Source organism: Diabrotica virgifera, chromosome 9 (assembly GCF_917563875.1).
Source record: "Diabrotica virgifera virgifera chromosome 9, PGI_DIABVI_V3a".
NCBI lineage: Eukaryota > Metazoa > Arthropoda > Insecta > Coleoptera > Chrysomelidae > Diabrotica > Diabrotica virgifera.
Genome location: NC_065451.1, coordinates 28213268 through 28469088, shown reverse-complemented (window position 1 = coordinate 28469088; position 255821 = coordinate 28213268). Strand labels below are relative to the sequence as shown.

At 32.9% G+C, this 255821-nt stretch overlaps 3 protein-coding genes and 3 long non-coding RNA genes across 14 annotated transcripts; 5 read left to right on the top strand and 1 right to left on the bottom strand.

The window, feature by feature from the left end:
- Positions 1–21124: 21124 nt before the first annotated feature.
- On the top strand, positions 21125–45662 carry LOC126890904 (zinc finger protein 271-like; the record flags this gene model as incomplete). The annotated part of the gene is made up of 3 exons (XM_050660068.1): positions 21125–21718; positions 37609–37963; positions 38334–45662. Coding segments are annotated over 3 exons (3132 nt in total), but the record flags the coding sequence as incomplete, so codon positions are not given.
- Positions 45663–49393: 3731 nt separating this feature from the next.
- Positions 49394–110118, top strand: LOC114341160 (zinc finger protein 420-like). The gene is made up of 5 exons (XM_050660067.1): positions 49394–50696; positions 67770–68627; positions 85869–86156; positions 96889–97826; positions 110113–110118. The coding sequence occupies exons 1-5, from the start codon at positions 49394–49396 to the stop codon at positions 110116–110118; spliced, it is 3393 nt and encodes a 1130-aa protein (XP_050516024.1).
- LOC114341161 (gastrula zinc finger protein XlCGF8.2DB-like) lies at positions 104353–213174 on the top strand. Of its 9 annotated transcripts, none has more exons than XM_050662217.1 (3): positions 104353–104474; positions 110613–111096; positions 152801–154656. In XM_050662217.1, the coding sequence occupies exons 2-3, from the start codon at positions 110901–110903 to the stop codon at positions 154585–154587; spliced, it is 1983 nt and encodes a 660-aa protein (XP_050518174.1). In that variant the 5' UTR covers positions 104353–104474; positions 110613–110900; the 3' UTR covers positions 154588–154656. The 9 variants fall into 9 exon arrangements, with proteins under 9 accessions (XP_050518174.1, XP_050518175.1, XP_050518181.1 ...); XM_050662218.1 differs by lacking the exon at positions 104353–104474 and adding an exon at positions 104609–104701; XM_050662224.1 differs by lacking the exons at positions 104353–104474; positions 152801–154656 and adding exons at positions 104842–105078; positions 212269–213174.
- A 19629-nt stretch (positions 213175–232803) lies between these two features.
- Positions 232804–234749, top strand: LOC126892643 (uncharacterized). Its single transcript, XR_007700938.1, has 3 exons — positions 232804–233296; positions 233357–233548; positions 233611–234749. It is a non-coding gene; the product is annotated as an uncharacterized LOC126892643 (long non-coding RNA).
- Positions 234750–245691: 10942 nt separating this feature from the next.
- Positions 245692–248499, bottom strand: LOC126892644 (uncharacterized). Its single transcript, XR_007700939.1, has 3 exons — positions 247187–248499; positions 246930–247126; positions 245692–246867 (listed from the first exon to the last, which is right to left on the bottom strand). It is a non-coding gene; the product is annotated as an uncharacterized LOC126892644 (long non-coding RNA).
- A 643-nt stretch (positions 248500–249142) lies between these two features.
- Positions 249143–250223, top strand: LOC126892649 (uncharacterized). Its single transcript, XR_007700948.1, has 2 exons — positions 249143–249365; positions 249420–250223. It is a non-coding gene; the product is annotated as an uncharacterized LOC126892649 (long non-coding RNA).
- Positions 250224–255821: the final 5598 nt, after the last annotated feature.

Below are 255821 nucleotides of genomic sequence, written 5' to 3'. Positions count from 1 at the left end.
TGGGTAATGGTAAATACATAATTAAAATAGTCTTTATTTATTGTAAAACCTGTTGTAAACTAAGAAAAATTAATTATAGAAATTTAATCCTTTCTTTGGAACCCTGGATTTATTTGGAAATCTTTTGGGTTTCCTTTTCTTTTTCTTTAATAGTCCTATTGCTGTCTGGCCTTGTCCTTTTAGGCGTCCTCGTTTCTTTACTGCCACTGGCATTTTAATTGTCGACAAAGCAACATCGTTCACTTTAAAAGTTTGGTGAGTAATAGCAAGTTCATTTTCTGGACTTGACTCTTGTACATATATTCCCCTCCAGTATAGGTACTGGTGAAAAACCTTTCTCGTGCAAAATATGCTCCAAACAGTTTTTACATAGTTCTAGCTTAACAACACATATAAAAACACACACTTGTGATTAGGATAAGATGTGGCGATATCAATATTATGTATAAATGTAAGAATTTCTAGGAGCCGCTTTAAAGATAAGCATTTTCCGGTATTTTAACATCCTATTAATCATTGTAAATTAGTCATTTTAGAACTTGCAGTAAAAAGGGTAAAATTGCACTTTTACCCTGAAACTCCTCCAGGTTAACCGCGAGTAATCGCGCGGTGAGATAGAATCTCAATTTTTATCCTTTTTCGAGATAACTTGATGAAAAATTTTGCAATTTTGAAAAAATTTCGTAAGTGCCTCGAGGAAGGGTGTAGTAATGCGTATAATTTTTTTTCTTCTTTTTGTGAAATTTATGGCTTTGGGGAGAGCCAATTAATTTTAACCCGCGAGTGTTCGCGCCGTTAGATAGAATCTCACATTTCATCCTTTTTCGTAATACAGTAAAACCTGTCAGTAACGGCCACTAAAAATGAAAGAACTAATTGGTTTTGGAAATTTTTAAACTGGCCGTTAGGACAGGTGGCCGATGTTGGCAGGTGGCCGTTAACACAGGTTTTTTTAATAAAATTGTTACAAATATATATTTTCAATATAAAAAGTTGATAAAAATAGTACAAAATAAAAATTTGTTTTAAATTCGTATTTTGAGATGGAATCTCACACGCGACTATCGACGTTATAGTCCATTCTTTCACGGTTTTTGCTCTAAATTTTAAAGAACCGCTTGGATTGACATGAAATTTGGCATACGCATAACTTACATGTCAAAGAAAAAAAGTGATATTGTGCCGACGTGTGCTTTTGCCCTGGGGGTGACTTTCACCCCCTCTTGGGGGTGAAAAAATATATGTCCAAAACAACTCCGGAAATGGGTAAACTGACTAATTTTAAGTAACTTTTGTTCTATAGAGTTTTTTCACTAAGTCAATACTTTTCGAGTTATTTGGCAGTGAATATGTTCATTTTTTCAACAAAATAACCACGCTTTTAGACGGTTTTTCGCAAATAACTCAAAAAGTAAGATTTTGTCGAAAAAACCGTTCTTAGCAAAAATATAGCCTATAAAAAAGTAAAAAAAATGGTGTACGCGTTAGGTCTCTGGATCTCGTAGAACCAGAGTTACAGCCAATGAAATATAGATTCATATTCACCAAATTTCAAATAGAATATTTCGACGTGAAATATCCAAAAAATTAAGCACTTTTTGGGGAAAACCCATTTTAACTTTTTTAAAGTGTTTAAAAAAAACTTTATTTCTGTTTTTACGAAAAGTTTCTAGCATTAAATTTAAGCAAGTTACGCTCAAAATAAAGTTGGTCCCTTTTGTTTTTGCAAAAAAAAATCGGGAAGACCACCCCCTAATTAGCAACTTAAATGAAATTAATCGTTGCCGCTCCATAAATTATTTTACTTATATTGTGTTTATATGATCTGCAAGTTTCATCGATTCAAACTGTTTATTTTTGAAAAAATTTGGTTTCAAAGTAAAATTTTTAAAAATTTAAATTTTGAAGAATATGCTTTTTTTCAAAATAACTTAAAAATTGTTAGAGATACCAAAAGTCTCGAAATACAAAAAAAGTCAGATTTGCTTTTCTGAATATCATGTATTTTTTTGTTTTTCTGTTAGACAAAAATTGATCAAGATTTGGTGTTTCTAAATTTGCATACATTCGTGATCAGTGACTCGTTCAACCCCTTTTAACTACAGCCGTTTCAATAATAAGGACTTTGAACCGATGAAACTTACAGATCATATAAACAATATATACATCAAGAAACTTGTGAAGTCGTTACGATTAAGTTCATTTAAGATACTAATTAGGGGATGATTTTCTCGATTTTTTTACCAAAACCAAAAGGGACTAACTTTATTTTGAGCGTAACTTGTTTAATTTTGATGCTAGAAATTTTTTTTATAAAACAAAAATGAAGCTTTTTTTAAACACTTTAAATAAGTTTAAATGAGTTTTCCCCGAAATGTGCTTCATTTTTGGTTATTTCACGTTACAGTATTCCACTTGGAATTTGACGAATATGAACCTATATTTCATTAGCTATAACTCTGCTTCTACTAAATAAAAAAACGTGATATATTCACTATTTTTTTAAATTTTTTATAGGCTATATTTTTGCTAAGAATACTTTTTCGACAAAATACTTACAATTTGAGTTATTTGCGAAAAACCGTCTAAAAGCGTGGTTATTTTGTTGAAAAAATGAACATATTCACTGCCAAATAACTCGAAAAGTATTGACTTAGTGAAAAAACTCTATAGAACAAAAGTTAATTTAAATTAGCCAGATTACCCATTTCCTGACTTTGTTTGGACGAATATTTTTTAACCCCTCAAGAGGGGGTGAAAACCACTCCCAGGGCAAAAGCACATATCGGCACATCACTTTTTTTCTTTGACTTGTTAGCTGTGTGTATGCCAAATTTCATGTCAATCCAAGCGGTTCTTTAAAATTTAAAGGTTTTGCAATATTTTACCGTTAATGAATGAACTATTACAGAAGTGAGCGCGACTACTCCCGGCTTAAAAGCGCAAGTTGGCACCATGTCACTTTTGTTTCTTGAGGTATCTTCTAACTACTCACAAATTTTCATGAAAATCTATGGTGGTTCAATGAAATAGGAGGTAAACCTTCACTGTCTTATTAATAAAAATTGCATAGTCCGTAGTTTTAAGAAAATCATTAACCCCTTAATGTACACATTAATTTTGCAGTTTCGGTCAAAAAATGATCGAATTTGTTTAAAGGGAAAATGTTGTGTTTATATATAATTAAAAAAGTATTTTCAGTGTCGTATCACCTTTACTTTGCCTGGGGGTGAGGCGAGTTAATAAGTTATATTTTCTTCATAATATATGCAAATAATCTAAATAAAATCTCTATATATAAGGCATAAAATAGTTCTAAGAATAAAAAACACGATTCACTTCAGACTGCTTCAAATGCACTAACGCTTTGTAGAAAAACAAAATACTGAAAATTCTAAAAAATTCAATCAGTTTCAATGGTTAATGGTTCGGGCTGCAAGTTATTAGAACATAAATCTCATTTTACAATGTCTCAACACTGGCTGGGCAATAAAAAGATATCTATGTACCGCTGTTTAGTACACTAACGCTTCGAATAAAAATAGTTTTGAAAACTTTTCAACAAAATTCAATGTATCAATTGTCAAATCTTCATCAATAGAAGAACTAACTGACCCAATTGAAGCTGGCAATGGGATAAGACAGGGAGATTCTCTGAGTCCTTTGTTGTTCAACCTGATCATGGACGAAATAATAAAAAAAATAAGAACAAAAAACGATACCAAATGGGAGAAAAACAAATTAAAATAATCTGCTATGCAGACGACGCAATACTAATCTCTCAAAGTGAAGATGATTTACAACGTATGCTGCACGAATTTAATATAACGCTGGAAAATTTAACATGTTAATTTCCCAAAAAAGACTAAATGCATGGTTATAACAGCAGATCTAATAAGGTGTAAATTAGAGCTGGAGGGTCAAATAGAACAAGTCATGGAGTTTAAATATCTAGGCATCACACTATGCAGCTACGGAAATCTCGAAACAGAAGTGGAAGATCAGATGAATAAAGCAAACAGAGACGCAGGTTGCCTGAATGAAACAATATGGATAAATAAAAACATCGGAAAAGAAGTGAAAGGCAGAATTTACAAAACAGTCATCAGACCAATAATGGCATTCGCGGCAGAAACACGACCTGATACAGAAAGAACAAAAATAATGCTAGAAACAGCAGAGATGAAAACATTGCGAAAAATCGATGGTAAGACCCTGTGGGATAGAGCTAGAAGTGCAGATATACGACGGAGATGCAAGGTGGACAACAATAATAACTGGGTGAAAAGCAGAAGAGTAGAATGGAACGACCACATAAGCCGATTGACAAAAAATAGAGTAGTAAGGACGGCGAGAGACGGTTCCCCAATAGGAAGAATATCAGTGGGAAGACCACGAAAAAGATGGAATGACAACTTACTGGAGGCACATTGAATAACAGACAGAGTAATGTCGACATAAAAAGAAGAAGACGAGAAGAATTGTCAATGGTTACTACAGTTATTAGATAAATAAATATCATTTTACAATGACAACAGAGTCTTGGCAATAAAAAAAGGTATAGATGTAAAAGAAGAAGAAGAAATGTAGAAAATATTTTACCGCTATACGCTTTTATATCAATACCAACTTCGCAAGTGTTTAAAAAATTGAAAGATTAAAATTTAATGGTCGCTCGTGTCAGAGTCTAGCGTGTACAAAATTGCCAGTAAGGCACGCTCGTGTCAGAGTTGAGCGTGTACATTAAGGGGTTAATAAACATGGACTAAGCTTCAGACAATGCTCTATTTTTAAACCAGGAGAATTGACTCATAATAACTATAACTCAACTTAACATAACTAATTGGCTTAGTCCATCGTTAGTCGCTATTTATTAAAAAAATAAATGTCATTGAGTTAGTTCTAGGTCTATAGTTAGTCCGTGTTTATTAGTAAGAGTCTTAGTGACTGCACTATTCATAGGAAGACATAATAAATTTCTTATCGTTACATTATACTGATTTAACAGATAATTATTATTTTAGGTGTCTCTTGTGAAGACATGCAAAATGATGAAGGCAATCTATTAAACGGTATTGGAAACACTTTGAACCAAAACGTTGCTGCTACTACGGATGTGAAAACAGAAGAAAATCCTTTTAGATGTGAATTTTGCTCCAAACAATTAACAAGAAGTTCTTCTTTAAAAAGACATTTGAGAGTGCACACCGGAGAAAAACCATTTAGATGTGAAATTTGCACAAAACAGTTTTCAAGGAACTCAAATTTAACTATACATATGAGAGTGCATACTGGTGAAAATCCATTTGAGTGTAAAATATGCGCCAAACAGTTTTCACTAAAGAATTACTTAACAAAACATATGAAGTTGCATACCGGTGAAAAATCATTTGAATGTGATATTTGCACCAAACAGTTTTCAACGAAACAAGTTTTAAAGTGCCATATGAGAGTGCATACTGGTGAAAAACTATTTGAATGTGAAATTTGCACCAAGCAGTTTTCAACGAAACAAGTTTTAAAATGGCATATGAGAGTGCATACTGGTGAAAAACCATTTGAATGTGAAATTTGCACCAAACCGTTTTCAACGAATCAAGTTTTAAAATGGCATATGAGAGTGCATACTGGTGAAAAACCATTTGAATGTGAAATTTGCACCAAACAGTTTCCAACAAACACACATTTAACTAGACATATGAGAGTGCATACTGGTGAAAAACCATTTGAATGTGAAATTTGCACCAAACAGTTTTCACTAAAGAATAACTTAACAAAACATATGAAGTTGCATACCGGTGAAAAACCATTTGAATGTGATATTTGCACCAAACAGTTTTCAACGAAACAAGTTTTAAAACGGCATATGGTAGTGCATACTGGTGAAAAACCATTTGAATGTAAAATTTGCACCAAACAGTTTTCAACGAAACAAATTTTAAAACGGCATATTATGGTAGTGCATACTGGTGAAAAACCATTTGAATGTGAAATTTGCACCAAACAGTTTTCAATACAGGCTAATTTAAGAGTACATTTAAAGTTGCATACCGGTGAAAAACCATTTGAATGTGAAATTTGCACTAAACAGTTTTCAAGCAAAGATGTTTTAAAACGGCATAGTATGGTAGTGCATACTGGTGAAAAAACTTTCTCGTGCAAAGTATGCTCCAAACAGTTTTCATACAGGACTAGCTTAACAGCACATATGAAAACACAATTGTGATTAGGATAAGGTCCGTACCTCACCGGGACGCCATGGCCACCATGGATTGCCAAGAACGCTGCCCGTTTCCACCACATTCGCTCTTGTTACATATACATAGACAGAAATGGACGTGGAAGAAATCGCACTGTTTTAGTAGTGTGTGGAGTGTATCGCCAGTGGCCAGTGGTGGAGGTGGAGCAATTAAGAAGACGGGACCGGCAAGAGTGGAGTATGAAAGCAGCAGCGAAGAGAACGGGAATAAGAGAAGTAGGGATGGGTACGATGCGGATGATTTATTCAGAAAAAGCAAGGTAACGAGGAGAACACCGACTAAGAGTGATAACCAAAATGAACAAATGAAACATGATGCAGACAATTATGTCAAGAAATGAAGATATGATGATTGAAATAAAAAACTTGCGCAGAGAGCAACAAGAAACCTTGGATTGTGTCAGACAGCTGGAGAAAAAGAATAAGGAGTTAGAAAAACGACTCAATGAAGCAAATGACAGAATAGAACGAATTGAGAAGGATAAAAGAAAAAAGAACATAATAATTAAAGGATTAACTTTCGATAGCAATGATAACAGGTCTACTAAACAAAAACTAGAACAGTTTATTGAAACAAATCTGCAACTAAAGGTTAAACTGAGGGAAGGAAATAAAATTGGTCATAAATCATTTCTGGCAAAAATGGAAAATATGACGGATAAAATCTCGGTATTAAGGAACAAAAGTAAACTTAGAAACATAACAGGACAAGGAGTATATATAGAGTCTGACATGACAAAAATGGAAAGAGAAATACAGGCTATAATTAGGAAAATAGCGAAGGGGGAAAAGATAAGGGTAATACAGCAAAAATAGGGTATATGAAGCTAAATATTAATGGAAAAGATATGAAATGGGATAAGGATAATGGTAAACTGACAGAAAGCACACAGAACAGCCAGAGAGGACTCCCAAAAAACTAAAAAGGAATGCAGAAACGACTCCAATAATTATAACGACTAAAGCAACGGACAAGTACATGAGATTGGAAAATGATAATACGAAGTATAAACAAGGTAACGAGGCAAAACAAAACCATAAGACAGAAAAGTCAAAAGTCTGACTCCGTAGAGAATGATGAAAAAGGTAAAGAAATGGGTAAAGAAAAAAGAAGAGTGGAAAAAAGGAAAAAAGAGAAAATAAGAATGGCAACATGGAATGTACGCGGCACCTATGAGGAAGGAGCCATGAAGGAATTAGTAGAAGAAGTAGGAAGATATAAATTGGATATTGTAGCGGTACAAGAAACAAAACAATTGAGGTCAAATATCGGAATTAGAAAATGTGGTTTTTTTCAAAAGTGGAGGAGCAGATAATATGTTGGGAACAGGTTTTATTATAAGAAAAGGTCTAAAAGAAAAGATTATGAGTTTTAATCCCATATCGGAGAGGATGTGTTATATACGACTAAAAGGGAAAAAAAGAAATATAAGCATTTTAAATGTACACGCTCCTACCGAAGAAAAAGATGAAGAGATAAAAGACATATACTATGAAAAAATGGAGATGGAATATGAAAGGATACCGAAACATGACGTCAAAATTATAATGGGAGACGTAAATGTAAAAGTGGGGAAAGAGGCAATCTACAGAAATACAGTAGGAAAGCATAGCAAACACGACGAGTCAAATGACAACGGACAGAGACTGATAAGTTTCGCAATGGAAAAAAATATGGTGGTAAGAAGTACACAGCTACAGCGGAAAGAGATACATAAGGGTACGTGGACATCTCCGGACGGAAAAACCGTTAACCAAATGGATCATGTAATGATAGAAAAACGACACGCGGAATTTATTACAAATGTCAGAAGTATGAGAGGAGCAGACTGACCATTTTTTAGTAAAAATTGAATGTAAAAGTGAAGTAGAAGAAAAAATAGTTGTAAAAAAGGATGCAAAAAGAACAAAATCATACGAAGTAGCTGAACTGAAAAAAGAAACAACCAGGCAAAAGTATCAAGAAGAAATAGAAAAATTGTTTTTGGAAACAAAGAATGAAGCCACAGATGTAGAAGAAAGATGGGAACAAATAAAACACGTTACAAAAGAAGTAAGCAGAAAATTGATACCCAGAATTAAAAAACAGACAAGAACTAAGGAGTGGTTTGATAGGGAGTGTGTAGAGCTGTCAGAAGAGAAGAAAAAGTTAAGAATACGTATGTTGACCAACCCTAATGACAAAAACAGAGAAGAGTATAATCACGTACGAAAACAGTTAAAGAAAAGTTGCAGGAGGAAAAAGAGAAAATTCAATGAAAAAAAGTTGCAGGAGATAGAAGAAAAATTTAGGAATAGTGAAATAAGATCATTTTATCAAGAGGTAAAAAAAGTAGAAAAAGGTTACCAAAGCAAAACAAGCTACGTAAAGACCATAGAAGGAGAGCTAGTAAGTGAGCCGGGAAAAGTTATGAAAGAATGGAAAATGTATTTCGAAACGTTACTAAACAGTGATGATGAAGATCAGGGAGAGGACGAAGACAGAACAGAGGGTGCAGATATAAGAATAGCCGAACCAACCAAAGACGAAGTGCAAATTGTAAGCAAATTGAAAAACAATAAAAGTCCAGGTCCAAATGAAATAAGTGCAGAAATTCTGAAAGCAGGGGGAAGAAAACTACTAGAAAAGGTGTATGAACTGATAAGACTTACATGGAAAGAAGAAAAGATGCCTGAAGAGTGGGCCAGAGCCTGGATAATCCCATTACATAAAAAAGGGGATGCAACGATGGTGCAAAATTACAGGGGTATTGCTTTGCTGGACGTGTGCTATAAAATATTTGCTAGGATTGAAGAGAAAGATTAGAGGTATACGCAGAGAAACTAATAGGAGAATACCAAGCAGGATTTAGAAACAATAGATCGACGACAGAGCAAATATTTAACATAAAAGAAATCCAAACAAGCTGCTACGATCATAAAATGGTTTTATATGCACTATTCATAGATTTTAAGCAGGCCTATGACAAAATTAATAGAAAAAAAATGTATGAAGCCCTACGGCAAATGGAAATACCAGAAAAACTAATCAAGTTAATAAGAATTACCTTAAATATCACATCTAACGAAATAGTGTGGAACAGTCACAAATCGGAAGAGTTTATAGTCAAAAAAGGACTTAGACAAGGTGACCCTCTATCAACTGTGCTATTTAACCTAGTTTTGGAAACAATTGTAAGGAACAGCAGAATAGAAACACAAGAAACGATCTACCGTAACGAACATCAATGCATGGCCTACGCCGACGACCTTGCACTGCTAGCAAAAACTAATACCGAATTAAAGAAAATCATGAGAAGATTAGTCAGAGAGGCAAAAAAATTCGGCCTAGAAATAAATGAAGAAAAGACGAAGTATATGGTGGTAGGCAACACAGAAAGAGAACCTGTAGATATGCTAAAGTTAACAGCGTTCGATGGAAAAGAATATAAATTTAAACGAGTAAATCACTTTACATATCTAGGTGCCATATAGATGAAAAAGGACACGAGCAAAACGAACTAAAGCACAGGATAGCTAAAGGTAACCGAAAGGTCGGCAGTTTAAAAAAATTATTTAAGTCAAATTACGTATCAAGAAAGACGAAAATTAGAATATACCAAACTGTAATAAGAGCAACAGTCACCTACGGATGTGAAACATGGGTACTAAACAAAACAGAAGAAGAAATGATAGAGAGATGGGAACGCAAGGTACTGAGGACTATTTTCGGGGGAAAAAATACGGCAGATGGTTGGCAAAGAAGGACTAATCAAGAATTGAGGATGCTTTACAAGGAACCAACTATAACAAGATACACAAAGAATCAGGTGGGCAGGTCATGTCGAGAGGATGGATAGGTCAAGAATGCCAAAGAAGATACTACTAAGAAGACCAGTTGGGACAAGGAGAAGAGGTAGACCAAGAAAAAGATGGCACGAAAAGTTTCAAGAAGATATAGGATCGATGGAAATTACAGACTGGAAAGAGAAAGCGAAAAACAGGATACAGTGGAGAAACATAGTGCAACAATTTTTACATAGACATTAAATCAAATTATATAACAAATATAAGACATTAGTACATATTGTCATTTGTATTATGTAAAATTGTTATTGTTAAGTTGTACAGCCCTAGGCCTCCAAGGCCTGTAGAGCAGGTTAAATAAAAATAAAAGAAGAAGGAAAAAATATGGGTACATCCTTCTATACTAAAGCGAAACGAAAGTGGTGTTTTTGGCAAATTATATGAAGACTTCCTGAAATATCAGAGTAATCCTTTGAGGCACTGTTTCACAAATATAACCGACTTTCGGTCTCAACGATAAATCTTTCTGTATCAAAATTGCTTTTGCTTTCTATCTTTCCCAGTAGCGACTGAATGAGTGACGGTACGTACACTCTCGTTTTTATTGCTGGTATCGTCGCCAAACTCGTATTGAAAAGGCTAGAAGCTATTAACAGTCTTAGGAAACTTCTGTGCAACTTATCTTTAAGTATCAATATTCGCATAAGAATTCTTAGATGCTACGTCTTTAATGTTCTCCTCTACGGAGTAGAAAGCTGGAGTCTTACAGAAGATGCCATAAAACGATTAGAGGCATTTGAAATGTGGTGCTACCGACGTATGTTAAGGGTCTCATATATACACCACACAACTAATATAACTATTCTCCAGAGGCTAAGAAAAGACAAAGAAATAATTAACACCGTAAAAAACAGAAAATTGGCTTACTTCGGCCACATTATGCGTAATGAAAAATACCGACTGCTACAGTTGATTCTACAGGGCAAGATTGAGGGCAGGAGAGGCCCTGGACGTAGACGTATATCCTGGCTGGCCAATCTTAGAAAATGGACTGGTCTAACGTTAACTGATCTATTTCGAGCTGCCGTAAATAGAATAAGATGGGTCAATCTGATCGCCAACATCTCCAGAAGATAGGCACTTTTAGAGGAAATTCGTCGCCAAGTGGCCAGGGTAGCCAGTCGCCACAAGAGGAACTGTAGACAGTGGCGACGCCTCCAATTCAGGCCCGTCGCCAAGTGGTTGCCAAATGTGGTACCTGCCATTTATTTTAAAAGAATTAATTGGAAGCGTCGCTGGCTACGTCGCCATGGTGTGCTGGTGGCGATTTTACAAAATATACCTGCTCTCAACACAAGCTCCGCCTCCTACGCATACGTCGTCCACATAACTGTAACCCGCTCTCAACACATCTTACAAAATATACCCGATTCCAGCACATATGAGTCAAGTTAATATTTTTCGAGCTATTTGCGAGTGAATGATATAGCCCAGTCGGGATACCATTTGACCTTGCATTAGGAGCTGCCCCAAATTTTATTTTTCTAATCTTTAGGGGGGGGGGGTCAATAGTAGTATAAATTTAAAATCTCGACTGAATTTGACCGTTGCGTTAGCCGCCATCTTGATTTTAAACGAGAACCGTTTTTGCTCAATATCTCTGCCATTTTCAACTTTTTGACAAAAAATATATAAACTGAAAGTGTTGGAAATGCAATTGCGATTTTCTGTAATTTCGTTTATTATAATTTTTTCGTGCGGTCCATATTTTCCGAGTTATGGGGAAAAACAGTGACAGTTAAAGCATAATTATTGATTTATTGAATTATCTCGTTTATTATTACTTTAACAACAAATTTTAACCTATACAAAAATGAAGAGAATTAAATTTTGTACAATTTTGATTTCTTTCATTTTTTGATAACATCAATATTTAAGGTAGTACGTATGCGGTAAAGGCGCGAGCGTAAGACCCGATTGATTTTAAAGCAATTGTTTTTGTTCAACATCTTCCCCGTTTTCAACTTTTCGACAAAAAATGTAAAGACTGAAATTGTTGCAATTACGATTTACTACAATTTTTCGAGAGAACCAGTGGCAGGTCTAAGAGGGGGGGAATAAGTTATTATTTATGTCTTTTATGTACTTAATTTGGTTGGTGTTTCATTGGAAGTTTCAAAAATTGTATAAAATATAATTCTCTTTATTTTTGTTTATGTACAATTATGTCGTAAAGTTAATAATAAATGAGAGAATTCAATAATTATGCTTCCCCTCCGCTTCCACTATTTTCCTCCTTAACTCGGAGAATATTGATCGCAAAAAATTTTGTGGAAAAGAAATTGTAGAAAATTGCGTTTCCAACAATTTTAGTTCCTACCGTTTTTGTCGAAAAGTTGAAAATGGCGGAGATGTTAAGCAACAACGGTTCTCCTTTAAAATCAATGTGGCGGCTAATGCAACCGCAGAATTCAGTCGAGATTTTAAATTTACACTACTATTGATCTCCCCTAAAGGATAGAATTATAAAATTTGGGGCAGCTCGGAAAAAAGATTCAATTCAGTAATTATGCTCCCCCCACCACTTTTTACTATTTTCCCACTTAACTCGGAAAATATCAACCGCATGAAAAAAATTGTTAAAAAGAAATTGTAGAAAAACATATTTGGAACAATTTAAGTTGAAAATGGCGTAGATATTGAACAAAAACAATTGCCACAAAATCAATCAGGTCTTACGCTCGCGCCATTATCGCATACGTACTGCCTTTATTAACTTTAGCAAAAAAATGAAAGAAACTAAAATTGTGTAGAATTCAATTCTCCCTATTTTTGTACAGGAACATTTTTGTCGTAAAACTAACAATAAACGAGATAATTCAATAATTATGCTCTATTTATATACAGGGTGAGTCACCACTAACGCGACGGAAGATTACAGCGAAATGGTAAAAGATTTGAAAAAAAATTTTAATTAGTGGTTTGTAAGTTGATAAAATCTACATTTTAAAATTATTTTGAAATATACAGGGTGTCCCAATAAATGGCGGCGTATCAAAGTTATATTTTTTCTTATGGAACACCCTGTATTTTATTGCATTTTTTAATTGTCGGCAAAAAATAAGGTATAGTTTCATAAGGCTTCCCTATACCTATGTACAGAGTGTTCTGAGTTATGTTAACATTTCTTAAAATGTAAAGTTTTAAAAGAAGGCTTATTCTCAAGTTATTTAAGAAATTATAAAAAAAAATACTTTTACATCTAAATAGTTGGATATTGGTTGAATGTATTCCATGATTGATTATTACACATTTATTTACAGGGTGTTCAACATTTACAGTTTCATTATTGGATTATTCAATGTGTCATATGATGCTTATTTTAAATGGAACACCATGTATATTAATTATATTAAACGAAGTCACCTCTTTCGAATGGTATATGGATGTCCTATACCTAGGTCTAATAGTTTTTGCATAATTTACAATTATTTAAATTCTTAATCTGTAAATCGATTTTAAAACAAAAGATGTATCTCATTGTATGACATCGTCATTTTATGACAGTACGGTCTGGTAATTATCAAAAATATAAACATCCATGTATGATATTCAAATTTAATTGTTCCTAAAAATGAATAACAACGTTATCTACGAAAGAGTAGACATGGTACTTTGCATTGGGGAGTGTTTGCAAAATTGTATCTTACTTTCTAAAGTTTATGCTCAAAAGTAGGTATCCTGATAGAAGACACCCAAAAAAGGACGTTTTTGAGAAATTTCGGAAAGTTAAATAAAAATAAACCAGTTATTTGTGATCACGTCAAGGAACTTGATGTCCTGCTTTCTGTTACGGAAAACCCAAATACTAGTAAAGAAAAAATTTCGGGTAAATCAGTCAAACGACTGTTAGAATACTTAAGAGAAACCACTATTATCTGTATAAAACTCAACTACACCAATATTAGACCGATCAGGATTATGATAAATATTTAACTTATCGCTTATGGACTTTAGACTTTGGAGCAGATCCTGATTTTTTTTTAAATGTATTCTATACAGACCAATCTACCTACTTTTCATAATAATGGTCTAGTAAATAGACATAATTTTCATTTCATTATGATACAGTAAACATTTATTTCGTGCAGTTTAAAAATCGAGAGTGCATAAATATTATTTTTAAAATCAATTTACCGATTAAGAAAATTGTAAGTTACGCAAAAACTATGACTCCTAGTTATGGAACATCCCTATACCATTCGAAAGAGGAACCTGTGTTTAGTATAATAATTTATTAACATACATGGTGTTTTATTTAAAATAAGTATCATATGACACATTAAATAATTCAATAATGAAACTGTAAATTTTGAGCACCCTGTAGATAAATGTGTAATAATCATGGAATACATTAATTATAAAATAATTACCAGACGGTACTGTCATAAAATGACAATATCATACAATGCCATTAATTAACTACATCTTTTGTTTTAAAATCGATTTACAGATTAAGAATTTTAATAATTGTAAATTACGCAAAAACTACGACACCTAGGTATAGGACATCCATATACCATTCGAAAGAGGTAGATTTGTTTAGTATAATTATTTATTAATATACATGGTGTTCCATTTAAAATAAGAATCATATGACACATTGAATAATCCAATAATAAAACTGTAAAATTTTGAACACCCTGTAAATAAATGTGTAACAATTAATCATGAAATACACTCAACCGATATCCAAATATTTAGATGTAAAAGTATTTTTTTTATAATTTCTTAAATAACTTGAGAATAAGCCTTCTTTTAAAACTTTATATTTTAAGAAAAGTCACCATAACTCAGAACACTCTGTACATAGGTATAGGGAAGCCTTATGAAACTATACCTTATTTTTTGCGGACAATTAAAAAATGAAATAAAATATAGGGTGTTCCATAAGAAAAAATATAACTTTGATACGCCGCCATTTATTGGGACACCCTGTATATTTCAAAATAATTTTAAAATGTAGATTTTATCAACTTACAAACCACTAATTAAATTTTTTTTTCAAATCTTTTACCATTTCGCTGTAATCTTCCGTCGCGTTAGTGGTGACTCACCCTGTATAACTGTCAATATTTTCCGCTATAACTCCGAAAATATCGATGGCACGAAAAAATTGTAAAAATAGAAATGATAGAAAATTACATTTTCAACAATTGTGGTTGTTGTACTTTTTGTCGAAAAGTTGAAAATGGCGGAGATATTGAGCAAAAACGGTTCTCGTTTAAAATCAAGATGGCGGCTAACGCAATGGCAGAATTCAGTCGAGATTTTAAATTTACACTACTATTGACCCCCCTAAAGATTAAAAAAAAAAAAAAATTGGGGCAGCTCCTAATGCAAGGTTAGGCCTGTTATTCGTCTAATCCGACTGGACTAATATGTTTTTCAACAACAAACACTCGTTTTTCGATGGTTTTCGCAAATAACTAAAAAAGTAAGTTTCCTACCGAAAAAAATATGTTTAGCAAAATAATAGCTTATAAAAAAGTGAAAAAAAAAATGAAGTATGTACACCCAGTAGAAGCAGAGTTGCAGCTAATGAAAAGTAGGTTCTTCTTCGTCAAATTCCAAATCGATTATTTAAACGTGAAATAACCGTTTCGATGATCAAAAGTAAGTTACGCTAAAAATAATATTAGTCTCTTTTTTTGTTAAAAAATGATAAAAATCGCCCTCTAATTAGAATCCGAAATGAAATGAATCGTTACTGCTTCACAAGGTACTTTACTTATGTATTGTTTATATTATCTGTAAGTTTCATCGGCTCAAAATGCTCATTTAAAAAAATGGTTTACAGTGTTTTTTTTTTTATTTTGAACAATATTCCTTTTTCTTCAAAATGACTTAAAAATTATATGTGATACCAAAAATCTCAAAGAGTAAAAAATGTATGCTTTTCTTTTCTGGATGTTTTGAATTTTTTTGTTTTCGTGTAAGACAAAAACTGGTTAATATAAAATGTATTGATAGCGGGTACGGATACTTTCAGTTCTGGATGACGTCTGTCTAGAAGGCGGAGCTTGTGCTGACAGTGGGTATATTTTGTAAAATCGCGTCCCGGTGAGGTATGGCCCTCAGATGGGCACAGTGCTACTCTTGAAAAGAAAAACGTATCAAATATCGGATAATTATATCCTATTAAATTTTTGTTATTTTATCATAAAATATCGAAATCTGATTTTAACCTGTATGTACAGTTTGATCGTTAATATAAATATTTTCTCATGAAATAGTTTTAGGCCGAAATACCTCCTAAAAAAACTCCGATAGGACCTAGTGTGATAAGAATGCTTTCAAAATAATGATATAATACTTCATGCAGTGAACGGTTCATTTGAACCTTTTCCTTTGTGTAGTAGTTTATAATAGAAACGGTAATCGGCCAGAATGCGCAACAAAGTGGCGGTATCAATATTAGATATTTATAAGTGTAAAAAATTTGAGTAGCCGCTTTAAAGATGAGCACGTTCCGGTATTTTAACATACTATTAATCACATCTATTTTAAATATTTAAAATAAAATTTTTTTTGATCCAAAACTGATGTTTTGTCGGTGGGGGAGGGGTTAGAGGGTATTTGGTTAAAATTGCACCGAGTCCTATTTTTTAAACACAGAACGTAAAAAAATGAAAAAAAATGAATTCTGGAAGGGCTTTATACTTTATAGATTGTATGTGCATACCGTTGGGCAACAATTTTGGAGCAAATATGGGAGTGATTTGAGTAGTTACATAGTCAACTGCATTGTTTTCGTTTATGAACACTTACAATTTGCATTATATATACCAAAACCTTTCTCTCATCCATCTTAAATTTGATTTCTCTACTCAATGCTTTGTTCATTTTTTGTTCGTTTCATTATACAGATTTTACAGATAGTTATTATTTTAGGTGTCTCTCGCGAAGACATCCACAATGATGCACAAAACCTATTAAAGTATACTGGAAATAATTTGAACCAAAGTTACCTGCTACTACGGATGTGAACATCGAAGAAAAACATTTTGAATGTGGAATATGCTCCAAACAATTAACAACAAGTTATTCTTTAACAGTACATATGAGAGTGCATACTGGTAAAAAACAGTTTAAATGTGAAATTTGCACCAAACAGTTTTCAGCAAACACAGATTTTACTAGACATATGAGGGTGCATACTGGTGAAAAACCTTTCGCATGCAAAATATGCACCAAACAGTTTTCAAGGAAACACGTTTTAAACTGGCATATGAGAGTGCATACTGGTGAAAAACCATTTGAATGTGAAATTTGCATCAAACAGTTTTCAACGAAACAAGTCTTAAAATGGCATATGAGAGTGCATACTGGTGAAAAACCATCTGAATGTGAAATTTGCATCAAACAGTTTTCAAGAAACATACATTTAACTAGACATATGAGAGTGCATACTGGTGAAAAACCATTTGAATGTGAAATTTGCACCAAACAGTTTTCAACGAAACAAGTATTAAAATGGCATATGAGAGTGCATACTGGTGAAAAACCATTTAAATGTGAAATTTGCACCAAACACTTTTCAATGAAACAAGATTTAAAAAGGCATATGGTAGTGCATACTGGCAAAAAACCTTTCTCGTGCAAAATATGCTCCAAACAGTTTTTACACAGTTCTAGCTTAAGTGTACATATGAAAACACACACTTATGATTAGCATAAGATTGGCACAGTGCTATTCTAGAAAAAAAACTTGTCAAAATTGAGATGATTATATATTATTAAATTTTTGTTATTTTATCATTAAATATCGAAATATGATTCCAACCTGTATATAGATTTTGATCCTTAATAAATATTTTCTCATGAAATAATTTTAGTCCTCTATACTTCCTAAAAAAACACCGATAGGTTCTAGTGTGATAATAGTTATTTATGAAACAGTTCGTGGAGTATGCTTTTTACGCACACACGTGTAGCAAGTGAAGCGAGAGCTATACATCGCGTAAGTGCGCAAAAAGTACTTCACGCACAATTTCATACAATATTTTATATACAATAAACAAATAAGAAACTACAAGGAATAAGTAATTAATTAACAATTCATTCGCAAGATATACTAACAAAATTAAACGATATTCTGTAAAAAACGATTATTAAATGCTTTTATTTAGTTCAATAGTTTGCATCAAATCTTTAGACGTTAATTTGACTGCCTTTTCTCCGATGCAAATGAATGAAAATTTGCAGACATATGTATTTGCGGGAACAATACACGAATAATTCAGGCCCGGCCCTAGGGATTTTGCCACCCTGGGCAAGATCAGCAACCGCCGCCCCCTTCCCCTTCCCTTGGTAGACCCAAAAACAAAAATTTCACCATCGCTCTTAGTTTTCTGAAATCTATCAATTAATGCGTGAAAGGTTGTGTCTATAATTTTTAAATAGAAGTAAACTTTACATCGTGTCTCTATATCTATGTACGTCTATACTTTCATCTTCAGCCTTATAGCCAAATTGTCTTTTCACTTTCGCCTTTCTTGCAATTGCTGTGCCTCCGATTTTCATATTCTCAATTTATAACTTTGATACTGGCTCTTTTGCGGCTGTCAAAAAGCCCTGGAATTTTAAATCACTTCTGAGAGACTTAAAATTGATTTCCGGTTTTTAAATAAACTTACAGCTTGATACGCTCGCATATCAATACTCTGCAGTGATTTGCTGACTACGTTGATGTGAAGTAAAATGGCATGCCATATTACCACTGAACAAAGTAGAGTAAAATCACGGATTTGCTTTGCCAAACAGCTTGCCTCATGAGCAACCATTTTATCGTTGTTTTTATTGACAGTGATTTCTACAAGAGCATTGTAGATTTCTTCAATTTTGTATCTAATGGGAGTAATTGCATCAATTCAACTTTCCCATCTAGTTTCGAACAAAGGTTAGAAATATGATTTTTCAGTATAGCCCCACGATGAATAGATGCTGATGAAAAGTTGTAAATTTTTGTCAGTAAAGAAAAGAGAAAAACTGCGATCTGTGAGGCTTTAGCAGCATCATTTATGACTAAGTTGAGTGAATGGCTAGAACATGGGACAAAAAATGCTCTAGGATTCATTTTCAAAATTCTGTTTTAAACTCCCAAGTTCTTCCCTTTCATGTTTGCTCCATTATCATACATCATAACCTTGTCCGCTCATATTTCGTTCAATATTCCAGTTCATTCAGTTTTTTTTAAAATAACTTCTGTAAGTCCCAAGCCAGTGGTTTTCAGTACAGGCACAAATCCAAGAAAATGTGCTGTAATAATAACATTTTGTGAACAAATCTAAATCTACAAAACGTATAACAGTAGTTATCTTTTTCTCTCCATTAATATTAGGTGTATAATCTAAAATTATGCTATAATATTTTGTTGATTTCAAAAAGTTTGAAATTTTATTTTTGATTTATTCATGGAAAAGCTGAATAATTACGTTTTGGATACGTTTTCCCAAGTAGTGATGCTGCCTGTTACTACCATTCGTTGTTCTCCTAATGTGCTCTTGTAAAACAGAATCAAATTTTCCAAAGAGCTCAACAAGCTTTAAAAATTACCATGGTTGTGATTAAGTTTTCAGAATCGCCCCTCAATGGAAGACAGCCTAAGAACTTGGTGTGCTAAGAACTTTATTATTGATACAAGTCGTTCTATTACATTTTGGAACTTTTTGTGTTTCTTCGTCTATAAATTTGCCCAATTCTAGTCTAATAAAATTGCTAGTTCTACCCACTCTCGCGGTGACTGTAGATGAGCTGAAGACTTATCGTGATCTGGCTTAGCGAGTAGTTTTGATCCCACTATTCTTATACGATGAAGAAGAAGGCGGTGTTGTCGATTTCCGGTCGAATGAACAATTGATATTGTTTCACTTTTTTAACTCTCGTTTTTACAGAAGCATTTTTACCGCTCTTGTTTATAATGTTGATTTTTTATAATATTAAAAACATAATTTATTATTTTTTCAATTTCAAAAATTGGCTCTTCAAAAATTTGCCGCCCTGGGCAGCCGCCCAGTTCGCCCACCCCTGGGGCCGGGCCTGCGAATAATCAATAAAAAAATGTTTTTATGTTTTTTAATTGTTTAAATAAAAAAAAGACGATTTTAATGGAAAATGCTTAAATTCTCCTGTTTTTTACAATGTAAAAACTGGAAAGTTTTGCGGATTGTAGCTAATGATATGAACTATACATAATTTCACTTTTTACGTTAATTGTTTACGTTATGCTTCATAAATAAACAATAAAGTTTCAAATTTTTTGCCGACTCCGACTACTTTTCATGTTAGTACATCATACGCTTTATACATATTTTAATAAACATGGCGATATATTTTAATGTTTGAAAAGTGTAAGACCAAAAACTAAAAAATAAATTTTTTTTAAGAAACGCTTTTCTTTAGAAGAGTGACTAAAATTAAAAATATTATAAAAAAATCAACTAAAAAGCAAAAAATAAAAAAAGCGTTTCTTAAAAAATTTTTTTCAATTTTTTTTATTTTAATTGTTTATATTTATAGTTTAATTGTTGCAGTTATTTATATTTCCTAAAGATATGTTGAGAACGGAATCTTTTTTTTTTTAATTTATTATGTGTTACATTGTAGCTACTTGAAGCCGGAGGTTCGACTTCAGTACTTGGTCTACGCGGGTTAAAATAGTTATTTTCCTAACTGGTGAGAAAAGTGATACTTTCCCACACGCGACTGTCGCGCCGGTGAGAACAACTACACATTTTTAAAAATGTCTATAGGCCCCTTGTCGACTCAGCCTGAATATAATGAGTAATTTGGGTAAAACCAGGGGTATTAATAGGCGGTTCAAGCGTAGTACTGGCCCTGCTACCTTGTATACCGTATGCCCTAGATATAGCAGACTTTCTTCTTCCTAGCCTTCTATCGTTCACGTTGGGACATATTCCTCTCCCAACCAGTTTTATCGGTCTCTATCCTGAGCAACATATTTCTAATTTGTTCCGGTTACTCTTTTAATATCTTTACCGGCTCTAACCAGTTTAACAACTGGTTATAGCAAATGATACAGACTCTAGTCTCAAAAACATTGTATGTGGGGTACCTCAAGGTTCAGTATTGGGTCCTCTACTTTTCCTTATCTTTATTAATGACATCACTAGTTTAAAAATCGATGGAAAAATCTTTCTTTTTGCTGATGATACCAGTATCACTTGGAGCAACTCAAATATTGCAACTCTTCATGCTACTATAACTTCTGATCTACTTACAATAAAAACCTGGTCTGACTCTAATTTACTCTCGTTTAACGTAGATAAAACAGTAGCATTGTCTTATAAAGGAGTCCTTCAACCCTTACCTCTTAATAACAGCCAGATCAGTACCGTTGATTCTGTAAAATTTATTGGTATTTTTTTAGACAGCAACCTTAAATGGTCCCACCATATCGATTTGTTAAGGAAGAAACTATCCTCAGCTTGTTATGCTATAAGATCTGTTTCGAATGAACTCAATTTAGCATCTTCCAAAATAACATATTTTTTTTTTGTTCGAGTCACATCTTCGTTATGGTCTTCCTTTTTGGGGTTCTGGTACAGCTGCCCAATTCGATGTTATTTTCAAATTACAAAAAAGAGCAATTAGATATCTGTTTGGCCTCAGAAGAACAACACAGTGCAGAAGTTACTTTAAAGATCACGAAATTTTAACTCTTCCATCTTTGTATATTTTAGAAACTGTTTGCTTAATTCGTAAACATCTACATGTCTTTCCACTAAGACCTAATCATGACTACTTCACGAGAAATTCTACGTTTGACGTCTATATGCCGACCCCGTCCTCTGAGTTAGTAAAGAAATCTATATTATATTCCGCAAAAAAACTTTACAACCATCTCCCTCTACAACTTAAATCTGCAGCATCTTTCCCCAAATTCCGTAAACTGACAAAAGCCTACCTATCTGAAAGACCATATTATTCAGTAGAAGATTTTCTTAATCAATAACTAAGAAATTACAGTACCCTCTGCACAAGTAGTATTTTTATTATCATTTTTTTTTTCTATATTTGTTTGTCATATGCAGCAGCTTAACTTTTAAACTTATTAATTACTAGGTAGACTATGCATTTGCTTAAATTTTGCAATTGTTTACTTCTGTTTTTCATTATTATTGTTATTATTGTAAATATATTGACGATTTATGTAATTTTAGTAAATTAGATTGTTATTGTTTTGTTTTCTTGACTTTTTATTAGCTTTGTCGATAAAATTGTACAATTTTTCATGACAATAAAGCATATTTCTATTCTATTCTATTCTATAATATCATCAACCCACCTCATCTGTGGTCTTCCTCTCGGTAGTTTACTTTGGTAAGGTCACCAATGTTGTATTGTTGCATTCCAACGTTGGTCTTTTTGTCTAACAGTGTGGCCTGCGAAGCTCCATTTAAGTTTGGCAACTTTTGTTGTTATGTCCTCGACGTTTGTTTTTGATCTTACCCAGTCGTTCCTCTTTTTACTGGCAGTCGTATACCTAACATTGCTCTTTCCATGGCTCTTTCTGTTTTGGCTAGTTTATTCATATTTGCCTTTGTTAGGGTCCAGGTTTGACATCCATATTAGTCTAGTAAAATAAAATTACACTACATGTAAATCAAAATGTAAATTCGTACAGGTTGAAACAAATTTTATATCAAAGTTTAGGTGGGTACAAAAGATATTTTCAAGAAAGTATCCAAATCATACAGGGGGATCATTGTTTAAATAATTAAAAAGTGGTCATTTTTGCAAAAAAAATTACTTTTTTAACTGCTGAGGTCATTCAATTACTAATGAAAGTATAGAGGATTATTTTCTACAAAGTTGAAGGGTAAATCTTTCACATAAGAATTACTAAATTAAATTTGACCCCCTATTTATTTAAATAATAATACATAAATCTTTAAAAACAAATTTGCAAAATATAATTTTTAGCGTTTTAAATAAGCACTATAAATATCTTATTTTACAGACTAAGTTGCGCTATGTTACCAGTATTAAGCAAAAAAAAATTGGTCAAAAAATATTTAATATTTTTTGAGATAATGAATTTGTTTATTAAATGTTACTATATTTTCAATTGCAAAAACGCGGTTGTTACGAAAGACTTATGCACCTGTATTAAATCTTTTTATTTTTATGTATTTTTTCGATAAATGTATTGATAAATTCAAATTTCAATTAAACTTCCCCCTAAAATGGCATTTGAAAATTATTCAAATTTGTTTAAATTTTGTTTTTTAAATAACGTCGCGGGGATTAAATATTTTGAAATGCCGTTTCGATAATTGGGTTCCTGGGAATTTTTCACTAATTAACAAATTTTTTTCTTTTTTTCCTCTTCTTTTTTTTCCTTGGAGTTATATTACTACGGGCCCTTTTAGGGTTAAGTTTCATTAAGAATGTCGACTCTCTAAGTTGTAGATTCTAGACCTAAAAATATTAAGATTTAACTAAAATCTCTTAAATAAAATGTGGCTACTTACTGAGTTACAGGGTGTTTCATTTAAAAATTTAAAAATTATTGTTACCAAGTACTCTAAAACTATTTGACGTATCCTTATCATACTTGGCAGAAAGTGTGGGTACTATACAGTCTACTAAATTGTGATAAATGAAAGTTTATAGCTACTACCAGAGGTGTACGACAAGGGATAGTGAATGATTGACCCTTCCCAAATTCTACGCCACTGAGGGTATTACTATTTTAGCGAAATTTTTCGATTCTCCAATACTTTCTATCTAAATAATATACTCTTTACTGGTAACGATTAAGTCATTAGTTTTCGAGATATTGGACGTTAAAAATGAAATGGCATAGTTATTTTGATCTATTCATTCATTCATTTTAAACTTCCAATATCTCTCAAACTGATGACTTTATCGATACCAATAAAGTTATTTACATAGAAAGTGTAGTGTGTATTTTGATTCCGAGCAGTAAAGACGTACCATATCGATCTCGAGATCCACGTTCCAAGTTTTTGTGCCGGTCTCGGCTATCGGCCGGGACTAGTTTATGGTAATTAGTGAAATAATAATTAAAAAACGATTTGAGTGATTAATTCTAAATTACTATTTATGTGATTAAATTTTAACTCAGTGGCGTACTATATTAAGGAAATGTACCACCAAAATCAAGTGCCAAATGGGGGGTTGTATCATCATCCAGCCTCAAAAGTCCACTGCTGAACATAGGCCTCCTCCCCTCGTTTCCAACCCCATCTATCCTGCGCCGCCCTCATCCAGTTTTTATTTACCTTTCTTAAGTCGTCAGTCCATCTTGTAGGCGGTCGACCGACGCTTCTCTTGTCTTCTCTTGGCCTCCATTCCAATAACCTCTTCGTCCATCGCCCATCTGTCATTCTGGCTACGTGTCCTGCCCATCTCCACTTCAACCTGGCTATCCTCTCGATGACGTCAGTCACCTTTGTTCTTCTCCTGATTTCTTCGTTTCTGATTTTGTCTCGCAGAGTTATTCCTAACATTGACCGCTCCATTCTTCTCTGCGTGACTCTTAGTTTGGTAGCCGAGGCTTTAGTTAAGGTAAGTGTTTCTGATCCGTACGTCAAGACTGGGAGGACGCACTGATCGAATACCTTTCTCTTTAGACATAATGTGCCCCAAATATATACACAGCCTCAACAACCTCCAGTAATATCGCCCCCATTTTATGGATTCCCGAGCAGCCAACAGACAACAAACCAATACATCCCGCCTACTCCATTCCCAAACAATAATCACCAATATAACCAAAACCTCCCTGCACCTCAAATGGATCAACCAAATACATCAAATGCTTCCCAATACATCCTCAGTGGAGAGGAACTTGTCATGGAAAACTCAAGCGATGAAGACGACGAAACCATAGAAAATGTCCATGATTGGCAAACAGTCAAAAAAATTACAAAAAAAAGAAAAGCAAACCCCAAAGATGATAACACAACAACAATGCAAGTGAGTACAAACAACAGATTTGAACCATTAGAAAACCTAACTGATAATAATAACACACCAGTAACACCTAAACCTCCACCTATATTTATCTATGGGGTAAATGATATCAAAAAGATGACTGAAAACCTATCGACAGTCATTAAAGCAGAAGACTACCAGTCGAAAGCTCTCCCAAATGACACAATAAAAATAAACACAAAAACTATTGAGTCATACAGAAAACTTATACAGCATTTAAATAGTAGCAAAATAGTTCACCACACATACCAAGCAAAACAAGATAGAGCTTATAGGGTAGTTATAAGAAATTTACACCACTCGATGCCAGTTGAAGAAATAAAAAGTGAACTAGCTAAATCAGGGCATACTGTCCGTAATATCATTAACGTATTACACAGAGTCAATAAATCACCACTGTCAATGTTCTATGTGGACCTAGAACCGAAAGAAAAAACACATCTATACACTGGATTCTATCGGCAATATGAAAGTCAGCTTTGAACCTCCTCACAGAAAGAAAAATATAACACAGTGTCAGCGCTGTCAACGTTATGGACACACAAAAGCGTATTGTACAAGACCTTACGCATGCGTGAAATGTGGAGGAAGTCATCCAACGCCAGAATGTACAAAACCCAGAAATACACCAGCAAAATGTGCCCTGTGCAACGGAGAACACACTGCAAACTATAAAGGCTGCGTAATTTACAAGGACTTGCAAAATGTAAGAAATAATAGACAACGCGGAAATCAGTCAACCCATAATAATCAGAACCCACATCAAAATGTTAACCCAGCACCAACTTCACAGTATCAGAGTCAACAATCACAGTACCAACAACAGAATGGAACCCAATCCTATGCCCAAGCAGTAAGAGCAGGAAATCAAGTAGCTGACATAGGGTCTCAGATGAACTTATTCTTAAACGAATTTAAAGCAATGTTCACCCAACTAATGAATCAAAACAGCATGATCAACATTAATTAATAAAATTCATTAGATCTGTTCGAATAGCCGAATGGAACGCAAATGGTTTAGCAAACCATAAAGCAGAAGTAATCCAATTCCTAGAGGACAACATAATAGACATCCTCTTTGTATCCGAAACGCATTTCACAGAAAGAAGCGTAATTAAAATACCTCAATACTCAGTCTACCACACTAGTCACCCAGATGGAACAGCCCATGGAGGATCTGCAATAATTATAAGGAACAATATACAACATCATCAAATGCCGGAACATAAAACAGATAAGCTACAAGCAACAATACTTAATATAAATGCCAGGCCTTGGAACTTCGAAATTGCTGCAATATATAGCCCTCCTAGACATAGAATCACAACTGAAGAATACGAAGAACTATTCAACAAGCTAGGTAACAAATTCATTGTTGGAGGTGATTGGAATGCTAAGCATACGAATTGGGGTTCACGACTCATTACACCAAAAGGCAGAAGCCTACTAGATGCCATCAACAACACAAACTGCACCTACTTATCGACGGGACAACCAACGTACTGGCCGTCCGATACAAATAGACTACCAGATCTACTCGACTTCTTTATCCTAAAAGGAATTGCAGCAAACTACACAAACATAGAAGCAAGTTGGGATCTCTCGTCTGACCACACACCAATCATAGCAACAATCAGCACCCACATAATCAAACGACCTGAAATACCCAAGTTGACTTCCCCTAAAACTAATTGGTGTGAATTCAAGTACCAGCTTGACACGAATATAAATCTTGGAATCAGACTCAAAGAAAAAGATGACATAGATAAGGCTATAAACCACTTCACCTGTCAAATTCAGCAAGCTGCATATCGAGCTACACCATCAACTCCAAAGCAAGAAAACAAAAATACCACTTCGAATTATATTAGACAACTAATAGTCGAAAAACGAAGAGCAAGAGGTAGATGGCAAAGAAGCCGCAACATTAATGACAAACACGAATATAATCGATTAACCAGACAATTAAAAACAGCGCTAAATGAAGCACGCAATGCCACATTTGAACACTACATTAGTACCTTGTCTAAAGAAGATCACTCAATATGGAAGGCAACAAAACACTTAAAGAGACCTACAGAACACAACTCGCCAATTAAGAAAGATGATGGTACTTGGGGAAGATCAGACAAGGAAAAAGCTTCAGCATTTGCAGAATACTTAGCTGGTATTTTTAAAGAACACCAAGTAGAGAATAATGATGATGGAAACTTAATAAGAGACTTCCTGGATAGTGCTTGCCCTATGACGCTTCCAATAACACCATTCAATACATCAGAAGTTAAACTAGAAATAGAAAAATGCAATAACCACAAAGCACCTGGATTTGACCTAATAACAGGATTAATACTGAAACATCTTCCGAGAAGAGCATTGGTCATGCTAACTACAATATACAATAGTGCAATCAGACTGACATATTTCCCAATCACATGGAAATTTGCGCAAATAATAATGATTCACAAACCGGGCAAACCTCCAAATAAAACATCATCCTATCGGCCAATCAGCTTGTTGCCGATAATGTCTAAGATCTTCGAAAGACTACTACTTGGTAGACTGAAGAATGACATTAACCTAGATGTAGAAATACCCACACACCAGTTTGGTTTTAGAGAGAGACACTCCACAACACAACAGACTCATAGAATTATAACAAAAATCCTTACTGCTATTGAGGAAAAAAAATATTGCACAGCGGCATTCTTAGATGTAGAAAAGGCATTTGATAGAGTATGGCATACTGGACTTTTATACAAACTCAAATGTATTCTTCCAACCCCCTACTACCTAATCATGAAATCCTACATTGAAGATCGTTACTTCCAAGTAAAATATAACACAGCAACTTCCACATATTTTCCCATTAAATCAGGTGTACCACAGGGTAGTGTCCTGGGCCCTCTCCTTTACCTATTATTTACCGCAGATATCCCAACCACTGAAACAACCCAAATCTCAACATTCGCTGATGACACCACCATAATCGCTGTCAATGAGGACCCTATTATCGCGTCTGCACAACTGCAAAACCACCTTGACCAATTGGGAACATGGCTCAACAAATGGAAGGTGAAAGTAAATGAAACGAAGTCAACCCAAGTTACATTTACAAACCGAAGAGATGTATGCCCAACAATAACACTAAATGATACACAATTACCAGTCAGCACACAAGTCAAATATTTGGGACTAACCCTTGACAAAAGATTAACATGGAAGCCGCACATCCAAGCCAAGAAAACCCAGATCAACATCAAAATACGACAAATGAGCTGGCTTATTGGTCGAAAATCAAAACTCAATATTGAAAATAAACTGCTCCTGTATAAAACTATGATAAAACCAATTTGGACCTATGGTGTTCAACTCTGGGGATGCTCAAAGCCATCAAATATCAAGATAATACAAAGAGTCCAATCAAAAATATTGAGGATGATATTCAACGCACCCTGGTATGTAAGCAATAAAACCCTACACGAGGACTCAGCTACACCCTTGGTAGAGGAAGAAATTCCAAGGATCACAAAGAGCTACCTTGATGGACTGAGAAGTCATCCAAATGATGAAGCAAGACTGCTGAACACTCCTCCCGAATTCGCAAGACGACTGAAGAAACTATGGCCAACAGATTTAATAAATTAAATATATACATATTGTGATCAAATGTAAAAAATTATAATAGGAGGGTTGCCACAGGGCAGCTTCTCCCTCATGTATTTAACATTCAAACTATTTGCTTATAGCTTCGATGAAGCAGATTGTAAATGAAAATATGTAATAAAAAAAAAACATAGAAAGTGTTGGAGAATCGAAAAATTTCGCTAAAATACTAATTCACTCAGTGGCGTAGAATTTGGGAAGGGTCAATCATTCACTATCCCCTGTCGTATGCCTCTGGCCCTAGCTAGAAACGTTTATTAATAACAATTTAGGATGATAAGGATACGTCAAATAGCTTTCAAGTACTTGATAACAATAATTTTTAAATAAAGCACCCTGTAACTCAGTAAGTAGCCACATTTTATTTAAGAGATTTTAGTTAAATCTTAATATTTTTAGGTCTAGAATCTACAACTCAGAGATTCGGCATTCTTAATAAAATTTAACCCTAAAAGGACCCGTAGTAATATAACTCCAAGAAAAAAAGAAGAAAAAAACGACAAAAAAATTTGTTACTTAGTAAAAAATTCCCAGGAACGCAATTATCGAAACGGCATTTCAAAATACTTAATCCCCGCGACGTTATTAAAAAAAAACAAATTATAAACAAATTTGAATAATTTTTAAATGCCATTTTAGGGTGGAGTTTAATTGAAATTTGAATTTATTAATACATTTATCGAAAATATACATAAAAATAAAAATAATGAGATCTTAAGCAGGTGAATATTTCTTTGGCAACAACCGCATTTTTGCAATTAAAAATATAGTAACATTTAATAAACAAATTCAATATCTAAAAAAATATTAAATATTTTTCGACCAGTTTTTTTTTACTTAATACTGGTAACATAGCGCAACTTAGTCTGTAAAATAAGATATTTTATAGTGCTTATTTAAAACGCTAAAAATAATTTTTGGCAAATTTGTTTTTAAAGTTTTATATACAATTATTTAAATAAGTAGGGGGCCAAATTTAATTTAGTAAGTCTTATGTGAAAGATTTACCCTTAAACTTTGCAGGAAAAAATCCCATAGACCTTCATTAATAAGTGAATTACCTCAGCAGTTTAAAAAGTATTTTTTTTTTGCAAAAATGACAACTTTTTATATATTTAAACAATGATCCCCTTGTATGATTTGGATACTTTCTTGAAAATATCTTTTGCACCCACCTAAACTTTGATATAAAATTTGTTTTAACCTGTACGAATTTCCATTTTGACTTTTTTTTTATTTTCTTAGGCTATATGTCATGATAGGAAGGATGCACTTGTTGATCACTTTACTCCTCAAGTATTGGGGTATTTTGTGGTTCTTAAGTATCCAACTAAGTTTTCCAAACCTTGCCCATGCTGGTACTCCTAGTAATTTCCGCAATTTGGTTCTCTTTGTCAAGTTTCAGGATTTGGCCTAGGTAGATAATTCCTGGACTTTTTCTATCTCACTGCCCTTTATAGTTATACGTCTAGGGTCATCTACTGAAAACTGTTTTGTGCATTATAGCAGACTACCCTGCCATAATACCAATGTCGCGTTAGTGGTATAAATCGGTGAACTATGCAAGAATAAAAAACCGCTAAACGCCGTAAAAATGAGTGGCGCATAAAATATTCCAGCTACAAAAGATCTGATATGAATATTACGTGGCGCGAAAATGTATTTTCATTTTGATGCAAAACAAAATTCTACCTAGTTTTATTTTAAAAGATTTTTTCATAATATTTGCCCAGTTTGAAGTAAAACGTGCCACAAAAGAGTAACTTTGATACAGTTTGAATTCTGAAACTCTTTTGTGGCGCGTCTACTTCAAATGTAGCAAATATTATGGAAAAATCTTTTAAAATAAAACTAGAATTTTGTTTTGCATCAAAATGAAAATACATTTTCGCGCCACGCAAAATTCATATCAGATCTTTTGTAGCTGGAATATTGTATGCGCCACTCATTTTTACGGCGTTTAGCGGTTTTTTATTCTTGTATCAGGAGTTTTTCAAAGTTATGTATAAATTAAATGTATAAAGTTGAATGCAATGTTTCTCGATTACACGTTAAGCTTTATAAATGGCCTCTAAAAGTGTCGCATTATCTCCCAAATGATCTAGTGTCCATCGAATGTACACTAGATTTTTTTTCTATTCGAAATAGATTGAAAAAAAATTGGAATGGCCGGTAAATAAACTCGAATTGCCCATTGCCAGATCAAATTAGCGTCGTAACCACTACACCTACCTAAACCATTTAGGGAATAATCGTTAATTGGATTATACTTTTGTAACTTAATAACTTCTAAATGGCTTAACCGACTTTGTTCACTAAACATGAGTTTGAAACGTATTGACAAGTAGTATCTTATGCATCTAAGGTCAAGTATGATAACTGAAGCTATTACAGGAATTATTGAGCTTGAAAAACCGTTTTTCCCATGGAAAATAGATTTGATCATACTTATGAAGCCTATAACTTAAAAATTCGAATTTTCCCGGATATAAGGTATACACCGTTAGATTCATCTAGAGTCGTTCTATAAACGCTCAGTTATTGGCGTAATTCGTAGGTTGAAATTTTGAGTAATTGTCGAAAAACCAAAATTTTCAAAGTTTAGTTTTTCAGTTTTTCGGCTGTACTGAGACGTGTGTAAGTCTAATCCTGACAGCTTAGACACCATTTGAAAGCTTAACTCAACGCTATTGATTTGGTGTATTTACTGTTCTCCTGTCTCTTCTTGAACCGAATATGTATACCGCCAAAAAATATGCCGTTTTGTACCTACCAAGTCCTATAGCTGGCTTATGGGTAGTCAAACAGAAAAAAAATTCAGATCGGTTTAACTTTTCCACACACATACATACATACATATCCACAAACATTTTCCCTCGGTAACTTTTGAACGGTATAACCGGTTTTCAAAATTAGACATGCGTTGGAAATGTACCTAATGATCAGTACTATTAGAAGCCGTAAAGGTAGGACTTAAATTTTCGAAGTTTTTGGGAGTTTTGGGGACGAGAACGAAAAACAGACCCTAAATAGGAAGGGCCGTAAAATCCACACCCTTGGACCAAAATGGATGGTTGACATATGAATGGGTGAGTCTTTTCCTGAACTTTAAGATGGGAGTTGGCCCAATTTTCAATTCAGTCAGATTTAGAAAATCGAAAATTTCGTGTATATATAGTGTCGCGTGTAGGGGGTGTAGGTGTGCGCCACTGGCGAGAACTGCCGTTCTCTGGTAATTGTTAAATGTCTAATTTCATGTTTCTCTATCAACATTTTTTTTATTGTAGACTGTTTTTCAGCGAAACCCAAGTTTGCGTAAATTCCCTTCTAACTTTCTTTGTTTCTTGCATAATTAATTTCGTTTACAAATTTTTGATCTGTATATAGATTCGGGTTAGAACGTCCTGCGACGTTGTCCGATGCCCAATTGCCATCGTGTCCTATCATTACAATCTTCTTCTGTCAATCCTCATTCGCTCATTGATCTTCGAACTACTTCAATCCACGATTTCTTTGGTCTTCCTTGTTTCCTGTGTTCCGGTGGTATCCATTCTGCTACTTTCGTCGGTAGTCTTTCTTCTGGCATTCTTTGAACATGCCCATATCATGTAAGCTGTTTTCTATCTGTGCAGTCGGTCACAGTTTCTTTTAGACCCATTTCTTCCTTAATTGTGTTGTTTCGAACCCTATTAAGTTTCGTTTTTCTAGCTGCTCTTCCTAATGCATCAATTTCTGTGGCTTCTATTTTCCTTATTTGATGTTCTTTGAGACGCCACGTTTCAGATCCGTACAGCAGTGTGCTTTTTATTATTCATCATCATCATCATCATCATTTGGCTCTACAACTCTATGTGAGTCTTGGCCGCGTTTACTATTTTCCTCCATTGTTGTCGGTCCTGAGCAGCTATTTCCCATTGCTGTACTCCCATTTTGCGTAGATCTCTGGCTACTGCGTCCTTCCATCTCTTTCTTGGGCGACCAACTGACCTTTTTCCATCGGGCCTTTCCCAGAATGTGGCGTTTAGAAGTCTTTGGTCACTTGATCTTAGTACGTGACCCGCCCATCGTATTCCGTTTGATTTAATGTAGCGTACTATGTTTTCATCTCCGTATATTGTCTGGAGTTCATAATTGTGTCTTCTTCTCCATTCTCCTGTTGTCTCTTCTCTGCAAGGCCCATAGATAGTCCGCAGTATCTTTCTTTCAAGTACCAGTAATTTTGTTGTTTCCCGCTGTTTCAGAGTCCATGTTTCGCTTCCATACGTTATTGTGGGACGAATTATTGTCTTATATACTCTTATTTTTGCTGGTCTTGAAAGTATTTCTCATTTAAGTAGGGTCCTTAATGAGTAATATGCCCTGTTTCCTGCAATAATCCTGGCTGCCACGTCCTTTTCACAGTTATTTTCAGATGTTATGATCGCTCCCAGGTACTTAAATTCTTTGACGACTTCAAAATTGTATTCATTAATTGTTACGTTTTGTCTAACCCTTGGTCTTGGGTTCTTCGTAACCACCATGTACTTGGTCTTGTCCTCGTTGACCTTAAGACCAACTTCCTTGGCTCCGTTCTCGAATAGGGTGAAAACCTCTTTTGCATCTCTGGTGGATTGTGCAATTGTGTCCACGTCATCCGCAAAGGCTAATAGTATTTTTGCTCAGTTGTGGCTGAGCTTTCCTTACTGCATGTTCCAGTGCGAAGTTAAACAGCAGGGGGGCGAGCGGATCTCCTTGTCTAAGTCCGGTGTCAATGATGAATTCCTCCGACATGGTGCTGCCAATTCTGATTCGTGCGGAAGCGTTCTCCGTGCTCACCTTTGCTAATCGTACCAGTTTTCCAGGTACTCCCATTTCTACCATAGTCTCCCACAATGCTTCTCTGTTAACGGAATCGTAAGCTTGTTTGAAGTCCACGAATATTTGGTGTACATCGCGGTTGAATTCCCAGTTTTTTTCCAACACCTGGCGTAGGACGAAGATCTGGTCTATAGTCGACCTTCCCGGTCTGAATCAGCTTTGGTAGACGCCTATTATTTCCTCTGCGTATGGAGTTAGTCTTCTAAACAGTATAATGGACATAATCTTGTATGTTGTATCAATTAACGATATTCCTCTATAGTTCCGACATATTATATGTTTGTCTCCCTTCTTGTGAATAGGCATTATATGGCTTTCATACCAGTGTTTCGGTATTTCTTCTCTTTCCCAGACTTCTCTTATAAGATGATATATCTCAAGATGTAGTTTGTCTCCCCCTTTTTTTAGTAGTCCCGCCTGTATGCCGTCTGGGCTTGGGGCTTTATGGTTTTTTAGGGACGAAATTGCGGACTTTACTTCAGCTAGTGTGGGCCCTGGTATTTCAGGTTCGGCTAACTGGTACTGTCTTTGTTGCCCTGTCGTTGTGGGGTTTTCTGTATTTAAGAGTTGCTCAAAATACTTTCTCCATTGGCGGCTTATCTCTTCGTCGTCTGTGAGCAATTGTCCTGCATCGTCTTTTATAAATCTTGGGCTGTTGATCGTGTTGCCCGTCATTGTTTTTATGTCCCTATAAAACTGTCTAGACTGACCGGTTCTATGTTCCTCCTCGAGTTGCTGTATTCGTGCTTCTAGGTACTGTTTCTTTTTTCTTCTCAAAAGTCTTCTCGTTTGAGTCCTTACTCTGTTGTAGTCTTCCCTGTTCTCTTCTGTAGGTCGCGTTAGTAACTCCAGCCTCTTGATTGCTTTCTGCTGTAAGCTTTGTTCGCACTCCTGGTCAAACCACTGGTTTTTCTTCTTGTTATTCTTTTGTTTCCCTATAGTTTCCGCTGCTGCGCTTTCTATGGCGTTTGTTATATTTTGCAATTTCTGGTCTATGGTCAATTCTGGTGTTGATGTTTCTTCTTCTTCCAGTGTCTGCAATTTATTTTGGATCAGTGACTGATATTGGCGTTCATTATCAGGTAGATCGAGCCTTGAAATGTCCCATCTGTTTCCTTGTTGGCGTTGCTTTGGATGTCTCGTGTTTAGCCTTGTTCTCATTTTTATTCTGACCAGGAAGTGGTCAGAGTCACTTTCTGCTCCCCTTAAACTGTGTGCGCCGATGATATTGCTAGAGTGTCTTCCGTCGATGAGCACGTGGTCTACCTGGTTTCGTGTGATTCCGTCGTTTGACACCCAGGATACTGTATGTATATTTTTCCTTTGGAACTGTGTAGTTTTCTCTACCATATTGTTGGCTACAGCGAACTCTGCCAATCTTGATCCGTTATCGTTGGTGTTATCTTGTAAGCTATGCGTACCGGTCACCGCTCTAAGATGGTCCTCTTTACCTAGTTTGGCATTGAAGTCTCCCAGTATGATTTTGACGTCGTGTCTGGGTGCCATTCTGTACTGTTGCTTTTTATTATTGTGTCATATATTCTTAATTTTCTTTGTTTTCCTATTTCAGTACTCCATAATATTCCATTCGGAGATTTAATTTTCTAGCTATATTTATTCTACTGTTTATCTCTGCATCATCCGTTCCTTCTTTGTTAAAATTTATTCCCAGGTAACTACAGTCTTCACATCGTTTTATTGTTTTCCAGTTGCAGGTCAGTAGTTTCCTCTCCTACGCAGAGGTACACCGTCTTTTCCATGTTCATTATCAGACCCCATTTACCAATTCCTCATTTGTCATTTGCACTTATTACTTGATCATCGCCAAATTGGAGGGTTTACAAAGAAGTGTCATCGTCCACCTGTATGCCCATTCCTTTGTATTTCGATTTCCACTGGTGGAGAGCTTTACCAATATAGATTTTAAAAAGTGTTGCTGATATGCAGCACCCAAGGGCAATGGGGGGCCGTGCCCCCCTGGCTTTTCGGGTGCTTTAAATTATATATGGTTATCCAAAGTGTACATATAAAGAGCAACATCTTCACGTCTGCCCCCCTGAAAATATTTATATGGCCGCCCGTGGCAGCACCCCTGTCGTAGGCCATGGTACAAAGACGCCATTAGACAAATAGCTGCCAAACCAAGAAATCAATGGTTCATCAACACCAATCATTCTGAGCTTATGGAGCAACATACCATGAGAGACCCTGTCGAACGCCTTGGAGAAATCAGTGTAAATTGTATCCACTTGATACCCCCTCTCAAGGGAGTCAAACAAAAAATTTACATATGTTAATAGGTTAAGCTCAGTAGATCTATGGGGTCTAAACCCAAATTGTTGATCGATAAGTTTAGGCTCAAGTAAAGGAGTTAAAAAGTCACAAACCAGACTCTCAAACACTTTGGGTATCACACCAAGGACGCTAATAGGACGATAATTATTTTTTTTTTGAGTGAATTTGATGGCCTTGGCCGAGCGAATTAGCCAGACATTTTGTTATTTTAAAAACAAACAAATTTGATTTTTCAATCAGAGGAATTTTTTCTGCATTTCTAACTCTAAATACATAACAAACTAACATTATTATCTAAATAATACTCTGTTTTGGTTGTTCATTTTTTTTGTAAATTTTTATCTTTTTGTATTTTTTTTGCATTTTTTTTATATTGTTAATTTGTTTTTTATTGTTATTTTTTATAAATTGTTTTTTTTTACTACGCTAAGACCTAAACCCGATTCAACCTTGCGGAGGTTTACATCTTCTTAGTTTTTTTTTGCTTTTTTTATTTTTTCTGTTTTTTTTTTCTTTTCTTTTTCTCTTTTTTTTTTGTTCTTTTCTTTTTTCAATTATAATACACAATAATTACTTAAATCTACAGGATTTAAAACAAAATAACAACAAAACAAACATGTTTGTTTTGTTTTAACAAACATGCCTGCTTTGTTTTAACAAAATTTCTTAAATACAGGGTAAATTTTATTGCTACAATCTATATTTACAGTTTTTGATATGTTCGTAAATTGTTTTTAATATATTAATATCTTCAGAAAATATCAAATTGTTCAGGTAGACGGGAAGTAGAATTTTTAATATATTAAGATTATCATAAAATTTGTTTATATTTACTGATTGATGTGAACATTCGAGGAGAATATGTAGTAGATTACCTTCTTTTCCACACTCACAGTTAGGTGACTCTGTGAGACCCAAACTGTACATATGAATACGATAATTATTGACGAGAGATTTATCCCCGTCTTTAAATATAGGCTTAAGAAAACTTTCTTTCCAGTAATCTGAAAAAACACCAGTTTGAAGGGAACAATTAAATATGTAATACAATGGCCTGGAAAGGTTAAAACTGCATTCCTTTAAGAACAAAGGAGGTATACCGTCAGTGCCTGGGCCCTTATTGATATCAAGAGAAGAGAGTTTGGTGTATATTTCTGATATTAAAATTTTATGATTAGTGATATGAGTAATGGATGAAAATAGTTCATGATTGGGCATATTGTGATTACTCTGAGAATAAACTGTGGAAAAATAATCAGCAAACAAATTTGCAATATCTTTGTCTGAGGTACAATATTTGTCGAGATATTTAAGACCATTAGGAAAAGCACTATTTTTTCTTTTGTTATTAACAAAAGACCAGAATTTCTTGATATTAGAAGATATATCTATTTCAGTAGACTGAACATATTGTGAGTAGCATTCCCATTCATATTTTATATTGAAGACCAAAGTAATACCTAATTACCTATTCATCAAATTTTGCCCTATCGCAAAACAAAATTCTGACATAAATTTGTATCAGTTATCAATAGTTCCGACTGAACGTTATTAGAAAAAAATTAATATCATCTTACAGTGACTCAACCCCGGCTGGGCATTGGGCAATAAAAAAAGGTACCTATTTAGATACTGCCACATGTATATATTTACTGCCATTTAGGTATTTATATTATACGTTTCTAGACCTTCTTCGCAAGTGCTTGAAAATTTTTAGGATTAATAAGAATATTTTCTCAGATTTATCTGACGATGCAGAAAAAGAAGAAGTGGATGCAGATGTCGAAGAATTAAACCAATTGCAATATGATGCATTGGAATATGTCAGTGGGTATATCTGCAAGAAGTTAGATTTGCCTGAAAGTACGGATACTTCCACTTACACGTGGATTGACCAAGTCTCCGAAGGGGGCTTAAAGAAACCTCCAGAAGAATTGGTGGTAAAAATGCATCAACTGGATACTATATTTAATAATTTCAATGGGTCTGGACTTCAGTTAAAATCAGGGAAAAAATATTTGCAAAGACTGATTGATTTGTCTAAAAAGATTGAATGTGATTACAAAACCAAACACCTGTTCTTTCGGTCGCTCATGTATTTTAGGATTAAGAAATTAAACTTAACACTTAATGAAAATATGAGAAATAAGAGAAGAATATTTTAGTAAGAGACTAGAGAGGTTTGGCTTAGTCCATCGTTAGTCCGTGTTTATTAGTAAGAGTGTTAATGACTGCACCATTCACAGAAAGACATACAGCTCCCGGAGCGAACCATGGCCGGTGAGAGAAACCCTGTCTGCGTAAAGATTAGGTGGGGGTGTACGACCGACGACAGCGTTTGCCACCGGCCGTGGTTCGTTCCGGGAGCTGTAATACATTTCTTATCGTTACATAATACTGATTTAACAGATAATTATTATTTTAGGTGCCTCTTGCGAAGATATCCAAAATGATGAATGCAATGCAATATTAAAATATCCCGGAAATAATTTGAACCAAAATTTAACTGCTACTACGGATGTGAACATCGGAGAAAAATATTTTGAATGTGAAATATGCTCCAAACAATTAACAAGTTTTTCTTTAAAAGAACATATGACAGCGCATACTGGTGAAAACCCCTTTACATGTGAAATTTGCACCACAGAGTTTTCACTTAAGAATCACTTAACAAAACATATGAAGTTGCATACCGGTGGAAAACTATTTGAATGTGAAATTTGCACCAAACAGTTTTCAACGAAACAAGTTTTAAAATGGCATATAAAAGTGCATACTGGTGAAAAACCATTTGAATGTGAAATTTGCACCAAACAGTTTCCAACAAACGCACATTTAACTAGACATATGAGAGTGCATACTGGTGAAAAACCTTTTGAATGTGGAATTTGCACCAAACAGTTTTCAATGAAACAAGATTTAAAATGTCATATGAGAGTGCATACTGGTGAAAAACCGTTTGAATGTGAAATTTGCACCAAACAGTTTTCAACGAAGCAACATTTAATATCGCATATCAGAGTGCATACTGGTGAAAAACCATTTGAATGTGAAATTTGCACCAAACAGTTTTCAACTAAACAAGTTTTAAAATGGCATATGAGAGTGCATACTGGTGAAAAACCTTTTGAATGTGGAATTTGCACCAAACAGTTTTCAATGAAACAAGCTTTAAAATGTCATATGAGAGTGCATACTGGTGAAAAACCGTTTGAATGTGAAATTTGCACCAAACAGTTTTCAACGAAGCAACATTTAATATCGCATATCAGAGTGCATACTGGTGAAAAACCATTTGAATGTGAAATTTGCACCAAACAGTTTTCAACTAAACAAGTTTTAAAATGGCATATGAGAGTGCATACTGGTGAAAAACCTTTTGAATGTGGAATTTGCACCAAACAGTTTTCAATGAAAAAAGCTTTAAAATGTCATATTATGAGAGTGCATACTGGTGAAAAACCCTTTACATGTGAAATTTGCACCACAGAGTTTTCACTTAAGAATCACTTAACAAAACATATGAAGTTGCACACTGGTGAAAACCCATTTGAGTGTGAAATTTGCACCAAACAGTTTCCAACAAACGCACGTTTAACTAGACATATGAGAGTGCATACTGGTGAAAACGCATTTGAGTGTGAAATTTGCACCAAACAGTTTCCAACAAACGCACATTTAACTAGACATATGAGAGTGCATACTGGTGAAAAACCTTTTGAATGTGGAATTTGCACCAAACAGTTTTCAATGAAACAAGCTTTAAAATGTCATATGAGAGTGCATACTGGTGAAAAACCGTTTGAATGTGAAATTTGCACCAAACAGTTTTCAACGAAGCAACATTTAATATCGCATATCAGAGTGCATACTGGTGAAAAACCATTTGAATGTGAAATTTGCACCAAACAGTTTTCAACTAAACAAGTTTTAAAATGGCATATGAGAGTGCATACTGGTGAAAAACCTTTTGAATGTGGAATTTGCACCAAACAGTTTTCAATGAAAAAAGCTTTAAAATGTCATATTATGAGAGTGCATACTGGTGAAAAACCCTTTACATGTGAAATTTGCACCACAGAGTTTTCACTTAAGAATCACTTAACAAAACATATGAAGTTGCACACTGGTGAAAACCCATTTGAGTGTGAAATTTGCACCAAACAGTTTCCAACAAACGCACGTTTAACTAGACATATGAGAGTGCATACTGGTGAAAAACCTTTTAAATGTGAAATTTGCACCAAACAATTTTCAGTGAAAGTAAATTTAAAATCGCATATGAGAGTGCATACTGGTGAAAAACCATTTGAATGTGAAATTTGCACTAAACAGTTATCAACGAAACAAGCTTTAAAATGGCATTTGACGGTGCATACTGGTGAAAAACCATTTGAATGTGAAATTTGCACCAAACAGTTTTCAAAGAAACAAGTTTTAAAATGGCATATGAGAGTGCACACTGGTGAAAACCCATTTGAGTGTGAAATTTGCACCAAACAGTTTCCAACAAACGCACATTTAACTAGACATATGAGAGTGCATACTGGTGAAAAACCTTTTGAATGTGGAATTTGCACCAAACAGTTTTCAATGAAACAGCTTTAAAATGTCATATGAGAGTGCATACTGGTAAAAAACCGTTTGAATGTGAAATTTGCACCAAACAGTTTTCAACGAAGCAACTTTCAATATCGCATATCAGAGTGAATACTGGTGAAAAAGCCTTTACATGTGAAATTTGCACCACAGAGTTTTCACTTAAGAATCACTGAAAAAACATATGAAGTTGCATACTGGTGAAAAACCCTTTCCATGTGAAATTTGCACCACAGAGTTTTCACTTAAGAATCACTGAACAAAACATATGAAGTTCCATACTGGTGAAAACCTATTTGAGTGTGAAATTTGCACCAAACAGTTTCCAACAAACACACATTTAACTAGACATATGAGAGTGCATACTGGTGAAAAACCATTTGAATGTGAAATTTGCACTAAGCAGTTCTCAACGAAACAAGTGTTAAAATGGCATATGCGTGTGCATACTGGTGAAAAACCATTTGTGTGTGAAATTTGCACCAAACAGTTTCCAACAAACACACATTTAACTAGACATATGAAAGTGCATACTGGTGAAAAATCATTTGAATGGGAAATTTGCACCAAACAGTTCTCAACGAAACAAGTTTTAAAATGGCATATGAGAGTGCATACTGGTGAAAAACCATTTGAATGTGAAATTTGCACCAAACCGTTTTCAACGAAACAAGTTTTAAAATACCATATGAGAGTGCATACTGGTGAAAAATCATTTGAGGGAAATTTGCACCAAACAGTTTCCAACAAACACACATTTAACTAGACATATGAGGGTGCATACTGGTGAAAAATCATTTGAATGTAAAATTTACACTAAACAGTTCTCAACGAAACAAGTTTTAAAATACCATATGAGAGTGCATACTGGTGAAAAATCATTTGATTGTGAAATTTGCACTAAACAGTTCTCAACGAAACAAGTTTTAAAGTGGCATATGAGAGTGCATACTGGTGAATAACCATTTGAATGTGAAATTTGCACCAAATAGTTTTCAACGAAGCAACTCTTAAATTCGCATATCAGAGTGCATACTGATGAGAAACCCTTTACATGTGAAATTTGCACCAAACAATTTTCAACAAAGATTAATTTAATATCACATATGTCAGTGCATATTGGCGAAAAACCTTTCTCGTGCAAATAATGCTCCAAACAGTTTTCACGCGGTTTTAGCTTAACAGCACATATGAAATCACACACTTGTAATAAGATACACTGCTACTCTAGAAAAAAAACGTGTTTAAATTGAGATGATTATATCCTATTAAATTTTTGTTATTTTATCATAAAATATCGAAATCTGATTCCAACCTGTACATACATTTTGATCCTAAATAACAAAAACAGGTCCAACCACAAGCAATAAATATAGTCCATTGAGTAATGTAGACGAAGAGGAAAACCTGCAACAAACACTTTTAGACAATGCTAATAAGATCAGCAGCTAATCAGTATACTTCGAAATTTACATACAAACTCTTACAAGAAGAAAAACTGAAAATTCAAGTAACAACAAGTGAGGATTACAAAGTGCTCAGAAAAGCGTTTGAATAAAAAACATAGTGTTCCATACTTTTGTACTCTCTGATCCTTTAGGGTCGTTTTAAGAAATATCCACCACAGTACTCCAATTCATGAAATCCAAAAATCCCTTGCAAACGACGGACATACAGCAACAAAAATCAGGAATGTTCATAACAGGGAAAATAAGCAACATAAAAATCTATTCTTTATCGATCTAAAACGTAATCAAAACAACAAGGACATTTTTGGAATAACAAAATTACTACGCTGTAGTACGTTTCGAAGCACCACATAAAAAACCCATATAATTCAGTGTAAACGTTGCCAAAACTACGGTCACTCAAGAAACCAATGCACATTACCACACAGATGTGTCAAATGTGCTGGAAATCATGATTACCGGAATTGCGAAAAACATGAAAAACCAGCAAAGTGTACCTTATGCGGAGGTGCCCATCCATCCAATTATAAAAATTCCAGGCTTATCTAGAGATACAAGCTAGAAGATACCCAAATAGAAATGTGAAATTATTACAAACAAACGATACCTCTCAAATGCCCGTCTCAATCAGCAACACCAACCACAATGAAAACACGCACCAAACAACTAACCGCACATATTCACAAGCATTTCAAAACCAGCAACCTGTATCTATGCCATTACCAACAACAAATGGAAATCAACAAGACAGTCAAATTCACTTTATCGCCATTATCTCGAGTTTACAAAAAACAATAGAAACCCAACAACAAACAATAAACCTATTGACACTAGAAATACAACAGTTAAGAGAACTCATTACTAAAAAGAATTGATGGCAGTATAACTAATAAGAATTGCTGAATGGAACGCAAATGGACTTCTAAAACGTAGACAAGAAATCGAAATATTCTTAGCCAATAATAAAGTAGACATTCTATTAGTATCTGAGATGCACTTATTCGTTATTGCACAATTTAAAATCACCTCGTATAAGGTCTACAACGCAGCACACCCTGACGCAGAAAGAAATCTCAGAGACGGAGCAGCAATCATAATTAGGAATAATCTAAAACATCATGAACTACCGAAAATCGAAAAAGACTTCCTGCAAGCAGCTTCAATTTGCATAAAAGACAATTTTGGCCCACTATGCATTTCAGCAGTTTATTGTCCGCCAAATTATCAACCTAAAAGGAACGGATTTGAAACACTTTTTAAATCATTAGGTCCCAGGTTCTTAGCGGGTGGGGACTACAATTCGAAACACAAGTGCTGGGGCTCAAGATTATCCCCCCTGGGAAGAGGTAGAGTCCTATACGATGTGGTAAAAGAAATGCAACTACAATATCTCTCGACCTACAAACCAACTTACTGGCCAACCGATCGAAATAGACTGCCTGATCTGCTTGACTTCTTTATATATAAAAAAAGGAATACCAAAAGAATACCTTCACATAGAACCTAATGAAGACCTATCGTCAGATCGTTCACCAATTATTGCAGCAATATTGACAAATCCATCAGAAAAATGTGCACCTCCAAGACTAACGAATAAAACAAAAGGCTGGAATATTTTCAGAGAAATTCTACAGGACAATAGACCTAAAAGTCCCACTAAGACGACCACAAGATATAGAAAAAGCAATAGAAACACTATCAAAACAGATACACGAAGCTGCATGCGAATCTACAAAACAAAATTTTGAACGAAAACAGTTCCATAAGGATTGCCCAACAATAATAAGAACAAAAATATTAGAAAAATGAAAACTTCGTAAAAAATGGCAGCAAACTCGTTCACCTCAAGACAAAACAGAATTAAACAGAATGTGTAGAGAAATAAAAGAACTACTAAAACAACTTAGTAACGCCAATTTCCAATATTACCTAGAAAATCTGACACCTAATTCAGACAGCGATTACTCATTATGGAAGGCCACAAATAAGCTAAAGCGGCCACAAAACCAAATTCCACCTATCAGAACAGAAGATTTATAATGGTTAAAGACAGATAAGGAAAAAGCAGACGCTTTCGCAAAACATCTAGAAAAGGTATTTAAGCCACTAACAGAGCCAATGAAGATGACGACATCTACGAATATTTAGATAGTCCTAATCAAATGAATCTACCACCCAAATGGGCAACTCCTAATGAAGTAAAAGGTCTAATAAAAAACCTCAATAAAAAGAAGTCGCCTGGACATGATCTGATAACGGCCAACATATTAAATGACCTACCTAGAAAAGGAATAGTAAGTTTAACACAGATCATTAACTCGATACTAAGAATAGGCTACTTTCCTGCACAATGGAAGTTAGCAGAAATCATAACGATTCCAAAACCAGGAAAACCTCCACATGAGATTACATCCTACCGGCCCATTAGCTTATTACCAATTATGTCCAAAGTTGCAGAGAAAATCATTGCAAGTAGACTAATTATTGATATACAGACAAACAATATTATACCAAATCATCAGTTCGGTTTTCGCCAAAACCACGGCACAACTGAACAAGTGCATAAGGTGGTAGAAAATATACAATCAGCTTTCCGGGAAAAGAGCTATTGCAATGCCATTTTCCTGGATGTAAGTTAAGCATTTGACAAGGTCTGGCTTCCAGGATTGTTATTCAAAGAAAGAAAGAAATCAAAAGTGAAGATAGAAATCTCTCAGCCGCTATATACAATATTAAAATCATATCTCGAAGAAAAGCTATTTTACACAAGATATGAAGAAAGTGTGTCTGAAATTCACAACATAAATGCTGGGGTCCCGCAAGGCAGCGTCTTGGGACCAATTCTCTACACAATTCTGGTAAAAAAAACCAGATAACATACAGGCAGCTGAAATATTGCAACAAAACATACATCTAGTTCAAATATGGGCTAAGAAATAGAAGATAAAAATCAACGAAGCAAAATCAGTTAACGTAGCATTCACTAAATGTCACAAAGAAACACCGAATATCCTAATGCATAACAAGAATATTCCTAAAAATGATACTGTAAAATATCTCGGATTACACCTTGACAAGGGGCTAACATGGAGAACACACATCTGGACGAAGAGGAAGTAATTAGGAATAAAATACAAAAAACACTACTGGTTACTCGCCCGAAAATCCACCTTATCTCTATCTAACAAAATATTAGTGTATAAAGCAATCATCCGGCCCATCTGGACATACGGGATTGAATTGTGGGGAACTGCAGCAGACAGCAACCTAGCAATACTGGAGCGGTTTCAATTCAAGGTTCTTCGTGCTATCACAAATGCACCGTGGTTAATTCCAAATGCAGACATTTACATGGACTTGAAGATCGAGACAGTGAAGCAGATGATCATCAAATGCAGTGATAAATATTTCAAACGACTGGAAAAGCACCCCAACGAATTAGCAGTGAATTTATTGGCCAACTCTACACAAATAAATAGACTGAAAATTAGAACTCCTCTTGAGTTGCCATTTAGAACATAAGTGTTAAAAGTGTTTTAAGGTTTCAAGTGAAAATAAGTGACTTAGTGTAGTTATTAGTAAAAAACCTACTAGGAGTTGATAGTCATTGGACTAAAACTCCTCTCACATTTGTTCTGCTTAGTGTTACTTTTTTTATGGTGTAACAGATTGTATTTAAAAACAAATAAAAAAAAATATTTTCTCATAAAATAATTTTAGTCCTCAATATTTCCTAAAAAACACCGATAGGTTCTATTGTGATAATAGTTATTCATGAAACAGTTCGTGAAGTATGCTTTTTGCGCACACACGCGATGTTTAGAGTACGAGTGGAGTGAGTGCTATACATTGCGTAAGTGCGCAAAAGTACTTCACGGACAATGTCATCCAATATTTTATCTATAATAAACAAATAAAAAAACTACAAGGAATAAGTAATTTATTAACTATTCATTTATGAGATATGACAAAATTAAACAGTATTTATTCTGTAAAAAACGATTATTTTAATTGTTTATATTTATAGTTAAATTGTTGCAGTTATTTTTATTTCCTAAGGAAATGTTGGGAACGGATTTTTTAATGTATTATGTGTTACATTGTAACTGCTTGAAGCCTGAGGTTCGACTTCAGTACTTGGTCTACGTGGGTTAAAATAGTTACATATTTTACTAACTAGTGCGGAAATTCATACTTTCCCGCACGCGACTGTTGCGCCGGTGAGAACAGCTAGAAATTTTAAAATATGTCCAGTCACCAGGTCGACTCAGCCTGAATAGAATGAGTACTTTGGGTAAATCCAGGGGTAATAATAGGCGGTTCAAGCGTACCACTGGCCCTGTTACACTTACCTTCCTTGTATACCGTATGCCCTAGATATAGCAGATTACTCTGCTATAATCCTAAGTATAAATCGGTAGACTATATTGTTAAATATCTAATTTCATGTTTCTCTATCAAATTTTTTTAAACAAATTCACAAAAATAATTTTTTCATTTTGAACAATTTTTTTAGATAATTTGAGTCATTCTGAGCAAAAAAGGTATCTTGTCATTTTTCTCTTAAGAGGATCGGTACGTTTTTTCGGCTGCAATGCTATTCAAATGGGGATTCATTTTTTTCGAATCCTGAGAAAACTAATATACTGAAGTATTTTTAAAAAATTTAAACGCAGAATGAAAGATTACGTTCTTACCGAGGGCCGAAAGTCCCTGAGAACTTCTATAATATTTATTTTAATAAGTTACAGGGGTGAAAAACTAATAGTCCTGTCGCCAGGGGGGTTACAACGGCCTTCTTAATTCAGATGGACTTTCAAAAAATCGAAAAATTGCAATTTTTGAACCCGAATAACTTTTGAATAAAAAATAAAATAGCAATTCTGCTTACCGCCTTTAAAAGTTTGAGTCAAATTATATCTGTTTTGAATATTTGCATTGCTAAAAATTTATTTTTTGATTGTTAAAAAAAGCTATAAACACATAGTGTTTCCCGTGCCTAATACATGCGTTTTAATGCATGCTACGTAGAAATAGCCCCGCTTGCACTTTTACCTCTTCTACCTACTCGTTCGATTTTAAATGAGAGATCATTGAAAACATCACTCAAGCACTAGGTGTTTATAGCTTTTTTTAGCAATACAAATAATTAAAACCGATATAATTTGACTTGAACTTTCAAATGCGGTAAGCAGAATTGCTATTTTATTTTTTAATCAAAAGTTATTCGGGTTCAAAAATTGCAATTTTTGGATTTTTTGAAAGTTCAACCGCGTTTATCTCGAAAACTATGCATCATACGAAAAAATTTGTAGGAACATTTTTTGGTTAGAATGGCCCAAAAAATACAAAAAAATGTTTTGTTTTGCGAGAAATCGCTGTTATGTGATTCCTCAACTTCTTGGTTTATAACAATCTTATCGACATGCGGATCAACTGTTACCCAAAAAATTCGTGTTCTACAGGTCAAAATACATAAAAAAAACTTGGGTAAGTCCATCTGAATACAGGAGGCCGTTGTACCCCCCCTGGCGACAGGACTATAAGAGAAAATTTAGTGTTATTTTTAATTTCAAATATCTCATTCAAACTAAACTTTTTATTTATTCTAAGGGACTTTCGGCCATCGGTAATAATTTAGTCTTTCATTCTGCGTTTAGATTTTTCAAAAATATTTATTAATTTTTTCAGGATTCGAAAAAAATGAACACAATGTCCGTGGTAATATTTTCCAAAATCTATCTTTGTCATACAACGCACTTAGTCGAATAGAATATTGCCAGTCAGACACTGACAATCAGTGACAATTTTAAATAATTATTTGACATGAATCGGGAATATTTTTTAGTTGTTGATTAAATAATATTGATATATGTATACGCTGTGAGCTCGTACGTAGAGGGGATATTTACAAATTCGCGAGCGCCAGTAGTGACAAGTCTGTAAACCTTTACCGGAAATTTGACATAAATGTCAAAGTGATTAATTTAAAATTAAAATTAAAAACATTAATTATAAAACATATTAGTTGGTCAAAGCTGTGGTATATATTTTTACCTTAAATATACTTACGTTTTAGATACTGAATTTAAGTTTTTTTAATGTTCTATTAATCTATTATAATCTTAGCGCCATCTACACGATAATTGTGAAAGTATCCGAAGTAAGAAATTCATATTTTGTCAATCGAACGTCAAAATGATTAGCAAAATCTTAAAAAAATCGATTACAATTTAATTACTTTTTTGCGTTGTAAATATTAAGCGATACCAATTAAATAATAAATTTAAAAATTACCGGTGAAAGTTGAATTAGTAGTCCGCTAGGAGCGACACCAGCGAAGCTCACAGCTTATAGTGTATTTGATAAATAATTGATTTAAGAGGTGAACTTTATAAAAAGTTATTTATTGTGTATTATTTATGGAAGATACAAGCAGAGAATACATTAAGATATATTCTGTGATCCAAGTATTTTGTTGTTAAAGATGTCCAAAATTGTAAGCGTTCCATAGTAACAATATATTATTAAAAAATCACTTTAACACTTTTCCTCTTTTCTCGATTGAGTATTAGTTTTTGTTGTAGGTACATATAAATTATTACAATCACTGAATACATAGCTAGTGAAAAAATTATCACATTTACGAGTATTAACTGAATTAATAATTTGCAACTATACAAAAAATAACAGTTATCCAAGAACATTCAAAAGCCATCTCTTTAAGCTAGTTATGACATTGTCAAGTAGAATAACATTCTAGTAATATCTATCTATTCTAGTAATACATATCCATACCAGTGTGAATTTTACTACACGTAATTTGCCATGTAAAGACAGAAAAGGTAGGGATAGCCGTAAAATATGTGCGAATTATGTACCCATAGCCTTAAATTCATGGTTGTCGAGTTGTATGCGAACAAAAATTTGAAAAATGTGATAATGGCCATTTTTAAGGCTTTAACTCGATTAAAAATTATTACTTAGTATGAAATTCAAAAAGTGACCAAATCAAGTTTTAAACTCCTTCAAGGTCCTGGCGAGATTTTTGTCATTATTTTGAATTTTATATAAATATGTAAAATAACTTTATGATTTACATTTAAAGGGTTTTTACCCTATACATTTTGGTGGCTCAGGCATGCAAATTTTGGCTTTTAAACACTGATGATGGATTCCTTAATCCGAAAACGTTTTGTATTGTGACCCTTGTTTAGGGTATTTTAATATACACTATAGTATCCTCCTCTATTTATAGCAGTTGTTATGTAATGTTATATGTAGTTATGTCAGTTCATATTTTATTAGTTGTCAAAATATATTTATCGAAATGTTCTACTTATTCAATCTGCAGATATAACAAATTGGCGACGAGGTAAATCATTGAATAACCAGATTTTTAAACTACATATCAAACATGGATCCAGATCAATTTAAACAATTTATGATGGTAAACCAGGAAACTTTAAATCAACTGCATAAAAGTTTGGCAAGTACTTCAAATTCAAATAATACTAATAATTTTATACCTCTATTCGAAAATTTTGATGAACAAAAAGAAAACTTCAAAATTTACATAGAACGTTACGAAAACTACCTTAAAATCAAACACGTTTTCGATGACAAGAAATTTGCTTTAGACTTACTATTGAATTCTATTGGCTCTGCAACTTTTTCAATGCTTTCATCTTTAGTTGCACCTCACAAAATTAGAGATTTTGATTACAACACCATTGTAAAGAAACTTGATAATCGCCTGAATCCAAAGAAAAATATTTTAGTGTTGCAGCATAAATTTCTTTCCTTATATCAACAAGAAAATCAGTCAATTTCCGAATATACTACTGCTCTAAAACAAGCTACTCTTGAATGTGAATTTATCTCTACGTGCGAATGTCAGGCAAACATTTCTGAACATTTTTTACGAGCTCAGTTTATTCGAGGCATCAATGATAACTTAATTAGAGAACGTCTGCTGGAATCCAATGAAAAATCATTTGAAAAATTAGAAGAAAAGGCTTTAATCTTAGAATCTTCAATTATCGACAGTAAAGAATTTTCATCAAGTAACAATTCTTTAAATATCAACCAAATCAATAAATCTAGACAGAGACCAAATTCAGCGTCTTATAATAGGAAGCGTTCCCAGTCTGGATCAAGAATCAATTTTCAAGAGTTGGGGATAGACAATCGATGTTTACGATGTGGTCAGCAACATCTTGTTAAAAACTGTAAAATCAATCCTAAACGACTTTTTTGCAAAGGTTGTAAAAAATATGGTCACGTCATTTTAGTCTGTATTTCAACGCTTTTAGCAAACAAAGATAAAACTAACTCGACCCATCATCTAATTAATGAATATCAACCATCAACCAGCGAAACAGAACCAGAGGATACTTTTGGCATTAATAAAATTGTAGATATTTATGAAAATCAATCTTACACGGATGCTCAAAAGTTTTATGTGACAGTCCTTATTAAAAACAAACCGGCAACATTTGAAGTTGATTCTGGAGCAGGATTTACACTCATCTCAGAATCAAAATTTAAAGAACTAGATCTTGATTTACCACTTCAAAAATCCGATATTGCCTTTAGATCATATACAAAAAACGTATTTTATCCCCTAGGGAAAGCAAAAACATCAATACAATATCAAAATAAAATTTCAACAGAAGAATTTTACGTAGTTCCTGATGAATTAGACTCCTTATTAGGGCGTGTATGGATAAGACATTTAAACATTAACCTTCAAGACATCGATAGCTCAACAGGAATCAGACAAATCAAAAATATACCGGCTAATGAAGAAGAATTTGTTCAAAAATATTCAGACATATTTGAAGAATCAATTGGACTTGTATCAAATTTTAAAGTAAATTTGCAACTGCGTAAAAATGCCAAGCCAGTCTATTTTAAAGAACGAGATGTACCGTATGCTCTTAGAGAGAAAGTTGAGAAAGAACTTGACAACTTAGAAGCTCAAGGAATTATATCGAAAGTCAACCATAGTGATTGGGGTTCACCACTGGTTGTTATTCGAAAAGCTGATGGAGGTGTGAGACTTTGTGTAGATTACAAAATTGATGTTAATGAGAGAATTGTGTCCGCAAACTATCCAATCAGAAAAATCGAAGATATATTGAACAGCTTAAAAGATTCACGATATTTTTGTCGATTGGATCTGTTCAAAGCATATCTTCATCTAGCAGTAGACGAAGAGAGCAGTATTATCCAAACTATATCAACACATCGAGGAACATATCGAATGCATCGACTGTCTTTTGGAATTAAAACTGCCCCTTCAGAGTTCAATCGAATTATTGATCAAATTCAATCTGGTCTATCAAAAACTCACTCATACTTTGATGACATTATTGTTCATGGATCCAGTAAACAAGAATGTCGACAAAATCTTGACGCATGCCTTCAACGACTAAAAATGTTCAATCTACACCTTAATCGCAAAAAGTGTGCTTTTTTCGAAACCAGTACAGAATATCTTGGTCATCTTATCAAGCACAACGAAATATTAAAGTCTCCAAAAAAGATTCAAGCTATTCTCGACATGCCACGTCCCACAGATGTGGATGGAGTTCGAAGGTTTCTTGGTATGGTAATGTATTATACCCGATTCATTCCTAATGCTTCAACTAAAACGTACCCTCTACGGAAACTTTTACAGAAAAGAGCAAAATTTATTTGGAATAATTCATGTGAAACAGCTTTCAACAAATTAAAAGAGGAAATTGCGAGTGATCAAGTTCTAATTCCATATGACCCAAGTTTTCCCGTAGTATTAGCTTGTGATGCAAGTCCAACCGGTGTTGCAGGGGTACTATCTCATGTTATTGATGGAATCGAAAGGCCTATCGCATTTGCTTCAAGATCTCTTACCAAATGTGAACAAAATTATAGTCAGTTAGACAGAAAAGCACTTGCAATTATGTTTTCAGTAAATCACTTCTTCATGTATCTTTTTGGGCGTAAGTTTAAACTCATCACTGATAACAGCCCTCTAACGAGAATTTTTCATCAAAATTCAAAATTACCTTCAATGACTTCTGCTAGACTACTTCGATATGCATCATTTTTATCAGGATTTGATTACGAAGTCGAATACAGAAAATCTTCTGATCACGTTAACGTCGACTGTTTTTCTAGAGCTTCTATCAATCAACCTTCATCTTCTTTAGAAAAAATTCTCAACGAAGAAATTAAATCTATCTGTCATGAGTCAATAAAAGAAATTTCAACATACGATCTAACCTATCAAAATATCAAAGATGCCACAGACGAAGATCCTATTTTATCAAGAATTAAATCTGATTTAAAATCACAAAATCAAAATGAACATGATTTTATTTTAGAAGACGAGATCCTTTTTAAAGGTCAGAGAATTGTTATTCCAACTCAACTCCAACGACTGGTCCTATCGGAACTCCACAGAACTCACATAGGTATTACAAAGATGAAACAACTTGCAAGAAAGTATTGCTATTGGAAAAACATTGACAAAGACATTGAAATTATGGTCAAGTCATGTCAACCTTGCGCTGAAATTCGAAAATCACCTTCAAAAGCTCCACTGCACCACTGGGATACTCCAACAGAAAATTGGGACCGCATCCATATTGATTATGCGGGTCCATTCCAAGGTTTTTATTTTTTTGTTGTGGTTGACGCTAAATCACGCTGGGCTGAAATCAAAATTCTTAGGGATGCGCCAACATCAGAAAAAACCATCGATCTTCTGTTAGAGATATGTTCTACTCACGGATATCCTCAGGTTATGGTGTCAGACAACGCTACAATTTTTGTAAGTGATCAATTTAAAAATTTTTCAAAAACTCATGGTATTTTTCAAAAGTTTATTGCTCCTGGTCATCCTGCTACAAACGGCTTAGCTGAACGAAACGTTCAAACCCTAAAAATGCGACTAAAAGCTATGTCTACTGATCGTTTACCCATGAGTAAGAAAGTACAAGAAATTCTTTTAAAATATAGAGCGACACCACTTTCCTGTGGAAAATCACCAGCTGAAATGTACCTGAACAGATGTTTAAGAATCAAACTCGACGCACTACGTCCACCAAAACTTAGAAGATCAGAAAATCAACCCAATGGTGCAAGACAATTAAATGTGGGGGAGAGAGTACAAGTACGGTATTACCAAGGTAACCAGGAACTTTAGAAATTTGGCACAATTGTTAAAAAGTATGGATTGTTACATTACGAAGTCCAACTTGATGATGGCTATTGTTTAAAACGTCACATTGACCAAATTCGTAAAACCATGGTACCTAAAAAGAATGTAACCTTTGTAAACGAACCAGAAGTAATTCATTATCAGCCACAGTATCAAGAAATTCACAAAAATAATTTTTTCACTTAGAACAATTTTTTTTTGGATAATTTGGGACATTCTGAGCATAACCGGTCTCTTGTGATTTTTCTCTAAAATTGATTGTTGTCGAGTTACGAGTACGCGATTTAAAATTTAAAAAATGCGAAAATGGCCATATAACTCGACAATAGTCAATTTTAGAGAAAAATCGCAAGAGACCTTTTTTGCTCAGAATAACCTAAATTATCTAAAAAAAAATCATTCGCAATGAAAAAAATTTTTTTTGTGAATTTACTTAAAAAAATTGTTTAAACAATTTTTCGACCACGGCACCGCCCGGCACCCTGTGGATATGTTATAAGGACCTCTTTTTGAGTAAGTTTGTGCAAAAAAATTTAATCGAAATAGTTCCGCTAACGGTAATTTGGTCACTTTTTGAATTTCATAATAATAATTTTTAATCGAGTTTTAAAAGCCTTGAAAATGCCAATTTTCGCATTTTTCAAATTTTTAATCGCATATAACTCGACAGCAATCAATTTTAAAGAAAAATAACAAGAGACCTTTTTGCTCAGAGTGATCCAAATTGTTTAAACAATTTTTCGACCACGGCTCCGCCCGGTACTCTGTGGATATGTTATAAGGACCTCTTTTTGAGTAAGTTTGTGCACAAAAATCTAATCGGAATAATTTTTCTAGCGGGGGCGGCGTTACAGCCCGGTCTAAAAAGCGTTTCTAAATAAATTAACGATAGAAAGAAAAAAAATTATGTTATTTAAAAAGTAACAATATCAAATTAAAGAAATAACTAAATTTGTATTTTTATTTAACCTATATAAAAACATACACTCACCGGCACAAAATTTGTTTTGTTTTGCTTGTTTTAAAACTCCATAAAAGGAAATAAAATTCAAATTTTTCAAAACCTGCTTAATTTTTTAGCCAATTTTATGTAAATTCCTATAAATTTTTGCACTAAATTTGAAATCGTAACAATAATCTAGTGTTGCTAAGCTACAATGTAGCTTAGTAAATGTCAACTCCGATAAATAATTTTCCAATTGTCATTTTTTTCGACAATGTTAAGCGTTCAACAAAGAATTTATCTGTCATTTTTTAATCAAAAATTTAAAATTTTAGTCGATTATTTTTTAATAATTTTAATTTCTAATCGTATAGTGAGATATTTGATCACGTGTTTAATTCTGTCCAATCAGATTAAAATTATACTGAGAATTATCTACTGTAGAAAATTACCGATAGAATTTTTTTAAGTATAGTCTTTCTAGAAAGTATCCGGAAAAAGGAAAGCAGAATTATAATTTTGCGGTATTTATTTCTGTCACTTCAAATATAAACTTTCAACAACTAATTCATTTCATTTACTTATACAACCTCCATTTAAACCTAAACACTTAACTAAACATCCAGGTACATCCGAAACTAGGCCAAGGCCATAATTTTCGGTAATGGTGTTCCAGGCCTGCAAAACTGACCGAATCAAACCTTCTTTATCTCGTGGCGCTGCTCGTTCACTCGTTCCACTTCAATCTTCATCAGTTTCCATATGTTTTCAATGGGGCTAAGATCTGGAGATGCTGCTGGCCATGGAATTGTTGCCAATTCGTGTTCTTGCATCCAAGCTTGAGTATGGCATCTTGCATTATCATGCTGAAAACGCCACCCCTCTGGATATAAAACATGAGCCGTTTCAAGAAGAACACCATTTAGGATGTCACAATATTTCGCACTATCAACAGTACCATTAACTATACAGAGAGGTGTAGCACCACTCTGAGATATTGCTCCCCAAACCATTATTTTAGTGGGAAATTTGTAAATTTGAACGGTAACATTTTTTCTTGATAGGACTTTTAGATGATTTGCACCAAGCTGGAAACAACTTTCATCAGATATAAAGACATTATTAAAATTATCTTCTCGAAAACGTTGACAAAAATCTATTCTTCGTTGCCTTTGCAGAGGTGTCATTGTAGAGATTTTTTTTTGGATTCTTTGATATGTAGCCTTGCTTTTTCAGTGACATGCGGACAGTTTCTGAGCACACTTTTATTCTTCGTTGATTTCCAAATCTGTTCGCTAATTTTCGAAACCCTAGGCGCGGATTTTGTCGTCCTAAAGCCACTAAAGCATTTAAAAATGTTTCCGCGAATCTTACGCGGTCTAGCCGAAACTGGTATATGTCTCATATCTATGCCATTTTTTATCCTCTTTATTGTCTCATACACTGCACTTTTTCCGAGTTCAGTCAATTGCACTAATTTTTTAACGTTTCGGACACCCTTCTATACAAATATTCCACCACTTTTCTTTTTTCTACTTGCGACATTATTTCATAAATCTTAAGTTTGTTTACAAACAACAATATTTGACAGGTAGTGTTGTCATGCGATTTTGTGCATAACCTACTATCGGCACGACCTACTTGATGCGTTACTTTTGTCTTAAAATGTTACAAAAAGGAAATTATTAAAATTAAGAAAAATATAAAATTCCGGATACTTTCTAGACGGACTATAGATTGTTTCTGTTTAATGGCAACCAGTTTCCTAGTTTTGACAACTGTCACATTTAAGAAAATATTCATAATATACGTATTAAAAAATAATATTACGAATATCACACGACAGTAAGAATAAATAAGAAAATAATGCTTCATTTTTACTCAAATTTGTTGTCATTGGGCAATAGCCACTCGAGCCTTGCGGGCTCTCGTGTCTATTGCCAGACAACAAATTTTCGAAAAACGGTCGCATTATTTTCAATTTATTCTCACTCTCTTGTGATATTATACTCGAAAATTATTTATCTGAGTTGACAGTTACTAAACTATATTGTAGCTTAGCAACACTAGTTTATTGTTACGATTTCGAACTTGAAAAATTTCGAACCCCAAAAATGTATAGGGATTTACATAAAATTGGTTACAAAATTAAGCAGGTTCTGAAAAGCTTGAATTTTATTTCGTTTTATGGGGTTTTAAAACAAGCAAAACTTTTTGAAGAAAATTGAAAATAAAGAAGTCTTTCCTCTTGGGCAACCCATCCGTGGACACACTGTATAGCATAAAAGTCACACAATAAATTCCAAAATAGTTTTTTGCGAAATTGATACATGATAAAGGTCCATTAAATTTGACTTTTCCTAAATGATACTTTATTTAGTTTCTTTTCGCTACATTATACTGATTTGTCAGGTATTTATTATTTTAGGTGTCTCTTGTAACCTATCAAAATGTACTGGAAATACTTTGAACCAAAATTTCACTGCCACCACGGATGTGAACATCGCAGAAAATCAATTTGAATGTGGAATATGCTCCAAACAATTAACAACAAAAGGTTCTTTAAAAGTACACATGAGAATACACACTGGGGAAAAACCGTTTAAATGTGAAATTTGCACCAAACAGTTTTCAACAAACACAGATTTAACTTTACACATGACAGTGTATACTGGTGAAAAATCTTTCACATGTAAAATATGCAACAGATTTCAAAAAGTTCTACTTTAAAATATCATATGAGAGTGCATGCTGTTGAAAGACATTTCACATGCAAAAATTACACAAACAGTGTTCACAAAGTTCTACTTTACAATCACATATGAGAGTGCATACTGGTGAAAAACCTTTCACATGCCAAATATGCTCCAAACGGAAGATCTGGTTTAGAATATCATATGAAAGTGCATACTAGTGAAAAACCATTTGAATGTGAAATTTGTACCAAACAGTTTTCAACGAAACAAATTTTAAATACACAGATGCGAGTGCATAGTGGTGAAAAACCATTCACATGCCGAATATGCAACAAACAGTTTTCACAAAGTTCTAATTTAAATAATCATATGAAAACACACAACTCTGTATTCAATGTCGTTTTGACACACCTTTTAAAACGCAGACATATTACGAATCTGAAAAGATGACTGCGTAGTGCTAGTGTAGGTTAAATACAAGTGTAACAGTGTATCCGAGTAATTACATTGTTTAGACTGTTAATATACTGAACAATAAAGAAATTATTGATATTTTTTTTAATAGAATTTACTTATTGAAAGTTTATTCTTGATTTATTGAGCCAAAACTAATTCAGGAGAGCAAAAACCAGTTAGTCGCCTTATTTCCGATTCAGCCTTCTCCCAACCATTCTCCATTCAAAAATCCAAACTTGCTGTTGTTCTTAGCCTTAAATATGTCCCTGATTTCCTTAATAGTCTGAACACGACTACTTTGTGCACATTCTCAACTTTTCACATCTTCATCGCCACATAGCTCATCAGGCATTTTTATTCTTTGACTTGTTTCTAGGAACTTACATTAGTCCAACCATTTTTAATTGAAGGCGACTCATTTACAAATTGAGCTGAGAACAATCGGCAACAATGTTAAATTTTAAAACTAAATTTATACCGGGGGCATTTTTATTGGGTATGCCTTGCCAATGTGCATAAGGGAAAAAGGAAGATGATCTCATAAAATTTGCCTCGGTAACAATATACCTCCGGTCTATGGGTCATATTTACGAGCGACTAAGTTGAACAAATTCCTTGAACACTGTGAATCACTTCGCTGGTCTATATATTTACGTCCAAGGAAGGGTGAGAATCCAAGAAATATTTTACTCATCAACAGGTGTCCTTATCTGCATGGACGTAGACGTGAGGTGTTTTTTTCTTGTGACATGGGATCAAGCCACATTTTAAGTTTTAAATTAAACGTATTTGACGTTTCAATTTCCAACTTGGAAATCGCTATCAAAATACAAAACTTTAATAATTTAATCAAATTTTGTTTTTGATGCTTGGTAAAAAATTCTTCTCTAATAATTTAATTTTATCTCACTCATTAATATTGACCATTCAGACATAAGATATTATATGTATGTATATTTTAAAGTAGATTTATTTAGTAAATCTTGATCTTCGATTCATTGTCTTCACTCTTGTTCGTATTCTCGTTTTTTCTTTCGTTTACTTGATTAAAAAAAACTCCACCATGTTTTTATTTTTAATAAGCGTGTAAATTGGAAATATTTTCTGATCTTTTTAAAACTTGCAAAACCTACAAACCTTGCAAAACACCTGGAGCAAAAATTGCAGCGAGTTTGTTCTTAGTTCATTAAAATGAAACCAAACATTGCTTTTTGTTGTTGCCATTTGCCATTATTCTTTCACGTTTTAATATCTGCAAAAGAATATTCACGCGGTTCCCAAAGATCAAGGATAGTAAATGAAACTCAATACTTATTATAAACACACATCATAATGATAAATTTGAAGTGAAAAATGACCTTGAAATACTGTATAGATAGGTACTCTCTATTAATAAAATTTTACTTTATTTACTATTTTACTTCGAAAATAAGCCACACTTTAAGTTGAAAATTCAATTTATTTGATGTTTTGACTTCCACTTCGGAAATCGTTATCAAAATACAAAATATTAATAGGTACCTATCACTTTCACAAGTGGAAGTCGAAACGTCAAATGAATTGTTTTTTCAACTTATATTGTGGCTTATTTTCCAAGTAAAATAGTGTATAATCATTAATATAACTAATATTGGATACAGTATGGTGCAAATGATTGGAATAAATTCGTCCTTTCGTAAACCAGCGACATTCAGGATAAATCCTAAGACAGGCCGACTTTTATTTTTGAATTATGATTTATATCATACTAATGACGTCATCCATTTGAACGTGATGACGTAATCGGTGAATTTTTTAAATGAGAATGGGAGTCGTGTACTAGCTCATTTGAAGGGTTATTTATTCAATTATCTATTCAGTAATATAAACATTGATATAATTACTCATACAGTGTGTCTAAGAAAAATTATTTTTAATAAATTAATCGACGCAAAAAGAAGAATGTGTGTAATTTATTTAATTCAAAAAACATTCTAATGATTTCAGAAAATAGAAAAAATGTGTTTATTTCACAAATAACATTGTTTTTCGCTTAAATTAAATAATGTTTAAACTGTCAAGGGGCAGATGGGTGACAGCTCGAACATTAAAATTAAGCGAAAAGCAATGTTCATTTATCAAAAACCATTTTTTTTCTGTCTTCTGACAGCAATAGAATGTATTTTAAATTAAATAAATTTCATGCATTCTTCTTTTTTGAACCAATTTAATTTAAAAAATAATTTCTTGAGCACCCTATATAAATAATTATGTTAATGTTTATATTGCTGAATATATATATATATATATATATATATATATATATATATATATATATATATATATATATATATATATATATATATATAAAATAGATGAAATAGAGAATGTGGAAAAATCCAAAAAAAAAAAATTTACATAAAAAAAAAAAAATGAAAAAATATATATATATATATACATTAGCACTTCGAGCCAAGCAGGCTCATGGCTTGGTTTACAATCTTCCTCCATTCTTGCTTGTTCTTCGCTTTTTCTTTCCAATTGGTTGCATTGAGATACTTCAGGTCATCATTAACTTCATGGCTCCATCTGGTCCTAGGTCTTCCTTTTCTCTTTTTACCACCTATTGTAGCGCTTAACATGATTTTAGGCATTCTAACTTGGGCCATTCTTTGGACATGTCCTAACCATCTAAGTCTTTGTGATCTTACAACTGCAATTATATTAGGCTCCTTATACAATTCTTCTAACTCCTTGTTTGTTCTTCGTGTCCACTGATTGTTGATTATTTTTCCCCCAAATATCCTTCTAAGTATTTTTCTTTCCCATACTTGTAACATTGATTGCTCGGTTTTTGTCATAGTCCAAGTTTCTGAGGCATACGTAACTATTGGTCGTATCACAGTTTTATACGTTCTTAATTTAGCTGCTTTGGATATATTTTTGCTTCTGAGTATTTTATTGAGTGCATATATGCAACGATTCCCTGACATTAGTCTTTTGTGTATTTCATTCCGGATATTTGGTTTACTAGAAAATAAGGTCCCTAAATATTCAAATCTGTCTACCTTTTCAAATTTATACATTGTTCCTTCATTCGTTGTTATCATTAAATATTGCCCTTGTTTAAATTTTTTGTCGGTCCATTCCATATACTTAGTTTTTGTTTCATTTATATAAAGTCCTTTTTCTCGAGCTGCCTTTTCTAGTCGTTCTACTACCTCTTTTAGTTGTTCCTTGCTTCTGGATAGAATTACTACATCATCCGCGAATGCCAAACATTGATGTTTTTTGTGATATATATGTCCTGATCTGTTAATATTAGCCTCTTTTATTATCATTTCCAATACTACATTAAATAGCAGTGATGACAACGGATCCCCTTGTCGTACTCCTTCTTTCACTTCGAAATTTTCTGTTAGTTTGTTATTAACTTTTACTTTATTTTCTGTTTTCGTAAGTGTAAGCTTTATCATTCTTATTATTTTTGGTGAAACTTCTAGATTTTTTAACGCTTTATATATTTCTTTTCTTTTTATTCTATCAAAAGCTTGCTTAAAATCTAAGAAGAGTGCCATTGTTGGTTTATTATATTCATAGCTCTCAGCTTGTATTTCTCTTAAAGTAAAGATGTTGTCTATAGTACTTCTTCCTTTTCTAAAGCCACACTGGTATTCACCTATGCTATTGTTAAGACTTCTTGCTAGCTTGTTTTTGATGTGGACTGCTAATATCTTATATATTACATTTAATAGTGCCACGCCCCTATAATTTTGACATTCTGCTTTGTCCCCCTTTTTATAAAGAGGACATATCACTGCTTGCTTCCACTCCATTGGTAGTTCTTCCTTTTCCCATATGTTTTTTAGTAATTTGTGTATTTTGTCTGTCAGCTGCGCTCCTCCATATTTTAACATTTCCGCTGTTATAGAATCACTTCCAGGACATTTATAGTTTTTTAGATTCTTAATAATAATTTCAACTTCATTTAGGGATGGTGCTATATCTTCCGTACTGTCTCTTTGCATACTCATTATGGCGTCTGTGTATCCTTCATTATCGTGATTTATGTGTTCTTCATTTCCATGATCTGTGTCTTCTTCATTGTGATTATTTGTGTACTCCCCGTTTAACAATTCATCAAAATATTGTTTCCATCGTTTTAATATTTCTTGGTCATCAAATATCATTTTTCCTTCTTTATCTTTGTAATAAATGGGCTGTGGTTTATATTCTCTTTTTTGATTTTTAATGCCTTGATATAAATTTCTAATAAGATTATTTTTGTAATTCTCTTCAATGTCTTTCAACTTATCTTCGTAAAATTTTCTCTTTTTATTTCGTAAAATTGCGCTGGTTTTTCTTCTTTGCTCTATGTAAAGTGTTTCCGCTGTTTTTGATTTCAGTCTTAGACTTTCTAATCGTAGCTTGTTCCGTTTCTCTATTTCTAGTTTGCATTCATCGTCGAACCATGCCTTTTGTTGTTTCTTGATTGGCTTGTCAGTATCATCTGCTACGGCTTTTAAAGTATTTTTAATTAAGTCCCATGTTTGTTCTACATTGTCATTTTCTGTAATAAGTTCCAGTTTCTTGTTAAGTGTCAACTGGTATACCTTTTTTTCTTCTTCTGTTTGTAACCTGACTAGCTTGTTCATCATGCGTTTTTCTCTGTTTCTGTTTCTATTTATAGGTATTATTTGTTTCATTTTTATTCCCACTAAAAAGTGGTCTGAATCTATATCTGGCCCTCTATATGTACGTATATGCATTATGCTTTTTTCTACATCCTTCTCTATTAAAACATGGTCTATTTGGTTTACCGTTTGACCGTCCGGCGATCTCCAAGTGCCCTTGTGTATTTCCTTTCTCTGGAAGTAGGTACTTTTTATTAAAAGGTTTTTTTCTCTTGCAAAGTCGATGAGCATGTGTCCATTGTGATTCGTTGTTGGATGCAAGCTGTATTTTCCTATAGTAGGCTTAAATATGTCCTCTCTACCTATTTTGGCATTGGTATCTCCAAGGACTATTTTGAGATCATATTTGGGGATGGTTTCATATACTTGGTCCAGTAGGTTATAAAACTCTTCCTTTACCTCTATTTCTTTTTCTTCCGAAGGTGCATGAATATTTACAAATGAAATTTTTTGGAATTTTCCCTTTACTCTAAGAACACTCAGTCTATCGGATATTGCTCTGAATTCGACAATTGATGCTCTAAAGTTTTTATGTATTAAAAAGCCTGTACCCAGCATTCTATTTTGCCCTCCACTATTAAAGAATAAGTAATCTTCTATTTCCTGACTGTATTGCCCTAATTGCTTTGTTTCTTGTAATGCGACAATCTGAAAACTGTATCTTTTAAGTTCAAGTACCATTTGTTTTAATTTTCCTTCTTTGTGACTTCCTCTTATATTCCATGTCGCCATACGTATTACTTCGTTTGATTTTATTGTTTTCTTTTTTGTTTCGTCGTTTCCCTCTTGTCTCCTTTTTCTTTGCCGTGTCGTCTTTATAGTATTGTTCTGTCCGTTATTGCTTATTAGTTTTTTGAGCGGTTATAATTTACTCTTTCCAACTTTTCTCTTTCTCTGTTCCATTTCCATACTTCATTATCCAAAATTAACTTTTAATATCCCACCTTAGCAATTTTCCCTTTGGTCTTCTCTTCTTTAGCAGTTGCTCTAATTTTGGATTGTATTTCTCTTTCACGTTTTGTTAGATCATCATTTATGTATATGCGGTTCGGCAGTTCTTTGAGTTTATGTATGTTTTTCATTATTTTCATCTTTTCGTATTTGCTATCCAGTTCGACTAAGTATATTTTATCTCCCAATTTCCTTGCTTCATTTATTTTTACTTCTATACCCATTTCCTTGTCGATAAAATTTTTTACTGAATCTCTTAATACCTTTGGATTATTTGTAGTTATCGGGATGCCTTGTATAACTATATTTTTCCTTCTTTTGTCGCTTTCAAGGTATTGAATTCTCTCGTTGCAACTCATTATTTCTTTCTGCAAATTATTAATTTCTTTTAACATTTTTTCATTATTATTCTTCATTGCTGATATTTCGTTTTTATTTTCAATCTGTTCTTTTTGAGTTCTTTTAGTTCCTCGAAAATCTCCTTCATTTTCTTATCTTGTTCTTTTTGTTGTTTTCTTATTTCTTCTGTGTCCTCTTTAAGATTTTTTAACATAGACATAATTTGCGTTAGCATTTCTTTGTTGGAACCGTCATCTTCTTTGGAGATCTGGTGGTTTTTTTAGATTGTTGAAAAGCATCCAAGATATCTGTAGCTTTTCTTTTTCCTGATTCATCTGCTGTAGTTGAGTCATCGGAATCATACATTTTGATTAGGTATACCGCGATAGAAACTGGTATCTAGGTCGACCCTTTAAAAAATTGCCGTTTCTCACAGTGTAGCAATTTCTGTGTATTTTTAGTAATTAAAAAAAAATTATTATTCTATTTTTAATAATTAATTATATCAATTCTTATTGTAGTTATTTTGTAACTTTTAAAATTATTCGTTCCCACCTCTACAGGTCTACCAATATTTACAAATTTTAACAGTTTTTGTTAACTTTCGTTCTTTTAATTATTGATAATTAGTTTCAACATTAATGGAGTTTATAAAAATATAAAGCTAAATTCAATTTAAAACGAATGCTACTGTAATACTGGATGCCTAATCTTTAGAAAGTACTCTCACAATTTGTACTTACTAGTTCCCACGTCACTGGGTTCGGTGTGAATTACTGGTTGCCTACACAGCTTCGCACAGCTAGCGCCAGAAGTTAGTTACAATTCAACCTTGCGGATAACTAACCTCTACCCACTGGTCCCACTGTTAAAAAATCACGTTATTCGTCGTAGAACAGTTTCTTTTACAACCAATAATAATTCTGAGTCTACCTTACCCGTTAAATACCACTTTCACTACAATTTTTCACCAATTTAGTTCGATATTACCCGATAACGAATTAAATATCGGAACACCTATTTTTGTGTTGTTGTCTGGACAGTCATATTGCTGAATAGAGAATTGAATAACCTTTCAAGTAACTATCACACGACCCCTATTGTCATTTAAAAAAATGATCGATCATGTCATCACGCCCAAATGGATGACGTCACTAGTACGATATATGTCTCAAAAATCATAATTTAAAAGTAAAAATCGACGTGTTTCAGGACTTTTCCTTAAAGTCGGTGGCTTACGAAATAACGAATTTATTCCAAACATGCATCATACTGTACGTAATTGCATAAGATGCCACAAAGAAATAAATTCAGAAGAATATTTACTTTATTTTGTTAGAAAACTAGAAAATACCTGTCAAAACATACATGATAATTTAATAATTACATAGATCTTAGATTTAACGTAATTACTTACCTACCTGTTTATATAAATAATAAATAATTAAAATATTATTTTGGTACGCCACTGCAAAGCTGACAAGAGAACTATTGGTGACTCGTTTTAAGTGCGATGTTGCCAATGAAACACCTTCAATTAAAAATAGTTGAAGATTGGTTAATACTACAATTTTGTAGCAGTCACAAGAAATTCGCCAGTTTGAATTTATAAGATGTTGAAAATTGATATAAAAAATGTTTTTGCGAATTTTAAGAGTTCATTTATTAAGACAAAAAATCAGAATCTTATATAGCATAAAAGTCCCACAATAAATTCCAAAATAGTTTTTTTCGAAATTGATACATGATTCATAATCTAGACGGAGAGGCAGCGCTGAAAAATCTATTTGAATTTACTAAAGCTAGAGTTTTCACAGTTGATTACTGTGAGTGTGTAGAGAAACATACTGCGGTCGGTCAAGCGAAACGTAGAACAGGGGTTACTGAGAGGGTATAAAAGTTGCTTTCCTACGAAGGTAATTATTTCCATTTACTAAGGCTGAAAATCAGTACACACATTCTAAATTAAATATAAATAAAAGTTATTATAGTCGGTCAGCTGTATGACGGGACAGAGCCGGTCGGTCGGCCCCAATAGTCGATTGAGGAAATGAAGCATTTTGGCTCGCAATTTTTTTGTCCAGCATGGATTTACTTGAAACTTTCACAGAAGGTAGGGAATAGCCCAAGTATCATTTTCTATATCATGACGCTATCATACGCTAAAACCTTGGGGGGTGGTTGCCACCTTATCTCGGGGGGTGGGAATTTTTTATTACATTTTAACCATGTAATTCGATGCAAAAAGTGATTCTAAGAAAAAAATTATTTTTACATTTTCTTCGTAAAACTAAAATTTTTCGAGTTATTCGCGCTTGAAAATAACAGTTTTTCGACGAAAAAATCGACTTTTTTAGAGGGTTTTTTGAGAATACCTCGAAAAATATGCATTTAATAAAAAAAACTGTAGAAATCAAAATTGTATCTTTTAGTAATACAAATCAAATTCTTTTCCAATAATATCTTTAAGACCAATACAAACCGAGATACGGCATGTTAAATGTTAGCTTTTTTTTCGTCAAATGTATAATTTGAAATATTCAAAGCCAAATAATGGGAAAACTTTGAATTTTTCGAGAAAAACTTAATAATCTTTTTTCAAGAATACAATTAGACCTTTCAAAAAAATAATAAAAAGTTTCTAGCATGAAAATTAAGCGACTTATAATCAAAAAAAATGTCCGTACCTGTTTTTCTCTACGAAAAAAATCATTGAAAACAACCCCTTAACTACCTTCTTAATTCAAAATTGGTATTCACCTGTCTGTAGTTCCTTTATATTTATATTATTGATACACTCGAGTCTGACCCTTTAAAATGCGTAATTTTGGAAAAATATTATATCTCACTGTGTACTGATTTTCAGCCTTAGTAAATGGATTTAATTACCTTCGTAGGAAAGCAACTTTGATACCCTCTCAGTAATGAGACCCCTCAAAAATGATTTTGTAGGATTTTTAAAGGGCTATAAGACTGTGTAAATTAAATTCCGTAAGATGCCTTAGTTTTTAATTGAGTCGGGTTTAAGGGCTCGAATAAGGGGGTGTTTGCTCTGGCAAATAGAGGTTTTAAACAGCTATATCTGGCTAACTATTCACTGTAATGAAAATATATGCACAGCGTAATTTTAGTCATTAAAAAGCTACAATTTAGTAGTTTATAATTTTTTTCTAATCTTCAGTATTTTCGGAGGTATTTCGAAGTAAAAGGTGAAAAGTACCAAATTGCAAAAAATCAATTTTTCTTTAAACTCCAATTTTTCCAAAATTAGGCATTTTAAATAGGTCAAACTCCTTAAGTGTATTGATAATATAAATATAAAAGGAACTAAAGAAAGGTGAAGACCAATTTTGAATTAGGAAGGTAGTTAGGGGGTTGTTTTCACTGATTTTTTCGTAGAGAAAAGCAGGTATCGACATTTTTTTGTAAGTCGCTTAATTTTCATGCTAGAAACTTTCTATTATTTTTTTTGAAAGATCTAATTGTATACTTAAGGTTATTTAAGTAAAAAAGATTATTTAAGTTTTCCTCGAAAAATACAAATTTTTCCCATTATTTGGTTTTTAATATTTCAAATTATGCATTTGACGAAAAAAGCTAACCTTTAACATGCCGTATCTCGGTTTGTATTGGTCTTAAAGATATTATAGGAAAAGAATTTGGTTTGTGTTACTAAAAGATACAATTTCGATATCTACAGTTTTTTTGATTAAATGCATATTTTTCGAGGTATTTTCAAAAAACCCTCTAAAAAAGTCGATTTTTTCGTCGAAAAACTATTATTTTCAAGCGCGAATAACTCGAAAAATATTAGTTTTGCGAAGAAAATGTAAAAAATATTTTTTTCTTAGAATCACCTTTTCCATGGAATTGCATGGTTAAAATGTAATAAAAAATTCCCACCCCCGAGATGGGGTGGCAAACACCCCAAGGTTTTAGCGTATGATAGCGGCATGATATATAAAATGATCCTTGGACTATTCCCTACCTTCTGTAACAGTTTCAAGTAAATACATGCTGGACGAAAAAATTGCGAGCCAAAATGCTTTATTTTCTCAATCGACTATTGGGGCCGACCGACCGGCTCTGTCCCGTCATACAGCCGACCGACTATAATAACTTTTATTTATATTTAATTTAGAATGTGTATACTGATTTTCAGCCTTAGTAAATGGAAATAATTACCTTCGTAGGAAAGCAACTTTGATACCCTCTCAGTAGCCCCTGTTCTACGTTTCGCTTAACCGACCGCAGTGTTTCTCTACACACTCACAGTAATCAACTGTGAAAAATCTAGCTTTAGTAAATTCAAATAGATTTTTCAGCGCTGCCTCTTGGTCTATCTCCAAGTGGAGCAAAAGGCACCTTGCGGTGTTTCAAGTAGCATGAGGTATGATGGTGAGGTAGCTAGTCCCACGCATCTCGTATATGATAAAGGTCCATTAAATTTGACTTTTCCTAAATCATACTTTATTTATTTGCTTTTCGCTACATTATACTGATTTGACAGTTATTTATTATTTTAGGTGTCTCTTGCGAAGACATCCAAAATGATGAATGTAACCTATCAAAATATACTGGAAATACTTTGAACCAAAATTTCACTGCCACCATGGATGTGAAAATCCCAGAAAATCAATTTGAATGTGAAATATGCTCCAAACATTTAGCAACAAGCCTTTCTTTAAAAGTACACATGAGAATACACACTGAGGAAAAACCGTTTAAATGTGAAATTTGCACCAAACAGTTTTCAAGAAACACACATTTAACTGTACACATGATAGTGCATACTGGTGAAAAACCTTTCACTTGTAAAATATGCACCAAACAATTTTCAACAAACACAAATTTAACTAGACATATCAAAGTGCATACTGGTAAAAAACCTTTTGCATGTGAAATATGTAACAAACAGTTTTCAGAAAGTTGCAATTTAAAATCACATATGGTAGTACACAGCGGTGAAAAAGCTTTTTCCTGTGACATTTGCGCTAAACAGTATTTACAAAGTTCATCTTTACAATCACATATGAGTGTGCATACTGGTGAAAAACCTTTCACATGTAAAATATGCACCAAACAGTTTTCAACAAACCCACATTTAACTAGACATATGCGAGTGCATACCGGTGAGAAACCATTTGCATGTGAAGTATGTAACAAACTGTTTTCAGAAAGTTGGCATTTAAAATCACATATGGTAGTACACAGTGGTGAAAAAGCCTTTTCCTGTGAAATTTGCGCTAAAAAGTATTCACAAAGTTCTACTTTACAGTCACATATGAGAGTGCATACTGGTGAAAAACCTTTCACATGCCAAATATGCAACAAACAGTTTTCACAAAGATCTGGTTTAGAATATCATATGAAAGTGCATACTGGTGAAAAACCGTTTGAATGTGAAATTTGCACCAAACAGTTTTCAATGAAACAAACTTTAAAAACACATATGAGAGTGCATACTGGTGAAAAACCTTTCAAATGCCGAATATGCAACAAACACTTTTCACAAAGTTCTAATTTAAATAATCATATGAAAGCACACACATGAATGTATTCAATGCCGTTTTGACACACCTTTTAAAACATAGACATATTGCGAATCGGGAAAAATGACTGCGTAGCGGTAGCAAATACTATAGACTATAATTCCGACAGAAAACTGGCAGCACGTTGATACTAGCGCCTATACCGGCTGGAGTTGATAACTAGGTTTTCTCAACGTAAACATACAAATTTAATTTCGTTAATTTTTGGATAACTAGCTAATCTTTCTAAATTGTGTTTGTATTTTTACACAAAATGTCTTATAGAATGGGTTCGGTAAAATGGATTCTCAGCAAATACCTAGGATGGCAACAAAATTACCTAAAAAGTGTATTCTTTTACCCCCATTCACCCCGAAGAGAGTGTTTAGCTGCAATTTTTTGTTACAAGGAGGCTAACCCAAGACTGCATTGAAAATTTATTTTCTATTATTAGGGCTAAGGGTTTTAATAATACATCTGATAGTGTGAAATTTAGGTGTAGATACTTTTAAAGGGAGCTTCAGATAAAATTAATGATATTTAAAAGGTATTTTTAATAAAATTGTATACAAGAGAGTGGTGAAAATGTTAAATATAAATTAAAATTAAAATGTTACTTACAAGAATCTCTCCAAAACAGTGGCGTAGCTAGCCCCACAGGGGCCCCATATCAAAGTTTGTCACGGGGCCCTTTTCAACCACTGATTGGCATAGTGCTGAATTGGCATAATGTTCAACAAAAGAAGCGAAAACGTTTGTATAGAATAGAATAAAAAAATTTTTTAAAGTCACTGAAAATTTTTCAATTTTATGGACAAAGCTTACAAAGATTAGGAAAAGAACAATAACAAATACAGTTTACTGAAATTACATAAATTGTCAATATTATTACAAAATAAAAGATAATGAAATAATAATTGGAAATATTTTAACTGTAGATTCCTGGGCTCAAAAGTGTCAAAAATACTTCAAAATGAAGACACAAAATATGATGCGATGAAATAACCGTTGACCTACCCAAAACGGACGCATATTACCTGTACTAGAAATTCGCAATTGATAAAATCGATTCATCTTTGGAATAAACGTATCAGTTTTCGTTTTTTTTTGTTTTCATAGTTTTTTTTTTTGAAAATTATTCTCAAATTAAAAACACAAAATTTTCAAATCAACATTTCTAGAAATCGGTGTATCCTACCGGCTTAAATCAAGACTACCTTTTATTACTAGAATACCTTGCAATTTAATACTCCAGTGTCAAAAAGGCTTAAAAGTTAAAGACAACAAAGTTATGCGATAAAATAACCGTTGCCCTACCCAAAACGGACGCCTATGACCGGTACTAGAAATTCCCAATTTATGGAGACGAATATCTGGAATATAAATCGGCGTAGCAGTTTTCGTTTCTCTAAATAGAAGCGTTCTGGAGGTATTTAAAAAAAACCTAATTACAAGGCCTTCTTCAAAGAGCTCTATAGCTCCTTTAAGAAGCATTTTCGGACAAGGTGATTTGGGTTAAATATTAATATTTTGATCCCAGGAATCTACAGTTAAATTATTTCCAATTATTAATGAAACACCCTGTATATTGCAAAATTTAAATAAATTGGAAATTCCATAATACAACCTTAGGAACTAACAAGTTCTGCGTATAACACCCAAATATAGATAATAATAATAAACCTAATAAACTCTAATAAACCAAGTCGAAAAATAGATTGGAATTGTTGAGACTCATTGTTTTAAAACAGATTCAGTTTTTTCAAGCCAAGGGTAAATGGACATTGAAAATGAACGTAAACAAAGAAGCTCTGTACTTTAACGGCGAGCGACCGGCAAATACATATATATACCTAAATACAACTTATAGATAAAAACAGATTACACGAACATATAAGCAAACAATACACAGTGTTTCAATGTTTCAAATATTCAAAGTTAAAGCGATTACAAATATTGCAATTTGGCATTATACATTATACAATGTCTCACACACAGCAACGATGAATAGATAATAAAAAGTAGCTTGAAAACAAAAAAGCTCTGTAGTTATAGAAAGCCGAGAGGCAGAAAATAGATACCTGTACATAAATATAGTTTATATTATAGATAAAGAATCCATTTCACGAAAATGTCGATATTCAAACAATACACACCGTTGAAAGCGTTTTAATAGTGAAGTAATTTTAGAATATTTTGTTCAATTTTTTGAATGGAATTTTATTTCGACATGCCGCTCTGGGGCCCTTGAATGTCGGGGGCCCCGTATAATAGGGAACTTGCATAAATTTTTAAATATTAAAATAATATTAAAAAACATAAGGTAACATGATATTAAAACGCTTGCATGCGAAAAAAACAAATATTTTTAACCCGTACGCTAATTACGGCGCTTTGAAAATGCTATAAAATTCAAATATCTTAGGAGGCTCTTGAACGTCCTTCTATTGGTCTGACGTCAGAGGGCACAGTCATCTACGTCTACGATTAGGTATTACGGGTGTATTACATTTTAATCGTATTTAAATGGATATTACCAGCTATTATTTGTATTCTTGCATAGTTCTACAATCAGTTTATTTACTTTACAAGTGAAATTTATAAATCTTTAGAAATTACTAATGTGTTTATAACGTATAAGTATTATTACTCACGAGGGGTTTTCAAAAGAAAGCGATTAAGTACAACAGTTCATTTTAATCGTCTTTAATTGAAAATTCCTACGTATTATTTATGTTCATCTTATATATTATAAGTAGTTCCCCAATGAGCTTAGTTTCAAACTGAAATTGGTACCATTATATGTATTATAGTAAACGGTTTTCCCCGTGGGTTTCATCTACCTAACTCTAATCGAAGGATTTCGTATATCCTGGAAAAGATTACGGTGTAATTTGCATAATAATAAAGAAACTAAATTTTTATGAAGTTTATTATATTTGATTGTAATGTTTATTAGTACCTACTGGAGCCTTTCATTATTGTGTTCAAAGCCTTCTGAGAAAAGATTATGGTGATTAGCAGACGTACCGATAGCCAACAAAACCCTTCTTTACAAAGTTAATAATACGCATAAATAAGAAGAATCATTATTGTAATTTTACAAGTTAATATCTTTATCATCTCAGCTTATATGGGCCATTCCACGAACATACGCCTGTTTTGGATTACTTCGACAACGAATATTTTACTGTACAACATAAGAAGTACGAAAGTAAATGGCGCTAATAATTATTCCAATAAACAACAATGTAATTTGCAATTTACTTTCGTTCTTCTTATTTTGCACAGTAAAATATTCGTTGTCGAAGTAATCCAAAACAGGCGTATGTTCGTGGAATAGGGTATACTCACACAGCATCCCTCGGTAGACCACAAGCTATAGTAGAAACATGACTGTAGACCGCATACTATAGTATCACCAATAGTTTTTAGTTACTCTTACTTTTATTACTAAGTTTTGTTTATTTTTAAGTTACTTGTTTCTTTTTTCAACACAAGAAACGACAAAAGTAATTTCATAAAAAAGAACTTTTTGATGCATCCAGGCACTATACAGTACATACTTATATTGCGCAGATTTGTTTTCCATTTTGATAAAGTATATTACACACTAAATACACTAAACTACACTAAATACAATATCATAAATACCGAGCAAACGTCACAGTTATTCGACACGCACAACTGGCAATGGCAAACTGCATTCAAAGCAAACGGGCGAAAACGATAAATGTGGCCTGTGACGTCAGACCCAAGCTCGCGCTTTTGAAGTTGTTTGAAACGGAAATTTTAGGCGCGGAACTTTGATCAGATGTTGTACGTACACTATTCATTGTTAAGACGTAATATTTTGAATATAACATTTTTAAACATAAATTAACAATTTTATGCAAAAAAATTTTTTAGTGCAAGTTCCCTGGTAGCTACGCCTCTGCTCCAAAATGTATGTACAAATTGTCACAAAAAAATTTTTTTAGGTAAATATTTTAATGTTTTAATAAAAGCGTATCTAAATAGAATTAACGATAGTAAGAAGGAAATATTATGTAAATTAAAAAGTAACAATATTTGTATTTTAAATTTAAATTTGTATTTTTATTTAATCTATATAAAAACTAATATATAATATTGTATAAAATTATAAAAATTACTTTATTTTAAATGCATAGTTTGTGGTTATCAACTCATACCACTAGATGGCGGTATTTTATTTGCTGCCACAAAATTAATGGGAAATGTCAAGAATTGTACGTACCTATTAGTCTATACCTAGTATTTGGTGGTAGTCAGTAAATTGTAACATTGTCTCCAGTAACTACATTGTTATACACTATTAATGTACCGAATAATAAAGAAATTATTGATAATTTTTAGTACAATTTATTTATTAAAAGTTTACAGCGGGTGTAATTTCCTCACCAAAATAATCTTATACCTGAGTTTGGAAGGGTATGTCATAATCCGACAGGTATTTTCCTCACCAAAACTGAAATGGTTGTTTCAGGTAGATTTTACTAAAAGGCATTCAAGGAAATTATTTATCTACTATAAAATTACAGTAGGTACCTAAAATAATAAATAATTAATTTTATAGTATTTTATTTTTAGTCATAATTGGAATTTTCACAAAAATGGCATGTTTAATACTTTTAATAGAAAGTAATCGCGGTATTTGAAAATTTTATTTTTTATAAAGTGAAAGTTTTAGAAAGTGAAGAAGTGTTCTGGAGGCAATAAAATAACTTTTAGTGCGAAATTGAATACTATTGGGGCAAATTTTACAATAACTAGAAGTAGCCTACAACATAATCATGAATCAGATCTGCAGAAAATAGATCGAAAAATTGTTTCTAACTCTTGTAAACGTAAAGCCGAAGAGAATATACTGAAAAACCGCCAAAAATCATTCGCCAAGAGCTTGCAGCTAATTTGTCTGAAACAATTACTACGATTGATGTCTGTTACATAAGAAAAAATATATATAATTATCGACGAAAATGATGCCTGGTCGACTTCCTTCCAATATTGATGAGGTTCAAGAATTTGTGAAGAGCTGTGATCAAAAAACAACCAAGGAGGAAAATTTTCTCTTTATAAACTGTGTCAAAAGTAAGATAACTGTATTTAGTTGTGAATGTGAAACAAATATAAGATTTTTAGCAACATTGAATTTTATACAGAGAGGGGCAAAATTATGGAATATATTCATTTTCTCTAAAATGGACGATTTTGGACAAAAAACCCCGAACCACGTCGATTTTTATTTTTAAATCACAATTTTTTGGCATATCTATATTTCATATTAGTGACGTCATCAATCAATCAATAATTACGTTAATGTTTATATTACTGAATAGAGAATATAACACCCTTTCAAATAAGCTACCACACGACCCCTATTCCCATTTAAAAAAATCATTGATTACGTGATCACGCACAGTTAGATGACGTTACTATGAAAATATAGGCCAAAAAATTGTAATTTAAAAATAAAAATCGACCTGTTTCGGGGTTTTTCTCCAAAATCGTCCGTTTTAGAGAAAATTAATTTATTCCATAATTTTGCCCCTCTCGTATATTATATGTATGGCACAATTACCGTACCACAGATTATTTGCAATTATTCACTATTCATGGGCCAATTAATGGGCATTATATTTATTTATTATACTGTTTACTGTCAAACAAAAAAAAAAACAAAAACTTAAAACAATCTTTTCTATTTGTTAAAATCAGAAATTTTTAAAGCTCTCGAAATTGAGTTTAATCCTAGTAAAGTTTTTGTAGATTTTGAAAAGGCTATATTTATACATAATGAAATCATTCAAATGTGTCCAAACACTGAAATACATGATTGAAGATTTCACCTAAGTACACCAAACTTGGTATAGAAAATTCAGTCTCTTGATTTAACATCAGAATATACAGTTGAGTCCGCGAGTCTTTACACGTGCGTCATCATTTAAAGCATACGAAATAAGCCAGAAATTTACTAAACGCAATAGCAAGTGACAGAAAGTGGGTATTATATCGATCACGGGTTATAGTATAGAATTTGACGTTATCAAATGAATATAATGTCAAATTTAAGTTTTGCTTTAAAATTTTGGTGCATAATTTCAGCTACTCCGCCCAAAGTTTATTATTGATTTATTGAGCCCAACAAGCAGGGTTGGAAATTAGAGATTTTTCAGAAGAGGACAAAGATTAGTTTTTCGTCCCATTTCCGATCCCCCTCTCAGCCCCATCATTCTCAATTGAAAAATCTAAACTTGTTTATGTTGTTCTTACTCGTAAACCTCTCCCTGAGTTCCCTAATCATCTGCTCAAAAACCTATAACATGGATACTTGGGCCACATTTTCTGCAATTTTCAAATCTTCGTCACCGCACAGCTCATCAAGCATTTTCTTCTTTGACTTGTTTCTAAGAACTTGATGGCAGATCAGGCTTGTTAAGAATTTACCCTCAGGAATAGTCTGAGATGGAGAAAATTTTGCAATACTCCAAGAACGTTAAAAGGCTTTGCAGATTTCGGGCAACCAATTCTACTGTCAGATCTTTTCTTTGTAATCGGATTAGAGTAGACTGAAATGCGTCTTCTTCCTGGTCCACTTTTGCTATTGATTTTGCCTTGTCTCAGCATCCGTATGGCTTGCAAATTGTAGAAGCCTCGGAGGTGTAACCAGAGAAGGTTCCCATTGTTTTCATTCTGGTGGGATGTAGAATAGCATTATGTGCCATTAGAGTGAAAACTTAGTCTTTTTACTAGCAGTTGCCGCTAGGGCATCTATGCCATTTCGTTCGTTGCAATCCGGGACTGCACGCTGGGGTTTGTCTTTGTTGGATCAGGGAGAGCAGCATATGTGCCTCCTGATGAGAGACTAATAAGTTTCGAAACCGGTAGGGGTGCTTGCAGTACTCTCTGATTGGACTAGAATATGGTTCGGCTGTGTTTTCGTTTTGCAACGAAATTGAAAATGGTTATTCATTTTTGATTTACATTTACTCTGTGTGGAGTATGAAGGGAATCATTCTCGTTGGAACTTTACCGCGCTGAGCAGATGGGGCGTGAATTGTAAATTGTAGAATTCCCTCATCTTCCTTAGTCTCAGCATCCGTATGGCTTGCAAATTGTAGAAGCCTCGGAGGTGTAACCAGAGAAGGTTCCCATTGTTTTCATTCTGGTGGGATGTAGAATAGGCCTTTGAGCATGGGATCACACATGTTCATTAACTCGGCCCATGGAGAGTTAGAGCCACCTTCTCTAACACTCACATGGGTAATTCCTACCTGGCACGTCCATGTCGCGGGGGTGGGCACCTCTCACTTCAGTAGGCCGGAGTGAACAGGTGGCGAAGTTCAGGTAGGGACCCAGTTCTGTGGGGTATAACGCGGACCCCTGCCCAGGGATACGGGTGAAGACCACAACGGCGGAGATGGCGTAGAAGAGGATCTTCGGTTCGGCGTCAATGGCGGAAGTGGCAGGCCTGTTTTTTCGACATACCACTGCAGAGTCTGATCTAAAATGGGCAGTTGTGGATTCTGGTTGGCGAAGAAACATCGACGGCGAAAAAAAAGGAGCAGATTGGGCTCTTTAGTCCTGTAAGACAACCAATCTAAAGGAAGAAAACCTTGATTACAAATTACCCGGTCCTCCAGGTAGGGGATTAAGACGTCAGGCCGGTTCCCTGTCACTTGTAAAAATTAGAAAAATACCAAAAAGCCTAAAGATTGCCTCGGAATCTCGGACGGGTTAAATAATAAACGACTTCGGCGACGGAAAAGGATTATGAACATTGGCACCTGGAATGTGCAGAGTATCAGCGGAAAGATGGAAGAAATAACTGAAGAAATTAAAAACTAGATATGGATATAGTTGTCTTAACCGAAAAAAAGAAGAAAGGAATAGGTATAGAAAAAATAAACAATTATGTACATATATTCAGCGGAGTGTCAAAACACGAGAGAGCGAAAAGAGGAGTATCCGTTCTAATACACAAAAAACATAAACATAAAATCACTGACTTTGAAGCAATAGACGAAAATATAATAAGAGTAAAAATTATGCAATGGGTACCACCAAACCGTAGAAAGAGAGGAAGACCCAAGAAATCTTGGAGAGATGGAGTAACGAAGGCGATGAGCGCAAGACATCTTAGAGAGGGCCAATGGGATGATAGAGTGTCATGGAAATTAAGCGCATCGGACAACGTCGCAAGACGTTTTAAAACCGATTGATATATATATATATATATATATATATATATATATATATAAATTATTCATTTATATATATATATATATATATATATATATATATATATATATATATAGATACAAGTTTTTATTGAGGTTGCAGTCAGTGTAAGGGGCAGGATGAGAGAAACTCTTTGTTACAATCGAGCTTTCGTAAAATTTATTTGCTTCGTCAAGATTAGCTAAAATGAGTATATAATTATAAATACAATGAAATTAAAGATAAAAAACATTGTATAAAATTCTTTTATCTTTAATTTCATTGTATTTATAATTATATACTCATTTTAGCTAATCTTGACGAAGCAAATAAATTTTGCGAAAGCTCGATTGTAACAAAGAGTTTCTCTCATCCTGCCCCTTACACTGACTGCAACCTCAATAAAAACTTGTATCTACATATTGTCAGTCAATAATACCAAACTACTTTATATATATATATATATATATATATATATATATATATATATATATATATATATATATATATATAGGAGTACGACTGTTTAATATTAACAATACATCAAGTGAGTGAGAGGAAGTCTCACTGTAATTGAGGTTATCAGTCAAGGAGAAATAAAAAATGAAAAAACTATTTCAATCTTTTAATAGAAGACGTTTCGTGCAGTCTTCCTGCACTTCATCAGTTCTACTGATTGTGAAGTTACATATAAGATGTACACAACAATGTCATCACAATGGGTTGTGTTGTTAAAAACTTAATAGCTAAAAAATACATAAAATTTCTTAAGCTAAAAATACATAAACGCAAAAAATGTCACAAAGGTCCTTAGTGGTTAAAATCCTAAGGTTATTGAACAGTTACATAAAATTTTGTTTTGAAACATGAGGCCAGGAGAAGAAATATTCTGTTAGAGGCAAAAGAATTATTTTAAATCCATTTCTTATTCTAACCAAAAAAAGCGCACAAAAAACCTAAGCAAAAAACCAACTGTTCGGTGTCTGTCATTAAATGGATTTAAAAAAAGGGGGATGTGAAAATCTTAACCAAATTAATGTAAATTATTGTAAACCTAGATTTTCATCCAAAAACCTCCCTGTGACACACAAAAGATAAACAGAAATAAAGATATACGATCGCCGTGACAACGGCAGCAATGTATAGTGTCACAAAAAAGCTTTCAAACGAAAACCCGGTTTACAGGTTGACGATGCACCCTGAATTATATCAATTTCTCTTTAATCGAAAAAATGCCATAGATTTATTGGTTGTTAATAATAAATTTGAAATCCAGGAACCTAGAAATAGGTGTGGATTAGTTAAAAATTAATTACAAAAGACTGATTTACTTGCCTCATGAGTGTTGGAAAAAAGTCACTAAAGCTGGAGTGTTAAGCCATGTTATCAGACAGGAGCTGGGTGGAAATGAGATTTAAAACTTTTATGTTGCTACCAAGCATTGGTGGTTTGTAGGTTGGAAACTTTTTGGATGAAGGTAAAAACAAATGAAATTAGGCCATGTGTTGATCGGATTTGTGTGGAAAATAAATTTGAAATTTAACAACTGAATGAATTTAAGGATTGTTTATAAGCAAGGAGTGATAAATGATGTTAAGATTGTCAATATCAGTACGTTTGTTCATAGAGTTTTGTTCCCTTAGAATGTGGGCCATTTCTTGGAAAGATCTTTTATAGAAATTAGGTTCTGTGACTAAGGTTTTGATGTTATCAAAATCAATCTGATGATTAAGTGTGATGGAATGTGTGCTGAGGGCACAAGAATGCTTGTTGCATCTGATATCGCTTCTGTGTGAAACTACCCTTCCTTTAAGGGTTCTTTTTGTTTGTCCAACATATTTCAAATGACAGTCTTTGCATGGAATGTTGTGTACATCTTATATGTAACTTCACAATCAGTAGAACTGATGAAGTGCAGGAAGACTGCACGAAACGTCTTCTATTAAAAGATTGAAATAGTTTTTTCATTTTTTATTTCTCCTTGACTGATAACCTCAATTACAGTGACACTTCTTCTCACTCACTTGATATATTGTATATATATATATTGTTATATTTCTATTTGATATGAAAATTAAATTTTGATAATTATAAACAGAATTCAATTTAATATAAAATATTTTCAATTTTCTCAACCACGGGCATATAAATTTAGAACAACCTGTATACAACAAATTGTTATATTTAATTTTAAGAAGTGATTAGAAAAAGCTTACGGAACTCGGGACAATGCGCCGAGAATAAACAAAGTGAATGGCGCGTACCATTATCGTTGTTCGCGGAAGGTTCGATCATTAGCCTATGCTAAATAAGACTCAGTTGAAAGAGATAATAGGTCATTATCGTTGTTCGCGGAAGGTTCGATCATTAGCCTATGCTAACTAAGACTCAGTTGAAGTAGATAATAGGTCATTAAATTTTGTAAATAGTAGAAAGTAATTTTAGAATGGGAATTAACTATATTTTTTTGAAATCCATTAAGCATATTTAGAAAGATTAAAAATTGGTTTTTGAGGAATACTGCGAATGAGAGTTGGTGGTGGAAGGTTGATTTGTGAATCTGGAAGGGATATTTAGAAGTAGGTGAATGACTGAAAATGGAGATCAGAATGTTTTGAGCTGTCGAGAAGTGAAGTCCAGTAGTAGACGGTAGTGTACGGAGAGTGAGAAAGCCGGTGTAGTTCCGTGAGTGTGGAGATCTATCGTTGAACGAGAGGTAGGCCAGGTTGAGAGTAAAGAACCTCCTTGAGCCAAGAGTGTCCCGGTAGCTGATTGCAGTTTCGAAAAAGGTAGAACACAGCATCACGACAGAAGCAGGAACGAGAGCTATACGAGCTAATCTTCAAAGGAGAACATTACTGAAAGCCAGGACGAGGTTTTGATCGCAGCCAAGGATAGCAGGAAACGGGTCTTGTGTGAAGACATCCTCAGTTCACCAGAAAAAGGTCAGTCTCATTTGTTTGGACATGAATGTATGGGTTTTTCGTATTAAATACCACATTATAAATTGAAGAACATAATCAATAATATCAGAAAAGCTTCATCAAACTTAAATAGAATTGTTGCTAATAAATCCTAATAGTTAAATGTTAATAAAAACTTTCAATTGGAAACCAAAAGGAAATAAGATTCCCATTTGTAAATGTTATGTTTAAGAATAATAAGATCTAGCACATATTAAGCAGTGATTGCCATTTAAATAAAATAAACAATATTTTGATTATAATTGTAACCCATATGTGTGTATTATTTTACTCTTTTCTTTCCTATCCCGATTAGGAACCATTGAGAAATACTGAGAAGCCACGTAAGTAAGTAATTAATTTTATAATTCGCCCTGAGATTGAAAACATATTGATATGTGATCTGGTTAATTAATTAAATTATTATTAATGCATTGATTAAATTAAATGACAAATAAGAATATTATCTCATATCAATAATCAAGATCACATCAATATATATATATATATATATAATGATGTTGGATAATATCGAGTACAAATATAAAAATAAATAAGCAAAATCATTGGCTAATACTCGTAAAGTGAATGCGAATTTAGTTGGAAATATATAAAATGATGAAGGGTCATCATTCCATACATTTCTGTGCAACTATATACACCGGTGTTTCGGCCTATTTGGGCTTCGTCAGTATAGTCTAGCAAGTTAAAAAAGTTGTTTGTTAACTTGTAAAAGGATTACTTATTACTGCGGGTCTTCTAACAACCTGACCAAAATTGGTAACCTTGCTCCTGTAGTAATCCTTTTACAAGTTAACAAACAACTTTTTTAACTTGCTACACTATACTGACGAAGCCCAAATAGGCCGAAACACCGGTGTATATAGTTGCACAGAAATGTATGGAATGATGACCCTTCATCATTTTATATATTTCCAATTAAATTCGCATTCACTTTACGAGTATTAGCCAATGATTTTGCTTATTTATTTTTATATTTGTACTCGATTATCCAACATCATTTTATTTAATAATGTTATGGCTTTTCATTTCCTCAGGTAGCTTTACCTCCTTGGCAATGTTAGTTGTAGCCTTGCGACTGCGGGTCTTCTAACAACCTGACCAAAATTGGTAACCTTGCTCCTGTAGTAATCCTTTTACAAGTTAACAAACAACTTTTTTAACTTGCTACACTATACTGACGAAGCCCAAATAGGCCGAAACACCGGTGTATATAGTTGCACAGAAATGTATGGAATGATGACCCTTCATCATTTTATACATTTCCAACTAAATTCGCATTCACTTTACGAGCATTAGCCAATGATTTTGCTTATTTATTTATATATATATATATATATATATATATATATATATATATATATATATATATATATATATATATATATATATATATATATATATATATATATATATATATATATATATATATATATATATATATATATATATATATGGGATGTAGAATAGCATTATGTTGTTTTATGTGCCATTAGAGTGCAAACAGTCTTTTTATTATTATTATTATTATTATTATTATTATTATTACCTACTGTCTCAGCCATCTCGCGAACCTTCAGTCGACGGTCGTGGATTTCTTCCACATTATCCTCTGTGGTAACTATTTTTGGGACATCTAGGAGTGACTTATTAAACGACATGCGACCACTTTGAAATTCGGTAAACCTTCTTCCACTTAAGCTTCCACTTCGGACGTCGAAACTTCATTAGAATCATTTTTTAAGTTAAATTGTGGCTTATTTCCCAATTAGAATAGTAAATTCCATATTGTTCCATTAAGGCAACTTGTGGCACTGTTGCTTTGTTCACTTGATCTTCCACTTTTGTTTCGAGCTTTCCGTAGCCAGTCAGTGTAATGCCTAGATATTTAAATTCCATGACTAGTTCTATTATCTGACCATCCAGCTCTAATTTACAATTATTGTTGTAAGGACAAAAGTTGGGTGTCTTGTCAAAATGAAGTAAGACACGAAAAATTGGCTGGTTAGTAATAAATCATCAAAATGGGCCTTGGATATCAACCTAGATAATTAAATTTTCATAAACAAAAGCCTTTTCTTCAAATATTTGAATATTTTCTTCAAATTCAAATATTTCAAAAGGTATTCTCTTTAGTGATTCTATGAGTGCAATATATAAGTTGAAACAAATTGGATTAAGTGCTAAAACAGATAATGTCACATTATTAACCAGAAGATTAATAGTGGAATCCAACAATAGTGGCAATAAATTCAAATTATCTTGGATCCCAGGACATAGCGGCATTGAGGAAAATTAATATGTTGATAAACTAGCAAAAATTGGAAGTAGTCTCAAAATCCCTGCTAATATAAAAATAAATTATAATGACATACTCCCAAAATTGAAAACCAGAATCAAAGAAAAACATAACAATTTCTGGAAGAACTACATTCAATTAAAAGGGAAATGGTATGGAGAAATGCAAAAATCATTCCCGGATACACCATGGTTTAAAAAGTTTCCATATATTGATAGAAGACACTTAACGAACATAATAAAAATGAGAACAGGACATGGTATATTTGGAACTCATTTACATCGAATCAACATTAAAACACATCCATACTGTGAGTGTGGACAGGAAGAAGATCTAGACCACGTTTTTCTTCATTGTCCAATTAATAAAGTAAATTTATGAGATATACATAAAGAGCTACAAGCTACAGGAGCATCTGACACTTCTAATATCAAAGTAATATTACAAAATATTAACAAAAAACAAATAGAAGTTTTAAATAAATTATTAAGCATCAACAAGATGAACATATAAATAAAAGAAGAACTAAAAGAAGCTAACCCAAAGTTATAACTTTTCTGTTAAATTGCTGTCTAAACTCCTTTGTTGTGTTATAGTTATTGTGTTATCTGTGTTTTACTGACATTCACCAATACCATTAAATTCATAGAAACAGTATTGCATATTGCCATGAGCAAGACCAAATGCAATGCTAAGAAATGTGCTGGCAAATGCACTAGTATGCACGCCAAAAGTGAAGAAAGAATAAGAAGAAGCCTTTTCTTATCCAGCTCAAATTTGACTTAAGGAATCATGCTTTATTAATTTTCTTATCGTTATATTAAACTGATTTAACAGCTAATTATTATTTTAGGTGGCTCTTGTGACAACATCCAAAATGATGCAAGCAATCTATTAAACTATACTGGAAATAATTTGGACAAAAACTTAACTGCTACTACGGATATGAAAACTGAACAATTAACAAGAAGTTCTACTTTAAAAAGACATTTGAGATTGCACCCCGAAGAAAAAAAATTTAGATGTGAAATTTGCACAAAACAGTTTTCAGCAAACTCAAATTTAACTATACATATGAGAGTGCATACTGGTGAAAAACCATTTGAGTCTAAAATATGCGCCAAACATTTTTCAAGAAAGCCGGATTTAAAAAGACGTATTATGACATTGCACCGTCATGAAAAGCCTTTTACCTGTAACATATGCAGCAAACAGTTTTCACATAGTTTTACTTTACAAAGACATATAAGAGTGCATACTGGTGAAACACAGGTATGTGAAACATTTGAATGTGGAATTTGCACCAAGCAATTTTCACAAAAGGGTAGTTTAATAGTACATATGAGAGTGCATACTGGTGAAAAACCTTTCCAATGCAAACTATGCAATAAATCGTTTTCACATAATTCTAGTGTAAAAGCACATATGAAGGTGCATACTGTTGAAAAACCTTTCAAATGCAAAATACGCTCCAAACAGTATTTACACAATTCTAGTTAACCAGCACATGTGGAAACACACACTAGTGAAACGGGACACAGTACTAAATTACAGCGATATTGCTGTTGAAATAAAACTCAGTTCGATTTATATACGACCATTTATTTAATAGTTTACAGTTCGGAATTCTTTCTACATATAGCTAATTTAATTTATAAAATCGCGCGTGATTTATACCAAACACGTTATTCCAGAAAATTACAGGAAAACGAATCCGCCCAGCTCTATTTCTTAACGACCTTCGCTACCGAACATTCAGGAGATTGTATTCATCCAGATATTTTTGTAAATATCTTACTGTCGAGATGGAACATGTTATACGGGGATCGGTCAAAAGTACTTTTTCGTTACTTTTATTCGGTCAAAAGATTTTACTTTTATTTTTAACTAGGTATTGTATATTTGATGTAAACATGATATACATGAATTGAAAGTGGGTGCAAATAAAAGAATATAAATTAAGTGTTTTTTTTTTTTAATATAAATTACTGTCTAAAAATCATCAATTTCGTATAATACAATATTCATAGACGGGAATTACAGACTCATCAAATCAGCTTGTTTAGATTGTTTTTATAGTACCTACAGTCCGTCTAATTTACTTACCGTTGCACGTCATTATCTACGTTAGAGATCTAAGTTGACATTGTTGCCCAATTACAAAAAATTCTTGAATTCATTTTAAATCAAATACATCACACAATTTTTGCGGAAGTGGATTATACAACAAAACAAATTAATATTCAATGTAAATAAATAAAAACTTTAGAAATAGAAAACAAGAATTAAGTTATAATCTTACGTTAAAGTACATAATAAAAACAGTAAATATAATTAAACAGATACTTATAGTAAAGAATATAAACAAATATGAAGTGTCATCACCGCAACTTTCAAATAAATGTAAATAGTTACAGTGTATTCCGAACAAATGTGCTTCATAAAAACGCTTTATAATCCATTTATACAAATTAAATGAAACACATTGTGTATTTCTTTAAGTTAACATTAATAGAAATCTTTAAATATTATTTCTAAGCGTATATAATAAAATATGTCTAGTGGCTGTAATGCCAGTGTACTCTACAAAGTGATTCTAAAAAAGAACACATCTACCACTTAAATATTTCGTGTTAATCTCATATGACGTCACGGGCTATGACGCGGATGACGTGCAACGGTAAGTAAATTAGATGGAGTATAGGTACCTATAAAGTATTTATAGTAACCGTACATTGTTAAATCGGCATTTAAAATTTACAAATTTTAAATAATTACATGCAACTCGTTATAAACAATGATTCAAGTAAACAACGTTTCGAAATACAGCAGTAAATATTTAAAACAACTGTTGCAACTCTGTAGTTTCAGCCCCAAATGAATTCTACATCCCTTCTCCGGTTGGGGCGCAGTTCACATCTATTCCTATTCCGGTGGGAGTATACTCCTGGTAGCTACCCTAAACAAAAATTGTTGTAAGGACAAAAGTTGTGTGTCTCGTCAAAATGATGCTAGACACAAAAAATTAGCTTGTTCGTAATAAATTATCAAAATGGGCCTGGGATATCAGAATATTGTTACAAACATTGTAACGGCATTTAACTCAATGTTCAAAAACGTCTAAAAATCCTTTCTATAAAAATATTAAGAGTTTCATACTTAATACGTTATTCTTTTGATTAAATAATTACAACATAACCGCAAGGTAAGGAGAACTGGGTCACACGCCATTTAGGTGACTCCGTAAATACGGATTTGGTATTATCTTAAGGGTCATAAATAACAAATTTTGACAGAAATTTCTCTATTTTACGTTGCGTTGAATTCCGTCTCCAGTTTTTATCTTTTTTTGTTACATTATTCTATTTCACTTAGAATGTCGCGCCACGTTCCGTCGGAATTATTTTTGATAACCAACCCCACGTAAGGGTAAACTACCCCAACAACTATAATAACATAAACCAAAGGCTTTTCCCATCCAGCTCAAATTTGACTTCTTGAATCATGATTTATTAATTTTCTTATCGTTATGTTATATTATACTGATTTAATAGATAATTATTATTTTAGGTGTCTCTTGCGAAGACATGCAAAATGATGCAGGCAATCTATTAAACGGTACTGGAAACACTTTGAACCAAAACGTTGCTGCTACTACGGATGTGAAAACAGAAGAAAATCCTTTTAGATGTGAATTTTGCTCCAAACAATTAACAAGAAGTTCTTGTTTAAAAAGGCATTTGAGAGTGCACACCGGAGAAAAACCATTTAGATGTGAAATTTGCACAAAACAGTTTTCAACAAACTCAAATTTAACTATACATATGAGAGTGCATACTGGTGAAAAACCATTTGAGTGTAAAATATGCGCCAAACATTTTTCAAGAAAGCCGGATTTAAAAAGACATAATATGACATTGCACCGTCATGAAAAGCCTTTTACCTGTAACATATGCAGCAAACAGTTTTCACATAGTTTTACTTTACAAAGACATATAAGAGGGCATACTGGTGAAACACCGATATGTGAAACATTTGAATGTGGAATTTGCACCAAGCAATTTTCACAAAAGGGTAGTTTAATAGTACATTTGAGAGTGCATACTGGTGAAAAACCTTTCCAATGCAAACTATGCAAAAAATCGTTTTCACTTAATGCTAGTGTAAAATCACATATGAAGGTGCATACTGTTGAAAAACCTTTCAAATGCAAAATATGCTCCAAACAGTATTTACACAATTCTAGTTTTACAGCCCATGTGGAAACACACACTAGTGAAACGGGGCACAGTACTATATTATAGCGATATTGCTGTTAAAATAAAACTCAGTTCGGTTTATATTCGACCATTTATTTAATAGTTTACAGTTCGGAATTCTGTCTATAACTAATTTAATTTATAAAATCGCGCGTGATTTATACCAAACACGTTATTCCAGAAAAACGGATCCGCCCAGCTCTATTTCTGAACGACCTTCGCTACCGAACATTCAGGAGAATGCATTCATCCAGATATGTATTTTTGTAAATATCTGACTGTCGAAATGGAACCTGTTATACGGGGATAATGCAACTCGTTTAAGCAATGATTCAAGTAAACAACGTTTCAAAATAAACCAGTCAATATTTAAAACAACTGTGGCAACTCTGTAGTTTAAGCCCCAAATGAATTCTGCATTCCTTCTCCGGTGTGACGCGCAGCTCACATCTATTCCTATTCCGGTGTGTATTGGGATTCACAGCATCCATTATTAAGCATCAAATTAAGAGCAAGACACATTCTTTTAAAATTTATGTCCTTGGTAAACAAATACACGTTTGTTTATTATACATATTACGTGGCCCAGATTACTCCAAAAAAAAAGTGCTTTTTCGTTACTTTTATTGGGTCAAAAGATTTTACTTTTATTTTTAACTAGGTATTGTAAATATTATGTAAACATGATATACATGAATTGAAAGTGGGTGTAAATAAAAGAATATAAATTAAGGGTTTTTTTAACATAAATTAGTGTCTAAAATCAACAATTTCGTATAATACAATATTCATAGACGGGAATTACAGACTCAGTTAGACTGTTAACAGTTTAGATTGTTTCTATAGTAGGTACCTAGGTACCTATAAAGTAGTGATGTAACGAATATTCGTATTCGCATTCGCGAATATCCGCATCTTTTTGCATATTCGCGTTCGCATTCGCAAAATTTGTGCGAATGTTATCAGAGAAAAAATAATTTGAAAATAACGTTAGATTAATAAAATCAAAATCTATTCTCTTTCTCATCTTTTTTATTAAAAAAAGGTAACAACCTCGTATAATCAGATTATCAGCCTTCACGTTTTATTATTTGGTATAATGTAATAAAGCTTAAGATTCAGCTTGATTTACACTAAAGATCAATTAACTTCTCATTATAAATTTAGAAAACATTTCAAAAATAGAAACAAATTAAAAAAAACTGAACATTCGCATCCGCATTCGCGAATGTCGTTATTATATATTCGCATTCGTATTCGCGAATGTTCAAAAAACGACATTCGTTACATCACTACTATAAAGTATTTATAGTAACCGTACATTGTTAAATCGCCGTTTAAAATTTACAAATTTTAAATAATTACATGCAACTCGTTTAAGCAATGATTCAAGTAAACAACGTTTCAAAATAAACCAGTCAATATTTAAAACAACTGTGGCAACTCTGTAGTTTAAGCCCCAAATGAATTCTGCATTCCTTCTCCGGTGTGACGCGCAGCTCACATCTATTCCTATTCCGGTGTGTATTGGGATTCACAGCATCCATTATTAAGCATCAAATTAAGAGCAAGACACATTCTTTTAAAATTTATGTCCTTGGTAAACAAATACACGTTTGTTTATTATACATATTACGTGGCCCAGATTACTCCACACAAGTGTACCAGTTGTCAACCCAGATAGCACAAGTACGTTTTATGGACATCCAATGGACGTACATCTGTGTACATTGGAACGTCCAATGGACGTTCAATTGGACGAAGGTACAATGGACATCCGATGGACGTCCAACGAACGTCCAGAGTTCACAAAATTGGACGTCCATAGAACGTCCGCTACAAACGTACAGTGTACGTTGTTGAAGCTTTCAGTGTACATTTTATGTACATCTGATGTACATTCAATGTACGTCTTATGGACATTTTTGTAGAGCACTTTTCAGAAAGCAATCGAGTGTCCATAATTTTTTGAATACATACATAGCAAAAAGCCTTTAGGTATAGGAAATAGTTCCTATAATACTAAACTTATACTTTAAAATATTATACAAAATACCTTTTTTATTTCTCTTTATTATAACTTTATTATGTATACTTTACTATAGGAACTTCATTAATGCACGATTGCACTTACACGATAAACAGCAAACACAAATATATCACAGGATGTGTTATATTGTATGTAATAACTTAATAAAGACAAAATTCAGATAATGGCGCCCTATGATGCATGCACATTAAAAGAGGTTTATTTCTGTTCTGTTCCTTCCAAACATTATTTCTTAGAACTTGAGAGTCAGTACGATTGTATATTGCCAGCGGGTTTGCCATTCTGTGAATTATCATAAATACATCCTCCTTCAGTATTCCACAACAATTAACAGCGATAATCCCCTAAAAGTACCTGCCTAGTACTACCTTTTACGACCGATAGCGTGAAGAGCGACAACGTTGTCAAGAAGATTCTCATTTAGTTTGGCGGGAAATTTAAGAGTTACAAAATGCACATTTAAGATTTAAATTGGTATAGTATTTTTACTACAAAAACGTTATTACGTAGGTCAAAATTTTTGACGTAAGAGAACTGTCAAAACATTAGAATGTGACTTTTCATTATTGCTATGTTTATTATAAACACGGCAATAATGAAAAGTCACATTCTAATGTTTTGACAGTTCTCTTACGTCAAAAATTTTGACCTACGTAATAACGTTTTTGTAGTAAAAATACTATAGTGTCTAATTATTCTAAGTTATATAATTACCGATGCGCGATGTAGCTCCGTTATTCTGAAAAAGTTTATAACCATCGTTTTATCATCATCTAATATTATATAGGTTTAATTAAAATAATTTTAGTGGTTCGGTGTTTTAATTCGATGATGAAAAAATATGTGACTACATTTATTAGAAGCTCCTTGTATTCTACTAATAATATTGCTTTGATTAAAACAAGAAGCTATATATAATTACTCATAATAATAGTCGCATTTTGTGTAAAATCTCCATGGACCACAAATGGATGTCCAATGTACGTTGAAATCAAACGTCCAATGGACGTCGCGTAATGGACGTACATATTACGTCCAGTTTTGGTCCATGGACGTTTGGACTTTAATTGTACGTTATATGGACGTCCATCGGACGTTGTGTGCTATATGGGAATCCTGCGATTCAATATTACATATTCCTAATTCATGGCCAAAGCCGACTCAGCATAAATAATTTCAACACTTTCTTTTTTATTTATATACACAGAAAACATCGGCAGGCATTCTAATTTCATTGCGTGATCAATCATCATTGATAATTGAGATACCCCAGAGGGTGAACGTACATATTAGCACACCAACTCTTTACAGTCGTACTCCGAGTTGATAATAAATGAATATACTGTGAGTAGTGTTTACTTCATCAACCCCTATCGTAGGGGGTAACTACCCCCAACCACTCTGAGATGGTCCAGATGATGTAGAACTAATATAGGTGGGAGTATACTCCTGTTAGGGAGTATAACCATCTCGGCTCACTATAATACTTTAGTCCTTTATGATACGCCAGGTACATTTTAAAAACCCCCCAGGTCGACTCGAAGATTAGCAGGTAGGTATTAGTACCTCATTAGTAGGTATAATAATAATTTTATCTTGGAATTTTAGATTAGGAAAAATTTCTTATTAACATAGAAAAACATCCTACTTATAAAATATCCCTTCTTTCAATAGGGTATAGAAATTTTGGGTTGTTTGGAATTTAAGAAACAGTTTCTCTTGGTTGGAAATGTTGGCCGTGTAATCGATTTCGCTACTGATACATAGGATAAAGCTTGGTAGATGTTTGAGACATATTTGCCCGATTTCACCAACGATACTTAAATATTTAAGAATTACCTAAGTGGGTTTAGGTACTTCCTAACTCTAAAACGGATTTCACCATACGATAAGAATTGCCTAAACCGCTTAAGCATTGCCTTACGTTAGGATACGGTTTTAGATCTCCCTAAACTTTAGGTATTTACTTATCGTTGTCAGTCAAGTTATATTTTTACAATTTTAACTAATGTACTTGTGACGTTTGTCAATAATTTGCTTCTTACCTTAATTTTTCTGTTATTCTGTAATATTAGGTACATTAGTTGTAATTTTGTATTATCTGTTATATTAATAATATAATATGTGTTGGAAAATATAGAAAATCATTTGGAGTTTTTTATAGGTATATTGACAAAATTATGTAGTCTACCTACTACCTAACAAACTAGTGTTGTGTTTCAAAAACCCATTCATGATAAATATCACTAACAGTGTGTTATTAAAAATTAATAATAAAAAGCAATTTTCAACATATTATTTATTTTAAAATTATTTCATTAATGACAATTCAACTAACTTTAATTTTTTGTCATATGTGAAAACAACTCTTTTCTTTTCCTCCATTTCCCTGTACATATACAAATAACATACAAGACTATAATATTTATTATATTATACAAACTTAATTCACAAATAACTAACTACTAAATAAAATAACTATAACAGTACAAAACTAAATAAAACCAAATAGGCAAACAAATTATAATGACAAATAATCGAAAAAGTAAGGAAATGTCATCTTATTCTTCTTTTTATTTATCAAAAATAGCTCAAACGTACCCGAATTAATACCTAGGAAAGAATTTCCTAGATAAGCAGTTCTTTTAGTTATGAAACGCTATTGTTTTTAAGTATTGACTTAGGAGGTTCCTATCGATAAGAATTATCGATAAGAATTAAGGCAACTGCTTAGTTATCGTTGATGAAATCGGGCAATTGACTGTTTGGGTTTTTATCTTGAAATTTTACCTAATTTAGCTTCTATGTATTACGGTAAAGGTTCAGCTTTTTATCCATTTTAAAATAAAGAATTTTCTGATTACCTTTTACAAAACTACTTAACATCTGATTCAAAATCTGATCAAAATTATCTGTATTTTTTTCCATTGAGATGTAAAATTATTTGATAGTAACAATTATTATACCATGAGCCGAGCTGGTATATTTTATATCGGGCAGTTTTATTATTTGCGCCGACTTGGGACATTTTTAAAAGACCTACCTGTTTCTTGGGCCGAGATAGGCACTGTCCCCTGTTAGCTACCTACCATAAACGAAAATTGTTGTAAGGACAAAAGTTGGGCGTCTCGTCAAAATGAAGCTAGACACGAAAAATTAGCTTGTTCATAATAAATTACCAAAATGGGTTTGGGATATCAGAATATTTATTTATTTATACGGGCAAGCCCAATTCGGTAATACATTAATAAGATATTGATAATTACAGTTTTGAATATATAAGAATAAAATGAGAGAGTACAAAACATTTAAAAAGACATGACAAAGTAAAATAATTACAAAACATTAATTACTAACAAATAACAAGGTTATGACATTGCTAAATATTTAATTTGGTTAAATGGTTCTTAAAAACATCAACAGAGTTACCAAAAAGTAAAAGTTCACCTAGGGAGTTAGCAAGTCTTAGTGTTCTAGGAACAAAAGTAAAATATGAGTAATTATATCTATGAAAAGAAATATGAAAGGTTTGAATTTGTCTTGTTGATCGTGGTGGAACAAACAACAATATTTTAGCAAGGAGTTCAGGGCAGTAATATATGCCATTGATAATATTAAACAATACTGTAAGATCTTTACGCTTCCTACGGACATCCAGAGAAGAGATATTCAAAAATCGTTCCATATCTGTATAATTATAATTGATGTGTTTTTTGAACCCAATATATCTAAGAAAATTATGTTGAACACTATCAAGTTTGTTCTTGAGGTGTAAATAATGTGGGGACCAAACTGGAGAAAAGTAGTCAAGGTGCGTCCTGACTAAAGAACAATAGAGCATTTTAATAGCGAACACGTTCGTGAAATCACGAGTTGTCCTTTTAACAAAGCCAAGCATTTTCATGGATCTTTGAGTAATATTGTTGATGTGATGGTTAAAGCTCAGAGAGGAATCAAGAACAACACCTAAATCTTTAATTGAGTCTACCGTATCCAATAATTGATCATTTATGGTATAATTAAATACTGATAAATGATGATTCCGACAAAACCGGATAATGTGACACTTGTTGACATTCAAATCCATCCCATTATCAAGACAACAGTTGGCTAAATTATCTAAATCTGATTGCAATGATATTGCATCATCTTGATTATTAATGATTTGATAACATTTAAGATCATCAGCGAATAAGAGAGCAGAAGTGTTAGAGAAGCAGGTGACGATGTCGTTAATACACCGGTTAAACAAAAGTGGACCCAAATGAGAGCCCTGAGGTACACCAGAGGTTACTAGAAAAGTGTTGGAGTAATGATGATTAACCCTAACCTGCTGTGTTCTATTTGTTAGGTAACTGCCCAACCACTTCAACACAGAACCTTCTATGCCATATAATTTGAGCTTATGTAACAAAAGATCATGGTTCACCCTATCAAAAGCCTTGGAGAAGTCAGTATACACTGAATCAATCTGCAACCCCCTCTCCAAAGCTTCAGACAAGGTATCAACATAAAGCAACAAACTAAGTTCTGCTGATTTACCACAAGAAAATCCGAACTGTTGAGAATTTAGTATCCAAGAGCAGTCATAATTAAGGTAATCAGTAACAATACTCTCAAATACCTTGGGAATTGTGCCGAGAATAGAAATAGGACGATAATTCGTTATGTCAGCTTTATTACCTGCTTTGTAAATTGGAGTGACAGAGGATAGTTTCCAAAAGTCAGGAAATTCCTCCAACTGAAGGGATTTATTAAAAATATGATAAAGCGGCCGAGACAGAATAAAAGAGAATCGTTTAAGAAAAATGGGAGAAATACCATCTGGCCCAGGTCCCTTATTGACATTAAGAGTTGAAAGTTTTTCGTATATTTTTGAAATTGGTATAATATAGGAAGATACATAGACCTTAGACTGTATTAAATTGTCATTATGCTTAAGAGTTTTATTACTAAAAACTGAAGAGAAATGGCTAGCAAATAAATTTGCAATATCGTTGCCATTAGAGGCTAGTGTATTGTTGAGTGACATTGAGACAGGCATACTATTATTTTCTTTCTTACTGTTTACAAATTTCCAAAAATTTTTTGGATTAGCTTTAATCGAAATCTCAGTTGAATGTATATAATTAGCATAACAATTTTTTGATAAAATTTTGCACTGAGCTCTAAGTTGACTAAAACCTGCATAATTCTCAGGAGACCTGTTACTCTTGTAAATTAAATGGGCAGTCTTTTTGTCACGTATTAATTGTGTAAGTTCACTAGAATACCAACCAGGAAATTTCTTTGTACAAACTTTTTTCAATGGAACATACATATTAAGCACACAGTAAAGAATATCATAGAAAGTACCTATCATCTCGGAAAGTTCTTTATCACTTATAAGACTGTCCCAATCAATTGCTTCTAAGTATTGATAAATGCAAGGAAGAGTAGCTTTATGAAAATCATAGTAGTATTCACCATCACTTGCAGTAGTGTTTTGATCAAAGTGTAGCTGTAAGATAGTTTCAAGTGGAGGATGATATAAGTCTGGAGGAATCAATATATCAACTGCCGAGGTTATCACAAGCTCTTCTGATGAGAGAACAAGGTCTAGAATAGCGCCTCTAGAATTGACAATGTTATTTGATTGGAATAGATTATGAAGAGCACACATATTTGAGATAACACCAATCGCCTCCGTTTCTGCAAACGATGTATTAGGTTTAGCAGTTGCCGATGAGCAAAAGTCTTCAAGTTCCCAATCAGCTGATGGCAGGTTGTAGTCACCAAAGAGGTGTAATTTAGAATTTGAATATTGTTCACCTATACTAATAAGCTGATCGAAGTGCACTTGGTACTTGTTAGGTGTAGATTTTGGTGGAATATACAATGCTCCCAAGATAAACTTACCACACAAGTGAACAAAAAGTTGCTCAATGGAGGAATCTGACGGAATAATTTTTACGGAAAATTTCTTCTTAGTGGCTATTAAAACTCCTCCTCCTCTTACAAATTTGCTAGATTCAGGTGTACGATCTTGTCTGAAAATGTTGTAATTTGTCAATCCAAGTTCAACATCATTGAAATCGGCAGTAAGCCAAGTTTCTGTAAAAATGATTACATCGTAGACACAGTTTGACACATTAATACTTAAATCAGTTAATTTGGTACGGAGTCCTCTAACGTTTTGGTAATAAAGAGATAGCTTGCCCGGGTTTAGTGGTTTTTTTGGTTCCTTTGGACAATTTTTGGTACGTTATTGATATATTTAATTATTAGATCTTGTTCACCTGCATCTTGACGGGCTAGTAGTTCAGTCTTGACGGTGTCAAACAGTTTCCGTTGAGTAGGTGTTTGGTCAAGAGATATGAATATTGTTCCAAACATTGTAACGGCATTTAACTCAATGTTCAAAAACGTCTAAAAATCCTTTCTATAAAAATATTAAGAGTTTGATACTTAATACGATATTCTTTTGATTAAACAATTACAACATAACCGCAAGGTAAGGAGAACTGGGTCACACGCCATTTAGGTGACACCGTAAATTCTTCCAATTCGGCGTAAAGCATATTTTGATAATGCATTTACAAACTATGATATTGAAAGTGCAAATATATAAACAAACATACATGGATTAAATACATAAAAATAACATGAGATGATCAATTAATAATTATTAAGTTTAATCAAGCGAGTCAGATATCATCTATCAGATGAGTAGGTACACTTTTTGTTGTATTTAATCAATTAATAAACAAGATATGGATATTTAAGTGTTGGAAGCGCGTGTTGAAGCGCGCTTCAGCAGTTTACCAATGTAAACGTCGGCAAACAGAGATATAATATAGTGGAAAAGAAAAAGAGCGCAGTTACCACACTACAATACTGCAAAATTAGTAAATATTTACTTTGTGATCAATTGATGAAATGTGTCGAAGACAATTCGAAGCATATGTCCCTAAGAATAAAAGTACCCAAAAAGGTACACCCCTCCAGTAGTAGCGTTAAAAATATTAGTAGGTTGGTTAATTCACACAATGATAAAAATTAAAACAAAACGTCATTTGACCACACAATTACCACGACACTGATCGTACCCTCGGTTGGCCAGTTTAAGGGTCTTGTTTAAGCTTCTATTTTTCTTTGAAGCGTGTTATTTTACCGATAGTTTATGGCAAAACACAAAACGATCCACAGGATAATAAATTTTTGGATTTGGTATTATCTTAAGGGTCATAAATAACAAATTTTGACAGAAATTTCTCTATTTCACGTTGCGTTGAATTCCATCTTCAATTTTTATCTTTTTCTGTTACATTCTTCTATTTCACTCAGAATGTCGCGCCACGTTCCGTCGGAATTATTTTTGATAACCAACCTCACGTAAAAATAAACTACCCCAACAACCATAATAACGTAAACCAAAGCCCAGCAAACAGACTTGAGCCCAGTTACGTGATGATTACTTTAAATTTACTGCAAATTTCAACGAATACGTAACTCGGTGATTTATGACAGGAAAAAAACGTATTTCAGTGCCAAATCATTCACCTATATATTAGTGCTTCCTTTATACATGTTTGTCATGAGAATAATATAAAATCATAATGACGAATATAGTACATGTTTTTATAATAGTTGTGAATGTCGGTTACATCGCAAATGTACGTTTATTTCACGTAATAATCACGACACAGAAATAACTTCCTTTGGTTAAATTTTGAGAAATATTTTGGAAAACAAAGTTTTACAACGGTGTTAGTTAAATACGTACCTATCGCTTGAATTTTGCTCACTGTATTTTATGGACGTCGTAAAATTAGATGTATTTCACGTAAAAGTAATGAAAATAATACCAATATTTAAACAAAAAAGTTTATGATTTAGCTTTTAAGATCATTTAGCATAACTATTTCAATCAAACCTTGGTTTGCAGCTATTTTTGCTATTTTTTTCTTTAAAAATATCACAGGAGCTAAAATGATGTTGAGTCTAATTTTCAAATCGCGCGCGGTGATGACGTACTACCAAGCCTTTCTCCACCTTTAAATACAATCACGTGACTAACATAGTTTGTTTGAAAACTAAATTAATCGATTTATCGAATAAAACACGTTTCGATATGATTTTTTTTTATAGTATTCTGGTATTGAGATAGATTATAGTAAGACCAATTAGTTAATATAGGCTTTTCCCATCCAGCTCAAATTTGACTTCTTGAATCATGATTTATTAATTTTCTTATCGTTATGCTATATTATACTGATTTAACAGATAATTATTATTTTAGGTGTCTCTTGCGAAGACATGCAGAATGATGCATTGAATCTATTAAACGGTACTGGAAACACTTTGAACCAAAACGTTGCTGCTACTACGGATGTGAAAATAGAAGAAAATCCTTTTAGATGTGAATTTTGCTCCAAACAATTAACAAGAAGTTCTTCTTTAAAAAGACATATGCTAGTGCACAGTGGTGAAAGGCCTTTTACGTGTGATCTATGCAACAAACAGTTTTCAACAAACTCACATTTAACTAGACATATGAGAGTGCATACTGGTGAAAAACCATTTGAGTGTAAAATATGCACCAAACAGTTTTCAATGAAGCATGCTTTAAAATCGCATATGACAGTGCATACTGGTGAAAAACCATTTAGATGTGAAATTTGCTCCAAACAATTTTCAACAAACACACTTTTAACTGAACATAGAAGAGTACATACGGGCGAAAAACCTTTCACATGCACAATATGCACCAAACAGTTTTCAAATAGTTCCAATTTAACACATCACCTGAAAACGCACACTGGGGAAAGACCTTTTGCGTGTGAAATATGCAACAAAGAGTTTTCACACAGTTCGTACGTCAAAGTACATATGAGAGTGCATACTGGTGAAAAATCTGCATGTGAAATTTGCGCTAAACAATATTCAGATAGTGCAGGTTTGAATAGACATATGAGTGTGCATACTGGTGAAAAATCTGCATGTGAAATTTGCGCTAAACAATATTCAGATAGTGCAGGTTTAAAAAGGCATATGAGTGTGCATACTGGTGAAAAACCTTTTACGTGTAACGTATGCAGCAAACAGTTTTCATATAGTTATTCTTTACAATCACATATAAGAGTGCATACTGGCGAAAAACCTTTTACATGCGAAATATGCTCCAAACAGTATTCACACAGTTCTAGTTTAACAGCACATGTGAAAACACACACTACAGTAGGAAAAATGAAAGAATACCCATGAACGAACATATAAAACACGCTGTATTTTCCTGTCACCGTGTCACACAAAAAATTGGCCAGCGCAAATACATGTAATAATTATTATTACATGTACTTGCGCTGGGCAATTTTCTTTGTGACACGGTGACAGGAAAATACAGCGTGTTTTATATGTTCGTTCATGGGTATTCTTTCATTTTTCCGACTGTAGTAGAACGAGACACAGTGCTATATGAAAGAAATGTCGTTTTGACACACGTTTTGAAAGACAGACTTATACTATTAATCCGAAGATTATTTATATATGTTACGCGCAATAACGTAAATCCAGCCAATAACGTTAATAATCGGTCATGTCTGTGTTGAAATAGACTGTTATCCATTATTTACGTCTTGACACGCTATTAACGTTTGCCTTTGCGATATTTCTCTAATATCGACAATGAATTAGTCATTGTCGACAATGTCTGGATATTAACGTTATTGTCCATAGAAACTGGATATTGATGATAATTTTAAATTCTTTATAACATTTCTATCATTTTCCGGTCAATGTCAACAATGCCCGTTGTTAATCGATCAATGTTGAAATTTAGACTAAACGCTAGGTTATGTTTATTATTTGCTTCGTTTCTCTTCTCGTGCTGAATTTACTAGAAGTAAGTTTATGTAAAAAGTGTTACAGTAGAACCTCGATTATCCGTCAGGGCACCGGACCAAGGGTATGACGGATAATCGAAAAGACGGTTAACAGAACATTAAAAAAAATAAAAATTCATAGTACAAATCTCAAATTTCATTTGTATGTTTTGTTTGGCAATATAAGAGGGATTTGTGTTTGTACAATCGAATCAATTTAAAATATTCTGAAATCTTTGTTTTACTGTTACTTCACATTTTGCGACGGCTGAATTTCTTAATCGACATAAGATCATACAATCTACTTTATTGGCTTCTTCTTGTTGAGAATACCACTCGATAAATTATTGCATGTGCGATGCAGCTTGTCTAGATTAATTACGCAAATCTTTGTCAGTTACAATAGTTTCACAAACAGTTATCTACAGTCAAATTCCAAGTCTGTGTCAGCTTCTGAATCTGTTTGGTCCGCCTTTGTTGCCACTTCAACGATTTCTTTATCTGTCAGCAATGGATAGCCGTTTGTTTCCTCATCACAAATCAAATTAACTTTTTTTATATATATTTTCTTACATTAGAATTTTTGCTTATGTAGTCAGTACAACGTCTGTATGTACCCTGACGGTTAACAGAGGTGACGGTTAACGGAGAGACGGATAATCGAGGTTCCACTGTACATGTGAAATGCCATGCTTCACTATCTTGTCAAAATAAAAATGATTAGACTTTAAAAGCTATCTTAAATAAAAAATAATAGAACATCATACATAATTTTATTTAAAAAAATATCGAAACCCAAAAGACTCCATTTTCAAACAAATAAATGTTTAAAAATAATAAAATCTTTAGATTTCTTAATTCGGAAACAGATTCTCTCTTAAACCTATTCCCATCCTAAAAATTGCAAGGAATAAAGGGTGATGAATGTAGAGACATAGGGAGTCTACATAGTTGCACTCACACAACATATCAATTCACCGAGGTAAAGATCAACAAATCTGCTTCCTAGTACAATACGTGAGTAAAACGCAGGTAGATAAAAGGCATTATATTTAATTTCGATTCAGAGATCATTACCATCTTTCTATGGACCATTTCGAACTCTTTTGTTCTCGTCAGGAAAGCACTGTAATGATGCTCTGAATCGAAAAATAAACACCTTTGCCATTCATGCCCATTACAAAATATAATTAACATTTAGACGCGATAGCGACCTCTATTAACAAAATGCCGAAACCCAAAAGACTCCATTTTCAAACAAATAAATGTTTAAAAATAATAAAATCTTTAGATTTCTTAATTCGGAAACAGATTCTCTCTTATACATATTCCCATCCTTCTAAAAATTTCAAGGAATAAAGGGTGATGAATGTAGAAACATAGGAGGTCTACATAGTTGCACTCCACAACATATCAATTCACCGAGGTAAAGATCAACAAATCTGCTTCCTAGTACTCAATACGTGAGTAAAAACGCAGTTAGATAAAAGGCATTATATTTAATTTCGATTCAGAGATCATTACCATCTTTCTATGGACCATTTCGAACTCTTTTGTTCTCATCAGGAAAGCACTGTAATGTTGCTCTGAATCGAAAAATAAACACCTTAAAAATAAACAGATTCTCTCTTATACCTATTCCCATCCTTCTAAAAATTGCAAGGAATAAAGGGTGATGAATGTAGAGACATGGGGAGTCTACATAGTTGCACTCCACAACATATCAATTCACCGAGGTAAAGATCAACAAGTCTGCTTCCTAGTACTCAATACGTGAGTAAAAACGCAGGTAGATAAAAGGCATTATATTTAATCAATTTCGTTGCAACATGAAACTACAGCCGCATCATTATTCCAGTTCAATCAGAGTGCAGCAAGCACCTCTACCGGTTTCGAAACTTATTAGTCTCTCATCAGGAGGCACATATATGCTGCTCTCTCTGACCTAACTAGGACAAACCCCTGCGTGCAGTCACGGATTGCAACGAACGAAATGGCAGGGATGCCCTAACGGCAACTGCTAGCAAAAAACTAAGTTTTCAATCTAATAGCACATAAAACAACATCCAAAAATGTTACTCTACATCCTACCAGATTGAAAACAATGGGAACCTTATCTGTTTTCAATAAACCATTGTTTTCAATCTTTTAGAATGTAGAGTAACATTTTTGGATGTTGTTTTATGTGCTATTAGATTGAAAACTTAGTTTTTTGCTAGCAGTTGCCGCTAGGGCATCCCTGCCATTTCGTTCGTTGCAATCCGTGACTGCACGCCGGGCTGAGAGAGCAGCATATGTGCCTCCTGATGAGAGACTAATAAGTTTCGAAACCGATAGACGTGCTTGCTACACTCTCTGATTGAACTGGAATAATGATGCGGCTGTAGTTTCGTGTTGCAACGAAATTGAAAATGGTTATTCATTTTTGATTTACATGTCTACTCTGATTGGAGTATGAAGGGAACCATTCGCGTTGGAACTTTACCGCGCTGAGCAGATGGGACGTGAATTATAAATTGTAAAATTCCCTCATCTTCTTTAGTCTCAGCATCCGTTATGGCTTGCAAATTGTAGAAGCCTCGGAGGTGTTACCAGACAAGGTTCCCATTGTTTTTAATCTGGTAGGATGTAAAATAACATTTTTGGATGTTGTTTTATGTGCTATTAGATTGAAAACTTACTTTTTTGATTTTACTTTTATTTTTAACTAGGTATTGTAAATTTACATGAATTGAAAGTGTGTGTAAAAAAATAATATAAATTAAGTGTTTTTATTTAAATATAAATTAGTGTACAAAAATCAATAATTTCGTCTATTACAATATTCATAGACGGACATTACAGACTATTAGTATTTGTTCCGTTTGTTATTGTATCTGCTATCTTTTATATTAATGTTTGTTCCGTTTTCGTGTATCCCTCATTTTAGAAATTGATAATTTTAACTTTAACATAAAAAATAAATCAAAATTTGTTTTATACGTATTGTTAGATAAAACCTGTCGGGCGCCCTGTGGCGTAACCGGGGTGGTTGGGGGTTATACCCCCTTTGGGATGTACTTTAAGTTCTATACGCTTTACAGCATTACTATTCCATACCCCCAGAGACCCTCCAGTAGTTGTAACCCCCCCTTAGGATTATCCTGGTTACGACGTTCGATCGTGTGGCAGAAAAGAGCGCGACTGTTCCCGGGTTAACAACAAAAAAGATTTTTGTTGAACTAATGACACTATAAAAGAATAACTAATGAATTCTAACAATTTGTATTCGGTTATTATCACTAGAAAATAAAATAGTCAATTTAACAAAATAATCCCATAAAACTCAACGCTAAAACGTCCTCACAAATCTGACAGCGTGTCACGTGACTGTAAATATAGAGGGAGACCACGGAGCGCAATATCTATATCTATCTATCTATCTACCTATCTATCTAATCAACCTTAACGACGTTCTACACCTTCGGCAAAGAATTAAGGATTTGCATGAAATTTTAGTATGTTATAGTTTACTTCAAAAAACTGAGACTTGATTTTTTAAAAATTGTTTTACCGTGCCGTTTAATTACTATTAAGGGTCAAAGTTAAGTTTTAACATGGGCTCTTATGGGAATTCTTAAAAAGTTAATAACTTTTGACCCAAATTTACGATTTTTAATTATTTGTGCTTAAATTAAAGGTTTTTTTTGTAAGGAATAACATATTAAAAAATGAGGATTGTTTACCGTACCATTTATTTTTAATTTATTTATTATAATTTATTCCGTAATTTCCGTAATTTATAACAATTTATTTTTATAAAGTATTCAATACTGAAACATATGATTTGAGTATTCTGCTATAAATGCATTGTTACCAACTTTCGCTTGCATATAAGTTCCCCCCCTTTCCTCTGAGAGGCATACCCCGCAACGAAGGTGTAGAACGTCGTTAAACGCCCATTGCTGGGCATAGGCTTCCTCTGTTATAAATCTCCATTGGTTTCTATTCTGGGCGATCTGCATCCAGTCCTTTCCTGCCGTTCTCTTAAGGTCGTCCGTCCATCTCATCTGTGATCTTCCTCATTTTCTTTTGTGTTCCCATGGTACGACGATGTTTCATTTAAGTTTTGCAACCTGTCTTGATACATCGTTCACCTTTGTTTTTCTCTGATCCATGAGTTTCTTTTCTTGTCTAGACAAGACCGATACCTATAGCATCTGTCTTTCCATTTGTCTTTGTTTTTTTTGATATCCTGCCAATATTCTCCTTTGTGAAAGTCCATGTTTGTGAGCCATATGTGACACATATTGCGAATATCTATCATTTGTGGCTAAATAAGGTCGTTTAAGCAAATGTGGAAATAAAAATGTTATGTCGGATATTGAAGCAATTGATGACGAGAAAAATTTTTAATGTTCTTATCCAAATTATGTCGAAATACTAAGATTTTAATATAAAATTGTAAAATAAGTTAAATTCCGCTGTGTTAAGATTTTAATATTTTTACCTATTTTTACTTTAATATTAGCAGTACCTATTTAGGTACAATCAGTCCCAAAATCATAAATAAGTGGTCATAAAATTGATATCTGCTGAACATCTGTTGCAACTGCAAATTTAAGGGTTCTGACTTTATTGCTAAATTTATCCGCAATTAGTCTATCAGAAAAAAAATCTAATGCAAATAATATCAAAACAAACAACAAATGTTTATTAGTTTATATTTTATATAAATTAAAAAATAGCAGAATCCATAAAATAATTTATTACTACAGGGAAAACTACAAATTTGATTTTTCGGGAGAAAAAAAAAGAGAAATTGAAATTGGTAGATTCGACGGGAGATTGGTAGCTGTGGCATCACTGTTGATACATAACACCAAATTTTTAGGCCACTGCTGGCTGTTGGGTCTATATATTATACGTCATACGTAAAAATTATCAAACTAAATAAACAGAAGAAGAATTTTGATTGAAGTCATGAAGTCGTAGGGCGTCAGTCAAGGTTGCCAGGTCTGGTGAAAATTCACCAGATTTGGTGATTTTCTAACCCATTTGGTGATATGGTGAAAACTTTTTTAAAAATCTTAATATCTGGTGATTTTTTGACCTTATCTATATTATATTTTTTTATTTAAAAAGTACGATTATATGTTTTTTATTCGTTATTAAGAATTGCCTAATATTCATATAATACAAAAAGTCTAATTTTGTAATATAAAATGATCCGCCTCTGTGGTGCTCAACTGGGGATCCACCGAAATTTACGCTACTCTTACAAGTGTTCATGCACTTCGAATAATTTATGTCTTGGTTTTATAAACAAACCAGTTCAGTTAATATCAACATATCAATTTTCAATTTATCAGTTTTATCTTTCTTGTGTCAGCTGTAGAGTTTTAAGTGATTACTGTTCTTCATATTTTGTAGTTTTGTCACGTTTTGTTTTGGTTTGGTCATCTAAACTAAAATCTCAAAGGTTCTTAGGAACTATTTTTTCAATTTTAATTTGCATTAAAAATTTATTAGCATGAGCAAAATTACTAGGTTTCCAACAAAACAATTTTGTATAACACCCCGCTCGACAAGGGTCGTCTGTCAGGCCAAGTTTAAGACATAAAACGTTAAGTTTTAAATGTACAGTACCTTTTATAAAAATGAACACCTACATTTTACATTATATTTTACAAAAAAAAATCGTTTCATTTGTATTTTAATTACTGTTTTATTAGGTTTGTTCCAACCCTTCACATTACCGTCCTCGAATGGTTACGCGTATGCGCATGCGCAAAATTCTGCGCAGCAACACATTTTTCGTTACTGCGCATACTCATAACAATCTGGTGATTTTTAGCAAAATCTGGCAACTTTTTAAGCAATTGTCTGGTGATTTTTAGTTTTTTGACCTGGCAACTATGGCGTCAGTGTTACCAGATCTCCTGTTTTAGCAGGAGATCTACTGTTTTCATACTTCTCCTGTTTTCAATCTCAAATCTTCCGTTATATTTTCCACTAGAATATGGTATGTTGGTATTACATTTGAGAGATTATTTAGCGTTATCAGACAAGTTTAAACATTTGTGAAACCTGTTTTGATGCGCAGTTCCGTTTTCAAGCGCTTGAAAACGGAACTGCGCATGCGAATCAGTCAGAAACCAGAAACTAGTCATGGTCTTCCTTCAGTTCTATTAATTACTGCTTAATAAGTTAAATAATTAACTACTGAATTAATGGCCTTGAAAAATAGACGTAAGATAGTTAGTTTGTTCAATTTAACTACATTTTATTGTTTTATTTGAAATTATTAAAAAATGTCCTGTTTTCTACTGTTTTTTATGTCCTATTCTACTGTTACGAGAAATTTTCATCTGGCAACACTGTAGGGCGTCCATATTGTGATTTGATTGTGTACTGTAAACTTGTAAACATTGCGATTGTAATTGTTGTTATCTGTTATGTTGTTTAGTTTTCACGTTTCAATTCAATTGTTCTGTTCGTGTCTTCCTCTCACTGGTTCTTGTTTAAGTTCAATTCAACTCGACTAAAATTCGGTGCCCATGATGTGTTATATGTTGTAGTGCAACTACAGTAGTTGTATTGGAAACATTGTCTACAGAAAACTTTAGGTATTTATAAGGCTATTACTAACACTGCTTTTTTATAAGCACTTTTACAAATATTTGTCAAAATAGAATATCCTAACCATAAGAATACTAAAAACTAAATACTAAATACAAGTTGGGTAGAGTCATTTATCTTTGATCTCTAACAGAGTGTCTGTGTCAAAGAGTGTTTAAATCTTAAGGTACGATTCCGACAATGACTGCAGATGGCAACTGCAGACGTCAGTTGCAGTTGTTGCCATGACTGGCGTCAATACTTTGCCCTATTAATTTGTATGAGACTGATTCCGACATCTGAATGCAACTGCTGTCCGGCAGAACGTCAGTTGTTAATAATAGGTTTGTTATAGCAACAGTCAAACTAGTCAGAAACCGTCAGCAAACAGTTGGTCAGTGAGAGAGCATAATATAGTCACCAGTGCTATCCCCTCTACTCGCGCTGGTCGACTATTCGCTGATGGTTTCAAACCATTTGAAACTGATGCTAGAACAAACCTATTTATACAAATAGTACAAAGTAATGACGTCTGTCATGGTGACAACTGTAACTGCTGTCTGCAGTAGTTATCTGAATCGTACCTTTACAGATTTTATATCCACCAGATCATAAGATTGATAAAAGTCATTTCCGAGTGTCTAAATTCTGTTGATTTAAGAGAAGTTGCCATAGTTTGTGTGGTAGAGTTTTATAGAAAACACTATGCCATGTCTCTAAGAATTCTAGTACAGTAGAGCGTCGATAATCCGAACTAATTGGTACAGGGATAGTTCGGATTATCAAATTGTTCGGAATATCGAACATATGTTCAAAATACATACAAAGCTCACAAACATAGTACATGTACATAATGTACAAACGTTTTAGTTACAAGGAATAAAATACCTGCGTCATAAACAAATATATTGTATGTATTTCTGCATAAGCAAAACAAAAATCCTCAGTCATATTTTGCCCATATTGTCATATTAAATCAAAAATTCGGTCCGCGATCATATTTTTTAATTTAATAATTTTTTTTTGCGTTCGGATTAGCGAACGTTCGGATTACCAGGGTTCAGATTATCGACGCTCTACTGTACTACATATATAGTTGATAAGACTTAACCCTAGAAAGGTGGACGCTCATAAATTTGACAACGCCCCTCGATTTTCATCTCAGTTCAGGTGCAATCGTGTAACTTATGCCCATTTGCCCATATACTCCTCAGTAGCTGTTTCCGTAGTCTTAATTTAACACCTTGGTTGCATTTAGAGATATTTATAAACTTACATTGGGTGCGTTACAAAGCATATATGTCCTGTATACCCCATTGGCCACTGTGTGTTACGACATAGTCAACACAGCCAACCATTAGTGTGGTATGAGGTCTATTTGTCCTGTAACACATCCCAGGTGTTAGGTATTGTTTCTCGGACAGCCTGTTAAAATCATTATATTCCTCATCACCAAATTCCTCGTTTGTAAGCACATTCAGTTCTGGGGTTTCAGTACCTAAATAATAGCATCAATGTTTAAAGTTTCAACGGCATCAATCATCTTCAGCGCTTCTTGAAGAGAATAACCTTTTCTGGAACAAACAATACGTTACAATTCCAAAAGTTCCGATTTTTGCTCCCATATGTTCCTAGTGTTACACATATGTAACACCAAGAATTAAAGGCGCTTTTTACAAAACCAGGATAAAATTTCTAAAAATTTATATTATCAATAAGAAAAGACATTAATTTATTCTCAATTGAAAACACTGTAAATTAATAATAACAAAAGAATAGTAAAAATATACTTACTCAAACTTGAGATCCATTTTTACCATAAATAATAAACACCGTCCAGCATCACATACAACACTCAACTAAATAAACAGGTTAGATCAAATCCTCGAACGAACTGCTGACAACTAGTAAACAAGTGTACCTTGAAAGTCTTGCATCATCATCTAGTTAAAATTAAAATCACTTCCCGAATTTAAGGCTTAAGATTTTAGCGGTTTCTGCGTTACATATATGTAACGCTAGGAGCTTAAGGATTAACAGCATTCTGAGAGCTTGACGATATATTGGTGAAGTACTCTAACCAGTTTTACATTCCTGCCTACAAACTTTTAATCGGATAACGCAAGACCTCATATTTCCTGAAACCATGGAGTTCATACAAGAACCTGGTATAGATACTTTGTGGGATATGGTAGGTCGAAATTTAAATCAATTGCCACATTCTCCTCCAGCAATCATAAAAGATCGGTGGCATGACATAAGAAGAATATGAATGAGTATTTCACAATATGATATAGACCACTTAATTTGGTCAATGCCCCATAGAGTAACTTATTTAGTGTATAGAAAATCAAGGAAGATCCACTCTATCAACTTTTTTATGAAAATGATTTGCAAATTTGTTTATAATCTTATGTAATGTAATGTTTATTCAAGGACTTGCCATTTTTACAAATCAACTTAAATTCAACTAGACTATCAAAGCACAATGAAAGCTGAAGGCTTTTTCTACGACTTTAAATTAGCAAATTTTCAAGGTATTTCTGATTACTTAGACACAATATACTGGGATGAAATTTTCAGAGTCAAAAGTTTAGATGATATGGTCAATATACTTTATGATGTCTTGTATGGCGCTATCGATGTTTATGTACCAATGAAAAAGTTTTATACCGGCAATTTTCCTAAATGGTATACCCGAGAGTTAAGAAACTGCATCATTACTTAAAAGAAAGCTCATAAGAAATTTAAAGTGACCAGGTTACCTCAAGACTATAATGAATTTTCTAGATTAAGGTTGATATGCAAGTCCTTAACAGGCCAAGCATACAATCAGTTTGTAGCAAACATTGAACATACACTTCCCAGTAACATTAAAAGCTTTTGGGGGTTCGTAAATTCTAAAAGGAACAATAATAGCATTCCGAACACTTTAAACCATAATGGCCAAACCACTTCCGATGGTCCTACCATAGCCAAGATGTTTGCTCACTACTTTGCTGCAGTATATAGTGAGGACAAAAATGTCCTATTCCAAATAGTGCAAGGGCTAACACTAGTTTCAACATTGCTAGTTGTGACTTATCTATTTCAGAGGTATATATTACGCTTCTTTTCATGAGCATTTTTCAGTGCGTCACAAATGATAGAAAAAAAGATAACTCCGTGATAATAAACATTTCTGACATTTATTCTAACATGACATTTTAGTTAAATCTGACAGTTGTCACATTTTATTTGCAATTTGGCATAAAAGCAAATCAATTGTGTTTATTGCATTTATAAAATGGTATTTTCTTTGATTTGTATAGTCTTATAAATTGTACAGATTATATTCGTAGATATATTATATAATTAGTAAATAATTTTTTTTTTCGATTATAGCGCCATCTATTGACAACTAGAATAAATGTTATAAATGTCACCGACGAAATGTAATCACTGACGTTCGTTTTTTTCTGTCATATACAATTTAATGTGTTAGAAAGAAATCGAAAAACTGTGACGCACTGAAAGATCCTCATGAGAAAAAGCATACCAAATTTTCTCAGCTAAACATACATAAGGGTCCAGGGCCTGATGGAATCCCACTCAAGTTACTGAAATACTGTAGTTTTAATCTTACTCGTCACTTATTCTTTATTTTTGAAAAATCATTACAAACGAGTGAATTCCCTTCCGTTTGGAAAGTTAGTTTTATATCACCGATTTTCAAGAATGGCGATATAAGCAGGGTTCAAAGCTACAGACCTATTAGTATCCTTAATACTATACCTAAACTATTCGAGAGTTTAATATGTGACAAAATTAAGCCTACTATACAAAACGTAATAATTGAACAACAGTATGGTTTTGTTATGGGGAGGTCAACTGAAATGAACTTGTTAAATTATACATCCTTCTCGAATGAAGCCTTGGAAAGCAAATAACACGTAGATGCGATTTATACAGATTTTTCCAAGGCATTTGATAGGGTCAACCATACGTTATTGTTACATAAGATCGAACAGTTAGGTTTCTCTGATCCTCTGCTTAGTTGGATTCAAAATTATCTATTAGATAGAAGGCAGATAGTTTGTATTTAGAATTATTTCTCTAATGAAATTATAGTTAAATCGGGGGTACCTCAAGGCTCCCACTTAGGACCTATCATTTTTAATTTATTTATAAATGACATAAATAAAAGTTTCAATTTTGCTCAATTTCTTCTATTTGCTGATGACCTTAAATTGTTTCACATAATTAATTCTGATTTGGATCGCTACAATTTGCAATCAGATCTTAATTATCTTGTGGAATGGTGCTCACTTTTAACGTTATGGACTTAAATGCAATCAAATGCTATAACTTTTACTCGACTGAGAAACTTTGAGAATAATTCTTACTATATACGGGACACTAGGTTACAACTAATTGACTCAGTTATAGATTTGGGTGTTATTCTTTGACACTAACTTGAATTTCAATCTAAACATTAATAGCATGGTTTCTAAGTCATTAAAGATGCTTGGCTTTGTTAAAAGATGTAGTTATGACTTTACGACTGATTGTTCTTTAAAACTTCTTTATTGTTCTTTGGTTAGAATACATTTAGATTATGCATCATGTGTTTGGTCACCTCAATATAATTGTCACATTAATAAAATCGAACAAGTTCAGCGTAAATACTTACGTTATTATGCTTATAAGATGCATTTCACTGGTCAAATTTATGAGTCTTTACTGCAAATTATTCGACTTGACTCATTACAGAGTCGCCGTCAACATAAAGCTCTTTGCTTCTTATATAACTTAATTCATGGTCATAAATTCTGTATCTCACTCTTAAATAAAATTGGTCTAGGTGTACCTTCAAGAACCACCCATTCTGTGACCCACCTTCCACTAAGTCATTAACCGTACAAACTATGGTTCAAGTTCCTATCTATGTAAAACTATTAAATTAGCAAACACATTATCACCGCATATTGATTTCTTTATGAACGACTTTACTGCGTTTTCCACACAATTACATGTATATTTAACTTAATGTTTTATTTCAGGACTGATTTGTCAATTGCAAAATGTTTTAGATATTATTTAGATTTTATTACTTTATATTATAGGACTAGCTCTCAATTGTTAAATGAGAGCAAGTAATTTTATTATTGTTTTTTGTATTTACCAATTTTGTACTAGATCTTATTTTGAATTGTTTTTCTAGTTTGTGTGACATTTTAATTGTATTATGTACTAATGGACTTCGGTCCGTCAATAAATAATAAAATAAAAACAATGTGATTACATAAAAAGGTATTTTCGATCTGATTGTTAATAGTACTTAGTGATAAATGAAAAAAATCATTACTACCTATTAAATTTGTTTGCATTTCTACACATTCTCTGTAAGGGTTTATTTACAGTATAAGTTCAAATAATAAGAATATTATAATGTGAAATAATAGGAATATTAGAAGGTGTTGCATTTTTTTGCTATCAGTATACTAAAAATTGTATACTTTACTTAATATTAAGTTGTAAACCAAAATCCTCTTTCTTTCAGGTTTGAAAATCCCTTTCAAAAACTTGAAGGCTACACCCAAGCAGAATATTAAAAGAATTAGACAATAGATATAAGTATAGACACTGATTGCTGAGGCAAGACAAAAGTATTTCCTCCAGAGTTAACGAAGGACATACCCATAAAAAGAAGAAAATATGGTGGGGTTATGCTGTGACCTTGTTTCAAGTTAATATGGTTCTGAATTGAAAATATATTCTTAGTACACCACTTTGTACACTTGGTTACTCTACTCTGGAGTATAAACACAATACTGAAACAGATAAAATCATGTCTGATCAAATAGAAGTAAAACAAGAATTTAGTGAAGTGTGTAAAAAAGAAGAAGATGATGATGAGGTGGGTGATACACTACTGGATACCTTTAAAATCGAGATCAAGGAGGAACCTAAGAAGGAAAGTGCCAGTGATACATTTGATTCTGCAGACCTTAAGGAGTATCCTATAAAAACCGAAGAACAAGATGGTAAGTAAATAAAAAGCAAAATAAAGCTTCAACCCAAGCCCTTTTTTCAGTGTGTCATTAATGTTGACGTCAAATTCGCGATGTTAAGGGCGCCCGAAGTCCCATTTAACGACCATGTTAACATTATGTCAACTATCTCTGCAACCAAAGCACTTAGAGACCTAATTTTGTTCTATTTTGAAACTATAACATGTATTGTTTAGTTTCGAGTAGATTTCTAAAAAGTTAGAGTGAAAAAACATTTACTTAAAAAGTCTTTAAAATGCTTTTACAAAAAAAACCCAAAAAAGTTTACATTTTATTTTTTATATTACATACTTGTTTTTGTACATTTTTCAATAAAACTTTACCAGGAACTGATATTATCTATCTACAACGCTGTAAAAAATTTTGACCTTTTATCATCCAAGGATCCAGAGATATTTGACATCAAAAGTTATAAAACCTAGTATTCGGGATATGGCAAAAAACATAAAACACTCTAATAAGCCATAAAGAAAGCTATCGGTACCAGTGGCGTAACTAGTAAGAGTTTTGGGGCTTATGTACTTTGAGCTTAAATACCCCCCCCCCCCCCAGAGACCCTCTAGCCTCCAGTGGTTGTACACCCCCCTGGTCTGGTTACTCAGTTGAGCAGATGTTCAAAAAGCAAATAATTTTGTAACCATGGATATTTTCTACTGAGCTATTCCAGGTTAAAATTTTTGTTTTTCTGGAAGACAAAAATTAAGATATGGCTGTTCAAAATTGACATACACTCGTGACTAGTTATTCATTCAAGCCCCCTCCTACACTACAGCCCTTTCAAAAATAATAACTTTGAACCGATGTTCATAAATATAAACAATCATAAAATATAAACAATGCATAAGTAAAGTAACTTATGAAGCGGTAACGATTAATTTCATTTGAGATGCTAGTTAGTTGATTTTCACTTTATTTTGAGCGCAACTTGTTTGCTTTTGATGCTATATTTTAGGAACTTTTTTTAAAAAACAAGAATAAAGCTTTTATTAAATAGTTTAAAAAAATTATGATGAATTTTCTCCAAAATGTGTTTCATTTTTTGGTTATTTCAAGTTGAAATATTCAATTTGGAATTTGACAAATAACAACACATTTTTAATTAGTTACATCTCTGCTTCTACTGAGTATACAGACCTTATACATACACCATTTTTTTCACTTTTTTTATAAGCTATATTATTGGTAGGAATGTTTTTTTAGATAAAATACTTTTTGAGTTATTTACGAAAAACCGTCTAAAAACGTGGTTTTCTTTCGATTTAACATCAACGAACTGTCAATACTGATGGAATGGCCAAAGGCCCCGTCCCATTCAAACAGTGAAGCGAGATTGCCTGCAACATACAAGAGAGAGGTCCTGTCCTAGAGAGACAGATAATTTTTCAGGTAAAATTTGCTACAACTACCACCAGAGTTGCCAGATGTGATTTTATAAATCCCACACTTAGAAACTGAAATTCCCTCAAATTCAAGCTCAAATCACCCAAATTTAAATTTTTGCCGCATTTTAATAAATTAGCAGTCAAATGTAGAGAACAGTAAACAAAAATTATATTACTTATCAACAGAGGGCCCTGGAAATAATTCATAGGTCCTATCTTCTTCGACTATATGAGAGTATAATATACAGTTCTATGTGTACATTCGCAAATTTAATTTCCCATGACCCCTTAAAATCTTCCATAATTTTCACCCCAAAAAATCTTCCAACCATTTCTGCTTAGAGAAGTTCCCTTATACGCTTTCAAATTACCCCAAAATTGTGGGAAAATACCCCAATCTGGCAACCCTGACGTACCTGACTAGCAGTGTCAATTTGTTTGTTTACGAAAGATGGCGATTATCTTCCCTCCTTTACCTGAGTAGCTCTATCTCATCCTGAAGTCATTAAAGAAATTCATGGCGATTCCATCAGTATTGACAGTTCATTGTTTAGCATACATACATATTCTAAACGTCAACCAAACGTTAAGTAGAAGTTGCCTGAATATGCAACTACCCATCAACGCTACATAATTTTCTAAGTTCAATTTATAATAATTACGGACATACCTTCTTTTCTGTAACTTAATGCGTTAGAGAGAATTCGATATAAACTATGACACACTGAAGGAAGGGTTTGGTTTGAACCGTATATTGATGTAATAGAAAACATAATATTATGTGGTATGTGCATTAAAACAAATTTTTCAGTAAATCAATTTTTGAAGGGTTTTGTTCTATTAACAATTTAAAACAAATAGAGGTGCATTTTGAATGTTCTTATTTTTCTTCTTTTCGTAGGTATAGACATGACTATGACTCTGTCAGTTTTTTCAATGTGCCTCTAGTAAGTTGTAGTTCCATCATTTTCGTTGTCTTCCCACTGATCGTCTTCCTATTGGAGAACCTTCTCTCGCTATCCCTACTACTCTATTTGTTGTCGTTCGGGTTATGTGGTCATTCCATTTTATTCTTCTGTTTCTCACCCATTTATTAATGTTGTCCACCTTGCATCTCCGTCATATATCTGTACTTCTCGCTCTGTCCCATAGAGTCTTACCATCGATTTTTCGAATGGTATTCATCTCCGCTGTTTCGAGCAATCTTTTTGTCCTCTCTGTGTCGGGTCGTGTTTCTGCCGCGTGTGTCATTATTGGTCTGATGACTGTTTTGAAAATTCTGCCTTTCATTTGTTTTCTGATATTTTCATTTCTCCATATTTACCCCAGGCTGTGGGTGAAAAATAGGTCGATTTCAGGATATAATTCAGGAATTTTTGAAACCTATCAGATGTTGTAAAGGACGATGCCAGGAATAACTTCTAAAATGTAACCAAAAATATTGTGCGCTTTTTTTTAATTGCGATTTTCATTTGTTAAATTTGCAATTTTTATTGATTTTTAATTTTGCAGCTTCGGATATTGATTTTAGAGAAAAACTTTTTAATAGAAAGTTGTAGTAAATTAAAAAACCTACAATTTGAGCTATGGTAAGTTTAATTTAGTTAATTGGTTATTGCAAAACAGCCTGCGAAATGTCCAAAATGGCCGTTTTTTACAATTGCATTATTTATTGTACAAATATATTTTTTTATTTTTTAAAGCTTTAAAATGAAGATCTTTTAATTCCAAACATAAAAAAAATTGTAAAGCCAGATTAACGAATTTGTTGCTTAGATATTATAAATTGTTTATCCCAATAGGTCAAATGTCGAAGGCTATAACTTTTTGAAAAAAAAATCGTAGAGAGTTGGTGAAACATCTAATCTCCTTCTAAAGAGTTATATTTTCATATTCTGATGTAAATAAATGCGTAAAATATTTTTAAACCTCTAATTTTTGGGTTTGAAAATAAGGGGGGAAATTTCGTTATAAACATTTAGAGCTGAAGCGGCCCTGTACATCCTATGAGCTTTTAATTTACAGATTATTGTTGCTGAAGATGAAACAAAGATTTATAAAAAATAAAAAGTTTCTACAACCAACTGAAGCCGAGATAATTTTTGGGTTTGAAAATAAGGGGGCAAATTTCGTTATAAACATTTAGAGCTGAAGCGGCCCTGTACATCTTATGAGTTTCTAACTTACAGATTATTGTTGCTGAAGACAAAACGAAGATTTATAAAAAAATAAAAATTTTCTACAACCAACTGAAGCCGAGATAATTGTTTTTTTTTTCTTAAGTCGTAGTGCCTTTATTTATAACAATTAAGAAATTATTTTACAGTCATTGAGTAAAGAAAGACTTATATTATCTTAAAATAAAAATTATTATAAAATATAATTACATTTAATTATTAAAAATTATTTTTAAAATCGGTGCTTTTGCGAGCGGCCGAATTTTGCAAATCGCCCGGCTCGCTTCAAATCCGCGCGGTCGGAAAATTTTTACCTAACTTGTATTAAATTTTGGCAGAAAACAATTTAATAATATTACCATTATAATATACAGTCTATTTACCACTGTATTTGTTTTTCTTGATAAACTTTTATATGTGAAATTTCATTTCTGAAGGAATAATATTACAAAAATGATACATATATATGAAATATATAAGTATATTTTTAATTTTTTCATTGTTATATAAATATAATAATAATAATGTTACTTCTTACTATAATATACAATATAAAACTTTTTCTTCTTGTAGTGACTATTCTTTTTGGATTTCACATATAAAATTTTATCAAGAAAAACAAACACAGTGGTAAATAGACTGTATATTATAATGGTAATATTATTAAATTGTTTTCTGTCAAAATTTAATACAACGTACGTAAAAATTTTCCGAGCGCGCGGATTTGAAGCGAGCCGGGCGATTTGCAAAATTCGGCCGCATGCAAAAGCACCGACTTAAAAAATAATTTTTAATAATTAAATGTAATTATACTTTATAATAATTTTTATTTTAAGATAAATAAGTCTTTCTTTAGTCAATGACTGTAAAATAATTTCTTAATTGTTATAAATAAAGGCACTGTGATTTAAGAAAAAAAAACAATTATCTCGGCTTCAGTTGGTTGTAGAAAATTTTGTTTTTTTTTATAAATCTTCGTTTCGTCTTTAGCAACAATAATCTGTAAGTTAGAAACTCATAGGATATACAGGGCCGCTTCAGCTCTAAATGTTTATAACGAAATTTGCCCCCTTATTTCCAAACCCAAAAATTATCTCGGCTTCAGTTGGTCGTAGAATTTTTTTATTTTTTTATAAATCTTCGTTTCATCTTCAGCAACAATAATGTGTAAGTTAAAAACTCATAGGATGTACAGGGCCGCTTCAGCTCTAATGTTTATAACGAAATTTGCCCCCTTATTTTCAAATCCAAAAATTAGAGGTTTAAAAATGTTTTACGCATTTATTTACATCAGAATATGAAAATATAACTCTTTAGAAGGAGACTGGATGTTTCACCAACTTTCTACGATTTTTTTTTTCAAAAAGTTATTATAGCTTTCGACATTTGACCTCTTGGGATAAACAATTTATAATATCTAAGCAACAAATTCGTTAATCTGGCTTTACAATTTTGTTTTGTTTGAAATTGAAAGATCTTTATTTTAAAGCTTTAAAAAATAAAAAAAAATTATTTCTACAATAAATAATGAAATTGTAAAAAACGGCCATTTTGGACCCTTCGCAGGCTGTTTTGCAATAACCAATAAACGAAATTAAACTTACCATAGCTCAAATTGTAGGTTTTTTAATTTACTACAACTTTCTATTAAAAAGTTTTTCTCTAAAATCAATATCCTAAGCTACAAAATTAAAAATCAATAAAAATTGCAAATTTAACAAATGAAAATCGCAATTAAAAAAAAGCGCACAATATTTTTGGTTACATGTTAGTAGAAGTTATTCCTGGCATCGTCCTTTACAACACCTGATAGGTTTAAAAAATTCCTGAATTATATCACGTTTTTCACCCACAGCCTGGGGTAATTGTGTTATTCAAGCAACCTGCAGCTCTGTTTGCTTTATGCACTTGATCTTCCACTTCTCTTTCGAGCCTTCCGTAGCTAGATAGTGTGATGCCTAGATATTTAAACTCCATCACTTGTTCTATTATCTGACCCTCCAGTTCCAATTTACATCTTATTGGATTTGCTGTTATAACCATGCATTTTGTCTTTTTTGGGAAAATTAACATGTTAAATTTTCTGGCGGTTATGTTAAATTGGTGCAGCATATTTATGTTGTATCAAAGAAAATGAGATATGCCGGATATGATGTATGCCGGAATCAAAGAAAATGAGATAGTGGATGAAATGGCAAAGAATTCAGAAACTTTAAATGAAATAGTAGATTTAACAATCTCCAGCGATTACATTCCAGAATTGCATAAAAAATTAAGAAAGAAATGGGAAACTATTTGGCTTAAGTTTGTACAAACTTCGAGGAATCCATACACTTACATATACCCACAACTTCCGCAAAATATCCCACATGAGCAGGGCCCCCGTAACCGAGCGTGCGACGCACGCGGGCGCAACCCCAAAAGGGCGCCAAACCAAAGGTTTGGTAAATAAGAAATATTTATTTTACATGAGATTATTTTTTTATGCAATCTTAATTTTAATTTTTTATGGACTAAGAGAAATCTCAAAAATCAATATTGAAAAAATAATTAAAATCTTATTTTATATTTGGTGTTAATAAACAATAATTACTACATTATTATATTTTTAAAAACAATATAGGTAATATCCGAATATCTGTTTTTCAATATTAATGTTAAAGTAAAAAATAATATTTAGGGTATGGTGCATAGTTAAAAATATTATTCAATAATTATGGACCGTACCCCAGATTCAAGTCTTATTAAGCAAATAAGCCTAATTTTGCGTTATGTTGTATTAAACGATAATTCTAAAAAAGTTCAAATACAAGAAAGTTTTTTAGCTTCTCGAATAATATTTGACACTACAGGGGAAGGGTTAATTAATTTTGTAGTTGAACTATTACAAAATTTAAATATAAAAGACATGAAAGGTCAACGGTATGATAACGGTGCCAATATGCGTGTATGATAAGGTTAGGATAATCCTCGAGCTTTTTTGTTCCAGGCGCTGCACATAGCTTAAATTTAGTAATGAATGATGCTGCTAAAATGTCAAATAAAATAGTAAACTTGGTTAATATTTTACAAGAACTTTACGTATTTTTCTCTTCCTCTACAAAAAGAATGGGATATTATAAAACTACATGTTCCTGTATGTATAAAGCCATATAAATTTCATATAATTAAAATTTGTGAGAATCTTACAAACATAGCGGAATATTATACCTTTAACATAGAAATTAGACAGTATTAGAATAATTGATCAAGTCCTAAGTTCGTTAAATAGTAGATTTGGTATGATGTTTGGTTATGATTGATAATTTTTTTGGTTTTTTAGTGATATTATTACATTAAGTGATGATGATATTTAAAAAAAACTGTCTTGCTCTTTAACAAAAGCTAACTGATCCAGTAAAAACAGTACTTACTACTAATAATCAACTCTTAATAATCAATATTTGAAAATATCTAACTGTGTTTCGTTAAGTATCCTCCTCACTTCAAAATTAAAGTTATTAAAAATTACTTGAATTCTACTGTGGTAGAGGAAAGATTATCTGGTTTGGCAATATTACCTATATAGCAAGAGCTCGTCAATAGAATTGACTTTTGCTGAAAATCTAGAAAAACACCCATTTAATTCAATTTAGATTTAAGCTATCGCTTTCTAGATTTATGAGCGTAGGCGCAAAATTTCGGACCATTTTTTAAATGTACTCATTTTTTCGAATCCTGAGAAAACTAAAAAATATTTTTGAAAAATTTAAACGCCGAATGAAATATTACATTATTACCAAGGGCCGAAAGTCCATTAGAATAAACAAAAAGTTTTTTTTTGAATGAGATATTTAAAATTATAAATCATACTAAATTTTCTATTTTTTTTCACCCCTGTAACTTACTAAAATAAACATTATTGAAGTTTTCAGGAAATTTCGGCCCTCGGTAATAATGTAATCCTTCATTCTGCGTTTAAATTTTTGTAATATACTTAGGTACATACATAATAGTTTTCTCAGGATTCGAAAAAAATGAACACATTTAAAAAGCATTGGCCTGGAATTTTACGCCTACGCTGTTAACTAATATATTAATACTTTATTTGTTTTTTGCCATTATCGCAACAAATCAGTTACAAGAAAAATAAAATTTGAGTTCATGCAATTTCTGTTGTTTTATGACAAGTAAAAAATAAAAAAATATAGATTTCTTTCATAAGTGGATAGGTATAGTAGATTTAAGGGCGCTAAAATATATGCCGCACGAGGGCGCCGCTCAGCCTTGCGGGGGCTCTGCACATGAAATAGTATATTTAACAATCTCCAGCGATTACATTCCAGAATTGCATCAAAAATTAAGAAAGAAATGGGAAACTATTTGGCTTAAGTTTGTACAAACTTCGAGGAATCCATACACTTACATATACCCACAACTTCCGCAAAATATCCCACATATTTGATTATAACGTTACTCGATTTTATTCCACATCCCTAAGTCGTTTAAGATTAAACCATGGCAATTTTCCTGCACATTTAGCTAAAATAGAAATGCGTGTCAACTCTCTCTGTTCATGTGATAACTACTCTACTGCAGATTTAAATCATATAATCTTTAATTGTGAACTTAATAAATACCGTACGAAAGCACTAATTGCTAGACTTCAGGAGCGAAATGTAAGTTTACCGCTGAATATTTCACACTTACTAAGCTTCAATACCAAAACTATTAATGATATTATCATACAATTTCTTAAAGATTCTAAAATAAAAATTTAATATAACATCTTCAATCTGCAACTTTCAAATATCTGTGGCAAAAAGTTTATCTAATGCCATCCCCTCTTTGTGAACACACACACATATTTATGTTGTAAAGCATCTTCACTTTGAGAGATTAGTATTACATCGTCTGCATAGCAGATTATTTTAAGTTCTTTTTCTACCATTTGGTATCTTTTTTTAATTCTTACTTTTTTATTATTTCATTCATGATCAGGTTGAACAATAAAGGACTTAAGGAATCCAGTATTATCCCATTGCCAGCTTCAATTGAGTCAGTTAGTTCATCTTCTACTTTTACTTTTATTGTGTTGTTCGGGTAGATTTTTTCGATCGTTTTAATTGTTCCTAGAGTTACCTCTTCTGAGTATAACAAATGGATAACGTCCTTTAATTCGACCCTGACAAATGCTTTCTTAAGGTCCACGAAACATAAATATGCCGGTTTGTTGTATTCTAACGATTTCTCTTGAACTTGCCTCATTATAAATATAGCGTCAGTGCATGATCTTCCCGACCTAAAACCTTGTTGTTCTTCTGCTAATGTTATAATTTCAGTCAATTTATTTGTTATCACTTTGGTTGTTAATTTTAATTTTGAATGTTAAATATAGAATTAATTATCTATCTATAAGTATACACTTACCATTTCTTTACACTGCTTTACTGTGCATACCACATCTGGCTGCTTATACAAATGCAAATACTTTATTGATCCTTTAATACATTAAAATGTATAGGATACGTCACTACAATAATTCATTATAAAAACATTAATATGTATAGTACAATATTGACAGTCAACATTTTGTACAAGTGAAATATGAAGCTACTACATTTTGTCCTCAAGATATTCATTTATAGAATAATAGGATTGTTTTAAGAGTAAATGTAACATTTTTTTAAATTCTGTGGAAAGTGGTATTTCTTTTACTGTTTTTGGCAAATGATTGTATAAGGTCAGTCCCATATATCTGAAACAATTTTGAAATCTCGATGTTCTGTGTTTAGGAACTCATAAAGTTTCAGCATTTTTTGTATTATAACAGTGATTGTCTGAATTTACTGGATATGTATTGATGTGATCTTTAATTATTGATATGAGATAATATTCTTATATGTCATTTAATTTAATCAATGCATTAATAATAATCTAATTAATTTACCAGATCACATATCAATATGTTTTCAATCTCAGGGCTTTTTATAAAATTAATTACTTACTTACGTGGCTTCTAAGTATTTCTCAATGGTTCCTAATCGGGATAGGAAAGAAAAGAGTAAAATAATACACACATATGGGTTACAATTGTAATCAAAATATTGTTTATTTTATTTAAATGGCAATCACTGCTTAATATTTGCTATATCTTATTATTCTTAAACATAACATTTACACATGGGAATCTTATTTCCTTTTGGTTTCCAATTGAAAGTTTTTATTAACATTTAACTATTATGATTTATTAGCAACAATTCTATTTAAGTTTGATGAAGCTTTTCTGATATTATTGATTATGTTTCTTCAATTTTAAATGTGGTATTTAATACGAAAAACCCATACATTCATGTCCAAACAAATGAGACTGACCTTTTTCTGGTGAACTGAGAATGTCTTCACACAAGACCCGTTTCCTGCTATCCTTGGCTGCGATCAAAACCTCGTCCTGGCTTCCAGTAATGTTCTCCTTTGAAACTAGCTCGTATAGCTCTCGTTTCCTGCTTCTGTCGTGATGTTGTGTTCTACCTTTTTCGAAACTGCAATCAGCTACCGGGAACTCTTGGCTCAAGGAGGTTCTTTTACTCTCAACCTGGCCTACCTCTCGTTCCACGATAGATACTCCACACTCACGGAACTACACCGGCTTTCTCACTCTCCGTACACTACCGTCTACTACTGGACTTCACTTCTCGACAGCTCAAAACATTCTGCTCTCTATTTGTCATTCATTCCCCTACTTTCTAAATATCCCTTCCAGATTCACAAATCAAACTTCCACCACCAACTCTCATTCGCAGTATTCCTCAAAACCAATTTTTAATCTTTCTAAATATGCTTAATGGATTTCAAAAGAAAAATAGTTAATTCCCATTCTAAAATTACTTTCTACTATTTACAAAATTTAATGATCTATTATCTACTTCAACTGAGTCTTATTTAGCATAAGCTAATGATCGAACCTTCCGCGAACAACGATAATGACCTATTATCGATTTCACTTGAGTTTTATTTAGCATAGGCTAATGATCGAACCTTCCGCGAACAACGATAATGGTACGCGCCATTCACTTTGTTTGTTCTAAGCGCATTGTCCCGAGTTTCGTTTAATCACTTCTTAAAATTAAATATAACAATTTGTTGTATACAGGTTGTTCTAAATTTATATGCCCGTGGTTGAGAAAATTGAAAATATTTTATATTAAATTGAATTCTGTTTATAATTATCAAAATTTAATTTTCATATCAAATAGAAATATAACAGTATTGATTTCCTCTTTTACATAAACATTTATAGATGTATAGGCAGTAGAACGTTAAAATTTGATGTTCAATAAAAATTGGTTTATAGGATTGTTGATAATCCAAACTAAAAATTTTACGTATAATTTTTTTTGGGTACTTAATGAACAGGTTGTTATATTATTTACTAAGTTCTCCCACAAAATTACATTATACCACATGTTCGATTAAGAAGTTCGCTGTAGCGAACTCGGCTGGTTCAATGTTCGGTTTTCACACACAGGTTTTGGGAATTCTTCTTTTTCTTTTTCGAAGGACCAGCTGGGAATCCAGCACCTGTAAGGATTGTTCTTTACAAGGGATATAGATCAGTGGCGGCCGGTCAGGGTCGGCAGTGCTGACCCACACATTATGGACACATTGTAGATTTTCTAAATATTTAATTTAATCCAGAGTTGATGATATTTGTTTCTGTAAAATAAAAAAAATCTGTGAGATAATACAGACTAAATTTAATTCATTGTTTTTAAAAGAATTCGATCAATCCGATACGTTACGTGATCCCTACGCTTAAGAAACTTTTCAAATTAATAATCCCAGCCGTGCATCCGATTGCGATTGTATGAATTCTTTTTTATAAGATCAACTTCGCTTGACGGCATGCCGTCCCTAGATCTACGATTTGAAGCGCTGCGCTGTGGAATATTAGACAACCAATTATACATTTCACCATAATTTCACCCGTATTTGAATGGCAGGGTCCGGCACATAAACAATCTGCCGATCATCGGTGATAGGTAGACACAGACAGCAGCAGGCAAGCCACGTAAATCTAAAGTGCGCTCGAGATGAAATTAATTATGAAATAAAGTAGCTTTTGGAATTTTAAATTTCGGTTAGTTTTCACTGTAGCAGATTTTCGTAAACAGCTTTTGGAAGTTTTTAATTTTATTTTATTAAAAAAGGCGACAATTTTGCAAGTGATGATATTATCTCGATTCGTGAAACAATCGGTTTGAAAACTTTACTAAATGATTATTCTTTTAATATTTTTTTTACATATTTTTAAGAAAGTGTTTACCCAAACTGATGTGATATTCAATGGTGTTGAAAATCAGTCAACTGACATTATTTATTCCAAAAATAGACTAACAAAGCTGGTAAAAAATCTCAGAGATAGTAATTTTCAATATAATATACGCAGTGACGTTTTGGATTCGCTTGATATTTCCGAACACCCCCAAAAAATACAAAAGTATGACACAGATCTCGAAAAACAAGTATATTTTGAAATTTTTGATACTATTATTATTTGTGCAAATAGATACTCCTTTTTTTCAAATTTTGAAGATTTGCAAATTTTTGAAGCTTTGCAAAAATTTAAAAGTTACACCAAAGAATTTTCAAAGTATCTATTAGACAAGTGTATTAAAACTATGCGTCATTCTTTAATCAAATAGACAACTAAAGAAATGAATTAAAAGTTTTATATGCTGATCCAAATATTTTCGGAAGATGGGATAAGTTACAAAATATGTATAATTTTATATACTGCAATTCATTGCAACAAACTGTTCCCGAAATTAATAAATTATTATCATGAATTCTCTCATTGCTACCAACTTTTGCCTAAGGTGATACAGTAGCGATCAACAGGTAGCAACAAAAATGCGGTCGAAGATTCCGAAAGTTCTACGAACTTTCAAAAGTGAGACAACAGTGCGTCGTTGATTCGACACTGACAGTGACGTTTATACTATCAAAAACAATAATTTTTATACAGATAAGGGCGAAATGTTGCCAAGTCAGTGACGTTCGATTTCTTGTTAAAAAAAATCGATTTTTGGTAGTTTCAATGTGACACAAAGTCTAGGCACGGGATAAAAAAGTTTATTTGAAGAAAGTGTATTTTTTTGTCTTTCTTAATGGCGGTACAGGCTCCTTTTTGCAATATTTTATTTAGTTATAGAGTAATTTCCACATACTAACATATTTCTGAAATTGGGCTCTGTATCGTCAAATCTTTATTATATTACGAATAAGTGTGCCAAATATCTCCACAAAATATTCAAAATTACAGCCGAAATCTTGGAACGCGTTTGTAGCTACCTGTTGATCGCTACTGTTTCCTCTTAAATGAACGGGATTTCTCTTGTCTCAAAAGTGTCAAAACGTATTGTCGAAACACCATGAAACAAAAGAGTATGTCAAGCTTTTCTCAAATGTCAATAGAAAAAAACTATTAAAATATCTCCAACACATTAATAAATTTTACGATGATGTTATAACCCATTTTGCTACGTCCAAACAACATAGACTAAAGTTAATTTATAAACATGTTTAGGATCTAAATCTAAATCTAATGTGAAAAAAACAAAAAAAAAAACAAAAAAAAATAAATAAAAAAAAACAAAAACCAAAAATCAAAAATCTTCTATGATGATTGAAGCCTTTCAATTAGATGGTATACCTATCTGAGAAGACAAAAACCTTGCCGACCCTGTCCCTAAAGCCACGAGCCGCCACTGATATAGATGGTAAATAAGGAGTGAAACACAATGTTGTTTATAGAACAATAAAAAGTATCCACAGTAAAACCTCCGTTTACCGAAACCTTTTTAACCAAAACATCGTTTAACCGAAATGGCTGACAGTTTCTATAATTTCGTCAATAAAAAGTTAATTTAGAAAAAGCAATAAAATTAAGGAAAATGAACATGTTTAGAGTGTTTTTTTTAAGAAATCTTTTATTTTCTTTTGTGTTTTCCTTTGACAACGATGTTTTGCAGCTATATCTCTCCAATACTATGTAATTTGATGTAAGGAGAATACAAAAAACAATGTTATTTTTAACCGAAATTCTTGTTATCCGAAACGGCTCCCCCCCCCCAATTGTTTCGGTTAACGGAGGTTTTACTGTATATTGAAGAGTTCAATGAACAAATGAATAAGTGAGAGATAACAGATATTATATGTTTGAATTAGAAGTTTAATTCTGAGAGAGTTTATACAGCGTAGGGTGTAACCTGTTGGAACAGTAAACCGTTTAGAAGCAATAACAACACCGCGAATTTGATGTTAGATGATTGAATAATATGTACATATTATCTTTTTTACTTACAGATAATAGTTGGAGAGATAGAAGCGGATTTTGTGCGTGATAAGTAATATGGAAAAACGATACGGGGATATGTTGAATTAGTTGTGTACATCACTTTCACCAACGGCCGGAAACCTGAGTTGGGGCGAGGGTAGTTATAAGGGGTCAAAGTTGCGGATTTTATTATTTTTTTTATGACGCTCATGATCGAGATAGTGCACCAAAATTTGGGAATAAGTAGGTCATGACGTAACTAAGTAAAATCTCTAGGGGCGGAACGCTGCGTGGCCGACAAAGGGGTGGGGGTAGGGGTGAATATAAAAAATATAAAGGGTTTTTTGGTCTAATATTATATTAACAATGTTGCACAAGAAAGGTTCCCGTGAAGATCCAGAGAATTACAGAAGAATTGCTCTAGTAAACTGTTTAACTAAACTATTCACGCAGATATTATCTAATCGATTAACGATATGGCTGGACAATACTTCCGTTATTCCAGAATGTCAAAATGGGTTTCGTCAAGGCAGGGGATGTCTAGATAATATATTTACCCTCACTTCAGCTGTTCAGCTACAACTGCGACTTAAGAAAAGAAAAGTCTTTGCTGCTTTTATAGACCTCCAAAGAGCATTTGACTCAGTCGAACATATCTTGTTATGGAACAAACTTTTTCAGTGTGGCATTAGCGCTAAATTTATTAGATTAATTAGATTCCTGTACGCATCGACTACCTTCCAGGTTCGCTCAAATTCACAATTGTAACGACAATATAAAATAACGGAAGGTGTTCTTCAAGGAGAATGCTTAAGCCCGACTTTGTTCTCTATTTTTCTTTCAGATGTGGAGGCCTTTTTTAGGGAGGCAGGGGCAAAGGGAATTAATATTAATGGTAATACTGATATCCTTCTATTACTCTATGCCGACGATTTGATAATATTAGGAGAATCAGAAGTTGACATGACCCGCAAATTACGAATATTGGAAACCTACACCTCACAGAATAAACTGACTATAAACACTTCCAAAAGCAAAATCTTAGTCTTCTCGAGGGGTGGCCATTTCTCCAAAGAGCGAGGATTCCTACTAAATGGTCAAAAACTTGAAAGCGTTAATAAATTTAATTATCTGGGTGTAACGTTTAGTAGTTCCTCGTTATTTCGAGAGATGGCCGTTACTACGATTGCTAGAGCCAAGCAGTCTATAGGAGCAGTAATGAACCTCTTGTCTAATGCAATAGTAAATTCATGGGAGACGAGAATTACATTATATAATTCCATTATTTTAAACTGTCTTTCTCAGTGTATATCTGTCTGGGGTCTGCGCTACTCAAATACTCTAGAACAAATTCAAACTAATTTCTTTAAGAGACTGCTGCATCTACCAAAAAATACCCCCAATACTTATGTTAGGCTAGAAGTTGGCCAAGTTCACTTAAAATACTTAATTTTTAAAATATCACTTAATTGGCTTGAGAGAATTTTACTTATGGACTTCTCTAGGTATCCAAGAATTTGTTATAACCGTCTTCGTCAGCTATGTAACAATAATGACAATAATGAGAATTATAACTGGGTAGTTCAGCTAAAAAATTATTTTTCTGAAATTGATGCAAAAGAAACTTGGGAAAATTTATCATGGGGGTTACTGAGGCATCAAAGAAACGGTTTGTTATTAAAAATGAAAGAAAAACTCTTCCAAGATGACTTATCAGCATTAACAAGTTCTCGCTATTCTTTGTACTATAAACATTTCTCACACAATAGGCAACCGCAAAGCTATTTACAAATAAAAACTCCCATATATATTACAAGACTTTATTCACAAATCAGACTTTGCTCTAAACTTTACATAAAATTTTATTATAAAGGGATTTCGTATCACATCGACCAAACTGAAAATTGTTCAATATGTAATTTACACAAATTAGAGACTCTTTCCCACATTTTGTTGGAATGTCCATTATACTCGTGTTTTAGATCACCCCTTATTCGATCATTTGTAGAGAATACCGAGAGCTTTTTCTGTTTTTAAATACAACCCATTCTCCCACTGAGATTAAGGAACTGTGTACATTTTTTATTAATGCACTCAGATTGCGTTCATTTATATTAAATGAATAATTGTAACTAAATCTCCATTAAGCGTCGACTATTTATGTGTAATAATTTGTACTCAACCTCTTGTTATATGATTTTTCATTAGAAACAATAAACATATCTATCTATCTATCTAAAGGGTTTTTTGCGACGTTCTTGATTGAGATAGTAGACCAAAATTTGGAAATAAGTAGATCATGACATTACTAAGTAAAATCCTCAGAGCCGGAAACCAGAGTTGGGCATGAGGGTAGTTATAAGGGGTCAAAATCGCCGTTTTTATTATTTTTTTTTGTGACGCTCATGATCTAGATACTGCACCAAAATTTGGGAATAAGTAGGTCATGAGGTAACTAAGTACAATCTCCAGGGGTGGAACACTTCGTGGCCGATAAAGGGGTGGGGGTAGGTGTGAATATAAAAAATATAAGTGGTTTTTTGCGACGTGCTAGATTGAGATAGTGCACCAAAATTTGGGAATAAGTAGACCATGACTTAGCTAAGTGAAATCCCCAGAGCCGGAAACCAGAGTTTGGGGATGAGGGTAGTTTTAAGGGGTCAAAGTCACAGTGTGTATTATTTTTTTTGTAACCCGGCACAACATTTGTCCCCCACGCAGCGCTCCGCCCCTGGAGATTTTAGTTAGTAATGTCATAATCTACTTATTCCCAAATTTTGGTGCACTATCTCGATCACGAACGGCAAAAAACCCCCATATATTTTTATACTCACCCCTGCCTACCACCCCTTTGTACCCCAAGCAGCGTTCCGCCTCTGAAGATTTTACTTAGTTACGTCATAACCTACTTACTCCCAAATTTTGGTGCACTATCTCCATCATGAGCACCACAAAAAAAAAATAATAAAAACCGCGACTTTTACCCCTTATAACTACCCTCGTCCGCCACTCTGGTTTCCGTCTCTGGGGATATTACTTAGTTATGTCATGGTGTACATATTTCCAAATTTTGGTGCACTATCTCAATCACGGACGTCGCAAAAAACCTCTTACATTTTTTTATATTCACCCCTGCCCCACCCCTTTGTCGACCACGCAGCGTTCCACTCCTGTAGATTTTACTTAGTTACGTCATGACCTACTTATTTCCAAATTTTGGCGAGCTATCTCGATCATGAGCGTCACAAAAAAAAAATAATAAAAAACGGAACTTTGACCCCTTATAACTACCTTCCTTCCCCACTCTGGTTTCCGGCTCTGGGGATTTTAATTACTTATGTCATGGTCTACTTATACCCAAATTTTGGTGCACTATCTCAATCACGAACGTCGCAAAAAACCCGTTATATTTTTTATATTCACCCCTACCCCCACCCCCTTGTCGGCCACGCAGCATTGAGCCCCTAGAGATTTTACTTAGGTACGTCATGACCTACTTATTCCCAATTTTGGTGTACTATCTCGATCATGAGCGTCATAAAAAAATAATAAAATCCGCGACTGTGACCCCTTATAACTACCCTCGGCCCCAACTCTGGTTTCCGGCCGTTGGTGAAAGTCATGTACACAACTAATTCAACATATCCCCGTATAGTTTTTTCATATTACTTATCACGCACAAAATCCGCTCCCAGCTCTTAGACTATAATATAGCTATGATTGATTTAACATTTAGCACTAATCACTCACGGTCAAGTTACTATGGCTCCTAATTTTTTGGTTAGATTTGTTGAGAAACTGACTAAAAACTGCATTGTCAGGAGCTCTTAACTTCCATCTTGACGAATGTTGCTAACAGGCTTATTATTTTATTGGTTTTAATGGGCAGGTTCACGGTAAGAAATGTTGAGAATATTTGTTCTGTGGCTGTAAGCAAGGCTATAATAAACGTTCATTAGGCTACGGCTCCACGGGCGAGAAATTGACGCTAGCAGTAGCAGTAAAATGAACTTAAAGGTAGAATTCCGCACCAAGCGACCGAGACAGGAGACCGCGACAGGCGACAGATAGGTCGCGATAGGCGATAGTTGGTTGCTGGTCTCGGTCGCGGGCTGCAGAACTACCCTGATATAATTGCATTGAGAGCAGTCGTGGGGAGACCTCGCCTATCTGTCGCCTGTCGCGATCTCCTGTCTCGGTCGCTTGGTGCGGAATTCTACCTTTAGGTTCCGCGGAACGGAATAGGAATAGCCGAACTGTACCGACTACAGGACTTGTGCGTAGTCGGTTCAGTTCGGCTATTCCCATTGCGTTCCGCGGAACCTTAAGTTCATTTTACTGCTACTGCTAGCGTCAATTTCTCGCCCGTGGAGCCGTAGCCTTAATGCAGAAATATGTAGTGTGATTTTAATTCTAGATATAGCTCATAAAATGCTTTATTCAATTTCATCATAAATACGCTCAAACAAGCTGCATGAGGCCGTGAGTGTCGACTTTTTTGGTCTAAATTCGTGTTAGTGTGGAGTTAATAAATTGTATTCTTCTATCAAATTTAACATTCTGTTGTATACAACCTTCTACATTATTTTGGAAATTACGCTAAACACAGATACTGGTCTTTAATTTGAAATATCATAATGCTCATTCTTTTTGAAGATTGGAATAACTTTTGCCATTTTAAATATGTATGGAAATTGGCTGGTTGTTATTAACCCTTATCCGGGCAACACATTTTACTTACGTAACCGGGCAACTCGGGCCCGTTGGGCCCACCACTATTCTATTCATATTTACCCATATATTATTACCATATTTACCCATATATTCTTCTTCTTCTTTAAGTACCGTGCCCAAATTTTTAGGCGTGGGTAGCTTCCATAACAATTTGCCGATATCGTTCTCGATCTTGTGCGGCATGTAACAATTGATCTGCTGATAAGCCAGTCCATTGACGAAGGTTTCGGAGCCATGAATATTTCTTTCGACCAATTCCTCTTTTTCCGTCGATCTTTCCATTGAGTATTAACTGCAGCATCCTGTATATGCTACCTCTCATTATATGCCCCAGATATTCAAGTTTTCTCTTTTTTATCATCTTCATTAAGTCACCTTCGCCTTGACCTACTCTATTTAAGACTTCTCTGTTTGAAATGCGTTGAACCCAAGATATTCTGAGCATTCTACGATACGACCACATCTCAAAGGCTTCTAATTTGTTCATCATGTTAACCTTCATGATCCAGGTTTCACATCCATATAGTAATACAGGATACACATAACATTTTAGGAACTTGATTCTTAGTTGTAAGTTCAGCTGAGAGTTGTTCAGAATAGATCTAAGTTTCATAAATGCTCCTCTTGCAATTTCTATACGAGTTTTAATTTCTTCATCCGGATTTAGTGTCTCGTTTATCCAACATCCTAGGTATTTAAAATGGTTAACTTTTGTTATTGATTCATCATTGACAATTAGTTGCATAGGGCCGACGTCTTGTTTACTAACCACAAGTAACTTTGTCTTTGTTGCATTTATGTTAAGTCCGTTATTGGAGCATTCTCTAGTGACTCGATCTATAAGGAATTGAAGATATTCGATATTTTCAGCCATGATCGCGGTGTCGTCTGCATATCTGATGTTGTTAATAGTTTCTCCCCCGATTCGAACTCCACATTGTCCTTCCAAGGCTTCATTAAAAATTATTTCTGAGTATACGTTAAACAAAGTTGGGGATAACACACAACCCTGTCTGACACCTCTTTGAATGCAAATTTTGTCTGTTTCTTTGCCGTCTACCAGAATAGAAGCTTCTTGATTCCAATATAGATGTTGTAAAAGTCTCAGATCTTTATCGTCTATTCCAATCATTTCTAGATATTCAAACAACCTATCATGTTGAACTCTATCAAACGCCTTCTCAAAATCTATAAAGCAGACGTAAATTATATGTCCCATATATTATATGTCTAATATTCATTTTTGATTTTTTATTAAAGTTAAATTTAAATTCTCTAGATTAAAAAAAGGTGCTACTATAGTACCTATGCGGTCTACCTCGAGGATGCGATCTACTTGAAGGATTTGCACAAAATAATGAAATGCAAAAAAACTTTTGTAGAAAAAATATTTATTTACAAGTAATAAAGATTTGGAGCCAAAGAAGACTTAATTAATAAATAAATAAAACCTTTTGTAAATCTAATAGGCCATTTTATTTGAAAAGAGAGATTGGTATTTACGCATACCCTGGAAAAAGATTACGGTGTTCTTGTCTTTCATTATTGTGTGAAAACCCTTCTGAGAAAAGAGTATAAAAGAGAAAATATAGTAGGGCCATAAAACTTACTCCAAAGTATATCTACGTTATGATTGTTGACACTCAGGTGTCATGCAGTTAGTAGGAGTCCAATAAAGGCATATATCTCTGTAGAATCGCAATATGTCCAGTTCTGTATCCCTAGGACTTTTCGGCTTCTTTATTTGTACACTTCACTATTTCGTTCACAATTTTTTCGTCCACAAACAAATAAAAGGAATCAACAGGATCATCCAAACTTTGAACAGGGGCTAACATTACTTTGTGCACTTTTCTTTTTATTATGTAGCAGGATCGCATACGTCCTGTCGGTTGTGGTTGACTCTTCCAGTTAGTTCCATCCTTAGTTTCAAAAATTACACACTCTGAAACCTGGGAACTGGTAGCTACACATTCTTCTTCATTATCACTCAATATTACTTGCTGATCATCCTCTTCACTTGCTTCCGAAAGATGATCTTTAATTTCAGAGTCACTTTCAATGCCAACTACTTCAGGAGATTCTTCATCATCGGAATCCCATAAATTATTAGCAATATCTTGCAGTTCTGCAGCTGATAATGGTTTTCGGGACATTTTATTCGCACTATCTACTTTCACTGTAATTCAATATAATTTTACTGGCTTAGTAGTTGTCGACACTAACATCGGTATGAAACGACTGATAGCAGATGCATTATTTATTTCAAAATATGTATAACAATACACTACCTACAAATACTATTACATTCCAACAATCATTAACAGTTTTTACAATTAATTTAGAATATATATAACACCTATTGTAAGCATCTCTTTGATGTTCACATCAAAGAGATGTTTAAATTGTTTGTTACACGTTTAGACTTTATTATTGGATTTCCGGAATCATAAAAGTCTTTTGCATAATCCACAAAAACATTACCTGACTGAAAGATTGACTTCTGTAACAAAGATTTAGACTTTAGGTATAAATACAAGTAGGGCCCGACAGGCCCGTATTGCCCCTTTACGTGTCAAAATTCTTTCGACGCAATAATTTCAAAAATGATAATGAATATTTTGAATAGCTCATGACTATGTTGAAGGAAACACACTTCTAAACAAATTCAGTGATGCATAAAATTCAATAAATTTTTTTTTATCAGTTTATGATAAAAGAATTGGCGTCTCGAGCCCGCCGGGCCCACCTTGCCCGGATAAGGGTTAAGAGATTAACTAAGGGCCGATTTGTTATGTCGAGTTCAACTCAAGTTTAACCTGAACTTTTGGTGAACTTAACTGTGATTCACTGGAAGTTCAGCTTAAACTTGAGTTGAACTGGATATGAGAAATTCGATCTTAATGGGTCAAAAGATTCGATACATCATCACTAGGCTTATAATAATTTTATTATCATACTGTAGAAATATCAGACCTTTTCTTTTTTCTTCCAGCTTCGCTGTTTACTAAATTCTAAATTGTTCTTGGTATATTATGTGATTGATTAATTGACTATGAAAGTTTTTTTAGTATTTATTAATAGAGAATTATATTCTTTTTTACCCGTTTATCAGAGCCGTGCGGTACATTTTTGCAATATGATGCAAGTCATCGAAATGCCGCCCTTTAACTATAACTTAACTTTTATTAAATGCAACTGCACAAAATGGACACACTTTTATTTTAAAAACAAAACATAATTTAAATTAAATGAAATACGTATTAACATTTACAAAAATTACAATTTTATTCTTCTGACTTTAATTTTGGCAAATTCGCCAATCAGATTGGTGTAGTCTAAAGTAGCAGCCAGTGAGGACTCTATTGAAATGATTGCTATTTTTTGCCTTATGGAGCTTCGTAAATAGTGTTTAATAATTTTTAATCTTGAAAAACTTCTTTCCCCACTCTCTACCTAGACAGGGAGTGTTAATAAAATTCTTAGCGATACAACTACATTTGGGTGTACAGAAATAGTTCAAAACTTCTAAAGGTTTCATGGACTATGTTATCATTTGTGATATATCACACAATTCTTCTAAACGATCACTTTCCTGTATATCCGATTCTTTTTCTATTGAAAGTATTGAATGAAGATTCATATATTTTTTTAGTGTTTTATCATTTATTTCCCCCAATTTAAAAAATCAACAAAATTTCCTTATTTTTGAATTTCTAGAAGCGAAAATCGAACAATCAAAGAATTATTGACAATGTCTAAAATATAGATGAAAAAAAATTATTTTAAATTTATATTCTTCTGTTAAGAGCTCATCCATAGATTTTTCGTCATCAAATTGACGCTTTTTTCTCCTGGCTCGAATTTAATTTTTCGCTAGAAATTCGGAGCTTACATCAAGATTTTCTGCAATTTCATTAGCAGTAATTTTCGTTTGGTCATAACCAGATTGTCTGTAACTTTTAATTTTTTTTATTGTTTTTGACAACTTTTTTGCACAATCTGACAAATTTATAGTTACATGTTGCAACATCTTCGAGACTGAGAGTGAATTTATATAAAATAAAATATCATGCCAAAGAACTACACCGCATATAAATTTATAATTTTTAAAAGATGAAGTTGTATACACATTTTTATTTTATTTTATAATTTTTAATATTTTTTGCTAATCCTCGTGCTTTGACTTTAGTTTCTGTATCTTTGTTATCATATATTTCACAAAATTGAAATCTTAAAGGTTTCAATGCATCTATTCGGCTTGAGCATCTACTAGTATCGTTTAACGGTTTTAAAGTTAGTTGTGAAACATGTTTTCTCAGAGCTTCATAACTCTTAGTACAACCAGAAAAAAAGTGTACAGCTCTTGTATAATACAAAAAAAGGTTATTGTTTTTGTAGAAGAAGACGATTTCACTTATAAAACTAAGTTTACAGAGTGGCATGCGCCACTATTTAGTCTAAGGTCAGACAAGCGATAATTTACGGCGCCGTAAGAGCAGTAAAATGAAGCGGGAAAATGGGTCCCACGGTGAGAGTAGTGGATGGCCAGACGAGCTGTAAAATATCTTGCAGCAACATAGCAACACAGGATAGAACCCATTTTTCTCGCTACATTGTACTGCTCTTACAGCGACGTAAATAGGGATGTTCACAAAAAATTAAAAAGTCATTTCAAACATGTAAAACGATTAAGAAACACCCTAGGAATAATTGTCCAAAATTTCAACAAAATTGAAAAAGCCTTTCTATAAAAAATCTTTATTAGAAATCTAGCATTATTTTAAATTTCAAGAACGCTTCTCTATTGGCCTGACGTCACTAGTTGCATACCCCAAGCGCGCGCCATTCTCATAGTGTTACTGTTTACCTGTTTGACGTTTCAGGTCATTTTATTTTGTTCTCTTCTTGTTTTATCAGGGTTAAAGTGGAGTTTTATAGTGAATTTGTTTAGTTTAAAGTCGATAGACTGCTTGTAAGGACATATTTTGGGTTTTACAAAAATAAACAAATAAAATGGAAGAAGGTTTTCAGAAAGCCGATTCGTATAAACTACCGACTGTAGTGTAGATGTAACAATGGTGTATGATTTATTGGCATCTTGTAAAAAAATAAATCTACCACAGCTTTACTGAGTGTATATTCCATATAATTTTCCATGTCTTCTTTAAGCTAAAAAAATAAATGCTTAATACTCCAAAAAAAAAATAGAGAAAGTTGTATGCAAGCATTGTACGCATGCATATTGTATACATACATTGGCTGGTTATTACTTTACCTTGGTTAGGTGTATTAAAAATATTTTTATTCTTCTTCATGTGCCTTGTCCGTTGTGGACGTTGGCTATCATCATGGCAATTTTAATTTCATTTGAGGCGTTTCTGAATAACTCGATCGATTTTTGTCCAAATCATTGGCGTAAGTTTTTAAGTCATGAGTGTCTTTTCTTCCGGGTCCGCGTTTGCTCTCTATTTTACCTTGCGTTATCAGTTGGAGTATACGATATTTATCATGCCTCATGATATGACCGAAATATTTAAGATTTCGTTTCTTAATTGTAAAAGAGATTTCTTTTTGTTTTCCCATTCGACGCAATACCTGTACGTTGGTGTGGGTCGCCCAGGATATTTTGAGGATACGTGGGTACACCGAGTACACCCACATCTCGAATGCCTCTAGCTTTTTCATTAATGTTTCCATTATTGTCCAGGCCTCTGCGCCATATAGCAAGACCGGAAATAATAACATTTTAGCAGCCGCATTTTTAGTGGGAGAGATATTATGTCGCAATGGGTGAAAATATTTCTCATGCATGTTGTTAAATGTTGCTATGTCCTTTTCAACTCTAGATCTTATTTCGGTTGTTTCGTATTTCGAGTTGACAACTGTTCCAAGGTAAAAAATATTTTTGAACTTGGGTATTATACATTTTCATTTCAACCAATCTTTTCACTAAATTATTAATGATTTTAATATAATATAAAGTCATACCTACATCCACATGTAGTTATTTCAAGGTTTACTTTTACTGTATGTATTATTAGAATCCCGTTTTTAGGAATATCCCAGTTTAAGGAATACAAATTTGAGGTCCCGAAACTTTTTCATTTACTCTTTAAGGGGGTAAGTGCAAAATCTTGGTCCAATGCTATTTAAATTCATTCATTTTTTTCGAATCCTGAGAAAACTAATAATAAGTATTTTTGAAAAATGTAAATGCAGAAAGAACAATTACATTATTACCAAGGGCCGAAAGTCTCTGAAAAACTTCTATAATGTTTATTTTATTAAGTTAGTTCTTTAAGTTAGTTATTTTAAGTTCTAGCTGCAACAAATCATTTCTTTTTCTGTTTTAAATTGGCTGGAACGGTAAAAAAATCTTGTCAGAACTGTTTTTTGATGTATTTACACACCCAGGAACAAAACACCACTTATTTGGCTTTATTTTTAATAATTAAATACGTAAAAAACTGCGCACATTCAAATACACTGAGTAAATAAGTATACAAAACTAGTCGTCGATCAAAGACGTTACGACTGCTGACGTCACAGACCGTAGCCTCGCTGCAGGGTACCGTTTTTGTAGCCTAAAAGAAACTCAACATTATGAACTCATTTATCTTAAAAAATATACATTTTTAAACAGTTTTATGATTGTTACGTTTTTATATACCTTGTAATCTATTGAATTTAACTATATTTAAAAATTAGTGAACATCCCTATTATCTCTTGTCTGGCCTTAGAATTAAACTCGAGTGACACACACCATCAGATATTTTTCAAATATCCTATTTTGCACACCCTTTCTAATTCCTATGATTATTTTGACATACATATTTTCATTTTACTGATTATGCCGCCCCCCTTGTGATGCCGCCTGATGCGACTGCCTCACCGCATCATAGCACCGCACGGCCCTGCCGTTTATAGGGATCTTGAGACTCGAGACTCCCTATCTTTTTTTAATATTCAGTGATAGTTTTTCACTAGTCTGTCTTACTCATTTGTTACCCATGTAGCCTTAACTATTGTACTTTATACCGCGTTTTTATGGGCCAATATAAATTTAGATTGTAATTTAAAATGCTAACAAATGCATTTGTGGCATATTCAGTTAGGGGAGTGCATTTAGATTTTCACTTCGGAAAAAATCAAACAAGATAAAACTTTTTGTAATTTCATTAAGAAATGTTTAATAAACAACATATCAAAAAGTTCTACTCGAGAAGTGGGTGCTTCATTTTTTATTAAACAAATGAACAGCGAAGTTAGATGTTTTTTTAAATAACTCCGAAAATATAATTTTTAGAAAAAAACTTACTTGACCATTGAAAAATTCAGAAAATTTTACAAAAAAAACCTTATATAAAGATTTTTCTAAAATTAAATCTCTAGCTTCTGTAATTTTTTATTTATAACGCTAAAGTCACCCTTCTCACACACATTGGCACACTGTAAACTAGCGTTGGAAGAAGTGCACGGTTGAGTTTTTTTAATGTAATTCTTTAACTAATGGATCAAAAGAAATTTTACAAATTGGACATGAAAAAAGATGAAATAAGCTATCTTATGGTTGAAATAAAAAGAAATAAAATGTATGGACATAAGTACGGTGTGGGCGGAAAGTGAGCCTTACATGAATTTTGTTTAAAAATGATTTAAAAATGTGTAACTAATACAATTTTACTTATAAAACTCTCAAATTTGCACAACTTATCTCTCAATCATCTTACTAAACGATATTTCATTCAAAAAAAATCTCAAAAATGTAATTCAAATAATACGATGTCTCAAAAAATGTAATTTTTGAAAACTTCGTAGTTTTACAGAATTCCCACCACTTTAAGACGGTATTACTCAAGTTTGAATAAATCTAATACAATTTTTTTGATATTTTCTTGAAGCTTAGGATGTAATCTTTAAAAAACACTGAATTATTTTAGATAAAAATGAAATAAATAATTTCTTTTTGAGAAAACTAAGAAAGACAACAAAAATGTAATACAAAAACCGAAAATTACCAGCTGAAAAAATGTATATATAGAGTGATCAAAACTTTTTTCTGTAAAACTTACCTAAAATACATTTAATAATAAGCTTCAACAATAATAAATATTCAACAAAAAAATTTTTTTTAGCTCTTATACAGTATGTCTGCTTAACTTGGAACCTAATGATAACTTTTTTAATATCAGTTTTACGAAAAAAAGTTATTCTTTATAAAATACTCTGCATCGTATATAACATAAGATGCAGCCATCAAATATCAAATTTTGCTAATTTTGTACGAGGTATGTCAAAAATATGAATTTCACTCAAGAGTAAAGTACCTTTATATTTCACAATATCGAAAATTTTTATAAAGAAAAGTTGTTTGGAATTAAAAACTATGTTCCAATATGTAATTATATCCTTCTAATCGAAAATTTGTTCTTTCTTTCTAATACATTTTAATTTTTAATATTATTGTGAAAATTATTTGTTTATCTTTTTTTTTTAAGAATGAAATTCCATATTTGTTTGATTGGATTCTACTTGTTTTTCATTTAAATATCCGCCATTTTGGATCCGCCATTTTGAAATTTAAATTTTTAATCTTTAATTCAGATTCAACAACCTGTTAAAAATAAAGACAATAAATGTTTTAGAAAAATGTTCTTTTTAATGTTCCTTTTAGAAAATCCGCATTTTAGATCCGCCATTTTATAGTTTATAATGTTAACATTTAAGTTAGGTTTATCAAAGTTCTCAAAAATAAATAAATATATGTTGAAATAAATACATTTTGTAAAGAAATTATGATTTTACAACTATTTTTTAAGTTATCCGCCATTTTGGATCTGCCATTTTATAATTTAAATTATCAAAATTTGATTCAGGTTCAGCAACCTCTCAAAAATATCCACATATATGTAAACAAACACGTTTTATAAAAAAATTCGGATTTTACAACTACTTTTTACAGATTTTTAGGAAAAAATCCGCCATTTTAAATCCGCCATTTTGAATTTGCAAATTGTAATGTCAGATTCGGGTTCAGCATAATCAAAACTAAAATAAAAACATTTTTTATCAAAATAAAATGTTGAATTCACCCATATTCTTAACATTATTTTATACAAAACAATTGTTATTGTTTAAACAATTAATAAACAATTAGCGGCGAAATTTGTGAGTAGAACTTTTTACTTTAACATATTTATAAACTAACAAAAAAAGTTTTAGAAAAATATAACCTTGTTTGATTTTTTCCGAAACATTGTATCTTTTCGTTCTAATTGCACTCCCCTAAGTATTCAATTGGGAATCAATTTCATCAAAATGTGTAGAAGAAATTCCTGCTTTAAACAAACATCTTTATTAGTCTGGGCAGATTATCGGAGATTAGGCCATTTTTGAAAAAAGTTATTTACCAGCAATTTTATTGCTGGAATCGAATCATATGATTGTATATATTAGTAATATAGGTATGCAAAGTCCGCCGCACACCAACGAAACATGAAACGTAAAACATGAAACATGAAACGTAAAACACGTTTCATGAAAATAAAACACGGCTAAACAAATCTTGAAGTCCGCCTACCAATGAAACGACTGTGATTCATGCTCATAAAACATTTTTATTTTCGGAGAGTGTCATAAATGGCCGGACGTTTATTTATTTAGCGTGTTTTATTTCCATGAAACGTGATTTACGTTTCATGTTTCTTTGATGTGCCTAAGAGTTAGATATTAATATGTAAAAAGTTTTATGTTCATTTTTAATACAGGATCTGAGAAAAAAAATCTTGAAAAAATGCTTATTTTTGGTCTTCTAAAGTGTACTAGTACCTTAACGTAAAGCAGTAGAGCATCATGATGCTGGAAGTAATCCATTGGCATCCACTTTAAGCCAAACTATTTTATACTTTTTACTATGTAGTTGGAACATATAACTTTGGCATTGTGGCTATTTTGCAACGATGATGATGGACTGATACGTCCGAAAACTTTTTGAACGTAATCCTTTTGGATTTTTAAAAATTTTAAATTTTTATATTTTAAAATATACCAACTACACCAGGGAGTGTTTTAGTTGACGTTAAATTTTAATTATTTTTTTAGTCATTATGGCACAAAATATATTGTTTCTACGTATGCTATACAATGCGCAACTTCTCTCACTACTTACATACATTCAAAACGAACAATTTCTCATGCAGTGAGAAAAGTCGGCCATTGCAGTAAGAAATATTTTTTCTCACGGGTTCTCCTACGGTTTTCCATATACGATCGCCGTTTCCATGGTAACATGCACAATACAAACACAATTAATGTCGTAAAATTAAATGTGTTCAATCAAAACTTACCAGGAATTAGCTTTCAAAACTGTTCGAAAATAACAACTGTTAATTAGAATTTTAAATAAATAACGTAAGTATATGAATTTTAAGAATATTAAATACCTGCATGTATATATATTTTATTTCAATTTATGGATATAATATACCTAAAAGCACCTAAATTATTTAATTTTGAAGTTTGAACTCTTGACAAAATTGCATCCATAGAAAAAGTACAGTGTACAACAAATGAGAAAATGACAATTCTCCCACGCTTGATTTGCGCCAACAAACTGTTTTTAAGTGTATTCTTGTGTGGTGTATAAAGTACGCCACGCGCGTACTTATGTTACAACTTGGTGCGCGGGTAGTTAAAGATTAAATAAAAATAATTAATATTATTTTATTTACAAAAACTTTACTTCATTTAATATTTACAAAAACAAGTATACTTGGCATTAAGTTATTTTAGCAAATCTTAATCTTAATTATATTACAATGTCATTTCTATTTGAATGGTGTGATTAAGTTTCCGACAGAGGTAGCAATTAATAAATTTTAATCTGTTGTCCCTTTATCTGTTATACCTGCTCGTCAGTAGGTATGATAAATCTCAAAACTGAAGGACGCCATTCAAATACAAATGACTTTGTAATATGATTAATATTGAGGTTGTCTAAAATAATTTGATACCAAGTATAACTAAAAATCGAAGTTTTATCGGGATATCGAAGAGGCACTGAAAATAATGAAAACTAGAGAAATCACGAGAGTAATAGGTGATCTCAACGCAAAGATTGGAAGGGGGCAAAGCGGAAAGTGTGTAGGAAATTATGGTCTGGGAAATCGTAACGAGAGAGGAGACTGCCTAATACAATTTTGCCAAGAGCAGAACTTGATTATTACAAACACATTTTTCAGGCTACCAAACAGACGACTCTATACATTATGGCGATCACCCGCAGATACATCGGAGAAAGTAGTTAAGAACCAGATAGACTACATTATGATAACTGAAAGATACCGTAATGCTGTTAAAGCTGTGAAAGCATATCCTGGAGCAGACGTGGCCGCAGGCCACAACCCACTTATCGCCAGGATTACACTCACACTTAAAAACATTAAAAGACAACAAAGAACTCCTACAATAGACACAAGCAAGCTTAAACAAAAAATATAAAAGAATGCCTCCAACATGAATTGCATATGAACTGTAGCAAACTGAACATAGACACCAATGATATTGACGTGCACTGGGCTCGACTAAAACATTGCCTACTAGAACCGTGCAAAGAAATACTGAAGACTTCTACAAAAAGAAATGAAGAATGGATGAACGACGAGATACTCAATATGATGGAACAACGGAGACAACATAAGAACAGAGATAACATTAAATACAGGGAGATTAACCAAAAGATAAGAAGGATGATAAAGCAGGCAAAAGAAAAACACTTTGAAGAGAAATGCAAAGAGATCGAGGACCTTCAAAAGAGATACGATCTATTTAATCTACACAAGAAAGTAAAAGAAATGGCAGGGCTAAGAAAACAAAATCTCACTGGTGCACTTCTGGATAGACACGGGAATAATATAAGACAGACGGATGAGAAAATACAACTCTGAGCAGAATACATAGATGCATTGTTCGATGATGAAAGAGGAGACCTGGAAAACATAGAACTTACTTCAGAATAAATAAGTCCAGATATCACAAAAGAAGAAATAGCACACGCGTTAATAACAATGAAGAACGGAAAAAGCCCTGGGCCTGACATGCTTCCTATCGAATTAATAAAAATTATATATGAACAGCACATTGATGTTCTAGTTATACTTTTAAACCAAATTTATATCTCAGGCGTATTACCCAAAGAATGGTTAACGTCGATCTTTGTTTGTCTCACAAAAAAGAAAAACGCAAGAGAATGCGCCGATTACCGCACCATCAGCTTGATGTCCCATGTGCTGAAGTTGCTACTGAAAGTCATCCATAACCGAATATATCATAAACTGAACATAGATAATAATGATACACAATTTGGGTTTCGCAAAGGCCTAGGAACGCGTGAAGCTCTTTTCTCACTTCATATCCTAATACAAAGGTGCCTAGACGTCAATCAAGATATATATGTCTATTTTATTGACTATAATAAAGCTTTCGATAAAGTACATGAACAATTAATGAATGTCCTGAAACTAAAGAAGATAGACTATAATGACCTCAGGATCATATCTAATTTATACTATAAGCAGCGAGCAAAAGTACGTGTTAACGAACAGGAAATTGAAATTAGACGTGGGGTGAGACAGGGATGCGTATTGTCGCCATTCTCTTTAATGCCTACTCGGAAGAGATCCTAAAACAAGCTCTTGAGGGTGAAACAGCTGGAATAAAAGTGAACGGAGTTCACATTAACAACATTAGATATGCGGATGACACTGTCGTCTTAGCCGAAAATATTGAAGATCTTCAGAGACTGGTTAACAGAATAGCGACATATAGCCAAGAATAGGGTCTAACAATGAACATCAAGAAGACAAAATTTATGAGAATATTTAAAACTCAAAGAAATAACGAGAATCTCCTAATAAACGGAACCAACGTCGAACGAGTAGACAAATATGCATATCTTGGAACAATTATCAACTCCACGAATGATTACTTCCAGGAGATTAAAATTAGAATCGAAAAGGCTAGAACGAATTTAACAAAATGAGAAAAGTGCTCTGCACAAGAGATAAGAGTAAGGTTGGCTAGGTGCTACGTTTTCTCGACTCTGTTTTACGGAATGGAAGCTTGGACCTTGAATGCGGCATCAATAAAAAAAACTGGAATCATTCGAGATGTGGGTATATAGAAGAATTCTAAAAATATCATGGACAGAACACGTCACAAACAAAGAGCTTCTGAGAAAGATGAATAAAGAAATGGAAGTCTTAAACACAATCAAAACCAGAAAATTGGAATATCTCAGACATATTACACGTGGAGAGAGATACAACTTGCTCCAACTCATTATGCAGGGAAAGATTCAAAGAAAAAGAAGCATAGGGAGACGCAGAATATCGTGGCTACGCAACTTGAGAGAATGGTACAGATGCACATCAAACGAACTTTTCAGAGCAGCCGTCTCCAAAGTCCGAATAGCTATTATGATTGCCGATCTCCGTCGCGGAGATGGCACTTAAAGAAGATAACTAAAAACTCGCCCAAAATAATTTATTTAATTATCTAATACAATTTATTTTGTTACATTTAAACCGCGGAATATACTTACAGTCGAAAACGTGACGGGGATTTTAAAATACACTGAATTCGTTCAACAGAAATGTCTGCTTTTTATACCACATACAGTTAACCTAGTATTTTCTGGAAGGAATCGAATAAATTAATTGTACTATGTATTATTATAAATTATACTGATTTAACAGATAATTATTATTTTAGGTGTCTCTTGCGAGGACATCCAAAATGATGAATGCAATGCAACATTAAAATATCCCGAAAATCACTTGAACCAAAATGTAACTGCTGCTACGGATGTGAACACTGGAGAAAAACATTTTGAATGTGAAATATGCTTAAAAAAATTAACAAGATCTTCTTTAAAACTACATTTGAGAATACATACTGGAGAAAAACCCTTTGCATGTGAAATTTGTACCAAACAGTTTTCAACAAACAATAATTTAACTAAACATATGACAGTGCATACTGGTGAAAAACCATTTGCATGTGAAATTTGCACTAAACAGTTTTCAACGAAAGAAGTTTTAAAATCGCATATGAGAGTGCATACTGGTGAAAAACCTTTCTCATGCAAAATATGCACCCAACAGTTCTCACACCGACCTAGTTTAAACATGCATATGACAACACATACTGGAGTAAAACCATGTTTTGCATGTGAAATATGTAACAAACAATATTTAACAAACGCTTCTTTAACTAGACATATGAGAGTGAAGCGACATTTAACTGTTAATAGGGATGTGAACACGGAAGAAAAACATTTTGAATGCCAAATATGCTTCAAAAAATTAACAACAAGATTTAATTTAAAAATACATATGAGATTGCATACTGGTGAAAAACCATTTGGATGTCAAATTTGCACCAAACAGTTTTCAACGAAACAAATTTTAAAATCGCATATGAGAGTGCATACTGGTGAAAGACCAGTTAAATGTGAAATTTGCGCCAAACAGTTTTCAACAAACCCACAGCTAACTAGACATATGAAAGTGCATACTGGTGAAAAGCAATTTGGATGTGAAATTTGCACCAAACAGTTTTCAAGCAAAGAAGCTTTAAAATCGCATATGAGAGTGCATACTGGTGAAAAAGCTTTCTCTTGCAAAATATGCACTAAACAGTTTTCAACGAAACAAGTTTTAAAGTGGCATATGAGAGTGCATACCGGTGAAAAACCATTTGAATGTGCAATTTGCACCAAACAGTTTTCAACAAAACAAATTTTAAAATGGCATATAAGAGTGCATACTGGTGAAAAACCATTTGAATGTGAAATCTGCACCAAACAGTTTTCATCGAAGCAAGTTTTAAAGTGGCATATGAGTGTGCATACTGGTGAAAAACCATTTGAATGTGAAATTTGCACCAAACGGTTTTCAACAAACCCACATCTAACTAGACATATGAAAGTGCATACTGGGGAAAAGCAATTTGGATGTGAAATTTGCACCAAACAGCTTTCAACGAAACAAGTCTTAAAATGGCATATGAGAGTGCATACTGGTGAAAAACCTTTCTCGTGCAAAATATGTACTAAACAGTTTTCACACAGGACTAGCTTAACAGCACATAATATGAAAACACACACGTGATTAGGATAAGATAAGGATTGAGATAAGATAAACGTGTCAAAATCGGATGATTATATCTTATTAAATGATTGTTATTTTATGATTAAATATCGAAATCTGATTCCAACCTGTACATACATTTTGATCCTTAATAAATATTTTCTCATGAAATAATTTTAGTCCTCTATACTTCCTAAAAAAACACCGATAGGTTCTAGTGTGATAATAGTGTAATAAAACGAGCGATTTCGTATTTATATACGACTTTATTTATATAACTGTACAGACGAATTTATATTATACACTGAACTCATTTACAAAAACAGTTCCAATTTATAGCCCATCGTTAGTTCTCGAAAATTCTGCCCATCTCTAGTTATCGTCCAGACGTTCTTAGAATTGCTCGTCTTTCCGTCCCGCTACATCGCGTCATATCTAGAAACATCGTCGTGGAATGCCTGCGTGGAGATGGGACCTGTTATACGACGGTCGGTCAAAAGTAATATTTTGTTACACTGCTCCCCTCTTAAGATCTGAGCGTCCCGATCAGCAACTCTAGATGGCCCAGGATGGCGGAACCTACAGGATTCTCCAGCTCTGCATACACCCCTAGAAAAGAAGTAACAGTCTACTGTCTTTGAAGGGTATGACATCTTCGGGTTCATGCAACACACAGTAATTCGTACGCCAGTTTCTCTGAAGATCACTTCAAGCATGCTTCTCACAATCTTCCAATCCAGATTTTCTACTGCATGGCCTATTTTTGGTAACGCCAAATCTTTGATGTCATAATTACACACGATTTTCTTCAAATTAGTTAGAGCACGCCATATGTTCTCGTAGCTTGGCGTGTCCGTATAAGACTTCCTGGTCACCATATACAGCAAAGATCGAGGACCATCTTCCAATCGCAATACTCTTCCAATTTTAGGTTGTTGATTCCTTAACTCGTCCAGGCGGCCGAACTTTCTATTGAATACGGACGAGATTCCTTTAGTCATCTCGAGGTCTTGGGCAACACAGTGGGCTAGAGAGACGTTTTCTGGAACACCAAACAGATCTTGCTGAACTTCTGTGGTCACGCCGAATCTAGCACTCTTTCTTTCTGCGTAATTTGACATAAATTCCTTAAAACTTGGCTGTGGTGCATCTTTTATCTCCTGTTGGAGGACTCGGGCTTCCTCTGTTTCATTTGAGCCAGCATATGGTGCAAGACGATTTATGTGAATAACTTTTGGTTTACCGTTTGGTACCTTCTTAATTCTGTATATTACGTCATTTATTTTCTTCGTAACTTCATACGGACCTTCCCATTGTCTTTGCAGTTTAGGACGTAGGCCTCGACGACGTTGTGGATTATAAAGCCAGACAAGATCACCTACTTCGAAGCTTCCATTCTTGCAGCGAGAATCATATTGATCTTTCATTCTGTCACTGGCTATCTAGATGTGTTGTCGGGCAAGTTCATGAATGTTGTTCATTCGTAACTTCAGGCGGTCTACGTATTCTTCGCCTGCAACATATTCCTCGGAAGGTCTGCAGCCAAACTCTAGGTCGCAGGGCAACCGAACTTCACGACCCAACATCAGGCAGGTTGGTGTTTGACCTGTAGTTTCATTCACGGCCGAGCGGTAGGCCATCAGGAATAAATGAATGTGTTGGTCCCAATCTCGCTGATGTTCAGATACAACTTTGGACAAGTGTTTACCCATCGTTCGGTTCATCCTCTCGACCATTCCATCTGATTGAGGATGCAGGGGTTTTGTTCTGGTCTTATTGGCACCAATCAATTTACAAACGTTTTGGAAAAGAGCTGACTCAAAGTTTCGCCCTTGGTCGGAGTGGATCTCCAAGGGAACACCAAATCGGCTGAAGAATTCTTTAACAAGTACCTCTGCAACGGTAGCAGCTTCTTGATTCGGTAATGCATAGGCCTCGGTCCATTTCGTAAAATAGTCCATGGCTACCAGAATGTATTTATTTCCAGCATCGGTTTCTGGAAATGGACCTGCAATGTCGATTGCTACTCTTTCCATAGGACTTCCAACATTGTACTGTCTCATGGGTGCTCTCTTTTTACCAACTGGACCATTACCGGATGCACACAGTTCACATTTCCGGCACCATCTTCTTACATCATCTTTACAGTTCACCCAATAGAACCGTTCTCGAACCTTTTGCAGAGTCTTCGTAATACCAAAGTGTCCACCTGATGTACCGTCATGCAACTGACGCAATACTTCTGACACTTTACTTTTAGGTACAATCAACTGCAGCTTAGATTCTGTACCATCATCGTTCTCAAAGGTTCTGTACAGAAGATCATATTTAGTACCAGGCAATTCCATTGGCTCCAGTAGGCCTTGACTTCAGGACTACATGCACTAATGTTCTGCCAACTAGGTCTCTCACCTTGCTGCATCCAATCCAATACTCTTTTTATACATGGATCATCTTCTTGGGCGTTTTGTAACTGTTGGGGCTGCCATTGCGCATTAACTACGGTGGTTCGTCTCACGGGGCAAAATCGTTCCTCTAATTTGGCACAGTGATTACAATTTGCACTGCATGGTCGTCTCGAAAGGGCATCAGCATTTGAATGAACTCTTCTGGCCCTGTGTTCTATATCGTAATCATATTCTTGTAATCGTTCTAACCATCTTGCCATCTGGCCCTCTGGATTACGGAATTGTATGAGCCATTTTAGAGCAGCGTGATCGGTGCGAAGAAGGAACTTTCTGCCATACAAGTATTTATGGAAATGTTCGCAAGCCTTCACTACACCCAGCAGTTCTCTTCTGGTAACGCAATAGTTTCTTTCTGGTTTCGACAGGACTTTGCTGAAATAAGCGATGACTTTTTCCTGTCCATCCTGGATTTGTGAGAGAACAGCTCCTATGGCACTGTTGCTAGCATCGGTATCCAAAACAAATTTTCCTGCCTGTCCCGGGTAGCTTAATATCGGTGCACTGATCAGAGCCCTTTGTAGTTGTTCGAAAGCTTTTTGACACTCCTCACTCCATGTATATTCTTTGCCCTCCTCCGTCAACTTTGTTAGGGGCTTGGAGATATTGGCAAATCCTTTGACAAATCGTCGGTAATATGTACATAGGCCAAGGAAACTTCTAATTTCATGTTTATCTTTTGGTACTGGCCAATCTTTAATTGCTTCAATCTTTTCAGGATCAGCTGTTACACCATTACTCGATACAATATGTCCCAAATACTTAACTTCTCGTCGAAACATGTGACATTTCTTCGGACTTAACTTCAAGTTCGCTGCCCTCAATCGTTGAAAGACTTCTATTAGATTCTTGGCATGTTCATCAAAGGACCTTCCAACCACAATTACATCATTCAAGTAAACCAGGCACGTTTTCCATGTTAGACCTCTTAAAACTGCCTCCATTAATCTTTCAAATGTGGCAGGGGCATTACATAAACCAAACGGCATAGCCGTAAACTGCCAAAGCCCTGATCCTATCGAAAATGCGGTTTTCTCCCGATCGGCTGGCTCCATGTCTACTTGCCAATATCCACTTTTTAAATCGAGTGTGGAAAACCAACGAGAACCGGAGAGAGTATCCAATGTATCGTCTATTCTGGGCAAAGGATAACTATCTTTTTTTGTTACCGCATTGAGCTGGCGGTAGTCGATACAAAAACGCGTTGAACCATCTTTCTTCTTTACCAGAACAACTGGTGATGTCCATGGACTGTTCGATGGTTCAATTACCCCTTGTTTGTCCATATCCTTGATAATCTCTTCGGCTTCATCTCTTTTCGCAAATGGAAGTCGTCTAGGCCGTTGTCTGATTGGCTGAGCGTCTCCGGTATTTATTTTATGCGTTACTATGCTTGTTTTGCCTTTATCCTTCGTGTCAATAGCAAAAACATCTTGATACTCTATCAGCATAGACGTCACTTTTTCCGTTCGTTCATGATCAAGATCTTGGCATCTTTCAATGATCATTTCAACAAGCTCCTTTGGATACTTCGCCTTCGATGATTTCTCATTGGTATTCACAGAGCAAATTGAAGCCACGGGAACACACTGCCCGATCAAAGCTCCTCTACTTAACTTGATAGCAGTTTCCCTTAAATTCATAACTCTTACAGGGATGACATCTCGAACTTTTACCAAAGTTTTCGCCGTTAGGAACTCGACATTATCCACATCTTCGACCATCCTTAAACTTCCCTCTCGGCAGTGTCCATCAAGCATGGTCATCAGAATTTTCTCACTATTACCGGGTATGGTTACGTCGCATGTAGTAAGTAAGCGGATGACATCTTCTTTGTCGTCGTGAAAGGGCAACTCTTCACCATTGATCTTGAGAACTCCATTTTGAACATCCAATATTGCCCCCACTTTCCTTAGTACGTCCATCCCCAATATGAATTCGTCGGAGATCTCGGCAATTAATACTTGATGTTCAACTGTGGTCTGGCCAATGGATACTGACATATTAGCCTCGCCATATGTATTAATTAGCTCACCAGTCGCTGTTCTAAGCTTTACTGTTGCAGGTGATAATTTATTATGGTCTCGTACTACATCTGGACGTGCGATAGTTCTCGTTGCACCTGTATCCACCAAAAATGATCTACATCTATTACTGATACGACCTTCGATGTATAAGTTGTGGATTCCACCGGAGGACGTAAGGTTGACAGTTACTATGGGGGCTCTAGTTCTCGAGGTCGGCAGTTGCCCCTTGGTGTCGACCCGCTCTAGTTTTCCGACGGCTGTACAATCTTCTTACAATTACGACGAATGTGGCCTACGTCTCCACAATTCCAACATCTAGGCTCGCGTCTCTTTGGCATCTGATTACTTAATACTCTCCGTATCATTTCCTCCAGACGTTCATCGTTGTGTTCGTCACTTTCTTCAATGGTTCTTACTCTATGGCCTCGTGAAGTTTGACTAGCCGTTTCGTGTTCCAATGCAATAGCAAGTGCTTCATCTAAAACTTTCGGCCTTGCTAGTCGTAAAGCATTCTGTAGTTCATTATCTTTCAGCCCATTGACGAAGGTATCTACTGCAATTTCTTCTAAAACGCTGTCTGGCACCTCTGGATAAGCCAACTGCACCACACGAGCCACATCTGCTTCAAATTCTTGCAGATTCTCACTTGCTCGTTGACTTCTACTTCGCAGTTGTGCTTTGTATACTTGTTGTAGATGGGCATCTCCATAGCGTTTTTCTAGACGAGTGAACAAGGTCTGGTAACAATTTTCTTGACCCTTAGGAATTGATCTTAATATATCTGCAGCATCACCTCGCAAAGCAGCAGTCAAGGAAACAGCCTTTTCTTGTTCGGTCCAATGATTGGCGGTCGCAATAGCTTCAAATTGTCTAAGATATATGGACCAAGAGGACTTTCCATCGAATGGTGGTAATTTGAATCTCATATTATGCGACGTTTCGTCTCTCGGTAGTTCATCTTTCACTACAGGATCTAACGCTGCTGCATTAACTGATGGTTGTACTTTTGTATCAGTTATCATGCTCTCTAGTTGTTTGATCTTTTCTTCTACGGTCTCTACACTTTTCTGCATCTTATCGAATGTTCTAGAAACTTCTTCAAATTTCTCGTCATTCTGTCTACAAAAGTCTTTAATTACTTGAGAAACACTTTCAAATTTCTCGTCGCTTTTTCTAGAAGTTTCATCGATCTTTTGAGAAACACTTTCAAATTTTTCGTTGTTATGTCTACAAACGTCTTTAATTACTTGAGAAACACTTTCAAATTTCTCATCGCTTTTTCTAGAAGTTTCATCGATCGTTTCAGAAACAGTTTTTAATTTCGATAAGATTACTTGTTCTGCTGACTGGAAGTGGAACGTCTCTGGGTCATCTCCGTTCTTCGTGAGGACTTCCTTGAGTCGTGCTTGTAGGACTATCTTGCACCCACTGCTGTCTAATTCGTACTCTTCTAATTGTTCACGGAGCTGTTTTATGGTCAGTTCTTGTAGCAACATCTTTGGTCGGCACACACGTACTTTTCAAAATGTCTTAAGTCTTTCCGAATACCGAACAATCAACGCACTTTAACTATTCCCGACGAATAAAGTCCAAAAGTCTTTTAAAGTCTTTCCGAATTCACTTATTTATATCGCACTAAGTTTACTGTATTTTACCGAACACCGACACCATTGTAATAAAACGAGCGATTTCGTATTTATATACGACTTTATTTATATAACTGTACAGACGAATTTATATTATACACTGAACTCATTTACAAAAACAGTTCCAATTTATAGCCCATCGTTATTTCTCGAAAATTCTGCCCATCTCTAGTTATCGTCCAGACGTTCTTAGAATTGCTCGTCTTTCCGTCCCGCTACATCGCGTCATATCTAGAAACATCGTCGTGGAATACCTGCGTGGAGATGGGACCTGTTATACGACGGTCGGTCAAAAGTAATATTTTGTTACAATAGTTATTTATGAAACAAAATAGAAGTAGGTTGAATGCTCGAATATATGGAATTTATAGGAATAAAGGCAGATTTCGAGCATATAGTTTAATCAAATCTTGCCCAAGTATACTTTCGCTATCATCGGGGGCATTTCGTCAAAACAGGAAGATATCCCAGTAAAATGTAGATAGCATTTGTATGGTAAGAAATTAGGTAATTTAAAGACTAATAAGTAACATTAAACACACACTGGACGAAGGACAACAAATCAAAAATTAGTCAAAATTTGCCGGATACTACATCTTGGCAAGAAGATGTGAGAACCTCATTAGAGGTTATCCTCAGTTGTTATTACTCCTATATAGAGTAACTAGGTCCATTTTCCGTTGGAACTTTACCAAGCTGCAGACGGGGGTTGTGAATTGCATAGTGTAGAATTCCTTCCCTTTTGTCTTCACTGCAGCATCCGTCTGGCTTGCATATTGTAGAAGCCTTGGAGGTGTCACCAGGAAAATGAGCCAATAATTTTTTCAATTAAAAATCTTTTATTTTACAAATATTTTTATTAGGTTGAAAAACTTAGTCTTTCATTTAGCAGATGCCGCTACGCACCTACTACCTTCACGTCAGTTGCAATGGGGGACTAATATGTCGAAAAATTTTTACCTGGACTAGAGAAAGCAGCCTATGCATTCTCTGAAGAGCCTCTAACAAGAGGTGAAATCGTCAATAAGAGTGCTGGCTGCACTCTCTAATCTAAGTAAAAATTAAGACGGTTTTGGCTTCGCATTGCAACTGAATAAAAATGGTATACATTTTATTTTATATTAGTATTACTCCTATATAGTAACTAGGTCCATTTTCCGTTGGAACTTTACCAAGCTGCAGACGGAGGTTGTGAATTGCATAGTGTAGAATTCCTTTCCTTTTGTCTTCACTGCAGCATCCATCTGGCTTGCATATTGTAGAAGCCTTGGAGGTGTCACCAGGAAAATGGGCCAATAAGTTTTTCAATTAAAAATCTTTTAAAAATAATATAATAATTTTATTTTTAGCAAGCAAAAGCAAATAATGTATTTAGAAAGTTTTTAAGGTTATGAATACAAAACGTCAAGTTAGTCTCGGTCTAAACCTGCTATTACCTAGGATTAAATGTTAGTCCGAGATTAGAGAGGGCTTAGCTAGTCCATCGTTAGTCGCTGTTCATTAATAAGAAAAATGTTATTGACAGTCCTAGGTTTATAGTTATTCCGGCGTTAGTCCGTGTTTATTAGTAAGAGTATTAGTGACTGTACTCTTCATAGAAAGACATACAGCTCCCGGAGCGAACAATGGCCGGTGAGAAAAACTCTGTCTGCGTAAAGATTAGGTGGGTGTACGACCGACGACAGCGTTTGTCACGGGCCATAGTTCGTTCCGGGAGGTGTAATACATTTCTTATCGTTACATAACACTGATCTAAGAGATAATTATTATTTTAGGTGCCTCATGCGAAGACATCCAAAATGATGAATGCAATGCAATATTAAAATATCCCGGAAATAACTTAAACCAAAATTTAACTGCTACTACCGATGTGAACACCAGAGAAAAAAATTTTGAATGCCAAATATGTTTCAAGAAATTAACAAGATTTTCTTTAAAAATACATATGATAGTGCATACTGATGAAAACCCCTTTAAATGTGAAATTTGCACCAAACAGTTTTCAACAAACTCACATCTAACTAGACATATGAAAGTGCATACTGGTGAAAAGCAATTTGGATGTGAAATTTGCACCAAACAGTTTTCAAGCAAAGAAGTTTTAAAACGGCATATGATAGTGCATACTGGTGAAAAACCGTTCTCGTGCAAAATATGCACTAAACAGTTTTCAACGAAACAAGTTTTAAATTGGCATATGAGAGTGCATACCGGTGAAAAACCATTTGAATGTGCAATATGTACCAAACAGTTTTCAACAAAACAAGTTTTAAAATTGCATATGAGAGTGCATACTGGTGAAAAACCATTTGAATGTGAAATCTGCACCAAACACTTTTCATCGAAACAAGTTTTAAAGTGGCATATGAGTGTGCATACTGGTGAAAACCCATTTGAATGTGAAATCTGCACCAAACACTTTTCATCGAAACAAGTTTTAAAGTGGCATATGAGAGTGCATACCGGTGAAAAACCATTTGAATGTGCAATTTGCACCAAACAGTTTTCAACAAAACAAATTTTAAAATTGCATATCAGAGTGCATACTGGTGAAAAACCATTTGAATGTGAAATCTGCACCAAACAGTTTTCATCGAAACAAGTTTTAAAGTGGCACATGAGTGTGCATACTGGTGAAAAACCATTTGAATGTGAAATTTGCACCAAACAGTTTTTAACAAACTCACATCTAACTAGACATATGAAAGTGCATACTGGTGAAAAGCAATTTGGATGTGAAATTTGCACCAAACAGTTTTCAAGCAAAGAAGTTTTAAAACGGCATATGATAGTGCATACTGGTGAAAAACCTTTCTCGTGCAAAATATGCACTGAACAGTTTTCAACGAAACAAGTTTTAAAGTGGCATATGAGAGTGCATACCGGTGAAAAACCATTTGAATGTGCAATATGTACCAAACAGTTTTCAACAAAACAAGTTTTAAAATTGCATATGAGAGTGCATACTGGTGAAAAACCATTTGAATGTGAAATCTGCACCAAACACTTTTCATCGAAACAAGTTTTAAAGTGGCATATGAGTGTGCATACTGGTGAAAACCCATTTGAATGTGAAATCTGCACCAAACGCTTTTCATCGAAACAAGTTTTAAAGTGGCATATGAGAGTGCATACCGGTGAAAAACCATTTGAATGTGCAATTTGCACCAAACAGTTTTCAAGAAAACAAATTTTAAAATTGCATATGAGAGTGCATACTGGTGAAAAACCATTTGAATGTGAAATCTGCACCAAACAGTTTTCATCGAAACAAGTTTTAAAGTGGCACATGAGTGTGCATACTGGTGAAAAACCATTTGAATGTGAAATTTGCACCAAACGGTTTTCAACAAACCCACATCTAACTAGACATATGAAAGTGCATACTGGTGAAAAGCAATTTGGATGTGAAATTTGCACCAAACAGTTTTCAACGAAACAAATTTTAAAACGGCATATGATAGTGCATACTGGTGAAAAACCTTTCTCGTGCAAAATATGCACTAAACAGTTTTCAGACAGGACTAGCTTAACAGCACATAATATGAAAACACACACGTGATTAGGATAAGATAAGGATTGAGATAAGATAAAGGTGTCAAAATCGGATGATTATATCTTATTAATTAAATGTTTGTTATTTTATCATAAAATATCGAAATCTGATTCCAACCTGTACATACATTTTGATCCTTAATAAATATTTTCTCATGAAATAATTTTTGGCCGAAATACTTAAAAGGAAAACACCGATAGGTTCTAGTGTGATAATAGTTATTTATGAAACAGTTCGTGAAGTATGCTTTTTGCGCACGCACGCGATATTTAGAGCACAAGTGGAGCAAGTTCGCAAAAAGTACTTCACGCACAATTTCATACAATATTTTATCTACAATAAACAAATAAGAAAAACTACAAGGAATAAGTAATTTATTAACAATTCATTTACAACATATACTAACAAAATTAAACGATATTCTGTAAAAAAAGGAATATTTTAATTGTTTATATTTAGAGTTAAAATTGTTGCAGTTATTTATATTTCCTAAAGAAATTTTGAGAACGGAATCTTTTTTTTTTAATTTATTATGTGTGACTGCTGTAGCTGCTTGAAGCCTGAGGTTCGACTTCAGTACTTGGTCTACGCGGGTTAAAATAGTTATTTTCCTAACTAGTGCGGAAAGTGATACTTTCCCGTTCGAGACTGTCGCGCTGGTGAGAACAGCTAGACATTTTTAAAAATGTCTATAGGCTCCAGTTCGACTCATCCTGAATAGAATGAGTACTTTGGGTAAAACCAGGGGTATTAATAGGCGGTTCAAGCGTAGCACTGGCCCTGTTACCTTGTATACCGTATGCCCTAGATATAGCAGACTTTCTTATTCTTCCTAACTTTCTATCGTCCACGTTTGGACATAGGCCTCTCCCAACTCCTTCCATCGGTCTCTATCCTGAGCAACATATTTCCAATTTGTTGTGGCTACTCTTTTAATATCATCAACCCACCTCATCTGTGGTCTTCCTCTCGCTCGTTTACTTTGGTAAGGTCTCCAATGTTGTATTGTTGCATTCCAACGTTGGTCTTTTGTCTAGCAGTGTGGCCTGCGAAGCTACATTTAAGTTTGGCAACTTTTGTTGTTATGTCCTCGACTTTTGTTTTTGATCTTACCCAGTCGTTTTTTTTTTATCTGATAGTCGTATACCTAACATTGCTCTTTCCATGGCTCTTTCTGTTTTGGCTAGTTTATTCATATTTGGATGCATCATGACATTTTATGTCATGATAGGAAGGATGCATCGGTTGAACACTTTGCTCGTCAAGTATTGGGGTATTTTGCGGTTCTTAAGTTTTCCAAATCCTGCCCATGCTTGTCTTACTCGCCTAGTAATTTCCGCACTTTCTTTCTCTTTGTCAAGTTTCAGGATTTGGCCTAGATAGATATATTCCTGAGGGTAAATTCTTAACAAGCCTGATCTGCCTTCAAGTTCTTAGAAACAAGAATACAAGAAACAAGAAAGAAAAAAATGCTTGATGAGCTGTGCGGCGACGAAGATTTGAAAATTGCAGAAAATGTGGACCAAGTAGCCATGTTACAGGTTTTTGAGCAGATGACTAGGTAACTCGGGGAGAGGTTTACGGGTAAGAACAACATAAACAGCAAGTTTAGATTTTTCAATTGAGAATGGTGGGCTTGAGTGGGGGATACGAAATGGGACGAAAAACTAATCCTGAAAAATCTCCCAATTCCAGCCTTGCTTGTTGGGCTCAATAAATAAATAATAAACTTTCAATAAATAAATTATGCTAAAAATTATCAATAATTTCTTTATTATTCGGTATATTAATAGTATATGACAATGTAGTTACTGGGAGACAGTGTTACAATTTACTGACTATCAGTAAATAATAAATTATAGCTAAAATAGCTAAATTATTATAGACTATAATACGTAAAATTCATGAGAGTTTCCATTAATTATGTGGCAGCAAACAAAATAGCGCCATCTAGTGGTATGAGTTGATAACCACAAACTATGCATTTAAAAGAAAGTTATTTTTATATGTAATATTCTGTGTGAGGCAATTGACTGCAAACCAGTGGCGGCCGGTCAGGGTCGGCAGTGCTGACCCACACATTTATGGACACATTGTAGATTTTATAAATATTTAATTTAATCAGAGTTGATGATATTTGTTTCTGCAAAATAAAAAGAATATCTGTAAGATAATACAGACTAAATTTTATTCATTGTTTTTAAAATAATTCTATCAATCCGGTACGTCAAGTGATCCCTGCGCGTATTAATCCCAGTCATGCATCCGATTGCGATTCTGTGAATTCTTTTTTATAAGATCCGCTTCGGCAGGGACGGCAAGCCGTCCCTAGATTGACGATTTACTTGTAGGAAGCGCTATGGAATATTAGCCTATAGGCAACCAATTATACATTTCACTACAATTTCACCCGTCTTTGAATGGCAGAGTCTGGCAGATACCAATCTGCCGATCGGTGATGGGCAGACACCAGCAAGGCACGTACCAAGCCACGTAAGTACCCTGCTAATAGTGCGCTCGGGATGAAATTCATTATGAAATAAGTAGCTTTTGGAATTTTAAATCTCGCTTAGTTTTCACTGTAACATATTTTTGTAAACAGCTTTTGGAAATTTTTAATTTTATTAATAAAGGCGACATTTTGCAAGTGATGATATCTCGATCCGTGAAACAATCGGTTTGAAAACTTTATTAAATGATTATTCTTTTAATATTTTTTTATATATTTTTAAGAAAGTTTACCCAAATTGATGTGATATTCAATGTTGTTCTAAATCAGTCAACTGACATTATTTATTCCAAAAATAGAATAACAAAGCTGGTAAAAAATCTCAGAGATAGTAATTTTCAATATAAACGCAGTGACGTTTTGGATTCGCTTGATATTTCCGAACACCCCAAAAAAGACAAAAGTATGACACAGATCTCGAAAAACAAGTATATTTTGAAATTTTTGATACTATTATTACTGATGCAAATAGATACTCATTTTTTTTTAATTTTGAAGATTTGCAAAAATTTAAAAGTTACGCCAAAGAATTTTCAAAATATCTATTAAACAAGTGTGTTAAAATTATCCATCATTCTTTAATCAAATAAAATAAGGAAATGAATTAAAAGTTTTATATGCTTATCCAAATATTTTCGGAAGATGGGATAAGTTATAAAATATGTATAATTTTATATACTGCAGTTCATTGCAACAAACTGTTCTCGAAATTAATAAATTATTATCATGAATTCTCTCATTGCTACCAACTTTTGCCTTAAATGAACGGGATTTCTCTTGTCTCAAAAGAGTCAAAACGTATTGTCGAAACACCATGAAAGAAAAGAGAATGTCAATAGAAAAAAACTATTAAAATCTCTGCAACACACTAATAAATTTTACGATGATGTTATAACCCATTTTGCTACGTCCAAACAACATAGACTGAAGTTAATTTATAAACATGTTTTGGTTCTAAATCTATGTGAAAAAACAAAAACAAAAAAAAACAAAAACCAGAAATTTTCTTTGATGATTGAACTCTTTTAATTAGATGGTATACCTATACGAAAAGACAAAAACCTTGACGACCCTGTCCCTAAAGCCACGAGCCGCCACTGTCCTGGACTTTTTCTATCTCACTGCCCTTAATAGTTGTACGTCTGAGTCATCTACTGAAAACTGTTTGGTGCATTATAGCAGTCTACCCTGTTATAATCCTAAAGCCGCGTTAGCGGTATAAATTGGTAGACTATATTAAATGTCTAATTTCATGTTTCTCTATCAACATTTTTTTATTGTAGACTGTTTTTTTTTCAGCGAAATCCAAGTGCATGAAATTCCCTTCTAACTTTCTCTGCTTCTTGCATAATTAATATCGTTTATACTTCTTTAGTTATACTTAAAAGTTATACTTCTTTAGGCGCGATTGGGAGTGAATTTTTATTACTCTGCACACATGCGCACAGAGACAGTATGTGGTTAGTTGCTAAATCTTTAAGTTATGTATAAATATATCAGTGCAAAAAATGCGTGAAAAGAATATATTAGTTTTTTTAATAAATATATTTTTATTATAATTTTTGTGTCTTTGGATTTGTCTTCCTCGGGAGTAAGATAAGTATTATTAAAACATTTATATTTATTATACTTCACTTCGTCTGTTTGTTACCGAGAATTGTCATTATGTCCGAGAAACTATATAAACAGAGAGGTCGTGGCGTTATTGGTATAGCATTCGGCTACAGATCGAGAGGTCTTGAGTTCAATCCGGACCATTCATATTCTTTCTTTTTATTTTTGGAAAGTGGTAAGCATTAAAGTTAGTTTAATATTTATTTCGTTGAAATCATATAATAAAAGTATAACTTCTTACGTGCGTACAAAGTACACACATATTCTTTTTTTAATTGTGGCAACTTGTTGATCGCTTATATGAAAATCATATGTCTGTCTTCGTAATATAACTTGATCACATGCATCTAGTTATATTTCTAAGAACTTCTTTGTTGTTTATTCTTCTTCTTGTAGTTCCTTCTCCTATCGGAGGTTGGCTATCATCACAGCTATCCGTGCCTTATTGGCAGCAGCTCTGAAAAGATCTACTGAGCTGCAACTATACCACTCTCTTAAGTTTCTCAGCCAGGAAATTCTTCTTCTACCTATGGATCTTTTCCCCTTAAGGTACTAGTACACTTTAGAAGACCAAAAATAAGCATTTTTTCAAGATTTTTTTTCTCAGAAACTTTATTAAAAATGAACATAAAACTTTTTACATATTAATATCTAACTCTTAGAGAATACAAATAATATATCTTTTTTCATTTATGCACTTACACTAATATTGTAGAGGGCGCCAAAGTAGAGGCCTCGAAAAAAAGTAGTTCCGATGGCGGACAGTTAATCTCAGGATTGGGATCTCTGAAACAAAAAAATCGTACGGCGTTTAAAAAAGGAAGTTTTCTTACATGACAATTTACCACCATTAGTGAAAAATTCCGCAAAACAAAGATTTTAGGGAAATTTGAAAAATTTTTGTGAAAAAATCGGCAATTTTATTTCAGTTTTTAATAGTTAAAAAATAATTATTTTTAATTTTTTGGTCAAATTGTGGTAAATTGTCACGTAAGAAACGCTCCTTTTTCAAATACAGTACGATTTTTTTGTTTCAGATATCCCAATCCTGAGATTAACTGTCCGCCATCATTTTTCGAGGCCTCTACTTTGGCGCCCTCTACAATATTAGTGTACGTGCATAAATGAAAAAAGATATATTATTTGTATTCTCTAAGAGTTAGATATTAGTATGTAAAAAGTTTTATGTTCATTTGTAATAAAGGTTCTGAGAAAAAAATTCTTGAAAAAAATGATTATTTTTGGTCTTCTAAAGTGTACTAGTACCTTAATTCTGCCCTGCATTATGAGCCTTAATATCTCATATTTCGCACCTCTAGTAATGTGGCCCAAATATTCCAGCTTTCTTGTTTTGATGTTCTTTATCACCTCGCAACTGATAGTCCTGATGTTGTTTATTAGGTGTGGATAATTCAAGGATTTCTCCATTATTAACCTCAAGACCCTCTAGCGATTTTTTTGATACTGGATAACCTGACACTTAGAAATATTTAATATTACATATATAATCTTTTTTCTCGTATTCGATTATTTCATATCTTTATGGGGTTATTTTTAATAAAATAATTTTCACCCCCGAGAATGGATGTCTTCTCCTCCAGAGTAAAAGTGCAAGTTGGCACCAGGTCACGTTTGGTTCTTAAGGTATCTCTCTAACTGCCCGCCAATTTTCATGAAAATCGATTTAAAAAAAAATTTATTATATAAAAGCAAGCAAAAACAAATAATGTATTTAGCAAGTTTTTAAGGTTATGAATACAAAACGTCAAGTTAGTCTCGGTCTAAACCTGCTATTACCTCGGATTAAATGTTAGTCCGAGATTAGAGAGGGCTTAGCTAGTTCATCGTTAGTCATCATCATCACGTAGCGCTACAACCCTGAGTGGGTCCTGGCTGACTGTACAATTTTCTTCCAATTTGTTCGGTCTTCCATCAACCTAGGGTCAAATGGTATGTTCATTTTTCGGAGATCTGCTTTGATGTTATGTCTCCATCGCATTCTGGGACGTCCGAGTGGTCTTTTGCCTGTAGGAATCTCCTCCCATACCAGTCTTACAAGTCTCTCGTTATGAAGTCTGTGCACGTAGCCTGCCCATCTTAGTCGCTGTGATTTAATTTCTTGGACAATATCGGTGTCATTGTAGAGTTCTTTTAATTCGAGGTTGGTTCTGATCCTATACTGATTTGTGTTAATGTCGTGGTGAGGTCCAAAAATTGTTCTAAGTATTTTTCGTTCAAAACGTCTGAGCTTTTCTTCGTTTGATTTGGTCATGGTCCACGTTTCGCAACCATATGTTAGTACAGGTCTGACGATGGATTTATAGATTTTGATCTTGGAACTTCTTGCAAGATTTTTTGATTTTATAAGCTTATCCAGTGCGAATAGACAGCGATTTGCTGATTGGATTCTGTCTTTTATTTCTTCAGTAACATCGTTGTCAGCTGTGATTACGGCCCCCAGATACTTAAAACGTTGTACTCTTTCGAAATTGTAGGTGTTGACCGTCACATTTTGTCCTATCCTGTCTCTTCGTGTCGTTCAATTTATACACATATATTTCGTCTTTTCTTCATTAATCCTCAGCCCTACTTCGCTTGTTGCTCCTTCCACCTTGTTGAAAATGGCCTTTGTGGATAGGATGGAGTCTCCAACGAGATCAATGTCATCTGCATATGCTAGTAATAACTTGGGACCTTGAACCGGTAGCAGTTCTGTTTTTATTTCGGCCGACCTCATGGCTTTCTCTAATACAAGGTTAAAAAGTAGTGGAGATAACGCATCACCCTGTTTGAGTCCACTGTTGATTTCAAAGCTCTCAGACAGTTTATTATTTACATGTACTTTTGATATTCCACCCTCCATACAGACTTTAGTCATCCGAATGAGTTTCTGTGGTATTGAGAACTCCGCCATGGCATTCCATACTTGGCCATCGTTAGTCGCTGTTCATTAATAAGAAAAATAAATGTTATTGACTTAGTCATAGGACTATGGTTATTCCGGCGTTAGTTCGTGTTTATTAGTAAGAGTGTTAGTGACTGCACTATTCATAGAAATACATACAGCTCCTGGAGCGAACAATGGCCGGTGAGAAAAACCCTGTCTGCGTAAAGATTAGGTGTGTGTACGACCGACGACAGCGTTTGTCACAGGCCAAGGTTCGTTCCGGGAGCTGTAATACATTTCTTATCATTAGGAGAGAGTTTAATAAAACGGGATAGTCGGATAAAACGGGATACCTAGCCTAGAGACCCAACTAGTGCTGCTATCAATCGGACAACGACGAAAACTTGTTCTCAGTCGTCATTTTAACATTATCAGTTCGTTTTACCTCGATGCCATTATAGACCAGGGCGGATCTGTAAAAATATTAGTACATTTGGACGTTGAGAGGTGACTCAAATTTTTTTGCAGAAATTGCTTGAAAATAACTCAAATAATAATATTTGAGTTATCCTCCTTCTCAAAAAGGTCCGGAACATTGTTTAAATAATCAAAATGTCAAAAAATGAAGGAAAAATTCGATTTTTTTCTTCGTTTTTTGATTATAACTTTAAAAGTATTCCGAGAAAAGTTGTACTGACATAAAAGTTGCATAATTAAATTTCCTACAATATAGAATTGGTTAAAAATTTAAAAAATAGTCACCCTTGTTGCAAAATAACAATAATTGCGAAAAAACTATACAAAAACAAGTATTCGCATTTTACGTTTTTTCAACCATTTATGCTACACTTATAACCTTCATATTTCACCCAGAAAAACTTTATGATACAGTAAAACAATACTGTAAATTTCGTTACAATCGGTTCAATAGATTTTGCAAAATAAATTTTGCAAGCCAGCTTTCGCAAAAAAAATTCGTTTTTTTTAAATTGTTACAGGACTGAAAATAAAGCAGATAGCAAGTTGAAATTTTTTTGCGTATAGAAGTGTACTGTACCTTTTATTTGCAATTTGCAATATTAAAATCGATTAACTGTCACGGCGTCAGGAATTTTTTAAAATAAACATTAATTATTGGTGCTACGCGCAGGACAGCGGATAGTTTGCTCTGATTGGGCATTTCAATGACCTTTGATAATGATTGATACATTTTAATTTTTATTACATTTCGATATAAATAAATAAATTTGTTTATTGCAAAATAAAAACACATACTCTATCCTTTGAAATAACACTTTTTTAACAAAAACTTTCTTTGTTCATATATTTTAACTTAGAGAATAAAAGTTGATTATTTTTAAACATATGCAATTGTTTAAACAATATTTCACAAACAATAATAAAATTAGTTTGATTTTTGTCAAATTAAAATATTAAAATACAACAAAATATAGAGTAAAAAAATAATATATTAAATAAAGATTAGAAGAAATTTTGATGGAAATCAATTTGTGTGAATCGAACACCGCTGTCCTGCACGCAGCACCAAAAATTAATGTTTATTTAAAAAATTTCCTGGCGCCGTGGTAATTATTCGATTTTAATTTTGCAAATTGCAAACGAAAGGTACAGTACACTTCTCTAAGCAAAAAAAAATTCAACTTACTATCTGCTTTATTTTCAGTCCTGCAACATTTTTAAAAAATGAATTTTTTTTGCGAAAGCTGGATTGCAAAATTTATTTTGCAAAATCTATTAAACCGATCTTAATGAAATTTACAGTGTTGTTTTACTATATCATAAAGTTTTTCTGGGTAAAATATGAAGGTCCTAAGTGTAGCATAAATGGTTGAAAAACGTAAAATGCGAATACTTGTTTTTGTATGGTTTTTTTCGCAACTATTGCTATTTTGCAACAAGGGTGACTATTTTTTAAATTTTTAACCAATTCTATATTATAGTAAATTTAATTACGCAACTTTTATGTCAGTACAACTTTTCTCAGAAATGAACAGTTTTAAAGTTATATTCAAAAAACCAATAAAAAAATCGAATTTTTCCTTCATATTTTGACATTTTGATTATTTAAACAATGTTCCGGACCATTTTGAGTGGGAGGATAACTCAAATATTATTATTTGAGTTATTTTTAAGCAATTTCTGCAAAAAAATTTGAGTCACCTCTCAACGTCCATCTCAAAACAGATGAGCCCTGGACTATTATCTGATGAAAAGTTGTGTTTAGAATTGTTTGACTCTATTTTTTTGGTACTTTGTACTTTTAAGTGCGTTGTTTTCTACATTATACTGCCTACATATCTAAACATAATTCCGGTGAATTTAATTAAGCACTCATTACCGAATATTCTCATGTGTAGTCTATCTAATTTTACTTTCACGTTTAGGCAGGAGCCATTTTTGTTTTGAAAAATGTCTGAATTGGACAAAACGGGACACTTGTAAGTTGGATAAAATGGGATACAGTTTTTTATGTCCCGTTTTATCCACCTATTTATTTGTGGGCCTATTAATTTTTTAAATAGCGTTAAAGCATGTTCTCATACTGCAGAAAAGAACAACATATTTTTATGTGAATTTTGTTCTGATATGCGTACCTAGTCCTAAATAAAAGGTCTTATTTCCCATTTTGCAATAAAAAAAAAATTTTTCAGACTACCTACTGAAGATATTGTTTTTTCAAAGGTAAATTTTGCTTTGCAGTCTTATATCTACTTAAATGTGCTTTTCAGGTAATTTTATGCAAAAAATTAAATATTGTGAACCTATCCCGTTTTATCCAACCGTGGTATGCTAAAACGAGATATGCAGGACTTTAATAAATATTTTTTTTTACTATTTTCCAGTCATTAAAAATAGCTAAAAATATGTTTTTTTTTGTGTGCTTCAATAAATGTTATACCTATAAAAAATAATAATATGATAATTTCTTTAACATTTTTTTAGGAATAAAAATAAACAAGAATGTTATCCCGTTTTGTCCAACTCTCCCGTACATAATACTGATCTAACAGATAATTATTATTTTAGGTGCCTCTTGCGAAGACATTCAAAATGATGAATGCATAGCAATATTAAAATATCCCGGAAATAATTTAAACCAAAATTTAACTGCTACTACCAATGTGAACACCAGAGAGAAATATTTTGAATGTCAAATATGCTTCAAAAAATTAACAAGATTTTCTTTAAAAATACATATGAGAGTGCATACTGATGAAAACCCCTTTAAATGTGAAATTTGCACCAAACAGTTTTCAACGAAACAAGTTTTAAAGTGGCATATGAGAGTGCATACCGGTGAAAAACCATTTGAATGTGCAATTTGCACCAAACGGTTTTCAAGAAACACACATTTAACCAGACATATGAGAGTGCATGCTGATGAAAACCCCTTTAAACGTGAAATTTGCATCAAACGGTTTTCAACGAAACAAGACTTAAAATCGCATATGACAGTGCATACTGGTGAAAAATCATTTGAATGTGAAATTTGCACCAAACAATTTTCAACAAAGGGTAATTTAAAAGTACATATGAGAGTGCATACTGGTGAAAAACCGTTTAAATGTGAAATTTGCACCAAACAGTTTTTAACGAAAGAAGTTTTAAAATCGCACATGAGAGTGCATACCGGTAAAAAACCATTTGAATGTGAAATTTGCACCAAACAGTTCTCACACAGTTCTACTTTAAAACTTCATATGAAAATGCACACTGGGGAAAGCCCTTCCACATGTAAAGTGTGCGCCAAAGAGTTTTCACACGCACAAAGTTTAAAATATATAACAACGCATACTGGTGAAACTCCTTTCACTTGTGAAATTTGCAGCAAACGGTTTCCAAGAAGTTCCGATTTACAAACACATGTAAGAGTGCAGTGGAAAAAAACTTTTCACATGCAAAGTATGCACCAAACAGTTTTCACAAAGTTATGACTCAACAGCAAATATGAAATCACACACTAGTGGGTAGGGTGAGATGGGCACAGTGCTACTGTAAAGGTGGTTTGCGCTCGTTAAGGCCGGCGCTCACTTATCCGGAACAGCTCGGAACGAAACGGACCACGACGATCGGCATTTTAATATCTTTGTGTATTCAAATGTGTGATACAACAAACCAAATCCAAACAAATCCAGAACAAAATGCATGTTTTTAACCGATTTTTCATAAATAACTCAAAAACTATAAGTTTTTACAAATAAGTTATTATTGTCAAAATTGAGGCTAATAAAAAATCAAATAAATTCCTTACTAGAAAAACCCTTCAATGTTAACTGAAAGTGAGTTATAGGTAATTGAATGTATATTTCTTTCGTCGAGTACCCAAATCTAAGTATTCAAGCTTAAATACCGGGAAAATGATGCATTTTATAACATAAACTTATTAAACATTTGTCAAAGCTCATTGAAATATCTATCAAATAAGTGCTCGAACAAGTTGATAGCATTAAAGTTTATGCACCAAAAATGTTTCAAAATGTATCTTTTAAAAAATTTTCTAAAAAATGTTATTGTTTTTTTTTGTAAATAACTCCGTTAAATTTTAAAGTAGCAAGTTCCATCTAATAACTGGTTAAAATTTTATTCCAAGAGCTATTAAAAAACGTCAAAATAGTCATTTATACCTCTTACTTTTTTAAAAATAAAAGGTTAAATGGCCGCGGTTACATGGTTCTCGCAGCAAAATTGAAATTTTAAACGTTTCTATCTCAGTTATTTTTTACTCTACGAAAATAGTAAAATGGGTAAGGTATTTGTTACAGAAAAAACTTAAATTTAGTTATTTATCACTTTTTACGTATATTGAGTATTTTTGGAGTTATTATCAAAAGAAAATGAAAAGTAGTATGGTATAGTTAGACCCAAACCCAGACATCCAAAGTGAAAGTTATCCTCCAACACCAAATTGTTCTATATGGTCCACATAATGTTCAGAAAAAAGTCACACCATTTTGAGCGTCGGGTTTGGGGGGAGAGGGGGGAGAAATCTGCAAATTCGTAGTTTTTTACGTTCTTCGTCAATATTTCTAAAACTAAGCGGTTTAGCATGAACCACCCTCTACACAAAATTGTTCTACATTAGATTTTAAATAAAAAAGGCTCTATGCATAACCCTTCTAAAATGAACGGTTCCAAAGTTACGGAGGTAGTATAGTATAATTGGTCCAAAAAAAGGCCTAACCCAGACATCCAAAGTAAAAGTTTTCCTTCAACACCAAATTGTTCTATATGGTCCACATATTGTTCAGTAAAAAGTCACACCATTTTGAGCGCCCGGTTTGGGGGGGAGATAGGGGAGATTCGGTAAATTAGTAGTTCTTTTAAGTTTTTCGTCAATATTTCTAAAACTATACTTTAGCGTAAGGAATGTTCTATAGAAAAATGTTCTACATAAAATTTAAAACAAAAAAGGTTCTATACATAATTGTTATAAAATCAACGGTTCCAGAGTTACGGAGGGTGAAAAGTGGAGGTTTTCGATACTTTTTATATTTACCGATTTCTTTCCCCTCTCCCCCCCAAAACCCGACGCTCAAAATGGTGTGACTTTTTTCTGAACATTATGTGGACCATATAGAATAATTTGGTGTTGAAGGATAACTTTCACTTTGGATGTCTGGGTTTTTGGTGTAGTTATATCATAAATAATATTATATAAAAGTATCGAAAACCTCGACATTTCACCCTCCGTAACTCTGGAACCGTTGATTTTATAACAATTATGTATAGAACATTTTTTGTTTTAAATTTCATGTAGAACATTCTTGTATATAAAATTGTTTACGCTAAAGCATAGTTTTAGAAATATTGACGAAAAACGTAAAAAAACTACTAATTTACCGGCTTCCCTCCCATCTCCCTTCCAAACTGGACGCTCAAAATGGTGTAACTTTTTACTGAACAATATGTGGACCATATAAAACATTTTGGTGTTGGAGGAAAACTTTTACTTTTGATGTTTGGGTTAGGCCTTTTTTTGGACCAGTTATACTATACTACCTCCGTAACTTTGGAACCATTCATTTTAGAAAGATTATGCATAGGGCCTTTTTTATTTCAAATTTAATGTAGAACAATTTTGTATAGAGAGTTGTTAATGCTGAACCGCATAGTTTTAGAAATATTGGCGAAAAACTTAAAAAACTACGATTTTACCGATTTCTCCCCCCTCTCCCCCCCAAACCCGACGCTCAAAATTGTGTGACTTTTTTCTGGACATTGTGTGGACCATATAGAACAATTTGGTGTTGAAGGATAACTTTCACTTTGGATGTCTGGGTTATGCCATCTTTTGGATCAACTATACTATACTAAAGTACGATAATTCTAAAAATTCTGATTTTTTTAAATTATACCTTTTTTTCAAAAATATGCATTCTAAACCGGTCAAATTTCCGGAAAATCGAAAATTTTTATGAAAATCGATGAAGGTTCAACGAAATCGGAGGTGAAAACCTTCAGTGACTCCACTAAATTACAAAACTATAAAAAAATTTAAATGCACAACAAAATTATGTTTTTGGATGAAGAACGTGTGAAATAATTTACTCATAAATTCAAAACTAAATATTAACCCCCTACGCAGAAATTATAATAACTTCAAATACGTTAATTATTTAGGTATGATTTCCTGGACATTTTGTGCAAGTTGCAGTCATATGCTCCATGCAGAGCAAACATTTGTAGAATTTTAAAAAATAACGAGTTTTTCGTTTTTTGCAATACTTACAGTGACCTCTTTTATTTGGTGATTGATCTGGTTGTTGTTGGATTGGCCGACCAGAGTATTTACCTATGGCATTACGGATGTATGGATGTCACCCTGCTGTTGTAGCTTGAGAAGTCATATAATCCTTGACTAACTCTAATCCCAAAGCTTGTACAAATAATTTTCTGTTTTTGCTAAAATACACATCTGGATTATTTTGTTTAGTATTGTAACACATAGAACGTAAAAAAATTTAAAAAATTAAGTGTCGGAATTCTGGGAGGGCATTTTGCCTATCTTTAAGGGGGCACCCTTTATACTTTATAGATTGTATACTCTTTCTCAGAGGATTCTTTCCGTGACAGTTTTTCGATTTCTTTCTAACGCATTAAGTTAGAAGTGACAGAAAAAGAGGTATACAGTAGAACCCCGTTTAACCGAAATAAAGGGGGGGGGAGCCGTTTCGGATAACCAATTTTTCGGTTTAGCCGTCATATGCTAAAAATAGCCTAATAACACGGCGTATAGGGAAAATGAATTTACAAACAATGTCTATATATAATGTAGTATGTACAGTACAGTAATACAGTATTTTATTACAGCTATACAAAATATTTAAAATACAATAATGTATTGGTAAATACATAGTAGGCTACTAGAGTATGTACTGTGACATACTGTATTACAAACACTTGTTATAATTGTCTATAATCACGGACGTACCTTTTTTCTGTCACTTGTCACGCAATGAAGAAAGGCTCTGAGAAGCATTATATGTGCATAGTGTTATGCAACAATTTTCATCAAAACTATTAAATATGGGACTGCTTTGAGTAGTCACACCCAGCTCAAATTTGACTTTTCCAATCATGTTTTATTCATTTTCTTTTCGATCCATTATACTGATTGACAGGTATTTATTATTTTAGGTGTCTTTTGCGAAGACATCCCAAATTATGTAAGGAACATATCAAAATATACTGGAAGTAATTTGAACCGAAATTTAACTGCTACTACGGATGTGACCGCCGCAGAAAAATATTTTGAATGTGAAATATGCTCTAAACAATTAACAACAAGTTATGCTTTAAAAGTACATATGAAAGTGCATACTGGTGAAAAACCGTTTAAATGTGAAATTTGTACCAAACAGTTTTCAAGAAAAGAAAATTTAAAATCGCATATGAAAGTACATACTGGTGAAAAACCATTTGGATGTGAAATTTGCACCAAACAGTTTTCAACCAAAGAAGTTTTAAAATCGCATATGAGAGTGCATACCGGTGAAAAACCTTTCACATGTAAAATATGCACCAAACAGTTTTCAACAAACATACAATTAACTAGACATATGCGTGTGCATACTGGTGAAAACCTATTTGGATGTAAAATTTGCACCAAACAGTTTTTAACGAAACAAAATTTAATATCGCATATGAGAGTGCATACTGGTGAAAAACCCTTTGCGTGTGAAATGTGTAACAAAAAATTTTCACAATATTGCAATTTAAAATCACATATGCTAATACACAGCGGTGTAAAATCTTTTTCCTGTGAAATTTGCGCTAAAAAGTTTGTACAAGGTACTTATTTAAGAATACATATGAGAGTGCATACTGGTGAAAAACCTTTCACATGTAAAATATGCGCCAAAGATTTTTCATACACAGAAAGTTTAAAATATCATATAAAATCGCATACTGGTGAAAAACCTTTCAGGTGTGAAATTTGCAGCAAACGGTTTCGAAAAAGTTCCGATTTACAAAAACATATAAGAGTGCATACTGGTGAAAAACCTTTCACATGCCAAATATGCAACAAGCAATTTTCCCAAAGTTCTAGTTTAAATCATCATATGAAAAGTCATACTGTTGAAACGCCTTTTACGTGTTAAATTTGCAGCAAACTGTTTTTAAAGCTGCATTTAAATCAAAGCGAACATGAACGAATAATTCGTTCGTAAAAATTGTTGTATTTGTACAGCGAATGAAGCACGACCGAACGTATTTGTTCCGCAGGGTCAATATACGCGCCGTCCATATGGGCAAGGTCGTGCTGCGCACGACGGCGCCAAGGCGTTAAAGGCGCCCTTTGACTCGGCAAAGTTAAATAAATATCCAATTCAAAACTAAATATTTTTTGAAGCAAAAAAACATTGCAAAAAATAACTTAGTCCACTCATTCCTAAACATTATTATTTCGTTACGTATATTATTAACTATAGGTACCGATTTCTGTAGCTTCAGCCGTTCTAGCTAAGCGTTTATTTGAAAAATAACACATGTCCATTTTTCGAAAATTCGACTTTATGTATTGTTCTTATAGAATAGTAGTTTATTTCTCCAGTTCACACATCTGGTTCACATTGCATAGAAAATTTTGATAGTTTTAGAAAAACAACAGATGTCCATGCGTTTTCTTGTAAAAACAACACTTGTCCCATCCTAGTCAACGGTAGTTGTAAGTGTGAATGATCTTATCCTTAAATTTATCAGTTGTGTGCATTCTTTGATAGTAATAGTGTGATGTTTGTTTCTTTTGTATTAGAAATAGTTCAGCATAACAGAAACTATATGTACAACACAATACCTCTCTATTTTCGAATATATTTTGGTAAGTTTGTACATTTATTTTGATATCCACATTCCTTCCAATGAATGTCTTAATAAAAGTAAGATTTGAAATAAATTAAAGCTGGGCAGTTTTACTTGATTTTCCAAAATTTTCATTTTTGGACAAGTGTTGTGTTTCAAATAAAAGCTTCAATTACTTAAGATCTAGAATGGGTCAGGAACGGCTAGAAAATCTTAAGGACCTGAATAATGAAAATCTAATTAATGAATTTGTCAAAGGTAAAGCAAGAAAAGTTCAATTTCTATAAGAAATATCCGTTGGTTTTCATCATAATAAGTACATTTGTTTAAAAAATCGCAATATAAATATGTTTAATTTTTTGATCTTCAATCTTTTTTAATAATTTTAAGTAATGCTATATGTAACATAGTTTTTATCCTGTTCTGTTTTATTATGCAATATAGTTTTAAAAAATTATTTTTAACAACTACTAGACTACTAGAAACAACAGAGATGAAAATACTTCGACGAATATCAAGCAAAAGTCTGTTGGATAGTGAGAGAAGCGAAAACATAAGATCATGCAATGTAGAAGACATAAAATGGATGGGTGACAAAACGGAAACAGGAGTGGAACGAACACATTAGTAGAATGGCAGAGGATAGGATAGTACGAATAGCACGAGATAAGTCACCAAATTGACGAAGAATTATTGGCAGACCAAGAAAAAGATGGTGCGATAATCTAAACAATTTAGGAAGCAAATATTGAAGAATAAACATGCTTTAAGTCTCTATACAAGAAGGAAGAAGAATATATTATTTTTTTATAACAGTAATGTATACTTATTATTTCCTTCAAAAAAAAAATCTGGGTAGACGTAGAAAAAATTTCATAGTTTTCCACGTTGAAATGGGAAGGAGTGATTGATATTTCTACCCTGTTAATTTTGATAAAGGCGCTTATCAATATTTTGCACGACGGCGCCGAAGTTACTTGGCGCGTCGCTTGTTCGCATTCGCAAATGTTCTAACCGATGTCGGTAACTCAGCGAATCATCAAAGGAAATTCGTTTTCAGTGTGAACAGTGGATAAAACGTAGCGAACCAATTCGTTGGGAAGTACTGATTTTTTTTACAAACTAGTTTGAGAGGTCTGTTTGTTGTGTAGTCGTGAACATTTAGATGTTTAAATAATTTTTCAATATGGAATGAACGAATGAAAAGACATTTCAATTAATTGTATAAAATTTAATCCATAATTTAAATGTTTTAGATTATAATATTTCTAAACATTAAATATATTTTTAATAATTCATTTTTTAATTTCTTACCTGCACATAATTCTTCAAAGCATCAATTATAGCCGTGCACACCTCGGGAATGATACAACATATTGCAGAAGTTGAAATTTTGAACGGACGCAGTCCAAAACAAATACCTACTCCAAAACAAATACTCTACCTTATCGATAATAGTCTACAAGAAGTGCAGGGTAAATTGAAGACGGAATTACAAAAAAAATTATGTATGCCTGAACTCACTTTATAATTCTCGTATCAACGTTACGCGTGAAGTTAAGCGTGTTTAATGGCATTATCGGTTTTGGGGCGACCCATTTTGAACAAGTACTTAAGGCTTGCATAGGGGTCACCTGTTGCAAGAAAGCTGAGGGTTAGGAGCATTCTTTCTTTAGCAGTAGCAAGGCATCACCTCCTCTTTTTTCTATTTTGTAATAAATTTGGACATCACGCCCTCTTCCTTAACTATAATAACTATAAAACTAGCAGCGCTAAAGATTACATCTTCATATGTGTCTGACATTGCGGATCGTCAACAAATGCATTCGTTTGCTACAATGTAAGGCCGCTATTATATTAGGCAACTGGTGACGCCACCAAGTTGCTCCACTAGTGACTCTTGACGTCACGGGGCATTTAAGTAAATGAGACCTATTGGACTACGGCAACTGGTTGCGCCACCAGAAATTGTTGTTGTTCTGGTGACCGGACCCGGCCACCAGCCGGGTAACCAGATCTGGCGGCGCCACCAAGCCGGGGCATTATGTTATATGGACCCTATTAGACTGAGCAACTGGTGTCGGCCACCATTATAGTTTATTTGTATTGTAATCGAGTACTTCGTATTTCCTTATCTTTGTATTTCTATTAACTTCTATACTGAGTGATCTTATGATTTTTACATAATCTTTTAAAATTAAAATTAAATATACAGGGTGTCCAGAAACTCTACCGACAAACGGAGACAGGAGATTCCTCAGATAATTTTAAGAAAATTTAACTAAATTCACCTAGTCCGAAAATGCTTCCTAAGGGAGCTAGAGCTCTTTGAAGATGGCGTCTTGTAATTAGTTTTTGTTAAATATCTCCAGAACGCTTCTAGTTAGAAAAACTCAAATTGGTACGCATATTTATCTTCCAGAGATAAATCGATTCCATCCATTGGAAATGTCTAGTACCGGTCATAGGCGTCCGTTTTGGGTAGGGCAACAGTTATTTTATCGCATAATTTTTTTGTCTTTAAATTCTAAGCATTTTTGACTCTGGATTATTAAATTCTGACAGTACCTGCGGCTTTAGGGCAGGTAGATCCACAATAAGGAACATTTTCTCTATAACTCAAGTAATAGAAAAAAGGCTGCCAAGAGGCCAAAAGTTGCATTTACTCATGGTAGATCTAACGAAGGCATATGACACGGTCTCCATTAATAGACTATGGGAAGTACTAGAAAAGACAAGCATAAATGTATCTATTATACAGGCACTCAAAGAACTATATAGAAACTCGACATTCAAAATTAAAAGCGGAAATAAAGTATCAAAAGGTTTCCTGGCCACTAAAGGTCTAAGGCAAGGTTGCTGTATATCGCCAGTATTATTCAATATATATTGATGAAGCCCTTAGACAATGGAGGAAGAAGTGCAATGGAATGGGACTACCGATAGGAGATGCGATACTCTACACGCTGCACTATGCAGATGACCAAATTGTAATTGCAAAGGACAAGGATGATCTTGAATATATGGCAAGGAAACTAATAGAGGAATATAGAAAATTTGGCCTGGAGGTGAATACCAAAAAAACACAATATCTATGTGTAGGATGGGAAGAAACGGAGAACCTGAACCTGGAACAGGAGTCAATTACAAGCTGCAATGAAGGCATATATCTGGGAATAAAACTAACTAGTACAGGACGAAACGAAGAAAATATTAAGGAAATGATAGTAAAGGGAAAACATGTAATAGGAGCCCTGAATTCGGTACTGTGGCAAAAAAAAATATAAGAACAGAAAATAAAAAACGAATTTAGAGCAAAATATTAAAAGCAGTGTTAACCTATGGAGCTGAAGTCTGGCAATTAACCAACAAGTACAAAGATAAATTACTAGCCACTGAGATGGATTTTTGGAGAAGGTCAGCAAGAAGATCTAGACTAGAACACATAAGAAACGACGACATTAGACAACAAATGGAAATAGAAGAACAATCATAGATGACATCGAAAGACAACAGCTAGTTTGGTACGAACTCATAAGACGAATGGACTAAAGGAGAATCCCCAGAAAAGTATTAGAATGGACCCCCACAGAAAAACGAAAACGAGGAAGACCAGCAACTACATGGATAAAGGGCATCTCCAAGGCGATCATCATCATTCTCTTTGCCTTATCCCTATGCGGGGTCGGCTTCCCTAATTGCATTTCTCCACACAATTCTATCTTGGGTCATATCAATGTTAATCCCCTTTAGCAACATGTCCTGCCTTATCGTCTCCCTCCAGGTCTTCTTTGATCTTCCTCTCCTACTCCTTCCAGGAATCTGCACTTCAGCTATTCTTCGTATTGGGTGATTACCGTCTCAACGTTGAACATGACCAAACCATCTTAACCTATGCTCTCTCATTTTGGCATCAATTGGTGCCACACGTAGACTTCCCCTAATATACTCATTTCTAATTTTATCCTTCTTTGTCACTCCACTCATCCATCTAAGCATTCTCATTTCCGACACATGCATTCGTTGTTCCTCTTTCTTTTTCACTGCCCAACATTCAGTTCCGTACATCATAGCCGGTCTTATGGCTGTTTTATAGAATTTTCCCTTCAACTTCATTGGAATTTTTCTGTCACACAACACACCACTCGTCTCTTTCCACTTCATCCATCCAGCCCTAATTCTACTGCATGCATCTCCATCTATTTCTCCATTACTTTGTAATACCGATCCTAGGTACTTAAAACTATTGCTTTTCACAATCATTTCACCATCCAAAGATACCATTTTATTTGTAGTAGCTCCATCTTTAAATGAACATTCCAAATACTCTGTTTTTGTCCTACTAAGTTTTAAACCTTTTTCCTCCATAGCTTGTCTCCACTGTTCCAGTTTTTGTTCTAAGTCTCTTTCACTATTTCCTACTAACACGACATCATCAGCATACATTAAGCACCATGGAATGTTACCCTGTAGTTTCGCTGTTGTCTGGTCCAAAACTAATGAGAATAAATACGGACTAAGCACAGAGCCTTGGTGCAATCCTACTTTCACATGAAATTTATCAGATTCTCCCACACCTGTCCTAACACTAGTCGTTACTCCCTCATACATATCCCTCACAATCTTTACATATTCACCAGGGACTCCTTTCTTATTGAGTGCCCACCACAGAATCTCTCGAGGAACTCTATCATATGCTTTCTCAAGATCAATGAATGCCATATGAGCGTTTGTTTCTTTACTCCTGTATTTTTCCATCAACTGTCTTATGATGAAAATTGCATCTGTTGTTGATCTACCCTGCATAAAGCCAAATTGATTCTCGGATATTTCGATCTCTTCACGTATCCGTCTGTCAATTACTCTTTCCCATATTTTCATGGTGTGGCTAAGCAGTTTTATAGCCCTGTAGTTTGTACATTGTTGTATATATCCCTTGTTTTTGTAAACAGTGAAACAACTGTCAATAATGTATTTATTTCAGTAAAAGCATGATTATTTCTCGGAGAGGGTGTGTTTTGACCTTTCCCTACCGACCGCTAAAATGTGACTGAACTGAACTCATTAATTTTGTCATCGTATGGTTTAACGACGTTCTACACCTTCGTTGCGGGGTATGCCTCTCAGAGGAAAGGGGGGAAACTTATATGCAAGCGAAACAGTATTTTCACTTTTATTTAATAATGGTACGGTAAACAATCCTCATTTTTTAGTATGTTATTCTTTACAAAAAAAACCTTTAATTTAAGCACAAATAATTAAAAATCGTAAATTTGGGTCAAAAGTTATTAACTTATATTAATTTAAGTAATTATTTAAAATTTAAGATTTAAGTAATTATTGTATATTATAATTGAAAAAAGAAAAGACAAAAAAAGAGAAAAAGAAAAGCAAAAAAAAAGAAAAAAAAACAGAAAAAATAAAAAAGCAAAAAAAAAGAAAAAAAACTAAGATGTAATGTTGAATCGGGTTTACGTCTTAGCGTAGTAAAAAAAACAATTTATAAAGAATAACAAAAAAAATAATAAAAAAAACAAATTAACATAATATATAAAAAATGCAACAAAAAATAAAAATTTACAAAAAAAATGAACAACCAAAACAGAGTATTATTTAGATAATAATTGTAGATAATAATGTTAGTTTGTTATGTATTTAGAGTTAGAAATACAGAAAAAATTCCTCTGATTGAAAAATCAAATTTGTTTGTTTTTAAAATAACAAAATGTCTGGCTAATTGGCTCGACCAAGGCCATCAAATTCACTCAAAAAAAAAACTTATATTATGCAGTTAGTATGAGCGAAACAGTATTTTCACTTTTATTTAATAATGGCACGGTAAACAATCCTCATTTTTTAATATGTTATTCCTTACAAAAAAAAAAGAATGTGTGTGTACTTTGTACGCACGTAAGAAGATATTCTTCTATTATATAATAGGTAATTTAAACGAAGTAAATATACTTAAAAGGTTATTTGTACTTATTTTATTTAAAAATCAAACTAACTTTCTTATCTACCACTTTCAAAAAAGAAGAATTTCTTCAAAAATTATATAATAATATACTTACAATCATAAAATCTATAAAAAAAATAAAAAAATAATAACTTGGTTGGGGCTTGAACCCACTTCACGTCTACCGCGCCGTACGAAAGTTGACGCCATTTCAAACTGCACCAAACTCTCGTATACGTCATGTGGGAATATACACAAACTAAACGTTTACACCATAAATTTATATGAATTTAATAAAATTATTAGTTTGATTTTTGTCGAAATAAAATACAACAAACTATAGAGTAAGAAAACAATATATGAGATGCAGATTTGTAGAAAGTTTGTTCGTAATCAGATTATGTAAATTAAAGCATTGCCTACTAATAGGTAACTACATTATTTTGTTTACATTTTCCAAATAGATAGGTATTGAAACTATGAGGTATTTCCAACTGAAACATTTAGAATTACGTACCTGGCGGCTTTTCAAAACTATTTAAAAAGTCACTATAATTATAAATTTGATTTTATTTCTGTCCACACATCAATAAAAACTAATATACAATATTTTTGTTTACCGATAACCTCCATATTGAACAATTATTGACAGATCATTTCAAAATTTCAACACCCAATCAGAGCCCGTATAACAACTAATACCATACTGTAGGTGTGCGCATGCGCGCGGATGAATCAAATTTTACCCTCAATCGATTCGCCGCTCAAAAACCTTTAATTTAAGCACAAATAATTAAAAATCGTAAATTTGGGTAAAAAGTTATTAACTTTTTAAGAATTCCCATATAGTCCTGTCGCCAGGAGGGGTACAACGGCCTCCTTAATTCAGATGGACTTACCCAATTTTTTTTATATATTTTGACCCGTAGAATACGAATTTTTTGGGTAACAGTTGATCCGGATGTCGATAAGATTGTTATAGACAAAGAACTTGAGGAATTAAGTAACAGCGATTTCTCGCAAAACAAAACATCTTTTCGTATTTTTTGGGTCATTTTAAGCAAAAAATATTCTTACAAGTTTTTTCGTAGAATGCATAGTTTTCGAGATAAGAGCGGTTGAACTTTCAAAAAATCGAAAAATTGCAATTTTTGAACCCGAATAACTTTTAATTAAAAAATAAAGTAGCAATTCTGCTTACCGCATTTGAAAGTTTAAGTCAAATTATATCGGTTTTGATTATTTGCATTGCTAAAAATTAATTTTTTTATTGTTAAATAAAGCTATAAACACATAGTGTTTCCCGTGCCTAATACATGCGTTTTAACGCATGCTACGTAGAAATTGCCTCGCTTGCACTTGTAGCTACTCTACCTACTCGTTCGATTTTAAATGAGAAATCATTGAAAACATCACTCACGCACTAGGTGTTTATAGCTTTGTTTAACAATAAAATAATAAATTTTTAGCAATGCAAATAATCAAAACCGATATAATTTGACTTAAACTTTCAAATGCGGTAAGCAGAATTGCTACATTATTTTTTAATCAAAAGTTATTCGGGTTCAAAAATTGCAATTTTTCGATTTTTTGAAAGTTCAACCGCGGTTATCTCGAAAACTATGCATCCTACGAAAAAACTTGTCAGAGCATTTTTTGCCTAGAATGACCCAAAAAATACAAAAAGATGTTTTGTTTTGCGAGAAATCACTGTTATATAATTCCTCAAGTTCTTTGTCTACAACAATCTTATCGACATCCGGATCAACTGTTACCGAAACAATTCGTATTCTGCGGGTCAAAATATATAAAAAAAAACTTGGGTAAGTCCATCTGAATTAAGGAGGCCGTTGTACCCCCTGGTGACAAGACTAATAAGAGCCCATGTTAAAACTTAAGTTTGAACCTTAATAGTAATTAAACGGCACGGTAAAACAATTTTTAAAAAATCAAGTCTTAGTTTTTTTAAGTAAACTATAACATACTAAAATTTCATGCAAATCCTTAATTCTTTGCCGAAGGTGTAGAACGTCGTTAATGTTCGAAAGCCCTTAAAACTGTTATTGATGTAAGGGGCTGGATGATATAATTTATGGTATTTCGTTTCAAATACATAAAACTGAAAAGAGATTTAGGCAATTAAAATTATAAATACGGTTTTGTATATTACGAGCGGAACAAATGTAAATTTTAAATGAGACGTATTATTTCATTTAGGGAGAAAAGTTATCAAAAATTAGTAATTAAAAAATAGTAATTGTAGCTTGCCGCTATAGTTCCTTAAATTTGTCTTATCCAATCATGCTTTATTTATTCCTTCGCTACATTATACTGATTTTACATATAGTTATTATTTTAGGTTTTTCTTACGAAGAGATTCCAAATGATGTATGTGACCTGTTAAAATATACTGGAAATAATTTGAACGAAAATTTAACTGCTACTACGAATACGACCATCGGAGAAAAACATTTTGAATGTGAAATATGCTTGAAACAATTAAAAACAAGTTTTACTTTAAAAGAACACATGAGAATACACACTGGGGAAAAACCCTTTAAATGTGAAATTTGCACTAAACGGTTTTCATTGAAGCAACGTTTAAAAGAACATATGACAGTGCATACTGATGAAAAACCTTTTACATGCAAAATATGCACCAAACAGTTTTCAATAAAGTATGGTTTAAAAAGACATATGAGAGTTCACACTGGTGAAAGGCCTTTTACGTGTGATATATGCAACAAACAGTTTTCACTTAGTTGTACTTTACAATCACATATAAGATTGCATACTGGTGAAAAGCCTTTCTCATGCATAATATGCAACAAACAGTTTTCACAAAGATATGGTTTAGCATCTCATATGAAAGTGCATACTGGTGAAAAACCTTTCACATGCCACATATGCAATAAACCGTTTTCACAAAGTTCTAATTTAAAACATCATATGAAAGAGCATGATGAAGAACCTTTCACATGCCGCATATGCAATGAACAGTTTTCACAAAGTTCTAGTTTAAAACATCATATGCAAACGCATACTGGAAAAACATCTGCTACGTGTGAAATATGCAACAAACAGTATTCACACAGTGCATACTTAAAATTACACATGAGAGTGCATACCGGTGAAAAGCCTTTCACATGTAATGTATGTGCCAAACAGTTTTCGTATAGTTATTCCTTACAATCACATATGAAAGTGCATACTGGTGAAAAACCGTTTGCTTGTGAAATTTGCACTAAACGATTTTCAGTGAAGCAACGTTTACAAGTACATATGGCAGTTCATACTGAAGAAAAATCTTTTACATGCAAAATATGCACCAAACATTTTGCAACAAAGTATGGTTTAGAAAGACATATGGGAGTGCACAGTGGTGAACGGCCTTTTACGTGTAATCTATGCAACAAACAGTTTTCAATGAAGAATGACTTAACAAATCATATGAGAGTGCATACTGGTGAAAAATCTTTTACTTGCAAACTATGAAGTAAACAGTTTTCACAACATTGTAGCTTAATATATCATATGAGAGTGCATGCTGGTGAAAAACCTTTTACTTGCAAGATATGCTCCAAACAATATAGACACAGTTCTAATTTAACAGTACATATGAAAACACACTAGACGAACGAGATTTTAAAAGGCACAGCAGGCTTGTACACTAAACGGCAAAATTAACGGAACATCTTAAAAATGGGACATGTTAGATGTCTCGAATTTTCTAAACCCGTTGTCTGATTTAAGGGTTGTTTTAGTATGTTATAGCCTTATTATTTAATAAAATCGATGTAATATTGTTGCTAGACAGGTAAATGTCATTTTATACCGGGTGTAACAGTCGTAGCTACTGTGTTTTGTCCTTAAAGTTCAAAATATTAAAATTAAAACTCAAGTGTAGCCTTTATTTCCTTTTTTATATTCAAGAGCAGGTTATTACCTCCGAAATCTATCATACTGCATGGATTTTAATGAAATTTTAGGAATAGTCTCAACTTATCTCCTTATTCAAAGTCTACCCTATGCCGATGTGTGCTTTTGTCTTGGGGGCGGTTCCCACCCCTTCTCCGGGGTGGAGATTTTTTTGGTTAAATAACTACGGATAGAACCGGATAGAATAGAACCTAATTCTAAGCAAAAACTGTTCTATAACTTCTTTTCGAAAACTTGATACTTTTTGAGTTATTCGTGATTGAAAATTGATCATTTTCATTGAAACACCTTTTCAAACGGTTGATTGCGAATACCTTAAAAACAGTGCATCTAACTAAAAAAAACTATATAAAATATTTTTGTAGCTTATAAAAAAACAAAGAGATATGGTAGGTAGGTAAAAAGAGTTTGTTTATATGCTCAAATCAGTGTATTCAACTTGAAATAACAGAGAAACGGTCGATTTTAGGTGTATAATGCTACCAATACCTTTTGTTGTGCTTGAAATGTCCTATCAATAAGCAATATTAAATGTCGATTACATTCAAACTAAGCGAGATATGCTGCAAAAAATTGATGACTAACGAATTTTAAGAAAAAAAAATGAGAACTATATTTAACCCCTCATCCACAAGAATTTAAATGCATCGGTTTTCTTCTACAATACATTTTACTATAGTGTTATTTTTATGTTCAAAAAGGTGAGCGGGTTTAAAATGAATGGTTTTTGAAAAAAAATAAGATCAAATTATAGAGCGCATATTTAAATTTTCTTAAAAATCTTTCTTTTTCTCCATGTAACTTGAAAATAATAAGAGATACAGATATAATAAATAAAATCAAAATGTTTGACTTATCCAATCATGCTTTATTCATTCCTTCGCTACATTATAATGATTTTACATATAGTTATTATTTTAGGTATTTCTTACGAAGAGATTCCAAGTGATGTATGTGACCTGTTAAAATATACTGGAAATAACTTGAACGAAAATTTAACTGCTACTACGAATACGACCATCGGAGAAAAACATTTTGAATGTGAAATATGCTTGAAACAATTAAAAACAAGTTTTACTTTAAAAGAACACATGAGAATACACACTGGGGAAAAACCCTTTAAATGTGAAATTTGCACTAAACGGTTTTCATTGAAGCAACGTTTAAAAGAACATATGACAGTGCATACTGATGAAAAACCTTTTACATGCAAAATATGCACCAAACAGTTTTCAATAAAGTATGGTTTAAAAAGACATATGAGAGTTCACACTGGTGAAAGGCCTTTTAGGTGTGATATATGCAACAAACAGTTTTCACTTAGTTGTACTTTACAATCACATATGAGATTGCATACTGGTGAAAAACCTTTCAAATGCATAATATGCAATAAACAGTTTTCACATTCTTGTAGTTTAAGATGTCATATGAGAATGCATACTGGTGAAAAACCTTTCACATGCCACATATGCAATAAACCGTTTTCACAAAGTTCCAATTTAAAACATCATATGAAAGAGCATGATGAAAAACCTTTCACATGCCGCATATGCAATGAACAGTTTTCACAAAGTTCTAGTTTAAAACATCATATGCAGACGCATACTGGAAAAACACCTACTACGTGTGAAATATGCAACAAACAGTATTCACACAGTACATACTTAAAATTACACATGAGAGTGCATACTGGTGAAAAGCCTTTCACATGTAATGTATGTGCCAAACAGTTTTCATATAGTTATTCCTTACAATCACATATGAAAGTGCATACTGGTGAAAAACCGTTTGCTTGTGAAATTTGCACTAAACGATTTTCAGTGAAGCAACGTTTACAAGTACATATGGCAGTTCATACTGAAGAAAAATCTTTTACATGCAAAATATGCACCAAACATTTTGCAAGAAAGTATGGTTTAGAAAGACATATGGGAGTGCACAGTGGTGAACGGCCTTTTACGTGTAATCTATGCAACAAACAGTTTTCAATGAAGAATGACTTAACAAATCATATGAGAGTGCATGCTGGTGAAAAACCTTTTACTTGCAAGATATGCTACAAACAATATAGACACAGTTCTAATTTGACAGTACATATGAAAACACACACTTTTTTGATGGGGGGCCGCAAAGTCAAAGAAATTCTATAGGAGGGCCAGATTTATAAAAAAATGCATTTTGTGTTAAATCTATATACAGTGCTAGTCAAAAGTCCGTACCCCCCCTCGTATCTTTCGAACGGTTATACCTATAATAGGGAAATTTGTAGGGAGGAAATAAACGGACGTGAGCTTCTTAACTAGTCATGACAGGTGACGTAATAGTGACAGATGACGTTACAGAGCCACTGTGACCGATAATTTTAAATGGGACCTTATGGCAAGTGATACCTCGTTTGAAAGGTATTCAAAATACCTATTCAGTCATACTAATTTTTTTGGATTTTAGTTGATTTTGATTTTGGTGAATATATTAAATTAATATAATATTTTAGTTTCGCATTTAATTAATAAAAATTCAAATGTCCTTAAACTCAATCAAAATTAGTATGACTGAATAGATATTTTGAATACCTTTCAAACGAGGTATCACTTGCCATAAGGTCCCATTTAAAATTATCGGTCACAGTGGCTCTGTAACGTCATCTGTCACTATTACGTCACCTGTCATGACTGGTTAAGAAGCTTACGTCCGTTTATTTCCTCCCTCCAAATTTCACTATTATAGGTATAATCGTTCAAAAGATACGAGGGGGGTACGGACTTTTGACTAGCACTGTATATATATTATCCATATCGATGGACCCTCGGAAGGCCGGATTAAATACTTTCGCGGGCCGAAGTTGGCCTATCTTTGGTACTTTGTCCATCACTGCACTAGAGGAACGAGGTTTTAAAAGGCAGGCTTATACACTACACGGGAAAATTAACGGAACACCTTAAAAATGGGACATGTTAGATGTCTCGAATTTTCTAAACCCGTTGTCTGATTTGAGTGTTGTTTTAGTATGTTATAGCCTTATTATTTAATAAAATCGATGTAATAATATTGTTGCTAGACAGGTAAATGTCATTTTATACGGGGTGTAACAACAGTCGTAGCTACTGTGTTTTGTCCTTAAAGTTCGAAATATTAAAATTAAAACTCAAGTGTAACCTTTATTTTCTTTTTTGATTCATTTGCTTATCGTCCGTGATGTGACAATACCTCCAATATGCTTTTTCATCATGAGTTTTGTAAGAGCGACGAATAACCTCTTTTAGGGCCACCTCCTGTTTTCATATGTCAGTTTTGACTGGTTTTGTAGTAAATAAATAGTTGAATTTACTACAAAACAAGTCAAAAAATGTCATATGAAAATAGGAGGTGACCCTATAGTCTCTCTTACAACTTAGAGAGGTCTTAGACGTTAGACTCTCTTACAAAACATGAAAAAGCAGATAGGATGTATTGCCACATCACCGACGTTATGTTGGATAATAAAAAAGTTAGGTAGGTACGTTTACAACTAGCCATGTTTTTCATCAATAAATCGTCATTTTCTGCTTAGTTAAATAAACAAGCCTAAAGTAGGCTATGAGAAGTCAACATTTTAATAGATGTCAAATTGTTAAGAGTCAAAAAGTGTCTAGTTTGTTATGGAAATTGGTAGATTTATTATTAAAGTTTCAATTAAGTCCGTATTTTTTTTTGTTTGGTGGAAATGTAACGCGCTACAAGGAATTTGACGCGCGATGAGTGTGTTCAAGCAGTGATATTACATAGCGAAGGACTTGGCTACTATGCTATCGGCTCCTTATATTGGTAACAATTTTTTGCTAATGCACGGTAATGCCAGACCTCACGTTGACGAACTGTAACCGAATATTTACAACAGATAAATCTTCGGACTTTAAATTGGCCATCACATAGTCCAGATCTTAAGCCGATTTAACATTTTGTGAAACATAATTGGCAGAAGACTACGGCAGCGTTTGCCACCTAGAACCTTACAAGAGGTAAAAACAGTAGCTCTAGAGATTTGGAATGATATTGATCAAGACCAAATAGTATACGTCATTTGTAATATAAAAGTACATATCTCTTTTATTATCAAAATAAATGAATGAATCAAAAAACAAAATGTTAAGAAGGCCTAAGGCTACAATTGAGTTTTAATTTCAATATTTTTCTATAGCTAGAATATTCCACAGGGTGTTCCGAACTTTAATGAAAAAACACACTATGATTATTAACCAGGTACACAATGACATTTACCTGTCTACCAACAATATTATTACATCGATTTTCTTAATTAATAAGGTTATACATACCATACTAAAAAAATCACTCAAATCGGACAACAGGTTTAGGAAATTCAAGACATCTAACATGTCCCATTTTTAAGGTGTTCCATTAATTTTGTCGCTGTGTGTATTATGAGTCGGGAAAATTATTGTGTAGATTAAATTATAATAATTGTAACATTTTCTCCCAGTAATTGGTTACACTGTAAATATGTATACTGAATAATAAAGAACTTATTGATAATTTTTAGTACAATTTATTTATTTATTGAAAGCTTATTCTTGATTTATTGAGTCCAACACGCAGGGCCGGAACTAGGAGATTTTTCATGAGAGTAAAGACTAGTTGGTCGCTCCATTTTAGATTCGCCCCTCTCTCCCACCATTCAAAAATCCAAACTTGTTTAGGTTGTTCTTCGTCTTAAATTTGCACCTGAATTCCCTAATCATCTGGCTAATAATCTCCAACATGAAACGTGCACATTTTCAGTGTTTAAAAATCTTCATCGATACATACCTCATCAAGTATTTTTTTAACTTGTTTCTAAGAACTTTGATGGTATATCATTAAGGCTTGTTAAGAACTTGAACTTGGAGTTAAGAAACTCTGAAAGAACGTTAAAAGACCTTTAAGGTTTCGGACAGCCAAGGGCTGAGAACAATAAGGTTCCAAGCGCCATTTAAATTTTTCAGGAAACAAATTTCTAATTCGAGACTTTCATAACCTTGTTTTTTTGAGGGACTGTAAATGTTAAAATTATTTTATACTACAGTGTGGTAAATTGTGACAATACCTCACGTTAGATAATGTCATAAGTGATTCTAATCTGTGGTTTTGTAACATTTTTACGACGTATGAAGTGTACTTGGAACCTTAATGCATTGTAAGCCCTGTACTTGAAACAATATGGAATTATGTCATAAACAGTTAAAATATTATTAGCGCAATTGGTGAAATTAAACAATCGATTTCAAAATAAAGCGAATATTTATTCATAAATTGAAAATCATGAAAAACAAAAAATATATTTTTCTTAAATTGAGCTTTTTCTAATTTTCTAATGTTTTTTGCAATTTTTGGCAGCTTAACAGCCGAAAAGGGTAGAAAAATTTAAATTCTAGGGTTGTTTTAGTTTATGCGATACTCAAATGTCTGAAAAATACTTCGGTCAAATGTGTTTGAGAAATCGTGCTCGCCGTATGTTAAAAAGTATTCTCAAAATTTCTTTTGTACAAAACCAAAAACCAAACTAGAAAATATACCCAACTTTCACAGAGAAAATTTCTTAATTTGACTCCACGTTGGGCGCCAATTTTGCTACAGTATGGCCCCTTAAATTTGACATCTCCAATCATGCTTTACTCATTTTTTGTTACCTGCATTATACTGATTTTATAGATACTTATTATTTTAGGTGTCTCTTGCGAAGACATTCAAAATGATGCACGAAACCTATTAAAATATACTGGAAATAATTTGAACCAAAATTTAACTGCTACTACGGATGTGACCATCGCAGAAAAACTTTTTGAATGTGAAATATGCTTGACACAATTTACAACAAATTTTTCTTTAAAAGTACACATGAGAATACACACTGGAGAACGACCGTTTGCTTGTGAAATTTGCACTAAACGATTTTCAGTGAAGGAACGTTTAAAACTGCATATGGCAGTGCATGCTGAAGTAACATCTTTTACATGCAAAATATGCAGCAAACATTTTGCAAGAAAGTATGGTTTAGAAAGACATATGAGAGTTCACAGTGGTGAAAGGCCCTTTACGTGTGATATATGCAACAAACAGTTTTCACGTAGTTATACTTTACAATCACATATGAGAGAGCATACTGGTGAAAAACCTTTCACATGTCACATATGTAATAAACCGTTCTCACAAAGTTCTAGTTTAAAATATCATATGATAGCACATACTGATGAAAAACCTTTCACATGCCACATATGCAACAAACAGTTTTCACTTAGTTCTACTTTAAAATCACATATGAGAGTGCATACTGGTGAAAAACCTTTCACATGCAAACTATGCAACAAAGAGTTTTCACAAAATTGTAGTTTAAAATATCATATGAAAGTGCATTTTGCTGAAAAGCCTTTTACTTGCAAGATATGCTCCAAACAGTGTAGACATAGTTCTAATTTAACAGTACATATGAAAACACACACTAGAGGATCGAGGTTTTAAAAGGCAGGCTTATATACTAAACGACAAAATTAACGGAATACCTTAAACAAGTGGGACATGTTAGATTTCTCGAATTTCCTAAACCTAAATCGATGTAATAATATTGTTGATAGGCAGGTAAATGTCATTTTATACCGGGTGTAACAAAGTAACAACCATACTGTACTTTGTTCTTAAAGTTCGGAACACCCTGTGGAATATTCTAGCTTATATAAAATGTTAAAATTAAAACTCAATTGTAGCCTTACGCTCTATTAACATTTCCTTTTTTGATTAATTTGCTTATGTTGGATAATAAAAAAGTTAGGTATGCAAACAACTAGCCATGTTATTCATCAATAAATCCTCATTTTCCGCATAGTTTAGTAAACAAGCCTAAAGTAGACTATGAGAAATTAAAATTTTAATAGATGTCAAATTGTTAGTAGTCAAACATGTCTGGTTTGTAGTGAGAATTAGTAGATTTATTATTAAAGTTTCAATTAAGTCCGATTTTTTTGTTAGGTGGAAATGTAACGCGCTACCAGGAATTTGACCCGCGATAAGTGTTCAAGCAGTGATTACATAGCGAAAGACTTAGCTACCATGATATCGCCTCCTTATATTAGTAACAATTTTTTGCTAATGCACGATAATAACCTCACGGTCACGAACTGTAACCGAATATTTACAACTAGTCCAGGGCGCATCTGTTTTGAGATGGACGTTGAGAGGTGACTCAAATTTTTTTGCAGAAATTGCTTGAAAATAACTCAAATAATAATATTTCAGTTATCCTCCCACTCAACATGGTCCGGAACATTGTTTAAATAATCAAAATGTCAAAATATAAAGGAAAAATTAGATTTTTTTATTGGTTTTTTGATTATAACTTTAAAACTATTCATTTCTGAGAAAAGTTGTACTAACATAAAAGTTGCGTAATTAAATTTCCTACAATATAGAATTGAATAAAAATTTAAAAAATAGTCACCTTTGTTGCAAAAGAGAAATAATTGCGAAAAAAAAACAATACAAAAACAAGTTTTGCATTTTACGTTTTTCAACCATTTATGCTAAACTTAGGACCTTCATATTTTATCCAGAAAAACTTTATGATATAGTAAAACAACACTGCAAATTTCTTTAAGATCAGTTTAATAAATTATGCAAAATAAATTTTGCAATCCAGCTTTCGCAAAAAAATTCATTTTTTTTTAATGTTGCAGGACTAAAAATAAAGCAGATAGCAAGTTGAATTTTTTTTTGCTTATAGAAGTGTACTGTACCTTTCATTTGCAATTTGCAAAATTAAAATCGATTAATTACCACGGCATCAGGAAATTTTTTAAATAAACATTAATTTTTGGTGCTACGCGCAGGACAGCGCTGTTCGATTCACACAAGTTGATGTCCACCAAAATGTCTTCCAATCTTTATCTAATATATTATTTTCTTACTCTATATTTTGTTGTATTTTAATATTTTAATTCCACAAAAATCAAACTAATTTTATTATGGTTTGTGAAATATTGTTTAAACAATTGCATATGTTTAAAAATAATAAACTTTTATTCTCTGTTAAAATATATGAACAAAAAAAGTCTTTGCTAAAAAAGTGTTATTTCAACGGATAGAGTATGTGTTTTTATTTTGCAATAAACAAATTTATTTATTTATATCGAAATGTACATAATAAAAATTAAAATGTATCAATCATTATCAAAGGTCATTGAAATGCCCAATCAGAGCAAACTATCCGCTGTCCTGCGCGTAGCACCAATAATTAATGTTTATTTATTAAAATTCCTGACGCCGTGGTAGTTAATCGATTTTAATTTTGCAAATTGCAAATGAAAGATACAGTAAACTTCTATATTCAAAAAAAAATTCAACTTGCTATCTGCTTTATTTTCAGTCCTGTAACATTTTGAAAAAATGAATTTTTTTTGCGAAAGCTGGATTGCATAATTTATTTTGCAAGATCTATTGAACCGATCTTAATGAAATTTACAGTATTGTTTTATTTTATATAGTGACTGTACACCCCGATATGGGGCTAAGTCGCGTAAGCTTTCTAGATCATATTTCTTAGGGAGGATCAGTCCCTTTTGCTTATGTTATCTTCTTAACGATTTCTCTCCATTTTTTCCTATCTCTAGTTTTTCCCCGCCATTCTCTGACTCCTGCGTTTTTTAAGTCTTCTTCAACTTCTTGCAACCACTTTGATCTTGGTCTTCCTCTTTTCTTTGTTCCTCCTGGATTCCATTCTATCATAGCATATGTCACTGCTTCATCTCCAGCCCGCCAGATGTGACCTAACCATCTAACTCTGCATTGCTTTATTTTGGTCACGATATCTTCTTTTAGTACTTTCTTAATCTCTGCATTTGTTCGGCTTCGATATTCATTTTGCTCTGTTCTGATTGGTCCCAGTATGGTTCTCATGATCTTTCTCTCCACTATTCTTAAGTTTTCTTCATCTTTTTTAGTCATCGTCATTGTTTCTGCTGCGTATAATAATATTGGTCTAATTATGGTGTTATACATTCTCATCTTGGTTTTAATAGACAGTATTTTGCTTTTAAGTAGTGTTTTATTTGCAAAATAAGCTTTATTCGCTGCCAATATTTTTTCTTTTATTTCTGGTATTCTTTCACCCGTTTTGCTTATTGTCACTCCTAGGTATTTGAAATGTTCTACTCCTTCAAACTCTGAATTTCCTATTTTGGTTTTTCCTTTTATTGCTGGTTTCCCTAGTCTTAATATTTTCGTCTTTTCTTCATTTAATGTGAGTCCCATTGTCTCCCCTTTCTCTTTTATTTCTTCTAGCATTTCTTTCATTATGTTTCTATTTTTTGCAATAATAACAATGTCGTCTGCATATGCAATTATTTGTCCACCTCTTGTTCTTAGGTTTCCTTTGTTTATATTTCGTAGTACATATTCTAAAGCTAGATTAAACAGTGTCGTGGATAAGGCATCCCCTTGTTTCACTCCTTTATTTATAATGAATTCATCTGTCTCGCCTCTTTGCGTCTTTATGCTAATTTTGGTAGTTCTCATTGTCATATTTATTAATTTTCTGAGTTTATGTGGGATTTTTAATTTTTCCAGGGCAATCATTAGTTGTTTTCTCTTAATCGAATCAAATGCCTGTTTGAAATCGATGAATAGCATTTCTAATTGCAGTTTGTATTCATTTGCTTTTTCCATTATTTGTTTTATTGTGTGTATAGCATCTATTGTTGATCTTCCTTCTGTGAATCCACATTGGTACTGTCCCACTCTCTTCTTCGTGATCCTTGACAATCTTTTTCTTATTATCGAAGTCAATATTTTATATGTTGTGCTTAGTAGTGTTATTCCTCTATAATTTTCACAAATTTGTTGGTCTCCCTTTTTATGTATTGTTATTACCTGCCCTATCTCCCAGTCCTCTGGCATCTTCTCTTCCTTCCATATATTTTTCAATAGTGATAGTATTTTTTCCTTCAGTTCCTTTCCTCCATATTTTATAAGTTCTATGTTAATTTCGTCTTTTCCTGGAGCTTTTCCATTTTTGCTCTTCTGTATTACTTCCTCGAGTTCATATATTGTTGGCTCTTTTGAGACTGCAATGTGTATTTCGTCTGCTTCTTCGTCCACCGTTTCCTCTTCTTCGTACATTTCTTCTCCAGTGTATTCCTCCGTCAAGAGTTCTCTGTAGTGATCTGCCCATACCTGCCTATATTCATTGTCTTCTACAATGACTATTCCCTCTTTATTTTTTACTCCGTTTGTTTTACCTTTGTATTTTTTGGTTTGTTCTTTAATATTTTTATAGAAATGTTTCGTGTTTCTATTTGTTCTTTCCTGTTCTATTTCTTGCATCTTTTCATCTGCCCATCTTCTTTTATTTTGTCTTATAATTTTCTTAGCGTCCTTTCTTAATTTTTCATAACTTTCTCTGTCTTCCTCTTTATCCGTTCTCAGCCATTTAATTCTTGCTTGCACCTTTTGTGCTGTTAGTTCTTTACATTCGTTGTTATACCATTCGTTTTTTGTTTTCTTCTGGTGTTTGCCTACCTGCTTTTTTGCAGCTTCTTCTATTGACTTTTTGATCATGTCCCATTCTGATTTGATGTCCTCTGCTTTATATTTCTCTCTTATTTGCACTGTTACTTCTTCTTCATATCTTTTTCTAATATCTGCATTCTGCAATTTATTGACATTCCATTTTTTCTGTTGATTTTTCTGTTTAGTTTGGATTTTAACTTTTTGTCTTATGGTGGCTGCGACCATATAGTGGTCTGAATCCGCACACGCACCTCTGAAAGTTCTCACGTCCTTCATTGAAGATTGTTTTCTTTTGTTTATTAGTATGTGATCAATTTGGCTATACGTTTTCTGATCAGGTGACCTCCATGTTACTTTATGCATTTTAGGGTGTTCAAATTTTGTTGAGCTTATTATCATGTTTGTTCTTGTTGCTAGGTTACATAGTCTTAGACCATTATCATTAGTGTTTTTGTGTACGGTGTGTTTTCCTGCAATTTGCTGTAAAAAATCTTCTTTTCCAATCTGGGCATTGAGGTCTCCTAGTATAATTATAACATCTTCTTTGGGTATTTTTTCCATCTCTTCTTCTATCTTATCATAAAAATTGTCTTTATCGTCTGTGTTGCTTGTTTCTGTAGGTGCGTATAGGTTTAATAGTGATATATTGAATGGTTTATTATTTATTCTTACATACGCAATTCTTTCACATATCGGTTTAAAGTTTATGACTTTTTCTCTTAGCTGTCCTAGAATCATGAATCCCACTCCTTTTTGTCCTTGCTTCTTTCCTCCTGAGTATAATAGTGTAAAGTCTTGTTTATCAATCTGTCCTTGTCCCTCCCACCGTATCTCTTGCAGTGCTGCAATATCTATTTTATACTTTGCTAGTTCTTTGCTTATTTCTAGCATTTTTCCTGGTGCCAACATCGTTCTTATATTCCATGTGCTTATTTTCAGTTCTTTATGTTTTTTATTTTTTTGTTTTCGTCTTGTATTTTTGTTTCCTTGTCTGCTCTTATTTATTTCTTTTTTGTGATACATCAATTTATCTGCACTCATTTCCTTTTTATTTGCCTCGTCCGTCGCCAAATAAGTATTGTCTTGTATTCTCTCATCAGTTGCTAGTTTTTTGAAACGTTTTGAAAAACCTCATCCAACTGATTCTTGTTCTTATTCCATTTCCTCTCCCGTCCATCTATTATCAATTTGTTGTGCTTAATTTGGACGCGTTTTCCTTTCTTTATTTCATCATTTGCTATTTTGACTATTTCTTTTTGTATTTGTAATTCCTCTTTCGTTAAATCATTGTTTATATATATTCTTTCTTCTTTTACTTCTTTAAGTTTTCTTTTATTTTCCATTACTTTTATTTTTTCCTCTTTGTTTGGCAATCTGACTAAACATGTTTTGTTTCCTAATTTCACAGCTTCTTCTATCTTTATATTAATATCTAGTTCTTTTTTCATAAAGTTCTCCATTGTTTCTTTTAGTAATCTTCTATCTCCCGTATCTATTGTCATTCCCTGTACTATAACATTATTTTCTTTTCTTGCTCTATCGAGTCTTTCAAGGCGCACTTTTACATCTTCCAGTTCCTTTTTCATATGTTCATTTTCTCTTCGCACTTCACCATTCTCTTGTCTTAATTCTTCTAATTCAATTCGGAGTTCCCTCATTTCTTCTCTGTATTGCCTTTGCTCCTCTTTAATTTCTTTTACGTGAATTTTCAGATCTTGTGTCTCTTTCGTTAAGTTTGCCATCATATTTAATATTTGGTCTAGTTTGTCTTCCTCTGTGTTCCTTTTATCTGGGGTTCTTGATACTTTTTTGCTTTTCGAAAAAGACTGCTCTTCATTTTCTCTATATCTTTTCCGATTATCGTCGGATGTGTAATCGTCGGGGTTCATTTTCTTACCGAAATTGCTCGCGATAAAATCACCCTCCCCACCTATCGCGCCGGAGGAAGATGATTTTCTCAAGCAATATGTTTCTCTTTCGAATGTGTTACCCCTAAATTGAATTAAATTAAATTAAATTATTTTACGTTATTTTGGAGCAGTTCGATTCAACAGTTCCCACCTTTAACTTTCAAAATTCCAGTTTCTGGAGCTTGTAATCAACGTTCTAATGATCTACTTTTTTGGCTTGATGTTGAATTAAATTGTTTTTGTTGTTTTAAGTTTATGTATTGTATTTAATATTATTGTACTTACAGTCTGTTTCAAAAGTTTGTTTCTATAACTTCACTTAACACTAATCGTCTTTGACACACTGTAACTAAAATCACTTTAGAAACTATTTCTTATTCGCCAAAAAATTGAATTTTTAGAGAGCCTGATTTTTCACGTGTTGATCTGCCCACACTAGAGATCCAGTATTGTTTTACTGTATCATAAAATTTTTCCGGGTGAAATATGAAGGTCCTAAGTGTGGCATAAATGGTTGAAAAACGTAAAATGCAAATACTTGTTTTTGTATGGTTTTTTCGCAATTATTGCTATTTTGCAACAATGGTGGCTATTTTTTAAATTTTAAATTTAAAATTTTAAATTCTATATTGTAGGAAATTTAATTACACAACTTTTATGTCAGTACAACTTTTCTCGGAAATGAATACTTTAAAGTTATAATCAAAAAACGTAGAAAAAAATCGAAATTTTCCTTCATTTTTTGACATTTTGATTATTTAAACAATGTTCCGGACCTTTTTGAGAGGGAGGATATCTCAAATATTATTATTTAAGTTATTTTCAAGCAATTTCTGCAAAAAAAAATTGAGTTACCTCTCAACGTCCAAATGTACTAATATTTTTACAGATGCGCCCTGGTCTAAACAGGTAAATCTTCAGACTTTAAATTGGCCATGGCATAGTCCAGATCTTAACCCGATCGAACATTTGTAGGTCATAATTGGCAGAAGACTATGACAGCGTTAGCGTTTACCACATTAAAGAATCGTACAAGAGGTAAAAACAGTAGCTCTCAAGATTTGGAATGATATTGATCAATATCAAATAGCATACGTCATTTGTAATATAAAAGCACATATCTCTTTTATTATCGAACATAAGCGGATGAATCAAAAAACAAAATGTTAATAAAGCCCAAGGCTACAATAAAGTTTTAATTTCAATATATTATATATGCTAGAATATTCCACAGGGCGTTCCGAACGTTAACGAAAAAAACACAGTATAATCGTTACACCCCGTATAAAATACCATTTACCTGTCTAGACGTCTAGCAACAATATTATCATCGATTTTGTTAATAATAGTCCGTTCTTTAACGGTAAAATATTGCAATACCTCTAAATTTTAAAGAACTGCTTGATTAACATGAAATTTGGCATACACATAGCTAACAAGTCAAAGATAAAAAGTGATATTGTGCCGATATGTGCTTTTGCCCTGGGGGTGATTTTCACCCCCTTTTGGGGGTGAAAAAATATTCGTCCAAAGAAAGTCAGGAAATGGATAAACTGGCTAATTTTAAGTAACAGAGTTTTTTCACTAAGTCAATGCTTTTCGAGTTATCTGGCAGTGAATATGTTCATTTTTTCAACAAAATAACTACGCTTTTAGACGGTTTCTCGCAAATAACTCAAATAGTATGTATTTTGTCGAAAAAACATTCTTAGCAAAAATATAGCCTGTAAAAAATTTAAAAAAAAATGGTGTATATATCACGTCTTTACACCTAGTAGAAGCAGAGTTATAGCTAATGAAAAATAGGTTCATATTCGTCAAATTCCAAATGGAATACTTTAACGTGAAATAACCAAAAATGAAACACATTTCGGGAAAACTCATTACAATTTATTTAAAGTGTTTAAAAAAAGCTTCATTTTTGTTTTATAAAAAAAATTTCTAGCATCAACATTAAACAAGTTACGCTCAAAATAAAGTTAGTCCCTTTTGGTTTTGGTAAAAAAAATCGAGAAAATCACCCCCTAATTAGTATCTTAAATGAACTTAATCGTTACGACTTCACAAGTTTCTTGACTCGTGTATATATTGTTTATATGATCTGTAAGTTTTATCGGTTCAAAGTCCTTATTATTGAAAGGACTGTAGTTAAAAGGGGTTGAACGAATCACTGATCACGAATGTATGCAAATTTAGAAACCCCAATTCTTAATCAATTTTTGTCTAACAGAAAAACAAAAAAAATACATGGTATTCAGAAAAGCAAATCTTTTTTTGTTTTTCGAGATTTTTGGTATCTCTAACAATATTTAAGTTATTTTGAAAAAAAGCATATTTTTCAAAATTTAAATTTTTAAAAATTTTACTTTGAAACCAAATTTTTTCAAAAATAAGCACTTTGAATCCATCAAACTTACAGATCATATAAACACAACATAAGTAAAATAATTTGTGGAGCGGTAACGATTAATTTAATTTAAGTTGCTAATTAGGAGGTGGCGTTCCCGATTTTTTTTTTGCAAAAACAAAAGGGACCAACTTTATTTTGAGCGTAACTTGCTTAAATTTAATGCTAGAAACTTTCTGTAAAAACAGGAATAAAGCTTTTTTTAAACACTTTAAAAAATTTATAATAGGTTTTCCCCAAAAAGTGCTTAATTTTTTGGATATTTCACGTCGAAATATTCTATTTGAAATTTGGTGAATTTGAATCTATTTTTCATTGGCTATAACTCTGGTTCTATTAGATCCAGAGACCTAACGCGTACACCATTTTTTTACTTTTTTATGGGCTATATTTTTGCTAAGAACATTTTTTTGGGCAAAGTACTTACGTTTTGAGTTATTTGCGAAAAACCGTCTAAAAATGTGGTTATTTTGTTGAAAAATGAACATATTCACTTGCAAATAACTCGAAAAGTGTTGACTTGGCGAAAAAGCTCTATAAAACAAAAGTTACTTAAAATTAGTCAGTTTACCCATTTCCAGACTTAGTTTGGACATACATTTTTTTCACCCCCAAGAGGGGGTGAAAGTCACCCCCAGGGCAAAAGCACACATCGGCCCAATATCACTTTCTTTCTTTGACATGTAAGCTATATGTATGCCAAATTTCATGTCAATCCAAGCGGTTCTTTAAAATTTAGAGCAAAAACCGTGAAAGAATGGACTATAAGGCCATAACATACTAAACTCACAAAACATCACTTAAATCGGACAACAGTTTTAGGAAATTCGAGACATCTAAAGCCGCGTCCACACTATAAAATTTTTCGTGCGCATTGAATTAATGGTTCGTCGCAAGAATTTGCGTCGCAAACTTCTACCAGTGAGGACGCGGTGCTCAAATCATTTGATCTTCTCTCGAAAACCGACTACCTATGGAGCGTGATAGTTGTGTGCGTTGTTGCGTCCGATTTATGCGACGAACACGGCCACATTAGCACAATTTACCTCGAGCAAGCAAATATTTGCGACGAATAGCTGGTTCGACGCAAATTTTTACCAGTGAGGACGCGGCATTACATGTCCCATTTTTAAGGTATTTCATTCATTTTGCAGCTGTGTGTATTACGTCTTGGGAAAATGATTGTGTAGATTAAATATAATTGTAACATTGTCTCCCTGTTATTGTTTACACTGTAAGTATACTGAATAATAAAGAACTTATCGATAATTTTTAGTACAATTTATTTATTTATTGAAAGGTTATTCTTGATTTATTGAGCCTAACACGCAAGACCGGAACTAGGAGTTTTTTCATGAGAGTAAAGACTAGTTTTGGTCGCTCCATTTTCGATTCGCCCCTCCTTCCCACCATTCACCATTAAAAAATTCAAACTTGCTGTTTATGTTGATTTTAATCTTAAATATGTCCCTGAATTCGATAATCAACTGCATAATAATCTCTAACATGACTACTTTCTGAACATTTTCAGCATTTCAAATCTTCATCGCCACATATCTGATCAGGCATTTTTTTTTCTTTAACTTTTCTAATTACTTAGATGGTAGATCATTCAGGCTTGTTACGAACGTATCTTCAGTTATAGCCTCAGATGGAGCAAACTCAGCAAGACTCCAAGAACGTTAAAAGACCTTAGAGGTTTCGGACAGCCAATTATACCGTTAGTTCGACATGCTTCCCACATCGGGACATACATAAGGGCACTTGGATATCACCTGACGGAAACACAATAAATCAAATAGACCATATACTGACTGAAAAAAGAATGGCGACGAGTATATTAGACGTAAAAAGCAGACGTGGCGCAAGCTGTGACTCAGACCATCTACTAGTGCAGACACGGTTTAGATGCAAAATCAGTCGACAGGTAAAGGAAAAATATCCAAAACAAGAAAAACTAAACTTAGATAACCTAAAGTCCCTGAGGTTCAAGAAAGATTTGAGAGAACAGTGGATGAAAAATTACTAGAAGAAAACAGAGCAGACTCCACAATAGAAAATCAATGGAACACCATAAGCAGTATCATACTAAACACAGCGAAAGAAGTCATAGGAACAAAGACACAACGGAGAGAAGAAACATGGTTCGATGAAGAATGCAAACAAGCTATACAGGAAAGAAATGAAGCACATAAGAATTACATACTCAGACGTACTAGAGAGAGAAAAACAGAATTTGAGAACAAAAGACGAAGAGCAGATAAACTGTGCAGGCAGAAAAAGAGAAAGTACGAAAACCAACGGATACTAAACATAGAGAGGGAGTTTAAGGAAAACGAAACACGTAGTGCATACCAACTTACTAAAAATTTAAGACAGGGATACAAACCGAAGACTAGCCTCTGCAAGAATAAGAAGGGTGAAATCATTAGCGATATGGACGAAATTAAGATAACCTGGATGACATATTTTAAGGAGTATTAAACAAAGGGGCACAACCACCATTACAACAACAGAGGCAGCAGCAGGCACGGCAGGAGGTACAACAACAAGAGCTGGGGGAAGATGGAGAAGAAAATGAATTAACTAGACCCCCGACGCTAGAGGAGGTCCAAACGGCAATCCACATACAAAAAAGCCATAAAGCACCGGGAATAGATAAAATACCGGCAGAACTACTCAAGCAAGGAGGAAGGAATTTGACACAACAGATGTATCAGCTAATACGAGAGATATGGATAGAAGAAGAAATCCCCCAACAATGAAAGAAAAGTATAATCTGCCCTATTCATAAAAAAGGAGACAAATTGTTGTGTCAGAATTATAGAGGCATCTCTTTACTTTGTTCGGGATACAAAATATTCACAAACATCCTTAATCGAAGACTTCAACCTCTCACGGAAAAAATCATCGGGGAATATCAAGCAGGGTTTAGGCAAAATAGATCTACCATTGACCAACTATTTACAGTTAAACAAATACTAGCCAAAGCATGGGAATATGACATGGACGTTTACAATCTCTTTGTAGATTTTAAACAAGCCTATGATTCAATAGATAGAACAATTCTACCTAATATACTGGAAGAATTTGGCATATCATCAAAATTAATACGACTAGTGCAAATGACAGAAACAGAAGCACAAGTATGTATTCAAGGACAGATCACTGATGCGTTTACGATAACGCAAGGACTGAAACAAGGCGACGGACTGGCTCCAACGCTTTTTAATCTTGTTCTTGAATATCTAATTAGACGGTTGACGGTAAGCGGAAATAACATACTTACAAACAAATCTACCCAATTAGCAGCATACGCGGATGATATAAACATAATGAGCAGAACAATGAATGCAGCGGAAGAAACCTACGTTGAGTTGAAAGAGAGTGCAGAAGCAGTAGGGCTAGCAATAAACACAAATAAAACAAAACTACTCATACAAACCAGATCAAATAGACCGGCGCAACAACACTTTATTGACGATATAGAACATGTGAATAGATTCACGTACCTAGGAATGGATCTGGTTGCAAGCAATGAAGAAGAACCGGAAATAAATAGAAAGCTTGTGCTGGCAAATAAAGCCTATTTCGCGATGGGCCACATATTCAAATCGCGAGACGTACACCGGAAAACAAAACTCCGGGTATATAAAGCAATAATCAGGCCCATAGTAAGTTATGGCTGCGAAACATGGGTGGTGATACAGAAATCTACCAATGCATTAGATGTGTTTGAAAGAAAAGTATTACGTAGGATACTGGGCCCAATAAGTGAAAATAACAACTGGCGAATTAGGTATAATAGAGAAATATACGAGCAATATAGCGAACCAACTCTAGCACAACACACTAAACTGCAGAGATTACGGTGGGCAGGGCACGTGGTCCGCATGCATGAGAATAGAATGCCCAGAAAATTGCTGAATGCAAGTATGCAGGGAAGAAGACCTGTTGGAAGACCTAAAAAGAGATGGGAAGACGAAGTCGATGAGGATGCCAGGAACTTTCTGGGAACGCGTTCATGGAAAAGAACAGCGGTAAATCGAAATGATTGGAGAAGCTTATTGAAGGAGGCCAAGGCTCGATTTGGGCTGTACTGCCATTGGATGGATGGAATTATACCGTTAGATCTTTTCTTTGAAATCAAATTAGAGTAGACTGAAAACTAATAGGACTTTGGAAGATTATCAGTCGTAGTTAAGATTGTTGGCGGTGAAAATTTGTGGAGCGACGATGGAAATAAAAATTTGTGTGCAAAGTAGGCTTTCGTGTTGGTGGAGGAAACTCCTCATTCAACTAAAATTTCTGCCCGGAGAGTGACTTTTATAAGTTTGGAAACAAAAGAAATCGTATATGGCCAAATCTGGAGTATACGGTGGATGGGACAGTAGTTCGTAGCCATGGCGATGACCAATTTGTTCGAGGTGTGAACCGGAGAGTTGCCATAGTGTAAGAGTACATACTTTTTTCTTCACAACAATATATGTATGTATTATTAAAAAAATCACTTTTTCTCTTTTCTCGATTAAGTATTAGTTTTTATTCCATAGTATATAAATTATTACAATCGCTGAATGTATAGTTAGTGAAACAATTATATTAATTAACTGAATTAATAATTTAAGCGATTATACAAGTAACAGTTATCCACCCAGATAGCACAAGTACGTTTTATGGACATCCAATGGACGTACATCTGTGTACATTGGAACGTCCAATGGACGTCCCGCTAAGGTACAATGGACATCCGATGGACGTCCAACGAACGTCCAGAGTTCACAAAATTGGACGTCCATAGAACGTCCGCTACAAACGGACAGTGTACGTTGTTGAAGCTTTCAGTGTACACATTTTATGTACATTCAATGTACGTCTTATGGACATTTTTGTAGGGCACTTTTCAGAAAGCAATCTAGTGTCCATAATTTTTTGAATACATACATAGCAAAAAGCCTTTAGGTATAGGAAATACTTCCTATAATACTAAACTTTTACTTTAAAATATTACACAAAATACCTTTTTTATTTCTCTTTATTATAACTTTATTATGTATTTATTATAGGAACTTCATTAATGCACGACTGCACTTGCACGATAAACAGCAAACACAAAGACATCACAGGATGTATTATATTGTATGTAATAACTTAATAAAGACAAAATTCAGATAATGGCGCCCTATGATGCATGCACATTAAAAGAGGTTTATTTCTGTTCTGTTCCTTCCAAACATTATTTCTTAGAACTTAGAGTCAGTACGGTTGTATATTGCAAGCGGGTTTGTCATTCTGTGAATTATCATAAATAAATCCTCCTTCAGTATTCCACAACAATTATTAACAGCGATAATCCCCTAAAATTACCTGTCTAGTACTACCTTTTACGACCGATAGCGTGAAGAGCGACAACGTTGTCAAGAAGATTCTCATTTAGTTTGGCGGGAAATTTAAGTTACAAAATGCACATTTAAGATTTAAATTGGTAGTGTCTAATTATTGTAAGTTCTATAATTACCGATGCGCGATGTAGCTCCGTTATTCTGAAAAAGTTTACCATCGTTTTATCATCATCTAATATTATATAGGTTTAATTAAAATAATTTTAGTGGTTCAGTGTTTTAATTTGATGATGAAAAAATATGTGACAACATTTATTAGAAGCTTCTTGTATTCTACTAATAATATTACTTTGATTAAAACAAGAAGCTATATATAATTACTCATAATATTAGTCGCATTTTGTGTAAAATCTCCATGGACCACAAATGGATGTCCAATGTACGTTGCAATCAAACGTCCAATGGACGTCGCGTAATGGACGTACATAGTACGTCCAGTTTTGGTCCATGGACGTTTGGACTTTAAATGTACGTTATAAGGACGTCCATCGGACATTGTGTGCTATATGGGCAAGAACATTCAAAAGTCATCTCTACGTTAATAGTGACAACGTCATTGTCAAATAATGTACATATCCATACCAGTGAGAATTTTACTACACGTAATTTGCCGTGTAAAGAGAGAAAAAGTAGGTATAGACGTAAAACATTTGCGCATTCGCTCTTAAATCTCCATTTAAAATTTACAAATTTTAAATAATCACATGCCACTCGTTATAAACACTGATTCAAGTAAACAAAGTTTTAAAGTAAAGCATTCAATATTTAAAATAACTATGGCAACTCTGTAATTTAAGCCCCAAAGGAATTCTGTATCCCTTCTCCGATTTGCGCGCGGCTCTCGTATATTCCTATTCTGGTCGGAGTATACCCCTGTTAGCTACCACAAACAAAAATTGCTGCAAGGCAGTGGCGGCTCTTGGCTTTAGGGACAGGGTCGGCAAGGTTTTGTCTCCAAAGGCTTCAATTTCGTAAGAGATCTTTGGTTTTTGTTTATTTTTTTATTTTTTTTGTTTTTTTTTTGTTTTTTCCTATAAATTTAGAAACTATACCTGTTTATAAATTAACTCTAGTATATGTTGTTTCGAAGTAGCATAATGGGTTATAATGTATGTAATTGTAAAATTTATTATTGTTTTGGAGGGATTTTAAAAGTTTTTTTCTATCGACATTTGAGACAAGTTTGACATTCTCTCCTGTTTCATGGTGTTTCGACAATACGTTTTGACTCTTTTGAGACAAGAGAAATCCCGTTCATTTGAGACAGAATTTGCCCACATTTGAGCACAATAATTTATTAATTTCGGGAACAGTTTGTTGTACCTAATGAATTGCAGTATATAAAATTATACATAGTCTGTAACTTATCCCACCTTCCGAAAATATTTGGATCAGAATATAAAACTGTTAATTCATTTTCTTATTTTATTTGATTAAAAAATGATGGATAATTTTTAATGAACTTGTCTAATAGATATTTTGAAAATTCTTTGGCGTAACTTTTAAATTTTGAATAGTCAAAGAGGTCAATGACTTATAACAGTGAGTAAATAATAGTTTTGCCTAGTGCAATTGTTTTAACTTTTGTCCAGAGACCATACAATTCACTGGACATCAAGACAGCCCCGTCATAAATTTGCCTTACCAATTTATTTTTGATATCAAAAAATTTAATCTATCCTTTAAATTAAAACACCAAAAATATATTCTGTCTTATGGCTTCTACTCACGTCTGAAAATCTAACAACCTCTCATAAATTTAGACGTAACGCGTATCGAAGAACAATTATTGATACTTGTGAATGACATGTTACCTCTATCAGTAGTTTCGTCTACTTCTACCGAAAAGGATCAAAATGTAACTACCAATTGATTCTTTCATTCTGTGCTGTTTTAGGTACGCCGGTATATTCTTCGAGTCAGAAAATAAATTAGAAAATTCCAGATCGTATTTGTTAAACAATTTTATTTGTTCTCTATAATTAACTTGATTTAACGAATGCTTCGATACATCCTGTCCCCTAAATGGTAATTCCTAACAACTTAAAAGAATTACAATATCAATAATAATATTAATAATTAAACGACGTAAAACTACTTACCTATTTCATAATTATCCTGGGCGCGCCAGTAAGGCAATACGTGGCTACGTACGTGAGTTTCTGCCGTTTGCAGATCACCGCTCGGCCTCGGCAGAGGTACCCGCTGCCGTACTTTGCATTCAAATAAGTACGGAGAATGTATAATTGGTTGCCTATCGGCTAATATTCCATAGCTTCTTATTATATAGCAAATCCTCGATCTGGGGACGGCATGCCGTGCCGGGCTTTATAATAAGAATTCACGCAATCGGGTGCGGGTGCATGGCTATAGGATCATTAATTTGAAAAGTCTCTTACGCACAGTGCACAGGGATTACTTAACTAACGTATCGGGATCGAAGTCTTTTAAAAACAATGAATAAAATTTAGTCTGTATTATCTCACAGATATATTTTTTATTTCACAGAAACGAATATCATCAACTACGATTAAATTAAATATTTAAAAAATCTATAGTGTGTCCATAAATGTGTGGGTTGGCACTGCCGACCCTGACGAGCCGCCACTGATGCAAGGTAAAAATTGGGCGTCTCGTCAAAATGAAGCTACAAACGAAAAACTAGCTTTGTTAGTACCGCAGCTGTTTCTCAGTTATAATTATTTTTTTAATTAGTGTGTTTGATTTAGAGCATGAGACGTGACAGTTCAAATAAAACACTATATAACTATAGAGAATGTAATGTCAACATAAAGTTAAATCTCTTTTTAAATACAAATAATTAATTTTCATTTCAACAGTTTATAAGAACAAAAGTAGGTAATTAATTTAACAAAAAAAAAAAAAAAATAAAACAACCAGCTGTTTCCTTCATATAAATATAAAAACTTGTTATTTTAGTCCCTTTTTAGACCCATTTAACCCAACCTAAATTGTACCTTGTTTCTTCTTGTTTTCTCCCATAAAATAAAATAAAATCTGTTACCGTCCTTTTTTTCCTTCAATAACAAACCATTGCCTAGATAAACACACTGAAATCTTCCTTAAATTTGTCAATATGTCAAATGGTTAAACGTCAAACATAAAACTGCTAAATAAATCTGCTAAATGTACTTCTATTACAACTTCTTCAAAGCCCCAGGATCGATAAACACATACAATTATTGTACTACTGGAACACCCTAGCAAAAGAAAAAAAAACAATAAAAATAACTGAACTTACCTCTTAAAACTCAAAACCAATAAACTGGCCAAAAATGACTTCAGCTAACCTGTAACATGCAAAAGTTTCCATTAAACAACTCTCAGCCTTTCCATTAACAAACATCAAATTAATCTTTTGAGGTTTTTTCCAAAAATCTTCACGTACCCCAAATTTCCAGCACACCAACGGAAACCTCAACAAAAGAATTCCCAGCACATCCCATCAAAGGATCGAAAAACTACCATTTTCAGTTAAAAACTGGGAATTCACATCGCCGGCCAGGCTTCAAGTGCATTCTCAAAATCTATCTATTGAAAAAGAATGAACGTTTTTGTTTTGCTACCAAGACGTTCAAAAACAAAAAAAACTCTACAACAAAAATCTTCTCTCACTGACTCACACAAAAAGCATATACATACATCAAAACATACAAACTAGGTATACATCCTACAATGACAAAATAATCGGTTACTAAATAACCAAAACTAAACAAACGTTACTACCAAATTTTCAACCGTAATATTAGTAATAAATGATCAAAATGTGCCTGGGATATCAGACTATTTCAATTTGCATAACATTGTAACGGGATTTAACTCAATATTTAAAAACTTTTTAAAATCCTTTCTTTAAAAAGATTAATCAAAAATATTAGGAGTTCTACATTTAATAGGATATTGTTTGGATTACAGTATTACAACACAACCGCAAGGTAAAATGAACTGGACCACGCACGCATTTTAGGTGACATAGTAAATTCTTCTAATTCAGCGTAAAGCATATTTGGTAATGTATTTACAAACTGATACATACTAATGTATTTATTATATTGAAAGTGCAAATATATAAACGAACATACAGTCGGAAAAATTAAAGAATACTCATGAACGAACATATAAAACACGCTGGATTTTCCTGTCACTGTGTCACACAAAAAATTGGCCAGCGCAAGTACATGTAATAATTATTGTTACATGTACTTGCACTGGACAATTTTCTTTGTGGCACGGTGACAGGAAAATACAGCGTGTTTTATATGTTCGTTCATGTGTATTCTTTCATTTTTCCGATTGTACATGGATTAAACAGATACAAAATAACATGAGGTGATCAATTAATAATTATTATGTTTAATCACGCGAGTCAGATATCATCCATCAGTTGAGTACAGTTTTTATTGTATTTAATCAATGAATAAACAAGATATGGGTATTTAACCCTCCGATGTCCACACTGCGGTACTCCGTGTCTAAAGGTACGTATCTATACAAGGTTGAACCCCGCTCCACATAGTGTATACGTCGGTGAAATCCGCTCGGCGCTCACCCTCTTCGATTCAACCGGTTTGGGTTTATATGTATGGGAGCGCATGCCGTATCCATTTGAGCAGCTACACGGAGCGTGGTTCACCCTGGTATGGATACGTACCTTAAAGTTTTAATAAGTTTTAACTAACAATATTTTTTCGTACACACCACTATCTATTTAGATATGTGCGAGTGACTGTTTAAAATGACTACTCGTTTTTTATTTTGCACTTGAGTCGTTATATTATGTTAAAGTCATACAATAAAATGTTAAAAATAACGCTTTTCTTTTGTTATTTAAACAAATTTTTTATATTATTAACATCTAATACCGATTTTTATATGTGCGGCATTAAGTACAGCAGTTTGTGCACTCATGTAACTTTAAGAGACGTGGATACCGGAGGGTTAAGTGTATTGCTGATAACCAACCCCACGTAAGAGCAAACTACCCCAATAACCATCATAACATAAACAAAAGCCTTTTCTCATCCAGCTCAAATTTGACTTCTTGAATCATGATTTATTAATTTCCTTATCGTTATGTTATGTTATACTGATTAACAGATAATTATTATTTTAGGTGTCTCTTGCGAAGACATGCAAAATGATGCAGGCAATCTATTAAACTATACTGAAAACACTTTGAACCAAAACGTTGCTGCTACTACGGATGTGAAAACAGAAGAAAATCCTTTTAGATGTGAATTTTGCTCCAAACAATTTAAAAAAAGTTACTTTTTAAAAGTACATTTGAGAGTGCATACTGGTGAAAAACCCTTTGAATGTGAAATTTGCACCAAACAGTTTTCAACAAACACACATTTAACTAGACATAGAAAAGTGCATACTGGTGAAAAACCATTCACATGCCAAATATGCACCAAACAGTTTTCAAATAGTTCCAATTTAAAAAATCACATTAAAACTCACACCGGTGAAAAAACTTTTGCGTGTGAAATATGCAACAAACAGTTTTCAACAAACACACATTTAACTAGACATATGAGAGTGCATACTGGTGAAAAACCATTCTCGTGCTCAATATGCACCAAACAGTTCGCATTTAGTTCCAATTTAAAATATCACATGAAAACGCACACCGAAGAAAAACCTGTCACGTGTGAAATATGCAACAAACATTATTCCGACAGTTCATACTTAAAAAAACATATTGTGAGAGTGCACTCTGAGGAAAAACCCTTTGCATGTGAAATTTGCGCTAAACAATATTCAGATAGTGTAGGTTTGAAAAGACATATGAGAGTGCATACGGGTGAAAAACCTTTTACGTGTAAAATATGCACCAAAGAGTTTTCACACCCTTCTGGTGTAGTAAGGCATATGAGAGTGCATACCGGAGAAAAACCTTTCACGTGCAAAATATGCAGCAAACATTTTTCAAGAAAGTCAGATTTAAAAAGACATAATATGAGAGTGCACATTGGTGAAAAACCTTTTACGTGCAAAATATGCTCCAAACAGTATTCACGCAGTTCTAGTTTAACAGCACATATGAAAAGACACACTAGTGGACCGGGGCACAGTTAGTACTATATAAAAGATTTTATTCAGTATCGTTGTGACACGTTTTAAAAAAACATACTTATATTATAGGTCTGGATCCTGCGTATGAAAAAAAAGTTGATTAATACCGAGCTGAAAATTTGTTAATAGCTTAAGGGTGTCTAGTCGGCTAAACTTTGATATATGGGAACACTGGAACAAGGGCACTTTTAATTGTGGAACAGGTTAAAAATTTGGAACGGTCAGACCACGAAAACGGCACATTTATTTTGTCCGACAGAACAGACTTAAACTCTCCGAACAGAGATTAAACTCTCATGCAAAAATCAGACTGCTATTTATCACCTATCAATTCCTGTCATTTGACATATTCTACATGTTTCACTCATTAAAAGGTCCATTTGTTGATAAATAGTAGTCTGATTTTTGCATGACAGTTTAATCTCTGTTCGGAGAGTTTAAGTGTGTTCTGTCGGACAAAATACATGTGCCGTTTTCGTGGTCTAACCGTTTCAATTTTTTAACCTGTTCCACAACTAAAACTTCCCCTGTTCCAGTTTTCCCATATATCAAAGTTTGTGCGACTAGACACCCTTAAGCTATTACCAAATTTCCAGCTTGCTATTAATCAACTTTTTTTTCATACGCGGGATCCAGACCTATTACTACTCAGGAAAAATGACTAAGTATGATTGTAAAGGTACGATTCCGAGAACGACTGCAGACAGCACACGGCAACTGCAGACGTCAGTTGCAGTTGTCGCCGTGATTCCAACATCTGACTGCAACTGCTGTCCGGCACAACGTCATATTATACAAATTAATAGTGAAAAGTAATAACATGTGTCATGGTGACAACTGTAACTGCCATCTGAAGTCGCTCTCTGAATCGTATCTTTAACACTGCCTCCTAGTAGTTCTTTTGTGCAGTATTTAAATTTTTCCAAAGTTTAAGACTTTTAGAAGTTCGAAGTTTTATTTTCAACATAAATATCACAAGAGAGTGAGAATAAAGTGACAATAATTCGACAATTTTTCAAAAACAAGCTCGGATGACTATTGCCGAGTTGAAACAAGTTTAAGAGCATTGTTTTCTTACTTATCCTTACTATGGTGTGATATTCGACGAATTAGCAAATATTCAGACGAAGATAATAAAATATGAGTAAAAATTATTTATAAATATGTACAGTTTTATTTATGAAATAATCTTACCGAAGTACACTCGAGCGCTTAAAATTGCCGATTTGTGTTGTCCTAGTGACAATTTGACATTAGATACAGAACTAAAAGTTTATTATGGTTCATTTGATAGTTGTCAAAGTTAGGAAACTCGTTGTAATTAAACAGAAAGAATCTGCCTAAATATATTCCCAGTATAATAATCTACGTAGAATACTCCCGCTATAATAATAACCTGATTCGATTGAATTAAACACGTGATAAAAAATCTTACTACATGATTGGAGGTTAAAATCATCAAAAAATAACCAAAGAAATAAACACTTCTATTGGGACCAGATTCTGATTACACTTGTATTCATGGTTTCTACTACTTGCAAACCAAACGAACGACGAATAAAAGAAGACAAGGGGAAATCTACGATTTGCACTTCTCTACCTGTCTATTCATCAAGGTAAAAATTCCAACGAATTGGTGGTCCCTGTACTCTGATAGGAGTAAACTAATATACTTAAAAAGGACAAAAGTTAAGTGTCTCGTCGAAATGAAGCTAGACACGAAAAATTAGCTTGTTGGTAATAATTGACCAAATTGGACCTGGGATATCGAACTATTTAAATTTGCATGTCATAAACAAAAGCCTTTTCTCATCCAGCTCAAATCTGACTTATGGAATCATTTTTTATTAATTTTCTTATCGTTATATTGTACTGATTTAACAGATAATTATTATTTTAGGTGTCTCTTGTGAAACCATTGAAAAAGATGCAAGCAATCTATTAAACTATACTGGAAACACTTTGAACCAAAACGTTGCTGCTACTACGGATGTGAAAACAGAAGAAAATCCTTTTAAATGTGAATTTTGCTCCAAACAATTTAAAAAAAATTACTCTTTAAAAGTACATTTGAGAGTGCATACTGGTGAAAAACCGTTTGAGTGTGAAATTTGCACCAAACAGTTTTCAACAAACACACATTTAACTAGACATAGGAAAGTGCATACTGGTGAAAAACCATTCACATGCCAAATATGCACCAAAAAGTTTTCAAATAGTACCAATTTAAAACATCACATAAAAACGCACACCGGGGAAAAACCTTTTGCGTGTGAAATATGCAACAAACAGTTTTCCACAAACACACATTTAACTAGACATATGAGAGTGCATACTGGTGAAAAACCTTTTATGTGTAAAATATGCACCAAAGAGTTTTCACACTCTTCTTGTGTAGTAAGACATATAAGAGTGCATACCGGAGAAAAACCTTTCACGTGCAAAATATGCAGCAAACATTTTTCAAGAAAGTCAGATTTAAAAAGACATAATATGAGAGTGCACATTGGTGAAAAACCTTTTACGTGTAAAATATGCTCCAAACAGTATTCACGCAGTTCTAGTTTAACAGCACATATGAAAAGACACACTAGTGGAACGGGGCACAATACTATATAAAATATTTTATTCAGTATCTTTGTGACACGTTTTAAAAAGACATACTTATATTTATTACTACTCGGAAAAAATGACTAAGTATTATTGTAAAGGTACGATTCCGAGAACGACTGCAGACGGCACACGGCAACTGCAGACGTCAGTTGCAGTTGTCGCCGTGATTTCAACATCTGACTGTAACTGCTGTTCGGTAGAACGTCATATTATACAAATTAATAGTGCAAAGTAATAACGTCTGTCATGGTGACAACTGTAACTGCCATCTGAAGTCGTTGTCGGAATCGTATCTTAAGGCTATGGGTACATAATTCGCAAATATTTTACGTGTATCCCTACTTTATCTGTCTTTACACGGCAAATTACGTGTAGTAAAATTCACACTGGTATGGATATGTAAACATTACTAGAATGACAATGATAAAGAGATAGCTTTTGAATGTTCTTGGATAACTGTTATTTTTATAATTGCAAATTATTAATTCAGTTAATAAATGTGATAATTTTTTCACTAACTATGTATTCAGTGATTGTAATAATTTATTTGTACAACAAAAACTAATATTCAATCAAGAAAATAGGAAAAGTGTTAAAGTGATTTTTTAATAATATATTGTTATGGAACGCTTACAATTTTGAACATCTTTAACAACAAAATACTTGGATCACAGAATATATTATCCTGATGTATTCTCTGCTTGGATCTTCCACAAATAATACACAATAAATAACTTTTTATTAAGTTCACATCTTAAATCAATTATTTATCAAATACACTATATATCAATAATATTTAATCAATATTTCAAATTATTCCCGATGCAATGTCAAATATTTAAAATTGTCACTGATTGTCAATGTCTGACTGACAATAGGTTTGTTCCAAATCGATACAAATCCGTTCTTGAATCGTTACTCACATGCGCAATAACAAATAATTATGCGCAGTAACACATTTTTCGTTACTGCGCGGTTCACGAACCGTTCAAGAACGGTTTTGTATCGAGTTGGAACAAACCTATTATATGCTGACAATATTATATTCGGCTGAGTGCGTTGTAAGACAAAGATAGATTTGGAAAATATTACCACGGCATTGTGTTCATTTTTTTCGAATCCTGAAAAAACCAATAAATATTTTTGAAAAATTTAAACGCAGAATGAAAGACTAAATTATTACCGAGGGCCGAAAGTACCTTAGAATAAATAAAAAGTTCATTTTGAATGAGATATTTGAAATTAAAAATCACACTAAATTTTCTCTTAGTTTTTCACCCCTGTAACTTATTAAAATAAACATTATAGAAGTTCTCAGGGACTTTCGGCCCTCGCTAATAACGTAATATTTCATTCTCCGTTTAAATTTTTCAAAAATACTTATTAGTTTTCTCAGGATTCGAAAAAAATGAATCCCCATTTGAATAGCATTGCAGCCGAAAATACGTACCGATCCTCTTAACACTGTCTCCTAGTATTGTGCCGCATTTAAAATTTTCCAAAGTTTAAAACTTTTTGAAGTTTTATTTTCAACATTAATATCACAAGAGAGTGAAATCAAATTGACAACAATACGACAATTTTTCGTAAACTTGTTGCTTGGCAGTAGACACGAGAGCTCGGATGACTATTGTCGAATGCAAACAAGTTTGAGAGCATTATTTTCTTATTTACCTTTACTATAGTGTGATATTCGACGAATTAGCAAATATTCAGACGAAGATAATAAAATATGAGTAAAAATTATTTATAAATATGTACAGTTTTATTTATGAAATAATCTTACCGAAGTACACTCGAGCGTTTAAAATTGACGATTTGTGTTGTCCTCGTGACAATTTGACATTTTATTCAGAACTCAAAGTTTATTATAGTTCATTTGACAGTTCTCAAAGCTAGCAAACTCGTTGTAATTAAACAGAAACAATCTACCTAAATATATTCCCAGTATAATAATCTACGTAGAATACTCCCGCTATAATAATAACCTGATTCGGTTGAATTAAACACGTGATAAAAAATCTTACTACATGAATGGAAGTTAAAATCATCAAAAAACAACCTAAGAAATAAACACTTCTATTGGGACCAGATTCTAGTTACACCTGTATTCATGGTTTCTACTACTTGCAAACCAAACGAACGACGAATGAAAGAAGACAAGGGGAAGTCTACGATTTGCACTTCACTACCTGGCTATTCATCAAGGTAAAAATTCCAACGAATTGGTGGACCCTGTACTCTGATAGGAGTAAACTAATATACCTACTTAAAAAGGACAAAAGTTGGACGTCTCGTCAAAATGAAGCTAGATACGAAAAATTAGCTTGTTAGTAATAACTGATCAAAATGGACCTGGGATATCAGAACTATTTAAATTTGCATGACATAACCAAAAGCCTTTTTTCATCCAGCTCAAATCTGACTTATGGAATGATTTTTTATTGATTTTCTTATCGTTATATTACACTGATTTAACAGATAATTATTATTTTAGGTGTCTCTTGTGAAACCATTGAAAATGATGCAAGCAATCTACTAAACTATACTGGAAATACTTTGAACCAAAACGTTGCTGCTACTACGGATGTGAAAACAGAAGAAAATTCTTTTAAATGTGAATTTTGCTCCAACCAATTTAAAAAAAATTACTCTTTAAAAGTACATTTGAGAGTGCATACTGGTGAAAAACCGTTTGAGTGTGAAATTTGCACCAAACAGTTTTCAACAAACACACATTTAACTAGACATAGGAAAGTGCATACTGGTGAAAAACCATTCACATGCCAAATATGCACCAAACAGTTTTCAGATAGTTCCAATTTAAAACATCACATAAAAACGCACACCGGGGAAAAACCTTTTACGTGTGAAATATGCAACAAACAGTTTTCAACAAATACACATTTAACTAGACATATGAGAGTGCATACTGGTGAAAAACCTTTTATGTGTAAAATATGCACCAAAGAGTTTTCACACTCTTCTTGTGTAGTAAGACATATGAAAGTGCATACCGGAGAAAAACCTTTCACGTGCAAAATATGCAGCAAACATTTTTCAAGAAAGTCAGATTTAAAAAGACATAATATGAGAGTGCATATTGGTGAAAAACCTTTTACGTGCAAAATATGCTCCAAACAGTATTCACGCAGTTCTAGTTTAACAGCACATATGAAAAGACACACTAGTGGAACGGGGCACAGTACTATATAAAAGATTTTATTTAGTATCTATGTGACACATTTTAAAAAGACATACTTATTAGTCTAGGCGCCAAATAGAGGTCACCGTGTCCTTTTCAATTCTGATGGACAATCTCAACGGATTCTTATGGATTTTTGGCTGCTGATTACGAATTTCGAGGGTGGAATTCGATCTGAGTGGTCAAAAAATTGTTATAAACAATTTAATTGTTTATAAATTTTTTATAAAGATCTGGCTCATAAACTAAAAGAGATAAAAAAGAATGTTTTAAATAAAATTTGTTCGTTAATAAAAAACGAAGAAAAAAACGTTTATTAAACTTAAATCCAACAATTAGAACTTAAGATATTGTAAAATTAGTGCACAATGCAAATTTAAAATTACAAAATAAGTATTTTTCGAAGCTTTATCGATCGTAACTCGTCTTCTACGCATGCAAATGAGCCTTAGAAGGTATCATTTTAAAATTTAATAAATATGCTTTCTAACAAAGCTTGCTAAATTACGTTCTCTTCATTTGTTTTAAAGTTATATCAGATTGAAGTTAAAATTTTCTTAAAAAAATTTTACAATAATTTGTTTATAAGGGTTTCAAGCAAATTTGAGCTATAAACATTTATACTCTAATTAATAATAATGATAGAAGACCTCAAAAGGAACATTTTGAGCTTAAAAAATGTTCGTATGTTTATTTTTGGCCAAGATATCCATATTTTAATAGCGCGCTCTGAGGCGCGAAATTGGCTCACCGCATAAAGGTTCACGCGCTAACTTCTCGATGCAAATTATAATATCTATGTATATATACGTTATGTCCAGTTTTCATTTTTGAAGATCCTAATAAAATTTTATCATATAATTCTTATAGTTAATTCATCATACTGTACCTAGTATCACCTTTCATTATATTTACTTTGTCTTCTATTTCTTGTACTAAATGGGAAAAAAACATTAAAAACTAATATTTCAGAAATATAACTAAACAGTTGACATTATTACTATTACTAAGTTGATATTATTTATTAATACTATTTTTACAAACAGTATATACAGAGAATCTCAGCTTTTTTACTTCTGCATAACCCACATAACAATTTCATGTTCTTAGTAGATTCATAGAACATACTTTTCAGAAAAAGTATATACTGAGAATGTGCGTAATTACCATTGCGAATGTGCAGAGCAGATACTGAGTATATACTACATTACAGTACTTAAACGTTCTATGTATATACTTAGAATGTACTACCGCACTTCTTTTCAGTATATACCAAGAATGTTCTTTTTAGAACATTCCAAGGACGTGCTATAAACCTTCTATATGTATACTTAGAACATACTACCGCACATCTTTTTAGTTTATACCAAGAAGGTACTTTTTAGAATATTCCAAGGAAGTGCTGTAAACCTTCTATTTATATACTAAGAACGTACTACCGCACATCTTTGTATGGGAAGAATATTATATTTTTAAGAATATTCTAAGGAAGTGCTATCAAGTGCTATATTGCTTAGAAGTATGTTTTCAGCATCACCTAATCTCATCTTAGGTTCTACTGGTTCTACCAAATATCTATTTACATATTTTAATTGCAAATAAGAATGTAGTTAGTACCTACATTCTACAATATTACTTAAAAAGTAAGTACATATTTATAAATTTTAGTTATTTATATAAATCATTATATAATATTTAGCTAAACTAAACTATGCATAATGAGTAACTAAAATTTATATAATACTTATATGTACTTACCTATTTAAGTAATATTGAGTTATCAAAATAGATTATATGTATTTTGAAGCACCGCAAACAAAATAAACAGATTATGTATGTTCTTTAGTCCTAGTACTACATCACTCGCCTTCATCCTTAACACTGCATAGATCCATAGATGATACAAATAATGAAATAATGCCTGTTTTCTTTTTCATATTTTACGGTTTTTTCCTATCCCTGATCCATTCAGGTAAGAATAGAAATGGTCAGAATATGATGGGGGGGGGGGTTATGAATATTGTGGAATAACAAAATCGGTGGTCAGTGTTGCCAAACGGAGAGAAATTTCCCTTTTTGCGGGAATTTTCAACATAAAAGGTGATAAAGGGAAAAAGTTAACTCAAAAGGGAATTATTGTTCCAGTCCAAATTGTAAAATATTAAGAAAAATTCAAAATATTTGAAAATAATTCAACATATCTTCTCAGATTTTGTAAACAGGAGGGAAGTTTTTTTTTATAAAAGTGGGAATTTTTAAGGTAAGTTGACGGAAAAAGCTTACTCGACGGTTGGCAACGCCAAAGCCTTTGGTTGCTTTGGTTGTGCAGTTTGGCACGTTTTGGTTCTGCGAAATGGCCTATTGAATTGAATGTACCTAAATTCAAATTCCAAGGATGTAAAAATACTAATGATTCATGATAAACTCGAAATGGTAAAGTCATTTCAATTATGAAAACGAATTTTTAATAGTATCTATGTAAACGTTAATACAATTAATGTTTAAACTTTTTTACCCTACAACAATTTTGAAATGAAATTCGTCCAATACTACCTACATACATAAATTTTATTAATTATGTATTCTAAAAAATAACGAAGTTGATAATCTATAAGGCTAATATTATACTTCCTATACATACAAATTATTTTTAAGATATTTTAAAAGTATCTACTTATAAGTATGTGTTAAGAATGTACTTATAAGTATGTGTTAAGAATATTCGATAAAGGTATATTCTAAGAATAAACTTTTACGAATATTCCGAGATCCTACGTACACGAATATACTTAGTATATTCGGTACGAGAATATACTTTGAAGTATATGCAAAGAACATGAAATTTAGAATGTTTTTTAAGGTAGATGCTATGCTTGTACTACACATATACTAAAAAGAATATACTCCGACGAATGTTGGTAGTATATGCTTAGAACATGATGCGAACATCATTGTTATGTGGGAAGTTCTTAGAGCAATTTTTACAGTTACATGGTGGTACTAAGTCTGTTCTTATAGGCAGTAAAACTAAAACTTTCTGGGGCCTCAGAGTCTAATTATCTATATGATATCCATATAAAGTGGATCTAGTTCTTTTGCAACATCATTAAGGCACGTCAATTGTGTGTATGCCGCCACAACATAAATGCTCGTCTTATATGCAATGATGATGCTATAAAAGAACTCGATTCATTTTTATATAGATATTACATATTGGCTCATTTGCATGCGTAGAAGCCGAGTTCGATCGATAAAGCGTCGAAAAATACTTACATACTTGACTGTGAGCCGATTTTGCGCCTCATAGCGCGCCATTAAAATATCGATATCTTAACCAAAAATAAACTTACGAACATTTTAAAAAGCTCAAAATATCCCTTTTGAAATTTTCTATCACTGTTGTTAATTAAAGTATAAATGTTTACAGCTTAAATTTACTTGAAACCCTTATAAACAAATTAATGTACAATTTTTGTAAGAAAATTATAATTTCAAACTGGTATAACATTAAAACAAATGAAGATAAAGTAATTTAACAAACTTTGTTTGGAATCCTATTAAGGAAGCTTTAAAATAATACCCCAGGCTGTGGGTGAAAAAACGTGATATAATTCAGGAATTTTCGAAACCTATCAGGTGTTGTAAAGGACGATGCCAGGAATAACTTATACTAAAATGTGACCAAAAATATTGTGAGCTTTTTTTGTTATTGCGATTTTCATTTGTCAAATTTGGAATTTTTAAAGATTTTTAAGTTTGCAGCTTAGGATATTAATTCTAGGGGAAAACTTCTTAATAGAAAGTTGTAGTAAATTAAAAAACCTACAATTTGAGCTATGGTAAGTTTAATTTCGTGTATTGGTTATTGCAAAACAGCCCGCGAAAGGTCTAAAGTAGCCGTTTTTTACAATTGCAATATTTATTATACAAATTTTTTTTATTTTTTAAAGCTTTAAAATGAAGATCTTTCAATTCCAAACATAAAAAAATATTGTAAGGCCGGATTAACGAATTTGTTGCTTAGATATTATAAATTGTTTATTCCAAGAGCTCAATTGTCGAAGGCTATAACTTTTTTAAAAAAAACTCATAGAGATTTGGTGAAACATCCAATTTCCTTCTAAAGAGTTCTATTTTCATATTATGATGTAAATAAATGCGTAAAACATTTTTAAACCTCTTATTTTTGGGTTTGAACATAAGGGGGCAAATTTCGTTATAAACATTTAGAGCTGAAGCGGCCCTGTACATCCTATGAGTTTTTAACTTACAAATTATTTTTGCTGAAGACGAAACAAAGATTTATAAAAAAATTAAAAATTTTTACGACCAACTAAAGCTGAGCTAAATGTTGGGTTTGAAAATAAGGTGGCAAATTTCGTTATAAACATTTAGAGCTGAAGCGGCCCTGTACATCCTATGAGTTTCTAACTTACAGATTATTGTTTCTGATGACGAAACGAAGATTTTTAAAGAAATGAAAATTGTCTACAACTAACTGAAGCCAAGATAATTGTTTCTTTTTTCTTAAATCGTAGTGCTTTTATTTATAACAATTAAGAAATTATTTTACAGTCATTGACTAAAGAAAGACTTATATTATCTTAAAATAAAAATTATTATAAAATATAGGTACATATAATTATTAAAAATTATTTCTAAAATCGGTGCTTTTGCGAGCGGCCGAATTTTGCAAATCGCCCGGCTCGCTTCAAATCCGCGCGGTCGGAAAATTTTTACGTAACTTGTATTAAATTTTGACCAAAAACAATTTAATAATATTACCATTATAATATACAGTCTATTTACCACTGTACTTGTTTTTCTTGATAAACTTTTATATGTGAAATCTCATTTCTGAAGAAATAATATTACAAAAATGATACATATATATGAAATATATTTTTAATTGTTTCATTGTTATATAAATATAATAATAATAATGGTAATGTTACTTCTTATTATACAATATAAAACTTTTTCTTCTTGTAGTGACTATCCGTTTTGGATGTTCTCGACCATCATGGCAATTTGGCAAACCCCATTTGGAAACAGAACCAGGAAGGCGAAGGATAACCTTGTTAGAAAATTTACGTACGTTGTTCAACACAACAACTACAAATCTTTTTAGAGCAGCAGTACCGATTTAGTGAACAAGTACAGATTGCCATGATGGTCGCCAACATCCAAAACGGATAGTCACTACAAGAAGAAAAAGTTTTATATTGTATAATAAGAAGTAACATTATTATTATTATATTTATAAAACAATGAAAAAATTAAAAATTGTATATATAATTCATATAATGTATCATTTTTGTAATATTATTTCTTCAGAAATGAGATTTCACATATAAAAGTTTATCACGAAAAACAAATACAGTGGTAAATAGACTGTATATTATAATTGTAATATTATTAAATTGTTTTCGGTCAAAATTTAATACAAGTTACGTAAAAATTTTCCGAGAGCTCGGATTTGAGGCGAGCCGGGCGATTTGCAAAATTCGGCCGCTCGCAAAAGCACCGATTTTAAAAATAATTTTTAATAATTAAATGTAACTATATTTTACAATAATTTTTATTTTAAGATAATATAAGTCTTTCTTTAGTCAATGACTGTAAAATAATTTTTTAATTGTTATAAATAAAGGCACTACGATTTAAGAACAAAGAAACAATTATCTCGGCTTCAGTTAGTTGTAGAAAATTTTTATTCTTTTGAAGGTTAGAAACTCATACGATGTACAGGGCCGTTTCAGCTCTAAATGTTTATAACGAAATTTGTCCCCTTATTTCCAAACCCAACATTTAGCTCGGCTTCAGTTGGTCATAAAATTTTTTAATTTTTTTATAAATTTTTGTTTCGTCTTCAGCAACAATAATCTGTAAGTTAAAAACTCATAGGATGTACAGAGCCGCTTCAGCTCTAAATGTTTATAACGAAATTTGCCCCCTTATTTTCAAACCCAAAAATTAGAGGTTTAAAAATGTTTTACGCATTTATTTACATCAGAATATGAAAATATAACTCTTTAGAAGGAGATTGGATGTTTCACCAACTCTCTACGATTTTTTTTCAAAAAGTTATAGCCTTCGACATTTGACCTCTTGGGATAAACAATTTATAATATCTAAGCAGCAAATTCGTTAATCCGGCCTTGCAATTTTTTTTATTTTTGGAGTTAAAAGATCTTCATTTTAAAGCTTTAAAAAATAAAAAAAATTATTTGTACAATAAATAACGCAATTGTAAAAAACGGCCATTTTGGACCTTTCGCAGGCTGTTTTGCAATAACCAATAAACGAAATTAAACGTACCGTGGCTCAAATTGTAGGTTTTTTAATTTACTACAACTTTTTATTAAAAAGTTTTTCTCTAGAATTAATATCCTAAGCTGCAAAATTAAAAATCTTTAAAAATTGCAAATTTAACAAATGAAAATCGCAATAACAAAAAAAGCTCACAATATTTTTGGTCACATTTTAGTAGAAGTTATTCCTGGCATCGTCCTTTACAACACCTGATAGGTTTCAAAAATTCCTGAATTATATCCTGAAATCGACCTATTTTTCACCCACAGCCTGGAGTATAAGACCTACTAATAGGGCTCATTTGCATGCGTAGAAACTGAGTTACGATCGATAAAGCTTCGAAAAATACTTATTTTGCAATTTACATTGTGCACTAATTTTAAAATATCCTGAGTTCTAACTGTTGGATTTAAGTTTAGTAAACGTTTTTTTCTTTGTTTTTTATTAACGAACAAATTTTATTTGAAACATTATTTTTTATCTCTTTTAGTTTATGAGACAGAGCCTTATAAACAATTTATAAACAATTAAATTGTTTATAACAATTTTTTGACCACTCGGAACGAAATCCACCCTCGAAATTCGTAATCAGCAGCCAAAAATCCATAAGAAACCGTTGAGTGTGTCCATCAGAATTGAAAAGGACACGGTGACCCCTCTGGCCCCTAGAATATATATTACTACTCAGGATAAATGACTTGTAAAGGTACGATTCCGAAAACGACTGCAGACGTCAGTTGCAGTTGTCGCCGTGATTCCAACATCTAACTGCAACTGCTGTTTGGCACAACGTCATATTATACAAATTAATAGTGCAAAGTAATAACGTTTGTCATGGTAACAACTGTAACTGCCATCTGCAGTCTTCGTCGGAATCGTAAGCCTTTTCTCATCCAGCTCAAATTTGACTTATGGAATCATTTTTTATTAATTTTCTTATCGTTATATTATACTGATTTAACAGACAATTATTATTTTATTTGACTCTTATGAAACCATTGAAAATGATGCAAGCAATCTATTAAACCAGCGTTTCCCAACCGGTGGGTCGCGACCCACTAGTGGGTCGCGGACAGATTTCAGACGTGGCTCTTACAGTAGTTGAGGGGCGTACAGAGTACAGAACATCAACTTTGTATTTTATTATGACAACGCTTGTCATATAAGATTCGTGTGTGTAACATAGAGGTATATATTAACATAGAGTGAGCCTTCACTCCGCGCGTCCTGACGACAAGATCTCTTCGACTGGTTTGCGCTATCTCTTTCTAGCACATTGTACCGATAAACTAAGATGACATTAAGGTGTGAATATAGGCACGGAAGAGGAGGACAACTGTCGCAGCTTAATTTGAGTAAGAGTGAAACAGCACTAATCCAAAGAAAAAAGATGGTGTCGTCACTTCGCTTTGAATGACACTCTCTCTATGTCAATATATACCTCTATGGTGTGTAAATAAATTAATATCTCAAAAAATAGTAAAAGTATTGACACGTCTAACATCAATTTCAATACTGCCACTTCTGTTAATATTCTTAACAATATCAATGTAAATAATTGTTATAATTGTGTTATTAATATTCTCAAGCAGATTTTTCTAATGTTGAATTCACGAGAGTAACTTTAAAGTTTAATAAAAGTTCATAAGTAAAGTTTATCCATATATTCTTTTTAACATACAAAACGGCTGCAGAAAAAATATTGTACGTAACACGATCCAAAAGTGATTTTACGAGACTCACAGGATTCCAGAACTCGCCTACGGCTCGCCCTGGAAACTTCCTACTCGTCTCGTAAAATATCACTTTCGGAACTTGTTACGTAAATTACTATTATTTATAAAATCCAAAAGATACGGCAAACCAAGAAATTTTATTACGGGAAAGTAATATTAGTTTACATCTTAAGTAATTTAATACATATTAACTAATTCACGGTTTTCGGCAATAAATTTCTTAACCGTTAAGATGTTTCTTTTAGACTAACTAATATTTCTTTATGCCAAATAAAGCACACGCCATGTTTGATATAACGTTGAATTGTAGGATTGTATATAGAAGACTATACATTCAAGAAACATGTAGTGTATACATAGGTATACACATTTTTATAAAGGAACTTACCTGTATACAGTTCTACCATTTATGGAAGCCCCTAGTTGGTTAATAGCTCCTTTCAATATTGTTCTGAAGCTTTATACATATTATATTATTCTCTCCGAGGTGGAAGTCAAAACGTCAATAAAATAATTTTTTAAGTTAAATTGTGGCTTATTTCCCAATTAGAATAAGATCCTTTCTTTCAGAGTTGTCCATCATTATAGATATCTAAAATGCATATAAAGATACTATGGGCCATTCCACGAATATACGCTCTGAGCTTCGCTGGTGTCGCTCCTGGCGGATTACTAATTCAACTTTCACTGGTAATTTTTAAATTTATTATTTAATTGTTATCGCTTAATATTTACAACGCAAAAAAGTAATTAAATTGTAATCGATTTTTTTTAAATTTTGCTAATCATTTTGACGTTTTATTGATAAAATATAGGTTTGTTCCAACTCGATACAAAACCGTTCTTGAATCGTTACGCGCATGCGCATTAACGAATAATTATGCGCAGTAACACATTTTTCGTTACTGCGCATACTCGTAACCGTTCAAGAACGGTTTTGTATCGAGTTGGAACAAACCTTATGAATTTCTTACTTCGGATACTTTCACAAATATCGTGTAGATGGCGCTAAGATTAATACATTAATTTATAATAACATATTACGGAACATTAAAAAAACTTAAATTCAGTATTTAAAACGTAAGTATATTTAAGGTAAAAATATATACCACAGCTTTGACCAACTAATATTTTTGTAATTAATGTTTTTAATTTTAATTGATGGATTCGACCGTTACTTGATGGAAGTTCATTTTATTTCACAATAAAACACTGAAAAACGTTTGTTTTTCTATACTTCCACAAAATTTATTACAACTATGTTATTACTACAGCTGTTTCGGCAAAGTGCCTTTCTCAAGTGATATATTTTACAATGTGTTTGCCTTTTTAAGTCTTTAACTGAAGAGGTTGAGGAGTGGGGAGCTGTTTGTCTCGAGTTGGTCATTCTCAATGGAAATTAATAAATTGAAAAATACAGATATAATTCTGAATGACCAACTCGAGACAAACAGCTCCCCACTCCTCAACCTCTTCAGTTAAATACTTAAAAAGGCAAACACATTGTAAAATATATCACTTGAGAAAGGCACTTTGCCGAAACAGCTGTAGTAATAACATAGTTGTAATAAATTTTGTGGAAGTATAGAAAAACAAACGTTTTTAATTTTAAATTAATCACTTTGACATTTATGTCAAATTTCCGGTAAACGTTTACAGACTTGCCACTACTGCCGCTCGCGAATTTGTAAATATCCCCTCTACGTACGAGCTCACAGCGTATACGTCTGTTCCAGACCATCTCGACAACAAATATTTTAGTGTGCAACATAAGAAGTACGAAAGTAAATGGCTCTAAAAATTAGTCCAATAAACAAGAATGTAATTTGCAATTTAGTTTCGTACTTCTTATGTTGCACACTAAAATATTCGTTGTCGCGATGGTCTGGAACAGACGCATATTCGTGGAATGGCCCATATTATGTTTCTTTTAGAACTACATATTCGGATATGCAACAATATTATTATTACATCTTAATTAATCAATTTACTTTTATATACCTATGTACGTACCTTCAAACTATCCCTTAGATTTTAAAGAAAACCAACGAATTCAAAATCCATCTATGAAAATGAACTAATGCCATGCACGCCATAGCCAAACACTGAATAATGGTTACTGCGCAATTCTTTTGTGGAAGAAAATATCTTTGCAAGTAGCATTTCGGCATTAATGATAAAGTTTTTATTTAAAAAAGATGTTTTATTTTTTTGTATAAAAACGGCGCCTCGTATGAAAAAAGGAAAGAAAAGAAATTGAAAAATGATTTTTAGTTTGACATATCTGAGTGGCGTACTATTTTTTTCTTCAAAAAATTCAGACCATTACCCATACGCGCGCCAATGATGAATATAAAATTCTTCTGTTATCTGTAAAGGAGATCATTTTAAACATTTCTTGCAGCTTTGCACGTAGTTGAAATGTTATTAGTAATACTTTCTGTTATTGTTCTAGTTTAGTATTATTATATTGGATAGTTCTTGATGATGTATTAAGAAATGAAAAATACACGCCAAGATGTTTTATTTTTCTGCATAAAAACGGTGCATCATATGAAAAAAGGCAAGAAAGGTTTTTTATTATAAATTAGACGTGGAATTTAAAAATAATTTTTAATTCGAAATATCTCAGTGGCGTACTATTTTTTTCTTTAAAAAAATTCAGAACATTGCCCCTAGGCGCGCCAATGATGAATACAAAATTCTAAATTGTATGTCGAAAAATTCGTAATAACTACCTCCTAAAACTCACCAAATTTCATTTTCATAGCTCAACTGGTCTTAGAGCAATAAATAAATTGGCAGTTTGAAATAAAAATTTCAACACCCCGTATCTCCGAAACTAAGCATTTGCGGACATATGTTTATACAGCAAACTGGTATTAATTTTTCATGTAGAATTAGCCCTTAAAATTTTGCATACTAAGTTACTAACACCCTGTATAATATATTCCGTAACTTGTTCTTATTATATTATTTTGACCTAACGCGATCGAGAACTTATCGTCCATGTTTGTCATAATATTTGTTTTATTGTAATTCATCCTCGTCCTATTTTTTCGGCATCATCGTTTAATTCTTCTAGCATTGTTTTTAAAGCTACTTTTGTATCAGAGATTAAGATTACCTATATCGTCCGCCATCCTTCAGCGCTTGATTAAAAGTTTTGGAGAGATTGTATCCCCCTGTCTAACACCTCATTTTAGTTGAACTGGTTATGTTCCTTCATATACTTTTACTCTAGTTCAGCCATTCCTATTATATTATGTTCTCTATAAGGTCTGTATATCTGTATGTTCTACACAATTAAACGCTTTTTCAAAGTCGATGAATGCCATGAATAATGGCATGCGATATTCTTAGGCTTTCTCGATTAAGATTTTCATCATTACTAGATGATCAGAAGTGCTAAATCTTTTTCTGAAACCCGCTTGTTCCCTTGACTGGTATCCATCAAACTTTATTGTGAGTAAAATGTTGAATGGGTTGCATAATATATGAGTCCATATTAAATGAAGTAAAGAAACACAGACTTACTCACAATCATTTAATAATACTTCGACGACCGGTTTCGATCTCTGCACTATTCAGATCATCTTCAGGTCGGCGTTACAAGTAGTTAAATGCTACAATTAAATAAAGCCACAGTTAGAACATTGTCTGGTTGTATCAAAATGCAAATAGAAAGCCCAAAAATTTTGAAAAGTATGCAACTGTTGACATTTCAGAACAACAAACTGATACATGACATAGAGTAGATAAAAATGTTTATTAGTTCATGTTTTATATGAATTAAAAAATAGCAGAATCCATAAAATAATAGGAAAAATTAGAATTTTGATTTTTCGAGAGAGAAAAAAAAGAGAAATCGGTAGATCCGACGGAGAAATTGGTAGCTGTGGGTGGCTGTGGCATTACTGTTGACGTTGATAACACCCAATTTTTAGGCAACTGCTGGCTTGGGACCGTGCAAGTTCGGAAAAGCGACACCTGGTTTCTACGCTCTGCACTTTTATTCGCACTTTTAATTATATTGGCCAATCATATGGTCCTGGTTACTGGATAATTGTCAAGGCCATAGTCCAAAAAAAAATAATAGAAGAAAAAATAAGATTTAGGTTATGTTTTTAAAACGTAAATAATTGTATGTAGTAAATAAAATTAGTTATTAAAATGCAGTACTGCAAGCAAAATACAATTAATTAAATTTACCTTTATATAATAATTGCATATCATATCAATATTGTGGAGCAATATATAATTTTTCTTCTTAAATGACAATAGGTATAGTATTTTTACTACAAAAGCGTTATTACGTAGGTCAAAATTTTTGACGTAAGAGAACTGTCAAAACATTAGAATGTGACTTTGCCATGTTTATAATAATTATAATAAACATGGCAATAATGAAAAGTCACATTCTAATGTTTTGACAGTTCTCTTACGTCAAAAATTTTGACCTACGTAATATCGCTTTTGTAGTAAAAATACTATATGAAATGTACGTCAATTTGACAATTTCAATTGACAATATGAATCACTCTACTGAATCATTCTACTTATCTATGATATGAATTATTTAAGAAAGTTGCAATTTTTCTCCGCTATTCGCGCACGATCGTTTCGCGTATCCCTTCCAAGTACTTGCACACCGCGAATTAAGTGCGTTCGCGGGAGCCTGTCGGCGACTAGTCGGCGACAAATTAGCAGCAAAACGCATGCGCACTTTAAAATGATATAAATAATATCGTTAATAGATAAATATACAAGGTATATTTACCTAGGATAATTTAATAATTGGTTATTAATATTAATTAAAAGTAAATATACCTTGTATATAAATATATAAACGGTATTATTTATATTAAGTGAGGTTAGAAATTGTCGGCGACAATTTGTCAACTGTACACTGTACCCGCGAACGCACTTAATATGATCAAATACTATGGACGTCCATAGTATTTGATATGATGCAGTGATGTGGGAGAGAGGGGATTGGCGAGGAACCACAAAGTGGGCGACGCCTGGTGGCTAATTTGAAAAGCATCAACTCAAGGAAAACATCAAAAGACTTTGCCATTAATTTGTGTACATATTTGCGATCAGTTTATGTTGTAATCATGATACTATAAATAAAGAGATAGTATTTTCCCGTAGCTCAAATACGCCCGAGTTCGCGCATTGATTACGTAACTGGAGACCGGAAGTTGAGTTTGAATTCTTGTTAAAGTTAAATGGGATTTGTATGCATTATGTGATGAAATTATTCAATTAGCAAAATAACATTAAACTTCAATGTATTCGAAAAGAATTTAGTGTCGAGATTCCAGTCAAAATAACTGTCAAAGATAAAATATAAAATACAACCGCGAACAATTCAAACTAATCGGACATTACGAATGATTACGAACCATTACGAACTTGCCGGTCTCCAGTTACGTCACGACTTCCGGATGTGCAATATATTAATCTTGTTATTTATAGTATCATGGTTGTAATTAACAATAATTTCGACTTAAAAAAACTATTGCAGTGTTCCTCAGTATTCATCCCTATTATACTCTACGTAATGACCTAAATTAACCAATGCCAAATCACACATTTTGTTAATTTAACGTTTGGATTAAACGTAGTATTTTTTAATGTTTAAGCGACTGCAAAATTAAATAAATAAATAAAATGTAGTATATTATATTCTGTACATAGAATGTACATTGTTATGGAAAATATCCCTACCACCTCGTAATTTCCAGAACACAATTATTATAAAATAAATTCACCTACTTAGTTTCCAAGTTTCCAGTTTTTATTTAATTAAAAATTGTTATCTGTTGGTGTAAAATAAACTGTAGTGCACCTATTAATTAAATTAAAAACAAAATTAAAAATCCTAAGATAGATTAATAATTTTTAGAACCCTGTGTGATTATGGGGGGCCAGATTTTTTTTATGAAAAAAGGTAAAAACAAATCTGTAGTTACCATCAAATTTTAATGAATGCATACAGATTAAACATAATTTTGAGTCGTCTTTAACTTATAAGATGTCTTAGTTGCAAAACTTAGTGGTTACTTTGGCAAAACACTCCTGTAAATGATTTTAATTTAACGTTTTAGAACTGTGAATTCAAATGACAAAATGAATTGTTTTCCTAGATTTGTCGTCCATCTTTGAAATTTTGAGCGCCCTCTGTTGGAATTTAATTTTGCGAATATGACATAAGGGATGCTCTCGTGGGACCACTTGATTTGACACTTTTGGGAAAGGCAATATGGCGGCGGGCAGGTTTTTTAAGGTACGGATCACAAACCATACATACTCAGTATATATGGTCTGTGGTACGGATAAATATTACAACCCATTCCGCTGTGTTGCCAAATTTTTAATCAGTATAGAAACGCGGCAGATTTAAAAACATGTCAAAATTATTGTTTTAAGGTCGGGTCTTTTCACCTCTGTGTTTATTTTTATAATTTCAGCTTTAGCTTTAACCTAACTAACCTAACATAATTAGATTCAAAGATGATTTTATCGTTTTTATTTCCATTTTGGAAGAAGGAAATGTAAGTAAATCAAAGAATTACAACTTAAAAGAATAAGTATACAAAGTCATAAGGTTTAGAAATACATTTCCATATTTTAATCAGACAACAATATTGTTTTAGAAAGAAAACATTGATTATGCTGAAAAATTTACTGGAGAACTTGAACAAGAGGTAAATCCATTTTAAGTTAGTGGAAAACTGTTGATTTGTATGTAAAATAGAAGACAAAGACAAGTTTAAATAAAGACAAGCTAGCTAATGAAACAGATGCAGTGGTAATTATGTTTACATAATAATTATAGGTTTGTTCTAGCAAACAGTCAAACTAGTCAGAAACCGTCAGCAAACAGTTGGTCAGTGAGAAAACATAATACAGTCACCAGTGCTAACCCCTCTACTCGCTCTGGTCCACTATTCCCTGATGGTTTCAAACCATTTGAAACTGATGCTAGAACAAACCTAATATGTACATATTATATGATTATTAATATTAACTGTTCAATGATGTAAAAATTTGTTAATGTGGGGAAAACTTTTATTTAAATTCAATACTATATTTCTGTAGTGGTATGGCAAAACTTGATGTTATGTCTGATTTTAGCCAGAATGAGATTATTTGTTTGATATGCTATTTAGTAACATTTCTTCAAGTTGGTAGAGTTTGGTATGTGTATGATGAAGGTAAAACCCCCTTTGTCCCACATATCTTTTGTGTAAAAGATATGCCCCCTTTTAACTTACAGTAGAACCCCGATTATCCGGGTGCAGATTATCTGTGCTATGATTTTCTATTACATACTCAAGTTGCATTTTTGAGGTTTTACCAAAATGGCGTCATTGTAAATCACTTGACGGAAACTCTATATGACGAAAGAGAGAGTCATAATGAAAGATTTATTTTTTTCTGTTATCTTTTATGGTAGGTACATATGTATGTGTATATGTACATATGTATTATACATAAGAAATACATGTTCGGATTATCCCTGCTTTTCAATACACCTTCGGTCCCAAGGAGGACGGATAATCGGGGTTCTACTGCATTAGGTAGTGCAGAACTTGATATATTACTTGATTTCTTATGTTGATTACTTTTCGTTTTTGAGTTGGCAAAACATGATTCAAACTTTCCAAATTCTCTCCTGAAAAATTAGGCTCGATGGACATATCAATCATTGTCAAAACTCTCCATATTTATAATCCATCCAACTGGTATACTGAATAGTAAACTAGGGCTAAAAACCAACTATGTATATCAAAACACAATATTTTTAAAGATTAAATAATTTACATGGTAAATTGAAGAACCCCAATAACAGGAATAAAACCTAATTTTAATATTTGGATGCCTGAGAAGTCAAATGGTGTAAGTCGCATTCTCCCTAAAAATGACTTATGGGATATAACACTTATTATTATATATAGAAATATTATTATTTCTTTGTTTGTATTTATGAATATGTTACCCATGTTATGATAAATAAAGACAGTTTACAGTCGGAAAAATTAAAGAATACCCATGAACGATCACATCAATCACATATTATTCAGATTACTAATAATCTATCTCTCTCGTTTGTTATTTATGGAAAAAGAAAACAGCAAATACAAAATATGTGATTGACTGATTGATGTGATTGTTCATGGGTATTCTTTAATTTTTCCGGCTGTATTTGTTTTTAATAACTAGGTACTTATATTTCTGCAACTATTGTCAGAAACATATTAGTATCTCATTTTAAGCACTTATTGACTTACACCGATTGGCTTCTGAGGCATTGATTTGTTAATAGATACCTTTCACTTTTCTAAATAAAAAAATTAATTACAGATATGACAAACATCTAGCTAGAAGATGGAATCCTGCGCTCTTAAAAGAAAAAAAGCTAGTTCCAGAAGTAAGCTACCAATAATAAACTAGACAACGCTAATACTCAACATAGCTCAATTGCTTCAAATAGAGAAAGAGGAGGAAAGGGTACAACACAAGCGTGTCAGAGAAAATGAAAGGGCAGAAGAGAGACACAAAATTCATTGATTTTTTAAATTTAAAAATTAAATTATACAAAGGACAATTAAATAAAAAATTAAAAAATGATACATGTATATTAATGATCCTTCTATTTCCCCATAAAGCTTGTTACTGACCAGGAGGTATACTATAATAGATATATATTATATCTCATATCGCTCACTTTAGTAATGAGTGAGCCTGCATAAACGGAACCATAATATGAATTGTATGCAGCCTCACATATTACTATAGTGAGTGATATGAGATATATTATAGTATAGCTCTCAGTGCATGACAAGCTTAACACAAAAAAATTTATAAGGTTATCAAACATCTTAACTTCAGTAAATTCAATCATTTAGCTTATTCCTGGTATATACTTAGCAAAAAATAATTTTTGAATTAAATTAATTGACGCAAAAAGAAGAATGTGAATGTATGTAATTTATTTAAGCCAAAATACATTGTACGGCTGTCAGTAAATAGAAAAAAATGTTTATTTCACAAATAAACATTTCTTTTCGCTTAAATTAAATCACAAACAGCATCCCACATACCTCTTGGAGTAAATAGAAAAAAATGTTTATTTCACAAATAAACATTTTTTTTCGCTTAAATTAAATCACAAACAGCATCCCACATACCTCTTGGCAGTTTGAACATTAATATTTAAGCGAAAAGCAATGTTTATTTGCCAAATAAACATTTTTTTCTATTGTCTGACGGCGATAGAATGTATTTTGAGTTAAATAAATTGCATACATTCTTCTTTTTTCGTCAATTAATTTAATTCAAAAATTATTATTTTGGCCACCCTGTATAAATAATGATATTTATGTTTATATTACTGTATAGCGAATTGAACACCCTTTCAAATGAGGTGCCACACGACCCCTATTCCCATTTAAAAAAATCATCAATTACGTCACCACGCTCAGATGAATGACGTCACTAGTATGAAATATATGGCAAAAAATTGTAATTTGAAAATAAAAATCGACCTATTTCGGGATTTTTCTCTAAAGTCGTCCATTTTAGAGAAAATGAATTTATTCCATAATTTAGATCCTCTCTGTATGTACCTCTATTTTTTATGTAATTAATTATCGATGTAGAAGAAATACATTTGATTCACTTTTAGGAAGAAGCTATTAAAAAAGGCAAGTGTTAGGATGTAGTAATTCAATGGATTATTCAATAAATATGGACATTATAGACAAAATATTGAATAATTTTTAGAACGTGTAATGACATGTTTTTAAATCTGCCGCGTTTAGGATTCCGATCCTGATTAAAAATTTGGCAACATCGCGGAATGGGTTGTAAGATCTATCCCTACCTGGTTTTTTATGTTATACAGTAGAACCCCGTACATCCGAACCCCGCGAATCCGAACTTTCGGCAAATCCGAACCAACGGAAAGTGAAATAAAATTTAAAAATTCAAGACAAAAACTTAAAAACATGTTTATTATACAGAGTAAAGCCAGAAAATTGGACAATGTAGGATTACTATCACTTTGACATTTAAAATTTCTTAAAAATAAATATTGTACTTTAATATATCGGTTTATAAAGTGTTTATAAAAGTTAAACACAAACTTAATTTGGTTCCCTCGTAGTCAACTTGAGTCCAAAAATATTGTCCACACTCTTGCGAGAACGTTTGGCTACTCAAAATCACAATGAAAGCTTTGAGCTACTAGTTAAGGCTAACTTTCGGATAATCCGAACTTTTCGGAATCCGAACAGGCTGTCCCCCCAATTAGTTCGGATTTGCGGGGTTCTACTGTACATACGTGGAATATATGTTGTTAATTAATTATTAAAATTATTAATTATATATATATTTATATAATGTAATACAATTTTATAATTAAATACTTTATATAGAACAGAATCAAGGGCGGATCCAGGACCGATTTTCGGGAGGGGCCATGAACTTCTTTTTGGAGAGGGGTACCGGAGGGTCTTGGGATAATTTTTAAAAAAATTTGGTTTTCAATGGTGAGTTTTAAGGCACTTTTCACACACTTTTAAGTGCCATAAAGGCATTCAAAACTTATGGTTATTAAAGTATTATTAAAGTCAGTAAAGATTCCTACATATTTCTTCGGATCCAAGTGCAGTTCTTTTAACCTTCCGCCGGTAACGTGAATTCTTGTAACATAGTTGGTACCGTCGGTCTACGACACCGACTTTTTTAATAATGAATATCTTAGGTTGTGATTTTGTGTTAATATTTTGATGTGACTAAATGTTTAATATAACTATATTTAAATAACAATATAGTAAGAAATGATCAATATTTATTTATATTCGGGAAAAAAATGCACATTAAAAAAAAGTGGCTTCTTTTAGATAGTAACATAATTGACAGACAATTTACAAAAACATGTCAAGTTTTTGAATACAAAGTATCAACAAACATATCGACAAGGGTTGAAATGTCACAAAAAAAATAAAATTATTCAACAAATGTCCAACACAAACTGAAACTATTGTCCGTTTGTTTCCTCATTTTTTTATACACTCCACTGCACCGCACTGTACGGTTCTGGTTCGGAATTAGCAACAATTTCGTCAAAAAGTTGTTGCAACGTGATTTGTTCTCTTTCATAATCAATATTCATATACAACTCCTAAAATTAACATCTATTATTTAAACTGACTATGCACCAAAAACCACAAAAACTTACCGTTAAGTATAACATAAATGGTAACCTCGGTCTCTCACACCGTCAGGTCAAATAACATATAAACTATCTACACTTGGCCACAGATTTTTCAAGACTAAATAGTGTGATGAGAATTTGAAAGCTACCTGGCCGCGGGGACAAAAAAAAATACGCATTTGAGTTTTACCGCGAAAAATCCGCTACGTCGGTGTCAGGGACCGTACGTTACCACTCGAAGGTTAACAAGTTTAATACTATTTTTCCCAATGCTTCTCCTGTCAGGCCTTGTTCTTTCCCTGTTTCTGATTTTCAGTAATTACTTTTATGTTCTCATAAGCGTCAATGACCTTAACAAATGTTCACGAATGTCGTTATTGTGTATTTATGTATCTTAAATTTAGAGAAAGCTGTTCCACGAGGGATACGTCGGTCATTTTGTCAAATATGACAGAGTAATAATTTAACCTTAACAATTCCCCTCATTGTTAGGTCAGCATCTTCGTCCAGAAGCAGAAGGCTATAATCAGGATGGCCTCTTAGGCCCGTATTTATAGTCGAGTCTCAAGACAGCGTCGATGCTCAAGACCGACCTTGAACCAACTTTGTGTTTTATAAACCGATCTCGAGACACGACGTTGTCTTGGGAAGTGTAAAATGACAGGCGAATCTCAAGTCATCGATCGACCTTCCTCAAGACCGCGATTCTAACCTAACTTTGTTTGTTATTGTTTGAATTTTGAATATTTTAAATTCAGTTCCAACATATATTTTTTGTTTTTCTAATTACAACAAAAATGTATGAAGAAGTAAAAGCATTTTTAGAGTTTATTGATAATATTGGAGAAGAAAATCGCCCGGGAAGTATACAAAAGCGATATATTCAAGATAAAAATATAATCTAAAATACAATGGAGTATTACAATATTGAAGTTCATCAGCGAATCAGCGCATTAACTTAAACAATAAAGGTTTTATGCTACTTATAGGAATATAACCAGTTTTTATGAGGACCCCGCTTTCCAAAAATGTACAGGTACTGTAAAGACATACAATATATTATGTTATTCAGGCTCTTATGTAAATGAATTTGTAGGTACTAGAAAAGAAATTATGTGTATTATTGTTCAACAACAAGGTTATCAAGTCATTCAATATTTGATCTAAGAGCATTAAGAGTGAAATTGTGAAATGGAAAGAAGTGAAATTCCAGGATTATTAATAGGAATAGATGACAGTAGTGGGTATGCATGCAGACACTATCTACTTACCCCAGTATTACACCCAGGTATTTATTGATAATTGCTAAATAAATAGTAGGTTATTTAATAGACATAAATATCTTTTTAGGTAATGATCAAGAAAATAAGATATTTTTACCATAGTACTCATGTGAGAACAAGAAATGTAGAAAAGCTATTTGGAACCTGGAAAAGAGAGTTTCCTTGTCTTCAACAAGGTCTACAAACCAAATTATATACATGTCTTGCAATAATATGTGCTACAGCAGTACCTTACAATCTAGGTAAATAATGATCTGGTGGTAAATAGACATGTTAATGATGTGGAACAATCTCTAAATTTTTGGTGACATTTTTTTCAACAATATTTTGCATGAGAATACATTATTGAATACCTACTCTTATTGTGTTTGATTTTTTTGTCTATTATTTCTCAAAATATCATGATCATTGTTCGACAGCCCTTTTTGTTTGAGTTTTGGTCTCTTGAGGAATACAGCTCCATTCCAATCTATTTCAGGATTTGTTCTTGCAATTTTTTATTTTTAAAATATCAATGTCTTATTCTGTTTGTTCCTTATATCTAATCTATAGTCTTTCTCTCGTTATATGTCCAGCTGACATTTGTGTGTTTATTTTGGAAAGTATTTCATATGCTTCCATCCTTCCTCTTAGAACGTGGTCCTATTTTGATGAATGCATATGGATCGTGGTATGCCCTGTATAGTTCAAAATTATATTTCATATGCTTCTATCCTTCCTCTTAGAATGTGGTCCTATTTTGATGAATGTATATGGATCGTGGTATGCCCTGTATAGTTCAAAATTATATTTCATATGCTTCCATCTTTCCTCTTAGAACGTGGTCCTATTTTGATGAATGTATATGGATCGTGGTATGCCCTGTATAGTTCAAAATTATATCTTCTCTGGTCTTCATATTTTAGATGCTATTTAGCCTGATTCTAGTGCTTTATCGTTGTTTCCAGTACTTTATCAATTTATCATCATTTATTTTACCTACCTGTCTACTGCTACTCTACTATTGTACTTTCACCATATATTTTTGGAATATAAATATACCTTCTGTCTTTCTCTTGTTCAACTGGAATTTGTTTATTTATTCTGAGAATACATTATTGAATCTGTATTATGTTAGATATATTATTTTTTATTTTATTTCTTAATATGTATTTTTTATATTTTATTTTAAAATAAATGAGTATGAGTTTCCCTCTTCTTAAATAAGTATTTATTTGACAAACCTTTCCTTACCAAATATAAAATTAATTACACATCTGGACCTCAGAGGTAAACTACACTATGTCATTTCGAGCAACTGTGTTTAGCGTTTGTTTGCAACAAAGTTTAGAGCACTTAGGATATTAATAAAAATCTGATATATCCCATAATTAGTTAAAAGACAATATGACTATATTTTAATGATAATATATAACCAATGTGTATAATCCAACTAATAAAAAAACACTATGTCGACATAGTGTAGATTGCCTCCGAGGTCCAGGCGTGTAAACAGCACTCTAATAACCAGCAAAATAGCGCAAAAAATGGAAAACATATGTTGTGAAATAAAAAGAGATGTAAAATTATCTATAGAAACCTATAAATTTACATGACATAGTTTGTCACCTTTAGATGTGTGGGAGGAGTATGACAACTGTCGCAGAGGTCTAAAGGTGGGAAATTATGTAATGTAATGTAAATTTGTAGGTTGATAATTGTACATCTCTACTAGTTTCATCTCCTTTTATTTCACAACGTACTATATGTTTCCATCTTTTGTGTCATTTTGCCAGTTAATAGCACGCTCATCACTGTATACCATTATTTATGCAGATGACATAGTCCTCTTAACAAGAAAAAAAGCTGAAGTTGTTTAGAAACTTGAGAGGTGAAGCAAGAAAATTGCATGTCTATAAATGAAACAAAAATAAAATATTAAGTGTATTGAAATGTGTGGAGAGATGAAGTAGAATAAATTTTTCACACTAAAAACAGGAACAAATGCATACAAAATTGAAAATATCAACCAATTCAAGTATTCAGGAGTGGCAATAATTGATAAATGGGAAGAAGAAAAAGAAATAGAAAAGATACTACTAAGAGTAAGCTAGTAAGCAGATCGATGGTATATGATTGAAGTCAAAAACGTATGTAGGACAACTATAATGCAAAAATGTATTATGAAGCAGTTATTTAAGTGGCATTGTATGCTTGTGGCACTTGAAACAATTAATAAGAAAGATGAAATGAAAATAGACATAGTACTGGTAGGGGCTGGCAGTACTGAGTTAGGACTGGCAAAAAATAATAGATATGGAAAGTCAGGTGGCTAGGTCAACATTACTTGAATGTAAGAGCGACATGTAAGAGATTATTTTTGGAGGAAAAAAAAAGAGAAAGACCATGAAAAGAGTTGTTAGAAGCAGTAAGGAGATTTGGATGATATAGAAGTGTAGAATTGGAGGAGGAGCGTTAATGTCCAGTAGAAATGGATAGGCTATATTTACTTTTGTGCTGTTATTTGGGTAAGATTGTTAATATTTTATATCAATATTGTTGTTGCTTGATAAAAATTCTTCTAATAATTTAATTTTATCTGACTCATTCATATTGACAATTCAGACATATATTTATACATTTTAGAGTGATGACTTTAAAGCAATATAGCCAATATTTATGAGTTGCGTTCCTGGGACGATTTTATTAAAATATAGTTAATTCGATTACATAAAATCAACTTTAACTCAATAATATCCGTCACAAAATTTATAGCACTTGATCTGTCTTTAAGAATTTAAACATTAAATAAATTTAATTTCAAACTTAAATTGCAGCTTATTCCCATGAAAATAGTAATTGCATTTTATATAAGTTCCACCTGTCATGGTTTCTTCTTTGTTTTAAGTCAGATGAAGAATATAAACATACAAGAAAGCTTACACCATTAATAAAAAGGCAGGTAATACTAGGAAGTACCATAGTTTTATTTGCTTTCACTCAGAAGAAATAAAGGATATCTCCAACGAAGAATAAAGTAATATCACAGTATTCTGTTATATACTGGGGTAATATCAAAGAATATATTTATACTTTCCTTTAATATGCAATCCTTTACCACAAAGAAAAGAAATCCTTTACCTCATAATGGAAAGAAATGAGAGGTCATTAACCTTTGAACAAATAGCATGTAAGATTTAGAAAAAATAAAAATGTAAACTATCCACTAATAAAATAAACTTTATTTAACTGAAAACATTTTAATAATCCATTTTCAAAAAACAAAATAAATATAAAAACATTTCAAAGATATTTAACTTGACGATTGACAGTTTTTAGTTGGTGTTCTATGTCAAAATTGCTTAAAATCCATAATTTTCCAGCCTCGAGATCAATCTTGGCCGAGATCAGCCGAAGACTCGTTTATAAAACAGAACGTGGTCTTGAGCTCGACGTTGCCGTAAGATCGTCTTGGCTGAGACCGGTCTCGAGATCGGTCTCAGCCAAGACGATCTTACGGCAACGTCGAGCTCAAGACCACGGCCCTGGGGCCTGATTCTAATTCATTTCGACAGTCGCAATTTCATTTCGACACCGCCATGACAGCCGGAGAGTATAGCGATTCTTGGGGATATTAACCTTATCATGTTGAGACTGCTCAGAATTTGGGTTGGCGCTTCGGTTTCTTGGATTTTGTTGATAGTCTGGGAAAATTATCGAAAAAATGCCATTTTTGGGAAAAATTATTTACCAGCTATTTTATTGCTAAAATCGAATCTTAAGATTGCATATATTAGTAATATGGGGTATGACAAGTCCGCAGAAAGTGTGTTATTTTATTTATAAACAAATTAGCACTCCTAAATCTTCTTTTTTTTTTTCAATTAGTGGTCTGTAACTCCTATAATTTTTCCTTTGAGCCAAAAACACTCAAATAAAAATTCACCGTAATTTAGTTCTGCACAAAGTTATTTTTTTTCCGATTTCCTTCAACAAAAATTTTACTCAGAAAATCAGAGTTTTCCCAAAAAATCTGCCATTTTCAATTAAAATTTTAGGGAAGTACCTAATTATTTATCAATAATTAAATAATTGAAGACATGAAAGATTTATTATAGTAGATTATACAGAGGGGCTAAATTATGGAATAAATTCATTTCTTTAAAACGGACGATTTTGGAGCAAAATCCCGAAAGAGGTCGATTTTTATTTTTAAATTACAATTTTTTGGCATATATTTCATACTAGTGACGTCATCCATCTGAGCGTGATGACGTAATCGATAATTTTGTTAATGTGAATAGGGGTCGTGTGGTAGGTCATTTGAAAGGGCGTTTAATTCTCTATTCAGTAATATAAACATTAATATCATTAGGTATTTATACAGGGTTGCCAAAAAAAATTTTGAATTAAATTAATTGGCGCAAAAAGAAGAATGTATGTAATTTATTTAACTCAAAATACATTGTACTGCTGTCAGAAAATAGAAAAAAAGGTTTATTTCACAAATAAACATTTCTTTTCGCTTAAATTAAATCACAAACAGCCTCCTTCCTACCTATTGGCAGTTTGAACTTTTAATTTAAGCTAAAAGCAATGTTTATTTGCAAAATAAACATTTTTTTCTATTTTCTGACAGCAATAGAATGTATTTTGAGTTAAATAAATTACATGCATTCTTCTTCTTGCGTCAATTAATTTAATTCAAAATTTTTTTTGGCCTCCCTGTATAAATAATGATATTAATGTTTATAATACTGAATAGAGCATTGAACGCCTTTGTAAATGAGCTACAACACGAACCCATATTCCTATTTAAAAAAATAATTACGTCATCACGCTCGGATGGATGACGTCACTAGTTTGAAATATATGCCAAGAAATTTAATTTAAAAATAAAAATCGACCTGTTTCGGGATTTTTCTCTAAAATCGTCCATTTTAGAGAAAATGAATTTATTCCATAATTTAGCCCCTCTCTGTATATCAGGAGACCGGCGACAATCTAACCAATAGTTTAGCAATAATTAAAATGTTAATTAAAAAATTTCGGTCGAAATAATAACCAGAAAGATTATGATACACCAGAATAACTATGATTTTCATATAAAAAAGCACTATACCTATTCAACGTACCTTACAGGATTGAAATTGGACCATTTGAGCGGTCTCAGGAATGTTATAAAGAAACAATTTTTTGGCTTATAAACAAATAGAACCCCTCAGAAAATATTAGATTAAATTAAATTAAGTTAACGCTGTTGAAAAGAGCACGGCTTCTGTGTCCTTTTCGAAGAAAAACAAATTGAATTGCGAGGAGTGATTCCAGGTATAACCGGTCAAATTTGACCGGCATTTGCGACAGAGTTATAAACAACAGGATTTTAATCTTTGAACCATTAGATACCTTTTAATTCCGGTCCTCTTTGTACATACAAATTTTCATATCTTCAAGACACTCATAACAAAAAATATTTATGTCACTGTCACCAAATTATTTAATTATTGATAAATAATTACTTCCCTCAAATTTTAGTTGAAAATTAAAGATTTTGTTTGGAAAACCCGAATTTTCCGAAGAAAATTTCCGTCGAAGGAAATTGGAATAAATTATCAATGTGCAGAATTAAATTACTGTCAATTTTTATGTGAGTGTTTTGGTTTAAAGTTAAAATTTTCGGAGTTATAGAGCAATAATAAAAAAAAAAGATTTCGGAGTGCTAATTTGTTTATAAACAAAATAGCACACTTTCTGTGGACTTTGCACAGCTATATTACTAATATAGGAAATCTTAAGATTTGATTTCAGCATGTCCAGCAATAAAATAGCTGGTAATTAATTTTCCTTGTTTTTTACTAATTTTCCCAGATTATTACCTCACATCTTTCATTGAGTTGATGATTCATGTTGTGGACATTCTCAATTATTATATTTCTAATTTAATACTATTCTATCTAATTCCCCAAAACAAGCAAATTTCAATTAAACCCAGCTATATTATAATACCTTTTGATTTAGTTTTCCTTGCAAGAAATAAACAAAACACATCTAAACTAAACCTAACCTCGCTTTTGGCCATTCATTCATCTCCGTGTCAAATAATTTCGACAGTCGCCATATTGAAAGCGACTTGTTTTTGGTCGAAATTTGATTTAGAATCAGGGCCCTGATTCTAAATCAAATTTCGACACTAAACAAGTCGCTTTCAATATGGCGACGGTTGAAATGCGATTGTGCGAGCCTTGTGGATTTTAGTTGAACTAACGAAGTGACGTCATGAAATAGCGACTATCGAAATTAATAGCGACTTTAAAAAGGGTGTTGATATTATAATTTCGACTGTCGAAATTATTTGACACGGAGATGAATGAATGGCCAAAAGCGAGGTTAGGTTTAGTTTAGATGTGTTTTGTTTATTTCTTGCAAGGAAAACTAAAGCAAAAGGTATTATAATATAGCTCGGTTTAATTGAAATTTGCTTGTTTTGAGGAATTAGATAGAATAGTATTAAATTAGAAATATAATAATTGAGAATGTCCACAACATGAATCATCAACTCAATGAAAGATGTAAGGTAATAATCTGGGAAAATTAGTAAAAAACAAGAAAAATTAATTACCAGCTATTTTATTGCTGGACATGCTGAAATCAAACCTTAAGATTTCCTATATTAGTAATATAGCTGTGCAAAGTCCACAGAAAGTGTGCTATTTTGTTTATAAACAAATTAGCGCTCCGAAATCTTTTTTTATTATTGCTCTATAACTCCGAAAATTTTAACTTTAAACCAAAACACTCACATAAAAATTGACAGTAATTGTGCACATTGATAATTTATTCCAATTTCCTTCGACGGAAATTTTCCTCGGAAAATTCGGGTTTTCCAAACAAAATCTTTAATTTTCAACTAAAATTTGAGGGAAGTAATTATTTATCAATAATTAAATAATTTGGTGACAGTGACATAAATCTTTTTTGTTATAAGTGTCTTGAAGATATGAAAATTTGTATGTACAAAGAGGACCGGAATTAAAAGGTATCTAATGGTTCAAAGATTAAAATCCTGTTGTTTATAACTCTGTCGCAAATGCCGGTCAAATTTGACCGGTTATACCTGGAATCACTCCTCGCAATTCAATTTGTTTTTCTTCGAAAAGGACACAGATGCCGTGCCCTTTTCAACAGCGTTAACTTAATTTAATTAAATCTAATATTTTCTGAGGGGTTCTATTTGTTTATAAGCCAAAAAATTGTTTCTTTATAACATTCCTGAGACCGCTCAAATGGTCCAATTTCAATCCTGTAAGGTACGTTGAATAGGTATAGTGCTTTTTTATACGAAAATCATAATTATTCTGGTGTATCATAATCTTTCTGGTTATTATTTCGACCGAAATTTTTTAATTAACATTTTAATTATTGCTAAATTATTGGTTAGATTGTCGCCGGTCTCCTGATATACAGAGAGGGGCTAAATTATGGAATAAATTCATTTTCTCTAAAATGGACGATTTTAGAGAAAAATCCCGAAACAGGTCGATTTTTATTTTTAAATTAAATTTCTTGGCATATATTTCAAACTAGTGACGTCATCCATCCGAGCGTGATGACGTAATCGATTATTTTTTTAAATAGGAATAGGGGTTCGTGTTGTAGCTCATTTACAAAGGCGTTCAATTCTCTATTCAGTATTATAAACATTAATATCATTATTTATACAGGGAGGCCAAAAAATTTTTTGAATTAAATTAATTGACGCAAGAAGAAGGATGCATGTAATTTATTTAACTCAAAGTACATTCTATTGCTGTCAGAAAATAGAAAAAAATGTTTATTTTGCAAATAAACATTGCTTCTAGCTTAAATTAAATGTTCAAACTGCCAATAGGTAGGAGGGAGGCTGTTTGTGATTTAATTTAAGCGAAAAGAAATGCTTATTTGTGAAATAAACCTTTTCTTCTATTTTCTGACAGCAGTACAATGTATTTTGAGTTAAATAAATTACATACATTCTTCTTTTTGCGCCAATTAATTTAATTCAAAAATTTTTTTGGCAACCCTGTATAAATACCTAATGATAATAATGTTTATATTACTGAATAGAGAATTGAACGCCCTTTCAAATGACCTACCACACGACCCCTATTCCCATTAACAAAATTATCGATTACGTCATCACGCTCAGATGGATGACGTCACTAGTAAGAAATATATGCCAAAAAATTGTAATTTAAAAATAAAAATCGACCTCTTTCGGGATTTTGCTCCAAAATCGTCCGTTTTAAAGAAATGAATTTATTCCATAATTTAGCCCCTCTGTATAATCTACTATAATATATCTTTCATGTCATCAATTATTTAATTATTGATAAATAATTGGGTACTTCCCTAAAATTTTAATTGAAAATTGCAGATTTTTTGGGAAAACTCGGATTTTCTGAGTAAAATTTTTGTTGAAGGAAATCGGAAAAAAAATAACGTGCAGAACTAAATTACGGTGAATTTTTATTTGAGTGTTTTTGGCTCAAAGGAAAAATTTTAGGAGTTACAGACCACTAATGGAAAAATAAAGAAGATTTAGAAGTGCTAATTTGTTTATAAATAAAATAACACACTTTCTGCGGACTTGTCATACCCCATATTACTAATAAAGTAACGCATAAATTCGTTATTTCGTAAACTGGTTACTTTAAGGAAAATTCCCGAAACACGTCGATTTTTATTTTTAAATTACGGTTTTTTGGCATATATATCATACTAGTGAAGTCATCAATCTGGGCGTGATGACGTAATCGATGATTTTTTTAAATGAGAATAGGGGTCACATGATAGCTCATTTAAAAGGGTATTCAATTCTCTATCCAAGAATATAAACATTAACATAATTATTTATACAGTGTGTTCAAAAAACATTTTTTAATTAAAATAAGTGAGACAAAAAGAAGAATATAATGTAATTTTTTATTTCAAAATACATTTTACTACTGTCAGTACACAGAAAAAATTTTATTTGACAAATAAACATTGATTTTCGCTTAAACGAAATGTTCAAACTGCCAAGCGACAGGTGGGTGGCAGCTTTAACATTGAATTTAAGCAAAAAACAATATTTATTTCTCAAATAAACATTTTTTTCCTGTTTTCTGACAACAGTAAAACGTATTTTGAATTAAATAAATTACGTACATTCTTCTTTTTGTTTCAATTATTTTAATTAAAAAAATGTTTTTTGAACACCTTGTATAAATAATTAGGTAAATGTTTATATTAGTGAATAGAGAATTGAATACCCTTTCAAATGAGCTATCACATGACCATTCTCATTTAAAAAAATCATCGATTACGTCATCGCGCCCAGATGGATGACGTCACTAGTATGATATATATGCCAAAAAATCTGAATCTAAAAATAAAAATCGACCCGTTTCAGGATTTTTCATTAATGTCGCTGGTTTACGAAATAATGAATTTATGCGTTACTTTATGGACGCACTGTATATGCAATCTTAAGATTCGATTTTAGCAATAAAATAGCTGGTAAATAATTTTTCCCAAAAATGGCATTTTTTCGATAATTTTCCCAGACTATCAACAAGTTCCAATAAACGGGAGCGCCAACCCAAATTCTGAGCAGTCTCAACATGATAAGGTTAATATCCCCAGTTGTAACTAATATCGAAATGAATTCTGCGGCTGTCATGGCGGTGTCGAAATGAAATTGCGACTGTCGAAATGAATTAGAATCAGGGCCCACGTTCTGTTTTATAAACGAGTCTTCGGCTAATCTCGGCCAAGATTGATCTCGAGGCTGGAAAATTATGGATTTTAAGCAACTTTGACATAGAACACCAACTAAAAACTGTCAATCGTCAAGTTAAATATCTTTGCAATGTTTTTATATTTAATTTGTTTTTTGAAAATACATACATAGATTATTAAAATGTTTTCAGTTAAATAAAGTTTATTTTATTGATTGAAAGTTTACATTTTTATTTTTTCTAAATCTTACATGCTATTTTTTCAATGGTTAATGACCTCTCATAATTTGTTTCCATTATGAGAAAGGATTTCTTTTCTTTGTGGTAAAGGATTGCATATTAAAGGAAAGTATAAATATATTCTTTGATATTACCCCAGTATAACAGAATACTGTGATATTACTTTATTCTTGGTTGAGAGTAATGGTTTATTTCTTATGAGAGAAAGCAAAGCAAATAAAACTCTGGTACTTCCTAGTATTACCTGCCTTTTTATTAATGGTGTAAGCTTTCTTCTATGTTTATATTCTTCATCTGACTAACAACAAAGAAGAAACCATGAGAGGTGGAACTTGTATAAAATGCAATTACTATTTTCATGGGAATAAGCCTCAATTTAAGTTTGAAATTAAATTTATTTAATGTTTAAATTCTTACAAGACAGATCACATGCTATAAATTTTTTGTGATGGATATTATTGAGTTAAAGTTGATTTTATGTAATTGAATTAACTATATTTTAATAAAATCGTCCCAGGAATGCAACTCATTGGCGATATTGTTTTAAAGTCATCTACTCTAAAATGTATAAATATATGTCTGAATGAGTCAGATAAAATTAAATTATTAGAAGAATTTTTATCAAGCAACAACAATATTGATATAAAATATTAATCTTACCCAAATAACAGCACAAAAGTAAATATAGCCTATCCATTTCTACTGGACATTAACGCTCCTCCTCCAATTCTACACTTCTATATCATCCAAATCTCCTTACTGCTTCGAACAACTCTTTTCATGGTCTTTCTCTTTTTTTCTCTCCAAAAATAATCTCTTACATGTCGCTCTTACATTCAAGTAATGTTGACCTAGCCACCTGACTTTCCATATCTATTATTTTTTGCCAGTCCTAACTCAGAACTGCCAGCCCCTACCAGTACTATGTCTATTTTCATTTCATCTTTCTTATTCATTGTTTCAAGTGCCACAAGCATACAATGCCACTTAAAATAACTGCTTCATAATACATTTTTGCATTATAGTTGTCCTACATACATTTTTGACTTCAATCATATACCATCGATCTGCTTACTATAGTATTTTTACTACAAAAACGTTATTACGTAGGTCAACATTTTTGACGTAAGAGAACTGTCAAAACATTAGAATGTGACTTTTCATTATTGTGTGTTTATTATAAACATGGCAATAATGAAAAGTCACATTCTAATGTTTTGACAGTTCTCTTACGTCAAAAATTTTGACCTACGTAATAACGTTTTTGTAGTAAAAATACTATAGCTTACTCTTAGTAGTATCTTTTCTATTTCTTTTTCTTCTTCCCATTTATCAATTATTCCCACTCCTAAATACTTGAATTTGTTGATATTTTCAATTTTGTATGCCTTTGTTCCTGTTTTTAGTGTGAAAAATTTATTCTATTTCATCTCTCCACACATTTCAATACACTTAATATTTTATTTTTGTTTCATTTATAGACATGCAATTTTCTTGCTTCACCTCTCAAGTTTCTAAACAACTTCAGCTTTTTTTCTTGTTAAGAGGACTATGTCATCTGCATAAATAATGGTATACAGTGATGAGCGTGCTATTAACTGGAAAAATGACACAAAAGATGGAAACATATAGTACGTTGTGAAATAAAAGGAGATGAAACTATTAGAGGTGTACAATTATCAATAGGAACCTATAAATTTACATTACATTACATAATTTCCCACCTTTAGACCTCTGTGACAGTTGTCATACTCCTCCCACACATCTAAAGGTGACAAACTATGTAATGTAAATTTATAGGTTCCTATAGATAATTTTACATCTCTTTATTTCACAACATATGTTTTCCATTTTTTGCGCTATTTTGCTGATTATTAGAGTGCTCATCAAAGTATTGCTGTTTACACGCCTGGACCTCGGAGGTAATCTACACTATGTCGACATGGTGTTTTTTTATTAGTTGGATTATACACATTGGTTATATATTATCATTAAAATATAGTCATATTGTCTTTCAACTAATTATGGGATATATCAGATTTTTATTAACATCCTAAGTGCTCTAAACTTTGTTGCAAACACATGCTAAATACAGTTGCTCGAAATGACATAGTGTAGTTTACCTCCGAGGTCCAGATGTGTAATTAATTTTATATTTGGTAAGGAAAGGTTTGTCAAATAAATACTTATTTAAGAAGAGGGAAACTCATACTCATTTATTTTAAAATAAAATATAAAAAATACATATTAAGAAATAAAATAAAAAATAATATATCTAACATAATACAGATTCAATAATATTCATAAATTCAATAATCTCAGAATAAATAAACAAATTCCAGTTGAACAAGAGAAAGACAGAAGGTTACTATATATTTATATTCCAAAAATATATGGTGAAAGTAGAGTAGCAGTAGACAGGTAGGTAAAATAAATGATGATAAATTGATAAAGCACTGGAAATAACGATAAAGCACTAGAATCAGGCTAAATAGCATCTAAAATATGAAGACCAGAGAAGATATAATTTTGAACTATACAGGGCATAGGGCATACCACGATCCATATACATTCATCAAAATAGGACCACGTTCTAAGAGGAAGGATGGAAGCATATGAAATATAATTTTGAACTATACAGGGCATACCACGATCCATATACATTCATCAAAATAGGACCACGTTCTAAGAGGAAGGATGGAAGCATATGAAATATAATTTTGAACAATACAGGGCATACCACGATCCATATACATTCATCAAAATAGGACCACGTTCTAAGAGGAAGGATTGAAGCATATGAAATACTTTCCAAAATAAACACACAAATGTCAGCTGGACATATAACGAGAGAAAGACTATAGATTAGATATAAGGAACAAATAGAATAAGACATTGATATTTTAAAAATAAAAAATTGTAAGAACAAATCCTGAAATAGACTGGAATGGAGCTGTATTCCTCAAGAGACCAAAACTCAAACAAAAAGGGTTGTCGAACAATGATCATGATGACATTTTGAGAAATAATACGACAAAAAAATCAAACACAATAAGAGTAGGTATTCAATAATATATTCTCATGCAAAACATTGTTGAAAAAAATGTCACCAAAAATTTAGAGATTGTTCCACATCATTAACATGTCTATTTACCACCAGATCATTATTTACCTAGATTATAAGGTACTGCTGTAGCACATATTATTGCAAGACATGTATATAATGTGGTTTGTAGACCTTGTTGAAGACAAGGAAACTCTCTTTTCCAGGTTCCAAATAGCTTTTCTACATTTCTTGTTCTCACATGAGTACTATGGTAAAAATATCTTATTTTCTTGATCATTACCTAAAAAGATATTTATGTCTATTAAATAATCTACTATTTATTTAGCAATTATCAATAAATACCTGGCTGTAATACTGGGGTAAGTAGATAGTGTCTGCATGCATACCCACTACTGTCATCTATTCCTATTAATAATCCTGGAATTTCACTTCTTTCCATTTCACAATTTCACTCTTAATGCTCTTAGATCAAATATTGAATAACTTGATAACCTTCTTGTTGAACAATACAATAATATACATAATTTCTCTTCTAGTACCTACAAATTCATTTACATCATAAGAGCCTGAATAACATATATTGTATGTCTTTACAGTACCTGTACATTTTTGGAAAGTGGGCTTCCTTATAAAAACTGGTTATATTCCTATAAGTAGCATAAAACCTTTGTTGTTTAAGTTAATGCGCTGATTCGCTGATGAATTTCAATATTGTAATACTCCATTGTATTTTAGATTATATTTTTATCTTGAATATATCGCTTTTGTATACTTCCTGGGCGATTTTCTTCTCCAATATTATCAATAAACTCTAAAAATGCTTTTACTTCTTCATACATTTTTATTGTAATTAGAAAAACAAAAAATATATGTTGGAACTGAATTAAAAATATTCAAAATTCAAACAATAACAAACAAAGTTAGGTTAGAATCGCGGTCTTGAGGAAGGTCGATCGATGACTTGAGATTCGCCTGTCATTTTACACTTCCCAAGACTGCGTCGGGTCTCGAGATCGGTTTATAAAACACAAAGTTGGTTCAAGGTCGGTCTTGAGCATCGACGCTGTCTTGAGACTCGACTATAAATACGGGCCTTAGAGGGTACTTTGTCGACTTAACAATATAGGTTATATTATTAGTCGTAGTTTTTCTCTATTTTCTTGTACCTATTTAAACCTCTGAGAGTCTATCTGGTTAATCTGCCCTGTGATGGATGACCGAAGTTATCGTTAACGTAAAGTTATCCTGTAGTTATGTTATAACCATCGAATTGGTGTGATGTATCATACTTAACTTAACTATTTGCGTTATTTCTTGACAGTTCTTGAGTTATCTGGTCACTTTATAACGCGACGTTAAACCTCAAGTTATGAGATAACTCTGTAGTTATGCAAGGTTAGGTTCATCTTTTGACTTGTTTTTAGACAGAAATCAAGTGAATTTAGAAGCTAGTAATTTAATAATTAAGAATAGAAGGGTAATACAATTTTAAAAATTATACAAAAATCAAATCGAGCGACATAAGTTGAAATTTTATTTTAAGTACCTACTGAGCTTTCTATCCAGAGTTGCCAGATGATATTTTATAAATCCCCCACTTAGAAACTGAAATTCCCTGAAATTGAAGCTCAAATACCCCAAAGTCCCCAAATTTAAATTGTTGCCGCATTTTAATAAATTATTAGTCAAATGAAGAGAACAGTAAAGCAAAATTCATACTACAATATCAACGAGGGCCATGGAAATAATTCATAGTTCCTATCGTCTTCGATTATATGGGAGTATAATATACAGTTCTATGTACATTCGCAAATTTAATTTACCATGACCCCTTAAAATCATCCATAATTTTCCGCCCCCAAAAAATCCCACTACAATTTCTGCTTAGAAAAATCTCAATAGACGCTTTCAAATTAACCCAAAATTTTGGGAAAATACACCAATCTGGCAACCCTGTTTCTATCTACCGTTTGAAAGCAACTTAGAAACACCAAGGAACCCAAACAGCTGTTTGCTGTTCGGTCAACGGCGGTAGCCGACGACGGATATGTTCGGAACAATCTCTCGCGCTCACTCCAACTTGTACTATTTGTACATAAGGTTCTCTTTGTTACTTCAAAATTTGTTCCTCAAAACTTCAGGCCCTGGATTCCGTGCACTGTAGATATCTACATGTCGCTTTCTATCGATGTCAATTTTCGTAAAAATATTTGAATTTTAGCTTTAATTGAATTATTTTCTAGGTTTGCTAGGTTATACTCTAATTGATGCTGAAGTGAGACTTAGTAAAACAAGAAAATAATTGAATTAAAACTAAAAATTAAAATATATTGACACTGCGCATATCGCTTTCTATTAATGTCAATATATTTGAATTTTTAGTTTTAATTCAAATATTTTCTTGTTTTACTAAGTCTCACTTCAGCATCAATTAGAGTATAACCTAGCAAAACTAGAAAATAATTCAATTAAAGCTAAAATTCAAATATTTTTACGAAAATTGACACCAATAGAAAGCGACATGTAGATATCTACAGTGCACGGAATCCAGGCGCAGGAGCGGCTAAAGATACAGTGCGGCTCCCTAATTTGCGCGTGCGTGTCCTCAACTCCAACGTTGCCGTTTCCGAGATAGTTTGAAGGACAAATTACGTTGAGAAACAAGAAACGCGTCTAACTTCAATTGTATTTTGTATTTGTCACTGTCACATCTTTGATCGGATTATTGGATATTGGATTTATTTTTATATTTTGGATATTTGGATCTAAGTTGGTTATGTATGTCCTGTTTTATTCATTAAAAAGGATTCCTAAATAAAAGTTTATTCTCAGATACAGATTATGCATGGTTTGACCCAAATCAATATGAAACAAGGACATTTATTGAAGCTATAAATATAATTTGTAAATAATTTTAAACTGTTAATTACAAGAATCACATAGACATTCTTTATAATTATTAATTTAGACATTTTTGTGTAGAAATAAATATTTTTAGTAGGTATAGATATATAAGATGTAATTTCAATTAATTTGAATGCACAAATATGCTTGTGAAATTGTGGAAAAGCTTAGGATTTGTTAAAATTCTGGATTAAAAAGTACAGTTCAATTCAACAGATATAACATAATATACGTATGGCATTAACAATATAAACAGGTTAATACAATAAAACAAAGGTTTTTGGAATTTTAATCCTTTATTATTTAGATGTAGGGCCGGCACTTTATGTCCCGGTTAAACCGCCATTAGCTAACCGGGGTTTAATCAGGACAGAAATGTATGCATAACATAGACATAAACACAATTGTACTTATTATTATGATTAGGAGTGCGAAATTGGAAAGCCAAGGTGAGGGATAGGAAGCTGATTCTGGAACAGGTCAAGACCCACCATGGGTTGCGGAGCCAATGATGATGATATTATGATTATACATGATATTACAACGCAAGAGGCCCAATGAGGTACTTTTCTGTCCCGATTAGCTAACCGAGGTTTAACGGGGACATAAGTCCCATAATCTATAAAGTTTTGAGCCAAAAGTATGTATTACACTTTCATTTTCATGTCATCAGCATTTGTTTATTTAAACATACTGTCAAAAAAATTAATAAAAAAAACACCATAAAGCTAATTTTTCTATTATTATTTTTGTCCTTTAAAATAACTTCCTTGTTCATACATTTTTGCTAGTTGTGGAAGACCTTTTAACAGAATGAGATATAAAATAAATTTTAAAGGATACTCAAAATCAAACACCAATATCATGTATTTATAAATTGCTAATAATAAAATACTTAAAATCAAATCAGTCACCAATATAATATACCTATTTATTTATAAATTTATTAACAAACTGCAGTCCAATAAAAATAAAACTATCAACATTATACTACATAACAATGATTTTCCTTTCATGTTCGAAGCATACACTACCAACATTCGTCGGAATATATTCTTTTTAGTATGTGTGTAGTAGAAGCATAGCATGTACTATAAAAACATTCTAAATTTCATGTTTTTTGCATATACTTCGAAGAATATTCTCGGACCAAATATACTGAGCACATTCATGTATGTAGTTACTTAGAATATTCGTAAAAGCTTATTCTTGGAATAAACCTTTTAGGCTATTGATTATGTTCAAAATAAGAGAACTAAAAGGAACTACAACGTTAACGGGATTTTATTGTCTCATATCTGTCTCTAAATTAGAAAAAACCATGGAGTGCTACCATTGAAATGAGTGAGTTTTTGAGAAAGGGGTGAATTAGTCCCTAGTCACAGGGCGAATTAGGGTGAGTTCTATGCACTTTTGATATAAACACATCTACAGGAAAATTGTTCCAGGTTAAATTTACTATCCAAACATCACATTTTAAAGTCAAAAATATTTTTTTTTACAAAAATAATATATTCAAAATAAAAGCAAGAAAAAAACACGAAAGAAAGCAATTTTGTTTTTAGCCCCATAACTATTTTCCACAGGGATATAGGTATAGGCATTGCTTTAGCGAAAAATAACTTCCATCCTTCCTCTTTAAAATGAAGTTTGGTAAAATTCTCTAAGATTTATAGTTTCCGAAATAGGATTTTTCTAAGTTTGTCGCTCACAGCATTTTTGGGCAATTTTCCCCATTATTTCGCAAACATTGTTCTGTAACTATTTCGTGCGCATTTCTACGTATATGCAATAGTAGAAAGAGAAATTAATTATAGTATTTTTACTACAAAAACGTTATTACGTAGGTCAAAATTTTTTACGTAAGAGAACTGTCAAAACATTAGAATGTGACTTTTCATTATTGCTATGTTTATTATAAACACGGCAATAATGAAAAGTCACATTCTAATGTTTTGACAGTTCTCTTACGTCAAAAATTTTGACCTACGTAATAACGTTTTTGTAGTAAAAATACTATACCTTTAAAATAGTCTATTGTATAAGGTTATTTATAAGGAAGTTATGCTTTTTCAAATTTCTCATTATGACTTTTTTTCTTGTACGTTTAAGTATATACATTGTATATACAGCTTATTTTCTTTACTTTAAAATGGTGTATTGCAAAAAATTCTAGGACAATTCTTAAACACGATATCCGTAGGATATCCAAGAGTATCCGTAATTTGAGAAAAATTTTAAATTTTTTTTATTTTTTTCAATTAGAAAAATATGATTGCATATTATATCATAATTTTTTTTTCATAAAGTTAATAATAAAAAAGTTTTCCATAGGGTTCCAATCTTGTTTAAAAATAGTCCCAGAATTTTTTACGATACACCATTTTAAAGTAAATAAAATAAGCTTTCTTTTTTATTAGACAATAATATACCTACATATACAATAAAAAAAGTTATAATGAGAAATTTAAAAATAATCGTAAAATATATCAAAAATCATTAAAAGTATAAAACTTTTTAAAGGTAATTGACCTTTTTTCCTATTAAATGTAACATTGCATATACCTAAAGCTACGTAGAAAAAAGTTACAGAACAATGTTTGAGAAGTAACAAGGAAAATGGGCCAAAATCGCTGTGAGTGGCGAACTTTGAAAAATCATATTTTGGAAATCATAAATCATAGAGACTTCTACTAAATGTCATTTTAAAGAGTAAGGATTGAAGTTTTTTTTCTTGCTTTTCTTTTGAATATATTTTTGTAAAAAAAAATATTTTTAACTTTAAAATGTAATGTTTCGATAGTAAATTTAACCTGGAACAATTTTCCTGCAGATGTGTTTGTACCAAAAGTGCATAGAACTCACCCTAATTCGTCCTGTGCCTAGGGATTAATTCACCCCTTTAAATGGTAGCACTCCGCGGGTTTTTCATATTTAAAAGTCCATTGACTATATGAAACAATAAAACCCCGTTAACGTTGTAGTTCCTTTCTAAAATACATAATCAATAGTCTATTTATCGAATATTGAATATCGAATCTACCAAGAACATGAAATTGTTATGTGGGAACCATTTAGGCTTGAGTTAAATGGAGAATAATCTTTTAAAACAAACGCACACACACAACATTTAGTTACACTAGATTTGCTCCTGGTTGAAAATGTAGGTACTGCCACAGCTTGTTCGATTAAATAACAGCATCCTCCTTTTCCAGTATTTTAATGTTTTCTCTATTAACAACTGCAATATTATGTAAAAGTATACAAGCCGATATTATTCTTCAAACAAAAGGTAACTTGCATCTCATTTCACATACTAATATGGGGAATCTTTTCTGCATAAAATACCAAATATTCTTTCTATAACAATTCTTGAGGCAATTTGTGATTGATTATACAGCACTTCAACTACTGTCTGACTGAAGATTCTGCAATGGTGTCATTTTATATACCCATAATATGCAAAAGTATTTAAAAACTTCTAATCCTAAAATAGCACTTCCATAATTGTATGATGGTTATGTTGTTCTTTAACTGACAAAATAATTAAATTCAAATTTTACTCTTTTCAATGTTCTTATATTTTCTTAATACCCTTTTACAGGTACAGGTAAAACCTTAGACAACTAGTCTAAAGGGTAAAACAAAATAGAATTTTATTTTTATAGGTTATTTTTATATTTACATTACAAAAATATTATGTCATTTGTCAAAATAAAAGATTCCTAGCATTTTGAATTTCCCGGCGATGTCAATGTGTAAACAACATGACAACGTTGTAAATATTTTGACGCATGCGCAAAGTAGGGAGCCGCACTGTATCTTTAGGCGCTCCTCAAAACTTCTTTCTAATATAACGTTGATGATAGGTTCGTTCCAAGACGACACATTTGTACGATCCCTTGAACCGCCACGAAATCGATTGGACTGTTTTAATGCGCAGAATCGTCCTTGAACGGTTTTCTTTCGATCTCGATCCGATTACCGGTACGGCGGTACATAACCCTCTTGGAACGAATTCGTGTACCATTTCAAGTTCGAGTTGCGCCTGAGCCATTTTCAGTGCGAGTACCACTGTACCACTATAATAGTAGTTTGCTAGATGGTTAGAAATTAATATTTCTAATGTCCACTTTACATCAACAATAAATTGAATAAGAAATTGACAAAGTTATTCAATACCAAATTTGACGAGTACAAAATGTATGGTTTGTAAAAGAAAGTGAAATAATTTTATGAAATAGAACAATTGGATATGTTTTATTTTGTCAATTTTCTTTTTATTCACGGCAAAATTGGATGTAGAATTGTGTTTTGTATAAGCCAAATTTGACCTTAAATAACTTTGTCAATTTCTTGTTCAATTTATTGTTGATTGAGGGCCGGTTGTTCGAACGCTAATCAACAATGATCATTATCAAATAATTAATTACTGTCAATGTGAACTTTGTTTGGGTTGTTAAAACATAATTAATTACAATTCTGAGACTATAATCAATTAATATAACAATAATTATTAACATAATTAATAATAAATCTCATAATTGTAATTAATTATGTTTTCAGCAACCCAAACAAAGTTGACATTGACAGTTTTGGTGACAGTAATTAAATATTTAATAATGATCATTGTTGATTAGCGTTCGAACAACCGGCCCGTAAAGTGGACTTAACATGTTCATTAAACATCACTTCAGCTTCAAAACCTTCCCCAGAATCGATATCTGACATTAAATCGTTGTCTTCTATGAAAAAAGAAAATAATAAATTATCCATTTTTATAAGATTAATTTGAAAAAAAAAGAATTAATAATTATTTAAACGGAAATCAAGATTCACAGGTACTAATAGCGTAAATTGTGGATTATTCTATTATTGAATCATCAGCTGATCTCATGGCAGTGACCAGTAAAAATGAAAACAATCCTAACTGCGCAAGTCAGTACAAATAGTTTCTGCTTGAAGGCATGTATCAAAAGGGCCGTTCAGTTACCGATTTCGAAGCGGTACATGGATCGCTTGGAACAACACGGTGTACGATACCAATCATCGTTCATGTTCGCTTGGAACGCATTTTTTATAATGCGCATGACGAGGGCAGTACGAAGGACGGTTTTCATGTCACTTGGAACGCGCCTGATATAACTACAGGCCCGGATGTTCCTAAAAACGAGTTTTCGTCTGCCGAGCGCATGACGTCACTCACAGAGTAATCGCTGGCGGGATATAAGGAAACCAATATAAATAACGTCAAACTTCTCTTATTTTATTCAAATTACAAAAGGTAAAAATCTGAAATTTACACAGAAGTTAATATGGTATATGCATATATGTAAATACAACTTTTTGTCTAAGAGATTTTAAAATAATTACCCCCAAATTAAAATTAAAAAAGGTATTTAGAAGACCAAATAAATTTGTATAAGTAACTTAAAAACTAAACAATTAATTAAAAAATATGTTCGAGCATTATTTTAAATATTTAGTTAGGTTTGATTAGAGAACATGAAATAAATAAGTGCTGTTTTCGAATTAACATTTGTATAAAATAAAAGTCTTATTCCTTCCTATACTTATTACTAAACTTAGGCAAGTATGCTAATAAAAACGTATGAAATATGCGCATATGCAGTAGTTTAAATAAAATATGCATGTTGTTTTCACCCAATTTTGAAAAAATGTGGAAACGTTGAATTATTTACGTATGTCTGTCCGTACGTCCGTCCGTAGACACAACTCTTTCGTCATTATACCAGGTAGAATGACAAGTGAGTTGTCGAATGAAAGCTTATAATCCAAGGATGGTACTAAAGGTGAGAAATTTGACCTAGGACTTCCGGTTTTAGAGTTGCAACCGGAAGTACTGTTTTAAAGTCACCGGAATAGTACAAGCGATATATTATTCGATGCGTCTTAGCAAGACGAGAACAAATATATACTTCCGGTTTCATGACTGTCTGTCCGTCCATCCGTGAATATAACTCCTCCGTTACTAATACAGATAGAATGACAAATGAGGTGTCGAATGAAAGCTTATAACCCAGGAATGGTGGCAAAGATCAGACATCTGACATCGGACTTCCGGTTATAGAGTTGCAACCAGAAGTACCTACCGTTTTAAAGCGATATATTATTTGACGTGCCTTAGCCAGATGAGAATAAATGTAGAGATACTTTTGGTTCTTATATAATTTTCGGTTAAAAAGTTCTAACCGGAAGTGCCATATAATATAATCGCAGAAATAGTACCTGTGACATACCTAACAATCAAATCATATTGAAGAGTCGAGCTTGAATCGTTAGTTCCGGTTTTGAAGTCATCGATTATGT

What these genes read in the sequence shown, in the direction of transcription:
- LOC114341160 (XM_050660067.1), top strand. Translation starts at nt 49,394, where the DNA reads ATGGATCCAGATCAATTTAAACAATTTATGATGGTAAACCAGGAAACT. An exon ending in ATTAGACTCCTTATTAGGGC is followed by an intron (nt 50,697 to 67,769) that starts GTGTATGGATAA and finishes TTATTATTTTAG; the next exon opens with GTGTCTCTTGCGAAGACATC. An exon ending in TGGTGAAAAACCATTTGAGT is followed by an intron (nt 86,157 to 96,888) that starts GTAAAATATGCG and finishes TTATTATTTTAG; the next exon opens with GTGTCTCTTGCGAAGACATG.
- LOC114341161 (XM_050662217.1), top strand. Translation starts at nt 110,901, where the DNA reads ATGTCTGATCAAATAGAAGTAAAACAAGAATTTAGTGAAGTGTGTAAA. An exon ending in AAAAACCGAAGAACAAGATG is followed by an intron (nt 111,097 to 152,800) that starts GTAAGTAAATAA and finishes TTATTATTTTAG; the next exon opens with GTGCCTCATGCGAAGACATC.